The sequence below is a fragment of the Balaenoptera acutorostrata genome, chromosome X (assembly GCF_949987535.1).
Source record: "Balaenoptera acutorostrata chromosome X, mBalAcu1.1, whole genome shotgun sequence".
In the NCBI taxonomy this organism is placed as follows: domain Eukaryota; kingdom Metazoa; phylum Chordata; class Mammalia; order Artiodactyla; family Balaenopteridae; genus Balaenoptera; species Balaenoptera acutorostrata.
In genome coordinates this window covers 13619515-13827708 of record NC_080085.1, presented here as the reverse complement: position 1 = coordinate 13827708, position 208194 = coordinate 13619515, and the positions used below count along the sequence as shown (strand labels likewise).

General features: G+C 42.5%; 3 protein-coding genes and 1 non-coding gene across 15 annotated transcripts; 1 reads left to right on the top strand and 3 right to left on the bottom strand.

Annotated features, from left to right (window-relative positions):
* Positions 1-21100: 21100 nt before the first annotated feature.
* Positions 21101-52008, bottom strand: SYAP1 (synapse associated protein 1). Of its 2 annotated transcripts, XM_007173545.2 has the most exons (9): positions 51669-52008; positions 45047-45165; positions 44174-44240; positions 40097-40170; positions 32542-32681; positions 28453-28601; positions 27022-27080; positions 26111-26258; positions 21105-23978 (listed from the first exon to the last, which is right to left on the bottom strand). In XM_007173545.2, the coding sequence occupies exons 1-9, from the start codon at positions 51859-51861 to the stop codon at positions 23851-23853; spliced, it is 1077 nt and encodes a 358-aa protein (XP_007173607.2). In that variant the 5' UTR covers positions 51862-52008; the 3' UTR covers positions 21105-23850. The 2 variants fall into 2 exon arrangements, with proteins under 2 accessions (XP_007173608.1, XP_007173607.2); XM_007173546.3 differs by lacking the exons at positions 26111-26258; positions 27022-27080 and having other exon boundaries at positions 21101-23978.
* Positions 47412-188715, top strand: CTPS2 (CTP synthase 2). 11 transcript variants are annotated; one of them, XM_057538037.1, is made up of 20 exons: positions 58572-58591; positions 59444-59551; positions 65030-65234; positions 71221-71391; positions 73541-73641; positions 82273-82389; positions 82667-82750; positions 83618-83698; positions 86982-87133; positions 91013-91145; positions 93375-93463; positions 94610-94704; positions 96685-96747; positions 96854-96897; positions 141180-141276; positions 153519-153574; positions 165748-165844; positions 170651-170795; positions 184935-185045; positions 185926-188715. In XM_057538037.1, exons 3-19 carry the CDS (start codon positions 65069-65071, stop codon positions 185002-185004), a joined length of 1761 nt encoding a protein of 586 aa, XP_057394020.1. In that variant the 5' UTR covers positions 58572-58591; positions 59444-59551; positions 65030-65068; the 3' UTR covers positions 185005-185045; positions 185926-188715. The 11 variants fall into 11 exon arrangements, 9 of the variants coding, with proteins under 9 accessions (XP_057394022.1, XP_057394027.1, XP_057394028.1 ...); XM_057538039.1 differs by lacking the exons at positions 58572-58591; positions 59444-59551 and adding an exon at positions 47412-47461; XM_057538044.1 differs by lacking the exon at positions 65030-65234 and having other exon boundaries at positions 58378-58591.
* S100G (S100 calcium binding protein G) lies at positions 120165-124757 on the bottom strand. The gene is made up of 3 exons (XM_007173547.2): positions 124678-124757; positions 124020-124163; positions 120165-120429 (listed from the first exon to the last, which is right to left on the bottom strand). The coding sequence occupies exons 2-3, from the start codon at positions 124152-124154 to the stop codon at positions 120325-120327; spliced, it is 240 nt and encodes a 79-aa protein (XP_007173609.1). The 5' UTR covers positions 124155-124163; positions 124678-124757; the 3' UTR covers positions 120165-120324.
* A 10391-nt stretch (positions 188716-199106) lies between the features above and the next one.
* TRNAV-AAC (transfer RNA valine (anticodon AAC)) lies at positions 199107-199179 on the bottom strand. The gene has a single exon. It is a non-coding gene; the product is annotated as a tRNA-Val (tRNA).
* Positions 199180-208194: the final 9015 nt, after the last annotated feature.

Below are 208194 nucleotides of genomic sequence, written 5' to 3'. Positions count from 1 at the left end.
CTTTCAGAATTTGAGGTTTCTGGCTCGACACCTGTCCCGAGTCCTGCCCCTCCACCAGAGCTCTCAGCACCGTTTAGCGGTCCCGAGCTCCTGCGGGGTGGGGGCTGCGTCATATCCACCTTGGCTGAACCGCCCGGGCTTCTAGCACAGTTCTCCACCCTTAGTTGGCGCTTAATACACATTGAACGTACTGGCTTTCTCCGCCAGTTGTTTCGTTACTGACATTTTTTAACAAACTCGGTTTGCTGAATCGATTTTTTTTTCTTGACGAGATTAGGGCGGGGATGGATTTTTTCTCAGGCATACTCCCTATTTACATCTGATGGAACCAGATCTCCAATGACCGAGCTTCTGATAGTCACAGACCGTCATGAAATCCTGACGTTGCTTTAAATAACTCATTATGAAAATTTGTGTAAATCCTATGTCATTTTTTATGAGAGAATACTAAGTAGTGGTGTCAGGCGCCAAAAATTTAATAACAACGTGAGAGTAAATTTCAATATTGGGGAAATTCCTTCTATTAATTTTAATTATTTCTGTAAATTTGGGGAAAGTACCATTATTTTATTTCACAGGCAGAACACCTCAGTCCAGCTTTGAGATTTCAAAACTAGAGCAACAGATAATGAACCCATACCTAGACACTATATAAAGCTGATGGCCTCGGCCACTATTCCTCACCTTCTTAAAGGCAAAAGTCCCAGTGAGATGCAGAAAAAATCTATCGGTAATGCTGCTTCTAACCCGCCTGGGGAATTGAGTGTTAAAATGCACCATAGTTAAATTATGGTACAAGAGAACACCATGTAGCTACTAAAAATGATGAACATTTTTTAAATTGACCTAGAAAATATACATAGCACAGTGAGCTTAAAAAAAAATCCATTTTCATAGAATTGCCTGTAGGTTTATAAAGAGATGTTTAGAAGGACATTAATCAAAGTGTTAATAATGTTTTTCCCTGGGAGATGAAACTTGGGAGTATTTTTACTTCATGATTTTCTGTATTGTTTGAGTATAAGTATGCATGGAATTAAAAAAATAGTTATATTTATTAAGAAAACAAAAGGACTATGCAAGTGACCTCAAGTCTTAAGAGAAATGAAAAATAGTTAATTGTATTTGTTTTATTTATATACATTCTTATTTCAAAGGGATTTGGAAGGCTGTAAACATATACACGATATGCCACGACATACATATGTGTGTGTGTAAATATATAGATACATGTCATATCATTCGTTTATATACAAATAGAGAGGGAGAGAGAGAGAAATGACAAGAAAGTGAAAGTGAAAGAAGGATCAGGAAAAATAAGATGATGTCATGGGTGAGTTGATTCCATAAAACACATGCCTTGAGGTCTTGTCCACAAGCTGGACATGAGCCAAATTTTTATTTTGAGCTTCTTGACAGCTGGGAAAAGAGGAAAGCACAATTTACAGAGTGATTCACAACATAACAAAATAAAAACAAACCGGGTGCTCAAGAGAAACATAGCTATTACTGCTCCCACGAGAAATATGAATTTCAGAGGTCTGCTTCTTATAACGTCTTTAATGGAGGGGATGGTGTTTTTTTAAATCTGTCCACAAGTTCTTTGATGCTCCTCCCTTCAAAAGGTGGAGTCTGATTCCCCTGTTCTTGCAAGTGGGCCAGGCTTAGTGATCCGTTTCTAAGGAAAACAGCTTAGCAGAAGGGAGAGAGAAAGAATAGCTTCTGTCTGGCGCTCTGGGTCTCAGATCACTCTCTTCTTCCTCAGGTCAGACTAACCTGATTTTTGATAGACCCATTCTTTGTTTAGAATTTTATCTTAAATGCCTTCAAAGAGGTTACTGCCCAGTCTTAACCCAAGGCTCTATAAAGCACTGTACTTATCTCAGCTGGGATCCATTATTGGGGTTATGTTTTAAGTCTTCAAGAGCTAACATTTCTTTTTTTTTTTTTAATATTTATTTATTTGGCTGCGCCAGGTCTCAGTTGCAGCATGTGGGATCTTCGTTGCGGCATGCATGCAGGATCCAGTTCCCTGACCAAGGATCGAACCCGGGCATCCTGCATTGAGAGCACGGAGTCGTAACCACTGGACCACCAGGGAAGTCCCAAGAGATATCATTTCTTTATTTCCAAGTCTTTAAGAGGCATCCCATGATCTATCTGCATTAATTATTCTCACGTTTTGCTCAAGGACTTATGGTCTCTGTTAAGAACTCTACCTGCCAGAAGGGTGAAGGTCACAAGAAAAACAGCTCGTCGCCAGTAGGGGTATTCTCCCTGCTTCCTCTCTAAAGGCTATGCATGTACCTGAATATGGGCCCACTTATTCAGATGCTTAGTAAACAGCCAGGAACCTGAGGCAGAAAGTTCTTAAGAGCAGTAAGCTCAATGATGCCCCCAGCTCTCTGTCCTGTTAAGAGGCCAACTTGCGTCTATTACAGAGGCAGGATTCTGTTGGCCTTATGGCCACTATGAGGGAACTGGAACCCTCAGAGTTCATAGCTGGACACAGGGCTATTTAGAGGTTTGGCCTGTAGTATTACCCCTTAGGGAGCAGGCTTCAGATTGCTAGGTTCTCATACCCTGTCAATGCAAGGGTGAAGAGACTCACAAATTTTAAGCAATGCACATCTTGAATATTACTAATTTCACCACTGTGAGCCCATTTCTGACACCCATCATACTGTCTAACAAGCTACTAATTTCACCAATGAAAATCCATTTCTAACCTTCATTTTGCTACTTAGAAAAGCCTCTGCTATTGATTGAGCTATGGCTAACAGAAGCATTTGTAGTAGCTAGAATCTGGAATACAGACTCCCTGATTAATATAGCCGACTACCCCTCCCCTGGTGTGTGACGTCCTGAGTGAGGTCATTGCTAGCCCTTAATTTTACACAACACACACACACACACACACACACACATACACATAGAGGCTACTACTACGACTACTACACAGTCTTTGCTGGCAGTAAATTAACAGACCCCGTCATACCCTATAATATGATCAAAGGTACTGACAAATCTCAAGAAGCAGTGTATCTCATCAGAAGAGTGGAAACCTAGAAAAGGGAGAGTCAGGGAGGCCAGGCTGACTGGCCCATCCAAACAATGTTTGGGAGAGAGAGAATCTTGGTCAAAAAAGAGAACTTCACAAATAATGGCCCCGGGCTTCCCTGGTGGCGCAGTGGTTAAGAATCCCCCTGCCAATGCAGGGGACACGGGTTCGAGCCCTGGTCCAGGAAGATCCCACATGCCGTGGAGCAACTAAGCCCGTGCGCCACAACTACTGAGCCCGCTTGACACAACTACTGAAGCCCACGCGCCTAGAGCCTGTGCTCCACAACAAGAGAAGCCATCGCAATGAGAAGGCCGCACACTGCAACGAAGAGTAGCCCCAGCTCGCTGCAACTAGAGAAAGTCCATGCGCAACAACGAAGACCCAACGCAGCCAAAAATAAATAAATTAAATAAATTTTTTTAAAAAAGCCAATTGAAATGTAAAATAAGTTTTAAAAAAAAAGAAATAACGGCCCCATTTCCAAGGCTATCCTTAGTGTGGGGACAGAGGCTCCAGCATGCTAATCTAATGCCTTTGAACAGGAGACTTGTTTTGATGTCTTACCAAAACACCTTCCCATCAGAATCTGTCTCCCTATGTGGCTCTGACTCTGGAGAGGGAATGTAGATGTGTGTAGTCGACTAAAAAAAAAAAAAATGCACAACCTAATTGTGGGATCTCAGTTCCCCGACCAGGGATGTAATGCCGGGCCCTGTCAGTGAAAGCCCAGAATCCTAACCACTAGGCCACCAGGGAATTCCTGAGAATTCTGTTTTATTCAGCAAACTTACTGAGGACTTGAGCCTGGGATACAGACTCTCAGTTAGCTCTGAGAGACTGCTCCAAAGAGTAAGGAACGAGGGACTTCCCTGGCGGTCCTGTGGTTAGGACGCCATGATTCCACTGCAGGGGGGCACGGGTTTCATCCCTGGTCAGGGAACTAAGATCCCACAAGCCGAGCAGTGTGGCCAAGAAAAAATTTTTTTAATTTAAATAAATAAATAAATAAAAGAGGTAAGGGAAGAGCCAGGATATATAAGTTTTTTGCTGAGGAAAAAAAACATGTAGTCAACCATCAGAACATCAAAAGATTACTGCTAATCACAAAAACAGACATCTCAAGTTTATGATTTTAGTATGGGAAGATGCAAGAGTCTGGGCTCATTGAAATCATTCCTTGGATATGCACCTTAACTATCTAGGGCCACTATCCTGTTTTTCTCCATCCTGAATCCACTCAGGGCACACCCTCAGGGGCGGCTACGTGAATGGTGGCTTTATGGCCACAACATCCTTTGTTTACTGAAATGCAGGCGACATTCTCTGTCCACAGTGTATATTTGTATTCAGTGAGATGCTTCCACTGCTCATTATTAATAAACATTTTGACTTTGTAAATCGGGACTGAGAGCCGTATTCTGGAGACAGTGCCTTCTGGGAGTGTGTTTGGAAGCCCCTCGGGGGGCCGGGATATTTTGGGTACTCCTGTTTTGCATCTCTATCATGCTGTACTTCCCGTACCAGGCCAGTCCCACACTTCAGTGTAAGGGCTTGTTTTTATTTTTATTTTTTCATGAATTTTTTTTTTTTTTTTTTGGCTTGCTGAATCTCAGGTCCCCTACCAGAAATTGAACCCGGGCCCTGGCAGTGAAAGCGTGGAATCCTAACCACTAGGCCACCAGGGAACTCCCTTGAGTTGTTTCTTTTTAGGGCTTGTTGAATGGACTCCTGCAGCTAGGTGGTAAATGAAGTGAGGGCAGGGGCCGTGCCCATGGAACTTCTATATTCTCAGCACTCAGCAGAAGGCCAGGCTCGGAGAAAGCTCTCAATACATACTTTTTGAGAAAAAGAAGCTCTGAATAGCAAAAGTGCACTGGCCACTCAGTTTTCTGAATCTATACAGATGAGGGCCAAACCTCCAATTCCCCAAGGTGATATCCCTTCTCACAACCTCTTGGAGAGTCTCCTAGTGGCAACATCCTGCTGCCACACTGAGAAGACCTCAGGCAGCCACGGGACCAAGATCATCCCAGGGTAAACTTAGTGGCAATAGAAAGTTTTCATTCATCAGTTAAACATTTACTGAGCACCTACTACATTCTGAGCACTTAATTAGACACCAGGCATACCACGATTTAGAATAAGGGCTCTCAGGCCAACACTGCCAGTGATACAAATAACAAACAGTAACATAATTCATCTGTAGTGATCTATATAGGAATAGAATCTACAAAAGAGTGGATATATGTATATGTATAACTGACTCGCTGTACAGCAGAAACTGACACAACATTGTAAATCAACTATACTCCAATAAAAAAATTTAAAAAAAACAGTAACAAAATTCGGAAGATAATGGTATTGCAAAGTAACGGCTTAAGTGTAATTTTCTACTGGTGGTAGGGAAGTTTAAGGAAGGTTTAAAGTGACATCTGAGCCGTATCTTGAAGTGTCAAAAGGAGTTAAACCACGCTAGTTTGACTTGTCTACCTTGGAGTATTTTCAGAGAAAGAAAAGCTCCTACTAACCTTTAAAGTAGCCAAGAGTATTATTTCAACAAAAGAGTTCAATTTCATGCTTGTTGCATGCTCTTGGGGTTGTAGGTAGTGAAAAGGAGTATTTGCCTTTTCATAGAACAGAGAGCTTATTGTTTAATTCGATTACCCAATACCATCCTTCTATGCGCACCCTGATTTTAGTCCTTATAGGAATTTGGCCAATTTCAGCATTTGCTATACACTTCCACATTTCTGGCAGACACTGTAAGATTTAAAAAATGATTATACCTTATACCTAGCTTGCTCAGGCATACTGATGGCAGGCTGTAAAGTGTACAATTAGATTGGCAAACACTGGGGTGCCAGGTCCAGCAGGAAGAGGATACTTCAAATAAAAACTCTTGTCATGTAGGGAATATTGGGAGAGAGTACATGCATTTCAAAAACTCAAATACATATATTGAATATACAGGCTTCATGAATTTTATTCTGATTTATTTCTACAAGTCTCGGCCAGAATTACAGACTTGCAAGGAAATGGAAACTATATGTATAAAGAGAGTGGTAAAGAAAAATACAAAATACTTGTGGGGTTAGGCGCTGTTGAAAATCTCTATATAGGACATTGGTTCAAGATGGCGGAGTAGAAGGACATGCGCTCACGCCCTCTTGCAAGAGAGCACCTGAATCACAACTAACTGCTGAACAATCATCGACAGGAAGACGCTACAACTCATCAAAAAAGATACCCCACATCCAAAGACAAAGGAGAAGCCGCAATGAGATGGTAGGAGGGGTGCAATCACAATAAAATAAAATCCCATAACCACTGAGTGGGTGACTCACAAACTGGAGAACACTTATACCACAGAAGTCCAACCACTGGAGTGAAGGCTCTGAGCCCCATGTCAGGCTTCCCAACCTGGGGGTCCGGCAACGGGAGGAAGAATTCCTAGAGAATCAGACTTTGAAGGCTAGCGGAATTTGATTGCAGGACTTCGACAGGACTGGGGGAAACAGAGACTCCACTCTTGGAGGGTGCACACAAAGTAGTGTGCACATCAGGACCCAGGGGAAGGAGCAGTGACCCCATAGGAGACTGAACCAGGCCTACCTGCTAGTGTTGGAGGGTCTCCCATGGAGGCGGGGGGTGGCTGTGGCTCAGCGTGAGGACAAGGACACTGGCAGCAGAAGTTCTGGGAAGTACTCCTTGGCATGAGCCCTCTCAGAGTTCGCCATTAGCCCCACAAAAAAGCCGGGTAGGCTACAGTGCTGGGTTACCTCAGGCCAAACAACCAACAGGGAGGAAACCCAGCCTCACCCATCAACAGTCAAGGGGATTAAAGTTTTACTGAGCTCTGCCCACCAGAGTAACAGCCAGCTCTACCCACCACCAGTCCCTCCCATCAGGAAACTTGCACAAGCCTCTTAGACAGCCTCATCCACAAGAGGGCAGACAGCAGAAGCAAGAAGAACTACAATCCTGCAGCCTGTGGAACAAAAACCACATTCACAGAAAGACAGACAAGATGAAAAGGCATAGGGCTATGTACCAGATGAAGGAACAAGATAAGACACCAGAAAAACAACTAAATGAAGTGGAGATAGGCAACCTTCCAGACAAAGAATTCAGAATAATGATAGTGAAGATGATCCAGGACCTCAGAAACAGAATGGAGGCAAAGATCGAGAAGATTCAAGAAATGTTTAACAAAGACCTAGAAGAATTAAAGAAAAAACACCTAGAATAATTAAAGAACGAACAAACAGAGATGAACAATACAGTAACTGAAATGCAAAATACACTAGAAGGAATCAATAGCAGAATAACTGAGGCAGAAGAACGGATAAGTGACCTGGAAGACAGAATGGTGGAATTCACTGCTGTGGAGCAGAATAAAGAAAAAAGAATGAAAAGAAATGAAAGCAACCTAAGAGACCTCTGGGACAGCATTAAACGCACCAACATTCGCATTATAGGGGTCCCAGAAGGAGAAGAGAGAGAGAAAGGACCCAAGAAAATATTTGAAGAGATTATAGTCGAAACTTCCCTAACATGGGAAAGGAAATAGCCACCCAAGTCCAGGAAGTGCAGAGAGTCCCAGGCAGGAGAAACCCAAGGAGAAACACACCGAGACACATAGTAATTATTATTATTATTTTTTTTTAAAGGATTTTCTTTCTTTCTTTCTTTCTTTATTTATTTGTTTATTATTTTTGTCTGTATTGGGTCTTCGGTTCGTGCGAGGGCTTTCTCCAGTTGCGGCAAGCGGGGGCCACTCTTCATCGCGGTGCGGGGACCGCTCTTCATCGCGGTGCGCGGGCCTCTCTCCACCGCGGCCCCTCCCGCTGCGGGGCACAGGCTCCAGACGCGCAGGCTCAGCAAGTGTGGCTCACGGGCCCAGTCGCTCCGCGGCATGTGGGATCCTCCCAGACCAGGGCTCGAACCCGTGTCCCCTGCATTAGCAGGCAGATTCTCAACCACTGCGCCACCAGGGAAGCCCCATAGTAATTTTTTGATAAAAATTAAAGACAAAGAGAAATTATTAAAGCAACAAGAGAAAAACGAAAAATAACATACAAGGGAACTCCCATAAGGTTAACAGCTGATTTCTCAGCGGAAACTCTACAAGCCAGAAGGGAGTGGCATGATATATTTAAAGTGATGAAAGGGAAGAACCTACAACCAAGATTACTCTACCCGTCAAGGATCTCATTTAGATTCAACAGAGAAATCAAAAGCTTTACAGACAAGCAAAAGCTAAGAGAACTCAGCACCAGCAAACCACCTCTACAACAAATGCTAAAGGAACTTCTCTAAGTGGGAAACACAAGATAAGAAAAGGACCTACAAAAACAAACCCATAACAATTAAGAAAATGGTAATAAGAATACACATATCGATAATTACCTTAAATGTGAATGGATTAAATGCTCCAACCAAAAGACACAAGCTTGCTGAATGGATACAAAAACAAGACCCATCTATATGCTGTCTACAAGAGACCCACTTCAGACCTAGGGACACATACAGACTGAAAGCAAGGGGATGGAAAAAGATATTCCATGCAAATGGAAATCAAAAGAAAGCTGGAGTAGCAATACTCATATCAGATAAAATAGACTTTATTTTTTTTAAATTTTATTTACTTATTTATTTATTGGTTGCTTTGGGTCTTCGTTGCTGCGTGCGGGCTTACTCTAGTTGTGGCGAGCGGGGTGCTACTCTTCATTGCAGTGCGCGGGCTTCTCATTGCGGTGGCTTCTCTTGTTGAGGAGCACAGGCTCTAGGCGTGTGGGCTTCAGTAGGTGCATCAGGCAGGCTCAGTAGTTGTGGTTCATGGGTTTAGTTGCTCCACAGCATGTAGGATCTTCCTGGACCAGGGTTCAAACCCGTGTCCCCTGCATTGGCAGGCAGATTCTTAACCACGGCGCCACCAGGGAAGTCCTAAAATAGACTTTAAAATAAAGAATGTTACAAGAGACAAGGAAGGACACTACATAATGATCAAGGGATCAATCCAAGAAGAAGATATAACAACTATAAATATATATACACCCAATATAGGAGCACCTCAATACACAAGGCAACTGCTAACAGCTATAAAAGAGGAAATCAACAGTAACACAATAATAGTGGGGACCTTTAACACCTCACTTACACCAGTGGACAGATCATCCAGACAGAAAATTAATAAGGAAACACAAGCTTTAAATGACACAAGAGACCAGATAGATTTAATTGATATTTATAGGACATTCCATCCAAAAACAGCAGATTACACTTTCTTCTCAAGTGCATATGGAACATTCTCCAGGATAGATCACATCCTGAGTCACAAATCAAGCCTCGGTAAATTTAAGAAAATTGAAATCATATCAAGCATCTTTTCTGACCACAATGCTATGAGATTAGAAATCAATTACAGGGAAAATAACATAATAAACACAAACACATGAAGGTTAAACAATACGTTACTAAATAACCAAGAGATCACTGAAGAAATCAAAGAGGAAATCAAAAAATACCTAGAGACAAATGACAATGAAAACACGATGATCCAAAACCTATGGGATGCAGCAAAAGCAGTTCTAAGAGGGAAGTTTATAGCTATACAAGCCTACCTCAAGAAACAAGAAAAATCTCAAATAAGCAATCTAACCTTGCACCTAAAGGAACTAGACAAAGAAAAACAAGGAAAACCCAAAGTTAGTAGAAGGAAAGAAATCACAAAGATCAGAGCAGAAATAAATGAAATAGAAACAAACGAAACAGTAGCAAAGATCAATAAAACTAAAACTGGTTCTTTGAGAAGATAAACAGAATTGATAAACCTTTAGCCGGACTCATCAAGAAAAAGAAGGAGAGGAATCAAATCAATAAAATTAGAAATGAAAAAGGAGAAGTTACAAAGGACACCGCAGAAATACAAAGCATCCTAAGAAACTACTACAAGCAACTCTATGCCAATAAAATGGACAACCTGGAAGAAATGGACAAATTCTGAGAAAGGTATAACCTTCCAAGACTGAACCAGGAAGAAATAGAAAATATGAACAGACCAATCACAAGTAATGAAATTGAAACTGTGATTAAAAATCTTCCAACAAACAGAAGTCCAGGGCCAGATGGCTTCACAGGTGAATTCTATCAAACATTTAGAGAAGAGCTGACACCCATCCTTCTCAAACTCTTCCAAAAAATTGCAGAGGAAGGAACACTCTCAAACTCATTCTACGAGGCCACCATCACCCTGATACCAAAACCAGACAAACATACTACAAAAAAGGAAAATTACAGACCAATATCACTGATGAATATACATGCAAAAATCCTCGACAATATACTAGCAAACAGAATCGAACAACACATTAAAAGGATCATACATCATGATCAAGTGGGATTTATCCCAGGGATGTAAGGATTCTTTAATATACGCAAATCAATCAGTGTGATGCCCCATATTAACAAATGGAAGAATAAAAACCATATGATCATCTCAATAGATGCAGAAAAACTTTTGACAAAATTCAACACCCATTTATGATAAACACTCTCCAGAAAGTGGGCATAGAGGGAACCTACCTCAACATAATAAAGGCCATATGTGACAAACCCACAGCAAACATCATTCTCAATGGTGAAAAACTGAAAGCATTTCCTCTAAGATCAGGAACAAGACAAGGATGTCCACTCTCACCGCTATTATTCAACATAGTTTTGGAAGTCCTAGCCATGGCAATCAGGGAAGAAAAAGAAATAAAAGGAATACAAATTGGAAAAGAAGAGTAAAACTGTCACTGTTTGCAGATGACATGATAGTATACATAGAGAGTCCTAAAGACGCCACCAGAAAACTACTAGAGCTAATCAATAAATTTGGTAAGGTTGCAGGATACAAAATTAATGCACAGAAATCACTTGCATTCCTATACATTAAAAACAAAAGGTCAGAAAGAGAAATTAAGGAAACAATCCCATTCACCATTGCAACAAAAAGAATAAAATACCTAGGAATAAACCTACCTAAGGAGGTAAAAGACCTGTACTCAGAAAGCTATAAGACACTGATGAAAGAAATCAAAGATGACACAAGCAGATGGAGAGATATACTATGTTCTTGGACTGGAAGAATTAATATTGTGAAAATGACTATACTACCCAAAGCTATCTACAGATTCAATGCAATCCCTATCAAATTACCAGTGGCATTTTTTGACAGAACTAGAACAAAACATCTTAAAATTTGTATGGAGACACAAAAGACCCCAAATAGCCAAAGCAGTCTTGAGGGAAAAACATGGAGCTGGAGGAATCAGACTCCCTGGCTTCAGACTCTACTACAAAGCTACAGCAATCAAGACAGTATGGTACTGGTACAAAAACAGAAATATAGATCAATGGAACAGGATAGAAAGCCCAGAGATAAACCCACGCACATATGGTCACCTTATTTTTGATAAAGGAGGCAAGAATATATAATGGAGGAAAGACAGCCTCTTCAATAAGTGGTGCTGGGAAAACTGGACAGCTACATGTAGAAGAAAGAAATTAGAACACTCCCTAACACCATACACAAAAATAAACTCAAAATGGATTAGAGACCTAAATGTAAGACCGGACACTATAAAACTCTTAGAGGAAAACATAAGCAGAACACTCTATGACATAAATCACAGCAAGATCCTTTTTGACCCACCTCCTAGAGAAATGGAAATAAAAACAAAAATAAACAAATGGGACCTAAAGAAACGATAAATAAAATGAAAAGACAACCCTCAGAATGGGAGAAAATATTTGGAAACGAATCAATGGACAAAGGATTAATCTCCAAAATATATAAAAAGCTCATTCAGCTCAGTAACAAAAAAACAAACAACCCAATCAAAAAATGGGCAGAAAACCTAAATAGACATTTCTCCAAAGAAGACATAAAGATGGCCAAGAAGCACATGAAAAGCTGCTCAACATCACTAATTATAAGAAAAATGCAAACCAAAACTACAATGAGGTATCACCTCACACCAGTCAGAATGGCCATCATCAAAAAATCTACAAACAACAAATGCTGGAGAGGGTGTGGAGAAAAGGGAACCCTCTTGCACTGTTGGTGGGAATGTAAATTGATACAGCCACTACGGAGAAGAGTATGGAGGTTGCTTACAAAACTAAAAATAGAATTACCATATGACCCAGCAATCCCACTATTGGGCATATACCCAGAGAAAACCATAATTCAAAAAGACACATGCACCCCAATGTTCATTGCAGCACTATTTACAATAGCTATGTCATTGAAGCAACCTAAATTCCTATGGACAGACAAATGGATAAAGAAGATGTGGTACATATATACAATGGAATATTACTCAGGCATAAAAAGAACAAAATTGGGTCATTTGTAGAGACGTGGATGGACCTAGAGAGTGTCATACAGAGTGAAGTAAGTCAGACAGAGGAAAAACAAATATTGTATATTATTTAATTTAATTTAATTTATTGTTTTTGGCTGCATTGGGTCTTTGCTGCTGTGCATGGGCTTTCTCTAGTTGTGGGGAGCAGGGGCTACTATTTGTTGCAGTGCGTGGGCTTAAAATTGCGGTGGCTTCTCTTGTTGTGGAGCACTGGCTCTAGGCGCGTGAGCTTCTCCTGGGCTCTAGTGTGCAGGCTCAGTAGTTGTGGCACACGGGCTTAGTTGCTCCACGGCATATGGGATCTTCCCGGACCAGGTCTTGAACCCGTGTCCCCTGCATTGACAGGCAGATTCTTAACCACTGCACCACAAGGGAAGCCCCAAATATCGTATATTAACACATATATGAAGAATCTAGAAAAATGGTACAGATGAACCGGTTTGTAAGGCAGAAATAGAGACACGGATGTAGAGAACAAAGGTATGGACACCAAGGGGGGAAAGTGGGGGGTGCGGATGAATTGGGAGATTGGGATTGACATATATACACTAATATGTATAAAATATTAGATATCTAATAAGAACCTGCTGGACTTCCCTGGTGGCGCAGTGGTTAAGAATCCACCTGCCATCTGCATAGCACAGGGAGATCAGCTCGGTGCTTTGTGACCACCTAGAGGGGTGGGATAGGGAGGGTGGGAGGGAGATGCAAGAGGGAGGAGATATGGGGATATATATATATATATATATACGTATAGCTGATTCACTTTGTCATACAGCAGAAACTAACAGAACATTGTAAAGCAATTATACTTCAATAAAGATGTAAAAAATAATAATTAAAACAAAAAAAAGAATCCGCCTGCCAAAGCAGGGGACACGGCTTCGATCCCTGGCTCAGGAAGATCCCACACGCCACGGAGCAACTAAGCCAGTGTACCACAACTACTGAGCCTGCGCTCTAGAGCCCATGAGCCACTACTGAAGCCCGCACGACTGGAGCCCGTGCTCTGCAACAAGAGAAGCCACTGCAATGAGAAGCCCGTGCACTGCAACGAAGAGTAGCCCCTGCTCACTGCAACTAGAGAAAGCCCACGCACAGCAACCAAGACCTAACGCAGCCAAAAATAAATAAATAAATTAATTAATTTAAAAAAATTCTCCTGGGATGATAAAATATAGATTCCAGGCCCCCTTCCAAGATCTAGTTTGGAGAAGATTGGCATCTTTAGGGATATTTGTCTTCCCATCCATGAATGTAGTATATCTTTCCTTTATTTAGGTGGTGTTTAATATCTCCTTACATTTCATGTGCATCTTTTGTCAGGTTTATTCCTAGCTACCTTATATTTTTTGGTTGCTAATTAAAATCATAAAATGAAAATATTAGAATGAAAGATTTCAGATACACAATAAGCTATAAAGCAAATATAATGAATAACTGTCTGCAGTTGATGCATCAGTCATGTCCTGTCAAAAGAAAACAATAAGTTATTTTCACAGAAAAAATTTAATATAAAGAATAGGGGACTTCCCTGGTGGTCCAGTGGTTAAGACTTCGCCTTCCAATGCAGGGGGAATGGGTTCGACCCCTTGTCGAGGAGCTGAGATCCCACATGCTTCACGGCCTAAAAACCAAAACATAAAACAGAAGCAGTATTGTAAAAATTCAATAAAGACTTTAAAAATGGTCAACATCAAAAAAAAATCATTATAATATAAAGAATGGTTAACCCATGTATTGGAGAGCTGAAAAGGCAAAAAGGGAACCACCCTAAGGTAGCAATTGCTAGAAACAGTTATGGCTCCTAAAACTGGAGGGAGAAACGGAGAGAGGTTGTTATTATTAAGACTGACAAAAACAACAGGGATTTACTGTAGAGCACAGGGAACTATATTCAATATTTTGAATTCATGGTAATAAACCATAATGGGAAAGAATTGGAAAAAAAGAATTTAGATATATACATATATATGTATAACCGAATCACTTTGCTCTACACCTGAAACTAACACAATATTGTAAATCAACTAGTCCAATAAAAAATTTTTAAAGCTCATTTTGGCTTCCTTGTTTCTCTGTCTTGGATTTCTGCTATGCTTATTATTCTTTCCTTCTAATTCCTTTATCTTTGCTTATTATGAAATCTTTTTTATTGATTTCCCTTATTTTTTCTGCATACGTCAAACACAAATTTCTGAAAACACAGACGGAAGAAAAGAGTTAAAGAAAGGCATAACGGCCAGTAATATTTTAGTGTAAGCATAATTTTGGTGTAAGCACTTTTCTATGCACATACATGCCCAACGCACACACAGACATTTCTTTTTGGAAGAAAAAGTGTAATATTAAATATAGTTTTGTAGTTGTCTTTTACCTTTCACTTGATATTATGTTGTGAACCGTGTCTCGTGTCAAATGCAGAGCTCCGACGTTTTCTTAAGCAGTCAACAAAATCCTTTACCCCAAAGAAATCACACGCAGAGCCTCGAGGAGCAGAAGAGATGTAGTCAGGGTCCCGGGAAGCGGGCTTCGGCCGCCGAGGTCGGGCAAGAATCTCGGGGGCGGGGACTGAGCGTTCATTTGCATAACCGGGATCAAATGCAAACAATATATTTTCAAGTTAAAGCCATAGATTTCCTTTAAACCTATTATTTCAAAGAATGAGACTTCAGTCACTTAACTGGAAAAAAGTGTTGCAAGTTCTTGACCCGAGCTTACGTTCGCCCTCACTGTACAAGGGGGGACGATCTCCTTAGCATTGTCTCTGCAGGCGGCCAGAGATATCCATACTCTTGCTCCTCATTAGGAGGCTTGAGTCTCTTGTTTTCTTCTTAAGGTTTGCCTGAGGAGAGAGGGGAGGTTCGGCACCACGTGCAATTTTTGGAGGCCTTGTGTTAGTGAACAAGGCTGAGATGTGTGTGAAAAAAAATAGACTTACCAAAGAAGGAGCTTAACTGCGCTTGTGCCTCATGGCTCTTTACACTCCGGGAGATGTTGTTTTTCCGTGGCGTGTGGGAGGTTTTGTGTAACGTTTGGGAAGGTTATTTTTCTAACCCTGCCGTGTTCCTGCTGGTTTGCGTGGTGTTTAATCTTCATAGTCTGACTTTTCACCCAGGTTCGCTTTCTTCCCGTGGAAGCTTAGGTAAATACCGTGAGTTCGTTCTTTGTTTTCCTATCGTCTTCGCGCAGGTGAAATGTTTGCCAGACTCATACATGTTCTCGCGTTACTGTGTGGAGCTGTGGTTTGGTGTGCTTCTCGGCTCATCACGTGCTGTTGTTTTTCCGTTTTAGGATGCTAGACGTTCGGCTGGAGCGCAGCCTGAGGCCCTCAGCACCCTCGTAGGGATGTTCTTGCACGTCCCACCTCCTTGGACGTGGCACGTAGCTCTCGAATTGATCTTCCGTTTTACCGAAACGCTGGTAATTTTCTTCCCGAGTCCTCATATCATTTCGGAGTCCGTAGGAGAAGAATTGATCAAAGTATATATTTCACTTTCCGTTTCTGTAATGCCGATTTTTGTTTTTTTGTCCAGAGAGATTGTACCAGTGTCCACAGGCCAGCACTATATCCACATTACGTTGTTTCACATGCTGAGCAAGTCTTGCTGTTTTCAGGCTTTTACAATTAAAAAAAAAAAATTTATTTATTTATTTTTGGCTGTGTTGGGTTTTCGTTGCGGTGCGCGGTCTTCTCCTGGCGGTGGCATCTCTTGTTGCGGAGCTCGGGCTCCAGGCGCGCGGGCTTCAGTCGTTGTGGCACACAGGCTTAGTTGCTCCGGGGCATGTGGCATCTTCCCAGAGCAGGGCCCCAACCCGTGTCCCTTGCGCTGGCAGGTGCATTCTGAAGCACTGCGCCCCCAGGGAAGTCCATCAGGCTTTTTACAATTTTTGACCGGCTGGTAGGTATGAAATCCATCGTTTAAAGCGTTGGCATAGAATTGCACTGTGTGGATGAGCCATCACTTGTTCAAATCAAGATTCTGGTGCAGGGCATGTAGATAGTCTCCAATTTTTCTATTTTATAATCAAAGCAGTGGTTGTCCAATTACTTCCTTAGAATAAATTCCAGGAGTGGAAATGCTGGACTGAATGTTCCACATATTAAAATTTTTGATCCATATTACCCAGCTGCCATTCGGAAAGCTTGTACAACTTTATATTCCTAACTACAGTGCTTGTATGCCTTTTCCCACATACCCGTTTCAGAAGCAGCTTTAAAAAAAAAAAAATCTAAGTGATGTATATACCTAATTTTAAAGGTCAAATGACACAAGGCTTTCAGAAGAGCAAAACCCCGAACTGCTTTTCCCCATCCCAATTCCCACTTCCCAGAAACCACCCTTTTACATCCTGAGCAGTTTCGTCTGTTTGCTTCTGTATCTCAGAATACGTTTATACTGCTCTTTCTTCATTTTGTTTTAAACTGTGGCAGACACTGCTAGTTGCCCACCCTGATACCAACATCTTCCTCAGCCTTCAGAGGTAGCTCAGAATTCCTGAGCCTTTCCAGGGTTCTGAAGCACTAAAACGTCCTGGTCACCACCTGGCTGCTGTTAGCTGCTCTCATGTTTTCGGGGTGTTTTTTTTGATAATAAATTTTGTTCATTTATCTATCTATCCATTTATTTATTTTTGGCTGCATTGGGTCTTCGTTGCTGTGCGCGGGCTTCCTCTCGTTGCGGTGAGCGGGGGCTACTCTTGGTTGCGGCGCGCGGGCTTCTCACTGCAGTGGCTTCTCTTGTTGTGTGCAGAGCACAGGCTCTAGGCGCGCGGGCTTCAGTAGTTGTGGCTCGCGGGCTCTAGAGCACAGGCTCAGTAGTTGTGGCGCACGGGCTTGGTTGCTCTGGGGCCTGTGGGATCTTCCCGGACCAGGGCTTGAACCCGAGTCCCCTGCATTGGCAGGCGGATTCTTAACCACTGCGCCACCAGGGAAGCCCTGCTCTCCCCCCTTTTGTCAATATGAACGTATATCTTTTCTGTTTATTCCTTTACTGTCATTTAGTGGGGTTTTGTGGATGGCGTGGAGATAAATGGATGTATTTAATCTACCATTTACAACCTGAAATCCCAAGGTAGTGTGGATTTTATTTTTTATTATTATGATTTTTTTTTTTTTGGCCCCGCCGCCCAGCTTGCGGGATCTCAGTTCCCCAACGAGGGATGGAACCCTCGCCCCCTGAAGTGGAAGCTCAGTGTCCCAACCACCGGACGGCCAGGGAATTCCCGTTACTGTAGATTTTAGAAAATGGAAAAGAAACCCTTTGAAAACGATAAGAATAGTATCCGTCTTACAAAGGCCCCTCTGAAAATAGGATAACATTTGGGACACGGGATGGGCCTTAAACAACATGCAATCCCACCCTTTTATTTTTCGAAGGAAGCAGCCGAGCGCCGCCTAGTGGAGCATGCTGCCCAAGCCAGTCTGACTTGCCCCTCGGGCCTCTTTGGCCTGGGCCCCGAGCTTCACTATCCTGGCGGTCCACCAAAGGACTCCGGGAGTTTCTAAACATCCCATGCCCGGGACTCCACCCTGGGCCAGTTAAATGATTCTCTCAGGCTGTGGGGATTGGGCATCAGCATTTTTTAAGCCCTCAAGTGGTTCTCAAGTGCAGGATCACTGCCCTAGGCCAAGAAACTCGCTGATTTAGTAGCCCATTTGTAACAGCACGGTAATATTTGGACAGTAGGACGTCCAGCCCGTGCTCTTGTTATGCAATTACTTTTGTGTGCTGTCCAGATTCTGAATGGTGTCTATTTTCATGGCTTAATGTCACAATCCTGTATTCTGTTAATTTGATTAACAAAGAACACTTCACGCTGATTTTGCTGGCGGCATTAATATCGCATTCTCGTGGGCCACACTCCTTTAGTTGAGGCATACGATTTAGCTTAGTCCTCACATCACATTTATACCCTGCAGTAAGTCTGCACGAGAGAGTGAAAACTGTCGGGCGTTGCGGCCACTTTTCTGTATCTGGATTTTTGCATTGTCAGAGTGCAGTAATGGCAGAGAATATTATGCACTTAACGGCTATTATTGTGATTATAAAGTGGATACTTCAGTCGTAGTCACCAAGATCCTCCATGATCTAATATCTCTATTTATTCAGCCACAGGCTGGGTTCCCCACCCCCCGCACACCCAGCGTTAATGAGAACAGGCTTAATTCCTAGAGGGGCTCGTCAGCCTTGCTGAGGTTTAGCTCTAGCCTGCAGAAAGCATAGTCACCACTCATCATGGTTATCAGAGAAAAACGAGATGGATCCATATATATCATCACTACTGGAGGAGGGGAAAATCCAACAGGTTTAGAGTAAAGGATGTGCTGAAGGGATTCCCTGACGGCCCAGTGGTTAGGACTCCTCGCTTTCACTGCGGATGGCGCGGGTTCGATCCCTGGTCGGGGAACTGAGATCCCATATGCCAATCGCCATGGCCAAAAAATAAAAATAAATAAATTCTGCAAAAAAAAAAAAGATGAACTCTTGCCATTTGCGACAACATGGATGAACCTTGACAGTATTATACTAGGTGAAATAAGTCAGACAGAGAAAGACAACACTGTATGATTTTACTCGTATATGGAATATAAGAAACAAACAAACAAGGTAAACGAACAAACCAATCCAAACAAAAACAAACACGTGGATACAGAGAACAGAGCAGTGGTTACCAGAGGGCAAGTAGGAGGAGGGCAGAATAGGTAAAGGGGATCAACTGTATGGTGATGAATGGAAACTAAAGTGTTGGTGGTGAGCACGCTGTAGGACTCCTTGCTTTCACTGCGGATGGCGCGGGTTCGATCCCTGGTCGGGGAACTAAGATTCATCTGGCAAGCCACGGGTCCAAAAAAAGAAAAAAAGAAAGAAAAGAAAAAAAGACGTGTGACTAGGTTATAATGATTTTTTATAACGTAAGACAAGCCACTGAATTTGAGAAGTCTACAGTGAAAGTAAAATGCGTTCTTAAAACTCAACACTATCTCAAGGCAGTTTTAATTCTAACGATAGGGTCCTACAGGTCCTCTTTACCAGAAGAAAATTTTTTGTTTTCAGGAAAAATCATTAAACCTTACCACTAAAAGTGAGATTTATTTATTTAGAACAAAGTGTAATACAGTGTTTCATGTTGGAAAGAAATCAGGATTCACGGAATAAATGCTATAAAAAGTTGTAGTTTAACAATTGAAATCATAAATGACTTTAAAACAAATCCCCAGTGTGAAGTTCAGGTAACCAATTTGATCTGTGAGAAATACATAACTGCATGTGGTTAAAGCTTCATGAATATACATTTGTCATCTGCCATGACTTATTAGTTTTCCAAGCATCATCTTTGGGGGTATTGTAACATGCCTTTTGTAATTTTATTTTCTTCATAGCAACGTAGTCTGATACTTTAATGAAGTAATCATTCATTAAAATAGTCTATCTTCTCCAAATGAAACTGATTATATAAACTATATCAAAATTTCTACCACTTATATATTTTAAAACTGAAAAATAAATTTGTTAAAATTGAATGCACCTAATTTTCATAGTTGAAAGATGTGTATCTTTACTTAAAAATGGAGGGAAAATCTACCAGAAAGAGCAACCACAGCAAGTAATTCAAATCGTAGAAGCACATTCAGAGTCCTGTTTTTTTATACCAAAAGCATTCAAGGAGGGACTTCCCTGGTGGTGCAGTGGTTAAGAATCCGCCTGCCAATGCAGGGGACACAGGTTTGAGCGTTGGTCCAGGAAAATCCCACGTGCCGCGGAGCAACTAAGCCCGTGTGCCACAACTACTGAGCCTGTGCTCTAAAGCCCGTGAGCCACAACTACTGAGCCCGGTTGACACAACTACTGAAGCCCGCGCGCCTAGAGCCTGTGCTCCTCAACAAGCAAAGCCACTGCAATGAGAGCCCTGCGCACCACAACGAAGAGTAGCCCCCGATCGCTGCAACTAGAGAAAGCCTGCGCGCAGCAATGAATACCCAACGCAACCAAAAAAAAAAAAAAAGCAGTCAAGGAGGCAAATAAAAAATTGCAAATTGGATGTAATGGTACGTTTTCTCTTGGTAAACCTTTAAAATGTCCTAAGAATCCTATTTGTAACATTATTTTGATTGTGGAAAACTATCTTATTTACAACAGGGCATCTGAAAGCACAGTGAGTACAAATATCTGCTGTATCTCCTAAAAGATAAGCTTCTCTTAATTTTCAGATATTACAAATTGAGACTGCTCATTTTGTGTAAGTTACCACTTCTAAGTATAGGAGATTCTGCCATTGTGACCGAGTCTGCTGCAGGAGCACGCAACCTCCTGAGACTGGCAGGGTCAGCTGAGGATTTTTTTTAAATTAATTAACTAATTAATTTATTTATGGCTGTGTTGGGTCTTCGTTTCTGTGCGAGGGCTTTCTCTAGTTGCGGCAAGCGGGGGCCACTCTTCATCACGGTGCGCGGGCCTCTCACTATCGCGGCCTCTCTTGTTGCGGAGCACGGGCTCCAGACGCGCAGTCTCAGTAGTTGTGGCTCACGGGCCCAGTTGCTCCGCGGCATGTGGGATCTTCCCAGACCAGGGCTCGAACCCGTGTCCCCTGCATTGGCAGGCGGATTCTTAACCACTGCGCCACCAGGGAAGCCCTCAGCTGAGGATTTTACTTACTTGCTATCAACTGCTGTAATCGCAAATAAATGGATATTGTTATTTCTTGTATAATATTGACTCAATGCACCTAAAATATGCTTTAAAGACTTAGTTTGGTTCGATGCTCTATTAACCTTTTAAACGGTTTTTGTTATTTGATTTCATGTGCATAAACACACCATCCATCCATCCTTTTACAGCCTTCGGGGCAGGCACATCAGCCCTGAGGTGCTGCAGGCTTGTGAACATGTAACCCAGTTCTCAGAAAGCGGCGCCTCTGCGCTTGGTAGAGCACACACTTTGAAATGTGCTATTAGAAATATCTGATTTAGCAGGCTTATTCATTGTCCCCCTGGGAACTTGGTTCCTCTTAATTTGGCCCTGTGGAAAGGGGAGTGGGCAGGAGGTGACAACTGGAACAGCAGAGGCACCTGTAACGCCAACTAGGAAGGCAGTGTCACCTGAGGACGCTAGTGGAAGAGTAAAAAGTAAAAAGCCCCAGAAAATTCTGCTCTCCTGAGTGCATTAGTGCATTGGTGCACCGCCTCTCAAGCCGTGGAGTCCATTCTAACCCCAGGGAATCTTGGCACCGCACAGAGTCTGGGCCAGCAGGTCTGGGGCGGGGCCTGAGACCCTGCATGTCTACGCCCTTAATTCTTTTCCCCTTTATGAAGCTCCCAGGGCAGGCAGAGGATGAGGGTTCCCGAGCTACACTCTGAGTAGTGAGGTATAATTTCCAGTGTGATGGACTATCTTCGTATTTTAACGTTTCATGAAGCTTGTGTTTTTATGCACAGTATATCTTGTTGGATGACCCCTAAGCAAGTAATAAATACTGAGAAATTTCCCACCAAACAAGGTTATAAATTATTTTGCCCTTTAAAAGAATAACACTTCACGGAGTTCCCTGATGGCCTAGTGGTTAGTATTCCAGGCTTTCACTGCTGTGGCCCTGGGTTCAGTCGCTGGTCAGGGAACTGAGATTCTGCAAGCCCCAAGGCATGGCCAAAAAAAGAAAAGAAAAAAAAAAGAATAACACTTCAGTTACCTGTAAAATTTACAAAAGCAGAACATTTCACCACTGATGGATCCATAAAACTATAGCCTAAATGTATTTTTATGCTGTGTATAAAATCTTACTTTATCCTTTTATTTTCACAGGGCAATACACAATTAGGCAATGAGTATCATGTAAAACTGATAGCAACAACTTACCATATTTCTATTTTCATTTTAGGTTTTTATTTTATTTTTTAACATTCTCTGAAACCTTTCCTTTTTTTATATTTATTCAACACTTATCGTTAAGAATTTTAGTACATATACTAAGAGCCAAGTACTGTCATATTCTGATCTGCTTACATCTAGGATTTTTAACTACTTAAAAACATTTAACATATTTCTTTCCCTCCAGCAAACTCTATCAAACTTTTCCCTTCAATAGGATTCTTTCAGAAGTTGCCAGACACCACCTCTGAGCTCTAACTCAGTAATCAGCAACTGCAGCACCACAGGTGGAAATCTCTTGATAATAGGGTCAGTGGTTTCATTGAATACAACACAAGTGATCCTAGCTGAGGAAGCCTGGCTTCTTCACAGGAGCATATCCCAAACTACAAACCTAAGCACCCAATTCTCTTGTTGACTATATCTTTGCCAGAGGACCATAGACTAATTTTTATGGGATCAAGAATATAAATAAGTACATGTTCCCTATAAGAACTGTCTTAATTCTACTCCCCTTTATGAAATAAAGGCTCTTTGAAAAATCCGAAAGGTTCGGGAAGCACACGCCGTGTTCTGATGTTCAGCCATCTGTCCTTTTCAAGTAACCACGTTCTATGAACGGTCGTGCTGCTACAGCAGAATGCAGGCAGGATTGATCAATGAAGTTCCAAAAGTTGTATTCAGAGAACACAATTTTATAAAGACTGACAGTTTAATTAAGATAAAAAAAGCGAAAACATTCATATGTGGTGACGATTTAAACAACATGAGACTTTAAGGTGAACAGCCTTCTGACAATCATCAACACTAAAAGGATGAAAGACCCTGCTCTCTACAAAAACCACGATGTGAAATTCAGGAAAACATTATTAAATGTGGCATAGTTTAAAAAAGAAAAAGGCCCCAAAGAAAAACAAATATATATTTTTTGAGAAACAGTATTTCTCAATGTCAAACTGAGTGATGTTTATATCATTATAATCAACATAATTATTTTATCTTTTGGCTTCCAGATGGAATTTTAGAAAATACTTGCAAGAAAATAGTTCTGAAAGTGCTTCCTCTTAAGTTCTTTGGTACCATTTGGTCATTTTGATAGTTATCAATCCATTAAGTAGGTACCTTAACACATATGTATCAACAAAAATGCAACAAGAAGTACAAATGTTTAGAAAACCACAATTGAAGAATATATTGTATTTTTGACCTCACGGAAAACAGAACTGTAAAATTTTACTTGTGTTTCTGTGACAAAGATATCTGTACTGACTACAAGAACATCTCTAACTAGATGTAAAGAAATGTTACATAAAACATCCCTTTTTGATTATTAGAATAACTGTCCTATGTACTTTTTCTTAAGTAGAAGAGGCAAGTTTCAGCTTGAAAAAAGGATAATTTTGAATTTCATAAAGTCATACTCTTTTGTGCCTTCTGATTCAGCGAGTGCCAGCATCTAGAATTTAATGTCAGTTGCAGAACGTTAAGGATTATTCTTTTATTTCAGCTAATTTTCTTCCTGCAGCATTTTCTCTATCTCCTTATCCCAGTTTTCATCTCGTTTCTCTGATTCTGTCACCACTTCGTATTCTTGAAGTTCCTGTTGTAGTTCCTTCTCCCAATCTGCAGAATCCTCTAAAAGAAACAAATGAGAAAAAAAAAAAAAAAGATTCTGAATTTCTAATGCCGGTCTTAACAATGCAGTCCACTATAATTACCTGTGTAAGTCCTACCACGGAAATATTTACCGTGTCAGCCTTCAGCACTGTGTGCGCTCAGAAAAACTGAACAGATTTTTAACTAATATGATTAGAAAGATAAACTTATTAAATGTAGAAGCAAAGGTATCAGATGTTGTCAGTAAATTTTGCATGTTATTTTTCTTTACCTAGGCCTCTACTTTTCCCTCTATTTAAATGGATAATTGATAATTAATATTTGGTCGCAAATTAATTTTTACCACTACCAATGATGATGATGGTAGCAAAAACAGCTAACATTTCTCGAGCACTCACTCAGCCAGGCCTAGGGCTAAGTGCAGTCTACATATCACTCTTTTCATCCTTAGAACCATACGTGGACCACAGATACAGTTATACACATTTGACAGATGGGGAAATGGAGGCTTATAGGTGAAGTGACTTGCCCAAGGTCACACAGCTTGACAGTGACAGACATACGGATGGAACCACACCTGCAGGGCTCCACAGTCTGTGCTTAGTGGTCTCCCACGAGTGGCAAAAGACACCAGGACCTGAAGTCAGGCAGTCTCTCGCCAAAGCCTGGCCCCCCATGTGGGCTCCACCTGAGCTCTCACACTGGTGAGATTTAGAGCTGCGACTTGCCACGTGGACGCTCAATATACGTGTGTATGCAAATACATATGTATATAGGATAAGGCATCTGCTATGTTGTGTTATAAAACAGCCAGAAAACAAACCAGCTATTTAAAAAGTAAAAGCTAAAATTCATTTTCATCTGTTAAAAATAAACCTTAAACTTAGTACCTATAGAGAAAAGAAAAACCAAATGTTTTCAATTTTTTTATAGCAGCGACCATGTTGCGTAGCAAAACACCGATTTCACGAATATTAGGTGCTTACTGGGTGCTAAGCTCTACGTTAGGTGCTGTAGGGGATAAAAAGACAAGGTGTACCTGCCCTTGAGGAACTTACAATTTAGCTGGGGGGCCAAGACAACTAATATATGAAAGAATATTAAGTGGTCCAAATTATAAGTAGGGCAGGGATTCAAAGAAAGAATAGCTTGCCCGGAACGGCCAGCCAATGCCACGCGAACCCTGACCAGGCTTCCTTCCAGTCTCCGTGGGCTCTCTGCTGCTAGTTGTCACCAGCAAGAAGGGAAGCAGGGCACAGTCTGCTCGAGCTACTGCCTGCTGCACGTGGGGCGCGTGCCCGCCTTCCTTCCGCGGTGGCCAGCAGCCATCGTATCAGAAAATAGAGGGGGTACGAGGGGTCTGGGGGGAGCGAGCCCAGATTTTCACTTCCCCACTCGCTTCTCTTTCCCCCACCAGCCGCTTTCCCCAGCAGCTCTCTCCTGCAGAGTCCCTCTGCAGTGTGCAGCGTGCACGTGGGCAGGCGGTTCACCTCTGGGAGGTCAGCTTTCTCACCAGTGCTTTCTGCACAACAGTGGGAACAGCTGGCTTCCGCGATGGTAAGTCTCTGAAGGCTTCATGAATGATGATTAACCCAAGCCTTTGCTTGTCATCTAGTAGAAAGCCAGTAATTTGTCCTGATATGCCAAAGAACGCAGCCCCATCACTTGCACTTTTTTTCTAAATTACCTTAGTTTTTAAGCTAATTTGGTTTTTTAAAGGCAGCCTACTCCTTCCCAGAAGCGATGTGCTAGCGGCACACAGCAGCTGGGAAAAGAGTCTTCTACCTACAGTATAAGCCCCAGCAGGACGCAGCTTTGAAAGCAGAAGGCCGGAGGGCAGCATCTCCACATGAAGGGGTGCGCTTGCTTTCTTGCCCGCTCCTGGCCATGTGTCCTCAGGGCTGAGATGCCTTGGAAGACTCACTTAACCTCTCTGGGTCTGTTTCTCCTTTCTATGCCTCTGTGCTTAGAAGGGCAGAGGGACAGGAGATGAGGTCATGTGTGCTAGAATCCACCTTCTAGTGGGGAACAGAGAAGCGGTTTTGATGCAAAAGTTACGACACAGTTTTGTGTATCTGCTCCAGAATAACAATTTTCTACGGTCAGCTTCGGCACTGGGGACAAGGACGGTGATGCCGTTGGCTTTGTACCTTCCAGTGCGACTGTCTCCTCCTCTTTTTTGTCCAGCACCAGCTGCTCCATTTCCTTCCTCAGATCCTCCTGATCGAAGTTACAGGAATCAAAGGCGTCACTGACAAACTCAGAAACACCCGGGCTGGTAGAAATCTCCTCTTCATCCTGAAATGCAACAGATGAGCTCTGGAAGTGGTTTTTGAAGCGACATATAGAGACTAGAGCTCGTGTCTACGGTCATCTCACAATTTAATGCAGCCTCATTCCCTTCCTCTGCTAGTCGGATGGTCGCTGCTCTCCACCTCCTAACCCGCACACTGGCTCAGTAACCACACGAGCTACCACCTGAATCTCTACGCTCATTCATGGTCTGGATCACTCCAATCGTTCTGTCCCATCCCCGACGAGCACATCTTGAACTACTGATGCCAGGGAATCGTCTCATGTCTCAGCTGTAGGTCCTTAACTCTTCAAGTACCGGACCCCTCTTCTTCAGAACAGATAAGACCCATATTCATAAGTAGTTTTGTATAAATTCTTTTTTTTTTTTTTTAATTTATTTATTTTTATGGCTGTGTTGGGTCTTCGTTTCTGTGCGAGGGCTTTCTCTAGTTGCGGCAAGCGGGGGCCACTCTTCATCGCGGTGCGCGGGCCTCCCACTATCGCGGCCTCTCCCGTTGCGGAGCACAGGCTCCAGACGCGCAGGCTCAGCAATTGTGGCTCACGGGCCTAGTCGCTCCGCGGCATGTGGGATCCTCCCAGCCCAGGGCTCGAACCTGTGTCCCCTGCATTGGCAGGCAGATTCTCAACCACTGCGCCACCAGGGAAGCCCCACATAAGTAGTTTTGAAATGGTATCTGAGATAGTCAACACAGAGTTACTTCATTTCCAGACATCAACTACTAGGTATAATGTAAAACTGTATTACCTCTTGAGTTTTAAGTTGAGGTTTGATTACAACAGGTGGCGTTTTGGGCCGTACTGCCTCTAAGAAGTGAGAATAAAAGAGACAAGAATTGCTTGATTCAATTCTGAATACATATTATAATAACAACTAAATTATCCACAAGCATGATCATACTAAATAATTTACAGAAATGAGCTTTTAGTGTTATGCTTTCCGTTTTTCTGCAGTAAGAACTGCCCAGATGAAACCATCTCAGCCTCTTTCTTTTGGGGATCTTTTTAATATATATCATCATATTCAATACCCCTTATGTAAGATTTCCAGCAGGAAATAAATTTTGACTTCAGTGTTAGCAAAATGCATTGAAGAACAGTTCTGCTCTTTCTTTTAGGATAATGAGAATGAAGTTATTTATCAAGTTTTCCTTTTCTCACAAAGTAAAATGTAACGCTCAGGCACAGTAGCTCCTCTTTCTCACAGGCTGCATTTCCTATCTTCTCAACCTTACCACACATACAGTCTTTACTGAATCCTGTCTTAAGCCCAGTCTTTACTGAATCCTGTCTTAAGCCCATCTTGATACATGGGCAGTATTGGGTAAAATGGCATTTTCCAATAAAAGTAATAAAGAAGGAATACTAAAGAATGAGAGACAACTGGGATTCATATTAACATCTACATGCAAAATGCCAAATGGTACTGTGTAGAGCAGATTCATTACATTCCTCTGACCCTAAATGCAGTGTCAGGTACCTTCCTAGTGGTCCGTACAGCCTGTGCCTTAGGACACATTGTTTTGTGTAATCATGTAAAATTCCATGAACGGATAAGTCTCCATTTATAACGGGTACCTATACACAGCAGGTGTTCATTAAACGTTAAAAATGTGACACAAAATACATATCTTATTTCAATTGTTATTATAGGTATTAAATCACTGCTGATATTATAAACCACTTTCCCCAGAAACCAGGGGTAAAGCTGTCAGAATAAAGAAGAGTCACATGTGTAGCTGACCGGTGTCTAGCTCCAGGCTGGATATCTTAGCTCTGTTCTACAGACGGGAGCACTGCGGAAATGAGCAGGCTGAATGGAAGACTGAGAAGTGAAGAAGAGCAGGGAACTGAGTCAGCGGAGAACAGAAGGTATAAAAAGCGCAAGGAAAGAGATGGGAAGACGACTGGTGACGGAGGGAGAAATAAAAAACCCGAAGAACGAGAAAAAGACAGAAAAGTGAAAGAAAGCTGGGGGAAGACGGTGAGCAGGGTCAGAGAGAGGGCAACAAGGGAAGAATGAGCATTTTATCTGGAAAGAAAAGAACTTTCCCTAAGATGACGATGACATTTCTGGTATATACACGATGACAAGCTCATGAGAGTCTCTAAATGAAGAATATTTTAAAAGTAACTCCTTTGTTTTTTTCCCGCAGAGTGACGTCTTCTCTGAATATACCTGTCAGTGGCAACTCATCCTCTCTGCCGTGGCTCTTCTCCTCCTTCCCGGTAGCCTGCTGCTGGGCCGCCAGAGCCGTGAGCTGGGCTGACTGCTTAATCAGGGAGACGCGGTAAAAGTAGTTCCTCCAAAACACTTCTTCCTTCACACTTTCAAAGACAAACAACAACGCGTTTGAGAAGGCATGCATAAAGTGTGTGCAGGGTTTAGCTGTTGCAGTGGAGATGGGAATAGGTGACTTTTAGGGACATTTTCGAATCTGAATGAGGCTCAAACGAAATTCTCATTTGCTTTTGAATTGAAAGCTGAATAACAGGATAAAGAGAATAGCTATCTTCTCCACAGCAGCAAAAGACAAGTTTATAGAACACCAACGAAACCTCAGTGTTTCTTGGTATTTTAATACCAACACTGCCCTCAGCAGAAGAAAACAGGGTACTGCTGTCAAAGCACCATGAGCAACCTGGGAGATGGAAGCAGAGCCAGGGCTCCAACTGTTTGCTGTTTACCGAAGGATTAAACGCTTTCAAGCAGTGAGAATAAAGTATTGTGGGTGTTGCTCCTCATGAGAGGAAATGTTTGGTAGCTTGCAAATAACTAGCAATCAGTAACAGTTAGCAATGAGGTGGAAGATGGTTGATAAAAAAAAGACTGAAGTGCAGTTCAACCTGAGAACTCTCAGTGGTTCTCAAACTTGGCTGCACATTAGAGGCACCTGGGGTGGGGCGTTGGTGCCCAAGAGGGGTAAGGCAAGTATCCATACGGGGGTGGCCTGGAATGGAGAGTGAGAGCCTGAGCAGAGAGAGGAGGGTGTCTAAGCTCGGGGGTGGGTGGTGGTGAAAAAGGAAGATTGGTCACTCGCAAGGGGATTGATTGCTTAAGTAAAAATATTAAGGATAGTGGAAACCAGGTTTCTCACCATCAGAAAAGGGAGTTACAATCATGGAAAGGGAAAACTCTAGAATGATCCCTGTTGTGAAGTATCACTGTGAACACATGGCTTTCATTTGAGAGAGATGCAAACAAGTCCATGTGTGTGTATATGAGCACACTAGCTCTGTCCACTCAGTGGGCCAAGGAGTAGTGACACCCCAATAACCATGAGCATGCCTAATGCTTAGACTTTGGTTTCTAAACACCACTTTCCACTAAAAGGAACCAGAACTCCTTGGATAAATGGCCAATTCTAGGGTTACAGCAGGGGAAGAACAAGGTGAGCCTGGAGGACTATCTCATGCCAGAAAGGAAGTGCTCAAAAAATGATAGGGAGACTTCCCTGGTGGCGCAGTGGTTAAGAATCCGCCTGCCAATGCAGGAGACATGGGTTCAAGCCCTGGTCCAGGAAGATTCCACATGCCGCGGAGCAACTAAGCCTGTGTGCCACAACTACTGAGCCTGCGCTCTAGAGCCCACGAGCCACAGCTACCGAGCCCATGTGCCACAGCTACTGAAGCCCGTGCACCTAGAGCCCGTGCTCTGCAACAAGAGAAGCCACCGCAATGAGAAGCCTGCACACTGCAACGAAGAGTAGCCCCCGCTCGCTGCAACTGGAGAAAAGCCCACACGCAGCAACGAAGACCCAACACAGCCAAAAATAAATAAATAAATAAATAAATAAATAAATAAATAAATAAATAAAAAAGAATCCGCCTGCCAATGCAGGGGACGTGGGTTCAAGCCCTGGTCCTGGAAGATCCCACATGCCGTGGAGCAACTAAGCCCGCGAGCCACAACTACTGAGCCCACGCACCACAACTACTGAAGCCCGCACGCCTAGAGCCCGAGCTCCGCAATGAGAAGCCACTGCCATGAGAAGCCTGCGCACCGCAACAAAGAGTAGCCCCCGCTCGCCGCAACTAGAGAAAGCCCGTACACAGCAATGAACACCCAATGCAGCCAAAAATAAATAAATAAAATAAATAAATTTAAAAAAAGAAAAAAGAAAAAATGTCCCAAATGATAAAGGTTGTACTTCTGTATGTCAGGAAGGAAAAGTCCAGAAGTCTTATATTTGTATGTGATGGCTCATTTTTGTTTTGTTTTAATATGGAAATTTCAACAAAACAAAAGTAGAGAGACTAGAACAATGAACCCTCATGTACCTGTGACCTAACTTCAACACTTACCAGCATTCTGCCAACCACGTTTCAAAATCTATGCCCCTCTCCCCTGCATAAATGCTTTTCTTTGGGTGGGGTTGGAACATTTTAAGGCAATGCCAGGCATCATGTCCTTTCATCCATAAATACTTCAGTAAATATTCCGAACAGATAAAGACTCATAAAAAATAACCCTAATTTCTAAATCTTCCTTAACAGAATAAGCAGTAGGAGACTGGAATTATATTACTCAATGGGCAGTTTTCGTAGCTGGTGACAAAACAAAAATACTGTTTGTCAAATATCAATTCTCCAAAGCTTAAAAGAAATCTAAAATTACTGTCAGCAGCGAGAGGGAGTGCAGAATTGGCAATAACCAAAACTACATGCCTGCCACGAGCACCCCAGGCTACACGTCTGAGCGCCTCAGGGCCTCTGGACAGTCCTGAGAAGCCGGCAGAGAGCCCAACGTGTGGCTTGGGGTGATTCGAATGGTCTTTGAGTTGCGGGAGCGCATCTGACCCCAGAGCTTTGCCACTCTTCTCTCAAAGGCAGCCCGTGGAGGCAGGAGGCACCGGGCGGCTCTGAAGGCTGGTGCCGAGGCCCCAAGGAGCGGTGAGACAGCCAGGGACTGAACTGCACAGCAGAGACCAGGAGCCCAGGGCTCTGCACTCAGGGACAGTCGGTACAGCTGAGAACGGGGGCACATGGCTGTACTGAAGCCGCAGGGCTCAGGCTCTCCCCGTTGTTTGGCCTACAGCCAGGCTGGAGGCCGAGGAGTCCTCTGGGGGAAGCCACCCAGCCCAGGTCTACTGAGCCGCCCTGCCCAAATGGCCCTGGGGAGCACACAGTCCCAAAGGATGGGTAAGAAAAGCCTGCAGCATGAACCACAGAGCCCAAATCCAAGATGCAGGGAAAGAGCATAGCGAAAAGGGTATCTCAAGAAAGCCAGACTTCATGTCCTCAGAGAACAGTAAGATACTGCATCATACAACAAGAAGAGAGTCATAAAACAGGAACAGTGGGGGCTTCCCTGGTGGCGCAGTGGTTGAGAATCTGCCTGCCAATGCAGGGGACACGGGTTCGAGCCCTGGTCTGGGAAGATCCCACATGCCGCGGAGCAACTAAGCCCGTGCGCCACAACTACTGAGCATGCGCGTCTGGAGCCTGTGCCCCGCAACGGGAGGGGCCGCGATAGTGAGAGGCCCGCGCACCGCGATGAAGAGCGGTCCCTGCACCGCGATGAAGAGTGGCCCCCACTTGCCGTAACTAGAGAAAGCCCTCGCAAGAACTGAAGACCCAACACAGCCAAAAATAAAGAAATAAATAAATAAAGTAGCTATAAAAAAAAAAAAATTAAAAAAAAAAAAAAAAAAAAAACAGGAACAGTCACGGAACACCAAAGACCGCTGACTTTAAAAATGGGGCAGATTCAAAAGAAGGCACTGGAATTAGAAAAGGTGAGGAAGAACCCATGGTGGCAGAGGGGAAGGGAGGTGGCCTCTGCTGATGGCCATGTCACAGAAGTCAGGATGCATGTGCTGGAGCTTAATGGACAAGCAGAGATCTGCAGAGGGGAGAAGCCTCGGGTGGGAAGCAGAACAAGACTGCTGCTGCCAGAGAGCAGAGACTGAGTGGAGAAAAGGCAGCGGCCAGGTCCTGATGGGCCTCGGGAGACCTTAATTTTATTCAGGAGGGCATGGGCACTTCTGCTGTTTTTATAGGAAAATTCGTTCTACCTTCTAACTGGGGATAAAAGAGCACATATCATCTGGACCCCAAAATTCCTGAAAAGTCCACCCTGAGTTTTGATTCTATGGCACCCTATGTGGGGCGTGGGGGTTGGGAGGGTGCTGCTGAAGGGCCGCAGAACCCCTTTTCACAAATAGCGTCTGAGAGCATCCTGGCCTCCATCCCATGCGTCTTCCCCGATACCCGCTACATGACCAGGGCCATACATGCCACTCCGGCTCGAGAGCCCACTGCTTACAGTTTAGGAACAAGGGCAAATCTCATCCTGCTCAGGAGCTCGTCCTCTTGGAGCATGACCAGGGCGACAGGGTACATCTGATCAAAGTCAAAGTTAAACTGCACACCGGCTGGAGGGTCACGAAGGAAGTTCCTCTTGTCCTTTCATAAAAAGAGGAAAAACATAGGGAAAACCATAGACTGCAATTAATAAGTAATAACACATCACTGATCTGACACACTGAATTCTCCTAAATGCTTCAGCCGCAAAGTACACTGAGCTGTCATTAACCTGCCTGCCTTAGAGAGAGTGGAGAATGACCAATCCTTTCATATATTCTTTAACGGTTTCAACTGGAGAGAGCATCATGGGAGGCCTACAGCCAGGCCGGAGGCTGAGGAGTCCTCTGGGGGAAGCCATCCGGCCCACGGCTACTGAGCTGCCCTGCCCAAACGGCCCTTTGGGCAGGGTGGCAAGTGTTCAGCCAAGGTTCGGCAAGTGAACCAACAATGAGCCTTTCCCCTGCCTGGCCATGATCTGTGGAGAAGTGGCACTGTGTCTTTCTCAGTCACCATTGCATTCCCAGGGCATTTCTTGCCAATCAGACAAGAAAAAGAAATGAAAGGAATCCAAATTGGAAAGGAAGAAGTAAAACTGTCACTGTTGGCAGATGACATGATACTATACATAGAAAATCCTAAAGATGCCACCAAAAAACTACTAGAGCTCATCAATGAATCTGGTAAAGTTGCAGGATACAAAATTAATATACAGAAATCTGTTGCATTTCTATACACTAACAATGAAATATCAGAAGGAGAAATTAAGAAAACAATCCCATTTACCATCACATCAAAATGAAATAAATACCTAGGAACAAATCTAATAACTAAGGAGGTAAAAGACCTGTACTTGGAAAACTATAAGACAATGATGAAAGAAACTGAAAACAACACAGATGGAAAGATATACCATGTTCATGGATTAGAAGAATTAATATTGTTATAATTACCATACTACCCAAGGCAATTTACAGATTTAATTCAATCCCTATCAAAATACCAATGGCATTTTCTGCACAACTAGGACAAATAATTCTAAAATTTGTACAGAAACACAAAAGGCCCTAAATAGCCAAAGCAATCTTGAGAAAGAAGAACAGAGCTGGCTCATGCTCCCTGACTTTGGACTATATTACAAAGCTACAGTCATCAAAACAGTATGGTACTGGTACAAAAACAGACATATAGATCAATGGAACAGAATAGAGAACCCAGAAATAAACCCATGCACTTACGGTCAATTAATCTATGACAAAGGAGGCAAGAATATACAATGGGAAAAGACAGTCTCTTCAATAAATGGTGCCGGGGGGACTTCCCTGGTGGCGCAGTGGTTAAGAATCCACCTGCCAATGCAGGGGACATGGGTTCGAGCCCTGGTCCGGGAAGATCCCACATTCCATGGAGCAACTAAGCCCATGTGCCCCAACTACTGAGCCTGAGCTCTAGAGGCCACGAGCCACAACTACTGAGCCCATGTGCCGCAACTGCTGAGGCCCGTGTGCCTAGAGCCCGTGCTCCGCAAGAAAAAGAAGCCACCGCAGTGAGAGGCTTGTGCACCGCAACGAAGACTGGCCCCTGCTCACCGCAACTAGAGAGAGCCCGCGCACAGCAATGAAGACCCAACGCAGCCAAAAATCAATCAATCAATCAATAAATGGTGCTAGGAAAAATGGACAGCTACATGTAAAAGAATGAAATTAGAACATTTTCTCATACCATATACAACAATAAACTCAAAATGGATTAAAGACCTAAATGTAAGACCATTAAACCCTAAAACTCCTAGAAGAGAACACAGGCAGAACAGTCTTTGACATAAACCGTAGCAATATTTTTGGATCTGTCTCCTAAGGCAAAGGAAACAGAAGCAAAAATAAACAAATGGGACCTAATTAAACTTAAAAGCTTTTGCACAGCAAAGAAAACCATTCACAAAATGAAAAGACAACCTATTGAATGGGAGAAAATATTTGCAATATATTAAAAAATGGGCAGGAGAACTGAATAGACATTTTTCCAAAGAAGACATAGAGATGGCCAACAGGCACATGAAAAGATGCTCATTATCGCTAATCATCAGAGAAATGCAAATCAAAATCACAATGAGATGTCAACTCACACCTGTCAGAATAGCTTTCATCAAAATGACCACAAATAACGTTGGAAAGGATATGGAAAAAAGGGAACCCTCTTACACTGTTGATGGGAATGTAAATTGGTGCAGCCACTGTGGAAAACAGTATGGAGGTTTCTCAAAAAACTAAAAATAGAGCTACTATTTTTGGCCACGTTGGGTCTTCGTTGCTGCAGGCGGGCTTTCTCTAGTTGCGGTGAGCGGGGGCTACTCTTTGTTGCAGCGCACGGGCTTCTCCTTGTGGTGGCTTCTCTTGTTGTGGAGCACGGGCTCTAGGCGCCCAGGCTCAGTAGTTGTGGCTCGTGGGCTCCAGAGCGCAGGCTCAGTAGTTGTGGTGCACAGGCTTAGTTGCTCCACGGCATGTGGGATATTCCCGGACCAGGGCTCAAACCTGTGTCCCCTGCATTGGCAGGCGGATTCTTAACCACTGTGCCACCAGGGAAGTCCCAAGTGAATTATTCTTCATGCTGCTGCACTCAGGCTTAGGTTAAGATACCTTAAACTAAGGGTTAGCGAATTCACAATCCATTAAGAGGCACAGTCAACACAGTAGCAAAATAAAATGCGTCATACAAACATTTTATCATTAATATATTAAAACTGGAGTCTCATTAAAAAGAAATCCAGGAATTCCCTGGCAGTCCAGTGGTTAGGACTCGGTGCTTTCACTGCTGGGGCCGGAGTTCAATCCCTGGCTGGGGAACTAAGATCCCACAAGCTGTGCAGTGTGGCCAAAGGAAAAAAAAAAAAAAAAAAAGAAATCCAACCCAAGACTGTGTTAGAGAAAACATGCCCATCACAGAAGACCCTCGTATGGCCCATGACTGCACGGTCAGTACATAATGTGGACATTCTGAGTGGGCAGCACTGTGACTCTCCAGCGCACCAGTACCTACTATGCCCAACCTGGAAGAGCTCTGACAGAGTCCATGTTTCTCTTGGACCAATTCTCTTCAGTTAGTCAAGAAGTAAACAAAATGAAAGATCCAAGGGCAAACAAAGCTTTCCTGGATTAGGCAAATTTCCTAGGGAATGAGGATGGTTTTGAACTCCTCTGAGATGGAGCAGGACTCACACTGATTAACATATAAAGGAATGTCTCCAAACCACCCCCTTTCCCACAGACTGAGCATAACCAAGGCAAAAGGCTGTTGTTTTGGACCACTCAAACAATTAAGACTGATTGTTGCTATTCGATTTCTTTTTTTTTCTTAAACACCTTTTTTGTTTGTAAATATGATACACATCCATTTTTTGAAAATTCAAAACACCAAAGAAAAACATAGTCAAAAATCCCAACACCCACAGACAACCGTAGTAAGATATTTCCTCAAACACCCTCCCGGATGCGTGTCTCTCTGCAAACATGCACGTGTCTGTGTGAATACAACTTGATGTAAATAGGAAGATACTTGCAGCCTGTGTGGATCATCTGTTTTTCCTTTCCACTCAGAGTCGTGAACATCTTTCCATCTCCAATGTAGCTATGTCTACCCTGAATGAGCCATAATTTACTTAACCAGGCCCACTTCAGTAGTCATTTAGATTGGTTCTAATCTTTCCTTATAGAGAACCGTGCAAGTAACATCACTTTACAAACAATTTTTATTCCCTTCTAAAGTTATCTTTTTAGACTAAATTCCTGGAAGTGGGATTTCTAATCCAAGAGTATGATTATTTTGACACAGATTGCCTAAACTCTCCTCCAGAAGATGGTAGCAGTTTATACTGCTACTAATAGCGTCAGTTTCATCTCATTTTGCTCATATTGGATTTTAACAATATTTTTGATTTCTGATAATTCCTACATTAATAAGGCAAGAACAATTCTGAGCCTAAATGGATTTTATTTTATTATTATTATTTTTTGGCTGCGCCACACAGCTTGTGGGATCTTAGTTCCCCAACCAGGGATCAAACCCGGGCCCTCGGCAGTGAAAGCGTGGAGTTCTAACCACTGGACCGCCAGAGAATTCCCCCTCAGTGGATTTTAGTTATCTTACCTTCCAAAATAAACATTTCAAAGCCTGAAGTTGTCCCAATCATGTTTCACCTGGGTTTCTACACCAGCCTCCTAATGGGCACCTGTCTCCAGTCCCACTTCTCCCGCCCCAAGAAAAACATATTTTACCTATGACTACAATCCTTCAATGACTCCTTGCTGCCTTTAGGATAAAACCTAAACTTATCAGAATGGTATGATAAGGTCCTCATGACCTCTGCCTATCTACTTCTTCACCTGCATCCTACAGTCCGGTCAGACACAAATGCTTGCGGTACCCCCACCTTAATGCCAAGCCCAGCCTCACGTCCCCCAAGCATCCACACACTCTCCTAAGACTCAACTCAGCTCCAGTGTCGCCACTTCTGGGAAGCTTCCTTGGGATCATCCTTTTCCCGCTCCACAATAAATGAGATGCTCCTCTCGCTGCACGTCCTTAGCGTCCTGTATTACATTCCTCATTCCAGGGAATAATCCTGTATGCACGTTCATCGAGCAGCTCTCTAGCAAGCCTACAGGCTCCTGCAGCAGGGTGGATCTCATTTATCTCAAGTCCTAGGAGAAGGCTTGGCCTAGAGTAGTTACTAAGTTCGGTCTGCTGAATTAAGTTCTCACAAGTCTCTAATGACAAATGTACTATCAACTCCTTTTCATGTATTACGTGGCCCTATGTGGCCCTCCAATATAAAGAGCTTAAAGGGTTACTCTGCTATACACTCTGAAGTGTCCCAAACTAGTGCCTGGTAAGTTAGAGAATGTCAGGCAACTCCGGCAGAGTCTGCTAACCGTCTCCCAGTATCCATTTCTACCTTCCTTTCTTTCAGGATCACAACTCTGAGTTCCAGCTGGGCACGTGGCCACACAGCCAGAGACCAGATTTCCAGGCTCCCTGGAGTACAGGGGTGGCCGTGTGTCTAAGCTGCCAAAGGGGTGTGTGCCTGAGTGATAAGTGCAGTTTGCGGGTCTCGTCCTTCAGGTGGTCTGGTACAGCCACCTCTTTCCCAGTTCCCACAGGCTGGAACACAGTCATGCACACCGTGTCCTAGGGGCTGCTTGGGAGTAAGACAAGAAGAACTTAGGTCTCTAACTGACTTCGTTGGGCAAAGCACATCTACTGAGACCACCTACCTCTGGACTGACTGTGAAGGGGAAGGAGGGAGGGAGGGAGAGAAACTCACAGCTCATTTAACCTACTGTGTTTTTAGATCTATTACAGCAATTGAATCTATTCCTTAACACATTCAGCAGCCACCATAAAGGATGGGTTGAAGACTGTTTCGAAGCCTCTGGGTCATGCCGAAATCTCGGAAGCTCTCTCGTAGGCGTGCCTGGGTGCAACGTTTATTGCATCATTTGTTCAGCAGATGATCATTTGGCACCTGCTATGCTCCGGGCTCCACGCCACCTGCTCAGCAGGGCAAAGCACAGATGGAGTCCCTGCCTTCACGGCACTTACATTCCAGCTGGGGGCGGTGGAGCGGGAAGAGAGACACAAGGGTTTAGACTGCCAGGGCTCTGAGCTGGTGTCACTGGGCGTGCAGGGCTGAAAGCGTGGTGAGGGAAGGCCTCTAGGAGATGTCATCTGAGCTGAGATCTTGTGGAATGGTGCAGGGTGAGGTTCCAGGAAGAAGGGCCAGCAAGCTCAAGGTACTAAAGCAGGACAAAGCTGGATCTAGTTGTACATCAGAAAGCAACAGTGGCTGGAGTGCTGGCAATCAGGCCAGTGGGGCACGAGGGAGCAGTGTGCAAAGCCAGGGGCCTCAGAAGCCAGCGGACGGAGTTTAGATCTTAGTTAACGAGAGATGAGACGCCACTAAAAGGGTCTGTGTAGGAGAGTGACATGCCACTAAAAGGGTCTGTGTAGGAGAGTGACACAAAGTGTGTTCACCATAAATGGACCCCTCTGGCTGCTGAGATGCACTTGTACTAGAAAGGGGCAAGGGTGGGACAACAGTCGGGATGGGATGCCTCGGGCAGAAGACGACAGCACCAGGAGCATGGTGATAGCGGTGAAGTGGACTAACGCTATGTCTGAACACAGCACTGTCAGGATGGCGGGGGAGGCAGGACTCAAGAAAGAGTCCTCTAGAAAAAAGTGGTGGACAACTGGAGTCTTTTATTCTGACATGTAGAGGATGAGGAGAGGGACAGGTATGGGGGACAGAGGAGTTATGGGGACTTGGTTGGTATCTGACATTTACCCTCAAATGACACCGATTCTCACTGTCAAAATTTCCTTCTGGGGATAAATAATCGATCGGTGTGTGATGTCAGTGTCAAGTTTGGCTGTAACATGGTAAACAAAATACATGGTGACCACAATGAACCTGGAATTGGATGCTTAGGCCTTTAAGGATTTACTAATGGGAAGAAAAAAACCTTAAAGTGCCCTGGGGCACTGGAAGGGAGGAAAAGCCCAGCTCTACATTTGTTTGTTTTCTAGACCAAGGTTCCATTTCTGACTTCGGTTAAAAAAAAAGGAAAAAAAAAAAAAAAGAGTGGGTTAAAAGTAAAGCTTGAAAACCACTGATATAGTAAAAAGCCTTATTTGCTCCGTCCCATGCCCGGTGGGGTGCTGCATGCTGAGGACAGAGATCAAAGTCAGCCTCTGCTGAGAGTTCACAGCCCAGTGGAGACACAGATAAGAACTGAGGGTCAGGGACTTCCCTGGCGGCCCAGTGCTTAAGACTCCGCACTCCCAATGCAGGGGGTGTGGGTTTGATCCCTGGTCAGGGAACTAAGATCCCACACGCCGGACGTCCACGAAAAATTAAAAAAGTGAGGGTCATATCTGAGAGTCTCGGTCCCCACACCTATACAGTGGTGGTAAAAGCCCCTACCCACCTCACAGACATACCACGAGGCTCAAAAGAGATAATGTGTGAGAAAGTGTTTCCTGAAACTATCAGGTGCTACACGATTGTTAGGTGGTATCACTCCGTTCCCTCTGAAGTCCTGAGAGGACATTTTGTGGCGCAGCATATGGAATTTTCTTTCTTTCAATTTCAGTTTCAGACAAGTACATATAGTAGTTAAAGAGAAAATTTAGAATACAATCATTTCATTCAGAAGAATTAGAATGCTGTCTAGAAACTTCATGATTGCACATCTCAAAAGACTGTCTTAATAACATAAAAGAATCCTTTTAAGGCTGAAAGAATTATTTTGTGTAATAGGCTAGACTTTTCCAATAAGAGAAAACTACCTAAGAAAAAAGCAAATTTAAAGTCAGTGAAAAAAAATGATGAAAGCTGATGTGTACATTCCTAACATCTCAAAATATTTTTAAAATTGTATAGAAGAAAAACATTCTGCTAAGGATAAAGTCATGATAGGAAGGAAGTATTTCTATACAGGGTATCACAAGATACTTACAGCTGATAAGGCCAAGATCTGTTGTTGAATTGTTTCTTCATCATTACTATCAACCCATGGTGGTACTGCTACTTCTACAAGGTTTTTAATGGCAAAGAAGAAAAGAGAAAAACAGGTTACAAGGGTTACACTGCGATCTGTGGATTGAAAGAATGAGAAAGCTTCCACATAACCATTTTAGCAATTTACTAATAAGTTCCAAATATGAACACTCATCACAATCTTCAGACTTGATGTATGAATCTTAGGCATGTATGCATTTGATAAAAAAATTCCTTAAATTATACAATGGAAAAATTGGACAATGCCTTGACCAGGTGACCAAAATCAACATCACTAACGAGGGAGAGATGGTCATTGTGGGCCTCCAGATGCAATAACCCGAGAAGGACACATCATCTATGTAGTATTCTGGCCAAGAATGAATAATCTGAATCTAATCATGAGGAAATATCAGACAAAGCCCAAATGAGAAATGGTCTACTTAAAAAAAGGAGGGGGGAGTATTCTTCAAAAACATTAATGTCATAAAAGATGAAAAAAGGCTGTGAAAATGTTCCAGATTATAGGAGGCTAAGAGACGTGACAAAAAGTGCAGTACTGTACCCAGGACTGGATGCTGTACTGAGGGGGAAAATGTATAAAGGACATTGCTGGGTCAAGTGACAAAATTAGACTATGAATATTATATCAATGTTAAATTTCCTAAAGCTGGTAACTGTACCATTGGTGTTTATGTAAGAGAATATCCCTACTTCTTAGGAAATGCACACTGAATGGAACAGAAAAAAAAGACACAGAGTGAGACAGAGAACGTAAATGATGAGGCAAATGGACAATGGCAATCTAGGAGGAGGGTACACGGGTGTTCTCTGTGTTACTTTTATTGTAATTTTTCTGTACATGGAAATTATTTCCAAATAAAAAGCCTTTCTAAAAAGTTACTGTACTTGATTCATCACAAATGGTGATAAGGAGGTTGCAAGATAAGGGCTTAGGAATTGAGAAAAGGGTTGTCAGGAGTGAAAGCAAATGAAGAAAGAAAAGGGCAAATTGGAGGCAGTAAACAAAAGGGCTGGGATCAAATCCTCCATTAAGTCTTCAGAAGCAAAAAGCTGGGGATGCAAAGACGACTAACACCCAGCCTGCATCATCTGGGGCTCACAAGAAAGAGATGATTACAACTCAGCAGGATTATAATGCCAGACGACAAACAGCAGCCACCTGGAGAGGCGAGTCCCATGGAATTCAGTGTGTGTGTGCGTGTGTGTGTGGGGTGTGTGTGTGTGTGTGTGTGTGTGTGTGTGTGTGTGTGTCTGAGCAGCTCTACTGTCTGAGCCGAGGGCATGGCTAAGGCTGTGGAGCTCGGTGGTCAGCACAGAAGACAGCAAATGCAGAGGGTCCTCATATTTTTGCAGAAATAGTGCCTTTTACTATTAGTCTTCAAAAGTCAAATGGAAGACACATCCTATTGGGTACCAACTGATAGAAAAGTTATCTGCATGCATGGATGGATGGACGGATGGATGGACGGACACATGGACAGGCATCTGGTTCATTCTTTGGCTCATCCTAAACAAGCAAATGGTGGCAATTATAATCCAAATTCTGTTAATTATAAGGTAAAATGAACATATTCTCATACTTTTAAAAAAGTTAGGGTAAAGCCCCTTCAAAACTTTTTTCTTACACTGTTTAACATTTTGGTCTCCATTTTCAGTCTATTCACCTTGGGCAGCCTCTGCTCGTGCCACTTACCCTAGAATAATGAGGTCCTCCCAAGGCCCAAGCTACTGGTATGGATGAGACACCCCCCATCTCCCTGTTCCTCTAAGATGGTTCTTTTTAGGGTGACCAATAACCTCCTGCTTGTCCAATCCCATGGATATTTCTTAGTTCTTTTCTCCCTAGGCCACTTTCCTTATCTGGAAAATGGAAATAATAGGAAGTACTTCAGAGAGTTACTGTGACCGTTAAGGGAAGAGATGCACGTGCCCTTCCTCATGGTCACTGTAAATGGAACTCACCTGACCTTGCTCTTCTTGAAATTCTTCCCTCTCTGTGCTTTCATTGCTTCTCTCTCCTAGCTGTTCTCTCTCTCAAGTAAATGGGCACTAGTTTTAACGGCAGATGTGTTTCATCACTTACTAGCTGAGCAACCTTCAGCAAATTATTTAACCTTGCTGATCCTTCCTTTTATTAAAGGAGATGTTGTACATAAAGTGCCCAGCAGGCTCTCAGAAACTGCCGACTCCTTCCATTCTTCCGCGTCCCCTCAACACTGGAGATCTCTACTCAGCACTGTTCACGCTTGACACGCTTTTCACTGAGGAGCTCACCTCCTCTCATGGTTTTTACATGACTTGACTAACGATCTGCATCAGCAGACAGAATTCTCCTCCATGCTTCAAACAGGACTAAACTGCTGCTGAACCCCGTTCCATTAATTTAAAGCAGTGCTGACCAACAGAACTTTCTGCAGTGATGGAAATGCTCTATATCTGCACTGTCCAACATGGGAGCCACTAGCCCTACGTAGTGATCAGGCACTTAAAATGTGGCTAGTGTGACTGAGGAATGGATTTTCCCCATATGCCACCTTTGTTCCCTTCCTTGACTTTGTACATGTTCCTCTCCCCAGATGTCTAATAAGCACCTCAAGCAATTCCATTCCTGGGTATATATCTGAAAAAAACAAAAACACTCATTCAAAAAGATACATGCACCCTTATATTCATTGCAGCACTATTTACAATAGCCAAGACATGGAAGCAACCTAAATGTCCATCAACAGATGAATGGATAAAGAAGATGTGGTGTATATATATATACTCATATATGTGTGTGTACACACACACACACACACACACACACACACACACACAGGAATACTACTCAGCCATTAAAAATGAAATTTTGCATTTGCAGCAACATGGATGGACTTGGAGGGCATTATGCTAAGTGAAATAAGTCAGACAGAGAAAGACAAATACTGTATACCACTTATATGTGGAATCTAAAAAATACAACAAACTAGTGAATATAACAAAAAAGAAGCAGACTTACAGATAGAGAGAACAAGCTAGTGGCTACCAGTGGAGGGGGGGAGGGGCAATATAGGAGAAGAGGGTAAAAAAAGGGTTATTATGGGATTATACAAAATCAAGTCTGTGAAACTTTTGAAAATTGTAAAGCACTAAAGAACTTAAAGAATCTTTCACTCAATTTAAAAAAAAAAAGTGAACTTGCCTCCAAATTTTTCACCCCCACTCCTTCCACAGTTCCCATTTCAGAGGCACCAACGAGCTCCTATACCAAGTCTCTGAGCCAGGGTCAACTTTACTGCTTCCCACGAATCACTAAGTTATGCTAACCTGTATAGTAGTTTATTTGTCCCAAAGAGCTACTTCCCACTTTTGAGTACTTAGGGGCAACAATGCCTGATGGGAACTCACCACAGGACTAACTAGTTCTTTTTGAATCTGTGGTACTGCTCAAACCAACTTAAGTATTTTACACTACTTTTGCCAAATTCAAAGACATGAGGCCAGTTTTGTGTCTGCACACCACCAAACAGTAAAAGCAGGCATTTTGAGATCTTGCAACTGCAAACATTTAAACAAGCATTTGTCAGTAAAGAAATGTATTGAGTAAGTTCTCAAACTCCCCGTGACTTTTCATGGCCCTCTGTCACTTCCCTGGAAAGCTCTTTCATTTTTTCTTCTGAACAGAATGGGAAGGGAGCCAACATTTGCTAAGTGCCTATTAGGTGTACATCAGACACTGCGCTGGACCTGTGATAAAATGAGAAATAAAAGCTCACTCTCTCTCTGTCAGAGCCAGCTCCCCAGAAGGGCTACCTCACCCACCATCATAGCCACCAGGAACTATTTCCTTCCTTCCTTTAAACCCTGAAGGTTTATAGGTTTGTCCCCACTAGTCTTTGTGCTACCTGAAAGATGGGGGCGTAACTTAGACATTTTTGTATTCTCAGAGCCTTAGCGGGGTGTCTAGCACATAACCGGTGTTCAATAAAATTTGGCAGGCGAGTAGGTCATGTATAAACCTATACCATACCTGATTTTTTGGTATGCTGCTCCTCAACAAATTTTTTCTGTTCCTTCTGAAAATCTCCTATAATTGTCTGTTAAAAAATACATACAGTTATATTACTTTTAAAAGCTTATTATTAGATAAGAATTACGTTCAAGACTTGTGAAGTCTATTTGAGATATTTTATGCATTTTCTTCAAATAAAGAGACTAAAAAAGTGATACTTCTTCCCTTCCCCAATAAGAGGGGATCTTCGACAGTTCCGAACTCTAAGTGTTCAGCTGCCTTTAAGACAGATGATCTTTTCAAATGCAAAAATAAAATGAGTTAAAAACTGAATTTTTGTTTTATTCCATAAAACAATAAAAGATAGGTCAAATCTCATTCTAACAAATAGTACACACAACGAAAATATCTAAATAATAAGCTATCTAAAGTTTAACTGATGACCTCCTTAGTTCAAATAGTTACCAACATAAATGAAATTCCCTAGGCCTGTACCCTACCACTGCAAAAAATGAACAAACTCACTCCTTAGAGTCTTAAAAGGGTTGTTCCTATTGGTCTAGGACTTTTAAAACTTACCCAAATGATACAAAGGCATAAATGTATTCTGAAATGGTTATAGTTGAAAATTAAACTCACAATATGAAAAGCTTAGTATTATCCAAAAGTATCAATGTATTTTAGAATATATTAAAACAAAAACAAAGGTTATTTAAATCAGGTAACTTATAGCTACTTATTATACAAAAAAGAGAGAAAAAACCCCAAGAATATGATATTTATCAGAATATGATACCCTACTTGGGTTAATAAAGTTCGTAAGAAGGGACGATTATATTAGCTGCTAATGCATTTCATAAACTTCTATTTCCGAAAGATATTTAAATGTACCTTATCAATGATGTCATCTATCTTTCCTTCTTCTACTGATTTCTTTATTGTTTGTGCTGTTTCAGTAACTGATTCGGTTATCTTTTTTGTAGCAGCAGTTGCAAAGTTAAATAGATAGTCTGTAAAGAATAAAAAAGAATCTATGCTCCATTCAAGTACAATGGTTATTGTATTTGTGATTTCTCCCTTAATAAGTGCTTGTAAGACTCTTAAACCGTAGGGCATGTTCCTTGTTAATGAGGACTTGAAACAATGAGCGAGAAGCGCTGACAGTACTCCACTTTCTCAGTGGACAGGCCATCCATACTGGGCCTTTAATTCGTTGCTTTCAAAGACTGTTAGCATAGTCCCCAGTTCACCCCAGTAGCCGTTTCAAACTTATCTTGCCCTTCTCCAGTCTCCAGTTCTAACTTATCTCAGCAAGTAATCTCCCCGCCTACTTTACAATAAGATCAAGGCTACTTTTTACTTTCTTTCCTTCCTAAACCCTAAGCATCCCATCTTTATTTTCTCCTTCCCTCATGATCAAAAAAGAAGGAAAAAGCCCCTCCTCTCCTAGATTAACTCATCCCACGATAAATCTGGGGGAGTTTTTAATAAATAGAAATCTTGGCAGGCCCTAATATAAATCTCTTCACTAATAATAATGAGCAAATATATAGAACGAAATTCAAACTGGAACATACGAACTTCACAAGACAAAACGAAAACACAAAATTAACTTTTCTAAAGACCTGAAAAGACATTTGTATCAAGACTCTTTTTGCACTATGATATGAAGGTGTATTTGTAGACAAGTATCATTTCAAAGTCCACATTCTACAGAATCTGGGCTGCAGGAAGCGACCTCAGGCAGGTGGTAGTGGGGGATGCTCCGGGCAACTGGCCTTCAAATCTCATCGCACAGAAAATGCTCCGTAAGTTAGGGCAGGCTTGCCTCTGCTACTTGCCCGTGCTGAGGGGGCAGGTGGGCTGACTCACAACACTCAGGCAGGGAGAAGACCCCGCTAAGAACGGCCCAGGGAGCCTGGCACCCCTGATTAAATGGGTGGTACCACAGAAAATCAGGAGATTCGTACCGTTACCTGGGAGCAGAAGTACTATCTCCTGATCCGAAGGACCATCTCTCCCACTTACCACCTCCTTTAGCATTCAACAGTCTCCTTTCTCCCACTGCGTCTGAGGGCGTTCATCTGTTCCTGGTATCAACACCCACTGTGACTATCTCAGGAAGCTCCTTGTCTCTGGTCTCATTCCTGCCATCCTCCTCCTCCTATTCTACACTCGTATGACCACAAGAAATTCTCGAGTATCTCCAAGGAGGCCCCAAATATGTTATTCCTTGGTTTGAAACACTTTTATCGGCCCTCCCTTTTCCTGGCTAACTCTACGCATCCTGTGAGCCTCCGCTTACACATCACTTCTCAAGAAATGGTCCCCGGCTCCTTGGCCAGCGTAGGTGTCCCTAAGAGGTGTTCCCTCACTACCTGTGGTGCCAGATCAAAACCATCTATGACACTCTATCCATTACTTGGTGAATGCGTCCTCTCAGCTAGACTGAAGACCCATCCTAAGCCCCACTGGGGCAGGGACCAAGGCTGTCTGATTCACCAGTGTATCCCCAGAGAGTGACCAGTAAGTACTCGCTAAATGCATGAATGGGGAGTGACATAAATGCTGAGCTTTAGGGAGATCCCTGATTTCCCTTTGCTTGTGACTAGCCTATTTACCCAGAGTGGTATGATAAAATGGGTAGACAGCCACACTACTTCCTAAAAATATTCTCTGCAGATAGACAAATCCAAACTTCTAAAAGAGCAGGGTTCCCTGTAAGATTTTTCTCAGGAATACCTTTTGAATTAGATTCGTCTCTCTTTTTTTTTTTTTTGGCCGCACCACTTGGCTTGTGGGATCTTAGTTCCCCAATCAGGGATCGAACCCAGGCCCCCTACAGTGGAAGTGCTGAGTCCTAACCACTGGACAGCCAGGGAAGTCCTGAGAAAGCACAGTTCTTGCCCTCAAGGGATGTCCATTTCTAAACAAACAAACCAACAAAAAAGGATTCAAAGACAACAAGAGGAGCAAGATTATTCATTAAACTGAGGCACCCCAGAAGGGAGGGGTGTCTCCCAAGAGTAATTAGAAATTCCGAAGTCAGAGGGGTGGGTGGTGGGAGAGCAGGACAAGAGATTTTCAGGCAGGACGCTCAAAAAGACCAGAAGTCTGCTATTGTGCAGAAGAGATCGGCTGACACCAAGTTAAAGACAGTTTTTATTAAGTGGTTAGAAAAATTGAGACACAGGTAAGAGTTAACAGGAAGTAACAGGAGTACAATGTCCACTTCAGAGACTTAGGCACAAGGAGAGAGGGTCTGAACTGAAGCGGCAACCAAAGAAAAGCAAGTCTAAGTAAAACGTGAGTAGACGCAGCAACTTAATGGAAGGAGGGGGCAGATCACTAACACTTTACCTTCATTTTCATCATGCCACAACCATCCCAGGAAGAGTGGGTATAATTAGCCCGGTTTACAGATAGGGAAGCCAAGGCACACAGAGGATAAATGATTTGTCCATGAAGGTGGGGCAGACCTGGCTGACTGCCTAGCCAATAGCTTATCCCCTTCCTCCTACCTAAAGAAACCCCAATTTTGGTGGGCGCTCAGCAAACCTGGGGGTGGTCTTGGCGACCCTTGACACAAACAACAAAGGTCCGTTCTGTTTAAGCCTGTTTGTTGGACTTACTGTAATTTGCAAATGACATCACAATAAAGACAATAAGTAGTATAGGGAATTCAAACACAGGTTACCTGCCTCTAAATGGCAAGCTGGTGCCCCAATCCCACATTGCCTCACGTCAGATGAGCAAGTGACAAGGGCTTGCAAAACTGAATGGATGGTAAAGGTAAAGAAAAGCGGGAAGGTTCTCAAAAGGTCAGAAAAAGCGTAAATTTATCAGAGTAAAGAGAGGAAGGTAGAGTTTAAGGCTTGCTTCTAGAATAGGAAAATAATAAATAGACAGTGGTTTTTAAGGCAGCTTTAGAAAATTAATATTCTTATGAAAAGGCTGGTTAATTTTTCAAAAATACTATATATTTCACACAATTTTAGAATCTTCGTGTTGGAAGGGACTTTAGCACTTACCTTATTCAACCTCCTATCCAGGTAGCCCCACTTCTAGGGATGGGGAGCACATGACTTCGAAGGGCAGACAATTATTACTGTTATCCATCTCTAGTTAGAAAATCCTTTTCACATCCCTTGTCATTTCTACCTCTCAGACTTAGATCTGTCCTCTTAAGTAACATAAAATGACTTCTTTTCTACCAAAAAACCTTTAAAAATTTTGAGCGATGCCCCTAAAGTTTCTTCTTCTTGAAGCTAAAATCCCCTGTTCTTTTTCGTATTGTTCACAAGCCATGGGATCCAAGCTCTTGACCATCTGCACTGCCCTCCTCATGGTAAACCTGGGTTTCTCATCAGAACCGAACTGGGTATTTTACTTCTATATCAAAGCAGACATATATTTTCCTACATACACAACTAATTTTTGGAGTCCTTAGTTGTAAACTAAGCAAGTGAGGCATCTAGAACTTGAAATGCACTTTCCCTATAGAAAAAGAGGATGGTCTAATTAACACAGTTCTACTGCAAATACTAATAGCATTTTTCAAAGGAGAAGGAAGAGGAGGTGGCCCTTCCTCCATTCCTGGGCACGGACTGGCCTTAGGGACAGTTTTGAAAAAGCCAAAGCTCATCTCTGGCCACCCTCCCACTTATTTAAGCTGTGTGAATGACTCACATACTACACTCTCAGAGGTATGGATTTCTTTTAGAGAAAGAGTATAGATAAGAGTATAGATAATTGGACTTTAACAAAAACCAACTAACCAATCTGCGCTGAATAAGAAGTTACTCTGGGGTATGAGGCCTTGGGAGGTAGGGAGAAGCTCTTCAGTGAGTTTCCTAATAAACTGCCCTCCTTCTGTGATCACAGCGAGTCCTAAGTTCATCAGGAGGGAGATCCAAGGATAAGAAGGTTTAATTTGGGGTTAGGAAGTGGAATATAGGCCTGGGTGTCCGCCACTCCTAACTGGTGCCTAATTTATAAAGTTGCCTAAATGTAGAAATAGGTCACCGTGAACCAGAAGTATTTACGCTCCAATCTTGAAGGGAGGCACTCAACAAAAGTTTACAGAACAAATGGAGCCCCAGGAAATTCTATGTAGATTTTATTATTATTATTATTTTTTAAAGAAACACTGTGTTTTCCAAATATTTCTTTTTTTTTAATTAATTTATTTTTATTATTTATTTATTTATTTTTGGCTGCATTGGATCTTCGTTGCTGCGTGCAGGCTTTCTCTAGTTGCGGCGAGCGGGGGCTACTCTTCGTTGCGATGTGTGGGGCTTCTCATTGTGGTGGCTTCTCTTGTTGTGGAGCAGGGGCTCTAGGTGCACCGGCTTCAGAAGTTGCGGCTCGTGGGTTCTAGAGCGCAGGCTCAGTAGTTGTGGTGCAGGGGCTTAGTTGCTCCGCGGCATGTGGGATCTTCCCGGACCAGGGCTCGAACCCGTGTCCCCTGCATTGGCAGGCGGATTCTTAACCACTGGACCACCAGGGAAGTCCCTCCATGTAGATTTTTAAAAGGCCAAAGAAATGAATCTACTCAGTGGGAATCAGGCACAGAGATGTTTAACTTCAGTTTTCAAAACAGAGGTGGGTCTTTTTAAAGAATATACCTCTTAGGATCACTATGTAGAAATAAAAAGTATTTAATCATCTCTTTTCTTTTTGAGGGGTTGTGTACAAACTAGGACCTTTACATCTTTTTAAAATCAAACTTCAGAGCCAAGAGAGCTCTAATTTCTTTGGAAACTTTGCATTCACAGTGCGTGTGTGGGTGGGGAAGTACTTCCATCTAACCTTAGCCTACCCAACCTCAAGAGAGTCTGGGGAGGGGGACTTCCCTGGTGGTCCAGTGGCTAAGACTCCGTGCTCTCAGTGCAGGGGGCCCGGGTTCGATCCCTGGTCAGGGAACTAGATCCCGCGCTGTAACTAATCCCGCATGCCGCAACTAAAGATCCTGCATGCTGCAACTAAGACCCGGTGCAGCCCAATAAATAAATAAATATTTTAAAAAAAGAGAGAGAGTCTGGTGAGGAAAGAAAGAGATGGCAGCGTTAAGCTCCAAAGTAGACATCCGTATCGAAAACATTAAAAAAATATTCGGGGGTCTTTATTACGAAATATAAACATGAGATTTCAATAAAGCCCTAAGTTTTAAGAAGCCACTTTTGATACTCCTCTGAAGATAAACGAAAATGATTCTCCATGTTCTATGAAATCAAGGAAACAATCATACCCAGCTTTTCCTAAGGTGGTCCCACTTTTATTTATCCCAGCTACCTAACATAGCCTCTCTGCTCTAGTCAAATTCATCTCCTTACATCTCTCGAATATTCCAAACTCGTTTCTCCCCAATTTTCCACACAGGAAATAATTGTTCCCTCTAGTGATTTCATTGCATAGCACTTAGTTTTATTTCTCTAGTACACTGTTTGGAGGCTTGGGGCTTAGATTGTGTACTGCCATGATTTGAGATTATGCCTGTTCTCCCTGCCTCTGCACCCCACAGTAAACTTTTTGAACGTTAGAGCCTTTCTTACTCAAGTATGTGTTTCTCCACTCTCAGGCTCCAGCCTGTCCTATGCTCTTGCCTTGTAGTATCTTGAAGTAAATTCTTTAAAATTGCTTGCCAAATTTAATCTCTCACTTGTAGTGTTGTCTGCTTTAGGGCCACCTTCTTAAAGACGTTTTCTCTGACTATTTAAGCCTGCCAAGATCTCTCCAGGAGCAGAATTACTACAGCATGTGTTTATTCTGCATGCCTATTATTTATACCCTCCTCCCGAACTAGACTGTAAGCTGGGAGAGAGCATGGGCTTTGACATTAGACAGCCCCAGGTTCAAATTTCACTTCTACCATTTACTATCAGCATAACTTTGGGCCGCTAACTCTGCGCTCGTTCTCCCAAACTGGGGTGTTTAAAGAGATGAATCGTTCACAAAACATCTAGTGCTGAAACTTGCAACACAGACAATAACTGGCAACTACTTTCCCGCCTTAAGGAAAAAGGTCCCAATGCACCTAAAAGGACATGAGCCTGCCTGCCATAGGCCTTAATAACTCTTCCTCAATTTACTTGGGACGACACATTCTGACCTAAGGGCAAAAAGGCACTCGAGCTCCTCAACGTCCCCTGTCCTCTGGGTGGGAGGCGGTGGAGGTGAAAGTTGGTGAGTTGAACAAAAAAGATTCCTCGTCAAACCTAAAGACGTGGAGCCCCACTGCTTTACTGCGGCCCTGCTCCCAATGTTGACACACTCTGCAAAGAGTGACATGTCACTAGGAACTTCAGGCACAGGATTTGACTGCTAGATGAGGCTTCGGCCTTGCCCAGATCCTCATCAACCTCTCCGGTCCCCAGAGGACCGACCGACAGACACACCTTCCTCTCCCCACCCCACACCCCCGACCATTGGTGGCCCACGCCCAGGGGCGGCAGGAGGTGGGATGCGGGCGCTCTCCGAAACTCTGTGGTCCCGGAGGCCGGGGGAGACTCACTGCCGAGGCCTTTGGCCTGGTGAAGGAGCTCCTGGTCCCCGGCTTGTTGTAGCTCTCCCTCCGCGGAGTCCGCCACCGCCTCGGAGCGCTGCTCGGGTGGAGCGTCTCCCTTGGGCTGTCCATCTCCCTGGTACTGCAGGCCACCCGCCGCCGGCTGCTCCAAGCCAAACCAACTGGTCAAACCCCGGAACATCCCGCCCGCGGGGCCGCCACCGCGGTCGGGGTCACCGGAGACCCTAGCGGGTGCCGCCTACGCCCGACTCCACAAGGCGCGCCTCCCAGGGCGATATTCGCAAGTGCGACCTCGGAGCAGCCAGTCTATGTGTCGCCCCGCCTCCACTGTAACTCAGCCGCCGGCCGCGCTAGCGTCACTTCCGGACAAAGGCCCCTCCTTCCCCGCTGACTGTTTTTTTCGTAACTCGATTAGGCGATTGGAAACCGGATAAAGGGCTTTCCCCACGTAGCCCAGCCCCGCTTCCTTTTCTCCTCCCCCGGCTTTGTGGGTTCCTGATCTAGGTGACTACACCGCGTCTCTGTCACTCTAAGCAGCTTGGCTGGTGGTTTAGCCTCACCTTTTCTGGTTCAGCAGGGTCGGCCCCGCGGACATGGATGTCTTTAATCTCCTTCTGAGTCCATATCAAAACTAGCCCAGGCCCTCTGTGTCCACCTACCAATTTACAGGGAATACAGGGGACGGAGGAAACTACTAAAGGACACCACGGGATGCAGGGAGCAGAATCTAGGCTGTGAGAGACCACAGGCTGACGACCTTGTTTCTTCAAATAAATTGCAGGGAAGGGGGGAAGGGGAACCTATAGATTAAAAACGACCTAAAAAACAACCCATGGCAACTTGCGGATTTTCTTTAGATCCTCAAACAAACACAGTGGGGAAAATTTTTTGACGTTTATAAGAATTGGAAATTTGGGGATTGGATAGTTCATGAGATTAAGAAATTGTTAAGTTAAAAAATTTTTAGTTGTGCTAAACATAAAATTTACCACCTTAATCATTTTAAAGTGTACAGTTAAGTAGTATTAAGTACATTCACATTGTTGTGGAACCAATCTCCACAATTGTTTTCCTGTTGCAAAACTGAAACTCTGTACCCACTAAACAACTCCGTTCTCTGTTCCCCCCAGTCCCTGGCAACCAAGCTACTTTATGTCTCTATGATTTTTGACTACTCCAGGAACCTCATGTAAGTGGAATCATACCACATTTGTCTTTTTGTGACTGGTTCATTTCATTGAGCAAATGTCCTCAAGTTTCATCCATGTTGTAGCATGTGTTAGAATTTCCTTAAAATTCTGCCTTAAAAAAGGCTACTTCGAACACTCTTTGACATAAATTGTAGCAATATTTTTTTGGATCTGTCTCCTAAGGCAGGGGTCCCCAACCCCTGGGGCCGCACAACAGGAGGTGAACGGCAGGTGAAGCGAAGCTTCATCTGCCACTCCCCATTGCTCGCATTACCGCCTGAACCATCCCCCGCCCCCCGTGGAAAAATTGTCTTCCACGAAACCGGTCCCTGGTGCCGAAAAGGTTGCGGACCGCTGTCCTAAGGCAAAGGAAACAAAAGCAAAAATAAACAAATGGGACCTAATTAAACTTAAAAGCTTTTACAGAGCAAAGAAAACCATCCATAAAATGAAAAGACAACCTACTGAATGGGAGAATATATTTGCAAAGGATATGACCGATAAGGGGTTAATATCCAAAATACAAAAACAGCTCATACAACTTAATATCCAAAAACCCCAAACAACCTGATTAAAAAATGGGCAAAAGACCTGAATAGACATTTTTCCAAAGAAGACATACAGATAGCCAACAGGCACATGAAAAGATGCTCAACATCCCTAATCATCAGAGAAATGCAAATCAAAATCATAATGTGATATCACCTCACACCTGTCAGAATGGCTATCATCAAAATGACCACAAATAACAAATGTTGGTGAGGATGTAGAGAAAGGGGAACCCCTGTACACTGTTGGCGGGAATGTAAATTGATGAAGCCACTGTGGAAAACATTATGGAGGTTCCTCAAAAAATTAAAAATAGAACTACCATACGATCCGGCAATTCCTCTCCTGGGTATATATCCAAAGAAAATGAAAACACTAATTCGAAAAGATACATGCACCCCAATGTTCATAGCAGTATTATTTACAATTGCCAAGATATGGAAGCAACCTAAGGGTACATCAACAGACCAATGGATAAAGATGTGCTATATATATACAACGGAATACTACTCAGCTTAAAAAAGAATGAAATTTTGCCATTTGAACAACATGGATGGACCTGGAGGGTTTTATGCTTAGTGAAATAAATCAGATGGAGAAAGACAAATACTGTATATCATCACTTATATGTGAAATCTAAAAAATAAAAAACCAGTGAATAGAACAAAAAAAGAGGCTATCTTAAAAAAGGCTGAAGAGTATTCCATTGTACGTATATTCCACTTTTTGTTTACCCATTCATGTGTGATGGACATAGGAATTATTAATTTTTAAATTGTGGTAATTCTATTGTGTGTGTGTGTGTGTTTAAAAGAGTTCTAATCTTTTAGGGTCATACTGAGATATTTACCAATGAAATAATAGGATGCCTGGCATTTGCTTCAAATTAATACAGGATGGGGGAAATGGGTGGGGATACAGATGAAACAAACCTGGCCATGGATTGATAGTTGTTGAAGTTTGAGTTTTAAGTTTGCTTTTCTATATATTCAACTTTTCCCACAATAACGTGTAAACAAATGGACAACAACAAAAAGCTGGCCAAGTGAACAACTCCACCTTCAGAGTAGGGAGTTCATGAACGTATTTCCCAAGCACAGTCTTAAGCATTACGTATTCCTCCCCCCCCCCCACACCATCTTGAGAAGAGTAGCCTAGTTCCAGTGACCTGTGTGAGTATGTGTGGGACAGATTGCAATTCTGATTTCCTTGCTCTCCAGTTTTCCAGCCTGAGGTATATTTACAATTCTGGTCCAGGACTTTTTTTTTTTTAATTGGAGTATAGTTGCTTTACACTGCTGTGTCAGTTTCCGCTGCACAGCAAAGTGATTCAGCCATACGTGTACATATATCCCTTCTTTTTTGGATTTCCTTCCCATTTAGGTCACCACAGAGCACTGAGTAGAGTTCCCTGTGCTATACAGTAGGTTCTCATTAGTTATCTATTTTATATATAGTAGTATATATATGTCAATCCCAACTTCCCACTTCACCCCCCCCTTCCCCCTTGGTATCCATACGTTTGTTCTCTACGTCTGTGTCTCTATTTCTTCTTTGCAAATAAGATCATCTATGCCATTTTTCTAGATTCCACATGTATGTGTTAATATACTGTATTTGTTTTTTTCTTTCCAACTTACTTCACTCTGTATGACAGTCTCTAGGTCCATCCACGTCTCTGCAAATGACACAATTTCATTCCTTTTTATGGCTAATATTCCATTGTATAGATGTACCACATCTTCTTTATCCATTCCTCTGTTGATAGACATTTAGGTTGCTTCCATGTCCTGGCTATTGTAAATAGTGCTGCAGTGAACATTGGGGTGCATGTATCTTTTCGAATTATGGTTTTCTCCAGGTAGATGTCCAGTAGTGGGATTGCTGGGTCATATGGTAGTTCTTTTTTTAGTTTTTTAAGGAACCTCCATACTGTTCTCCATAGTGGCTGTATCAGTTTACATTCTCACCAACAGCGTAAGAGGGTGGTCCAGGACTTTAGCTTAACAGGCTCAACCTACTTTTTTTTTTCCAAACAGCTTTATCGAGATATAATTCACATGCCATCCACACCTGTTGAAACTGTACAATTCAATGGTTTCTGGTGTATTACACCATTATTATTTTTTTAAATTTATTTAATTTATTTTTGGCTGCGTTGGGTCTTCGTTGCTGTGCGCGGGCTTTCTCTAGTTGTGGCGAGCGGGGGCTACTCTTCATTGCGGTGCGCAGACTTCTCATTGCAGTGGCTTCTCTTGTTGCGGAGCACAGGCTGTAGGCGCGCGGGCTTCAGTAGTTGTGGCACGCGGGCTCTAGAGCGCAGACTCAGTAGTTGTGGCGCACGGGCCTAGTTGCTCTGTGGCATGTGGGATCTTCCCGGACCAGGGCTCAAACCCGTGTCCCCTGCATTGGCAGGCGGATTCTTAACCACTGCACCACCAGGGAAGCCCCATTAATTTTTTAAACTGTGTAAACATATATATAACATAAAACTTGCCATTTTAACCATTGTTAAGTGTACAATTCCGTGGCATCAATGACATTCCAACCTATTTTTACAGTCTGGGTATTGATTAATCTCTGAAAGTCAGGAGATATCTTAGGACCAATGCCTTTCTAGGATTTAGTCAGAACCTGAAAGTGGTCAACACTTTCCAGAAAAAGGATATTTGGTTCAAGGGTGATTGGAATGAGCCTGGAATTTCGGTCAGAAGCCTAGGACAGGGGTGCTAACTCCACTATCTAATGGGTGGGTAAACTTGAGTCATTACTCATCCTTTTCCCTTCGAGTTTCTTCACCTATGAAAGGAATACAGTGCTGACCCTTCTGATAGCAGAGGTGGGGGCCATCCCTTTCAGCCTTACTTTTGCTCTATCTCCACCCAAAATCATGATGAAGTCCATGTTCCCCAGGGTTTACAATCGTCCTGAAGGTTAGAACTCTTCAAAACAAAAGATTATAAAAGAACACGAGGGACTTCCCTGGTGGTCCCGTGGTTAGGACTCCACGCTCCCACTGCAGGGGGCATGGGTTCAACCCCTGGTCAGGGAAGGGGAACCAAGATCCCGCATGCCACTCGGCACCTGCCAAAAAAAAAAAAAAAAGTAAAAAAGAAAAAAAGAACACAAGCCGTCAACTTAATGACAGACGTCTTTTTCTTTTTCTTCTTTTTTTATCCTCAACGCTATACAGGCCATGAATAAAACACCTGTTGAATGAGGATATGCTCTGATCCAACACACAAATCAGTCAATCTGAACCCTGTTATCAAATTTGTTTTTCTGCTCAAATATTTTCCCATTTTGGATTAATGATACAATAGTTATCATAACCCCTTTGTATTCACAAAGTATCCTTCATCTGTTGACCTCGTAGATAAATAGAATAAGGATGAGGCCTTATATCCTGTGGTGAAGAGTCTGACTTTGGGGACAGATATTTTGGTCAGGGCATTTCACATCTCTAAGCCTCAGGTTCTTCATTATAAAAAGGGGATCGTAATAGCTGTCCTGGTTGTAAAAAGGAAACAAAGTACCGAAATGTGGAGGGAAGCCTTACATATGTGGCGGGTATTAAGTATCACCGTCCATGTCAACCTGTTTCACAAGCATTCTTTCCACTGGGTCCTCTGGAAGACTTGTTTCACAACAAAGCCCTCTGTGCTTCCGGCCTTTTTACAAGGTGCTTTTGCTTTAAAAAAAAAAAAAATTATTTCTTGGCCTCCATGGAGACTTGGGTCTCCCCTACCATTCCTGCTGAGTGGAGCCTCTGCTCATTTTCCCAGAAGTTGACATCACCATCCTCAGCTCCTTACTGCTTCTTCCATGGCACTGCTCTGTCATTCTTGATAAGGAGAAACTCCCTTTTGTTTTGAAACTGATCGAATTTTGCCAGACATCCCTCTACCCTTCTTTGTTGCTGTCATTTACTAGCTTCGGGGTTGCTCCTCCACATTCACTGGAGACTTGGTTCCTTGGCCTCAATTGACTCCTCCAATTTCCGCCATCCTTCCGGGGGCCTTCAGTGTCCCCCACACTGGCCTGGTGGGCGCTAGACCCAATTCCAGTGACGTCCATCTCACTTGACTCCGTTCCAGAGTCAGACCCTAAACTGGATCATCTCCTGGAATTGCTTCCCCTTTGACATCACCGACACCCACACTGTGGTGACAACTCCTCAGTTCCTTCATTCCCACAGGCCCTCATCTTTTGGTCCATCTCTTTTCTCTCTTCCAGTCTATCCGCTCCCTGCTCCTCTCCCTCCCTTTCCTCTGGGGACTAGACCCCTGGTGCATCACTACCATCACATTCTTTCAGTGCCCTTAACTTCCTCACTCTCATCCTTCTACTCTACTCAACCAGCAAACTCTGGTTTTATCAATATTTATATACCGACCTATAGACATCTTGCACAACTGTAGCTGGAGCTCATTACACAATGATGGTTTCTAGACTCCACTGGGTCTTCAATGACGCTCTCCCCACTCGGCCCTCTAGTGACTCACCTGGTCATTCAAAATTTTCACCACTTTCCTAACCCTTCCGTCTGATTCCAAACCCTCCTGTTGTCCCTAGTTAGATCCTCTCTCCTTCAGTGGTTTATGTTCTTCCCTTCGCCTTGATAACCTCCTGTGTCCTTTCCTGGCACCAAGGCGCTAACCATCCTCCAAATACTCTTTAAAAAGTCACTCGGCGAAGTCCTGATTGTCGTCCTCCTGCCCCTCGCATTTTAAATTTTAATTTTTGCTACACGCGTACTGTTCCAGGAACCTTACTGATTCCAATAAAGGTGTAGCCCTCCCCCCAGATTGTGAGCCCCTCAAAGGCCGGCATCCCATCTGATCGTCGTCCTCTGCTCCGCGCTCCTGCAGTTGCTCTCCGTGACCCAGAGAAGCTCTTTCCGGCGCCGAGAGCGGGACGCGAGGACCCGAGCAGGGTCTGGGCGTGCCGAGGGGCCGGGGCGCCGGGACCTGGCGTTCACCCGAGTCTCCGAGGTGCCGGTGCTCAGCAAGCCGCGGAGGGGAGGAGCAGTCCCCGGGCTGAGCCAGGCCTGGGGCCAAGTGAGTCCGGGGCGGAGGGTGACGGGAAGCCACCAACGCCTGAGGAGTCACTTGAGGGGCGCTTGTTTCGGAGCGTTGCACAAACCCGGGTGCCAACCCCGAGTTCACCGGCGTGAGTCAGTGGGGCCCGCGGCGGCAGGAGAGGGGGAGGTGGGCGAGGAGGGCGCCATGCACCCCGAGGCCCGCGCGGGCGGCGGGAGGGACACGGGGGCGACTCGGGACACCGCTGGCGGCGGACCCCTCCCCAGCCCGACAGGTGAGCGCGGGAGGGCCTCGAGGCGGAGCTCGCCGGCTCCACCGGCCACCCTCCGCGCCACCGCCGCCGCCAAAGCACAGGTAACTCCCCGCCCGGGCCTCAGCGCCGGGGCCGCCCGCCAGCCCGCGCCCCCAGCCCGGCGCGCTCATGGGACCGGGAGCCTTTGTCCCCTCGGAGGGCGGCCGCCGCACGCGTCCCCGCACCCTGTGCTCTCTGCCCGCGGGCAGACAGCGGCGGGGCAGGGCCGGGGCCCTGGGAACCCGCCCTGCGGCGGCCCGCGGCCCAGGCTCCGGAGCGCCGCGTCCGCGAGCGGCGCTTCGGCGCGCACCCCGCCTCGGAACCGGGCGCTGGGGCCCGCCGCGGCCCCCGCCCGGTTGCTCCCGGGCCCTAGGAGCCCCGAGACGGCGTTGGCGGAAGTGCAGCCCCGCGCGGCGTGAGATGGCCTTTCTGTCTCCTCCCCCGCCCGGGGCACTAGTTAAACGGCGACCCTCACGTTTCCCGGGTCGGAGCTGGTTGGGGCGCTCTGAGCCCGAGTCCGCTGCTGCTACAACATAGCTTTCTTTCTGCAACAGTTTCTCCACATTTGATGTCTAATTTACGTTCAGTAAAATGCCCCCATTTTAAGCGTGCAGATCGGGGATTTTGACAAATTATACACCAGTGTAACCACTACCCCAACGTAGACATAGACCATTTTCATCACTCCAGAAAGTTCCCTCGTGCTCCTCTCCGGTCGATCCACAACCGCCTCACCCCTTGATTTCCATCAGAGCTTAGTTTTGCCTGTTCTAGAACTTCATAAAGTGGGCTCATGCAGTAAGTACTCTTTTGTTTTTGACTACTTTTTAAATGGCCGTCATTGAGAAGGTATCTCTTGGTGCTTCTGTTTTTAGTTGCTCTAGGCCTGCACTGTCCAGTGTGAATTGAGATGTGCTGTGCGTAGGCACACCTAATTTCGGAAGACGTTACAAAAAAAAAAAAAGGGATGTAAATTATCTCACCAAAATATTCTTACATTGATTATGTGTTGAATGATAGTATCTTGGATACATTGGGTTAAATAAGATATTATTAAAATGAACTTAATCTGTTTCTTTTTACTTTTTATATGGCTACTGGAAAATTTAAAATTACACAGTGTAATTTTTTTTAATGTTTTTATTGGACAGTGGACAGCCCTACACATGCCTATTTTACAGACAATTGGGTCTGCTCACTGCATAGAAGAGTAAATGTAAATAATGGTCTTCACAAGAGAAAAAAAATCCTGATTCTAGAAGTAGCTTGAAGAACCTGCTTTTCCTGTTGTTTTAAAATTTTGCTTCAAACTTACTTGTTTGCTTAAAATAGAAAGGACTAGGTGTCTCCTTGATATTGTTACATTTTCAAAAAGGACTTTGTAAAATATCTGATGTGCTTAAAAAGGTATCTTGTGCTTTTGAAAATGTGGAAAAGTAATAATTGCCTGCAACTCAACCACCTAAATATATATTAAAATGTAGCATTTTGGTGTAATTTGACCAGTCTTAATTTAAAAAAAAACAGTTGAGATAATAATATATTTAATTTTATATCCTGCTCTGTTGTGTAACATAAGCATACCTTATATGAAAGATTCTTAGGTTTTTTGACAACCACATAATGTGCCTTCTCATAAATACTCTCCAGTTTTCTATGGCATTTTTCCATTTTGCTAACTTTTACAAATGGGAAGTCATTTTAATAGTGTGACAGTGCCAGAACAAGGTAGTTACAGAACAGCTTATTTGCCCCTTTATCCAACAGGAAAGGTGAAGACCAAGAGGACAGGGACCTTGACTTTTTGTTCACCCCCATATCCCCAGGACCTGGGAACACGTCAAGCATATAATTGTCTGGGAGGAAGAAAATTTCCTTCTACCCTTCTAGGTTCTTCTGGCTGGTCTAAGAATTAAGTTGACATGAGACAGATTAACAGGAGAAAATCAAATAAAAGTTTAATAACGTGTATACATGGGAGAGACCCAGGAAAATTTAGTCACTTGCTAAAATGGTTGAAACCCTTGCCTTAAATACCATCTTCAGCTCAAGACAAAAGAAGATGTTGCAGGTAGTGGTTTGGGACTTCAAAAGGGAAGAGGGCAGGGCTTCCCTGGTGGCGCAGTGGTTAAGAATCCGCCTGCCAATGCAGGGCACACGGGTTTGAGCCCTGGTCCGGGAAGATCCCACATGCTGCGGAGCAACTAAGCCCGTGCGCCCCAACTACTGAGTCTGCGCTCTAGAGCCCGCGAGGCACAACTACTGAGCCCACGCTCCTAGAGCCCGAGCTCCACAACAAAAGAAGTCTGCGCACTGCAACAAAGAGTAGCCCCCGCTCGCCGCAACTAGAGAAAAGCCCGCGCACAGCAACGAAGACCCAACGCAGCGAAAACTAAATAAATGAATAGTTAAAAAAAAAAAAGGGAAGAAGGCAATTAACATGGAGATGGAAAGGCAAATATTTTGGTAAACAAATGTTTGCTGGGTCAGGCAGAGACAGTGGGACGCAGAGTGGGCTCTGATCTCTAAGAGCTTCCCTGACCACATCTAGCTCATATTCTCTGAAGATATCTCTGGTGATAGCTCTATGCCAGGAACAGGCCCTTTATCTAAATTCTTTAGGCAGCAAAGGGGGCAATAAAAAAGGACTTCCTGAGTCTTCTGTTTCTTAAAAATAATCAAACTAAATTAATGTTCATGCCAAAGAGGCACATTTTGCTGTGGCAGATTTTCCTCCTCTGCCTGTTCCATAAACGTTTATGAGCTGACTGAATCAGTGAGTAGAGGGCTCTGAAATATAAGAGCTAACCTTGACTTAGCACTTGGGCGCTCTCTTTGTAAATACCCACACAGCTCTATAAGGCTGGCACTGGTATTAGTTCTGTGTACTGCACAGGTGGAGAAAATTGAGGTTTAGAAAAGTTGAAGTTGCCCAGGGTCATAGCTATTAAGTGACAGTTAGCAGTTGAGCTCAGGCTGTCTGACTCCAGAGGAGGGGCACTTATCAAAATAGAAAAAAATCAACAGTGGGATGAGTAAGGGAAGACTGTGATGAAATTCCCACTCTAACGACTACCTCGGCTAGTAGAAGTGGCAAGAGATGAATATTCAGATACATTTTGGATCTATAGGAGGAGCATTCTGGGTTTGGACTGAAAATCTTTTAGGCTAAATCTAGCTCAGGTGAGTGGATGGCCAGGTGGCTAGTAAAGAGGAACGGTGACATTGAACATGATCAACTGTATTGTGTAGAGAAAGGCAGGCCTAGGGACTTAAGGAAGCCATTTGGGATGGGGCTTGTATATTTTGGATGGCTTCAGTTTACTCGCCTTGACGGTGGTCAGCTAATTCAAATTGAACTCACAGCTCCGAAGTGAAAGGGCTCTACACCTTTTAAGTTAAGCTAGTTGGTTTTGAAAGTAGAGGAAACTACAAAATCAGAATCGGCATTCCTTTGGGGAAGACAGGCAGATAGGATAAGCGGGTAGCTGAAATCATTCCTACGTGATTGCATTTGAGCTTGATTTCCAGGTATTTAAAAACATTTGTGAATTACAATAGAAAGTGGGATTTATAGTTATTAGCTTTTGTTAGTTACTCTCTTTTCTTGTAGTTGCGATTTTATATTAATAGTCTTAGTTGGCCGTTTATTTGCCTGTCAGGACCACACGAATAATGCCGTTAAGGCTCACCTTCACGTGCATGGTGAAATGGCAAGGGCAGAAGGCCCCTGCCCAGGCTCAAGGGGAAAACAATAGTTCTCAGAGTAGAGTAGCCCAAGTAGCTCTTGGGCTTCCTGTCTGCCTCTGAAACAAAAGGGTTTGAATCAGACAGCAGCAGGAAAGTCAAATAAAATTTCTTTATGACATAATATTTTCTTTTTTTTTTTTCTGCTTGAATATTTCTGCATGGTGAAATGGATGGGTAAGGAAGAGATTCAGTGTTCCACATGCATAGTTAAGGAGGATATATTTATTATTATTAATAGTGACATTAGTAGCTAACTTTTACTAAGCTCTTACTGTATGTTAATATAGGGGTCAATTTTGACCCCCTCTAAGCCAGGTATCAGCAAACATTTTCTATAAAAGATAGTAAATATTTCAGGCTTTGTGGGCCAGAGGTCTCTGTTTTCCCAGCTACTCAGCTCTGCCATTGTAGCCAGAAAGCCACCAGAGACAATATGTAAATAATGGGCATGGCTGTGCGCTAATAAAACTTGATTTATGGACACTGAAGTTTGAGTTTCATGCAATTTTAATGTGTCATGAAATATTCTTTTGATCTTTTCTCAGTCATTTAAAATGTAAAACATTCTTAGCTTGGCGACCATACAAAAACAGACAGTGGGCCAGATGTGACCTGTGGGCCCTGGTTTCCTGACCTCTGATCTATACCTTAGCTCATTTAATCCTCACAACCATCTGCAAGATTTTTAATTTTATTTTATTTTTAAAATATTTATTTATGGGGCTTCCCTGGTGGCGCAGTGGTTGAGAATCTGCCTGCTAATGCAGGGGACACGGGTTCGAGCCCTGGTCTGGGAAGATCCCACATGCCACGGAGCAGCTGGGCCCGTGAGCCACAATTGCTGAGCCTGCGCGTCTGGAGCCTGTGCCCCGCGACGGGAGGGGCCGCGATAGAGAGAGGCCCGCGCACCGCGATGAAGAGCGGTCCCCGCACCGCGATGAAGAGTGGCCCCCGCTTGCCGCAACTGGAGAAAGCCCTCGCGCGAACCGAAGACCCAACACAGCCAAAAATGAATAAATAAATAAATAAATAAGAAAATCCTTTAAAAAAAAATTTATTTATTTGGCTGCATCGGGTCTTAGTTGCGGCACGTGTGATCTAGTTCCCCGACCAGGGATTGAACCTGGGCCCCCTGCATTGAGAGCACAGTCTTAACCACTGAAGACCAGGGAAGTCCCAAGATTTTTTAAAATGTTGGCATATTTGAATATTGATTTAAAAAATAGACTATTTTTATTTTATTTTATTTTTTTAAATTAAAAAAAATTTGTTTATTTTTGGCTGCATTGGGTCTTCGTTGCTGTGCTTGGGCTTTCTCTAGTTGCGGCGAGCGGGGGCTGCTCTTCATTGCGGTGCGCGGGCTTCTCATTGCGGTGGATTCTCTTGTTGCGGAGCACAGGCTCTAGGCGCGTGGGCTTCAGGAGTTGTGGCATGCAGGCTCAGTAGTTGTGACTTGTGGGCTCTAGAGCACAGGCTCAGTAGTTGTGGTGCATGGGCTTAGTTGCTCCGTGGCATGCGGGATCTTCCCGGACCAGGGATTGAACTCGTGTCCCGTGCATTGGCAGGCGGATTCTTAACCACTGTACCACGAGGGAAGTCCTCCCAAATAGGCTATTTTTAGAGCAATTTTAGGTTCACAGCAAAACTGAGCAGAAAGTACTGAGTTTCCATACACCCACTGCCCCATGCCCACAGCGTTCCTCATTATCAACATCCTGAACCAGAGAGGTACATTTGTTACAGTCAGTGAAGCTACAGATCATTATCATTCCAAGTCCATAGGTTACATTAGAGTTCACTCTTGGTGTTATACATTCTGTGAGTTTGGACAAATGTATAATGACCTGTACCCACCATTATAGAATCATACAGAATAGTTTCACTGCCCTAAAATTCCTCTGTGCTCCACCTGTTCATCTTTCCCTCCCCCACTAACCTCTGAAAACCACTGATCATTTTACTGTCTTCATAGTTTTGTCTTTTCCAGAATGTCATATAGTTGGAATCATGCAGTATGTGCCTTTTCAGATGGGCTTCTTTCACTTAGTAACATGCACTTAAGTTTCCTCCATGTCTTTCCATGGATTGGTAGCTCATTTCTTTTTAGTGCTGAATAATATTCCAAGGGATTGGTACTTTTTATTCCATTTCACAGATGAAGAAACAGGTACAGAAAGGATTAGTAACTCGCCCAGGTATAGCTTGTACAGATCTGACTCCAGAGCCTGATCTCTTAAAAATTTTACCATGCTTCTGAATCCCAGAGAATTTTGGCTTCTTATGATGAAGTTTGTCACACGACAGAGTTGGGGTAAATGTAAAATCAGGGTAATGGAGCCAGACATTTTGCTGTATCCAGAGCTTCCTGCATGTCGACAAGAAAGAAAAACCTAGATGATAAGACTTTGTTTCAAATACTTAGAAAAAGTGCTATGTGCTTTTGAAATTCTGGTCCAACACACTCTCCACTTTACTGGTTTAAGAACATGTTTCTCTTCCCTGACCCTTAATTTCATTACCTTTCAGATTCTATCTGGGTGCTGGCACTCAGCCACTCCTCTGCCAATGAAGTACATCTTGGTCACTGGTGGGGTCATCTCGGGCATCGGTAAAGGGATCATAGCAAGCAGCATTGGGACGATTCTAAAATCATGTGGACTCCGAGTTACTGCCATCAAAATCGACCCCTATATAAACATCGATGCGGGCACTTTTTCACCTTATGAGCACGGTATGAGGGAGGACCACTTCCCCCCTATAAAGCACTGGGTTAAATTGAGGTTCTTTCTTGTATTTTGGGTAATTTCTTTAGGATAGAGTTCCAGAAGTAGAGCTGCTGGGTCATACATTTTGGATCTGTGAATGTTCTCATGGTTATTGATACATTTTTCCGATTGCTGATGACATTCTAAATTAGTCCACCCTTTTGGAAAACAGTGTGTGAGGATACCATTCTCACTGTACCTTTTGTAGTATGGATTATGTTTTGTTTTATTTTATCATAAAGGTAATATATTTCTCAACATTTCATTGTTAAGAGAAAAACTCAGACAATATAGAATATATTGACAATATAGAATGACCTGAAGAAAATAAAAATCGTCCGTTTCCCACCACTTGGAACAATTATTGTTAATGTTGAAATTTTGGTGTATATGCTAATTCTTTTTATTTATTTATTTATTATTATTATTTTTTTGGCCATGCCACGTGGCTTGTGGGATCTTAGTTCCCTGACCAGAGATCAAACCTGTGCCCCCTGCAGTGGAAGCGCAGAGTCCTAATCACTGGACCGCCAGGGAATTCCCTATACTAATTATCTTAAAAAAGCACTCGCCCTTATATACTTTCTTCTTAAACTTTTTACATACAAGCAAGAAAGTGTATAAATCATAAGTACCAGTAGATGAAATGAACATAATGTGTAATCAGCCTCCAGCTCAAGAAACAGAAATCCCCTTTACGCCCCTTCCAGTCTCTCCCCATCTGAAACGACCAAGGTAACCACTATCCTGTCTTCTAACATCATAGATCAGTTTTGCTTGTTTTTGAACTTTAAATGAACTGAATCTTAGTCATACTATTTTTTAAATTGAAGTATAGTTGATTTACAATGTTTCAGGTGTACAGCAAAGTGATTCAGTTATACATATATATATTCTTTTTCAGATTCCTTTCCATTATAGGTTATTACAAGATATTGAATATAGTTCCCTATTCTATACAGTAGGTCCTTGTTGTCTATTTTATATATAGTAGTAGGTATCTGTTAATCCTAAACTCCCAATTTATCTCTCCCCTAGTCATACTATTTTTCAATCTAATTTTAAAACTTAATCTACTGTAGACATTTTAATAGATTCTATACTTCTAAAGGCTGCACAGAATCTATACAATAATAGAAAATCATTTCCAATTTATTGATATTATAAACAACACTGTGAAGGGAAACTTTAAAATTTATTTTTTTAACATAAATGCATAGGTACAGAATTTCTGATTTGGTGGGTAGGTATGTTTTTCAGGTTTTTCAGTTTTCTTTATACCTTTGCTGAATACTATTCTTTTTAAACTTTACTAACCTGACAGTATACCAAACAACCAAAAAAAGGGATAACCAGGGATCGAACCTGTGCCCCCTGCAGTGGAAGCGTGGAGCCCTAACCACTGGACCGGCAGAGAATTCCCGGGTATCTCATTATGTTAATTTAGATTTCTTTGATTTTCATTTTGTCGGTGGAATGGCTTATTCAAGTCTATGGTAGATTGTATATTTGTTTGAAACTGTCACCCAGCTTCCTGGGTGGAGTAAATTTCCCTGCCCCATTGACTTTGGCCTTTGGCCATGTAGGATGGTTAACTCTTCCTGGTTTGTTTGGAACTTTCCTGGTTTTGAAACTGAAAGTCCTGAATCCTGGGAACCCTTTTACTCCTGGGCAAACCAGAGAGGTCAGTCACCTTATCTGGCTGTGTGATTTGTTTTGCTCTGTGGGATATTAGTGAATATGAAATATGCCTTGTTAAAGCAGAACTTTTCAATGCAATGGCATGATTTGGCTCAGTCTCTGTCGTCTTTCTGCCCTCTGCTGTGAGAGCTGCATGCCCCATATAGGGATTTCTCCTTCAACCCGGGTCCTGGAATAAGAAGACACAGGGTAGACCCACAACTGACCCACAACCCCTACGTAACATGAGGGAGAATTCAGTAAATGTTTTCTAAGTCGCTGAGATTTTAGGGTTGTTTGGTAGGCAGCAGAACTGACTAACTCCATGTGTTATGCCAATTTTCCTTTGGATTTTGAAAAATGATTTTCAAGAATACTTTGTGCAGAGTATATTAACCTATACTTACCACATGTATATATTTTTACTCTGTTTGCAGTTTGTCTTAATATTACTTCTGCTGCTGATAAATTTCATTTTACCATTTGTGTGACTAAATGCATCAGCTGTTTCTTTTATGGTTTCTGCCTTTGATGTCACCTGTAAGCTTCTCCGTCCCAGGAATATTTAAATATTCATCTATATTTTCTTCTGGCTCTTTTAGAGTTTCATTTGGTTTTACTTTATTTTTTTTTCTTCCAGTTTTATTGAGGTATAGTTGAAATACAGCACTGTATAAGTTTAAGGTGTACAGCATAATGATTTGACTTACATACATCATGGAAGGATTATCACAATAAGCTTAGTTGAACATCCATCATCTCGTATAGATGCAAAATTAAAGAAGTAGCAAAAAATTGTTTCCCTTGTGATGAAAACTCTTAGGATGTACTCTCTTAACTTTCATGTATAACATAGAGCGGTGTTAATTATATTTATCTTGCTGTACATTACATCCCTAGTACTTACTTATCTTATAACTGGAAGTTTGCACCTTTTGACCACCTTCATCCAATTCCCCTCACCCCACCCCTCTCCTCTGGTAACCACAAATCTGATCTCTTTTTCTATGAGTTTGATTTTGAAGTATAATTGACCTACAACACTGTGTTCCTGGTGCACAATATAGTGATTTGATGTTTCTGTACATTTTTATTTTTTTTATTTTTTATTTTTTTAAGAAATTCACATTCTTTTATTTATTTATTTATTTATTTATGACTGTGTTGAGTCTTCGTTTCTGTGCGAGGGCTTTCTCTAGTTGGGGCAAGTGGGGACCACTCTTCATCGCAGTGCGCAGGCCTCTCACCATCGCGGCCTCTCTTGTTGCGGAGCACAGGCTCCAGACGCGCAGGCTCAGCAATTGTGGCTCACGGGCCCAGTTGCTCCGTGGCATGTGGGATCTTCCCAGACCAGGGCTCGAACCCGTGTCCCCTGCATTGGCAGGCAGATTCTCAACCACTGCGCCACCAGGGAAGCCCTCTGTACATTTTTAAATGATCACCACCATTTGCTTTTACTTTAATATTGTTAATACATCTGGAATTTAATTTGGTGGGAGATGAGGATGTAACATAATTTTTTCTCTAAATTTTTTTCTGATTAGCCACTATTCCTAATCGCAATTATCAAAGATTGCATCCTTTCTCCACTGACTTGAAATACCACCTTTCAGTATATACTAAATTTCTGTCTTTGTATTCTGGTCTGTTCCAGATCTCTTTGTTTATTCCTGCCTACCATTTTAATAGCTGCAGCTTTTTATTATCAGGACTTTTCTCATTATTCCTTTTCTCCTTTTTTAAACCTGAAAATGTTAGTTGTCTTCAAGATTAACTAAAGGGTCCTTTTATCAAAGTTTATGAGAAATCACTCTTTGAATTTATGAATTAATTTGGGGAAGAATTAAACACTGAAAATATTGACTGGCCTATTCAGGAACTTTATAAGTGGCTTTCATTTTATCCATACCTTCTTTTATGTCTCTGAAGTAAAGTTTTAAAGTTTTCTTCATATAGGTCCTACACATTTCTTTGAAGTTTATTTCTGTGTATTTTACCTACTTTGATTTGTAAGGATATCTTTGGTTTTTTTAGTCATGTATTAAATTCCTTTATGTAATAGGGACTTTTGGGGGTATTTTGGTTTTGTGTAGTATTTGTTCATGTTGTCTTATTCCATATTTGTATATACTGAAATATATAAATATATACACATTTTTCTTTGAATTTTATTTTATTTATTTTTTTTAACACATATATATTTTAATCTTCCTTTACACACTGTTATTTTTTAAGGGCTTTTATTTTTATTTATTTTTCATGTGTTTTGTTTTGGTAATCACACCTTTTTTTCTTCCAAATTAACTTTAGTTTCACTGTCAAGTTAAAAAAAATCTGTTGTGACTGTACTGCTGAACTGAATGAATAAGCATTTTCAGAACTCTAATGAAAAACTGATGAACTCATAAAAGTGCTAACAAAAGATCAAGATGAAAAAAAAAATCAATTACATGGGACTGAGTGAACTGATGAGGATGAGTATAATTTTTGTGACTTTCTGTCTGAATTAAAAAAAAAAAATCCCACAAGGACTCAGAGGCAAAGAATATACAAATCAATTTTCACTGCAAAGTAAAGGAGCTGTTACAGTGGAGGATTGCTGGACTGAATGTCAATATTATGACATAGTATGAGTGTGTTTCATGTTTGGTAATTGCAATCATTGTTGCTTTTGTTGTGGTCATCCATGTACAATGCTTGGTGTCAGTCTATTTATCTCTTGTAAACATAAAATACAGTGTGTGTGTGTGAAAAAAAAATCTGTTGGCATTTTTATTATAATTGCATTAAATCAAAAAAAATGTTTTTGAAGACATGATCTACAGCTTTTCTTTTTCTTCTAGGAACATAATAGGAATCTAAAATTTTAAAATTTAGGAATCTAAAATTTCAAGACCTTTGCCGTATACCTGGAGTATTGCCAAACTGGATTTGGCCTGAATTAACTAGAGAGATTTCAGAGATCTTCCCGTATTTGGCAGAAGTTAAGATGATCAAAGTACAAAGACTTTTCCATGGATTGGCAATTCCTGATAAACATGAGAAAGTAGAATTTGAACTGGAAATGGAATTTGGGAAACACGAAAATATTGCAATTTCATCATTTTGCTCTTTTGTCCTTAAAGTTAGAGATCTTTCCGATCACACTTAGGTACCTTATGAGGGAGACATAAATGAGACTATAAAAGGCTTCTGATTAGGTTCAGAAGCTAGCCAACCTTCTTTTTATGCTGTGAACATTTAGCTATAGAAGTAAATGATAGAATTTCCTTAATCAGGGAGAGGTTCATTTCTGACAAGGTGGCTTTAGGACATTGGACTCCCAATCGATGCCCTCAAGTAACGCTGGAGACCCAGAGGCACGCCCAGTAGTCAACACAGTTGCCGGTCGTGTGATTAAGTCTTCATCTATACACTTTTTAAAAATTAATTAATTACTTAAAAAAATTTTTTTTGGCTGTGTTGGGTCTTCATTGCTGCCCACAGGCTTTCTCTAGTTGTGGTGAGCAGGGGCTACTCTTCATTGTGGCGCGCGGGCTTCTCACTGCGGTGGCTTCTCTTGTTGCAGAGCTTGGGCTCTAGGCACACAGGCTTCAGTAGTTGTGGCGCGCGGGCTTCAGTAGTTGTGGCGTGTGGGCTTAGTTGCTCTGCGGCATGTGAAATCTTCCCGGACCAGGGCTCGAACCTGTGTCCCCTGCATTGGCAGGGGATTCTTAACCACTGTGCCACCAGGGAAATCCCAAGTCTTCATCTATATCCTTCTTCATGGTGCTGTTGTGCAGGTGGCTTATTGCTCACTTTCTTTTTGGCCTCAGTTTCACCAAGTCGCCCCGTGGGCTAGTGGAGGCCCTGCTTTTCATCTACTGTCTGTTTAATAGTGACTGTACCCAAGACTGGAATCAATGAAAATTTTCTTATGCCAATTTCAGAGTCCGGGATACTGATGCTTTGAAGTCAATTGCTATTTGTTTTAAAAATTGCTGTTTTAAAGTCCCTTTTTCATGTGGTATATGATGAGTTTGGAAAAGCTAAATCTTGAGGACAGAATTTCAGTAAGCATTTAAAACTACCATAATAGAATACCAGAATTTTTCCAATGCACTTTCATGGATAGAATCGAATTGCTAAATTTTCCCATTGAAATATGGAAATGGTGATACACTATGGCTTATAAATAAGTCTTTTACCAGCTCTTTAATGTATTGTGCTCATCTTTGAAAAATAATCTACTGGAAGCAAATCTTTAATTTTTACATTGCCTTTTTATCCCAGGTGAAGTGTTTGTCTTAAACGATGGTGGAGAAGTTGATTTAGACCTTGGAAATTATGAAAGGTTCTTGGATATTAATCTTTATAAAGACAACAACATCACCACTGGGAAGATATATCAACATGTGATCAATAAAGAGAGGCGTGGCGATTACCTGGGGAAAACAGTACAAGGTATTATATTCCACAAACATTAGGGGGCCCTGTGTGCTGAGCACTCACACCCTGCTCAAAATAGACCTGAAGATGAGGGGGGTCCCTGTGCTCTACAAGCTCCAATCCTTTTCAAATCCCTGTTTTCTCCTCCTTTTCTTTCCTTCTCTTTTTTTTTTCCTCCAGTTTTATTGAGCTATAATTGACATACAGCACTGTATAAGTTTAGGGTGTACAGCATAATGATTTGACTTACATACATCATGGAATGATGACCGCAATAAGTTTAGTGAACATCCATTATCTCTGATAGGCGCAAAATTAAAGAAATAGACAAAAATGTTTCCCTTGTGATGAAAACTCTTAGGATTTACTCTCAACAACTTTCATATATAACATAGAGCAGTGTTAATTATATTTATCATGGTGTGTATTACATCCCTAGTACTTATTTATCTTATGACTGGAAGTTTGTACCTTTTGACCACCTTCATCCAGTCCCCCCTGCCCCATAACCACAAATCTGATCTGTCTTTTTTATGAGTTTGTTTGTTTTTGAAGTATAAGTGACCTGCAACACTATGTTAGTTCCTGTTACACAACATAGTGGTTTGATGTTTTTATACATTTCAAAATGATCACCACGATGTCACCATACAAACTTTTACTTTTCGTTTTCCTCAAAGGTTTCAAGTTCATCCTCCATGTTCCTGATTGTATTTTCATCAGTCTTTTTTTTTTTTTTAACTAATGTCATTGTTTCCTTTAGTCCATGTATCTGTCCTCTTTCTCTTTCTCTCTTTAGCTTTTATTTATAAAATCCATGGGGAACCATTTATTCATCACAAATCTGATTGGGGTATAGATTTATTTTGGTTTGTTTTTGTCTGTCCTTTATTTAATATGTTCTTTTTCTACTTTTTTCTTGTATCTTTGCATGGATGATGATTACTCCCCTTTGAAGAAGAACAGTGATGGGGGGGACGTGGGGTGGCGCGGATTGAACTGGAGGGCAGCATGATATGACCCTTTTTTCACCAACCCTTTCCATGGGGGGTATGATTCTTATTCTCTTTTGTCCTCGAAGAGAGACCCGCAGGCCACCCCCCCCCCCCACCCCCCCACTTGTATTCATAAGTTCCTACGTGGTAGGGTAAGAGTGCTAATTCCCCATCCCCTTTAAATCACCTTCATGTTGGAAAGCAGCTGAGAAGTAGATAAAGAAGTTGGACAGATGGAGATCAAAAGATCAGCTATGTTACTGCTGACACTGGACGGTGTGGTTTAGATCTTAGCTACAATTGTACTTTCTAATAGTTTTCCCCCAAGTGTAGGTATAGGGAAGACCCGCGGGAGGGAGAGTTGCTGCCTCATACCTGCCACGTCCCAAACTTGGGGAGAAGGCAAGGCCCCAGACCTGGGCCTTTACCCCTGATCCCTGCGCTGCCCACGTGGAGGCAGAGCCGGACCTACCCCGCCCTCCCAGAAAGGGGTCGGGCTGGGCATGCGTGGTGGGTCGTTCCAACCGCACCAATCAGAGACGACTTCCTCCCGCCTCGCGGGAGCAGGGGGGCCAGGGAGCTGCAGGTGCCGGTGGAGCAGGTGATGGGCGCTGTCCGCGTCAGCTTCCCAGAGGCCAACATTCCTGCTTCGTACGTCACATTAGGTTAGTTGGCTGCATCTTTTTGTCTCTTCGGCTGAGATTAGCAGCCTCAGGCCCCTGGTCAGCATGCAGGCCTCGTCTACACCCTCTGAGTGACCCTTCCACACTGGCTGGCGAATTGCCCAGGGTCTGCAGGGCTGGGCCACTCTGAGACCTTCTTCCCCTTGGAGTCCAGTATTCAGCACCCTTGGCAGCCCTCCTTGCACAGTTTTTAGTTGGCATTATAGGTGTTTTCCATAGATGGCATCAAAGATGGCACTTCTGCTCTCTGTTTCTCTGTGGTTGGTCGATTTCAAGAGAAATGGCATAACATTTAAATGACTAAACCTATGTTGCGTCTATAGTATTAATTTCAGTGAGATGGATAATAATGTGAGGACTGTAGCTTGTCTAATTTGCCAGGTGGCTTTCAGGTTATTTGGGAGGTCTAAAGACACTAATACATTCATTTCTCATGACCATGACCGTGAAATAAGCTTTTGTGCTAATTATTACTTCCTTCTACAGTTGTCCCTCACATTACTGATGCTGTCCAGGAGTGGGTTATGAATCAAGCCATGGTGCCTGTGGATGGTCATAAGGAAGAGCCCCAAATATGTGTTATTGAGGCAAGCATGGAACTTTTCTTTATAATTTTATATCCTTATGGGTTTTTAAGCAGCTGACCTTCATTCATTCAACAGATATGTGTAGATGGCCTCATGTGTGCTGGACACCGGCCTAGGAGGTGGGATTACAGCAGGGAGCGACATAGATGGTCCCTGCTTTTGTGGTCACAAGTCAGTGGGCAAGATTGGCTTAAACTGGGTGATTACTCCTGGGGTGGGCGTGCAGCAGTCTGCAAGTGAGGACTGATCAGTCACAGAATGCATTCTACTGAGTGCTGTTTGCAAAGTGCTTTGGAACTAGAGAGAGACCAAGTTAGGGAAGTCCGACTGTAGAGGTGATTTGGAGGTGAGAAGTGAGTATTAGCTGTTTAAAGAAAGAGCATAGTATTTGTACTTGCCACTTGTTCACTGCTTCCCTTCCTCTCAATGTGCAGAATGAGAATAACGTCCATGTACTCCTTACCTGAAGGTCAGTTGACCTAATTGCCAGGCAGGACAGCAGAATAATGAACATTTTGGTTCCTAGAGGCAGACTCCCCAAGTTCACATTTCTGCCCTGACCCCCAAGTGGTGTATGGCTTAGTGGTTAAGAGTCTGGAGCCAGACTGCTTGGGTTCATAGCCCAGCTGGTTCACTTACCAGCTGGGTGACCTTGGACAAGTTTGCTTAACTACTCTGTGCCTCAATTTATTCATCTACCAAGTGGGGATAATGTTTTGAGGATTAAATAAGCCAATACGTTTAGTGCTTAGATTGTGTCGGATCTATACTAAGTGCTCGAAAATTATTAACCATTGTTAAGATGCTTGTATGACTTGGCAAGTTACTTCTCAAAGTGTCAATGTACTCATCTATAACAATATGATAGTGTAATATTGTAATAACAACAAGATAATAATAACAGGGTTGTTGCCAGAATTAAATATAATAATGTAAAAAGCACTTGGCCATGTCTGGCATTTAGGAGGTGCTCAATAAACATGTTAGCTGCTATTATTGTCATCGTTATCAGTGTTTGCAAATAGATATTATGCTACCCACAAGATCCATTTTGTTAATAGTAGAGCTGATAATCTTAACGTAAATGTGCTGTACTATCATATATTAATTATATATTTTGCTACTATAATGGTATGGTTGATAAACTTAATGTAAGTGTATAAGTGTGCTATATAAAATTTTCTCTCCCTTTGTATTTCTTCCTTCACAATTTATGAGGAAAGAGAGGATGCTTCCTTTATAATTTTTAAAAATCGGAGTATAACATAAACACAGAAAAGTGCACATATCACAGATGTATAGCTTGATGAAGTTTTATAAACTGACCATGTCTGCATAACTAGGCTTGCTTCCTTTAAAAAAATTTAATATCTAATACAGTGAATAGTTTGCAAACAAATCGAGGCAATTTAAAGACAAATAGTTTGAGAAAAGAGAAAGGCAGGTAAAAGTGTCAGGAGAATAACATCTGATATGAGAACAAAGATGTAAACTGGGGCATAGCTTGACTCTACGGGGAAGGAGACTTACATGGTCACTCTCTTTATTGATTTTCAGTTTTTAGGACCCATCTCCAGGATGAATCAGAGGAACCTTAAAAGCAGGAATGTGTCATCAACTTTGAAAAGAGGGATCGTGAGGTGGAGCGGGTGGAGGAGTGCTGGAGGGGAAGGAGGGAGGGCAGAACCTCATTTTACACTGTGAGGGTCTACAGATACTGTTAGTATTTGGCTGAAAAAGAAGCAGAAGTATCTCAGGTTAGGAAAGTAACCAGTAGAATTAACAACTGAGGTTGGTATCTGGGGATGGGGGTACCAGAGAGCTGCATCCTCATCTGTCACAGCAGGAAGTACACCTACGTTCATTACAGGGTGTCTGAAATAGCTAAGTTGAGGAAGAGCTGAGATGGATGAGCTTTGGTTTAGAGATATGGAGGTAACTACCAGAAGAAATCCCAACAAAGAAGTTAAAGCGCTTGCCGGGCTTCCCTTGTGGTGCAGTGGTTAAGAATCCGCCTGCCAGTGCAGGGGACATTGGTTCGAACCCTGGTCCGGGAAGATCCCACATGCGGAGCAGCTAAGCCCATGCACCACAACTACTGAGCTTGCGCTCTAGAGCCCGTGAGCCACAACTACTGAGCCTGCGAGCCACAACTACTGAAGCCCGTGCGCCTAGAGCCCGTGCTCTGCAACAAGAGAAGCCACCGCAATGAGAAGCCCGCACACCGCAACGAAGAGTAGCCCCCGCTCCCCGCAACTAGAGGAAGCCCGCGCGCAGCAACGAAGACCCAACGCAGCCAAAAATAAATAAACAAAGTAAATAAAAAAATAAAGCGCTTGCCTTGGGGAATCAGACTTGGGAGAGGGAAGAGTGGGGCAGGGAACTCTTGCTTTTTATTGTAAGCTCTGCTGTACAATTTGGTTTTTAACCATGTGCATGCATTATTTTACTTTTTGAAAAAAAACTTATTGTCAACTTGAAGGTGCCATTTAGCAATTTCAAAATCTTTTTTTAAATAAATTTATTTATTTATTTATTTATTTTTGGCTGCGTTGGGTCTTCGTTGCTGCGTGCGGGCTTTCTCTAGTTGCGGCGAGCGGGGGCTACTCTTCGTTGCGGTTCGTGGGCTTCTCATTGCGGTGGCTTCTCTTGTTGCAGAGCACGGGCTCTAGGCACGTGGGCTTCAGTAGTTGTGGCTCGCGGGCTCTAGTGCGCAGGCTCAGTAGTTGTGGCTCACGGGCCCAGCTGCTCCGCGGCACGTGGGATCTTCCCGGACCAGGGCTCAAACCCGTGTCCCCTGCATTGGCAGGCGGATTCTCAACCACTGCACCACCAGGGAAGTCCTCAAAATCTTAAAGATCAGCCAAAGACTTATTTTATTCAAGCCCAACAAAGGGCCGGACAAACCCTCACACCTTTGGTTTACAGTGGTTATTTGTTGCAGAGTACCACCTTGTCCAGTGTGGTAGCCACTCACCACATGGGGCTGTTGAGCATGTGAAAGTAGCCCATCCAAGCTGAGATGTGCTGTGAGTTTAAAATATAACTGGGCTTCAAAGACTTAGTATGAAAAAAAAAAGAATGTAAAGTGCCTCATAATTTTAAAAAAATTGGTGATGTTGAAATGATAATATTTTCGATATACTCTGCTACATAAAATATAGTGTTAAAATTAATTTCTCCAGTTTAATTTTGCTTTTTTCCCATTTATTTATTAATTTAATTTATTTATTTTTGGCTGCGTTGGGTCTTCGTTGCTGCATGCGGGCTTTCTCTAGTTGCAGCGAGCAGGGGCTACTCTTCGTTGCGGTGCACGGGCTTCTCATTGCGGTGGCTTCTCTTGTTGTGGAGCACGGGCTCTTGGCGTGTGGGCTTCAGTAGTTGTGGCTCGCGGGCTCTAGAGCGCAGGCTCAGTAGTTGTGGCGCACAGGCTTAGTTGCTCAGTGGCATGTGGGATCTTCCCAGACCAGGGCTTGAACCTGTGTCCCCTGAATTGGCGGGTGGATTCTTTTTTTTTTATTTTAATTTTTTATTTTGTAACATCTTTATTGGAGTATTGGAGTAGTTTCTGCTTTATAACAAAGTGAATCAGCTACACATATATCCCCATATCTCCTCCCTCTTGCGTCTCCCTCCCACCCTCCCTATCCCACCCCTCTAGGTGGTCACAAAGCACCGAGCTGATCTCCCTGTGCTATGCAGCTGCTTCCCACTAGCTATCGATTTTACATTTCGTAGTGTATATATGTCCATGCCACTCTCTCACTTCGTCCCAGCTTACCCTTCCCCCACCCCGTGTCCTCAAGTCCATTCTCTACGTCTGCGTCTTCATTCCTGTCCTGCCCCTAGGTTCTTCATGACCATTTTTTTTAAAATTCCATATATATGTGTTAGCATACGGTATTTGTTTTTCTCTTTCTGACTTACTTCACTCTGTGTAACAGACTCTGGGTCCATCCACCTCACTACAAATAGTTCAATTTCGTTTCTTTTTATGGCTGAGTAATATTCCATTGTATATATGTGCCACATCTTCTTTATCCATTCATCTGTCGATGGACATTTAGGTTGCTTCCATGTCCTGGCTATTGTAAATAGAGCTGCAGTGAACATTGTGGTACATGACTCTTTTGGAATTATGGTTTTCTCAGGGTATATGCCCAGTAGTGGGATTGCTGGGTCGTATGGTAGTTCTATTTTTAGTTTTTTGAGGAACCTCCCTACTGTTCTCCATAGTGGCTGTATCAATTTACATTCCCACCAAGAGTGCAAGAGGGTTCCCTTTTCTTCACACCCTCTCCAGCATTTATTATGTGTAGATTTTTTGATGATGGCCATTCTGACTGGTGTGAGGTGATACCTCATTGTAGTTTTGATTTGCATTTCTCTAATGATTAGTGATGTTGAACATCCTTTCATGTGTTTGTTGGCAATCTGTATATCTTCTTTGGAGAAATGTCTATTTAGGTCTTCTGCCCATTTTTGGATTGGGTTGTTTGTTTTTTTGATATTGAGCTGCATGAGCTGCTTGTAAATTTTGGAGATTAATCCTTTGTCAGTTGCTTCATTTGCAACTATTTTCTCCCATTCTGAGGGTTGTCTTTTCGTCTTGTTTATGGTTTCCTTTGCTGTGCAAAAGTTTTTAAGTTTCATTAGGTCCCATTTGTTTATTTTTGTTTTTATTTCCATTTCTCTAGGAGGTGGGTCAAAAAGGATCTTGCTGTGATTTATGTCATAGAGTCTTCTGCCTATGTTTTCGTCTAAGAGTTTTATAGTGTCTGGCAGGCGGATTCTTAACCACTGCGCCACCAGGGAAGTCCCTAGATTGTGAATTGATGACCATCATAAATTTAGTCAACATCCATCATCTCACATAGTTACAAAATGTTTTTTTTCTTGTGATGAGAACTTTTAAGATTTACTCTCTCAGCAACTTTCAGAGAAAGATTCCTTTCCTTAAAGGCAAAATGGACATTGCACATCTCAAAAATTTGTTTGACTGCTGCTTCAGTTTCGGCTTTGGATAGATCTTAAAATGTTGTTATGGGTGATATTTTCCCTGTTGTGCGAGGAAAGAATTAACTTAGGACTACTCTAGTAATAACACTGAAAGTTTCTGATCACAATGACGATAATGGTGAACCAGAGGAGAAATGGGACTTTCCAGATTGGCAGAGAGGGTGCAGTGGGGGTGGAAGCAGATAACGTTTAAAGCTTTTGCTTCCTTTTCCGGATTCCCTGCTTACTCCCAGAATAGCCCCCATCAAAAACCAGAAAATGCGTCCTTATGGTTTAGTTTAAGTGCAGACCTCTTTTTTTCCTACATTTTTTACCCCCATTGGATTCTGGTGTATTATAGTTAGTGAGCACTTACACCCCTCACCCCCTGCCAGTTTCCTGATTTCATGTTTTATTTCTTGGATTTTCATAATTAAGTTTGCCATTCACTTACAGAATGATCATATATTTCTATCTGTTCCATAGCCAGGAGAATTGAATTTTAATTATGTTTTGTTATCTTAGTTAAAGTTAGTAAAGAATAATTTCTTCTGTAGCAATGAAATCCTCAGACTTCTTAGTTTGATTCTGTTGTAATTATGGTAACAGGTACTAGAACGCTGTGACCTAGGACTTATATTGAATTTCAAGACCGTTCTGTCCTGTCCTGACCACTAACCTAAACTCCCAGTGCTGTGTGCAGGTCTCTGGACTTGTGCTGGAGATACGGCAGGCCAGTTCCTGCCCTCATGGGCCTTACAGCCCAGTGGGGTAGAGAGACAGGAGACAAGGACTCAAATAAAATAATGGCAACTTGTGCTGTGTTACTAGGAAGGGCAGAGACAGGGTGCTTTACGTGGGTGGTCAGGGTTGGGCTCTCTGAGGGGGACACAGCTCCCTGGGCTGAAGGATAAAAAGGAAGTAAGGTGTAGGTGAAGAAGGTGGGTAGGAGGGCCTAAGGGGCAGGAAGGAAGAGCGTGACCCATCTGAGGACCTAAAAGGCCAGTGGGGCTGAAGCACAGAGGTGGAGGCTAGGGGAGTAGGGGGGTGGGAAAGGGGCAGGTGGGAGTGGGGCATGATATGAGATTAGAGAGATGTTTCAGGGTCAGATCGTGTAGGGCCTTTTGTTGGCTGCCTAAAGGAGTTTAGATTTTATTTTTAGTGAAGCAGTGAGCTGCTGAAGGTTATAAGCATGGGAGAGATGTATTCTGGGTTTTAAAAGGTCACTCTGCTGCTGTATGACAAATGGTTGGTAGGACAGGAGAGGGTGGAAGCTGGGAGGCCATTAAAATTGGGGGCAGCCGGGGCTTCCCTGGTGGCACAGTGGTTGAGAATCTGCCTGCCAATGCAGGGGACACGGGTTCGAGCCCTGGTCTGGGAGGATCCCACATGCTGCGGAGCGGCTGGGCCCGTGAGCCACAATTACTGAGCCTGCGCGTCTGGAGCCTGTGCTCCGCAACAAGAGAGGCCGCTATAGTGAGAGGCCCGCGCACCGCGATGAAGAGTGGCCCCCACTTGCCACAACTAGAGAAAGCCCTCGCACAGAAACAAAGACCCAACACAGCCATAAAAATAAATAAATAAAGTAATTAATTAAAAAAAATTATTGTGATAATCTTCAGTTCTGTCTACTGATCAGTTTGATAAGCTGGTATTATAAAAAAAAAAATAAAAATTGGGGGCAGCCAACTTTTTCTGTAAAGGGCCAGATAGTAAATATGTTTAGTTTTGCAGGCCAGAGAGTCTCTGTCAAAGCTACTCCACTCTGCCATTGCAGTGCCCAAGCAGCCTTAGGTGACGTGTGGGTGGGCGTGGCCGTGTGCCAGTATAGCTTCATGTGTGAAAATGGGCAGCAGGCCATCTTAGCCACCCCAGGCTTAGACGATTGCCATAATCCCTGCAAAAGATGGTGTTGGCTTGGGTGTTTAGGGTGGTAGTGGTGGAAATAGCAGTGGAGAGATTTGCAAGAATGTTTTGGAGGTACAGCTCACTGGACAGGGTTGGGTGAGGAAAAGGCGGGAATGGAGGATGATTTCCAGACCTCTAGCTTGAACCAGTTAGTGGTAGGAGGTGCTGTTGCTGAGATGAGGGAGAAGCCCCCAGACAAACAGGCCCAGGGCTGTGGGGACCAGGAGTTCAGTTTGGGCCATGGTAAGTTTGAATACTTACTGATCCATCCAAGATGTCACGGACAAGTTGGCTTCAAAGCCCAGAGGCGCTGGGAGGAGAGGTCAGGGCTGCAAGTAGATTTTGGACCCAGTCGAGTAGCTGAAGCCAGGGAAGATGGTGAATCCTGGGCCTGGGCCCACCATGATGTCTTCTTCCTCAGCATCCAGATCATTCCACTTAGTGCTCAAGTTTTGCTCTTGCTTTATTGTTCTTTAGCTCTGCCTTATTCTCCTCGCTAAATTCCGAGCTCCTCAGGAGCAGGTTGTCTCAAGTTCTTCCCAGCAGCTCATTTAAAGTGTTGAGCCTGTAGTAGATGCTCAAATGCTAAAGCGTTAATTAAAAAATCTGGGTGATAATCTTTAAGTATTTAAATATGGTGAGGTCTACGGCCATACCACCCTGAACGTGCCCGATCTCGTCTAAATATGGTGAGGACGAATGCGTTAAGGTGAATTTTATCCTTGTCTAAAGTAAAATGCTTAAGTAACTTTATTGGAAGTACAATGTAAATTAAGTTAACATTTGTCAAAGGATTACTGTCAGGAATATTCTCGGGGCTTTTGGTACTATTTCTTTCAGAGAGCCAGCATGTTTTAGTACAAGTGATTTAATTCTGGTAGTACCACCATTACAAGGAGACTGTTCAGCTGCATACAGGTGTGTGTGTGTGTGTGTATGTGTGTTTGTTTGTGTGTGTGTGTTCATGAAGAGAGAGAGAGAGAGAGAGAGAGAGAGAGAGAGAATGCTAACTGTTTCACACCGGGCAGAACCAGATGGCTCTCCCTTTTCTCATATTGTCACCGGATTTGAATTCTCCCTTCCAACGGAACCACTGGTAGAAACTAACTGATCTCACTCCTCTGTGGTGTATATTCTGGATCTTTTTATCTGCTTAGGAATTCCCTTCTCTTTTCTTAAAGTGCTCTTTTTTTTTTTTTAAACAAACCCTTTTTTTAAAAAAATTGATTTATTTATTTATTTTTGGCTGCGTTGGGTCTTCGTTGCTGCGCGCGGGCTTTCTCTAGTTGCGGTGAGCGGGGGCTAGTCTTCATCGCGGTGCGTGGGCTTCTCATTGCAGTGGCTTCTCTTGTTGCAGAGCACGGGCTCTAGGTGCGCGGGCTTCAGTAGTTGTGGCTCGTGGGCTCTAGAGCGCAGCCTCAGTAGTTGTGGCACACGGGCATAGTTGCTCCATGGCATGTGGGGTCTTCCCAGAGCAGGGCTCGAACCTGTGTCCCCTGCCTTGGCAGGCCGATTCTTAACCACTGCGCCACCAGGGAAGTCCCGCTCCTTTTCTTTAAAAAAATTTTTTTTCAGTCTTGATGAGATGAAGGGTTGACAGCCTATTAGTGATCCCCCATTTTCGGGGGACTTCAGTTCTCACGCTTAGTGTATTAAGAATTGTTCTGTTAGTCTGTGTACCACGGAAGCTATTTGATCTCTTGTGTCTTTTTTTTCCATTCCCAGCTGGGTGGCACCATTGGAGACATTGAAGGAATGCCATTTGTGGAAGCGTTCAGACAATTCCAGTTTAAAGCAAAAAGAGAGAATTTCTGTAATATCCATGTTAGCCTTGTCCCACAGGTGAGCTTTCCAGATAAGTGTGTAGTCAGCAACTCCTGTAGGTCTTCCTATGATACTCTGTTTATTCCACTTTGTTTTTGTTTTGGCCGCACCGTGTGGCATGTGGGATCTTAGTTCCCTGACCAGGGATTGAACCTGTGCCCCCTGCAGTGAAAGTGCAGAGTCAACCACTGGACCGCCAGGGAAACCCCCTATTCCACATTTTAAACCAGGAAGCCATTCATTATGCAGAAGAGCTAGATGCCCAGTGTACTGACAGTGACCCATTTCTTTTCAGCCCAGTGCTACTGGAGAACAGAAAACCAAACCCACACAAAACAGTGTCCGTGCGCTGAGGGGGTTAGGCCTGTCTCCCGATCTGGTGAGTTAAAGAGAGTGGGTAAGTTTCTTGGAATAGGACCTCCATTTCTTAAACTATAACATCATCTAAGTCCTTCCTAGCTCTCAAATGGTTTCTATGACTGAGCTTTTTGTATCTGGGAGCTGCGGAAGGCTTATTCCCTCATCCTCAAGTGTCGCTTCACACATTTCTAAATTGGCCATCTCTTCTTCTCCAGGTCCTCATTTGATTGGCCACACTGACATCTGGGCAAGTGCAATGTCCTGTCATTTGTGTGGTCCCTGGGTCCCTTAGAGGAAGGTGGGACCTGGGAGGTTTTCCTGTGAGCCTGCTAGGTCGGGCTACCCCTGCTCTTATTCATAGCAGTAATCCAGTTATTGCCAGTAGTCTAGATCAGAGGCTGGCAAGTAAGGGCCTGCAGACCTGCCTCCTGTAAAGGAAGTTTCTTTACGACACAGTACCACTCATTGTCCGCATTTGTCTCTGGCTGCCTTTGGTCATGGCGGTACCATGAGGAGTCAGGGCAGCAGCTGCATGACCTGCAAAGCCTAAAGCTTTTACCATCTGGCCCTTTAGAGAAAAGTTTGCCAACCCTTGGTCTGGCTCTATTCTTGTAGTTTTACAGAAGTAACATTTGTGAGCCTCGAGTCTGTTCGCTAGAAATGCCTTGACATTTCCCACCGGTGGATTTGTGTTGAGTTTGGTTACACTTGCTTGTATTAGTGCTCAGACCAATTTCTCGTAGCCCAGTGGAACTCCCAGGATGGAGAAATGCCCACTCGGTCAAGTCTCCTGGAGCAAAATTAACGTAGCGTCCTCCTGAAAATCAGTGGTGGTGTGAACAGCCCAATTCCTGTCTGCTAACCCGTGCGTAATTGACTTTGACAGATCGTCTGCCGAAGTTCAACGCCCATCGAAATGGCTGTGAAGGAAAAGATTTCTATGTTTTGTCACGTGAACCCTGAACAGGTTAGTGCTGCTCTTTAGATTTGAATGCCTTGCAGGCACTTCTGCTGATGCCAGCATTTTACATCTCTTAAATTATCATATTACTTTTCACAACATTTATAAAAGATTTGGGGGACTCATATGCAACTACGCCTCCCTTGCCCTTAAGTGAACAGTCTTGAGACTCCTGAAATAGATTGTGTGTTTCACTCCTTAAATTTTAATTATAGGTACAAAACCAGGTGGGTTGTTTTTTTAACTCGCAGTCCAACCTCTAGAGAGAGAACCATTTGAAGCCTGCTTATCATCTCTTTATCTTGTCTTTCCAGGACACTTACGGCTTTTACTTTGATTTCTCTTTTGTACTTGTTACAGCTTAACTCACCCCAAACCACACATTATGGTGACATTCACACTATCACTTCTGATTACATCAGTGGCCTCAGTTCAGTTCATTGCTACAAAAACCACTGTGACGTGGGTTCAGGTCCTCTGTTCTGCAGGACTTTCCACCTGGGTATCCAAGAGCCGGCTTGTCTTTTCTCTTTCATCTGCTTATCTCTGTCTCTTGTTTGCAATAAGGCTCAGGCACAAGGGACTGGAGTTTAAAAAGTGATATGATGGATGCTCAGGAAAAGGGCAAGGTTTGGCAGAAACCTTTTGTTTTCTTCAGATTAGCTCGGGGTTCTCTGAAGCCTAAAAACCACCTAATCAGATTTCTGAGTCTCAGGAGGCAGGCTGATGTATCCACTGCCTGATGCTTCAGGGTCAGTGCACAAGTCTGAACTCCTTTGAAAAATGTGATGGCAGGCTTAAAGCACTCTCCTATATCTGTGTGTCATCAAGCCATTTTGGTTTTGTTCTGTTGTTTTTTGTAAATAGTACTTGGTGTGGGTATCACACACATTTAACCTGGTTTCCGAAATAGAAGGATACAGCTTTTAGAGTTGGGTTGCTGAGAGCTCTGAGAACAGATGATACAGTCCAAACTTTCAACCGTATGCAGTTTCTTTTCTTTTCTTTTTTTTTTGGCCCTGCCACACGGCTTGCAGGATCTTAGTTCCCTGACCAGGGATTGAACCTGGGCCACAGCAGTGAAAGTGCCGAGTCCTAACCCCTGGGCCGCCAGGGAATTCTTGAGTTTATTTTCTTTATAACTATAGATTCTGAAGAATGTTCTATCTCATCAGTCCACAGGCTAGTCTATTAGCCATTTTTTAGCACACTGCTTTTTTTAAAAAAAAATTTTTATTGGAGTATAGTTGATTTACAACGTTGTGTTAGTTTCTGCTGTACAGCAAAGTGAATCGGCTATACATATACATATATCTATCTACTCTTTTTTAGATTCTTTTTCCATATAGGTCATGACAGAGTATGGAGTAGAGTGCCCTGTGCTATACAGTAGGTTCTTATTAGTTATCTATATTTTATATACAGTAGTGTGTATATGTCAATCCCAATCTCCCAATATCCTCCCCCCACTACTCCCCCCCACCCCCCCAGTAACCATAAGTTTGTTTTCTACATCTGTCAGCACATTGCTTTTTCTCATATGAGTTAATTCTCCCATTTCTTAGTTCCTGGTGAACTTGCATTTAGAGCTCTTCTCACCTGGATTGCTGAGGAGGGAATGGAAAGTCACAGGCATGTCTGTGATGTTCTCTATTACCATGATATTTGAAAAAATGCCTCTGGCTTGGAGGATAAATGAGTAAATAGCTCCACACCTCATGCCTTCCACTTGTGGGAGTTGTGGCTGTCCAGAGATTTATCAATAATTTTAATTAATAATTGGGATGGAGCCTCGTATCAGTGACATCTTGGCACTTTGAATTGTATCAGGGAATGCATGGGTGAGACACAGTAGTCTCAAGTATCAAGTTGTCCATGTCCAAACAGCTTAGGAACCCTTGGTTGGATAGCTATGGATTGGGAAAGACTGAACACATAGAGTTGGCAGAACATTTCTTGGCATTTATTTAGGATGTGGCAGATCCTTAAATGCCTGCCCTTTGCACGTACCTGAGAGGGTGGTGAAAGCTCGTTAGGGTGTGAAAAACAACCACACCACCTGGCATTTAAAAGAGCCTTTCTCCCCTCACAAGTGGAATTAATTTGACTGTGTTAATGTGTGCTTCTAAATTTACCCAAATGAAGGGAGCACAGACAAAAGCAACTACAGAGGCAGCAGCAACAACAAATGAGTGAACAAACTTCATACCCACACTTAGAAGACAAGGTGTATGTATTCATTGCTACTGCCTTAACCTAGGCTTAGAAGATGGTGCCTTGGGCCATGTGTCTTGGATACTGACATATAAAGCATTCATGTTCCAATACCAAGTCTCTGACACCCGCTGGGGTTCCTGCAGTTCAACTCAGACACTAACTACCTGGAGTGAGCATCGGACTCCGCAGGTCTTTATAAGACTGCCCTGCACTTCAGACACTCGCCGCAGGTTTCTGTTGTCCCAAGCCACCCACGCTTCTGCCGGGCTGACTACAAAGTTGAAGCTTCCCATAACCACCTCAAGTTTGATAATTCTCTAGAATGACTCACAACTCCGGAAAGTGCTATACTTATGATTACTGTTTAATTGTAAAGGGTGCAGGTGAACAGCCAGATGAAGAGACACATAGGGCAAGGTCTAGGAGAGTCCCAGGCACAAGAACTTTTATCCCTGTGGAGTCAGGGTGCACCACCTTCCCGGTACATCTGTAAATTCACCAGCGAGGGTGCTCCCCTGAGTCCTGATGTTCAGCATTTTGATTGGGGTTTCATTACGTAGGCGTGATTGAGTAAACCATCGGTCACCTGATTGAACTCAGTCTCTAGCCCCTGTCCCCTCCGTGGAGGTCAGGTGGCTGAAAGTTCCAGCCTTCTAATGACCTGCTTGGTTTTTCTGGTGACCAACTCCCATCCTGAAGTCATCTAGGGGCCACCCTGAGTCATCTCATTAACTTAACAAAGTTACCCCTATAACTCAGGAAATTGTGAATGTTTTTGAAGCCCTGTGCCAGGAACTAGGAACAAAAAACGTGTATATAGGGAAAAAAATATATATATTCTACCATAGCATCCATGGTTCCAGATGTAGAATAATGACTTCAGTGTTTTATAATTAGATCCAACTAACCTTGTGTTAATTCTGACTCCTGTTTAGGTTGCTGTGTTATTGGTTTTCTTCTGTCAGTATAAATAAACTGCCATCTCTCTTGAGTTCTGGCTCATTCTTACATTCATTTTTGTGGCATACTTGAGTTGTTCCATTAAATATGGTGTTTTATCATCATTAATCAGGTTATATGTATCCACGATGTTTCTTCCACCTACCGAGTACCTGTGCTTTTGGAGGAACAAGGCATCGTTAAATATTTCAAAGAGAGATTGGATCTGCCTATTGGGGATTCTGCAAGTAATTTGCTTTTCAAGTGGAGAAATATGGCTGACAGGTACTGTGAAAGGAATTACTAATGTAATTTTTCATAATTCTTGGGTTTGGGGGTAGCATTGAGGTGTACCTTAAAAGGTAACTATGTAGCATTCCACTTTCCACATGGGTATGTTTGGTTCTGGAAATAGCTAAAGCTCTAGCATATTGTTAGGGTGTTTTGCTGTGCTCTGAAGATTTCTGGGGCCTTTGATTTTGCTCTACTAAAGCAAAGTGAATTGAAGGCATTTGGATTCCAGAATTTTAAAAAAGCTTTGGAAGCATTTATTTATTAGTTTGTTATTTAGTTTCTGAATATTTTAAACAGTTTAAAATGCTACAGGCTTTGTTTTGTTTTGTTTTGCTAATTTTTAAGATTTGGCTAACATTTCTTAAAGAAAATCCTTCTGAATGGGAAGTTTTGGCTATGGCATTGTTGTTCTATCCTGCAGTTATTAACTATCAGTATCGGCATTAAAAACCCCTGATAGGTTTTAGCTTTAAGACAATCATATTAATTTCAGCAAGGTTTGTCTAATTTGATGTCGTATACAGATTAAATCCCCATCACCTGTTTTCTTTTACTAACTGTTGATGAGGCGTGACTCCATAAAGTCCTGGCTGCTTGACTTCTCCTGCAGCTGAAGTAGAGGCAATAGGCACAGTCGTTACAAATGAAGGCTCTGGTGTTGCTAAGGAGTAGATCTTAAAAGTTCTCATCACACAAAAAAATGTGTAACTATGTGCAGTGATAGATGTTAACTAGAATATTGTGGTCATCATTTTGTAATATATAAATATATTGAATCATTAGGTTGTACATCTGGAACTAATGTAATGTTGTATGTTAGTTATATCTCAATGAAAACACGTAAGCTCTGGTGTCAGGCACCATAGATTCAGACCCCAGCTTCTCCTTTCACTAGCTGTTTGAGTTTGGGCAGATTACTTAACCTCTCTGGGCTTATTCTCCCATCCATATATAATGGGGGGATACTAGTACCACGTTGTGGCACTTATGAGAGAAAATACACCAGGCCTTAACATCACATCAGGCACTATTGGTTACTAATGTCGGTAAGAATAATTTAAGTGATTTGATGATGACAAAATCCCGACCTTTGGTAGATGACTAGTAGATTGAAAGTTCTTTTGCCCTTTCACTTTAAAATTTTAAAAGCGTTTTAGAATTTCTGGGGCAAGAAGAATCACGAACAAAGTGCATTTTCGGAACGTAGGTGCTCCCATGACTGGTGACACAACTAAGCCCCTGTCCTCCAGAATGCTTAAGGAATCAGTCACTTTGTAGGAATTTTCTGAGTAGCTTGGGGCTGATCCTCTTTAAGCACTAGAAACTTTAATATTTTAACTCTTTGTGTTGGAAATAGTTCTAAATTGTACTCTATGCCTCTGTGCTTTTTAAAGCCAGTGTTTGGTTTTTGTATTAGTTTCCTGTGTCTGCTGTAATAAGTTACCACAAAATGGGTGGCTTAAACCAATAGAAATTTGTTCTGTCACAGTTGTGGAGGTTAGAAGTCCTGAATCAAGGTGTCAACAGGGTTGGTTCCTTCTGGAACTCTGAGGGAGAATCTGTTCCATGCGTTTCTCCTGGCTTCTGGGGGCTAGCTTCCTTGGTGTTCCTTGGCTTGTGGGCACATCACTCCAGTCTCTGCCTCTCTTGTCGCATGTCCTCCTTTGTGTCTTCTTCCTTTCTCTTTCATAAGGATGCTTGTCTTTGCAGTTAGGGTCCATTCTAATCCAGGATGATCTCAACTGGAGATCCTTAACTTAATTGCATCTGCAAAGACCCTGTTTTCCAGATGTGGGCACATTCATAGGTTCTGGGGGACATATGTTTTTTGGGGCCACCATTCAGTTCAGGATTCAAGCAAAGGGGATATTGAGCATCAGTCCCTCTGCATCATGTTGGCCGTGATGTTGGTTCATTGGTCATGGCAGTGTGAAGTGTCCATTCTTTAGGCCCTGTCCCCTCAGTACAGCCTGTAGAGAGATACAAGGAGGCACACAGAGGTCAAAGGGACGGCGTTGATCGTGGAGGTCCAGTGCTGCCCATAGGCCAGGGGTCCCTGGTTGAGCTGGGTGGAAGAACTTGCCTGGGTCTTGAGGTGGGGACAACCCTGCCTCCCCGGGAACCTTCCTGCTGGGGGATGGGCTTACAAAGCCGACCAGCTGACTGCAGTGTCAGCTGCTGCGTCACGCCCAGCTGATGGCTGAATGGAGAGCACGAGGGGAGGGAGGTGCTTGGCTGGTCCGGGCAGTGCTCCATGAGCCCAGCCTGCAGGGCCAAGAGGGAAAGAGAGCACGGGGGCGTGGGGTCAGCATACCTCCCTGGACGGCGGCTGGACTGACCCAGTGGCCTCCCCTGTTCCCCCCGACCACCCCGCCCCGGGAAGACCAGCAACGAGTGAGTGGAAGGAGGAGTGGGTGCAAGGAGGGACAGGATGCGCCCCCCGACCCCACATCGTCTTGGAATCTTGGCTTGATACCAACTTGCTTTGTTACCTGAGTCCTTTCCGTAGAGCTGGGGCGAAGCACGGTCAGGCAGGCAGGCAGTCTCCACAGCGACATAAAATTAACTGGTAAGTTAAAGGTTTACCATCTTTCTCTCACGTTCTTCAGTCACCTTCCTAGAAAGTCACCTCTGCTGTCAGTTTTGACTTCTTAGCTCCTTGTGCCTTTTTCACCTCCCAGCCTGTTTCCATCAGGCTTCTCTTTCACTCTTTGCAGATGTTGATATGAAGGAGGAATATTCCTCATCCCGGTAACATTTTTGTTCTAAGCTGTTTGGGGAACAGTTTGCTTCAAAGCCCTAAAAGATCTTCAGCCCCAAGTGACATTCCCGCATACTTAGTACCAGACCAGGCATTTTTCATGTTCCTTGAACAGATCTCCTGACGAAAGCAACGGTAAAGATTATGTCTCTAATGGTAAAATGTGATTGAGTGTCTCATGTAGAATGGAATTTTCTCATAAAAATGATCTAAGTGGCTTATAGTATTTTAAATAGTTCTCTCAGCACCATTCTTCAGGAATGCCATAAATAACCTGGCTTTTGTGGGCCAGCTGGGAATGTAACAATTTTTAATGTAGACACTTTGAATGCATTTTCTTATATGATATCACCTTACAAAGTTAGTATTGGAGTGTTTCCTATTGACACTGAGAATGCATTTTCTTATACAGTGTCACGTTATAAATGAATTTCAGGACAGCTCATGTTTATGAGATGGGGAGAGCTTTTTTAAAAAATATTATTTATTTTTGGTTGCATTGGGTCTTTGTTGCTGTGCACAGTCTTTCTCTAGTTGCGGCGAGTGGGGGCTACTCTTTGTTGCCGTGCATGGGCTTCTCATTGTGATGGCTTCTCTTGTTGCGGAGCACGGGCTCTAGGCGCGTGGGCTTCAGTAGTTGTGGCACGTGGGCTCAGTAGTTATGGCTCACGGGCTCTAGAGCACAGGCTCAGTTGTAGCACACGGGCTTTGTTGCTCCACGGCATGTGGGATCTTCCCAGACCAGGGCTCGAACCTGTGTTCCCTGCATTGGCAGGCGGATTCTTAACCACTGCCACCAGGGAAGCCTGGGGAGAGCTTTTTTATTTTTAATGCTTTTAACTTTTTCTCTGATATACTCTCCTCAGATTTATATCTTTGCCTGCTTATGTAAGCCAATGTTGGGCTTTCTCATGATTTTCAAATCTCTTGGGGGTACAGATTGTTATTCTTTGGGGGTGGGGTGGGGAATCTGAGTCAAGTACATCAAGTTCAAGGCACGTCTGCTCCTCAGGTTTTAAAAAGTGCCTTGGAATAAGAACAGTGGCTGTCATTATGCTTGTGATGTGATGTTACATGCATATAACCTTTAAGCTTGTTTTCCTTCCCAGGTATGAAAGGTTACAGAAAACGTGTTCCATAGCCCTGGTTGGCAAATACACCAAGCTCAGGGACTGCTATGCCTCCGTGTTCAAAGCCCTGGAACACTCAGCGTTGGCCATCAACCGCAAGTTGAATCTGATGGTGAGCCCCTCCCTGGTCTTCTGCATATTTCAGGCATTCATCGTGAAATCTCGTGTTGCAGAGAGGCAGGTTGTGTTCAAGGATCCCCAAGTCCACCTCCAGGGTTAACGATTCACCAGGAGGACACAGAGGACTCAGCATACAGCTGTACTCACGATTATGACTTATTTTAGTGATAGGATGCAGAGCCAAATCAGCAAAGGAAAAGGCACGTGGGATGAAGTCTGGGGAAACCAGGTGTAAGCTTCCAACAGCCCTCCTCCAGTGGAGTCACAGAGGACGTGCTTAAATCCCCCAGCAGCGAGCTGTAACAGCACAGGTGAAGTGCTGTCTACCAGGGAAGCTCATTAGAGACTCAGCGCCCGGGGTTTTTACTGGGAGCTGGTCACACAGATGCTCTCTGCCTCCTGAGTGTCAAAATTCCAGACTCCCAGGAGGAAAGCAGGTGTTCAGCTTAAATCATGTTGTTTCTTCAAACACTGTAGGCACACTGAGCCACTCTTACTGGTTCTTGGGAATGGTGGGAACCCTCCCCAGATCCAAGTTCCAGATGCCAGACAAGGCCCAAACTTGTAAGCAGGCATTTCCAAGGATTTCAGTCTGTTAACTTTTTTCTGCATACAGGTTTAAGGCACAGTTTTTGAAATTAGGCTTTGCACATTCAGGGACATATATACTTCATGCTCATTTAACTATTTTGTGTTTGTCTAATGAGAAAATAATAGAACTTTATTTCCCGTTTAGCGTGGGAATTGAACCCAGATTTTTAAAATGCCATATTTATATATATTTCCCTTTCTAACTTGGAGGACTGATACCTGGCAAACAGTGATTGTTTGTTTTTTAAACAGTATTATGGGATAGCAGAGGTGGAGTTATATATAGCTTGAGTATATTCTTTGTTAGATATAGAAGTAGTATATGCTCAGTATAGAAAATTTAAGCAAAGCATAATGTAAAATGCAGAAAGTGGAAGGTTCTTCCTCCGTGAAATCCCACTTCTCTTGTTGTACCTGTCATTCCCAGTTTGATGCATATCTTTCTAGAGTTTTCTCTCCCTATATAAATGTTTATATTTAATGTTATTCTCTCTGGGTATATCACAGTTTAGGGAGGCCTTATTATCTTGATTTAAATGGTAAAACCTTAATATAATGAGCCAAAAGATACACTTATATGTTCAAGAAACTTAGTAACTTCCAGCTTAGGACCTATCCGGTTTTCTCTCACCTCTCTGTAGCTTCCTTCTCTAGTCACTGTTTATTTTTGACTTTCCAGGGAACAGTTCCCTCCCTGTTCTTCCTCTCCCTTCCTAGTCCGCCAGACCCTCATAGAAAAAAGAAAACAATAGAAAATCTGTTATAATACTAATTTTATAAAGTAAAATTTTGTATCTTAAGATATATTCAGATAGTAATTTTTACAACAGAAATTCGAAAATAATAGAAACATATAGGGACTGTTATGTACATAGGAATTGTTGTACATGTTTTTCACGTAGTAGAATTCATTGATGGTGGCTTCTACTAAGTACTGTTTGAATCATGGGCTTGTGCTGTGTTTATCTCGCCTGGCTTTTGCAGTAATTTCCCGACTGGTTTTCAGTTTTCCTTCCCTTTCCTTCACTGAGCCAGAGTGATTTTTCTAAGATCGCTCTCTATTCCTTCAGATCTTTCAGTGGCTTCAAGTATAAACTTCTCTCACTGGATGGAGCTTCTTTTGAGGTCCCCAGAGTGGTCACCACTTTCTGTTTTTTGTCTTTCTGGTTTTTGAAGCTGTTCCTTCACAGCCCTCCTCCACCCCCCGCACCCCTTCCCACTTGCCCCCCAACTGCACACACGCGCTCGGCTCGCGTCCACTCATCCTCGAGGGCTTAGCTTCTTGGACATCCCCTTCCCAGAGGGCTTCCCCGAAGGCGCTCTTGCCTTTCTTCTCTCCAGTCCACATACATATCAGCTGCGGCTCCTGGTTCCTTCCGCAGCGTTCTCTTCTTTGCCCATCGTAGCCATTACCTCCCTGTGATGTGGATGCCTGTTTATTTGGTTTCATAACCTGCCTGAAAGATTGTAAGAGCCACAAGACAGAGATGGTGCTTTTCTATGCTAAGTGACCAGTACAGTGTTTGCATAATAAGTAGTCATCGAATAATTGTGTCAGTATTAGATGGCTCTAGTATTTTCCAGTTTTTATTTTCCTGAAATGTTCCTTTAACTTGTTGCATGTTTTTAGTACATAGACTCCATTGATCTGGAGCAGACTACCGAAACTGAGGACCCTGTGAAATTCCACGAAGCTTGGCAGAAACTCTGCAAAGCTGAGTAAGTACCAAGGACCATCCACTCCAGTTAGGAGAACGCCATTGTGATTTTTTCCATGATTCGATTTACCCCAATTACTAATTTTTGTGCATTTTGAAGTGTAGTTTGGAGTACTTGTGGTGATTCTGGATGGTTGTGCTGCATTCACGCTGCATTTACTTTGAAATGTGCCATGTCAATGTTAGGGGCACGTGCAGTGGAGATGGTTTTATTCTGGGGAGGATGACGATACCGTATTGGCGGGAAAGTGAGCTGATGCTACTGAAAGATGCAGAGGTGGACCTTACATATACAAAGTTAAAGTGCAAGAATGACAATCCTCCCTCCTCTCTTGGTTTTATTTTCTTTTCCACATCCTTTGATTCTAGGTTTTATTTTGTAAGTAAGCAATAAAACTTTTGGGGGTGGCATTGTGTTGTGAGGGTAGCATGGCCCTTGGGTTTTTCTCTTGAACTCTTGTGTTTTTGTTTTTTTAAAAAAATTATTTATTTATTTATTTTTGGCTGTGTTGGGGCTTTGTTGCTGTGCGTGGGCTTTCTCTAGGTACGGTGAGCAGGGGCTACTCTTCGTTGTCGTGCGCGGGCTTCTCATTGCGGTGGCATCTCTTGTTGCGGAGCACGGGCTCTAGGCACACGGGCACACAACAGTAGTTGTGGCGCATGGGCTTAGTTGCTCCACGGCATGTGGGATCTTCCCAGACCAGGGATCAAACCCGTGTCCCCTGCATTGGCAGGAGGATTCTTAACCACTGTGCCACCAGGGAAGCCCCAGAGGTCTTAACATTTGTATAAAAGTACTTTTAAAAGAACCTTAACCTATTTTTATTCAGATAATTCTTTCAGTGGCATTTTTAATTGAATTGAGCTTCTCAGTCACTATGCTCACGTGCTGCAAAGACCTATGAGAAAATATATATCAAGGTCAGTTGTGAGAAATTGTTGCAACTTCTTTATAACATTGGGAGGATTTCAAGAAGAAAGTTCAGGATGTGAAATCATGTAATCAGTTCTGAAAATAGACTCCAAGCGTATTCTCTAGCAGCTGTGCCTGGTGTCGGATTTGGAATCAATAAGCATGAATGGCTGAAAACAAGAGTTTACAAATAAAAATAATGTCAAATTTCCCCTCCTCTTGTGTTGCTTGCAGTGGTGTTCTTGTGCCAGGAGGCTTCGGAATCAGAGGAACATTGGGAAAACTCCAGGCGATTTCTTGGGCACGGTCAAGGAAGATTCCTTTTCTGGGTAAAACTGATGTTTATGAATCCTAACTATGAGTTTTTTAGATTTTTGACACCTAGTAGGGTAACACGTAATAGAGTTTGTTAATGTGAAAAGTGTGATCTTGAATTTGAATATTCAGGTGCCAAATAGTTTGCTACAGGGTCTGGAAACTATATTCTGCAAGCCTTACCTGGCTTGCAGCGTTTTTGTAAATAAAGTTTTATTGGAACACAGCCACACCAATTGGTTTACATATTGTCTGTGGCTGTTTTCGCGATACAGTGGCAGAGTTTGAGACCCTACAGCCTGCAAGGCCTAAAATCTCTACTCTCTGGCCCTTGACCAAAAACATTTGCCAGCCCAGGAGAACTTACCACTGTTCCGGTTGTGTAGCAAGAGGCTGGGAGGAACCTCTGTTCATACCTGCCCTTCTCCGATTCCACCTTTCACCACTTCGAGCAAACATCTCAACAGAATGCCACAATGTTATTTCTCATCAGAAAAAAAAGCTTAACTTGAAATTTATATGCTCCTTCTAGAAAAGATAATACAGAAAGACCATCCAACGTTACAGGGGCAGCTCTGTTAAGATTTAGTAGAGCTGGGTCTTTTCAATGCTTTTGTTCAAATTGCAAAGCATGGCTTCTGGAGCAATGGAACCAGATGAAATGGAACACTGATGGGATAAAGGCAGCCCTGCAGCTGGGGATTCAGGCGGAAGAGGGAGTGGGGAGAGGCCATGTTTCATGCTGTGCTTGCATGGGCTGGTAGGTTTATGAACTGACTGGACCAGCTTTGGTACTCTTTACTTAATATCATCAGACTGTTCATTTTCCCCCTTGCCTGTTCTTTGATTAGCTTCCTAGACGCTCTCCACTTGGGATCCATTTTCAAAAGAGAAGCCAGGAGTAGTTACCTTGATACCTTGCTTTGTTTTATCCATCTAAGCTCATCTGGGCCACTGTTTTCTTTTGAAGTAATCTTGTTTAGTTTCTGTCTGAACGTGGTTAGCGTTCTTCAGATAATTTTCACTGTGTAGAATAGTTTGCAGCTCTTTAAATTTCTCTTTAACACACTGTCTCTTTATGTCCTAGCCTTATGGAACTTTCTAAAGTGCCCCCAAAGCACTCAGCTGTTTCACGCTTATTGACTTTTGTTCTGGCGTGCCCGGTATATTGACTGCTCTCTCCTTTGAGCCCCTGTGTACCTTGAATATATCTATAAAAGCATCTGGAATGCTCCTTGGCATTTGTTTGTTGGAGAGAATCGGTGGGCCGCAGTGAACGTGGAGATCGGCGAGGGGCACATCCCTGTGGCAACAGGCCTGGGCCTACGCAGGTCCCCTTTTCTCCTTACTGAGCTCTCCGTCCAGTTCCATTTGGCCTCTCCGTCGCGCTCCAGCCTGCGGTGGAGGTACCAGCTCCCCCAGCTGCTGCTGTTTCCCTGCAGTGAGGTTTAGGGCTGTTCTGGGCTCAGCAGCTGGGCACAGACCTCCCGCTCCCCTGCCCGCCTGTAGGTGCTCCTTGGATCCCAGCCTGCTGGCCAGCCGGGGGCTGCCCACAAGCAGAGCCCGCATTTAAGGCCGTGAATCTACCTTGAGAAGAGGGGGTGTGAAGTCCCAGCCCACGGAGACTCCCTCTTGAACTGCGGTGTTGTTAGACATTCTCTGAAGGAGTCGGGCGCTTTGGCGCAGCCCTGCAGCCCACAAGTGTGCCTCGATCTAGAGACACATTTGCAGGGAGGCAGATTTGCCTTTTGGACCTTGCCTTCTCCTTTCCTGCCCTTTTCTGACCTCGCATTTATTCCTCCTCGAGTTTGGGTTGTCCAACCCCTTCCCTGCCCCTGCCACACGTGTTCTGAGGGCAGAGGCTACAGCAGCAAACTTGCTTTTTTGGAGCCTACATTCTAGATGGAGGAGATAGACAGCAAATAAATGAACAGAAAATACGAAGCAGTACAAAATAACGTTCATTTGCTTTATATATGTGCTTTTTAAAATAGGAGTTTGCCTTGGGATGCAACTGGCAGTGATAGAATTTGCGAGAAACTGCCTTAACTTGAAAGGTAAGTCTGAGATTTTCTAAAAACCTCTTAGTAAAAAGCATTCTTATTACTTTAAGTATTTTTCAGCAGTATTGGTGAGTTACTGAACTCATTTCTTTATCTTCAGATGCTGATTCCACAGAATTTGAGCCAAATGCCCATGTTCCTGTGGTAAGTGGCTTAACTTTCTGGGTTGGGTCATTGTTTTGTTTCTGGCTCTGGCATAAACTCATGAGGGGTTATTATTATTATTTTTTTCATTCTGACATCAGGACATTTTAATTATATATGATTTTTCTTATTCTTACTACTCTTATTGTTATTAGTTTATATCAAACCACTTTGTTCTCAATCGTCCACCTTGTCAGTTGTGCCTTGAAGGAAGACACAGTCCTAGATTGGTTTCTCTTTGCCGTAGTCTTCAAGCTGAACGTTTAGGAAAGGGTTGAGTTGACTGTGACGACAGTTGATCACAGCTGATGTGAACACAGAGGCTGTCCTGTCTCTAGACCCATCCCCGTCTGTTCTTCTGCTGCTCCTCATCTTTCACCGATTCCTTTTCCTGTAAAACGTTCAGTCCAAGATTTTGGCTGGGAGCGAAGGCCACTGTGCTCTGTCACCTGCTGCTCTGCTAACTTATCCCATGGCATCCCCGTCTCTCCTGCACTTGGGGTTTTATAGTTGGACAATCTGAATGAGTTTTTTAGGTGTATCCTGAGATTCCCTACGCCTGAGATGTCCCCATCCTGCAACCTCCTTACCCCTGGAATCTCAGTAAAACCGATGAAAAATTTAATTACAAAAATAAACCAAACCTGGGGCTTCCCTGGTGGCGCAGTGGTTGAGAATCTGCCTGCCAATGCAGGGGACACGGGTTCGAGCCCTGGTCTGGGAAGATCCCACATGCCGCGGAGCAACTGGACCCGTGAGCCACAACTACTGAGCCTGAGCGTCTGGAGCCTCTGCTCCGCAACAAGAGAGGCCGCGATGGTGAGAGGCCCGCGCACCGCGATGAAGAGTGGCCCCCACTCGCCGCAACTGGAGAAAGCCCTCGCACAGAAACGAAGACCCAACACAGCCAAAAAAATAAAAATAAATAATGAATTAAAAAATTTTAAAAAATAAAAAAAAATAAAAATAAACCAAACCTGATTACTGACAACTTCCTATTCATCCTGGGAAGCCATTTCTGACCTCCTTTGTTTCCTGGCCTCTGCCTTCTGTACCTTGTACCACCTCTATCAGAGTATACACCTCACCATTGTGATTGGTTTTTTATTAACAGTTTATTGAGATATAATTCACATACCATAAAATTTAGCCATCGAAAGTGTATAATGCAGTGACTTAGCACATTCACAGATCTCTGCAACCACCACCACCATCAATTTTGGACCATCTTGATTACTCCGAAAAGAAATTCCACACCCTTTAGCTGACATCCCCAAGCCGCCTATCCTTCTAGCTCTAGGCAACCATTAATCTGTTTTCTGTCTCTATATATTTGCCTAGTCTGGCCATTTCATATACAGTTGACCTTTGAATAATGCAAGGGTCAGGGGCTGACCCTCCATGCAGTCAAAAATCTGCCTATAACTCCTAGTCGCCTCTCCGTATATGTGTTCCTCTGTATCTGTGGTTCCGCATCTACGGCTTCAACCAGCCATGGACCATGTAGTACTATTTACTATGGAAAGAAAGCATGTCTAAGTGGACCTGCTCAGTTCAAACCTGCGTTAGTCAATTGTAAATGGAATCATACAATATGTGGCCTTTTGTGACTGGCTTCTTTCATTTAACATAACATTGTCAAGATCTGTCTGTGTTGTAGCATGTATCAGTACTTTGTTTCTTATCCATTCATCCTCTGATGGACATTTGCTGTTTCCACTTTTTGGCTACTACAAATAATGCTGCTATGAATATTTGTGTACAAGTTTTTGTATGGACATATGTTTTTGTTTCACTTGGGTCTATACCTAGGAGTGGAATTGTGGGTCATATGGTGACTGTATGTTTAATTTTTTGAGGAACTGCCAGACTGTTTTCCAAAGTGGCTGCAGCATTTTACATTCCCACCAGCAGTGTGTGAGGGTTCCAATTTCTTCGTATCCTCAACACTTGTTATTGTCTTTTTGATTACAGTCGACTCTTGAACAACACGGGTTTGAACTGCATGGGTCCACATATACGTTGGTTTTTTTTTTTTTTTCAATAAATACATACTACACTACTACATGATCCAGTAGGTTGAATTCACGGGTGTGGGACTGCAGATACAGAGGGCCAAGTGTAAAGTTATATTCGAATTTTTGACTGCTTGGGGGTCAGTGCCCCTAAGCCCTGCATTGTTCAAGGGTCAACCGTATAGCCATTCTAGTGGGTGTGAAGTTGTGGCTCACTGTGGCTTTGATTCACATTTCCTTGATGTCTGAGGATGTCGAACATCTTCTCGTATGCTTATTGGCCACTTGTATATCATCTTTGGAGAACTGTCTATTCAGATACTTTGCCCACTTTTAAATTGGGTTATTTGTCATTTTATTATTAAGTTGTAAGAGTTTTTTATATAATCTAGATACAAGTTCCTTATTAGATATATAATTTGTACTACTGACATTTGGGGCCAGATGATTGTCCTGTTCATTGCAGGATGTTCAGCAGCGTCCTTGGCCTCTACCCACTAGATGTCAGTAGTACACTTCTCCCAAACCCCAGTTGTGACACTAAAAATACCTCCAGACATTGCCAAACATCCCCTGGGGACACAGGTGGAATAGCCCCCGTTGAGAAACACTGATTCAGAGAAATCTAGTTCTGTTCTCTCCCCTCCAGCATAGTCCCTTCCTTCCCTATGGCAACCATTATTTCTTTTTTTTTAATGGGTTATCTTTCCATTTTTAAAATATAAGTAAACCTGTATGTCTACTTGTAACCCCCTCCCCTTCTTAGATAAATGACAGCATACTCTGCCCATTTTTTCTGCCTTGCTTTTTTCACTTAACTCTATATGCTGGAGTGGAGATCACTCTGTGGAAGGATATAGAGATATTCTTCACTCATTTTTTTTTTTTTAATAAATTTTTAAATTTATTTTTGGCTGTGTTGGGTCTTCGTTCCTGTGCGCGGGCTTTTCTCTAGTTCCGGTGAGCGGGGGCTACTCTTGGTTGTGGTGCGCGGGCTGCTCATTGCAGTGGCTTCTCTTGTTGCGGAGCACGGGCTCTAGGCGTGCAGGCTTCAGTAGTTGTGGCCCATGGGCTCAGTAGTTGTGGCTCGCAGGCTCTAGAGTGCAGGCTCAGTAGTTGGGGCGCACGGGCTTAGTTACTCCGGGGCCTGTGGGATCTTCCTGGACCAGGGCTCGAACCCCATGTCCCCTGCATTGGCAGGTGGATTCTTAACCACTGCGCCACCAAGGAAGTCCACTTCACTCATTTTTATAGCTTGCAATTCAGACTATAATGAATTGTAACTTCCCAGCCAGATGACACTTTTAAGTCTTATGCTCAGAAGACTTAATACAAGTGAAGAGTTCCTTACAAGGCTTTAACAGAAACATACGTCCTGACTAATGGCTGAAATGGCTGTGCCAGGCGAACCTTGGGTTTTCTTTTAGAGAATACTTTGGGATAGAAAGTGATTTTACCAGTAGGTGCCACTGTTAGATAGCTTTGGCAAGGTTAATTCCTTGATGACTATCCTTTACTCTTTGTGTGTGTGTGTGTGTTTGCATATTTTTAAGACATTTATACACAGGATAAAAAAGTTCAGCCCTACAGAAAAGGTATAAAACTGCCTCTCATGTGCCCCTACCTCACCTCAGTTCCCTTACCCAGAGGTGACTACCTTCATCCATTTCTTTTGTTATTCTTCCAAAGATTGTGCGTGTGTGTATGTGTACAAATGCCTACCTGCAAACATATATGGACATATGTTCCCTTAAAAAAATACATATGCTACCATGCTTGAGACATCGTTCCCCTTGCTTTTTTTTTTTAAATAAATTTATTTATTTTATTTATTTATTTTTGGCTATGGTGGGTCTTTGTTGCTGCACGCGGGCTTTCTCTAGTTGCGGTGAGCAGGGACTACTCTTCGTTGTGGTTTGTGGGCTTCTCATTGCTGTGGCTTCTCTTGTTGCGGAGCACAGGCTCTAGGCGCGCGGGCTCAGTAGTTGTGGCACGCGGGCTCAGTAGTTGTGGCGCACGGGCTCAGTAGTTGTGGCTTGCGGGCTCTAGAGCGCAGGCTCAGTAGTTGTGGCGCATGGGCTTAGTTGCTCCTCGGCATGTGGGATCTTCCTGGACCAGGGCTCAAACCCGTGTCCCCTGCATTGGCAGGCGGATTCTTAACCACTGCGCCACCAGGGAAGTCCCCTCCTTGCTTTTTGTACTCATCACTCCACATCAGTGCACAGGGATCTTCTACATGGCTTGCCTTGCTCTACACATCATTCTTTATTTAAACAGTCTCATATTGATGAATATTTAGGTTGTGTCCATTATTTGCTGCTTTAAATCATGCTGCAAATTAGTATCTGTACATATGTTCTCATAACGACACACACACACTTCTATGGGATGAATTCCTAAAAGGGGAATTGCGAAGTCAGAGGAATTGTGCGTTTTACATTTTGATAGTTTCTATACTCATAAGTGAGATGAGAACAATAAAACCTAATTGCTACTGAACATCTTTATGCCTGCAATCAGTTTGTTGGAGAAAAATAGCCTTAAGAGCCACCATTTATTAGGATGGGGAGAAGTCTTATTGAAGGAAAAGACTAAGGTAATAGAATCACCAGGGAGCAGACACCAGGAAGCCTGGGGAATCATTTAAACTTGAGCAAATAACAGACTTACAGTGGGTAATGGGCATTCTGGCCCTTCTCGCTAAGAAAGTAAATAGTTTGGAAACCAGGAGCCTCCTAAAGGATATATTTGCAGCTAAAATCTGTTTCATGGGTGTGGGGGAGAAAAAATCATTTTCCCTCTACTCTTCTAGATTCTTGGCTGAGGCCCCCTGTAATAAAGGAATAACGGGAAAAACAAACAGAAGCTTAATAACATGGATACCTCCTGTACACCCAGGAAAACTGAGTAACTCCCAGAAATGGCCCAAGCCACCATCTTAAGTACCGTCTCCAGCTACAGAGAAAAGAAGATGTTGGGGGTGGAGGTATTTATGGGAGGTTTTCAAGGCAAAGCACAGTAAACAAGGGTGAGTTTGTTATGCGGATTTAAGTCCCTGCCTTCTCCATTGAGAAGAGTTTCTAGAGATTTAGAGTCACCCTTCTCTTCCCGGTACAGAGAGGGAGACACCCTTACAAATGGAGGTTTCCCTTATAAATGCAAATGTCTCTAACAAAAGGGTAACTTCTACTCTGTTTTAGAGCTTCTCCTATGTCTCCTGTTTCTTAAAAATAATCAGCCGAGGATAATCTTTATGCCAAAGAGACATATTTTGTGTGTGTGGGGCAAATTCTGCTCCCCTTCGTGGGCCATCGTGACCCTCCTTTGGCATGCATGATTAGTCTTATGGTTGCTTATTAAATCAGTAGAGAAACTGGCATACAGGACAGATATCTAAGAGGGGGCGTCTCTTATGCACATAAAAGGAGAAATAGGTTTTTTTCTAAGAGTGAAGGTAGAGCCTTTCTGAGTCTGGAAGTACCAGGAGAGAGTGAGTAAAATTTATTTTATTGTGCCATTTCTCTGCTTGATCCACAAGGTGAGATAGAAGGCTCTGGAACTTTGCAGAATATTTAGGTTCTACAGCAAGTTTGACTTTCTGGCCTGCTTTAAAGCAGCTTCACCTGCCTTCTAGATGATGCGTACCAGGAACAGAGCTGTAGCTGACTTGTATTCTGACTCTGTATCAATCACATGGCTGCTGCTGACACCCTTGACCTTGAATTTGGCTTCACATCTCTCCAGTTCATGTGGAGGATAGCTCATGGCATTGTAGAGTTTATATTTAGAATGTTTTTGGCTTTTGAGATATATATAGGAAGAATGATCTCAATCTGATGTTTAGGTATGTGGATATGCATAATTTTTAGCATTTCTTTTCTGTTTACTGAAAATAGTAACTTAAAAATCTGAATTTACATTAGACATGGAAACAGAATCTGAAAACAGAATCCATGTTCCACATTCAAACACATCAACACAGACTGGTGTCAACTAAAAAAGTAATACAGGAGGCTGCAAATAGGAAAAGAGTTTATTTGGAATCTTAAGAATTGCAATTTGGGGGAATTCCCTGCCAGTGGTTAGAACTCCACGCTTCCACTGCCGGGGGGGCCCGGGTTCGATCCCTGGTCGGGGAACTAAGATCCCACAAGCCCCGCTGCATGGCCAAAAAAAAAAAAAAAACCAATTTGGGAGACATAGATTTGTGTAATCCTAAAAGAGTGTTCTGAGGAAGAGAGAGGGCTTATAAAGACAGAATGCCAAGAGGTTGTTAAAAGTTGCCTGGTAAGAATTGTGATAGACTCTGATGCGAGTCAGAGAATATTTGCCTTTGAGGAATCATGAGTTGTTTTAGGGTAGGGGTCCAGTAAATATCTTGAGTTTCTGGCAGGTGTTCTGAAGCCGAATCTGGCCTCTGTACCCCAACACCAAATTAAATTTCAGAGACAGAGTTTTAGGTGAAGTAGAAAAGAATAGCTTTATTGCTTTGCCAGGCAAAGGGGGCTACAGTAGGCTAATGCCCTCAAAACTGTGTCCCGACCTGGAGGGGTAGTGAGGAGTTTTATAGTAATGGTTCACAGAGGGCGTGATCAGCTCGTGGACATTCTTCTGATTGGCTGGTGGTGAGGTAAGTGGGCGTCAGCATCATCAACCTTCTGGTTCCAGCTGGTCTGGGGTCTCCGTGCTTGTGGGCAGCATGCAGTTAACTTCTCCCACCTGGTGGGGGCTTCAGCATCTGCGAAACAGCTCAAAGATATTGTTATGTGTGTCCCTTGAGGGGAACCAGGACCCTGCCCCAAGGCTGCACTGTTGTTTCTCTTGACTGTTCCTCCCTTGTCTCTGCATCCCCTCCCTTCCCTAATTAGCATCGGTTTGAACCTGCTCCTTGGAACTCAGGGAAGGTCAGGGAGGCTGAATGAAAACTATTTCCCATAATCAAGAAATGGGGGACACGGAAGGGCTTTGGTGCTCAGGAGCCCCACAGGGTCCTGCTTGGTATCAGTTCTGATGACTTCATCGGGTCAAAAGGTCAGATTCCATCCAGGCTGACATGTGCATAAGTCATACTTCCTTAGTGGCCTCCTGGCTCCATTTTAGAGAGTTCTCTTAGCAGTACTGAGTCCATTTTGATTTTTCCTTTCACACATGTACACTTGGACGGTGCTATTGGTAAGGAAGAGTGAGAAATGTGAAGCATTTTAAGCAGATGCAAATGGAGATTTGAGATTGTGGCATTTGATATTATTGCAGTTTTGGTTATTTATCATAGATGTGACTTCTTTTACCCCTTTTTGATCCAAGAATTTTCAAAGCCAAAATTAATTTTACATCTGACACAGTGGATTTATGATAGTCACATATAATTAAAAATGCATTCAGGTGAAGGGTAATTTGTGTTATATACTAAGCATAATTAATGCATAACATTTTCCCACCTTTAGTTGAAGCCCTGCTTGAAATATTTTCTACTTTCATTTATTTTTCAACAATTTCATATGGAAAGCAAATTAAGAGCGTTAAAAAACCCAGACAGCCACTTACAGTAACCTTCCAGGCAACTTTTGTAACTTTGAAGACTGCTTTAATTTAGAACATTGTAGTAAGCATCTCCCAACTAACAAAATGATCTTAAAGAACTCATTTGGAGCTTAGTTTGGGCTAAAGAACTTTTTTCTCATAAAAGCAGCTGTGAGGAAGACAGCTGTACTGTGGGTAAAATAGCTTTTTATGGACCAGTCTGGGAGCCTAATAGTCACTTAATCCTGTCTCTGTGGGGACCATAGGTTCAGAGTTGATATCAGGCTGTTACTGGAGTCTACTTTTTAAAAGAAGTCAGCACAGCTGGGAGTAAGCCCAGCTTCACTAATGGGGAGTAAGCCCCATTAGTGAATCAATAAGGGTAGTCCATAATTTTAACAATAACTTCAAAGCTAATGTATTTGAAAGCTTTTATACCTTTAGCTCAATGGGAAATGCCTTAGGAATAGGTATTTCAACAACTTGAAAGATTTTTTTTTTTTTTTTTGCAGTAGAAATAACTGGATTCTAGTGGAAAGAGATTATTAAGAAGAAAAAACTCACTGTGCATTTGGCACTCGTCCACTTAAGTGCAGTCCTAAATGTAGTGTATTACAAATGAGCAGCTGCCGCAACCCTGCTTGCATGCAGTTTAGTTGGAGACACAAGACACAGACGCCTGAGACGTACAACCAAATGTGAGGCAGTATGTGAGTGTGCCCTTGGTAATGCTACCAGCTCTGACAACCAGGACTTCTGCCATGAGAGAATGTTCTGGATCTGTGCCATCCTTTATGGCAGCCACGAGCCACATGGGGCTGTGGAGCACTTAAAATTTAGCTAGGGTGGCCAAGGAACTGAATTTCATTTTATTTTTATTTTATTTATTTATTTATTTATTTATTTATTTATTTATTTTTGGATCCCTCCCTGTCTCTCCCAGCTTCTGGTTGCTCCCAGAAACCCTTAGCTTCCTTGGCTACTTCACTCTTCTTTTTTTGAATTTTTGAATTGTATTTTATTTATTTTTTTATACAGCAGGTTCTTATTAGTCATCAATTTTATACACATCAGTGTATACATGTCAATCCCAATCGCCCAATTCATCACACCACCATCCCCCCCCCCCCCCGCAGCTTTCCCCCCTTGGTGTCCATATGTTTGTTCTCTACATCTGTGTCTCAACTTATGCCCTGCAAACCGGTTCATCTGTACCATTTTTTTAGGTTCCACGTACATGCGTTAATATACGATATTCGTTTTTCTCTTTCTGACTTACTTCACTCTGTATGACAGTCGCTAGATCCATCCACGTCTCAACAAATGACCCAATTTCGTTCCTTTTTATGGCTGAGTAATATTCCATTGTATATATGTACCACATCTTCTTTATCCATTCGTCTGTCGATGGGCATTTAGGTTGCTTCCATGACCTGGCTATTGTAAATAGTGCTGCAATGAACATTGGGGTGCATGTGTCTTTTTGAATTATGGTTTTCTCTGGGTATATGCCCAGTAGTGGGATTGCTGGATCATATGGTATTTCTATTTTTAGTTTTTTTAGGAACCTCCATACTGTTCTCCTTAGTGGCTGTATCAATTTACATTCCCACCAACAGTGCAAGAGAGTTCCCTTTTCTCCACACCCTCTCCAGCATTTGTTGTTTGTAGATTTTCTGATGATGCCCATTCTAACTGGTGTGAGGTGATACCTCATTGTAGTTTTGATTTGCATTTCTCTAATAATTGGTGATGTTGAGCAGCTTTTCATGTGCTTCTTGGCCATCTGTATGTCTTCTTTTTTTTTTTTTTTTTTTAAGATTTTTAGAAATTTCATGTAATGTCTGAAACATTTATATTAACATATTTCCATACAAATAACCCAATGAAAGTTTAGTATTAGTTGTTTTGTTTGTTTTTTTATACTGCAGGTTCTTATTAGGCATCAGTTTTATACACATCAGTGTATACATGTCAATCCCAATCGCCCAATTCAGCACACCACCATCCCCACCTCACCGCAGTTTTCCCCCCTTGGTGTCCATATATCCATTCTCTACATCTGTGTCTCAACTTCTGCCCTGCAAACTGGCTCATCTGTACCATTTTTCTAGGTTCCACATACATGCATTAATATACGATATTTGTTTTTCTCTTTCTGACTTACTTCACTCTGTATGACAGTCTCTAGATCCATCCACGTCCCCACAAATGACTCAATTTCGTTCCTTTTTATGGCTGAGTAATATTCCATTGTATATATGTACCACAACTTCTTTATCCATTCGTCTGTTGATGGGCATTTAGGTTGCTTCCATGACCTGGCTATTGTAAATAGTGCTGCAATGAACATTCGGGTGCATGTGTCTTTTTGAATTACAGTTTTCTCTGGGTATATGCCCAGTAGTGGGATTGCTGGGTCATATGGTAATTCTATTTTTAGTTTTTTAAGGAACCTCCATATTGTTCTCCATAGTGGCTGTATCAATTTACATTCCCACCAACAGTGCAAGAGGGTTCCCTTTTCTCCACACCCTCTCCAGCATTTGTTGTTTGTAGATTTTCTGATGATGCCCATTCTAACAGGAGTGAGGTGATACCTCATTGTAGTTTTGATTTGCATTTCTCTAATAATTAGTGATGTTGAGCATCTTTTCATGTGCTTCGTGGCCGTCTGTATGTCTTCTTTGGAGAAATGTCTATTTAGGTCTTCTGCCCATTTTTGGATTGGGGTGTTTGTTTCTTTGATATTGAGCTGAATGAGCTGTTTATATATTTTGGAGATTAATCCTTTGTCCGTTGATTCATTTGCAAATATTTTCTCCCATTCTGAGGGTTGTCTTTTCGTCTTGTTTATGGTTTCCTTTGCTGTGCAAAAGCTTTGAAGTTTCATTAGGTCCCACTTGTTTATTTTTGTTTTTATTTCCATTACTCTAGGAGGTGGATCAAAAAAGATCTTGCTGTGATTTATGTCATAGAGGGTTCTTCCTATGTTTTCCTCTAAGAGTTTTATAGTGTCCGGTCTTACATTTAGGTCTCAAATCCATTTTGAGTTTATTTTTGTGTATGGTGCTAGGGAGTGTTCTAATTTCATTCTTTTACATGTAGCTGTCCAGTTTTCCCAGCACCACTTATTGAAGAGACTGTCTTTTCTCCATTGTATACCCTTGCCTCCTTTGTCATAGATTAGTTGACCATAGGTGTGTGGGTTTATCTCTGGGCTTTCTATCTTGTTCCATTGATCTATGTTTCTGTTTTTGTGCCAGTACCATATTGTCTTGATTACTGTAGCTTTGTAGTATAGTCTGAAGTCAGAGAGTCTGATTCCTCCAGCTCCACCTTTTTCCCTCAAGACTGCTTTGGCTATTTGGGGTCCTTTGTGTCTCCATACAAATTTTAAGATTTTTTGTTCTAGTTCTGTAAAAAAATGCTATTGGTAATTTGACAGGGATTGCATTGAATCTGTAGATGGCTTTCGGTAGTATAGTCATTTTCACAATATTGATTCTTCCAATCCAAGAACATGGTATATCAATCCATCTGATGGTATCATCTTTAATTTCTCTCATCAGTGTCTTATAGTTTTCTGCATGCAGGTCTTTTGTCTCCCTAGGTAGGTTTATTCCTAGGTATTTTATTCTTTTTGTTGCAGTGGTAAATGGGAGTGTTTCCTTAATTTCTCTTTCAGGTTTTTCATCATTAGTGTATAGGAATGCAAGAGATTTCTGTGCATTAATCTTGTATCCTGCAACTTTACCAAATTCATTGATTAGCTCTAGTAGTTTTCTGGTGACATCTTTAGGATTCTCTATGTATAGTATCATGTCATCTGCAAACAGTGACAGTTTTACTTCTTCTTTTCCAATTTGTATTCCTTTTGTTTCTTTTTCTTCTCTGATTGCCATGGCTAGGACTTCCAAAACTATGTTGAATAATAGTGGTGAGAGTGAACATCCTTGTCTTGTTCCTGATCTTAGAGGAAATGCTTTCAGTTTTTCACCATTGAGAATGATGTTTGCTGTGGGTTTGTCATATATGGCCTTTATTATGTTGAGGTAGGTTCCCTCTATGCCCACTTTCTGCAGCATTTTTATCATAAATGGGTGTTGAATTTTGTCAAAAGCTTTTTCTGCATTTATTGAGATGATCATATGGTTTTTATTCTTCAATTTGCTAATATGGTGTATCACATTGATTGATTTGCTTATATTGAAGAATCCTTGCATCCCTGGGATAGATCCCACTTGATCGTGGTGTATGATCCTTTTAATGTGTTGTTGGATCCTGTTTGGTAGTATTTTGTTGAGGATTTTTGCATCTATATTCATCAGTGATAGTGGTCTGTAATTTTCTTTTTTTGTAGTATCTTTGTCTGGTTTTGGTATCAGGGTGATGGTGGCCTCATAGAATGAGTTTGGGAGTGTTCCTTCCTCTGCAGTTTTTTGGAAGAGTTTGAGAAGGATGGGTGTTAGCTCTTCTCTAAATGTTTGATAGAATTCACCTGTGAAACCATCTGGTCCTGGACTTTTGTTTGTTTGAAGATTTTTATTCACAGTTTCAACTTCATTACTTGTTATTGGTCTGTTCGTATTTTCTATTTTTCCTGGTTCACTCTTGGAAGGTTATACCTTTCTAAGAATTTGTCCATTTCTTCCAGGTTGTCCATTTTATTGGCATAGAGTTGCTTGTAGTAGTCTCTTAGGATGCTTTGTATCTCTGCAGTGTCTGTTGTAACTTCTCCTTTTTCATTTTTAATTTTATTGATTTGAGTCTTCTCCCTCTTTTTCTTGATGAGTCTGGCTAATGGTTTATCAATTTTGTTTATCTTCTCAAAGAACCAGCTTTTAGTTTTATTGATCTTTGCTATTGTTTTCTTTGTTTCTATTTCATTTATTTCTGCTCTGGTCTTTATGATTTCTTTCCTTCTGCTAACTTTGGGTTTTGTTTGTTCTTCTTTCTCTAGTTCCTTTAGGTGTAAGGTTCGATTGTTTATTCGAGATTTTTCTTGTTTCTTGAGGTAGGCTTGTATAGCTATAAACTTCCTTCTTGGAACTGCTTTTGCTGCATCCCATAGGTTTTGGATCATTGTGTTTTCATTGTCATTTGCCCCTAGGTATTTTTTGATTTCCTCTTTGATTTCTTCAGTGATCTCTTGGTTATTTAGTAAGGTATTGTTTAGCCTCCATGTGTTTGTGTTTTTTACGTTTTTTTCCCTTTAATTCATTTCTAATCTCATAGCGTTGTGGTCAGAAAAGATGCTTGATATGATTTCAATTTTCTGAAATTTACTGAGGCTTGATTTGTGACCGAAGATGTGATCTATCCTGGAGAATGTTCCGTGCACACTTGAGAAGGAAGTGTGATCTGCTGTTTTTGGATGGAATGTCCTATAAATATCAATTAAACCTATCTGGTCTATTGTGTCATATAAAGCTTCTGTTTCCTTCTTTATTTCCATTTTGGATGATCTGTCCATTGGTGTAAGTGAGGTGTTAAAATCCCCCACTAATATTGTGTTACTGTCGAATTCCTCTTTTACAGTTGTTAGCAGTTGCCTTATGTATTGAGGTGCTCCTATGTTGGGTGCATATATATTTATAATTGTTATATCTTCTTCTTGGATTGATCCCTTGATCATTATGTAGTGTCCTTCCTTGTCTCTTGTAACATTCTTTATTTTAAAGTCTATTTTATGTGATATGCGTATTGCTACTCCAGCTTTCTTTTGATTTCCATTTGCATGGAATATATTTTTCCATCCCCTCGCTTTCAGTCTGTATATGTCCCTAGGTCTGAAGTTGGTCTCTTGTAGACAGCATATATATGGGTCTTGTTTTTGTATCCATTCAGCAAGTCTGTGTCTTTTGGTTGGAGCATTTAATCCATTCACGTTTAAGGTAATTATCGATATGTATGTTCCTGTGACCATTTTCTTATTTGTTTTGTGTTTGTTTTTGTAGGTCCTTTTCTTCTCTTGTGTTTCCCGCTTAGAGAAGTTCCTTTACCATTTGTTGTAGAGCTGGTTTGGTGGTGCTGAATTCTCTTAGCTTTTGCTTGTCTGTAAAGCTTTTGATTTCTCCATCGAATCTGAATGAGATCCTTGCCGGGTAGAGTAATCTTGGTTGTAGGTTCTTTCCTTTCATCACTTTAAGTAAATCATTCCAATCTCTTCTGGCTTGTAGAGTTTTTGCTGAGAAATCAGCTGTTAACCTTATGGGAGTTCCCTTGTATGTTTTTTTCGTTTTTCCCTTGCTGCTTTCAATAACTTTTCTTTGTCTTTAATTTTTGCCAATTTGATTACTATGTGTCTTGGCGTGTTTCTCCTTGGGTTTATCCTGTATGGGACTCTCTGCACTTCCTGGACTTGGGTGGCTATTTCCTTTCCCATGTTAGGGAAGTTTTCGACTATAATCTCTTCAAACATTTTCTCGGGTCCTTTCTCTCTTCTCCTTCTGGGACCCGTAAAATGCGAATGTTGTTGCATTTAACGTTGTCCCAGATGTCTCTTAGGCTGTCTTCATTTCTTTTCATTCTTTTTTTTTTATTCTGTTCCTCAGCAGTGAATTCCACCATTCTGTCTTCCAGGTCACTTATCCGTTCTTCTGCCTCAGTTATTCTGCTATTGATTCCTTCTAGTTTAGTTTTCATTTCAGGTATTGTATTGTTCATCTCTGTTTGTTTGTTCTTTCATTTTTCTAGGTCTTTGTTAAACATTTCTTGCATCTTCTCGATCTTTGCCTCCATTTTTTTTCCATGGTCCTGGATCATCTTCACTATTATTATTCTGAATTCTTTTTCTGGAAGGTTGCCTATCTCCACTTCATTTAGTTGTTTTTCTGGGGTTTTATCTTGTTCCTTCATCTGGTACATAGCCCTCTGCCTTTTCATCTTGTCTATCTTTCTGTGAATGTGGTTTTTGTTCCACAGGCTGCCGGATTGTAGTTCTTCTTGCTTCTGCTGTCTGCCCTCTGGTGGATGAGGCTATCTAAGAGGCTTGTGCAAGTTTCCTGATGGGAGGGACTGGTGGTGGGTAGAGCTGACTGTTGCTCTGGTGGGCAGAGCTCAGTAAAACTTTAATCCGCTTGACTGCTGATGGGTGGGGCTGTGTTCCCTCCCTGTTGGTTGTTTGGCCTGAGGCGAGCCAACACTGGAGCCTACCTGGGCTCTTTGGTGGGGCTAATGGCGGACTCTGAGAGGGCTCACACCAAGGAGTACTTCCCAGAACTTCTGCTGCCAGTGTCCTTGTCCTCATGGTGAGACACAGCCACCCCCCACCTCCACAGGAGACCCTCCAACACTAGCAGGTAGGTCTGGTTCAGTCTCCTATGAGGTCACTGCTCCTTCCCCTGGGTCCCAATGTGCACACTACTTTGCGTGTGCCCTCCAAGAGTGGAGTCTCTGTTTCTCCCAGTCCTGTCAAAGTCCTGCAATCAAATCCTGCTAGCCTTCAAAGTCTGATTCTCTAGGAATTCCTCATCCCGTTGCCGGACCCCCATGTTAGGAAGCCTGACGTGGGGCTCAGAACCTTCACTCCATTGGGTGGACTTCTGTGGTGTAAGTGTTCTCCAGTTTGTGAGTCACCCACCCAGCAGTTATGGGATTTGATTTTACTGTGATTGCGCCCCTCCTACCATCTCACTGTGGCTTCTCCTTTGTCTTTGGATGTGGGGTATCTTTTTTGGTGAGTTTCAGTGTCTTCCTGTCGATGACTGTTCAGCAGTTAGTTGTGATTCTGGTGTCCTCACATGAGGGAGTGAGAGCGCGTCCTTCTACTCCGCCGTCTTGGTTCAGGGCCTACTTCACTCTTATCTCTATCATCCTGGTCACATTGCTTCCTCCTCTTCGTATGTCTCTGTGTCTTCTCTTCTGTCAAGGAACTGAATTTTAAATTTAATTTAATATTTTTAAAAATTTATTTAATTAATTTATTTTTGGCTGCATTGGGTCCTCGCTGCTCCACACGGGCTTTCTCTAGTTGAGGCGAGCAGGGGCTACTCTTTGTTGCGGTGCGCTGCCTTCTCATTGCGGTAGCTTCTCTTTTTGCGGATCATGGGCTCTAGGCACGCGGGCTTCAGCAGTTGTGGCACGCGGGCTCAGTAGTTGTGGCTCGTGGGCTCTAGAGCGCAGGCTCAGTAGTTGTGGTGCACAGGGTTAGTGACTCTGCGGCATGTGAGATCTTCCCAGCCCAGGGCTCGAACCCATGTCCCCTGCATTGGCAGGTGAATTCTTAACCACTGTGCCACCAGTGAAGTCCCAAAATTTTATTTAATTTTAATTGATTTAAATGTCAATAGCCACCTAGTGTAGTGGCCAAGATATTGCAGAGCACAGGTAGTCCTTGGATACTTAAGAATTCAGGGTCTGGGGTGGTGAGAGGGGGGAAATACTGTGGGTTACAGTAAGAAGGGAAGATTGTGAGACTGTTGGAGAGTTAGTTGAAAGGAGGGGAGCCTTATGCTAGGATGGAATGTCTAAGATTTGGTCATAAAATAGCATGGCCGAAGCACAACTCTCCTGTACTCCTCTCCTGTTCGAAGTGGAAGGAAATAAAGGAGATTGGTGTGAATTTGTGGAGGTCCTTGAGTGTCAGTGTCAAAATTAATCCTGAAGGCATCAGGGAATGAGTAAGATAATACCTGTCAACCTTGACATCTTATGTAATTGATAAATACCGTACTCATTACTGGAGACTTTTCAATAGAAATGGGTGCTTTAGGAGGATTCAGCTGGCGTGGGAGACAGAGGGATGAGAGGGGAGAAAAGACTTAAGGCAGGGTACAAATCTGCATCACAGTCTTGCCCTTGTTGACTGTGCTTTTCCTTGTCACCTCCCATAATTGACTCTCCCCACCTTCAACATCCTCTTGTCTGTGTCTGAAGTTGGTATTTAAGGTTAGGGTTTTGGCCATTTTGGTGAGTTACTCAGTTTTCCTGGGTCTCTCCCATGTATACATGTTATTAAACTTTGATTTTCTCTTGTTAATCTGTCTCATGTCAATTTAACTCTTAGACCAGCCAGAAGACCTTATAAGGGTAGAGGAAAATGTCTTCCTTCTTAACAACATGATGTTTATTTGATGTGTTTCCTCTCTTTTTCGATGCCCAGTGCTGCCCCTTCTCTGCACGTTCTCTTCAATATTGCTCCTACAAATCCCAGTTGAAATACTACTTCTTAGATTAAGCCTTTCTCTCGCCTGGTCTCAGAATCACTGACTTAGGATCTCAGAGGTCTGACAATTTGTATCTCTTATGGCATCCTGTATAATACCTTGCCTGTAGTAGGTGCTTTACGTATGTTGGAATTGAAAGAGATAGTGTATATTTACTTTGTGGGAGGCTGATTGAGATCGAAAACATAGGCGAAAATGGGAAGCTAGCATGACCTAAACATTAGAACTCAAGAAAGCACATACAACAAAAAATAAAACTCCAAGCTATAGACTAATGTTGGTTATTAATAAAGATGTAAAAGCCTTAAATAAAATATTAGAATGTCTAATTTAATAGTGTTAAGGGATAATCAGTCATGAATGGATAGTGTGTTTATCCTGGGAATTAAATTGATTAACACATCATATTGATCAAACAAAAGAGAGAACCCCCATATCACCATAGACACTCAATAGGCAGTGTACAGTATCTACACCCTGGTGCTCACAATCTCATAACAGACTTGACAGGGTACTTCAAACAAGAGAAAGAATATCTTTTACAAAACAGTACCCAACCATAAACTCAGTGGGAGAACAAATATCTTCCCTGACTTATGATGGGGTTATGTCCTGAATATTGGAAGTCAATGCATTTAATACACCTAACCTACTGAACATCATAGTTTAGCCTAGCCTACCTTAAATGTGCTCAGAACACTTACATTAGCCCACAGTTGGGAAAAACCATCTCACACAAAGCCTATTTCATAATAAAGTGTTAAAAATCTCATGAAATTGTTACTGAACCAAACTTGGGTCCACCTGCCCGATGCACAGCAAAGCCAGTCTGCTGACACCGGGTTGTGGTGAAGGACGGGACGGCGTTTATTGCACGGTGCCAAACAAGGAGAATGTGCAGCTAGTGCTCAAAAGACCCAAACTCCCCGATGGCTTTTAGGCAAGGGTTTTTAAAGGCAACATTATGGGAGAGGGTCGTAGGGTGCCTGCTCAGCTCATGGACATTCTTTCTGATTGGTTGGTGGTGAGGTAACAGGGTGGTGTTTCAGGAATCTCAATCATCAGTCTTCTGGTTCCAACCAGTCTGGGGTCTGTGTGCTTGTGGTCAGCATGCAGTCAACATCTTCCACTTAGTTTCCGCAGAACAACTCAAAGATATGTATCAGATTGTTGTCTGTATCCCTTCAGGAGGAACTAGGAGTCCTGTGACTCTATTGTTTAAGCTATTAGCACTTTTCTTGTTTGATTGCTTTCCTTTGTTTCTGCATTTTCCACTTCTCTAATCATTAACTGGGTCTGCTCTTTGGAACCTGGGGAAGGCCTAGGAGACAAAAGCTTTTTCTACAAACAAGCAACAGGAGACAAGGAGGGGCTTGTACCCAGGAGGGCCTCGCGGGGTCCTGCTCTGTTTCATAATTTATTGAATACTGTACTGAAAGTGAAAAACAGAATGGTTGTCTGGGTGCAGAATGGTTGTACGTGTATCAGTTGTTTCCCCTCGTGATCGCACGGCTGAAGGGGAGCTGTGGCTGCCGCTGCCCAGCATCACGAGAGGATCATATTGCATATCTCAAGCTCAGGAGAAGATCAAAATTCAAAAATTGCAGTACATTTTCTACTGAATGCACGTTGCTTTCGTACCATCTTAAAGCTGAAAAATGGAAAGTTGAAGCATTGTAATTTGGGTACCATCTGTAGTGGGGGATTCCTATAAAAACCAGAAATAATAAAAGATATGCACTGTTGCGATTAACGAAGTAGTTAAAATGAGACTGATGAATGCTGTCTGGGGAGTGAAGTTGGTGCTCTCCTGCCTGTTTGTAACAATATGAATCAATACTACCTTTTGGAAGTCAACTAGGTGGTCTCTTTCACAAAGCATAAAAATATTCATACCTTCTGGCTCAGACATTTAGTTCTCCGAAATTCTCCTAAGGAATCTGATATGTTGACAAAGAAGTGAACAGGTATTCACTATAACATTAGTTAGAAGAGTCAGAAATGACAGAAATTTAAATGCCCCACAATGGGGAAATAGTTGAGACCATTAAGGGGTATCCCTACAGTGGAATATAATTAGTCATTAGAAATGTTTAAGGCTTTTGCTACTATGAGAATGCTCTTGTATGAATTAGAATGATACAGATTGTGTTTAAACATTCCCTCATGGTGTATAAAAATCTCCTTTGTTTCTTGATGGAAGGGTTAGAACTCATTTTTCTTTTTTTCTGGTTAAATTTCTGAGTGTTTGAAATAGGTTCCAATGCACTTCCCAAAATTTAGATGGTTGTATGTTCTGACTATTCCAAATAAGAAAGAGGGTGAAAAGAGGCTCATTATGAAAAGCAACAATATGGTATTTTACAAATGTTTTCTTTTTATTTAAAATTTTCTTTTATTCTTTTTGATGGGACACACATTTACAGGGTTGAAAAACCAAAAATGTACAATAAAATATGAACTGAGGAGTGGCTTTCACACCTCTGTCCCTCATCTGCCCAGTCCTTTCCTTGAAACCGAGCAAGGGGTTGAGTGCTCGCTGCTCAGAAAGCCAAACTCTGACAGCGGGTATTTGCAGCAAAGTAAGGGTTTATTTCAGGGTGCCAAGCAAGGGAGTGGGAAGTGAGCCTCAGATCCCCTCCAATTTGGTCTTCGAGTTACGGGGTTTTTAAAGGGGAAGGACAAAGAAGGTGGGGCTAATCATTGTCTTGTGACATTTGTTAATCGCAGTTTCAAGAGTCAGGATGCCTAAGGTTTATGAGTCTTTGGCCAGGTTTTCCATGACCTGGGGAGGGGGGCGGTCTGTTAGCTCATCTTGCCCTGGAGAAACAACCTGAGTATGTTAAGGATGTTATTGACAAGAGCAGTTTTAGTCCTCTGACTGGTTGATCATTGTTCAGTTGGCACAGGATTGAGGTCAGAGGGGATGAGAAAGGGAAAAAAGGTTTTAATAGAGAGGTTAATCATAAACTCGGCAGGGGAATTCAGTTTTAGGGGGACTCAGTTTCATCCCAACATGTGACCACTGATACTAGTTTTGATTTTGGACACAGACGTCAGTAAGCAGCAGCTTGCAGCAAGCACCAGCGAGCAGTAGCTGGAAGCAAGATCTTAGTTCCCGGACTGGGAGTCCTAACCACTGGACCACAGGGGCCAGCAGCTAGGGCCTGGGTCCCTAGTTCTTGCCTGCCTTGTCAAGAAAGAATTCAGGCGAGGAGGCAGAAGGTAAAGAGAAAAGTGAAAAGTTTACTGGAAAAGCAGAGTACATGCGGAAAGATGCACAGGCGAACTCAGAGAGTCGTGAGAGTCGTGCCTTTGGGAAGTTTAAATCCTTTTTGAGGGGGCAGTCTTCCGGGTCTTTGTCTTCTTCTTGGCCAATCGTATTGTTTTGACCCCATGGCTAATTTGCCTCTGGACCTTCCCCTGGGTGTACACGCACCCCTCAGTCAAGATGGCTTTCATTGCAAAGGCCTCTGGGAGGGAGGTAGCAGGACTTACTATGGTCTGACGTCTCCTGCCTTTTTGACCCTGTGAAGGCTTTTGTGCATGCGTAGTGTCTCCCTTGCCCCAAGGATGGGAAATGTATGACCTCTCGATCTTTTAACAGGGTTTAGCCCCTCTGTCTCTGCCATAAAATTGTCCAGTGTCTGGTTATCTACCCTGTTCCTGTTTCTTATATCGAGGTGCAGATCTCAAAATATAGACAGGAGTCCGGTCATAAATATGTAGTCCTGGAGCTCGTTTGTCTCTTGCCCCAGGAAATGTAAACCGGGGGCTGGTAATGAATGTCCGGCCTGGAGCTCATCTTCTTCTCACCCCAGGAGATATGAACAGGATGCCAGTTGTAAATGCCTAGCCCGGAGCCCACCTGTCTCCTGCCTCAGTTTCTTTTGTGTCCTTTCAGAGATTTTTTTTTAGCTCATGTTCAAGCAAATTTAAATATATGACCTCCCCCCACCTTGCCCTCAAGTCACTATCTACTGCCTAACTCATTTATGCCTGGCCCACTTTGGGCCACCCTGGCTGGCCTTGTTCTAGATTCTTACATCACCAGGACTTGCCTGTCTGAGATGCAACTCCTCAGCCTATGGACAGCCCCCTGCCCACTCTGTGGGTTGTTGGGGAGGAAGACATTTTCCTCTACCTCTAGGTTCTTCTGGCTGGTCTAAGAATTAAATGGACATGAGACAGATTAACAGGAGAAAATCACACAAAATTTGAATAACATGAATACATGGGAGAGAAGGCTTTCACCTTGAATACCATCTTTGGCTAAAGACAAAAGAGGGTGTGGGTGGTGGGGATTAAGTTATGGGAGGTGACCAGGAAAAGCACGGTAAACAAGGGTGAGCTTTTCATGCAGATGTAAGCCTTTGCCTTCTCCATTGATAAGTTTCTAGAGATTTGGTCATCCTCTTCTTGGTACAGTCAAGGAGAGACCCTTACAAATGGAGATTTTCCTTATGCATGTAAATGTTTCTTACAAAAGGGTAACTTCTACTTGGTTTTCAGCATTTCTCCCATGTCTGCTGTTTCTTAGAAAATAACCAGCTTAAAAGAATTAATATGCCAAAGAGACATAGGGGGGCAAATTCTGCTCCCCTACAGGGTGAACGAGGTGGGGAGTGGGTGTTTGCCCACCTTGGAGTGCCTTCAAGTGCACAGTTGAAACTACTGGGATAATTACAGCAGCCAACTTGACTGACATACCCAGCACACACTTCAAATATGTTAGGTTAAAAAAACTGACTCAAAGGCAGTACTTTTCAGGCAGTGATTCTCAGCTTGAGAGTAAGGTCATAGCAGAATCTTCAGGAGGGCTTGTGTAGTTTTAAAACCATTCAATGTTGTCATTTCCTACATTTTGAAAGTGGAAATAATCCCATATCTTTCTGATGTCAACTACAGAAAGTAAAGTGTGGCAATTTTGGCTCTAGAGCATGAGTTAAAAATAAAAACATCGAAAAACATTGTTCAAAGGCATGTGCTCTTGCTCCCAATGGTACCCCAAAACTGGGTTCACCTCTTCGTGGGTGTTGAACCAAAAGATGCAACCAAGCCAAAGAATGGGAGGAGGAAGGATTTATTACTTGCAGCAAGTAAGGAGAACACCAGGGATCTTTCCCAAAGCAGTGTCTCCCTGAAAACTGGGGAAGTTTTAAGCTAAGGGTACATGCATGTTCGCGAAGGGGCTTGGGTAGTCCACACAGTCCAAGCTTTAGTTGATTGAAGTCACAAGGGTCAGAAAAGGTCAACATTATCATCCCTTAGGTTCCAGTTGATCTGGTGGTTGAGTGCTTCAGGCTAGTCTTTACTGCTGAAACAGAACTGGGGGTCTTTACAACTGATGTATAATCTTTGCTCTTGTTACTTCTCTTGCCTGATAACAGTCATTTGTTCCTACATTGTTTCCTTAAGGTCATTAATTACTGAGACCTGTTCAAGGACAAGCATTATGGCCAGGCTTAGATCACAAAATGGCTTAGGCCAAAAATGGGTTCTCTTATGTCAAGAAAGCCCTGCCTGGTTTTCTTCCTCTGGGGACCTGCTACCCTATGTACTTACACCACAGGGGTTAAAATTGCTTTTGAGGGGCGGTGGTGGGTCAAAAAACCATCTTACACCATGTCTAAAGCGCAGATATGAATGTGGTACATAAACAGGTATACACACAGTGTATACGTGGAATTAAAATTTCGTTGGAGGGGCAATTGGGAAAAAAATGTCTAACAAGCCTCATTAGGAAGGTGATAATGAACAGAAAGGTTGAGATGCTGGTCAAAGGGAATGGGTGCAGTGCTGATGATTTGTGGGTGTTTCCGAGGAGGGGAGAGTGGTGGTCAGGATAAAGACCTGGCTGCCAGGGCACTGCTGTGGTGGGCTGCCGTGGCCAACTTGGACTGATTTGACTTTGCCATTTTAACTGTCTGGTAAGGGGCAGAAGAAAGTTACTCCTCTCCCATGCTCCTCCCTCTTTCCCTCCCCCCAGCTGGATTCAACTAGTAGAACTTGAGGACTAGCTGTTTCTCAGATACCCAGCATCCCAGCATCGCAGGATGCCAGAGCTGGAGGGCCCTATGCCTTCCTGTCCCTTTTATTTTCCATATCACATACTAGAACCAAGGCCATCCCCTCAATGATGGAATGGAACTGACTCTCTGGACATACATTCCTTTTGCTCCCCCAAAGGGTCATTGATTCAAGAAGCACAGCCGGTGCTGGGAGATGACTTTAAAGACAAGTGTCTGTTTTGTGAAGTCTGTTTCTCCCTAGCCATTGACTAGAGTGAAATACGAGTTGATGTTGGGAATGATGTGAGCCCCGTGTGGCTGCGGAGGGAGAGCAGGGAGCGGGTTATTCTGGTGGACGAGTGGAGGGAGGGAGTTGGTCTGACTCGTCAGAATTCTTTCCAACTCTCCGCCACCATCTTTGTGGTCTTGGTCAAGATCATGGAACTATTCTGGGCCTTTTTTTTTTCTTTATAAATCTATAAATTAGATGCATCAAATTAAGGTTACTTTCAAATCTAGTAAGCTACAGGGGTCAGTACTTGACAAGGTGAGACATGTCTAAGGATTTCTTTATTCAGTAATTAGACCTCACTGCTTGATCATTACAATTGCAAAGAATTAAGTGGAGACAATGGTGGTTTCGTACAGAATAGGGCCACATCCCAGGCACTCTTCTTCCGGTTCTTAGAATGATCTATTTTGTTTCTTCCTTCACTGGGATATCTTTTTTACTAACACCTGGAATTCTTCGAAACTAACTTCTCCATCTCCATTCCTGTCCAGTTCTTGAAAGAGGTCATCTAGGGTGCTTGGACCCTGGTTTTAGATAAAAAGGATGGGATAGAAGAGAAGAGAGAAAATGATTCAGTTACTGCTGCACATTCTCCGAAATTAGAGACACTGGGTCTGCGTTCCTAGAAGGCAACCGAGTTTTCAGTCACATGTTACTGATAGAGATGAAAAAACCAACGTTAGTTGTAGTATTGCTTCATGTCACAGAACTGACTACCCTTTTTTTAAAAAAAACTATATCATACATTTATTATTTTAAAATTGATAATGTGTATTTTAAAATAATTGGTTTCCTATGTAAACTAAATCTAAATCATTCTTTTGAAAAGAAGTCCCAGGGCTTTACTTGACTGCCGAGAGGCCCTGCTCCAAGGTTTCCCTGGTAGCTGGTTTGGCATCCAGCCCCAGAGCTGGACCAGCATGTGATCCTAGGCTTGCCATGGGCCAGCCCCGTGCCAAAGCTTTTCCTTAGCCTGAGCAGTTCTCCCAGCTGCCGTGTGGGGGAGATCCACTTTACAGATGAGGAAACTGAGGCTTTGAGACACCCGCTGACTTGCTCAGGGCCCCCAGCTGGTAAGTAGAGGGCTTGGGGTTCAAACACTGACTCCAGAGCTCAACCCCTTAATTAGCAACCACCCTAGTTTTTTCCCAAACCCCAGGTTGCAGCCCACTGCCATGCTATGCAGGATGACTTTGGCTCAGTGGTTCTTACACTTTGGCATGTGTCAGAATCACCAGGTGGGCTTGCTGACCTTAGTAAACCCAAACTGATGGGTGGTCCCACTCCCAGAGCTTCCGAGTCACTAGGCTTGGGGTGGGACCTGAGAATCTGTATTTCCAACAGGTTCCTGGGCGGTGTTGATGCTGCTGGTGCAGTACTGACTACTCAGAGAACCACTGCTTGTTACATCAGATCATGTTCAGCTCAACTCCCTTTTGACTACTGGTATTCCTGTAGTGACTTAAGCAGAATTAATTTTTGTCTCTGCTATAGGGGTGGAAAAGTTTCCCTTCTTCCCTTCTGGGTTCTTTGGCTGGTCTATTAATTAAATTGACATAGATCAACAGGAGAAAAACAAGTTTAATTACATATGTACAGGGTACCCCATAAAAATATGATACCCAAAGGGCAGCCAGGTAACTGAGGCTTATATAGCATCCTGGGCTAAGGCTACAAAGGGAAGGAAGGCCATTCACAGGTAGGCAGAGATGTTTGGAAAACAAAAGTTTGGCCTGTTATACAGATACATTTCTTAGGAAAAAAGGAATCTCTAGCAAGAGCTCTCTTCCTGGTAAAAGAAGAGCTCTCTTCTTTGCAGTGTAAATTTAGGCAGTTGAGTGGGAGGTAAAGAGCTTTCCCTGAATCTTTGGGTTTTGATTGCTTTTAGTTCCAAGTAATCTTCATGCTAAAGTGGCATATTTCAGGGAGACTTGTTCTGAGCCCCTCCACTGCCGTAAAACTCAAATCTTAAAGCCATCACAACTCTGACTTTCAGGTTAGGAGTCTCTGTGGCAAAATAGTACCCAGGAAACCTATTGAAATAACAGTTTAGTTTATAAGTCAGCTTCAAAAATTGTTTTTAAATTGTGGTAAAAAAATACATAAGATAACATTCCCCATCTTAACTATTTTTAAGTATACGGTTCAGTAACGTTAAGTATGTTCACATTGTTGTGCAACAAATCTCTACATCAAGGTATGCTTTAATCCCTAAGATTCCTGTAAAGACACTTGGCACTTAGCTATGCTCACAAGACCAAACTGTGTTAGTTATTTAGCATCTGTTTTATAAATACCAAGCACTGTTTTCCTGAAGCATTTGCTAGATTCTAAACCATACAAGGTGATGTGATGTAAACAGAGTATAGCTTAGAAAACCTTAGAAATCCATATGGAAATATAATCAGTACATGACTTGATAAGCAGATTTTTCACAACTTACCGTTAGTTTTCCTACCTTTATCCAAATTAGAAGAGTCATATGTGCTTTTTATAGGAAATACATAAAATATAGAAAAATACAGAAAAATTCACCAATCTTACCTTATTTAAAAACAACTTGTTTGAGTAGATTGCCTAGGCGTTCCTGTCAGATTATTATTTTTCTCCTTTTTCTTATTATTTTCTATTATTCCTATTATTATTTTTCTTCCTTTTGGAAAAATTTAAGAGTTTTTTTTTTTTTTAAATTTATTTATTTATTTATTTATTTTTGGCTGTGTTGGGTCTTCGTTTCTGTGTGAGGGCTTTCCCTAGTTGTGGCAAGCGGCGGCCACTCTTCATCGCGCTGCGCGGGCCTCTCACTATCCCGGCTTCTCTTGTTGCAGAGCACAGGCTCCAGACGCACAGGCTCAGTAATTTGTGGCTCACGGGCCTAGTTACTCCGTGGCATGTGGGATCTTCCCAGACCAGGGCTCGAACCCATGTCCCCTGTATTAGCAGGCAGATTCTCAACCACTGCGCCACCAGGGAAGCCCAAGAGTTTTTTGAAGAGTTGAATCTTTCTTAGAAACACTGGTTTTTATTTTTAATTAGAAAGTCTCTTTTTCTGCTAGTACCTTTAACTTTTTAAGTTATTTCACATTTTAACTATAAGACAATATCGATTATAAGGTCATCAAATTCAGATACTTCACTTTTTAGTACTAAAAACAGAAACCTCAACAACTAAAACTAGAAACCTTCTCACATGTCATATTGGCAGAAGGGATATTTCTGGTTAAAAACTGAGAACCAAATTCTGAAGTTAGAGCTAAGTAGGGACCAAGTCAAATGTAACAGGTAGTTGCACAGTTGCTTCCATTTTGAAGATGGTTTTTAGTTCCAAGGGAAAGAAAATGTATTGGAGCAAAGAGAATCAACCTTTACCTATTCCTTATTGCCTCTAGATGCATTTTGATTTTGATAACTCTGGGATGGTTTTGATCAGAAACTTTATGGCTGAGGAAATGTAATCCTTTCCTGAAAGTTGTTTAGAAACGCGTGGTTGCTCATTAGCACAAATTTAGGCGCTTAACACAAATTAACACAAATGTAAATGCTTTTGAAATAGAAATGGGTGTCACCAGAGGGCAATTTATCAGCATGAAGCCGGTTTTCTTAACAGACTGCCAAGTAAGTGTTGGTCTAGTTGAGAGATCCTACCTATAACAGAGGAGCACATCCAAGTCCAACTCCTATAACCGTACGGGCCTCGTTGTTTTCCTAAAGCCTGGCACGGGAGTGCTGAATCCAGGCCGAAGGCCTTAGTGTGTTTGCTTGGCAACCTGCGGGTCTTCCAGGCCTAGCTTGGTAAGAGTGCGATCATGGCTTCTGTTTACCATGGCTGGTCCCGGGGAGTTCTGTGTCAAGGCTGTGGGCAATAGAAGGCGTAGTCCATGCTTTCTAGGAGCTTGCCTTCTGAAATGTGGCCTGCCCTCAGAGGAGGAAAGCACACATTCAAGTGCCCTCCCTCCGGTGATGCCCATGCCTGGGCTGCTGGGCGCTCTGCCTCAGATGGAGCTCTGATCAGTCTCGTCGCGGACCTCGGCCTCTCCCCGCGTCCTTTCCTCTCTTCTCCCCTCCCTTCCCACCATCGCCGCCCCATCAGCGGGCTCTGTGGTGGTATACTCACTTTCAGTAAACTGGGGAATTCAGTCTGAATCAATAGCTTCAGCTCCTCCTTCGACAGCTGGTTTGGATCACCTTCTTTGGCTGCGTATTTTTCAAAAATGCTCTTCAGTTCTTCAGGAAACTTGTTTGTACTCATTTTGGTGTCCTGTAAATTGGGAAAGAAATGAACTTACCAAAAAGCTGAAGTATTTTCTACTGATGATTGCCAGCAGGAGTTGAGTGCTTTTGGGCTGTTTCCTTGGCATAGGTGAGAGAGAATAAAGAAAAGGGGAGAGGGGAAGATAAAGAGGAGGAGGAGGAGGAGGAGAGAGGGGGCGGGAACTGTGGGAATCACAATGTACCAGTGACTGAAAACGTGTTTTAAAAATAATCATCTTAGATAGGTTGTTAAATGTCTGTTTTTAGAGTACATCTGTTAGAAGATAGTCTTTGGAGCCAAATACGTTTACTAGTAATTATGACATTTTTCACTTTTTAGGTACCTGCTCTGCACTCTGTAGGCTGTGGTCTTGAAGAAACCTGACCACAGCTTCTAGCCTCTTAAGTTACTGGTAATATCTTTAGATGGCACAAACCCACTTTTTCTCTAGACCGTGATCTTTCACACCATTCTGAAAGGAAGCAGAAGCAGCTACAGGTAGTACTAAAATCACACTTACCTGGTCGTCCAGCAGTGAGGCAGCTGGAAGAATCAAATAGGAGTGTGAGAAGCTGAGCAGGATCCTGCGACTTTTATAGTCTTTACAGATACGCCACCCTGATTAGGAAATTTTCCTTTTGTTTGCCATTTAAGGGTAATTATTAATGATTTTTGAAACCCAAGCCTAAGACTGCATGAGCTTCATAATTAAGGGCAAGATCCAATAAAGGGCCACCTCAACAGTTGCTTAATGGTTCAGAGTCCCAAGTATAAGCTTGGATCCTTTACCCCTTAGATTATATTTTCCCTACAATGTGGAACGAGGATATTTGCTCACTGTTCACATTTCAGAAAGCTCAAATATGGAGGGCTGTTTTTTTTCAATTTAGTTGCATATTTAGGCTTGAAAAAAATAATTTTCTGCACATCAAGAAAAAAATGCTGAAATAGATAATCAAATACTACATAGTTTAAAGAATTGCCTTATAGCCTTTGAAGTCCCTCTGATGTTTTGTACATATAAGGTAGTTAAATTTTTTTAAAAATAAACATCCACTTTTTAAAATTAATTAATTAATTAATTAATTAATTAATTAGGCTGTCGTGGGTCTTAGTTGCTGCGTGCGGGCTTTTCTCTAGTCGCGGCGAGCGGGGGCTACTCTTTGTTGCGGTGCGCAGTCTTCTCATTGCAGTGGCTTCTCTTGTTGCGGAACATGGGCTCTAGGTGCGCGGGCTTCAGTAGTTGTGGCACGCGGGCTTAGTAGTTGTGGCTCACGGGCTCTAGAGCGCTGGCTCAGTACTTGTGGCGCACGGGCTTGGTTGCTCTGCGGCATGTGGGATCTTCCCAGACCGGGGCTCGAACCTGTGTCCCCTGCATTGGCAGGTGGATTCTTAACCACTGCGCCACCAGGGAAGTCCCTAGGTGGTTAAATTTTTGAGTAACTGAATGAATGAATAAAATATCATTGAGAAGCAGGTTTAAGAAGTCGGGGGAAGATACACAATAATTTGTGGTTTCATTTGGCAAAGCAAGATCGCCAAATAGCATGGTCATTTTTCAACTTTTTCATTATTTGTTGTTCACATATGTGCTTTTTTTTTTTTTTTTTTTTTTAAAGGATTTTCTTATTTATTTATTTATTTATTTATTTTTTATTTTTGGCTGTGTTGGGTCTTCGGTTCGTGCGAGGGCTTTCTCCAGTTGCGGCAAGCGGGGGCCACTCTTCATCGCGGTGCGGGGACCGCTCTTCATCGCGGTGCGCGGGCCTTTCTCTATCGCGGCCCCTCCCGTCGCGGGGCACAGGCTCCAGACGCGCAGGCTCAGCAATTGTGGCTCACGGGCCCAGCTGCTCCGTGGCATGTGGGATCTTCCCAGACCAGGGCTCGAACCCGTGTCCCCTGCATTAGCAGGCAGATTCTCAACCACTGCGCCACCAGGGAAGCCCCCACATATGTGCTTTTTATTTCTTATTGCTTTTCCTTGCCAAATCTATTTTGTTAATCATTCTAAAAACTCGTGAAAACACTTGACTTACTTTTATTCAATTGGAATTACTTCAAACTTTTGGAACTGCCAGGATTTAAAATTGGAGACTAAATTTATTTCTCTTAGAAAGAGTTCCATGAAAGAATTAGGATATTTCCCGGGAACATTGATCCGATACTGATTGTAGCTCACAAAAGGGGGTTCCAGATCAACTTTAAAAGCACTTATCAGCTTTTAAATACTTGTATATGTCCATACTTTTTATGGACCTTTTGTATATTTAGTTTTCTATGGCCCTTTGTTACATTGCAGACAAATTCAGGATTAAAATATTGGACTGTATTTCTCTCTGAGGCTTTTCAGTTCTAAAATTCTAAGGCCTTATTTACCTTGGAGAACAAATGTGAAATCTTATATATATAGAGTTCCTTAAAAGCTCCCACCAATCCTGAGTCCTGATCATTCCATGCACCTTAGCCGTCTTGTGTATGTTATTCTCGCTTTTATTGCAGATTATTTGATATTGGTATGCATCAGTACTGACTGTGTATTAACTCACTTCTTAGAGTAAAGATAGGCATTTTGCTTTTAGCTGTAAGATTTACACAAAAATGTTCTGATTTTGGCAGCGTATTTTAATCAAGATTTTAGAGAATTTCTCAGGTTTTTATACTTATGCTCTGTCTTACCTGGGAGGAAGGAGGCTTTTGTTGAACAGTCATGAAATATCTTTCTCCTCCAACACCTTTTTAAAAAAATTTTAAATCTACAGAAAATTTGCAGGAAGAGTCAATGAATACCAACCCACCTTTCGCCCAGATTCACTAATCGGTAACATTTCCACATTTGCTTTCTCTTTCTATGGACGACCCCCCCAACCCCAACCATTTGAGAATCAGTTACAGACATCCAGACACTAACCCCCTAAATACCTCAGCATCTTATCTCGTAAGGACAAGGACATTCTCTTACGCAACCACAATGCCATTATCACAGCCCGTATTCACATCTCCCCAGTTGTTGAAATAGCATCTTAAATTATCTGTTCTCTCAAATTACCATCTTTGAACTAAAATCAACATGGCAGTTGTTTTATTTCTTGAGTCTATTGAAGAAATGATTTTAATAATTATATGTGATCTTAATAACAATATAACTATATGATTTTAACAAGTATATATTGTATGAGATAGTATATGTTGTATATAACACATGAAATGTATATATGAACACACATGTGTGTGAGCATGTGTGTGTATAAAATGAACTCTAAGAAAAACATTTGGAACAGTGTTGGTTAACAGTCTTTTAGGCTACAAATCTCTAGTTTCAAGGGAAGACCTCTGATTAAAACAGGCCCAGTGCCGCTTGTTGTCAGAACTTAGGCTTGTGGTAAACGCTAACAGAACGGGAAAAACACCCCGTCGGTCCTCTTATATTTTCACTTGCTCACCTCTGCAAGTCACATCTCTCGTCTCTTATTTTTCTCTTTACCTGTGGACTCAAGCGTGAGGGTAAACCTGCAGTGGGAAACATGAAATCCACCAATAGATATTCTCATGAAACATTAACTAAAAATATATGGAGATGGGCGATAAATACAGGGTGTGTTCAAAAGAGTGCATTTTGAAACCAGAGAAGGGGGAAAAAATGACAGGCACAAGATGGGTAATGGAAAAATGGAGAGGCAAAGGTTATTTCACCTCACCATTCAATTGCTTGATCTTTGGACAGACTTCAGTTTTTCCTAGGAAAGCCAAGAATAACTTATTTTACAAGCTTGGGGTACCACAGGTCTCCGTGGCCGGGTTACTGTGCTCGAAGGCCACAGCAGCAGCGCCTCAAAAAGCACCTCGGGAAGAGGGTAGTGTCAGCAGCCAGGCCCTGCGAAGCAAAATGGGTGTGAAATGCTGTCTGTGGGCTCGTGTTGTCTTTGATGCTGAGGTTTGGGAGAGACCCTGACTATTAAAGAGCAGCTGTCCCTAAAAGGGAGCCCCCCTGCCCACCATGACAGAGTTCACCTTTCACTTCCAGCCCCTGCCCTGGGTGCCAGAGTTCGCAGAGGCCTCCTTATCAGAGCCCGGGACTATCGAGGGCTGCTTTTTACCATGGGCTGTGTGCTGCCCCCGCACCCGACCTGTTAGCTCCAGAAATCCCGCAGCACCCGTGTGAAGTGGATGCTGCTCTTACCTCCAGTCTACAGAGACGGTCAAGGGCCCGTTCAAGGTCACGTCACTGGGGACTGGCAGAGCTGGGATTCAAGTCCAGAGCCAGGCCGCACCCTCAGCCACCATGCCACCTGCCCCGTCTCAGGAGCAGGGCTTCTGTGAGGAGAGCTGGTCAATGTTAGTGTGAGGCTCAGAGGCAGGACTTGAGTGTCATGATCACACCTGAAGGTAGAAGAATGTTCTTTTCCTAGTGGAAGTAACATAGACGTTATTTTACTGGTGGAAAAAACCAAGTTAAAAAAACTAGAAAATATATACATATTTCTAGGACTGCTCAATGCTTTCACCATTGTAGATTCCATCCTCACGCTGCCCTGATGCTGCAGAGAAGTACCGGCCCTGTATCAGGTGAGAGGTGAGCTGGGGCACAGCGTACCTTGACCTCAGAGCAGGCCACTGCCTCTCTCCCCTTCCGTCTGCAACTTGGTCTCAGAGACCCTCCACTTCTTGTAAGCCCACCGACCAGTCCCTGGGTCTCCTCTGTTAGTTTTTGATTAAAATCCAGGGAGATTTAATGATGGAGCACTTGATCCAAACCTGCCATTGTGCTGAACTCTGGTGGTGCTAGAGAAGAAGATCTAGTCCTTGTGCGTGAGGAGCCCGCACTTTAGTTTCTGAGAGGAGATGCATATACGAAGTGATGGAGGAGGTTAAAGTTGTATACGATAAAGGACTGTATTAGTTTCCTATTGCTGCTGTAACAAATTACCACCAACTTAGTGACAAATTTATTTTTTTACAGGTCTGGAGCTCAGAAGCATTTCTTCTGGAGGCTCTAGGGGAGAATCTATTTCTTTGCCTTTTCCAGCTTCTAGAGACTGCCTGCTCATGGCCCCTTCCTCCATCTTTAAAGCCAGCCATGTGGCCTCTTCCAGTATCTCTCTCTCCCTCTCTCTCTGACCTCTGCTTCGTTGTCACATCTCCATCTCTGATTCTGACCCTCCTGCTTCTTCTTATGAAGACCCTGTGGTTACGTTGGGCCCACCCTGATAACCCCAGTTAATTTTACCATCTCAAGAGGCTTAATTTAATCAGGCCTGCAAAGTCCCTTTTGCCATGGAAGGCAACGTATTCACGGTTTCTGGGGACTAGGACTTGGACATATTTGGGGGGGGCCGTTATTTGGCCTACCACTTATTGCAAATGAATTAACACTGTGTAGGTCATTTGTTTGGTAGGGTGAGCGTAACAGTGGTATTAAGTATGACACGGTAAGGAGAACTGGAGGGTGCCCCTAAAGCGCAAGCCCACGTGGGATGGTGGGGAGAAGCCATCTCAGGGAAAGTAGTGAAGAGGCGGTATGTATGTAGTGGCGTCGAGGGGAGGGGAGCAGAGGCGCCATCGGCGATGGACCTATCCAGCTGAGGTAGAAACCACGGGTCAGAATATGTGGGGAGAGCATAGATGGTTCCTGAATGAGGTGGAACCTGCGTGCCACATGGAAGGGTTTAGATTTGGTCTGCAACGATGGAGGCTGCTGTAGCTGCCCAGCTCCTGGAGATGGTCTGCTGGGAGGTAGGCTCCTCTAGTGTCCCCAAATGAAATGTCCAAAGGCAAGGGACTGGACAGAAGCTGGCCTTACCAGGGTTCTGTCAGGTAGGTCAGAAGGCTTGCACTCTTTCCCACACTGCCATTTAGGAATTTCATCTTTGGGAATTCCCTGGCAGTCTAATGGTTAGGACTCCGCACTTTCACTGCCAAGGCTCAGGCTTAGTTCCCTGGTTGGGGAACTAAGATCCTGCAAGCCGCGCTCCGTGGCCAAAAAAAAAAAAAAAAAATAAGGGGGAATTTCATCTTTGATAAGAGAACCTAACTTCCCTAGACTTTGTTGTTTAAGGCACCCAGGACTCCTGAAGTCTTGAACCCATTACACTTTTATCATGGGCTGCAGAAACTTTGGTAAAGGTTAATTAGGGCCGTGTTTATCCTTACATGGTACTTTTACATCTGCTAAAGCTTTATCACCACCAATATTCGTTACTTATTGATCCTTTTTTATTTTTCTTCTGCGCTATGGCTCGGTTCCAAGAAACGACAGATCTGTAGTGGGGATCAGATGACAGCTTGTATTTAGGCAAACTCAGAATGGACCGAGGCGACCCTTTTCCAATGGAAGAGGCATTTTCCTCTTAGTTGCAAAATCTAGGGTATTTTGAAAATGTTGGGATTAAAACTAAAGCATATCTGAAGTTCTTTTCTTTAACCACCCCAGTAATGATAAAAGATATGTTTTAAAACTGTGATGTTCTCCTATCTCTCAGGCTTTTTGCGGAAGGAATGCCAGGAACAAAGACGTTTCCTTAATTTTCTTGCTGAATCAGGTTGCTTGTAACCCGAGAGGCAGTCATACTGTCATCTTTAGAGCTGGTAGGACGGCCTGATAACTCTGCAAGGCAACTGGTTTGGCCAGGCTTGACCAGAAGTACCCTGTGTTCTCTGCCTTCCCCAGCCGTCCCCTTCTGGAGTGTTTCTGTTCTCCCAGCTGGTGCCTGGCCTGGACATTCTTTTTTTTTAACATCTTTAATGGAGTATAATTGCTTTACAACGGTGTCTTAGTTTCTGCTTTATAACAAACTGGATCAGCTATACATATACATATATCCCCATATCCCCTCCCTCTTGCGTCTCCCTCCCACCCTCCCTAACCCACCCCTCTAGGTGGTCACAAAGCACCGAGCTGATCTCCCTGTGCTATGCGGCTGCTTCCCACTAGCTATTGATTTTACATTTGGGAGTGTATATATGTCCATGCCACTCTCTCAATTTGTCCCAGCTTACCCTTCCCCCTCCCCGTGTCCTCAAGTCCATTCTCTAGTAGGTCTGCGTCTTTATTCCTGTCCTGTCCCTAGTTTCTTCATAACCATTTTTTTTTTTTTAGATTCCATATATATGTGTTAGCATACGGTATTTGTTTTTCTCTTTCTGACTTACTTCACTCTGTATGACAGACTCTAGGTCCATCCACCTCACTACAAATAACTCAATTTCATTTCTTTTTATGGCTGAGTAATATTCCATTGTATATATGTGCCACATCTTCTTTATCCATTCGTCTGTCGATGGACACTTAGGTTGCTTCCATGTCCTGGCTATTGTAAATAGAGCTGCAGTGAACACTGTGGTACATGACTCTTTCTGAATTATGGTTTTCTCACGGTATATGCCCAGTAGTGGGATTGCTGGGTCGTATGGAAGTTCTATTTTTAGTTTTTTAAGGAACCTCCATACTGTTCTCCATAGTGGCTGTATCAATTTACATTCCCACCGACAGTGCAAGAGGGTTCCCTTTTCTCCACACCCTCTCCAGCATTTATTGTTTGTAGATTTTTGGATGATGGCCATTCTGACCGGTGTGAGATGATATCTCATTGTAGTTTTGATTTGCATTTCTCTAATGATTAGTGATGTTGATCATCCTTTCATGTGTTTGCTGGCAGTCTGTATATCTTCTTTGGAGAAATGTCTATTTAGGTCTTCTGCCCACTTTTGGATTGGGTTGTTTGTTTTTTTCATATTGAGCTACATGAGCTGCTTGTAAATTTTGGAGATTAATCCTTTGTCAGTTGCTTCATTTGCAAGTATTTTCTCCCATTCTGAGGGTTGTCTTTTCATCTTGTTTATGGTTTCCTTTGCTGTACAAAAGCTTTTAAGTTTCATTAGGTCCTATTTGTTTGTTTTTATTTCCATTTCTCTAGGAGGTGGGTTAAAAAGGATCTTGCTGTAATTTATGTCATAGAGTGTTCTGCCTATATTTTCCTCTAAGAGTTTGATAGTGTCTGGCCTTACATTTAGGTCTTTAATCCATTTTGAGTTTATTTTTGTGTATGGTGTTAGGAAGTGTTCTAATTTCATTCTTTTACATGTAGCTTTCCAGTTTTCCCAGCACCACTTATTGAAGAGGCTGTCTTTTCTCCATTGTATATTCTTGCCTCCTTTATCAGAAATAAGGTGAGCATATGTGCGTGGGTTTATCTCTGGGCTTTCTATCCTGTTCCATTGATCTATATTTCTGTATTTGTGCCAATACCATACTGTCTTGATTACTGTAGCTTTGTAGTAGAGTCTGAAGTCAGGGAGCCTGATTCCTCCAGCTCCATTTTTCTTTCTCAAGATTGCTTTGGCTATTCGGGGTCTTTGGTGTTTCCATACAAATTGTGAAATTTTTTGTTCTAGTTCTGTGAAAAATGCCAGTGGTAGTTTGATACAGATTGCATTGAATCTGTAGATTGCTTTGGGTAGTATAGTCATTTTCACAGTGTTGATTCTTCCAATCCAAGAACATGGTATATCTCTCCGTCTGTTTGTATCATCTTTAATTTCTTTCATCACTGTCTTATATTTTCCTGCATACAGGTCTTTTATCTCCTTAGGTAGGTTTATTCCTAGGTAATTTATTCTTTTTGTTGCAGTGGTAGATGGGATTGTTTCCTTAATTTCTCTTTCAGATTTTTCATCATTAGTGTATAGGAGTGCAAGAGATTTCTGTGCATTAATTTTGTATCCTGCTACTTTACCAAATTCATTGATTAGCTCTAGTAGTTTTCTGGTAGCATCTTTAGGATTGTCTATGTATAGTATCATGTCATCTGCAAACAGTGACAGCTTTACTTCTTCTTTTCCAATTTGGATTCCTTTCATTTCTTTTTCTTTTCTGATTGCTGTCGCTAAAACTTCCAAAACAATGTTGAATAATAGTGGTGAGAGTGTGCAACCTTGTCTTGTTCCTGATCTTAGTGGAAATGGTTTCAGTTTTTCACCATTGAGGATGATGTTGGCTGTAGGTTTGTCGTATATGGGCTTTATTATGTTGAGATAAGTTCCCTCTATGCCTACTTTCTGGAGGGTTTTTATCATAAACGGGTGTTGAATTTTGTCGAAAGCTTTTTCTGCATCTATTGAGATGATCATATGGTTTTTATTCTTCAGTTTGTTAATATGGTGTATCACATTGATTTGCATATATTGAAGAATCCTTGCCTTCCTGGGATAAACCCCACTTGATCATGGTGTATGATCCTTTTAATGTGCTGTTGGATTCTGTTTGCTAGTAGTTTGTTGAGGATTTTTGCATCTATGTTCATCAGTGATATTGGCCTGTAGTTTTCTTTCTTTGTGACATCTTTGTCTGGTTTTGGTATCAGGGTGATGGTGGCTTCGTAGAATGAATTTGGGATTGTTCCTCCCTCTGCTATATTTTGGAAAAGTTTGAGAAGGATAGGCGTTAGCTCTTCTCTAAATGTTTGATAGAATTCGCCTGTGACGCCATCTGGTCCTGGGCTTCTATTTGTTGGAAGATTTTAAATCACAGTTTCAATTTCAGTGCTTGTGACTCGTCTGTTTATATTTTCTATTTCTTCCTGGTTCAGTCTCGGAAGGTTGTGCATTTCTAAGAATTTGTCCATTTCTTCCAGGTTGTCCATTTTATTGGCATAGAGTTGCTTGTAGTAATCTCTCATGATCCTTTGTATTTCTGCAGTGTCAGTTGTTACTTCTCCTTTTTCATTTCTAATTCTATTGATTTGAGTCTTCTCCCTTTTTTTCTTGATGAGTCTGGCTAATGGTTTATCAATTTTGTTTATCATCTCAAAGAAGCAGCTTTTAGTTTTATTGATCTTTGCTATCGTTTCCTTTATTTCTTTTTCATTTATTTCTGATCTTATCTTTATGATTTCTTTCCTTCTGCTAACTTTGGGTGTTTTTGTTCTTCTTTCTCTAATTGCTTTAGGTGTAAGTTTAGGTTGCTTATTTGAAATGTTTCTTGTTTCTTGTTTCTTAAGGTAGGACTGTATTGCTATAAACTTCCCTCTTAGAACTGCTTTTGCTGCATCCCATAGGTTTTGGGTCATCGTGTTTTCATTGTCACTTGTTTCTAGGCATTTTTTGATTTCCTCTTTGATTTCTTCAGTGATCTCTTGGTTATTAAGTAGTGTATTGTTTAGCCTCCATGTGTTTGTATTTTTTACAGATTTTATCCTGTAATTGATAACTAGTCTCATAGCGTTGTGGTCGGAAAAGATACTTGATATGACTTCAATTTTCTTAAATTTACCAAAGCTTGATTTGTGACCCAAGATATGATCTATCCTGGAGAATGTTCCATGAGTACTTGAGAAGAAAGTATATTCTGTTGTTTTTGGATGGAATGTCCTATAAATATCAATTAAGTCCATCTTGTTTAATGTATCATTTAAAGCTTGTGTTGCCATATTTATTTTCATTTTGGATGATCTGTCCATTGGTGAAAGTGGCGTGTTAAAGTTCCCTACTATGATTGTGTTACTGTCGCTTTCCCCTTTTATGGCTGTTAGTATTTGCCTTATGTATTGAGGTGCTCCTATGTTGGGTGCATAAATATTTACAATTGTTATATCTTCTTCTGGGATTGATCCCTTGATCATTATGTAGTGTCCTTCTTTGTCTCTTGTAATAGTCTTTATTTTAAAGTCTATTTTGTCTGATATGAGAATTGCTACTCCAGCTTTCTTTTGACTTCCATTTGCATGGAATATCTTTTTCCATCCCCTCACTTTCAGTCTGTATGTGTCCCTAGGTCTGAAGTGGGTCTCTTGTAGACAGCATATATACAGGCCTTGTTTTTGTATCCATTCAGCCAGTCTGTGTCTTTTGGTTGGAGCATTTAATCCATTTACATTTAAGGTAATTATTGATATGTATGTTCCTATTACCATTTTCTTAATTGTTTGGGGTTTGTTATTGTAGGTCTTTTCCTTCTCTTGTATTTCCTGGCTGTAGAAGTTCCTTTAGCATTTGTTGTAAAGCTGGTTTGGTGGTGCTGAATTTTCTCAGCTTTTGCTTGTCTGTAGAGGTTTTAATTTCTCTCTCGAATCTGAATGAGATCCTTGCTGGGTAGAGTAATCTTGGTTGTAGGTTTTTCCCTTTCATCACTTTAAATATGTCCTGCCCCTCCCTTCTGGCTTGCACAGTTTCTGCTGAAAGATAAGCTGTTAACCTTATGGGGATTCCCTTGTATGTTATTTGTTGTTTTTCCCTTGCTGCTTTTAATATTTTTTCTTTGTATTTAATTTTTGATAGTTTGATTAATATGTGTCTTGGCATGTTTCTCCTTGGATTTATCCTGTATGGAACTCGCTGAGCTTCCTGGACTTGATTAACTCCTTCCTTTCCCATATTAGGGAAGTTTTCAACTATAATCTCTTCAAATATTTTCTCAGTCCCTTTCTTTTTCTCTTCTTCTTCTGGGACCCCTATAATTCGAATGTTGGTGCGTTTAATGTTGTCCCACAGATCTCTTAGACTGTTCTCAATTATTTTCATTCTTTTTTCTTTCTTCTGCTCTGCAGTAGTTACTTCCACTATTTTATCTTCCAGGTCACTTATCCGTTCTTCTGCCTCAGTTATTCTGCTATTGATTCCTTCTAGAGAATTTTTAATTTCATTTATTGTGTTGTTCATCATTGTTTGTTTGCTCTTTAGCTTTTCTAGGTCCTTGTTAAACGTTTCTTGTATTTTATCCATTCTGTTTGCAAGATTTTGGATCATCTTTACTATCATTACTCTGAATTATTTTTCAGGTAGACTGCCTATTTCCTCTTCATTTGTTAGGTCTGGTGGGTTTTTACCTTGCTCCTTCATCTGCTGTGTGTTTCTCTGTCTTCTCATTTTGCTTAACTTACTGTGTTTGGGGTCTCATTTTCGCAGGATGCAGGTTCGTCGTTCCCATTGTTTTTGGTGTCTGCCCCCAGTGGCTAAGGTTGGTTCAGTGGGTTGTGTAGGCTTCCTGGTGGAGGGGACTGGTGCCTGTGTTCTGGTGGGTGAGGCTGGATCTTGTCCTTCTGGTGGGCAGGTCCACGTCTGGTGGTGTGTTTTGGGGTGCCTGTGACCTTAGTATGATTTTGGGCAGCCTCTCTGCTAGTGGGTGGGGTTGTGTTCCTGTCTTGCTAGTTGTTTGGCATGGGGCGTCCAGCACTGTAGCTTGCTGGTCATTGAGTGGAGCTGGGTCTTGGTGTTGAGACGGAGATCTCTGGGAGATTTTTGCCATTTGATATTACGTGGAGCTGGGAGGTCTCTCGTGGACCAATGTCCTGAACTTGGCTCTCCCACCTCAGAGGCACAGGCCTGACACCCGGCCGGAACACCAAGATCCTGTCATCCACATGGCTCAGAATAAAAGGGAGAAAAAAAGAAAGAAAGAAAGAAAAAAATAAGTAAAATAAAATAAAATAAAGTTATTAAAATAAAAAATAATTATTAAAAATAAAAAAATTGAAAAGTAATAAAAAAAAGAAAGAAAGAAAGAAGAGAGCAACCAAACCAAAAAACAAATCACCAATGATAAGAAGCCCTAAAAACTATGCTAAAAAAAAGCAAAAACAAAAAAACAGGCAGAGAGAACCCTAGGACAAATGGTAAAAGCAAAGCTATACAGACAAAATTACACACAGAAGCATACACATACACACTCACAAAAAGAGAAAAAGGAAAAAAAATATATATGGTTGCTCCCAAAGTCCACCTCCTCAATTTTGGGATGATTTGTTGTCTATTCAGGTATTCCACAGATGCAGGTACATCAAGTTGACTGTGGAGATTTAATCCGCTGCTCCTGAGGCTGCTGGGAGAGATTTCCCTTTCTCTTCTTTGTTCGCAGAGCTCCTGGGCTTCAGCTTTGGATTTGGCCCCGCCTCTCCGTGTAGGTCGCCTGAGGGCATCTGTTCTTTGCTCAGACAGGACGGGGTTAAAGGAGCAGCTGCTTCGGGGGCTCTGGCTCACTCAGGCCGGGGGGAGGGAGGGGTATGGATGTGGGGCGAGCCTGCGGCAGCAGAGGCCGGCATGACGTTGCACCAGCCTGGGGCGCGCTGTGTGTTCTCCCAGGGGAGTTGTCCCTGGATCACGGGACCCTGGCAGTGGCGGGCTGCACAGGCTCCCGGGGGGGAGGTGTGGATAGTGACCTGTGCTTGTTCACAGGCTTCTTGGTGGCTGCAGCAGCAGCCTTAGCGTCTCATGCCCGTCTCTGGTGTCCACGCTGATAGACGCAGCTCACACCCGTCTCTGGAGCTCGTTTAGGCAGTGCTCTGAATCCCCTTTCCTTGCGCACCCAGAAACAATGGTCTCTTGCCCCTTAGGCAGCTCCAGACTTTTCCCTAGACTCCCTCCCGGCTAGCCATGGCGCACTAGCCCCTTTCAGGCTGTGTTCACGCAGCCAACCCCAGTCCTCTCCCTGGGATCGTACCGAAGCCCGAGCCTCAGCTCCCAGCCCCCGCCCATCCTGGCGGGTGAGCAGACAAGCCATTCGGGCTGGTGAGTGCTGGTCGGCACCGATCCTCTTTGCGGGAATCTCTCCGCTTTGCCCTCCGCACCCCTGTTGCTGCACTCTCCTCCGTGGCTCCGAAGCTTCCCCCAGCCACCTGCCGTTTCTGCCAGTGAAGGGGCTTCCTAGTGTGTGGAAACCTTTCCTCCTTCACGGCTCCCTCCCACTGGTGCAGGTCCCGTCCCTATTCTTTTGTGTCTGTTTTTTCTTTTTTCTTTTGCCCTACCCAGGTACGTGGGGAGTTTCTTGCCTGTTGGGAGGTCTGAGGTCTTCTGCCAGCGTTCAGTAGGTGTTCTGTAGGTGTTGTTCCACATGTAGATGTATCTCTGATGTATTTGTGGGGAGGAAGGTGATCTCCACGTCTTACTCTTCTGCCATCTTGAAGGTCTTCCTGGCCTGGACGTTCTTCCACTGAGTGTGTGATGTGCATCCCTGGATGAAGCCCCCTGTCAGTTCTTGCTCTGCTTTTCTCCTTTCACTGCTGTTCAGGGCATCATTCAGAGTTGGAAAGCTACTTCCATCTGCTCCCCCATCTTTTGTCTAACGTTTTCTTTGCCTCTCCAGTGGTTTCTATGGGGGCGTATTTTAATCGGAGGGTCACCGTGGCAGTTACACCTTGGGATTTCTTTCTGTGCTATCATATCAGGAGAAGGTCTTATTTATTGCTTTTGAAAACAGCAGGGATAATTTGAACTAATACCCTAGTGGAAGGCCTACACAATATATTTCACTATTTGGGCCTTCAATTTGTATTTTCATTAAAGTAATACTGTGTTCAACAATTCCCCCCCCCCCAAAAAGCCAACATTTCCAAAAGGCCTACAATGAAAAAATTCAGTAATCCTCACCTCCTGTCTACCAAACTCAACTCTTATAGCTGTTTCTCCTGATATTTACCTTCATGTTTCTAAATAATGTTCTCATATTGCTCTTTCAGGAATTTCCAGACTTCCCTCTATGTTGGAGGATTATTTAAGATCCTTAGGCAGCCCTGTGCCCACTGCATTTAGCTTTTGGAAATATTTCTTTTGGAAATATTTTCTGGCCTTATGTTTGTCAGATTCAACCCAAGTAAGCAGTAAGGGAGGATTCCTGTTCTTAGTTGGGTCATTTGACTCCATTCTCAGTGGTTTATACCAGAACATTCCTTGAATTCCAAACATGCCAATAACTGAACAAACTACATTAAAAGACTCTTCCTGAGTGGAAAAACCCAGTGTAGGAAGTAAGGCTGACTTGAAGCATCACAATACACTTATAAGAAGAAACCAGGGGAGTTTATTGCTGTGGTCTTCCTAAAGGGTTCAGGTTATCTTCAACTGAAGCGGAAATTGAAGCTGTGAATCAACCTAGGACTTCTTATGAGTCTGTGGCAGGTAGTGTAGTCTTATCTGTCCTTTCCTAGAAAATACCCAAGGGGCTGAAAGCTAAGCAGCTCAGCTTTCTGAACTGGAAGCTGATGCCCTCTCCTCACCTCACTCCTGTAATACTTAATCTAGCCGTAATTAGCCGACCCAAGAAGATAGGAAAGACATGCCAAGGCCAAGAGCACTTCAGAACCGAGCACTCCATCTGCCAAGGGGTGTAGTCAAGTTTTTTCTCCACCCCTTCCCCTCAGTGACTCTTAGAGTGTACCAGGGCCACAGGGTTCAAATGGCTCAGAAAGTTCTTCTGGAGCACTGATAAGATCATACAAGTTCTTGGAAAATTCCAGTTGTCAAGGATTCCTGTAGAGCAACATGTGGCAGTTAGGGTATAGAAAAAACAAAGAAAGAAAGGTTTTATGAGAGGAAACTTGAGCAATTCCATTAGAACAGGTTAACTCACCCAACTGTAGTCTGTTCTAACAACTTAAAGATGAAATAAAACCATGAGATTGTAGTGAACAGAATTGTGAAAATAGACCATTGACTAACAAGAACAGGCTTTTCATAAAAATCACATGTCTGCATTTCTGTGAATTAATCCTAAGATAAATCTGAAATTATTTGGTCTGAGTTCATTCAATCATCCATGCATTCATTCAGTGCATACCAGATGCCAGTTCCATGCGTGCTAGGGGCTGGGAATGCGATGGTAAAAGCAAAAAGTGCCCCAGCTCTTAGCGATTCACAGTCTAGTGCACAAAGCACTCTACACACAAACGGAGGGGAGCACGGTGACGGGGAGCGTGTTGATAGAGGACCCCGACTAGGCTATGGCGCCTGGTTATATCAGCTCCCGGGGAAGCTCACATTGGATAGTTGAGCTAAGATCTTAAGGTTAAGGATGCATTAATTTAGGAAAAGAGGGTAGGGGAGTGGGAGATGTTCAAAATCTCCATGGTGGGAGGAAGGAAGATGCACTTGAGGAACTGAAGGAGGGCTCAGTGACCAGAGCTCAGGGTAGGAGGGGAAAGTCACGGGAAGTGAGGCTGAAGGGCTAGGTTGGGCCAGTACCAGGCAGTCAAGGATTTCAAGCAGGAGAAACACCACGACCACTCTGCCTGCAGTGCGCAGGGTTGGGGGGACATGTGAATGTGGGGCGTGTCTAGTTGGTGAGCTCTGGCCGCAGTCTGGGTGAGGGGCTGTGGTTTGGGTGGTGGTGGGAGCTGTGGATGGATGCAGGAAGTCTGGAGCTGGTAAGTGGATAGGACTTGACACATTGGAGATGAGGGAGAGGGAGAGATCCAGGGTGGCACTTAGGTTTCTACCTGTGGAATGTGGTAGAATGGATTATATACATATATATATATTTTTTAATTTTTTTTATAAGAGTAACCCTTCTAGGGGGCTTCCCTGGTGGTCCAGTGGTTAAAGACTCCGTGCTTCCACTGCAGGGGGCACAGGTTCTATTCCTGGTTGGGGAACTAAGATCCTGCATGCCACATGGCACGGCCAAAAAAAAAAAAAGGAATCCTTCTAAATGATTTTCTGCAAATAAGTACAGTCGGCTCTCCGTATCCATGGGTTCGGCATCCGCAGATACCAATAGCTGACTGTATTATGCCATTTTACATAAGGGATTGGAGCATCCAAGGATTTTGTTATCCACAGGGGTCCTGGAACCCGTCCCCCTGGACACCGAGGGATGACTGTACTTTTGGTATCCTTTTCCAAAATGGACAGATTTGCTTATGGAAAATCTTTAGGGAGTGGAGTGGGCGGTGGGAGAGGGTTGTTATTATAAGGGACGTGAAGACCAAAGCGGAAGGTCCCAGAAGGTCAGAGCTTGAAGTGTGAACATTGCCTGGAACTGACAGTTTGAGTAATGACAGGAGGGAGGTTATAAAGATGCTCCTGATAAATTTTTTACCTGTGATTTGAATGAAAGATGAGAAGCAGAGACGAAAAGGCAGCATACTGTGAGGAGTGTATAAAAGCGTGACCGTGTTTGAATAGGAAAATTGGAAGGAACGGTCGGATTTTATTGTTTAAGGGACATCCTTACCCAGTGAGCATCCCCTAAAACTAAAACTTGAAATGTGGGAAATAATGTTTTTACAAGATGGCAAAACCGGACTTGTTTTGTTTTCTAAGGTGATTGATATGCCGGAACACAACCCTGGCAATTTGGGAGGAACGATGAGGCTGGGAATAAGAAGAACTGTTTTCAAAACTGAAAATTCAATATTAAGTAAGTTTCTCAAATCATTTGTTTTATAACATGGCAGGTATCATTTGCATGGCTGTGCCTGGCCACAGCCCTCCTGGAGCTCTCGCGTCCCGTCCCTCTCGCCCCTTCCCTGCCTCTGCACTCGCTGGTCCTCCTGCTTCCCCATTCCTCTCCCTGAAAAGGTTGGTAGAACACACATGGATGCCCCTTCTCATTTGCCCTCCACCACACCCTGGCCAGTGGGCTGCTTTGTGCTTTACCGATGCTCTTGGGGATGACCCTGCACCAGGACAGCCCTGATCCCAGCTCAGTTCTTTCCAATCCACTCTTTTCTCCACTGCATTGAAACCGGCTCCCTGTTTAACTGTTTCATGTCTGACTGCTTTGAGCCACTAATTTTTGAACTTCTTGAGAAGGGGGGCAGTTATGTCTCAGAAGTCTATTTCTCTGTTCCCCGAGTAGCTCCAGCATGGGGTAAGGAAAATATGATGTGCTTCACTGTCTGATATTTGCTGATCTTCTACTCCCGATAAGGTTATTCTAATTTCTGTGGAACTTTTTTCCATAGATTAACATATGATATGAGAATAACTTTAATGTAACCCCAAAGCCCTTAATTCAATTTGATAAATATATCTCAGTGCCTGCTCTGCGCCATATGCACTGTGCTCGATTCTGGAGATACAGCAGTGGCCAGGACAGATGCCAGCGCTGCTCACCTTCCCCCCTCCGCCCCCCACCCCGCCCGTCCCCAGGCCGGATGCAGAGGAGGGAACCCAGGTATCTTGGGCGTCCAGCATCGTTCCTGTGAAGCTATAAGAATACCTTAGAAAAATGCCTTCTTCACTCAAAGAAGAATAAGACTAGAAATATGAGGTTCTCCTTTAAGGCTGATAAACAGCTTCTAAGGAATATAAAGCTTCCTAGCAAGAAGGAAATTTAAAAAGGAAAAGTTTTAAAGTGCACATATTTCCCTACTCTCTCTGGGTCAGAAGCCAGTGTTCTTTAAGTGACTTTTTCTTTAAGACTATAAGAATTTTTTCTCTTTGTGGGTATTAGCAGCAATTCTTTGGCTTTCAGATGTTTCTAAATACTTTGAAACTTTGTTCAAATAGTGGTCTAAGAGGCAAAAATGGTTAGTGAGAAATTTCATCTTTTAAAATTGTATCTACTGTAAAAGATTCAGATATAATCGTACTAAGCTTTTTAAAAAGAGCTTTGTATTCAATATATTTAAAATTTTTACCTGTCTTGATGGAAATAAGACTGATTTAGGATTTGTTTTTCTTTACAGTAGACATAAAAGTAGCATTGATGATTTTTATGAATCTTAAACATAACACCAAAGTTTGTTGCTTGATTAATATCTTTTGCCTGCCTTGAAAAAAATTTTAAACAGCTCTATTAAGATGTAATTTACATACCATACAATTCATCTGTTAAAAGTGTACAACTCACAGAGTTATGCAACCATCACCACAGTCAAGTTTTGAACATTTTTATCACCTCAAAAAGAAACCCTGGGGCTTCCCTGGTGGCGCAGTGGTTGAGAATCTGCCTGCCAATGCAGGGGACACGGGTTCGAGCCCGGGTCCGGGATGATCCCACATGCCGCGGAGCAACTAAGCCCGTGCGCCGCGGCTGCTGAGCCTGTGCTCTAGAGCCCGTGTGCCACAACTGCTGTGGCCTGCGTGCCCGGAGCCCGTGCTCCGCAACGGGTGAGGCCGCCGCGGTGGGGGGCCTGTGCACCGCAGCAAAGAGTGGCCCCCCCCTCGCTGCAACTAGAGAGAGCCCGCGTGCAGCAACGAGGACCCAATGCAGCCAAAAATAAATAAATAAAAAAAAAAAAAAAAAAAGAAACCCTGTTCCTTTTAGCTATCACCACCACCCCCTCCAGCCCCAAGCCCATTACCTTATCTATAGTTTTGCCTATTCTGAATATTTCATATAGATAGAATGGTATGATCTCTGGCATTTGTGTTTGGCTTCTTTCATTTAGCATAATGTTTAAACGTATGTGTACATTATAGCATGTGCCAGTACTCCATTCCTTTTTTTTCTAAACTTTTTCTTTTTAAGTTTTCATGGTCTTTTCTAAACTTTATTAACCTTAGTTGGTTTTTTTTTTGCCACACCACGTGACATGTGGGATCTTAGTTTCCCGACCGGGGATTGAACCCCGGGCCCCCTGCAGTGGAAGTGTGGAGTCTTAACCACGGGTCCACCAGGGAAGTCCCTATCATTCTTAGTTTTTATATAGTCTTTTATAGTAGCAAACTTTTTCATGTATTTAGTCTTCATGTCTATTATTTGGACATATATTTAATTGAGTTAAGGAACCATAATATACTGATTCATTTCCAGCTGTTAAGCATTTCAGGTTGTTTCTGTCATTTTGTTAGAAAAATGCTGATGTGAACATTTTGACCCAGTGTTCTTTTGTTCTTTTGATTGTTTCTTTAGGATAGATTTTGAGGAGTCAGACTATTATGTCAAAGGGTATGAACACTTTTATAACTGATAATTCTGCTGGATTGTTTGAAAGAAAATGTGAACCAGTTCATAATGATGTTAACTGTACTGTCGTGTCCTTGCTTTCTCTAGTCTTTTTGCTAATATTTTTATTACTTTTCTTCTTGCTCTATTAACAAGAACAAAAAGGGCCTTGTATTATTGTACTTTAATTTGCACTTCATTTCTACAAAGTGGAAATTTCCCCTTTCCAGATGTTGATTTACTTGTTTGTATACCACCCATGTCTGAAGTCTCCACCAGCACTTAATATGAGAAGAGAGAGCTATACCAGCCCAGAGTCTCTTACCTAGATGGTCTAAAGCAAGGGTTGGTAAGCTTTTTCTGTAAAGGGCCAGATAGTAAATATTTTCAATTTTGGAGCCATATGGTCTTTGATGCAACTACTCAACTCTGTGTTGTAGTGTGAAAGCAGCCATAGGCAAATATGCAAGTGAATGAGCATGGTTGTGTTCCAATGAACCTTTATTTATGGACACTGAAATGTGAATTTCATGTAATTTTCATGCATCATGAAACATTATTTTTCTTTTGTTTTTTTTTAACCATCTGAAAATGTAAAAACCATTCTTAGTTCGAGAGCTGAACAAAGACAGGGGAATCCTGTTCTGCCTCGGGGTTGCCACGGCTTACAGAACCCCTGTCTAAACAAAAGAAGCACAGGCTGAACGAAGCAAGAGGCCAAGGCCACAAGGCTGCTACCCTCCTGGGGATCGTTCAAGGACATCTCCCCACTTGTCCACTTGCCTGCCTAAATACCCTATTTAGTGACAGAATAAGGCCAAGACAGCTTTCAGAAGCCATTTGGTCCAGCCTTTGTACTGTTCACCTGAGCAAGCGGAGGGCCCACAGGTGGAACAGCTCGCCACGGGTGGGTGGAGGACAGGCCTCGGCTGCGCTTCTCACATTGTTTTTGGTCTTCTACTGGAACACGTGGCCCTGGCTCCACAGCCCACCGTTACGATCACTGTCCAAAACGTGACTCTTTAAGCACACATTTCAGGATTGTGAAACTTGTCAAACACTTCAGATGTGTATATTTTATTGCATGTAAATTATACCTCAGTTTAAAAACCACACACATTTTATCTGGGAATGTAGATGGTAGGACTTGTCTACTTATAGTGATACCATTACTTGGTTGATTAACCCATTAGATAGATGACTTTTGAAAAGCAGGGGGATATGGTACAAAGCAGTTAAGTCTTTTTTTTTTTTTTAAACATCTTTATTGGAGTATAATTGCTTTACAATGTTGTGTTAGTTTCTGCTTTATAACAAAGTGAATCAGCTATACGTATACATATATCCCCATATCTCCTCCCTCTTGCGTCTCCCTCCCTCCCACCCGCCCTATCCCACCCCTCTAGGTGGTCACAAAGCACCAAGCTGATCTCCCTGTGCTATGCGGCTGCTTCCCACTAGCTATCTATTTTACATTAGCAGTTAAGTCTTAAATGGGGTGCTTTGAAGAGTGAGAAATCTAGATTGAGGTGTGGCTAGAGATGGATGGGGTCAGGCTCAGGTGAGAGGGGAGCCAGGGAGAGCACCGAGGAACTTTGGTATGAGAGGGTTTTAAGACTTCAGAAACTTTATTGTTTTGCTTGTGGCTCTCAACTGAGTGTGAGAGCTGGGAACATAGTGAAGTACAAAGCAATACAGTCAAGGTTCAGAGCTCATTCGGGGACAGCTGACAGCTTGTTGGATAGTGTATCCAAAATATTATAGGTCCCTGGCTTAATTTTTTTGGTCAGGTCCCAGGTATGTTGCTAAGACATCCAGGAAAAGAAGCCTGTTTTGTCTGTGCCAAGTGTGGTCTTTAAACCCAACTGCCACCCAGCAGCAGGAACACATTATTGGGACCATTCAGGTAGCGTGTTTGAATACTGCAGAGTCTGGTGTGGGTGTGCGCTGGTAGGAACGCTAGAGTAAACCCAGTTGAAAGCAGTCCCAAACTGTGTATGCGATCCGCGTGACTCTGCCCTCCAAACCAGCACCCTTGCCTTTAGAATCAGAGGAATGCACAGGGTTGGAAGTCGGGAGGGTGCGGAGGAGGCACTCGGGGAAGCAGAGGAGGGAGAGGGCCAGCCCCTGAGCACAGTGGGGCTGCGCTGTGGGGTTGTTAAAGGCGAGTGGATGTTGTTTTGCCCTCCAGGGGTGTCTGGTCCAGTGGCGGATGCAGCATGACGTATTGGAAGGAATTAGGAGCCCCCTGCTGTGCAGTGCGCACAGCTGGAGACCAGGTCCTGGTGATTTCCCATCAGAGTTCTGACATGACCCTCATCCTCAGGGCAGACGACATGGGGACAATGAGTTGATGCTGGCAGACGTCAGCTGGCAGAGGAGGCTGGGAAGAGCTCCTCAGGGTGACGCCAGCTGCTAGTGAGTGTGGCAGAGTCTAGGCTGCAGGAGGCCAGCGAAGCTGTCTGGACGCAGCAGGTGAAAATTGAATAGTTCAGGAAAAGACTTAATTCCTTTTGGGGACCTTGTCTGCATTTCCTCATAATAAGGAGAAGGACTTGACTGAAAGGCTTGGTTCTGCTTTGCTGTAAGAGAAAGAGGTTTTTGTTTTGAGAGAACAGAGGCAAGAGGCCAATTAGGAAGGTATTGAGTGAGCCCCTGTATTAAGAATCTGGGTAAAATTCATGGCATTGGAAATGCAGAGTGGTTTAATCTCAAATTTGAAAGAACTGAAAGACAGGCGGATAAGGGGAAGAAATTTTCAGGCTAGAAAAACTGCTTTTGCTTTCTTATCTCTTATCCAGGCGTTGATAGACAAAAACAGCTTCTAGTTCCTTGTGTGATTAGATTGTTAGGAAGTTTGAGGAAAAAATCACGCCACACAAAAAACCTTGGCTGGGTTAATGAGGTGATTTATAAAACAGTTTGAAAGAGATCACCAGGGAGCTAAGGACCCAGAAAGTCCGTGCCATGGTAACATGTTGCGCTGAGATAGGAGTTTGAAAGGAGCGTGGTGGGCCTCGGGAGAGGAGTGGGCCAGCCTCCCCGCCTCCCCATGGACAGCCCACAGTGGGGGTCCCTCTCTCCCTGGCTGCTTCTTGCCTTTTGCTGGGGCTTTCCCAGCAAAGTGTATTCGTGGATATGGGGGCTCACAGGTCTGGGATATAGCTCCTTTAATTGTAAGGTGTTAAAGCATTTATGTCCCCCTTACTGGACCAGCTCTGTCCTGAGCACTTCACCTGTGGGAACTCGGGAAGTGGTTACAACCCAGCCCCTGGAGTCACACCGCCCCATCCCCAGCTCTCAGTCGCTGGCTGTGTAGCTGCTCACCCTCAGTTCTGCATCTAGAAAATGGACATCAGAAGAGCTGCTACCTTGTGGGGGCCTTGTGAGGGCTAAATCAGCTATGCACGCGGGTCCTTAGAACAGCGCCTGGCACAGGAAAGCACTATTCCAGTGCGATGCTAGGATCGTGAATGGGGAGGGTTTATTGTATTGACCTGTGATTCTCTCAGAGCTCGGGGTAAACTTCAGTTAGTGGCCTGTGTTAAGAATGGGCTCTCACGGGGCCAGTGGGTGGGGAGGAGAGGTGAGCCGAGGGGTGGGGGGCAGGCAGCCCCTTTGTCTTGCAGGTTCTCTCAAGCCCCTCCGTTCTGGTTTCCTGGCTCCCCAACCTGCTAATATGGTCTAGCAGAAGAATGCAGAAAATCTAAGAAAAGAGTTTAAAAAAATACGATGAGAATACTAAAAGGGGGGGTGGGTGGGAATAAAAGGAGATACAAGCAATGGAAAAGCATGTGACCCTGCAGTGTAGAGTTAAAGGGAAGGACTAGCATTTTTAAACTAGAAAGTTAGCATTTTCATAATAGAAAATTGAGATAAAAGCAGAGCATGAAAAATAAAATTAGGGTAAGGGGAGGAGTTTAGATACTTAAAAGAAATGAGATGTTTTCTAAAAATTAAAGGAATGATCTGCTAAAATCCAGAAGTAAAAAATGGAGAAGGAGAAAGATACCGGACCGTGCACTTTCCAAGTATCGGTCACTAGGACACGATGGGCATCTTTTCAGTTATGCCTGTCAACACCCCTGGCAGCCAGCCGCATTTTGCACGCGAGAACCGTGTTGCAGCATGGTGAAGTCACTTGTTAGAAAGTCACTGAGGTGATTTCAGAGCCTGAACTCCTGACCACCTCACTCTGCCAAATGGCTGGACCTTAATCAAAGAGGGGACAGAAACCCCCAAACAGCCCCCAGAGCTGAGCCTCCTCGCACTGAAAGCCCCAAGACAGGCTTCCGCAGGTTTCAGGAGTGTCTTGTGGAGGAGAACAGGGAGTGAAGAGCCCACCCCAGCTTCTGAAAGCCAGTTGAAATCGGGTGCTTGGCTTGAGGAAGGACACTGAATCAACCTTGGACTGAGCAGCTGGGCCAGTAGGCCCCGGTTGGGAATGTGAACAAGTTACACGGCCAAGTGTGAGAAATGCCATGGCTTAAGCTCAACAGTCAATGGCAGTTACAGTAGGCCTCAGAGTTAGAGAGGCCATAGGGAATGGTGGGGCCTGGGGCAAATTGACAAGCACTTGACCCATCAAAGGAGTGACTGCTACAACTGATAGTTGCTTGAAGGACTGTGGATTCACTGTTGCCAGTCTTCTAAATTTTTAAGAGAATCTGGAAATACAGAGTTTTATGAGAAATCTTCTGATTTTTAAATGTTGGCAACTTATTTAAAAATTAAAAACTGTGTGTCTGCCGACACTATGCAAGCCAAATACACCAAAAATCTGCACTCTGGGCAGCCTCTTGGGATCTCTAGACAAACACCAGCAAATCCTTGCACATACAAAGAGAGCTCTAGCTCCTGTAATACCTAATTAGTACAGGGCAAGGTTCTGGGCAGTCTTAAAAGTGAGTCAAATTAAGACACTGGTACAGCAGTTAAAAGATAATTGTGCAAAAGCACAGCAGGTCTTCTGAGAGAGAGGTAATGAAGCCCATCAGGTAGTGATTTTAGCTTTATTGCACACTACGGGTGATTTCTTCTGGCCCCCTGGAAATAGGAAATGTGGAGGCCGGGTGAAAGGTAAGGATTGGGAGGTGTAGAATGGGAGCATACGGCTGACAGCTTCCTGGGGAGTGAAGGTGGGAGAGGAAGGGAGGGTGTAAGCTTGGGCAGCTGTCCCCAGTAGAGGCCGCAGATCAGGGAGGCGGGGCAAGGGGAGTCCAGAGAGGAGCAGAGGTTACAGATGGGGGATGGGGGCTTTACTCCGGTCCTCACTGAGGACAGATCTGCTGGGTTTTAGAGAGCAGTTCAGTAAAATGACAGGAATGAAAGCTGGGTTGCAAAGGGTGGGGATGGGGGTGTTGGATAAAAAGGGAGTCAGAGGAAGAGGGAGTGGTGGGAGCAAGAATGGGGCTGTTTACCTTTTATTTTTTAAAATTTTAGTTGTAAAATACACATAACATAAAATTTATGATCTTAACCATTTCTATGTGTACAATTCAGAAGTGTTAAGTATATTCACATTGTTGTGCAGCTGATCTCCAGAACTTTTTCATCTTGCAAAACTAAGGCATCTTACCCATTAAACGACAGCTCCTGATTCCTCTTGCCCCCAGCCCCTGGAAACCACCATTCTGCTTTCTCTCTCCAAGAATTTGATGACTCTGGGTGCCTCATATATGTGGAGTCATGTAGCATTTGCTTTTTCTGGCTGACTTATTTCATTTAGCATAAAGTTCTTAAGGTTCATCCATATGGTAGCATGTGTCAGGGTTTCCTTCCTTTTTAAGGCTGCATAATATTCCATTGCATGTATATACCATTTTTGTTTATCCATTCACCTGTCCATGGACATTTGGGTTGTTTCCACCTTTAGCTTGTATAGCTTTTTGTGGGGGAAACTTTTGCTCTGAAAAGGAAAGAGAAAGGTGCAGGTTCAGACGCTAGGATTATTAACAGGAGGGTGGGGATTGGCAGGACCGTTAGTGGGTTAAATATATATTATATATGAGACAGAATCTACCCAGTAGCGAATTAGAGAAGGAGAAGGTGTAATTCGGCAGGGTTTTTGTTTCTGATGATGCTATTATATGCATTGTTGGTGTCTTGCTGCCTACACTGAGAGTATTTTGTAGGTCCTAAGACCTTATCAGGTGTCTTTCTCTAAAGCTTTGCTGCTACTTGCTTCTTAAGTGAACATTAAGCTTATGTGCAGTTAATCTCTGTTGCATTTTATTTTGTCTCCAAAAAGACTAGGACAGGAAGGAAGACCATGTCACTTTGTCATTGTTGAGGATGTCCCCCTGTGCCTAGGCTTACCACGTGGCATGTGTGCTCAATAAATCCGTCCAGAGAAGCGCTCCTAACAACATGGCATATCTACCCCTTAGTCTTTTCAGTCCGCACCTGGATACACTCTGCGTCCAGCAGCATCCAGCATCTCGCTTGTCATTGATTGTCCCCCCTACAGCACGTTCAGTGACACTGTGGCTCAGTGGTTACTGACGAGGAAGGCACAGAGAGTCACTCGGTGCTTTGTAAAAACCCACGTGCCTGGGCACTCTCCTGAGAGCATGGAAATCAGAATTCCTGGTGCCAGGGCAGCCCTGCAGTGAGAATTCTTAGTTTTTGATTTTTTTTTAAAAATAAATTTATTTATGTATTTATTTATTTTTGGCTGTGTTGGGTCTTCGTTTCTGTGCGAGGGCTTTCTCTAGTTGCGGCAAGCGGGGGCCACTCTTCATTGCGGTGCGCGGGCCTTTCACTGTCGCGGCCTCTCTTGTTGCGGGGCACAGGCTCCAGACGTGCAGGCTCAGTAGTTGTGGCTCACGGGCCTAGTTGCTCCGCGGCATGTGGGATCTTCCGAGACCAGGGCTCGAACCCGTGTCCCCTGCATTGGCAGGCAGATTCTCAACCACTGCGCCACCAGGGAAGCCCCTTAGTTTTTGATTTTAAGGTGTTTTCACCTGCTAACATTCTGAGCTGATTCTCAACATATAGTTTTAATGGAAATTTAAATTTTTTTCTTTTTTCATGGATATGGCAATGGATTAATTTCATGAATTCATTCTTGATAGATTTGTCAGTGATTAAGAAAGATTTTGAGTGCACAAAACAGCATTTCCAAAGTTCTGAAAACATGTTTCATCGTGTACCATGTACCCCCCCCCACCCCATATATATGCTTCATTCATTAAACAAATATGTATCGAGTACCTGCTTATGTGCTAGACACTGGTCTCAAGAATTGAGGGGATGGGTCCCTATCTTGTCTATTATCTTGTAGAACTTATGTTCTAGCTTCCATTATTTCTGTTTGGATTTCATAGTCTAGAGATAACTATACCAATCACATGGTTTACTTACTGTTTTAAGTGTTTCACATGTTTTGATTTATTCAGTCCTCACAACGCTATGAAATAGAGACTGTCATCACCCCCATTTTACAGATGAGGAAGCTGAGGCAGAGAGGTACAGTAATTTGCCGAAGCCACACATCCATTACATGGTATAGTGGAATTTAAAGCCCGGCATTCTGGCTCCAGAGTCACTATACCTCCCCTCTTCCTGTCACTTCTGGGATTTCATAGCAAACACAAAGTTTGCCTTAAGCCAGGCAGCAGGCACAAGCCACGCAGGTTCAAAAGTTCGTGCAATATCCTGCTAGTCCCGATGACTCAGATATAATTCCTCAATATAATTACTTATATCCTAATTTGGAGGTTTTTGCCATTTTCCTCACCGTCTCTGTTAGTATTGGCAGGCTCTGTTATTGGATTTGCTTAGTCATCTGTCCTAATGAAGGAAGGAGAGAAGACATTTTGGACTCTAGGAGGAAAAGATCAGTGACAAAGTTAGAGGTCAGAGGAGAATCAGAATCCTCTCAAAGTTAGGTCCAGATGTTTCAACTGCTTTTTCTTGTAACTTCATGGTATAAGTGTTTACATTTTTTGCAACTGGGCATTATTGTGCTATCGTCTTCCATATTTTCTTTAATTTTTATGAACCTATAGTTTGAGTACAAAGGGCTCTGTCTTGAATGACCCCCTGGCAGTGGCATGTTGGAGTTCTCTCAAAGGAGCTCCCTGCCCCCACTATGCCCATTTTTCTTCTAAGGCACATACCTAAATACTCACTGTCATTGACATCGTCACCAGGGAACTCAGTTTGTATGCACAGAATTGCAAGTAGAAGTTCAGTCATGATAATTGATCACACTGAGTCATAGAGAATACAGCCAGTTTGCGTTTTCTTTATCCAAGTCAAAAGCTCAAGCGGGGGTCTTCCCTGGTGGTGCAGTGGTTGAGAATCTGCCTGCCAATGCAGGGGACACGGGTTCGAGCCCTGGTCTGGGAAGATCCCACATGCCGCGGAGCAACTACGCCCGTGAGCCACAATCACTGAGTCTGCGCGTCTGGAGCCTGTGCTCCGCAACAAGAGAGGCCGCGATAGTGAGAGGCCTGCGCACCGCGATGAAGAGCGGCCCCCGCTTGCCGCAACTAGAGAAAGCCCTCGCACAGAAACGAATACCCAACACAGCCAAAAAAAAAAAAAAGCTCAAGCGGGATGTGAGACATTCGGTCTCTTGGTTGAAACATTCTGTTCCGCAGCCTGATGACACCTTGGAGAGTCTGGCAATCCCCTGCCTGTGGACTCGAGCCCTGCTCCTGATTCTGCTGGGGTTCGGCGATGTGTTCCAGCGCTGTCGGCCGGTCTTTCCATCCCCTGGCTGTGAGCCTGGGGTCTGCGTGCTGAGAGCCAGTGTGGAGGGAATAGTCGTCGGCCCCTGTGCCTGCTCCAGTGGTGTGACCCACTTGGCCATCCTGCTTCTCCACGTGCCCGATGGGCCCTATGTTCTTGAGAGGTGTCTGGTGACAGACCCCGCTCCTCTCCACCTCACACTGGGGTCACTGGGCGTCCCACTGGCCCCCGTGTCCATCGCCAGACAGGCTGTGCCCGAGATGCAGCCCTGGGCTGCGGCCCCTGCTGCGACACGGGCCTGTCCAAGCAGCCGCGCGTGTGATTCTCTGCCACGCACCCCTTGTTGAGAACTGTGGGTGGAGATGTGCTCTCATTCCTGCCAGCAGCCCTCCGTTCCTGAGGCGATGCTGGTTTCCAATTGTCCTCTGCTAATAACGCAGCAGGTCACATCTTTGTGGTTACATCTTTGTCCTCATTTCTGTTTTCTGGGGTAAATTCTTAGAGGTCAAATTTTAGTCAAAGGATAGGCATATTTTTAAGGTGGGGTGTAAACCATTGTGGCCAGTACCATGCAAAAGAGGAGGCGGCTGGTGTAGTGGAGAAAGCGTTGGGCCGGGAGTGTGGAGGCCTGGGCTCCAGACAGGACGGCATGGCCAGCGGGGCGGGGCTTTGGGCAAGTCCTTTGGTTTCGTTTCCCTTCCCTTGGTTTCATTTTCTTCTTTTGTAACATGAGCCCCGTTGTGAATCTGCGCAATGGTGATGGTGCAGATGTCACTGGGGCTCTCTGTTCTGCAGGCAGGCGTATGAAAGGAGGGCCTCTGCTGGAGTCCATGGTGGGCTTCCCTCTGTGCACTGCTGATGGCTTACTTGAGAATTGCTTCAGGGTTTCAAAGAAGCTATGGCTGTCCTATAAGAAAAGAAAATCGAGATTACTATCTAGAGTCTGCTTCATTTTTAGGCGTCTGATAGACCGCTAGAGATCAAAGAGATTTCCCCCACACAGATGCCATGGATGTGGTTGCAAAGCTGATTACTACAGTATTCATTTCACTTTCATATCTTTGCAGGGAAACTTTATGGTGACGTTCCTTTCATAGAAGAAAGACACAGACATCGGTATGAGGTATGGCTGTCACACTGAATTACTGTGGAATATAGATGCTTAGTGTGAGGCGCCTCAGTGAGCACAAGCGGGCCTCTGGAGAAGCTGTCCAGCCTGGTGTCCATAGGGCTCAGCGGAGAAGTGCCAGATTTCCCAGAGGGGGCGGGTAGGGGCGGGGAGGCTCCGGTCTTGGCTTTCCAAAGGCAAAATCTTTAAGTATCTGCACATGGGACATTTCAGGACTCTCCGTTACCCTAACTGCTGTCTCTTAGACCGAGATAAAGTTGTTATCCTTATCCTGAACCTCCTGCCCTTTATTTTGGCAGAGTTGGGAAAAGGGTACTTGCATCTTCTGAACCAAATGCCTCTCGGGATAGGGATGTGTCTCTGGGTATCACATGATGGACTCTTGGTTTGGGAGCCTCTTGGAAGCTTAGTGTCGCATGATTAAGAGGAGTTATTGTTGAGATTGCCGCATGAGAAGCCTACGTTCCCCAAAGTGCCAATTGTCTGTACAGGGATTAATTGGTGTACCAATTACAATGCTTTTGACTGTGAAGAGTCAAAATTCCTGCTCATTATTCACTGAAACCAGCCTAAGCAATAAGGAAATTTGTTATCTCAGGTAATAGGTAGTCCAGAGGCTTGGCGGGCTCCAGGCATGGTACAGTCAGGGCTCCTGCTGTGTCTAGGAGTCCCTTGGCCCTACCCTTTTCTGTGTGTCTGCCTTGTCCTTAGGCTGGTCTCCCTCATAGTTGTAAGATGGCTGCCAGTGGCAAGTGAGGCAACATGCATCTCTCCTAGACCTGATTGGGTCAATTTAGATTACCTGCCCACTTGTGAACCAGTAACCATTGCCAGGGCAGTGCTGAACCAGGCTTAAACCTGGATTCTTGCATCATTCATCTGCCAAGAGGGATGGGTTTATCATGTTTGGCTTAGACCAATTAGGACCATCTTCTAGAATGGGGAAGATGGAGTCCCATGGGCCATATGTGGGTGGAGTAGATACCAGAACAAGCCCAGCATTCTGTTTTGAGGGAGGACAAGTGGGAGTCAATGCCAGGTAGGCTACCAATAGTGTCACTACAATTAGGGAACATAATTTGCTGAGTGTAGGCCATTTTTGGTCTTATTTCCGTTGGGAACTGGGTCAACTGGTGGGACAAAAATTATTGAGCTGCTTTGCCTAAGTGGTAACTAGAAGTTGTAAGAACTACTGTGCACGTGATGGTGTGGCCATTCATTCCTTCATACTTATTTTGCATCTCATATGTACTGGAGATGAGAGGGGGAAAGACACACATGGTCTCCCTCCTCTTAGGGAGCTTCCGTTCTAATTGGAGAGGACAAAAATTAACAGATGAAATAATTACAGATTGAGTCATATGTTGGACAAAGTACTTGTGTCTAGAATATATAAAGAATTCGTACAACTCAATAATAAATAATGGCAAAAGATCTGAAGAGACATTTCTCAAAAAAAGATATATGAATGACCAATAAGAAAATGAAGAGATATCCAACATCATTTGTCATCAGGGAAATGCAAATCAAAACCATAAAGAAATACCACTTTACACCCACTCGGATGACTATAATCAAAACATGGAAAATAGAGCTTCCCTGGTGGTGCAGAGGTTGAGAGTCCACCTGCCAATGCAGGGGACACAGGTTCGAGCCCTGGTCCAGGAAGATCCCACATGCTGCGGAGCAACTAAGCCTGTGCGCCACAACTACTGAGCCTGCGCTCTAGAGCCTGCGAGCCACAACTACTGAAGCCCGTGCACCACAACTACTGAAGCCTGTGCACCTGGAGCTTGTGCTCTGCAACAAGAGAAGCCACCGCAATGAGAAGCCCGTGCACCGCAACGAGGAGTAGCTCCCGCTTGCCGCAACTAGAGAAAGCCCGCGCACAGCAATGAAGACCCAACGTAGCCAAAAATAAATAAATTTTTAAAAAAAACATGGAAAATAATAAATATTGGTGAGGATGTGGAGTAATTGGAACTCTCATACACTGTTGGTGGGAATGTAAAATGGTGCAGCCACATTGGAAAATCATCTGGTAGTTCCTCAAAAGATTAAACAGTTACCATATGACCCAGTAATTCCATCCCTAGGTATATTTAATTTCCCAAGAGAAATTAAAACATATGTCCACACACAACTTGTACACGAATGTTCATTGCAGCATTATTCATAGTAGCCAAAAAAGTAGAAACAGCCCAAATGTCCGTCAACTGATGAATGGATAAATAAAATGTGGTATATCCATAAAATGACAGTAAAAACTGACAATAAAAAGAACTGAAGTACTGATGCATGCTACAACACAGATGAACCTAGAAAACATTATGTGAAGTGAAAGAAGCCAGTCACAAAAGACCACATATCGTATGAGTCCATTAACATGAAATACCCAGAATAGGCAAATCTAAAGAAATTGAATAGAGATTGGTGGTTGCCTAGAGTTGGGTGTGTGTGTGTGTGTGTGTGTGCGTGCGCGCAGTGATAAGGGAATTGGGGGATGATGGTTAGAGGTATAGGGTATTTTGTTTGTTTTTAATTTTTGGCTGCTTTGGGTCTTTGTTGCTGCGTGCAGGCTTTCTCTAGGGCTTTCTCTAGTTGCGGCGAGCGGGGGCTACTCTTCGTTGCAGTGCACGGGCTTCTCATTGCAGTGGCTTCTCTTGTTGCGGAGCATGGGCTCTAGGCACACGGGCTTCAGTAGTTGTGGTGCACGGGCTCAGTAGTTGTGGCACATGGGCTTAGTTGCTCCGCGGCATGTGGGATCTTCCCAGACCAGGGATCGAACCCATGTCCCCTGTATTGGCAGGCGGGTTCTTAACCACTGCGTCACCAGGGAAGTCCTGGTATGTGAATTATATTTCAATAAAGCTGTTAAAAAAGGAAAAATAATTACAAATTATGAGACCTAGCCTAATGTTAAAAATGAAATAAAAGCATATGAGGTTAAGATTGAGAAGGACAGGTGGGACCCCACTTTGATTTTCGATGAGGAAGCACTTTCTGTGAAGGAGAGGCTGAAAAGTTTGGGAAAGGGCCGCTGATGAGATGAGTGAGGGAATGGGCCATGAGCCAGGTCATCAAGTTGTCATCTATAACCTGTGTTTTGGTAGAAAAGTGGTTCCAAGCTTCTCTTTAGAGCGTTTATGTAAGTATATATAAAGAAAGCTTTTGGTTTAGTCACAAGGGAAATAAGATAGTTTCAATCCTCAAGCAGATTTGTGATTTAGGGAGAGAGAGTTAATTACACATAACTCAAGGGAAGAGGCAAATAAAGGGACAGATATCAATAGATAGTCTCATGGTTTCAAGACAGATATCTGTGTCACAGTACTACTTTTCTTTTATTATGTAACTTTCAGGTGTACAGCATTGTAGTTCAACATATGTATACCCTACAGGGTGATCACCACCAGAAGTCTAGTTACCATCCATTATCATGCAGTTGATCCCCTTCACCCATTTGCCCACCCCCCCAACCCCCTTCCCTGCTTGTCACCACTAATCTGTTCTCTGTGAGTTGTTTTTGTTTTATTTTGTTTGTTGGTTGGTTTTGTTTTGTTTTAAATATATATTTTTAAAATTTATTTATTTATTCATTTTTTTTGGCTGCATTGGGTCTTCATTGCTGCGTGCGGGCTTTTTCTAGCTGAGAGACGAGAGGGGGCTGCTCTTCATTGAGGTGCGCGGGCTTCTCATTGCGGTGGCTTGTCTTGTTGCGGAGCACGGGCTCTAGGCGCACAGGCTTCAGTAGTTGTGGTTCACGGGCTCTAGAATGCAGGCTCAGTAGTTGTGGCACACAGGCTTAGTTGCTCCACGGCATGTGGGATCTTCCTGTACCAGGGCTTGAACCCCTGTCCCCTGCATTGGCAGGTGGATTCTTAACCACTCTGCCACCAGGGAAGCCCTTGTTTTGTTTTAGATTCAACATATGAGTGAAATCATATTTGTCTTTCTTTGATTTATTTCACTTAGCATAATAGCCTCAAGGTCCATCCATATTGTTGCAAATGGCATGATTTAATTCTTTTTTATCATGGCTATTGTAAATAATGCTGCAGTGAACATAGTGTGCATATATCTTTTTGAATTAGTGTTTTCATGTTCTTTGGATAAGTACCCAGAAGTGGAATAGCTAGGTCATATGGTAGTTCTACTCTTAATTTTTTGAGGAGTCTCCATACTGTTTTCCTTAGTGGCTGTACCAATTTACAGTCCCACCAGCATTGTAGAACTTTTCTCTACATCCTTTCCCACATTTGTTATTCCTTGTATTTTTTTTTTCCACACACACACACTGTATTTTATTTTTACAAGAGATAAATAGGGCTTCCCTGGTGGCGCAGTGGTTGGGAATCTGCCTGCTAATGCAGGGGACACGGGTTCGAGCCCTGGTCTGGGAGGATCCCACATGCCGCGGAGCAGCTGGGCCCGTGAGCCACAATTGCTGAGCCTGCGTGTCTGGAGCCTGTGCCCCGCGACGGGAGGGGCCGCGATGGAGAAAGGCCCGCGCACCGCGATGAAGAGCGGTCCCCGCACCGCGATGAAGAGTGGCCCCCGCTTGCCGCAACTGGAGAAAGCCCTCGCACGAACCGAAGACCCAACACAGCCAAAAATAAATAAATAAATAAATAAAATCAAGTAAAACTTAAAAAAAAAAAAAAAAAAAAAAAAAGAGATAAATAGACTGACACCAAGCATTGTACATGGATGACCACAACAAAAGCAACAATGATTGCAATTACCAAACATGAAACACACTCATACTATGTCATAATATTGACATTCAGTCCAGTAATCCTCCACTGTAACAGCTCCTTTACTTTGCAGTGAAAATTGATTTGTATATTCTTTGCCTCTGAGTCCTTGTGGGATTTTTTTTTTTTAATTCAGACAGATAGTCACAAAAATTATACTCATCCTCATCAGTTCACTCAGTCCCATGTAATTAATTTTTTTTTATCTTGATCTTTTCTTAGCACTTTTATGAGTTCATCAGTTTTTCATTAGAGTTCTGAAAATGCTTATTCATTCAGTTCAGCAGTACAGTCAGTTACCAGAAACCTGTACTTGTCAGAGTCTTTTCCATGAATTTCTTGAAGATGAAACCCTTTTATATGAACATATTTGCAAAATCATCAGAGTACACCCAGAACTGTCTGTAAATGACAAAAGACTTAAAAATGACCATGGTTAAAGATTTGATGAAAGTTCATAATAATGCAGTTGACAAGAAAATTAGTTATTTCTGAGATATACATTTTAAAGTAATAACTAGGATTATTACTTATAACATTATACCAGAACATATAAGATTTTTAGAAGTTTCCTGTAATGTCTGAAACATTTATATTAACATATTTCCATACATATTTCCATACAAATACAAATATAAGATTTTTAGAAATTTCATGTAATGTCTGAAACATTTATATTAACATATTTCCATACATATTTCCATACAAATACAAATATAAGACTTTTAGAAATTTCATGTAATGTCTGAAACATTTATATTAGCATATTTCCATACAAATAACCCAATGAAAGTTTAGTATTAGTTGTTTGTTTTTTTATACTGCAGGTTCTTATTAGTCATCAGTTTTATACACATCAGTGTATACATGTCAATCCCAATCGCCCAATTCAGCACACCACCATCCCCACCTCACCGCAGTTTTCCCCCCTTGGTGTCCATATGTCCATTCTCTACATCTGTGTCTCAACTTCTGCCCTGCAAACTGGCTCATCTGTACCATTTTTCTAGGTTCCACATACATGCATTAATATACGATATTTGTTTTTCTCTTTCTGACTTACTTCACTCTGTATGACAGTCTCTAGATCCATCCACGTCTCAACAAATGACTCAATTTCGTTCCTTTTTATGGCTGAGTAATATTCCATTGTATATATGTACCACAACTTCTTTATCCATTCGTCTGTTGATGGGCATTTAGGTTGCTTCCATGACCTGGCTATTGTAAATAGTGCTGCAATGAACATTCGGGTGCATGTGTCTTTTTGAATTACAGTTTTCTCTGGGTATATGCCCAGTAGTGGGATTGCTGGGTCATATGGTAATTCTATTTTTAGTTTTTTAAGGAACCTCCATATTGTTCTCCATAGTGGCTGTATCAATTTACATTCCCACCAACAGTGCAAGAGGGTTCCCTTTTCTCCACACCCTCTCCAGCATTTGTTGTTTGTAGATTTTCTGATGATGCCCATTCTAACAGGAGTGAGGTGATACCTCATTGTAGTTTTGATTTGCATTTCTCTAATAATTAGTGATGTTGAGCATCTTTTCATGTGCTTCGTGGCCATCTGTATGTCTTCTTTGGAGAAATGTCTATTTAGGTCTTTTCCCCATTTTTGGATTGGGGTGTTTGTTTCTTTGATATTGAGCTGAATGAGCTGTTTATATATTTTGGAGATTAATCCTTTGTCCGTTGATTCATTTGCAAATATTTTCTCCCATTCTGAGGGTTGTCTTTTCGTCTTGTTTATGGTTTTCTTTGCTGTGCAAAAGCTTTGAAGTTTCATTAGGTCCCACTTGTTTATTTTTGTTTTTATTTCCATTACTCTAGGAGGTGGATCAAAAAAGATCTTGCTGTGATTTATGTCAAAGAGGGTTCTTCCTATGTTTTCCTCTAAGAGTTTTATAGTGTCCAGTCTTATATTTAGGTCTCTAATCCATTTTGAGTTTATTTTTGTGTATGGTGTTAGGGAGTATTCTAATTTCATTCTTTTACATGTAGCTGTCCAGTTTTCCCAGCACCACTTATTGAAGAGACTGTCTTTTCTCCATTGTATATCTTTGCCTCCTTTGTCATAGATTAGTTGACCATAGGTGCGTGGGTTAATCTCTGGGCTTTCTATCTTGTTCCATTGATCTATGTTTCTGTTTTTGTGCCAGTACCATATTGTCTTGATTACTGTAGCTTTGTAGTGTAGTCTGAAGTCAGGGAGTCTGATTCCTCCAGCTCCATTTTTTTGCCTCAAGACTGCTTTGGCTATTCGGGGTCTTTTGTGTCTCCATACAAATTTTAAGATGATTTGTTCTAGCTCCATAAAAAATGCCGTTGGTAATTTGATAGGGATTGCATTGAATCTGTAGATTGCTTTGGGTAGTATACTCATTTTCACAATGTTGATTCTTCCAATCCAAGAACATGGTATATCTCTCTATCTGTTGGTATCATCTTTAATTTCTTTCATCAGTGTCTTATAGTTTTCTGCATACAGGTCTTTTGTCTCCCTAGGTAGGTTTATTCCTAGGTATTTTATTCTTTTTGTTGCAATGGTAAATGGGAGTGTTTCCATAATTTCTCTTTCAGATTTTTCATCATTAGTGTATAGGAATGCAAGAGATTTCTGTGCATTAATATTGTATCCTGCAACTTTACCATATTCATTAATTAGCTCTAGCAGTTTTCTGGTGGCAGTTTTAGGATTCTCTATGTATAGTATCATGTCATCCGCAAACAGTGACAGTTTTACTTCTTCTTTTCCAATTTGTATTCCTTTTATTTCTTTTTCTTCTCTGATTGCCGTGGCTAGGACTTCCAGAACTATGTTGAATAATAGTGGTGAGAGTGGACATCCTTGTCTCGTTCCTGATCTTAGAGGAAATGCTTTCAGTTTTTCACCATTGAGAATGATGTTTGCTGTGGGTTTGTCATATATGGCCTTTATTATGTTGAGGTAGGTTCCCTCTATGCCCACTTTCTGGAGAGTTTTTATCAGAAATGGGTGTTGAATTTTGTCAAAAGCTTTTTCTGCATCTATTGAGATGATCATATGGTTTTTATACTTCAGTTTGTTAATATGGTGTATCACATTGATTGATTTGCGTATATTGAAGAATCCTTGCATCCCTGGGATAAATCCCACTTGATCATGGTGTATGATCCTTTTAATGTGTTGTTGGATTCTGTTTGCTAGTATTTTGTTGAGGATTTTTGCATCTATATTCATCAGTGATATTGGTCTGTAATTTTCTTTTTTTGTAGTGTCTTTGTCTGGTTTTGGTATCAGGGTGATGGTGGCCTCATAGAATGAGTTTGGGAGTGTTCCTTCCTCTGCAATTTTTTGGAAGAGTTTGAGAAGGATGGGTGTTAGCTCTTCTCTAAATGTTTGATAGAATTCACCTGTGAAGCCATCTGGTCCTGGACTTTTGTTTTTTGGAAGATTTTTAATCACAGTTTCAATTTCATTACTTGTGATTGGTCTGTTCATATTTTCTGTTTCTTCCTGATTCAGTCTTGGAAGGTTATACCTTTCTAAGAATTTGTCCATTTCTTCCAGGTTATCCATTTTATTGGCATAAAGTTGCTTGTAGTAGTCTCTTAGGATGTTTTGTATTTCTGCAGTGTCTGTTGTAACTTCTCCTTTTTCATTTCTGATTTTATTGATTTGAGTCCTCTCCCTCTTTTTCTTGATGAGTCTGGCTAATGGCTTATCAATTTTGTTTATCTTCTCAAAGAACCAACTTTTAGTTTTATTGATCTTTGCTATTGTTTTCTTTGTTTCTATTTCATTTATTTCTGCTCTGATCTTTATGATTTCTTTCCTTCTGCTAACTTTGGGTTTTGTTTGTTCTTCTTTCTCTAGTTTCTTTAGGTGTAAGGTTAGATTGTTTACTTGAGATTTTTCTTGTTTCTTTAGGTAGGCTTGTATAGCTATAAACTTCCCTCTTAGAACCGCTTTTGCTGCATCCCATAGGTTTTGGGTCGTCGTGTTTTCATTGTCATTTGTCTCTAGGTATTTTTTTATTTCCTGTTTGATTTCTTCAGTGATCTCTTGGTTATTTAGTAAGGTATTGTTTAGCCTCCATGTGTTTGTGTTTTTTACGTTTTTTTCCCTGTAATTCATTTCTAATCTCATAGCGTTGTGGTCAGAAAAGATGCTTGATATGATTTCAATTTTCTTAAATTTACTGAGGCTTGGTTTGTGACCCAAAGTGTGATCTATCCTGGAGAATGTTCCGTGCACACTTGAGAAGAACGTGTAATCTGCCGTTTTTGGATGGAATGTCCTATATATATCAATTAAATCTATCTGGTCTATTGTGTCATTTAAAGCTTCTGTTTCCTTATTTATTTTCATTTTGGATGATCTGTCTATTGGTGTAAGTGAGGTGTTAAAGTCCCCCACTATTATTGTGTTACTGTCGATTTCCTCTTTTATAGCTGTTAGCAGTTGCCTTATGTATTGAGGTGCTCCTATGTTGGGTGCATATATATTTATAATTGTTATATCTTCTTCTTGGATTGATCCCTTGATCATTATGTAGTGTCCTTCCTTGTCTCTTGTAACATTCTTTATTTTAAAGTCTATTTTATCTGATATGAGTATAGCTACTCCAGCTTTCTTTTGATTTCCATTTGCATGGAATATCTTTTTCCATCGCCTCACTTTCAGTCTGTATGTGTCCCTAGGTCTGAAGTGGGTCTCTTGTAGACAGCATATATATGGGTCTTGTTTTTGTATCCATTCAGCCAGTCTATGTCTTTTGGTTGGGGCATTTAATCCATTCACGTTTAAGGTAATTATCGATATGTATGTTCCTATGACCATTTTCTTAATTGTTTTGGGTTTGTTTTTGTAGGTCCTTTTCTTCTCTTGTGTTTCCCACTTAGAGAAGTTCCTTTAGCATTTGTTGTAGAGGTGGTTTGCTGGTGCTGAATTCTCTTAGCTTTTGCTTGTCTGTAAAGCTTTTGATTTCTCCATCAAATCTAAATGAGATCCTTGCTGGGTAGAGTAATCTTGGTTGTAGGTTCTTCCCTTTCATCACTTTAAGTATATCATGCCACTCCCTTCTGGCTTGCAGAGTTTCTGCTGAGAAATCAGCTGTTAACCTTATGGGAGTTCCCTTGTATGTTATTTGTCGTTTTTCCCTTGCTGCTTTCAGTAATTTTTCTTTGTCTTTAATTTTTGCCACTTTGATTGCTATGTGTCTCGGCGTGTTTCTCCTTGGGTTTATTCTGTATGGGACTCTCTGCGCTTCCTGGACTTGGGTGGCTATTTCCTTTCCCATGTTAGGGAAGTTTTCGACTATAATCTCTTCAAATATTTTCTCTGGTCCTTTCTCTCTCTCTTCTCCTTCTGGGACCCCTATAATGCGAATGTTGTTGCGTTTAATGTTGTCCCAGAGGTCTCTTAGGCTGTCTTCATTTCTTTTCATTCTTTTTTCTTTAGTCTGTTCCGCAGCAGTGAATTCCACCATTCTGTCTTCCAGGTCACTTATCCGTTCTTCTGCCTCAGTTATTCTGCTATTGATTCCTTCTAGTGTAGTTTTCATTTCAGTTATTGTATTGGTCATCTCTGTTTGTTTGTTCTTTAATTCTTCTAGGTCTTTGTTAATCATTTCTTACATCTTCTCAATCTTTGCCTCCATTCTGATTCTGAGGTCCTGGATCATCTTCACTATCATTATTCTGAATTCTTTTTCTGGAAGGTTGCCTATCTCCACTTCATTTAGTTGTTTTTCTGGGGTTTTTTCTTGTTCCTTCATCTGGTACATAGCCCTCTGCCTTTTCATCTTCTCTGTCTTTCTGTAACTGTGGTTTTTGGTCCACAGGCTGCAGGATTGTAGTTTTTCTTGCTTCTGTTGTCTGCCCTCTGGTGGTTGAGGCTATCTAAGAGGCTTGATGGTAGGCTCTGGTGATGGATAGAGCTGACTGTTGCTGTGGCGGTCAGAGCTCAGTAAAACCTTAATCCACTTGACTGTTGATGGGTGGGGCTGGGTTCCCTCCCTGTTGGTTGTTTTGCCTGAGGCAACCCAACACTGGAGCCTACCCGTGCTCTTTGGTGGGGTTAATGGCAGACTCTGGGATGGCTCACGCCAAGGAGAACTTCCCAGCACCTCTGCTGCCAGTGTCCTTATCCCCACGGTGAAACAGAGCCACCACTTGCCTCTGCAGGAGACCCCCCAACACCAGCAGGTACGTCTGGTTCAGTCTCCCCCAGGGTCACTGCTCCTTCCCCTGGGTCCCGATGCACACATTACTTTGTGTGTGCCCTCCAAGAGTGGGGTCTCTGTTTCCCCCAGTCCTGTCACAGTCCTGCAATCAATTCCCACTAGACTTCAAAGTCTGATTCTCTAGGAATTCCTCCTCCCGTTGCCGGACCCCCAGGTTGGGAAGCCTGACGTGGGGCTCAGAGCCTTCACTCCAGTGGGTGGACTTCTGTGGTATAAGTGTTCGCCAGTCTGTGAGTCACCCACCCAGCAGTTATGGGATTTGATTTTACTCTGATTGCGCCCCTCCTACCGTCTCACTGTGGCTTCTCCTCTGTCCTTGGACGTGGGGTATCCTCCTTGGTGAAGTCCAGGGTCTTCCTGTCAATGATTGTCCAGCAGCAAGTTGTGATTCTGGTGCTCTCGCAAGAGGGAGTGAGAGCACGTCCTTCTACTCCGCCATCTTGGTTAATCTCTCCTTGTATTTTTGATGATAGCCTTTCTAACAGATATGAGGTGATAGCTCATTGTGGTTTTGATTTACATTTTCTTGATAATTAGTGATGTTGAGTATCTTTTCATGTACCTTTTGGCCATCTGTATGTCTTCTTTGGAAAAAGGTCTATTCAGATCCTCTGCCCTTTTTTTTTTGGTGTTGAGGTGTATGAGTTCCCTATATATTTTGGATATTAGCCCCTTATCAGATATGTGATTTGCAAATATCTTCTCCTCTTCAGTAGGTTGCCTTGTTTTTTTTGTTTGTTTGTTTGTTTTGGCCATGCTGCGTGGCTTGCGGGACCTTAGTTCCCCAACCAGGGATTGAACCCGTGCCCCCTGCAGTGGAAGTGTGGAGTCCTAACCACTGGACTGCCAGGGAATTCCCCGCCTTTTTGTTTTGATGATGGTTTCCTTCGCTGTGTAGAAAGTTTTTAGTTTGATGTAGTCTCACAGTCCTACTTTTTGAAACTCATCTTTGGACAATAGAAGGTGGGCCTCCCAAATTTAAGGGCTGTGATTCAACTATTTCTCAGGTTCATCATGAATTTAAAAACAGGCTTTGAGATTTGAATATAAATAGAAATTAACTCCTAGTTAGAGCATCACCGAAATGGAAAATCCACCCAGTTGGTGGAGGACATTTTCATAAGCTGATATGTCTGTATTGCTCTGCTGTCCAAAGACACTTAATTTCTTGTTTTCCCAGGTGAATCCTAACCTGATCAACCAACTTGAGCAGAATGACTTAAGTTTTGTAGGTCAGGATGTCGACGGGGAGAGGATGGAAATCATTGAACTAGCTAGTAAGTGGGCTCTTCATTTTTGAAAATTTTTGTGGTGATTGTGGTGAGCTAATGTCTCTTTGTCGACCGTAAGCATACAAAGATATAACTTGAGACCCATTTTATTTGCTCTCTTTCTTTTCCTCTCTCCTTTGAAATAAATATGCAGCTAAATAGAAATAATATGCACTAAATATAAAGTGCATGAAAAACTAGAGTGCTTATAATACTAATCATTTTGGGGCCTATTAGAGTGAACCTGCCATAAAATGACGTAGTGTTCGGAGCCTACCAGATCTACCAGTAGTACGCCTCCTAGTGTCCTTGCCCCCTTCCTGGGGTGTCTCTTGTTGCAGCTTCTGGGTTAGACGCTCTGGGAAAGGCAGACAGCCCACTGTTGAGTAGCACTCTGCTTTCTCCCTCCTCTGAGGAAGAATGGCCCAGTGCCCTCCTCACTACTGATGACTGACTGTGCAGCACATGTGACAATAATTTGTTGGATAAACCATCCTCATTATTGAATGCTTAGTGTGTACAGGATACTCTAAAAATGGTAGCATCATTTTCTAGAACCTGCCTTTTCCAATCTGTATACTTTAGGCTCCAGATAACCCGAACTACTTACTCTTCTTCTAACTTTCCTACTGTCTTTTCCATTTTAGTCCATGTCACTGTTCTTCTACTTCAAATTCCTTTTCTCTGTCCCTTTCCTTTTCTGTCTCTCAACTGTTCAGGTACTTCAGAAGTCCCGAGCAGGGAGGAGTACTGAAGTTGGGAAAGGCTTCTTTGACCACTGTAGCATGTTACCCAGACCCAGAAAGAAGGCAAGCAGTGGACATTGAGTGTACACTCACTAGATGCTTCCCACCAGACCCCTTGCTAGGGACTCTACGTGCCTTGTGTAACTTACAAGGCAGGTGATGTTATTCCTACTTTATGGAGAAGGAGACCCGAGTGCAGAGAGGTTAAGCAACCTGCCAGGGCCATCCAGCCAGTCACTGCTGGGGCTGGAGCTAAACCAGGTCGGAGCCTCCTTCTGCCACCACCTCTGTGGGATTTTATTGTTCTTCTTGTTTTCATTGGACATTCCACTTAAGATTATCAATCCATGCCTGAAGTTTTAAATTAGAATATGAGGATGTATTTTCTGTAGTCCTTGTGATGGAAATGCCCATCATTTACAATTTTTATAGTGTGGATCACTGTTTGGTGTTGAAGTCTCTTAAGTCTGGCATGTGAGAGGGCAGAGAAATTTCTTATGCAAATTACTATTTGTTTACTTTGTTCAAGTACTTATTCTCTTTAATTCTCCTGTCTCTCATTATTACCAGCAAACACTTAGAAGCTTCTTCATCGCCAAGGATTTAGTTTCCCATTGACACTTTCAAATTTCATGTGGGTTGGAAAGGAAATGAGACCTGCTGTAAAACCTTGCAATTTTTAAAAAGCTGGCTGCAAGGGAATTCATTTTATTAAGGAAAATTTCCCAGAAGATTTTGATCTTAGCTACCCTTATCACATCCATGAATCACTACATTCCTGAAGGAGTTCTAAAAGGAACAACAAAGCTTGAGATTAGTATAATGTCAGAATTTGTTTCAAAGCAATTAAGAGCATTATTTAAAAGATACTTTGTCTGACTGATAGAACATCATCAAAATGAAAAGTTTTTAGTCTCTTTCCTCATATTGGATTTTTTGGGTAAAGTGATTTCAGAGCAGCGATCCATTCATTCAAATATTCTTTCCCTGGCTATGACGCGATCCGTTGCTCAGCTTCTGTCTCTAGTGGTACAAAAACACAATTATTGTCGGCTTCTTTCAGAGACATCCCTAGATGCTGTGCTGCAAGATTCATCACATCTTTAATTTAAAGCGGCATTGTTTTCTTTTCTAAGGGCAGATGGTTTCTCTTCTTCTCTTCTTGAGGGGACACTTTCCTGGGAGAAGGTGGCATTCCTCTCACTAAGCTTTCATACCTGAATGTCCTTCTAATTCAAGGAGGCTTCTTCTTGGATATGATGTAGAGGGTTTCTACACTGGATTTTTCTGGATTCAGAGCTGTCCAGTAGAATCTGCTGCCATAATGGAGTATTCTGCCCTGTTCAATATGGTAGCCACTAGCTGTTTGTGGCTATTTAGCACTTGAAATGTGCTCAGTTAATCTGAATGAGTTTATTAAATGGTCACCTGTGGCCAGGGGCTACCATTTTGTATAGCAAAGCTTTATTATTTTTTTTCGGGTTTCCAACTTTTCTTTAGTTAAGTAAGGAGTAAAAATTAAAACAAACGTGAAAAACTACTATCTGATACTGCCACTATTTTATAAAGAAGACTCAAAATAGGAGAAGGATCATCATCGTCATCGTTTGAGAATTGAAAGATCAATCCTTTGCAGAAGGGAACAAATGGTGATCTTACATCAAAGCTTCTGAAGCGGGCAGTGAGTGCCACAGGACACACCTGGCCCCATGGATGCAAAGGGAGGCGTGAGCTAATAGTCAGACGATGAAAGCTGAAACCCCAGCTAGCCGACCAGGAGCAGGACAAAGCTTCTCCAGGCTTCTGCGTCTATACTTGGACATTTACCCTACTTCTGAAGTCCTTTCCTGTTCTAAAGTTCCATAACCATTAGATGAGAACACTCTGCTAGCCTGCTACCTGTTTTATTAGGATGAGGGTTAAGCTTTAAATGATAACCTTAAGAGAGTGGACATTGCCATTCAATCATCATTTCCTTACTACTGAGCAGTAGTTTTGGGTCTTCAGTGGTAAGTGATGGGGATTTGTGATTTTGAATTCCATACTAGACTTTCAGATCACTTGATAAAGCATCTCATTGAAAGATTTAAAGTTATATTTACTTCCTCCTATAAAACTTGTATTTTATCATCTTCAGTTTGATATGTATATGGCCATTAAAATGACTTTTAAAGTAAGGAATACCTACTGACCATGCTTTGACTATAGCAATTATGGGATTAGAGAGTTGCCCAATCTCTAATTAGGAGTTGCTTCCTAATCTGGGAATAAACATAGTTTTTGAGAGTTCTGAGTGGGGAGAGGAATTTGTAATCCTAGAAAATTTCTACCCAGATTTGGAAATGTTGCCCATTAATTTTTACCATTCCCAAACAAGGAATTTCAGATACCTGAGAAAAGCTACTTTTCTGTTCCTATTACACCTAGGAGAACTTGAATTGCTCATATAGGGGCTTCTTACAACCCTCAATATGTAATAGCTTTATTTGCCCTCTGATAATGTAAGAAATATGTGTTCATTGTAAAGGTTCACACGATACGGAGAAGTATCAATATAAGGGAGAAAATAAAAATATCTTGAACTCTCACCCCTTGAGCCAGAACCACCATTAACATGTTGAAAGGGCATCCTTTTATCACTTGGAGACTCTTCATCACAAGAGATACGTTGGTGTAGGCTGAAATATGAGTGCCTGTTCAGCTTCATGGTGCTATCCATGATTAATATCCAGCCCAGAGCTGTGACTAGAAAAGCAGTTATATCTGCTGCATTCCCAGGGGACCCATCCCTTGGGAAAGGAGACTTGTGGGAAATGGCCTGAAGCCATCTAAGAGAAAGAGTGACTTACAGTTAGCCTTAAGTATGAGGATACCAGGGTGCTGGGAGGGGACCTTTCCCCCCTACCCTCTTGAGTTCTTGTGGCTAGACTAATAATAAAATTGACCCAAGACAGATAAGCAGGAGAAAAACAAATTTTAACTCGTGCAGACGGAGGTCTCATAGAAATGGGGCCTAAGAAGTGGCCAAAGCAGGCAGCCTTTATACTTTTTAGACAAAGAAACAATAAATATGTGAGGAATTAACAGGACAAAGAAACTTAGGCTTTGGGTGCTTAATTAGTGAAGAATCTAAACAAAGTTTGGGCTTGGGTAGTAATTAAAGAAGTCACAAGATGTGTTTATATAGGCTTCTCTGCCCAAATTCCCTGTCTCTGGTGATAAGGGTATCCTTCCACTTCAGAGGCAGGAAGTACACCTTTCACAAGAGAGATTTATTTCCTGCTTTCAGAAGACTAGGTGGGGTGTGTGTCAAAGTGTCCCTCTTGCATCAGCTCAATCTTTTTTTTTTTTTAAATTAATTCATTTATTTATTTTTGGCTGCGTTGGATCTTCGTTGTAGTGCGCAGGCTTCTCATTGCGGTGGCTTCTCGTTGTGGAGCACGGGCTCTAGGCACAGGGGCTTCAGTAGCTGTGGCACGTGGGCTCAGTAGCTGTGGCTCGCGGGCTCTAGAGCACAGGCTCAGTAGTTGTGGCACACAGGCTTAGTTGCTCCGTGGCATGTGGGATCTTCCCGGACCAGGGCTCGAACCCGTGTCCCCTGCATTGGCAGGCGGATTCTTAACCACTGCGCCACCAGGGAAGTCCCCATCGGCTCAGTCTTAAGTAACTTTAATTCAAAATAATCAATATGCCATTTAGGCATGTTTTGGGGTGGCCTGCCCTGGGCCCCACCCATGGAAATGGAACCATTGTACGTCTGTGAAGGGTCTAGATAGCGGGCAGATTTGGGGAAAGCAGATCATCTTCCCATTCAAAAACTTTTGCTTAACTTTGCTCACTCTAACACCTTGCACAAATAAAATGCTGGATCTCTTATTAGTGAGATGTGTTTTGCAATTTGAAATTCTACTACCAAGTTGGATCATGAAAATAACTGGCTATGATGGTAACAAGTTAAATAATCATCTTACCATTTAATGAATTTTCTTATTTAAAGATAAGAAGACCTTTAAAGCTCTTCTCATATTTATCTGCTTCAATTGCATTACGACTATTCTCATTTCAGATCACCCCTATTTTGTCGGTGTCCAATTCCATCCTGAGTTTTCTTCTAGGCCAATGAAGCCTTCCCCTCCATACCTGGGACTATTACTTGCGGCAACTGGGAATCTGAATGCCTACCTCCTTCAGGGATGCAAGCTATCTTCCAGGTAACCAGCTTACAGTTCTTAGCAGTGACTTGAGATGCAGTTATCAACATCTTAGGTTTCTCATAAAATTTAATATCATTGTAGGATTTTTTTTAAAAGTGGAGAATCATTTTTTTCCCCTCTTAACAAGCATACTTTTTTCTCTTAATGAAAATGATTTAATCACATCTACAATGGTAATGTGTCAGCTTTCCAAATCATGCTGATGCTGAGTATTGTTTTAGAGATTTTTGTCATTTTGATAGGTTAAAAAAGGGATTTTCTTTTGTTGACTTTTTGATTAATAAACATATATGACTATTTTATACGTTTATTGGCTTTTTGTTTTATGAATAGCCTGTTCATATCCTTTGCCCTATTTTTCCTTTTGCTATTATCCTTTGTCTTTTTTTAAAAAAAATTAATTAATTAACTAATTAATTTTTGGCTGCATTGGGTCTTCGTTGCGGTGCGCAGGCTTCTCATTGCGGTGGCTTCTCTTGTCGTGGAGCACAGGCTCTAGGCGCGCGGGCTTCAGTAGTTGTGGCCCGTGGGCTCAGTAGTTGTGGCTCACGGGCTCTAGGGCGCAGACTCAGTAGTTGTGGCCCGTGGGCTTAGTTACTCTGCGGCATGTGGGATCTTCCCGGACCAGGGCTCGAACCCGTGTCCCCTGCATTTGCAGGAGGATTCTTAACCACTGTGCCACCAGGGAAATCCCCTCCTTTTTTCTTAATGATTGGTAAGCTCTTTATATATAAAGGACATTAATCCTTTGTTAGGTTACAGATACTTTTTCAAAGTGATTTTGTTCTTTTTCTAAGTTGTTAATGAATTTCATTAGTTTTTTTTAGTTTTATCTTAGTTTTTATTTTCCCTAAAGTTTTAAATACTTTATGTAGTCCTTATTCATGTATTTTTTATGTATATGTGGTCAAATCTTTTACTTTTATGGATTATGTCTTCAGTATCCTGCCTAAAGTTTTTCCCTATGAAAAGATTATTATATAAATAATTACCCATTTGTTTTCCACTAGCACTTTTATGGTTTCTCTTTTTAAAAATTTTTTGAATTGAAGTATAGTTTATTTACAATGTTGTGCTAATTTCTGCTGTACAGCTAAGTGACTCAGTTATACATGTATATGCATTCTTTTTAAAATTTTCTTTTCCATTATGGTTTATCCCAGGAGATGGGATATAGCTCCCTGTGCTATACAGTAGGACCTTGTTGTTTATCCATTCTAAATGTAACAGTTTGCATCTAACAACCCCAAACTCCTAATACCTCCTTCTCCATCCCCCGACCCTGGCAACCACAAGTCTGTTCTCTACGTCTGTGAGTCTGTTTCTGTTTTGTAGATAGGTTCATTTGTGCTATATTTTAGATTCCACATATAAGTGATATCATATGGTATTTGTCTCTCTCTTTCTGACTTACTTCACTTAGTATGATAATCTCTAGTTGCCTCCTTGGTGCTGCAAATGGCATTATTTCGTTCTTTTTTATGGCTGAGTAATATTCCATTGTATTTATGTACCACATCTTCTTTATCCATTCGTCTGTCAGTGGACATTTACGTTGTTTCCATGTCTTGGCTATTGTGAATAGCGCTGCTATAAACATAGAGGTGCAGGTATCTTTTTGAATTATAGTTTTGTCCAAGTATATGCCCAGGAATGGGATTGCTGGATCATGTAGTAACTCTATTTTTAGTTTTCTGAGCAACTTCCATACTGTTTTCCCTAGTGGCTGCACCAATTTACATTCCCACCAACAGTGTAGGAGGGTTTCCTTTTCTCCACACACTCTCCAGCATTTGTTATTTGTAAACTTTTTAATGATGGCTGTTCTGACTGGTGTGAGGTGGTACCTCATGGTAGTTTCAATTTGCATTTCTCTAATAATTAGTGTTGTTGAGCATCTTTTCATGTGCCTGTTGGCCATCTGTATGTGTTCTTTGGAGAAATGTCTATTTAGGTCTTCTGCCCGTTTTTCAATTGGATTGTTTGTTTTTTTTTGGGTTGAGTTATATGAGTTGTTTGTATACTTTGGGGATTAAGCCCTTGTCCATGGCATCATTTGCAAATATTTTCTCCCATTCTGTAGGTTGTCTTTTTGTTTTTTTTATGGTTTCCTTTGCTGTGTAAAAGCTTGTAAGTTTGATTAGGTCCCATTTCTTTATTTTTGTTTTTATTTCTATTGCCTTGGGAGACTGATATGGTTTCAATTTTATATTTTCAATTTGTAATTTATATGGACTTTATTTTTGGTGTATTGTGTGAGGTAGGGAATCTGCATCCCCCTTACACTGCCCCCCCACCCCCCACCCCCAACCCCCCACCCCTGCCATTGAAGTAATTTAGATTTGTTTCAGGGATTTCTGTTTTGTTCCATTGGTGATTTCATCTCTTTTTTCTGAATCCTTACCACCCTTGCCATTATCATAGGATTATTGTAAATCAAGCCCGTATCTACCCTACTCTCATTTTTATTTAACATTTTAAAAAATGTGTTTTGCTCTCTTCTGGAGGACCTGTATAATGATTTTTAGAGTCAAGTTTGAATAAAAAAATCCCTTAGGGATTTTCATTAAAATTTCTTTATATTTAAATACTTGTTTGGGGAGAATTTACATCTTTACTTCCTCTCATCTAAGAATATTGTATGTAACAACTTTCAAAGTGAAAGGAACTAGCCGGAATCATGTGCTTAGGTAGGGGTTATTACCACAATAACTGGATATATCTTGTTTAGAAGATTACCATTGTGGACCCTCATCCTAGCAAATGAGCCTGGCGATATTGCATTTGAGGACTGCCAGGATCGCTGTGTGGTGTGTCTGTGTGTGCTTTGTTACACAAGCCTGTTTGTTTGCGATACTACCTGCTAGGAGAGACTCACAGCTCTCTAGCATTTCCTTTAACTGTGTGTTCAGATGGGAACAGCTTTACATATTTTGCATGTTGGGCCTCTTAATGACTTAATGATCACTCCCTGCACTCTTGAACCAGTGCAGTGGTTCTCACACCGTGCCTTGTGGAGCTGGAATCCAGGCTGCCATGAGGAGTAGACTGGGATGGGGGGCGTTTCCAGGCTCTTCCCTGCTTCAGCTTCCCTACTTCAGTGGAGCTTCAGTTCCACTTTTCCTGGCTCACGTGGCCTGGTTCTGCATGAGATTGCGTATGAAGATGAGCTTCCTGTGCTGGGAGGCTGCATGGCTTGCACAGTAGATTGGACATGCCAGTGTGGTTCCGTGTTGGATATATGCTCTGACCCTTCCCAGCCACTTTATTGTCTCCATTATTTCAGGTGCTCACACGTGAAAGGAGGATGACAGTGGAACGAGTGAGATGGCTGGGAGAAATAACACACACATAATCGTTCATGCATAACTATCTGGTTGTTTGCAAGCATCAACTAATATAGAAATGGCGTCTGGTTTGTGTGGCCCGCCCACCTGTGTGCTGGCTGGCCCGCCAGTTCTTGCCTGGGGCCTGGTGGTCTCTGGGTAAAGCTCACCAGTACTTTCTGAGAAAAGTGACTGCTTGCCAGCAACTCCTGAGTGAGGCACAGTGTCTCAGAAAGGAAGGAAAGATCTCTTAACAAGACTCTGATGCTGGGATTGGGATCACAGCTGACTAGCAGGCTTCCATGGTGGTCAGAGAATTCCTGTCTATCAGCCACCAACTGGTGCGGTCCTTAAGAGCAGCCAGCATCTTATTTATCTTTGTCTCCCTGGCTCCCTAGTATGCAGTGGTTGCTTACTACCCATTACAGTACTAAATGTAGGTATCAGGGGAGGATATAGTCTAGTATAATCTTGACACCTTGTAGGGGGTTTTCCAACTAAGAATGGTGCCCATGACTTAATCCAGTGGCAGACCCTAGGATTCCAGAGGAACCTTGCACTTCAGCTCCTCTCTGCCTGGCTCCGTGGTGTTAGTGAAAAGCAAATAACTGGCTTCCCTGGTGGCGCAGTGGTTGAGAATCTGCCTGCCAATGCAGGGCACACGGGTTCGAGCCCTGGTCTGGGAAGATCCCACATGCCGCGGAGCAACTAAGCCCGTGAGCCACAACTACTGAGCCTGCGCGTCTGGAGCCTGTGCTCCGCAACAAGAGAGGCCGCGATAGTGAGAGGCCCGTGCACCGCGATGAAGAGTGGCCCCCGCTCGCCGCAACTAGAGAAAGCCCTCACACAGAAACGAAGACCCAACACAGCCATAAATAAATAAATGGCGGTGAAAATGAACAACATATGTACACATCAAACTTTAAAAAAAAAAAGAATGCACAAGCAAACAATCACTAAGGCAAATTCTTCTAATTATTTGTGATACAATGCAAAAATAAAATATATGTACACCCATCAAAAAAAAAAAAAAAAAAAAAAGAAAAGCAAATAACTGCTTTGATGGCCAGGCTGTAATGTGAGCTGAGTTGGGACTGTATTTCTGTCAAACAAGATTACTGTCTGTAATCAATCCTAAACAAATGTGACAAGAAATACGAACACTAGACTAATGACTTCCTTTCCCAGAAATTGGCTGATATCATTTAAATGTATGGCACATGTGCAGCTGATGTCTTTAAAACCCACAATGTAAAAACTCCTTGGCTTTGAGCCAATACACCTGGGCTCTAACCTTTGCTTTCTGCTTCGTGGAGAACATTTATCTTTTATTGCCTGGGAAGTTGCAGTAAGAATATTATTTTGGGATCTAGAGCTGGTAAGCTGAACTCTCAGCTACTCTGGTATCTATAGAATGGCAGCAGTTACGAAGACCAGGTCCACCACCTGTGGTGGTCTGTTCAAGAGGCATAATAGTTTTAGGATAGTATTTTAAATTTTTTTTTAGGTTTTTATAAGCTACTCAGAAGTACTTGCAGAATCAAACTAAGTCTTGTTTTGGGGGTCCCCCAAGACCACCCACACATTCAATGATTGACTAGAGGTAATCAGAATATAGTTGTACTCATGGCTAAAATTCATTTCAGTGACAGAGTAAACATACACAGCTGGCTCAGTAAGGGAAAGAGGTATAAGTAGAGTCTGGAGAAATCTATCTGCAGGTTTCCTATGTTCTCTCCCTCCTGTGAGAGGTCACACAGAGCTCACCCTCCCTCCAGCAGTAAAAATGCAGTGTGTAATGTTTATGCCCAGAGAAGCCCATTTGACACTTAAGAGTTTAGAGTTTCTATAGGAGACTGGTCACATGGGCATTCTCTGCCTAGCAACCACCCAAATTCCAGGCTCCCAGAAGGATAGCAAGCGTTCACCACAAATCACCTTGCTTGTACAAACAACCTAGGCCCAATGAAATGACCTTATCAGTTAGTAATGGAGAAAACGTTCTGAAAGCTAACTTCTCCAGCAAGCAGGCCCTTCTAAAGATAGCAGCCTCAGGCCTGCTGTGTTAACTCTTTTGCACAAGTCTAATAAACCATTTTTAGAATAAAGAAATCCAATGGGAAATTATGGTCCATTAAATAAATCATTGTAATTACTTGCTGACATCTCTCCCCTGGTGTCTAAATATAATTTGTCCCATGTTTAAACGGTATCCACAAATTTGCATGGCTTTGCTGGTGTATGATGTAATGGAATGAGACTGCTTCATATAATTGTAATAAAAAATTGTAGATTTATACTAAATAGAATATCCAAAGGTTCTTATAATTGCGAGTTTTTCAGTATCTAGAAACAAAGCACATGATCTTTGTCCAAAATTCCATTTTTTTTTTTAATTGCAGTATAGTTGATTTACAGTGTTGTGTTAGTTTCTGGTGTACAGCAAGGTGATTCAGTTTTATATATATATTCTTTTCCATTATGGTTTATTACGTGATATTGAATATAGTTCCCTGTGCTATACAGTAGGACCTTGTTGTTTTATTTTTTTTTTTTTTTTATTTTTATTTTTTAAAGGATTTTCTTATTTATTTATTTATTTATTTATTTATTTTTGGCTGTGTTGGGTCTTCGGTTCTTGCGAGGGCTTTCTCCAGTTGCGGCAAGCGGGGGCCACTCTTCATCGCGGTGCGGGGACCGCTCTTCATCGCGGTGCGCGGGCCTTTCTCTATCGCGGCCCCTCCCGTCGCGGGGCACAGGCTCCAGACGCGCAGGCTCAGCAATTGTGGCTCACGGGCCCAGCTGCTCCGTGGCATGTGGGATCTTCCCAGACCAGGGCTCGAACCCGTGTCCCCTGCATTAGCAGGCAGATTCTCAACCACTGCGCCACCAGGGAAGCCCTCCCGACCTTGTTGTTTTAGAATTCCATTTTTAAGCAACTGGAAAGAGAAGAGGGATGGGAGTCTAAAGTTCGTAGGTTGTTTTTCAGTCCGCGTGTCTCTGGGGCTGCCCTGCAAGGCCCTGAGGTGCAATCACTCCACGCCGAGGTCAGGAACGACTTCCAGTTTTTATGATTCCAACATTTATCATGCCCCTCTGTCAGGTCAGAGTAAAACTCTTGTGCTTAGATAGTGCTTGTTCTGTGTGTTCTATGTCTGAAAGCAAGAACTGAAATGGAGTTCAGTCCACAGTTCACAGAAATGCAGCTCTTTTGGGAAACATGTTTTTAAAGTATAAAACCGGAATCTTAAGACATGTGAGTAGCATTTTATTCTAGGTTTTAGGATCTTAGATTCCATGTCTCCACCCAATACATACTATCTCTTATGCAGAGAAATCATCTTTTTGTGGCGAGACAGGAGGCAGGCCGGTACAGAAAAAGGAGGGAAGTTAACTCCACCATGAACTGTATTAGCTTGATCATTTCAGACCAAACTCAGAAGTTGAAACTACTTCATAATCGGAGGGTCCTTAAAGGAAGTACAGAGCTGGAGTCAGCGCCTTCCATTTCCTGAGCCCGGGTGTGCTCCTGGGATCTGAGTCCCTTCTCTCCTGCAAGCTCAGGCTTCCCTCTTCACTTTTCTCTTTGAATCTCGGCAGCAGTCAGGGAGCGAAGGCACCCATTTCCTTCGCCGTTGTCTCTGGTCTCTCTCCCGTGACTACTGGGCTTTTCCTTCTAAGTGACATGCTGGCTTCCAGCCTGGGAAGATTTTGTTTTCTCTGGACTTCTAGCTGAGGCATTACAGAAAATTGGGAAAAAAAGGAAAAAGGATCCATAAACCTATAAACCTAACATAGTCACTGTGCTCGCTTTTGAGTCTTTCCTTCCAGTCTTTAGTCCATATCTGTATATGACTCCTTTCACGCTTGTAATCATAATAGTGAGTGTGTGTGTGTGTGTGTGTGTATTTTTCCTGATTCTTTTATTTTGAAAACTTTCAAGCCTACAGAAAAGATGAAAGAATAGTACAGTGAATACTTGTAAACCTTTCACCTAGATTCCTCAATTGTTGCCCTTTTACCACGTTCGGTTCTCTCTTTCTCTGTGTATATACTTATTTCTGAATCATTTATAAGTTACAAACATCATAGTACTTCACTCCTAGATACTTTATCATTCATTTTCTAAAACTGAAGACATTTTCTTACATAAATGCAGTATCATGATCACACCTAAGAAAATTAACATTAATTCAATGACATCATTTAATATCCAGTCCATATTTAAATTTCTCCATTTATCCCCAAATGTATCTTTAGCTTTTTTTTGAAATCAAAAAAATGTAATCAGTGCTCAATTTGAGGTTCATTTGGTTATGTTTCCTTAGTTTCTTTTAATCTGGGTAAATCACCCTCTCGTTTTTAGTTCTGCATAACATTGACTTTTATAAAGAGGCCAGGCCAATTGTCTTGTAGCAATGACCAGAATTTGGATTCACTGATTGTTTTCTCATGATTAGAATCAGGTTAGACATTTTGGGAAGAATAGTTCATTGGGGCTGTTGTAGACTTTATAAGGACACGTCAGGAGACATGTAAGGCATATAACCTTCCCTCTGTTGTCACACGGTGGATGATGCTGAGTTTATCACCTGGTTAAGGTAGTGACTGTGTGGACGTCTCTTTTGTAAAGAAACATTTTTTTCCATTTTAGTTTCTAAAATACCATCCCCCACTGAAATGAACTAGGGTTCCTGGAAGAAATGGTTGGTTTCAGGTCTGGGGCAGGGAAAGTACAAGATGAGCCCAGAATGTATCGCTAGACTTAAAGGAAGGAAGAGTTCAAAAACCAAGGGGGAGATTTTGTATAAGGTCAAAGAAGCCACTTGAAAGGGGCTCACTTTGGACAGTTTGAACATCAAAAACAATAATGACAAAATTGGATTATAACACATTACATTTTTTAAAAATTCCATAATAATACTTAAAAAAAAAAGGCCAATTAAAAAAAATGTAGGTGCAACCCCCAATGTAATAACTGAGTCAAATAAGGATCATCAGTGGATGCCAAAACCATTGGATGAAAGGTTTCGGAAAACAGGATATTCATATGTTCTCAAAGCATCACCACAGAGTCTTTATTAATTACAAAAGCCTGTCTTTTGAACTGAACACCTCGTACACATTTTTCCAAGTTGCATGATGCTCTTGCTGTTTGATGGCTGCGTGCTTCAGCATCCACTCAATGCGCCACATGTGCTGGAGCTCACGCCATCCCAGCCATGGTGCTGGGTGCAAGAGAATCAACTGCAAGTCCAGTAAGAACACACACCCTGTCCTGGGGGACTCATTGGGTAGTATAATGGTTCTCTACATTTTGAGGCTGACAAATCACCTTCCAAGAAAGTGATGAAAGCTGTGGACCCACTTCCTGGAAAACTGTACACACATAGCAATTGGAACGGTATTCATATCCCAAAAGCCTCCCATCCATCAATATTCTTCTAGGGGTCCTCAGATACAGACCTCCAGCTAAGATAGTCTTTATAAAAAGGGGATGGTAATAGTACTCACTTCACATGGTAGTGATGAAGAGGACGTTTTATTCTAAATGGAAAGCACTTAGCACAGTGCCTGGTCTATGGTAGGAAATTAAATGGGAATTATTATTGTGCTATTATTAATTTCACCTTAGTTCCCGTCTCCTTCATCTCTTGCCTACTCAAAGCCTCCTACCTGGTCTCCAGGCCTCCAGCTTTCCTTTTCTCAATCCATCTTCTGCTGTCAGAATGCTCTTCCTACATTATTTTGGAGCGTGAATCTCTAAATGGCTTCCCTTAACTCACAGCATAAAATGTACACAAATCCATACGGAACAGCCTGAACTCCCCCAGAGGGTTTAGTGCTTTGGCTTCGGCTCTCGCGTCTCCCGTGGCTCCTGTTATACATTCCTGAAGTGCTTAGTGAGAAGGGAATGCCAATCTGTAGCCTGTTAGGATGCTGGTTCCCCAAATTGTTACTGACGGTGGGCATCAGAGGTGGGTGTAGCCTCTCCGCTGATTATACAGAGAGTGTGCATTTCTCCCTCTAAGTCATCCTTATCCCACTTTGGGTGTCTCTTTCTATTTGACTAGAAGAGTAAGATACTCTTTTTCTCCTGTGTGAATCTAATGTGCATTTTCCAGCACTGTTCTAAACTTGGGATCACCTTGCTTTTTATTTTAACTTTTGGGCTACATGGTTGATGTTGCCAGGGGCCATTCTTGCAGTATAAGGTGCAAATGTTTTATTTTTGTGGGGACAGTGTGGGAAGGTAGAGCGGGTGCTATGGGTTTATTTTCTGGATCTGCCACTTACTGGGTAATTTTTTTCCAAGTCCCCAGTCCTAAACCTCAGGATCTTCATCCTTTAGGGTTGCTGTGAGGAACAGTTGAGATGGTGCTTTGTAAACTTTCAACTGATATAAAAATACTACTTTTCCTCCTTTGTTACATTTCAAGCAAAAGTGAACTGGAAAAAAAGACTCTTTTTTGCTTTCTTTTTTGACAGTTCTTTTAAACATCTTTAAAACAACCCCCCTCCCTTATTGTTGGACTCCAGAACCATACCTGGAGACTTTGTCTTGTAAAGTACTGCTGATAAACCCCATTTGCGTATGCCTTCCCTCAGGGATTAAATGTTGCTTAATAGGTGCTCTTTATTGATCGTGATTCACTGCCTGCAGATGGTGTGGTACCAGCCAGGGACGGAGTTAACAGTGATATAGACTACTGTGCTTTTAACGCCCTGCTAGGGGTGTGTTCTGCCGTTTACTATTCAATGCAAAACTCATTCAAAGCATAGTAAGTTTTTATTCCATTGCTCTTATATTTTATGGCTTCCAGGAGCTCTTTGAGAAGGAAGGAAGTATAGCAATAACAATGCTTTGGGGGAAACTGTGTGCATGGCAAGCTGTTTTAAAACATGCTTTCTCCATATGAAATGGATTTTGATATAAAGTATTATAGGAATGTATGCATGCTGGGAATCTTAAGTATGCTATTAAAATTTTTTAAAATTCCGACCACCTCTTTCTGTTAACGGAGAAGAAATGGTTTAATGGCTGCATCAGGGTAGCAAAGAAGGTGGACTATATGAGGCATTACTCTACCCTTGCCCTGGTGCCTTGGAATATATGTTTTCTTATATTGGGAATTTATTAGGAACCAGGAGTCTTGGACAAACGAACTTGACTATGACAAGCCTTTTGTTTGTCAAAGAACCACATGTAGACCACGGCGGTCAAGTCTTGTAAGTCCAGCCAGTGTTTAAGGATAGCGATTCCTATGCGTTGCCGCTGGTGATTTTGATTTTGTCTTGTAAGAAATAGTACAGTAAAAAACTTTTTTAAAAAGAGTGCTTCCGTTATTTGGGGGGTACATGCATGTATGAGAGAGTTGCTGTGATTTTGACTGTACATACCCAGACCTTAAAAAAACCTTTCTTAGGGCGTGATAAGGAGAACCATTGCATGGTGATTATAGTTGTTTTTTTTTTAAAAAATCATCATTCATTTGTTTTTAAATCAATGCTATCCAATAGAACTTTTTGCAGTGATGGAAATGTTCTATAATCTGCACTGTCCAATATGGCAGCTGCCAACCACACATGGCTATTGAGCATTTGAAGTGTGGCTCAGTGTGTACATGTGAGGAATGGAATTTTAAATTTTATTTGGTTTTAGTTGATTTAAATTTAGATAGCTACTGCGGCTTGTGGCTACCACATCGGAAAGTGCAGGTTTAAAACTTTCTGCTCCTCATATGTAACAAGGCACACACGAATAGTTCTGTATACTGCGGCATTTCAAAAAATTTAACGTGTAAGACCCTAATATCTAATAACTCTCCCCACTGAGAAGTGTGTGTGTGTGTGTGTGTGTATGTACAGAGGTTATTTAAAAAGACAAGTTGTCTTAAGATAGAGCTGAGATGTCTCGAATTAAGTGAAAATATGCCCCGATAAGTATCTTATGACTTAAGTCCATTCTGTGTGAAACAAAAATGAAGCCCTAAGTCTTACATGGCACAGAGCAGCGCCCACATTTTATTGGATGTGCAGGAACCACTGCTGCTCCGCATGTGGAATTGTGTTTCTAGCACTTGTGTTTTGCTGGAGCATGAATGCCATAAAATCAGCATGTTTATTTAGCAGCATTGCCTATTTTGAGAATTCTGGGTTTTTTAAAAAAAATAATTAATTAATTAATTTATTTATTTTTGGCTGTGTTGGGTCTTCGTTTCTGTGCGAGGGCTTTCTCTAGTTGCGGCAAGCGGGGGCCACTCTTCATCGCGGTGCACGGGCCTCTCATTATCGCGGCCTCTCTTGTTGCGGAGCACAGGCTCCAGACGCGCAGGCTCAGTAATTGTGGCTCACGGGCCTAGTTGCTCCGCGGCATGTGGGATCTTCCCGGATCAGGGCTCGAACCCATGTCCCCTGCATTGGCAGGCGGATTCTCAACCACTGCGCCACCAGGGAAGCCCGAAAATTCTGTTCTTGAGTGTTGTGGTTTATGTGGTTGTTCTACCTCCGCCCCTGAACACATATGAAAGAAAATTAGTAAACCCAGTCGTTTGCCTTGGAGCTTCCCTTTGTTAGACTTGACCTGTGCCATTTTGATGCGTTGTAAGAGTTTGGGGCTGACAGCCAGCAGACAGGAAATGAGAGCCATTAGGTTAGACCCACCCAAGTCCACTTGCTGAAGTGGGTAGGGAATTACTCTTGGTACAGGAAAGACTTCTGAAAATCATGCACTTGGCAGTTTTCGCCGCTTCTTTATATTTCCATGACTTTTTGAGAGATATCGTGTTATAAACACATAACCCCCATAAACAGCAACAGCTCATATTTTCATATAGTTTCAGAGCACATTTATGCATTCTCTTGTGGCCCTCATAACATTTTGATGAGGTGGTAGGTATTGTTACTACTTTTTTCTAGACTCTCAGGAGTCAAGCGACCAGTGTGAAGGCATGTGGCTAATAACTAGTGCAAGCAGGAGTGTGAGGGTGAAGGTGTAGGCCCACCCCGCTCTTCCACGGGCTCAGAGGTGGGGAAGGAGGCTGGAGATACTTGAGAAAATGGAGTTCCCTTGGCCCTTTGGACCTTCTCACTTGTGGTGTCAGGGTACATGCCCTGTGGGGCCCACTGCAGCACACAGCTTAGACTGGAGCTTGTGGCCTGGGTTAGCATGACGGGAATCCTGGTCCCACCTTGAACGAGCCGTGTGCCTAGTGAGCCACTTGAACATCCTTGACCTTCATTTCTTCTCACATAGGGAGTTGAGTGCATCTTCCAAATGCCCTTTTGTTGCAGAGGACCAGGAAGGACTCAACGTTTGTGTAGTGAGAGTGCATGGATAAGGATATATCAGTTTTGGGGCGCTGTTTTTTAAAAAAAATATTTTCTTTGGTTATTCCTGTGTTTTCTTTATTGGAAACCCTTTTGTAACAGTAGAAGTGGTTTTCCTGAATTAAAATCTAACTAGGAGGTATCTTCTACTTGATTGGTTTTTTTTTAAATTAATTAATTAATTTATTTATTTTTGACTGTGTTGGGTCTTCGTTTCTGTGCGAGGGCTTTCTCCAGTTGTGGCGAGTGGGGGCCACTCTTCATCGCGGTGCGCGGGCCTCTCACTGTCGCAGCCTCTCGTTGCGGAGCACAGCTCCAGACGCGCAAGCTCAGTAGTTGTGGCGCACGGGCTTAGTTGCTCCGTGGCATGTGGGATCTTCCCGGACCAGGGCTCGAACCCGTGTCCCCTGCTTCGGCAGGCGGACTCTCAACCACTGCGCCACCAGGGAAGCCCCTACTTGATTGGTTTTAAGGATCTGTTGATTTCTTTGTTCATCTAAGTAAACTTGTCTTTTCTGCCAATTCTTGATCTTTTTCTGTGTCTTCTCCATACTCTAGCCCCACCCTCCCCCTTTCCAGTATTTTGTCCAAAAGTCAGGGAAGAGAGTGAGGTTGTCTGTTATGATTTTGTTTATGTATTTATTGATATTTACTCCATATGTTTAGGGTAAATCTTGTTTTCTAGCCTGTCAGCATAGGGTTTCTCCGATTGTTCCCTCTCGTCTCTTTAAAAAAAAGTGGATTTTCACCTCTTATGGAATTCAGACTTCTATTGCTATAAGTCAGCAAAAACTTGGCCAAGGCTAGGAATGGGTCAGGCATAAAACACTTCCTGACAATGTCATCTTCGTAGATCAGTAGAACTCTTGAGGAGTTGATCAACCTGCTGACTTACTTGGGACCAAGCAAGAGGAAGCCCAAACTGAGTCCGTGGCTCAAAGTGAAAGTACAATTGCAGGCCTATCTCATGGAGAAGGTGTATTTCTTCAGGAACCCAAGATGGCAGCATCTAAGTCAATAATCAGTCCTACTTTGAATACTACATGTAACTTGAGGTAGTTGGGGCATCACATAAAGTTTCTAATTTGAGAATAACAAAATTGTGCAAATTATTTCTCAAACCCTTGGACGTACTAGAATGTTTATTGGAATGGAAAACTTTCATGCTGTTGACCTATATTAGTGGTCTTCAGAAGGTTATAAATTTCAGTCTAAATTGAAATGCTTTTATAAATTTTCTGAATAAGGTACTTCCAATTTTAAGATACAAGCAAGTGATCAGTTCCTCTGACAAAAGAAGGAGACCGTTGGTTGTGGTTGGACTAACGTCTTCCTGGAGTGACTATGGAAGTAATAATAGAACATTCCTTAGTATCTTCTCTTACTGGGGGTTAATTATGGAAAGTGTTTAGGATTGTAAATAGGATAATTGTCCAGAGTTTTTTTACACCTTGCTAAGTTAATTCGTCTTTTGCTCTAGTGATAGATACAGCGATGCCAGTGATGACAGCTTTTCAGAGCCAAGGATAGCTGAGTTGGAAATCAGCTGAAACTGATACGTGACTTGGAATCACCAGGACTGCCTGAGAGGGTGAGTGAGATGGAACCTTTAAGTTCTTGTTTGTTTTACAGACAAGCTGTCTTCTTGGTGTAGAAGGGAGCATCACAGGACTTGTCTCGCAGGATCCTGCTCCCCTGGGATGCTCCTGTTTGCATAGTTAGCAGGACGGACTTGACAGCTGATTGTGCTTCTGGGAATCTGGAATGCACCTGAGAAAGCAGGCAGTTAGGAATGCGCCTGAGGCCAGGAATAAATATATCCGTGCACCTATAAATGGATACGTGGAGGCTGATAGTGTAGCTGAGGGGTCAGCAAACTTGTTCTGTAAAGGGCCAGACAGTGACTGTTTTCGGCTTTGTGGGCCCTCCAGTGCGTTGGAGAGGGAGAGCAGGCTTGGACAGTATGTACATAAATGGGCAGGGCTGTGTCCCAATAAAACTTGATTTCCAAACACAGTGTGCTGACCCCTGGTCTAGGTCACTCATGGAAAAGCAGATTTCCTTGGATTTGTAGAAAATAAAATAGTGTTTTCTTTCTTTGTAGGGAGATGCCAGAGACTGGCTTGGCTTCCAAGGGCAGCTTATGTCCCTCACGGCTCCTGGATGGCTTTATTCCATTCATGCTCAGAGGCAGATGCTGCCTGGACAACCCTGCTCTTTAGCAGGGACAGCAGCTTTTGGAAAATTCGTACAGAATCAATCGCTCCAGTGTGATTTCTCTTCTTATTTCACTTAGGGGCAGAACATTCCTGTTCACCAGGGAAGGCACATCCGGGTCTATTTAGGTTTGCCTCAGACATGGAGACCTTCAGAAGCAAACCAAAATGGTGCAAAGATTAGTTGGAGATACTTGCAAGGCATATTATTCAGCTGCTGATGTGGCTAATACTTTTTTTTTTTTTTTTTTTAAGGCTCCGAAGTAACCGAAGCCAAGATGAAGGAACTATCTAAGGAAATCACCACACTCATAGAATCACTCTTTTCTCCACCAAACATGGGATGTACAGCCTCGAGGGGAATCTAATAATATGCACTTTCATGAACCAGAATCAAAGGGGTAGTTTTCTTTTTCCCCCAGAGGTGACCTTTGGTTCCTGCAAATTTCTGTAGCCAATTAAACTTTTCCCAGCAACTTCAATGGGCAGAAAGTGTGTTGGTGTCTTGTCTGGTGTATGGTGACGTCCAGGAGGTGAGGAAGGATCCAGGTAACTGAGCCTTCTCTGGGCTATATGGGAAGGCCGGCAGGGCACACGCAATAACTAATTTTGTGTCAAAAATGAGTCATTCTGTTACCTGGAATTCAGCCACAGATTTGCATGTGAACCAAGCTTATTTCAGTTTTTCACTCTGTTTGTAGTAAAAAGTAAAATGAAACAGGTCCAAGACTGGGGGTGGTAAGTAAGGCCCTGGCCTCAGGCACAGAATTTAAGGGGGCATAAAAAAACTCAGGAATCAAGATCAGTAACATATATATATATATATTTACTTGAGGTGAAATTCACATAACATAGATTAACCATTTCAAGTGCAGTAGCATTGGGTACATTCGCAGTGCTGTGCAACCACCACCTTCATCTGGTTCCATCCCTCTTCCCAGCCGCCCACGCAACCACTTACCTCCTTTCTATTTCTATGGATTGGCCTATTCTGGATATTTCATATTAGTGGAATCATATAATACGTGGCCTCTCATGTCTGGCTTCTTTCACTGAGTTTGATGTTTTCAAGGTTCATCCATGTTGTGGCCTATGTCAGTTCTTCCTTGTGGCTGAATAGAATTTCCTGGTATGGATTAGACTACAATTTGTTTATTCATTCATCTGTTGATGGACATTTGAGTTGTTTCTACCTTTTGGCTTTTTTGGATAGCGCTGCTGTGAACATTCATGTGTAAATAAATTTTGTTTGTTTCTTTGTTTTTCTTTTTTGTTTTTGCCACGCCGTGAGGCTTGTGGGATCTTAGTTCCCCGACCAGGGATCCAACCCGGGCCCTCGGTAGTGAGAGCACAGAGTCCTTAACCGCTGGACTGCCAGGGAATTCCTGTAAATAACTGTTTGAGTATCTGTTTTTAACTCTTTTGGTAAACGGTTATGCCTAGGAGTGGAATTGCTGGGTCACGTGGTAATTCTGTTTGACTTTTGGCGGAAGCATCAGTAATATTTTAATGTAAGATTTTAAAAAACCAAAATTCATAAAAAAAAATTTACAAAGAGCAAAATACCAAATTTTAAAATAAGGACAGGATCCAGCCCTGCCCCTCCCTCACCTGCTCTAGTCCTGGGCCGGTTGTACAACATTCTCATCCAGTATGCTTCCTGATTTCCCTGTTGAATGTACTTGAGATGACTTAGTTGATGCTTACATTTGAGCCTTCTGAAACTGATTTAAATATTTTAACTGCTCGGTTAATTTTTTTGTGGTTGTCTTTGGCCTTTAACTGTTTTCTCTTAATGCTGTAAAGCATTATTTTGTGAACTGCTACAGAAAATTCATCTACGAAACACATGCAGAAATGAAATGAATGATTCTGGTAAACAAAAATATTAAAGAGCGTTAGGGCTCCACTTGTGAAAATTACAGCTTGAAGATCACAAGAGGCTCCAAATGAAAAGCCCACAAGATAGGTTAAAAGCTGGTATAGGCCTCCTAGAGAGAGGTATGTAAGCACAGAGGGGATGCTTGAACAGCACAAAGAGGTAGTCTGGCTTAAATGGGAGTTTTCAATTGTAGTAATTATGACTTCTAAAGTTACTTATAACAGAGTGCTTACCTTCGGGCTAATGATTAAGAAGCAGCAAAGCAGCCTCTTTGTTGTTGCTACATGAGATTTTCTCTTTTGGAGACACCCGTTGAACTTGGAATTCAGCGAAGCGCAGAATGGTAATAGCATGGCTGCTTAGGGTAGTGGAGCACATAGAAAGGTATTATAAATCAGTCATTCGACAAATGTATCTTGAGCCCCCAGGATGAGCGACACATGGTGTCAGGTGCTGGGGGAAGTGAAGGGGAGCAGAATTTGCCCCCCAAATCTGTCTCTTTGGCATAAGGATTATTTTAGGCTGATTATTTTAAAGAAACAGCAGACACAGGAAAAGCTCTGAAAACTGAATAGAAGTTGCCCTTTTTAAGAGACATTTACATTCATAAGGGAAACCTTTGTTTGTAAAGGTGAGTCCTTCTTTGTACCAGGGAGAGACTGAGGACTCTATATCTCTGGAACTCTTCTCAGTGGAGAAGGCAGGGACTTAAATCTGTATAACAACCTCACCCTTGATTACTGTGTTTTGCCTGGTCACCTTCCATAACTGGCTCCCTGACAAATACATCTTCTGTCTTTAGCTGGAGATGGTATTGAAGGTGGTGGCTTGGGCTATTTTGAAGAGTTACTCAGTTTTCCTGGGTCTCTCCCATGTATACAGCAGGTACACATGTTATTAAACTGAAACCAAGCAGGACCCTGCAGGGCCCTCCCGGGTACAAAAGCCTTTCCATGTCCTCTGTTTCTTGTTTGTAGAAAAAGGCTTTAGTCTCCTAAGCTTTCCCTGAGTTCCAAAGAGCAGACTCAAGCAGTTACTAATTGGGGAAGTGAGAAGATGCAGAAACAAAGGAGAAGCAGTCGAGAAACAATAGTTCAGTGATAATACATAGCCCTAGTTCCTCCTCAAGGGGTATATGTGACAGTCTGATGCATATCTTTGAGTTGTTCTGCAGGAACTACAACCGGCACGCTGGTGATGGATGGTGACTACATGCCGAGCACAGGCAGTAGACCCCAGACTGGTTGGAACCAGGTTGACGATGTTGACTCCCAAAACATTACCGTCACCTCCCCACGCACCAATAGAGAACTGTGCGCGGACCGATCACACACCCTTCTGCCCCTTTTGCCTTTAAAAACCTTACCCCCAGGCCAGCCAGTAAAATGGATCTGAGATCAGCCTACATTTCCCATCTTCTCGGCTGGCGCCCTCTCAATCAATAAACCTTGCTCTACTCAGAACTCCCAACGTTTCGGTTTGTTTGGCTTCAGGACACACAGGCACACAATCTTGGGTTCAACAACAAAACTTGTTTGTTTTTCTCCTGGTAATCTGTCTTTTATTACAGGAAGGTCTCAGCCAAGAACCTAGAAGGGTAGAGGGAAAATGATTTTTCTTCCCCTACAGAAGCAACCTACCTTCTTGCACCTGACCTTCTCTTGGGGGAAGGCAGGCTTTAAACAAATCTGTAGGAAAATAAGCATTTAATTATAATTGTGAGATGTTCAGGGAGCTACGAGTGTTAAAGAATAAGGACAGAGAGACGATGAGAGAGTGTAAAATGGGATCCTCTGACAAACTGGGGAGCCAAGGAAGGCCTTTTGAGCAAAGCTGGTAAATGTTTCACACAGATTTGTGCCTGTGGTCACAATGCAAAGATGGTGAGCAAAGAGCTCTGAGAACCAGTGGGCTGTGGTTTCCCAGACTGGCTGGCAGTTGGGTGAGTGGTGACACTGTTTCACTGGTGTCATCACCTGCTTGGTATCAGCCCACACCTTTCCTTGATTGAAATTTGGATTGGACTAAAGCTGAAGGGACTCAGCTTTTTTGTTTTCTCCATAAGCTGTCCAGCTCCATTCCCAATTGTCACTTTTGTTGCTGTATTTCTTACTTGGACTTTATATTTTGTTGAAGTAAAAAGTACCAGTTACATGCACTTCTGTGCTCTGATAAGGTCAGTGCCAGACATAGACACTCATCACAGTTTCCCCTAGAGTTGAAGTTCTGCGCCCCGAAGATGCCGTACAAGACGAGGGGAGATACGCAGAAACAACACCAGAAATCCAGAGTTAGTGAAATGTTGCCTGTGGGTTCTTTTCTGTGCTCGTGTCTTTGGGGTTTCATTGAATTTCTTGAATGGAGCAAGAAAGAGCTCTAGATCGTGTAGCAGCAACAGGTCTGCATCACTCTCTCCCTAGGCCGCCAAGCCCTTCTCAGAGTCTCCCTTCTAACTCTTTTGTTTCACTTGTGTATGAGGAGATGTGGGGTTCTTTCAGTCTGCGAAATAGAATCACACTCGTATTCTCAGGGTCAATGGTAAGGAAGCAGGTTCTATACTCATCGTTAATCTGAGCAGCGCAGTCAGTGCTAGCCAGAAAGTCAGCTTTGGGGAAGTGACCAGCCTCTTAGTTCTTTCGGAGGTAGGCTTTTCTTGTGTGATACCATTATTTGATTTGTGTTTACATTTGAATATGGGTTTATTAATAAGCCAGATATAATGATGAACTGCCATTTTGCACGTCACTGCTTCTTCTATTATCAGTAATAATCAATAGGTGAGCCATTTTGAAAAACAGCTCACTCTATTGTGACTCACACTGCCCTTGAACAAAACCACTGTATTTCCATCTTTCTTTGGGTTTTGCTATACATCAAGGTTTTTCACTGGTCTGGTGGACATCCCACCCTATTTCTACATAGGCTTTCCACGTGGGACATACTAGGCGCTGATGGAAATATAAATTGAACTTGTTGAGCTGCTTTTTGCTATGCAACTTTTGGTCTTTAAGGTTTATGTCCATGAATATCTCTAAAAGATAGTGGCAAATTCTATGGGGCCCGGTTTCCATCCCTGAAGCTTCTTTGGTATTACCTGCTTCCTCTGAGAAGAATATCAGTGTAAAGCTGGGGAATCCAGTTGGCATTGTTTGGTTATATAGTTCAGTTTTAGCCTTAATGTTAACTTTTAAACTTCCCATCTTGAAAAAGAAATTGTTTTGAAAATAGAATATTGCCTTAATTTTTTTTTGTCTGTGGGAGACTATGCTTTCAGTTAATATGCTGGGAGTATTCTGTAGAGTAAGATAAAAGCCTAGAATCTGGGGATTGGGGCCAGTGTCCCAGTACTAAACTTTTCCACACTGAATCACCCTCCCAAGGGGATGCTCTGAATTAAACCTCACCATGTGCCACAGGCTGGGATGATGAGACTACTTGTTTGTTTGTTTGTTTGTTTTAACATCTTTATTGGCATATAATTGCTGCACAATGTTGTGTTAGCTTATGCTGCACAACAGAGTGAATCAGCTATGTATACACACACATCCCCATAGGGATGTGTGTGTATAGAACCAGCTTTTAGTTTTATTGATCTCTGCTATCGTTTCTTTCATTTCTTTTTCATTTATTTCTGATCTGATCTTTATGATTCTTTCCTTCTGCTAACTTTTGGGTTTTTTTGTTCTTCTTTCTCTAATTGCTTTAGGTGTAAGGTTAGGTTGTTTATTTGAGATTCTTCTTGTTTCTTGAGGTAGGATTGTTTTGCTGTAAACTTCCCTCTTAGAACTGCTTTTGCTGCATACCATAGTTTTGGGTCATCATGTTTTCGTTGTCATTTGTTTCTAGGTATTTTTTGATTTCCTCTTTGATTCCTTCAGTGATCTCTTGGTTATTTAGTAGTGTATTGTTTAGTCTCCATGTGTTTTTATCTTTTACAGTTTTTTTCCTGTAATTGATATCTAGTCTCATAGTGTTGTGGTCAGAAAAGATACTTGATACAATTTCAATTTTCTTAAATTTACCAAGGCTTGATTTGTGACCCAAGATATGATCTATCCTGGAGAATGTTCCATGAGCACTTGAGAAGAAAGTGTATTCTGTTGTTTTTGGATGGATTGTCCTATAAATATCAATTAAGTCCATCTTGTTTAATGTGTCATTTAAACCTTGTGTTGCCATATTTATTTTCATTTTGGATGATCTGTCCATTGGTGAAAGTGGGGTGTTAAAGTCCCCTACTATGATTGTGTTACTGTCAATTTCCCCTTTATGGCTGTTAGCATTTGCCTTATGTATTGAGGTGCTCCTATGTTGGGTGCATAAATATTTACAATTGTTGTATCTTCTTCTTGGATTGATCCCTTGATCATTATGTAGTGTCCTTCTTTGTCTCTTGTAATAGTCTTTATTTTAAAGGCTATTTTGTCTGATATGAGAATTGCTACTCCAGCTTTCTTTTGACTTCCGTTTGCATGGAGTATCTTTTTCCATCCCCTCACTTTCAGTCTGTATGTGTCCCTAGGTCTGAAGTGGGTCTCTTGAAGACGGCATATATACGGGTCTTGTTTTTGAATCCATTCAGCAAGCCTGTGTCTTTTGGTTGGAGCATTTAATCCATTCACATTTAAGGTAGTTATCAATATGTATGTCCCTATTACCATTTTCTTAATTGTTTTGGGTTTGTTATTGTAGGTCTTTTCTTTCTCTTGTGTTTCCTGACTAGAGAAGTTCCTTTAGCATTTGTTGTAAAGCTGGTTTGGTGGTGCTGAATTCTCTTAGCTTTTGCTTATCTGTAAAGGTTTTAATTTCTCCGTCGAATCTGAATGAGATCCTTGCTGTGTAGAGTAATCTTGGTTGTAGGTTTTTCCCTTTCATCACCTCAAATATGTCCTGCCACACCCTTCTGGCTTGCAGAGTTTCTGCTGAAAGATCAGCTGTTAACCTTATGGGGATTCCCTTGTATGTTATTTGTTGCTTTTCCCTTGCTGCTTTTAATATTTTTCTTTGTATTTAATTTTTGATAATTTGATTAATATGTGTCTTGGCGTGTTTTTCCTTGGATTATCCTGTATGGGACTCTCTTGCTTCCTGGACTTGATTGACTATTTCCTTTCCCATGTTAGGGAAGTTTTCAACTATAATCTCTTCAAATATTTTCTCAGACCCTTTCTTTTTCTCTTCTTTTTCTGGGACTGCTATGATTCGAATGTTGGTGCATTTAATGTTGTCCCAGAGGTCTCTGAGACTGTCCTGAATTCTTTTCATTCTTTTTGCTTTATTCTGCTCTACAGCAGTTATTTCCCCTATTTTATCTTCCAGGTCACTTATCCGTTCTTCTGCCTCAGTTATTCTGCTACTGATTCCTTCCAGAGAATTTTAAATTTCATTTATTGTGTTGTTCATCATTGTTTGTTTGCTTTTTAGTTCTTCTAGGTCCTTGTTAAACATTTCTTGTATTTTCTCCATTCTATTTCCAAGATTTTGGATCATCTTTACTATCATTACTCTGAATTCTTTTTCAGGTTGACTGCCTATTTCCTCTTCATTTGTTTCGTCTGGTGGGTTTTTATCTTGCTCCTTCATCTGCTGCATACTTCTCTGTCTTCTCATTTTGTTTAACTTACTGTGTTTGGGGTCTCCTTTTTGCAGGTGGCAGGTTCATAGTTCCCATTATTTTTGGTGTCTACCTCCAGTGGGTGAGGTTGGTTCAGTGGGTTGTGTAGGCTTCCTGATGGAGGGGACTGGTGCCTGTGTTCTAGTGGGTGGGGCTGGATCTTGTCCTTCTGGTGGGCAGGGCCACGTCCAGTGGTGTGTTTTGGCATGTCTGTGAACTTAGTATGACTTTAGGCAGCCTCTTTGCTAATGGGTGGGGTTGTGTTACTATCTTGATAGTTGTTTGGCATGGGGCGTCCAGAACTGGAGCTTGCTGGCCATTGGGTGAAGCTGGGTCATAGTGTTGAGATGGAGATCTCCAGCAGAGCTCTTGCCAATTGATATTATGTGGGGCCAGGAGGTCTCTGTTGGTTCAATGTCCTGGACTCGGCTCTCCCACCTCGGAGGCTCAGGCCCAACACCCGGCTGGAGCACCAAGACCCTGCCAGCCACATGGCTCGGAAGAAAAGGAAGAAAAACAAAAAAGAAAAAACAAAGAAAATGAACAGACAGAACCCTAGGACAAATGGCAAAAGCAAACCTAAACAGACAAAATCCCACAAAGAAACATAAACATACACACTCACAAAAAGAGAAAAAAGGAAAAAAATTTTTTAAAAATTTAAAAAATTAAGAAAGAAAGCAAACAAACCAATAACCAAATCCACCAATGATAACAAGCACTAAAAACTAAACTAAGATAAACATAAAACCAGAAACAAATCAGACGCAGAAAGCAAACCCCATGTCTACAGTTGCTCCCAAAGTCCACCACCTCAATTTTGGGAACATTCATTGTCTATTCAGGTATTCCACAGGTGCAGGGTTTATCAAGTTGATTGTGGGGATTTAATCTGCTGATCCTGAGGCTGCATGGAGAAATTTCCCTTTCTCTTCTTTGTTCGCACAGCTCCTGGGATTCAGCTTTGGTTTGGGCCCTGCCTCTGCACATAGGCTGCCCTCAGGCATCTGTTCCCTGCCCAGACAGGAGGGGGTTAAAGCAGCAGCTGATTAGGGCTCTCTTGCTCACTCAGGCCAGGGACAGGGAGGTGTACGGTAGTCATAATTGGAATCCGGGGTGAGCCTGCAGTGGCAGAGGCTGGCGTGAGACTGCAACAGCCTGAGGCACGCTGTGTTTACTCCTGGTGAAGTTGTCCCTGGTCACGGGACCCTGGCAGTGGCGTGCTGCACAGGCTCCGAGGGTGTGTGGTAGTGTGACCTGTGCTTGCACACAGGATTATTGGTGGCAGCGGCAGCAGCGTTAGCGGTTCATGCCCATCTCTGGGGTCTGAGCTGATAGCTGCGGCTCGCATCTGTTTCTGGAACTCGCTTAGGCGGTGTCCTGCCTTCTGTGGGCACACGGAGCAGGAATCCCCTCTCCTCATGCACCCCGAAACAATGGTCTCTTGCCTCTTCTGCAGATACAGACATTTTCCCTGACTCGCTCCTGGCTAGCTGTGGTGCACTAGCCCCCTTCAGGCTGTCTTCATGCAGCCAACCCCAGTCCTCTCCCTGGGGTCTGACCTCTGAAGCCCGAGCCTCAGTTCGCAGACCCCGCCCACCCCAGCGGGTGAGCAGACAAGCCTCTCGGGCTGGTGAGTGCTGGTCGGCAGCAATCCTCTGTGCGGGAATCTCTCCGCTTTGCCCTCTGCACCCCTGTTGCTGCACTCTCCTCTGTGGCTCCGAAGCTTCCTCCCGCCACCCCCCATCCGCACCAGTGAAGGGGTTCCCTAGTGTGTGGAAACTTTTCCTTCTTCACAGCTCCCTCCCCGAGGTGCAGGTCCCATCCCTATTCTTTTATCTCTGTTTTTTCTGTTTTCTTTTGCCTTACCCAGGTATGTGGGGCCTTTCTTGCCTTTTGGGAGGTCTGAGGTCTTCTGCCAGAGTTCAGTAGGTGTTCTGTAGGAGTTGTTCCACATGTAGATGTATTTGTGGGGAGGAAGGTCACCTCTACGTCTTGCTCCTCCTTCGTCTTGAAGGTCTGAGACTACTTGTTATAATGGTCACTTCTTTAGAGAATTTAATGGTAAGCAGTCAATATTTAGTTAATTTAGATTATCTACATTTCTGGAGTAGCAATTTCTGAATTTATTTGCACAAGTGTATATTATTTTAGTGTCCAACTTGAGACGTATGAAGACTCAGAAGTAATTTTCAACCCAGAATGTGACTTCTTTGTTGCCACCATTGATTCTTACCCAGAAGATTTCTGATAGGATGAGAGTTATTCATGGCTTTTGAAACACCTTTGCTTTTCCGAGTGAGTATCACAACTTTATGGTTTTATATCATAAACTAGATGTTTTTCTTCTGTTCCCCATTATCTTTATCTTTTTGTTCCAACATTCCTAGCATAATTCTTAACTTGAGTTGAAGGGAGATTTGTTTTAACATGTTTAAGAATGAAAAAGTAAAGAATATGATTACACATTCTTTATTGTTCAAAGGAGGCACTCTCTAAAGCAGGGTGGTTGTAGGGGGAGTGGCAAACTGGCCACAGGCTAAATTCTACCTATTTTTTATTATTTATTTATTTATTTTAAAATTTATTTATTTTATTTACTTATTTTTGGCTGTGTTGGGTCTTCATTGCAGCACGTGGGCTTCTCATTGTGGTAGCTTCTCGTTGCAGAGCGCGGGCTCTGGTTGCGCAGGCATCAGTAGTTGTGGCAGGTGGGTCAGTAGTTGTGGCTTGCGGGCTCTAGAGCGCTGGCTCAGTAGTTGTGGTGCACGGGCTTAGCTGCTCCGCGGCATGTGGGATATTCCCGGACCAGGGCTCGAACCCATGTCCCCTGCATTGGCAGGCAGATTCTTAACCACTGCGCCACGAGGAAAGTCCTGCCTATTTTTTAAATTAAAGTTTTATTGACCCACAGCCACACATGTTCCTTTACATATTGTCTGTGGTTGTTTTCATGCTACTACAACAGAGTTGAGTGGTTGCCACAGAGATCCACAAAGCCTACAATATTTACTATCTGGCACTTTACAGAAAAAGTTTGTTGACTGCTGATCTAAAAGGTACAATGCAAAAAAAAATATTTGCAAGTCTCCAATGGAACCTAAGTTTAAAAAAATATTTTTTCTATATAGTGAAGATATTCTCTTAAAAAGATTTTAAAAGAATTCTTGACATGAGGTTACAAATTGAAAGGTTACAGAAAAATCTCTCTTCAACCTCTGTCCTCAGCCACCTTGTTCCCTTCCCTGGAGACCATATTATCAAATGGTTCTGGGTTCTTGCAGAGACATACCATGCAAAGATTATGTTTTACTATAATGTTGAAACAGCATTCTTATTTCAGTTGTGGTTATATTTCTCTATTTGGTAAGAAAAAAAAGATGAGGCTTCCCTGGTGGCACAGTGGTTGAGAGTCCACCTGCCAGTGCAGGGGACACGGGTTTGAGCCCGGGTCTGGGAGGATCCCACATGCTGTGGAGCAACTAGGCCCATGCACCACAGCTGCTGAACCTGCGCTCTGGAGCCTGTGAGCCACAGCTACTGAAGCCCGCATGCCGCAACTACTGAGGCCTGTGTGCCTGGAGCCCATGCTCCACAACGGGAGAGGCCACAGCGGTGAGAGGCCCGTGCACCATGGCAAGGAGTGGCCTCCGCTCGCCACAACTAGAGAAAGCCCACGCACAGCAACGAAGACCCAACACAGCCAAAAATAAATAAATTTTTTTAAAAAAGAGTAATTATGAGAAAAGATGTACAAGGGAAAGGTCAATTCTTAGTTCAGCTTGTCACAGATATTGTGTACATGCTGTGGGCCCATCCTGAACTGATGCAGCAGAGAATATGGAAAAACCTATAAGATGTGGTCTAGCTGAGGAGTGGCCTACTACAGTGCTTGAACCAAATCCTGATGCATGAGTAGGAGTTGAGTAAATGCATCTTTGTATTATAAATACTGCCAAGACTGAAAACTTCCCTAATCTGGGAAAGGAAACAGATATCCAGGTTCAGGAAGCACAGAGGGTTCCAAACAAGATGAACCCAAGAGGTCCACACCAAGACACTTGGTAACTAAAATGGCAAAAATTAAAGATGGAGAATCTTAAAAGCAGCAAGTAAAAAGCAACTAGTTATGTACAAGGGAACTCCCATAAGACTGTCAGCTGACTTTTCAGCAGAAACTCTGCAGGCCAGAAGGGAGTGGCATGATATATTCAAAGTGATGAAAGAAAAAAATCTACAATCAGGAATACCTGTCAAGGCTATCATTCAGATTTGAAGGAGAGATAGAGTTTCACAGACAAGCAAAAGCTAAAAGACTTCAGCACCACTAAAGCAGCTTCACAAGAAATGTTAAAGGGACTTCTCTAAGCAGAAAAGACCACACTAGAAATATGAAACTTATGAAAGGAAAAATCTCATTGGTATAGGCAAACATTCAGTAAAGGTAGTTAATCAAGCACTTATAAATCTAGTAGGAAGGTTAAAAGACAAAAGTAGTAAAATCATCTATATCCACAATAAGTAGTTAAGGGATACACAAAACAAAAAGATATAAAATATGATGTCAAAAACATTAGAGGTGCATGGGGGGAGTAAAAATGTAGAGTTGTTAGAATGTGTTTGAACTTAAGAAATTGTCAACTGAAAATAACGGTGTGTGTGTGTGTGTGTGTTGTTATATATGAATGTTATGGTAACCAGAAATCAAAAACCTATAATACACACACAAAAACAGAAAGGAATCCAAACATGAAACTAAAGGTAGTCATCAAATTACAAAGAAAGAGCACAAAAGAAGGAAGGAACAAAGAAGAACTACAGAAACAACCAGAAAATAATGAACAAAATGGCAATAAGTACATACCTATCAATAATTACTTTAAATGTAAATGGACTAAGTGCTCCAATCAAAAGACATAGACTGGCTGAAAGGATACAAAAACAAGATCCATATATCCTGCCTACAGGGGACCCACTTCAGATCTAAAGACACACACAGACTGAAAGTGAGGGGTTGCAAAAAAGTATTCCATGGAAATGAAAAGAAAGCTGGAGTAGCAATACTTCTATCAGACAAAATAGACTTTAAAAGAAAGACATTTTATAATGATAAATGGATAAATCCAGCAAGAAGATATAATAATTGTAAATATATATGAACCCAACATAGGAGCACATAAATATATAAAGCAAATATTAGCCAGTGCTGCCCAAAAAATGTGAGCCATGTTTGAAAATTTCTAGTAGCCATATTAAAAAGTGAAAAGGAACAGGTGAAATTAATTTTAGTAATATATTTTAGTAGAATATATAAGTAAAATATAATTTCAACATGTAGTCAATATAAAATTGTTAATGAGATATTTTATTTTTTTGTTATATGAAGTCTTTGAAGTTTGGTGTGGATTTTACATTTACAAGCACATCTTAATTCAGACTAGGCACATTTCAAGTGCTCAATAGCCACGTGTAGGAGTTGCTTTGGTACTGGACAGCACAGCTCTAGATGCTGTATAAAGGGGACGTGCACATTCACCACTTGCTCATGGTGGAATCCCTGGGTATAATTCAGAGAGCACAAGTATACATATTAAAATCATAAAGCATCTCCTATTTAGTTATGCATATTTTTGTGTTTGGGGTGAAACCAGTATAGTATAGCCACGTGTGAGGCTTGCTATTCGGTTTGGCAGTTGGTCATCTGGCTGGTTTATTCTGGTGGCTCCCCAGGTACCCGAGTCCTACCCCTGCCTCCGTTTTTTGAGAAAGTGCTTGCTTCTCTCTTCCTTAGAAGTCTCCAGATACTGAATAGTATTCTTACAGAGAGGAAAAATGCAGGTTAGTTCTTGTTGTTCTTTTTTAAATATTTATTTATTTTGGCTGCGCTGGATCTTAGTTGCGGCATGTGAGACTCTTTTAGTTGCGGCAGGTGGAATCTAGTTCCCCGACCAGGGATCGAACCTGGGCCCCCTGCATTGTTAGGACAGAGTCTTACCCACTGGACCACCAGGGAAGTCCCAGGTTAGTTGGTTTTGCTTTTCTAGCGTTTTCCACTCTCTACCCAGAACCATAGTAGGGGAAATTTACTTGGCAGGTTCTTCTTAATAACACTTGCAAGTAATGAGTATTTTCTGCATTCAAAGGAAAATAAACATTTACAGCAAAATCTACTGATTGCCAGTGTTGTACTTCTACATTTTGCCCTTGATTTGGGTATAGTTTAGAAAATAGCCAGACCCCCTGTCAAAGCTTCGGGTGGAAGCTACTGTTGATCAGCAGATTTGGCCCTTCTAAACATTAGGACTGAAGAAAATGGAATTCTTAAGAAAGAAAGTTTGAGACACATGGATAATTCAATTCATCAAACATTTTTTTGAGTCAACTTTGCCAGTAGGGTGCTAGACAGTAGACTTCAAGCCCTATGTTCAGAAAATTCAGTCTGATGTTAGGGCAGATAGGAAGACATTTACACGTGAGTAACATCTGAGTCTTTCAAGAGTTCTTTAATGGAGGGATAGAATCATGTCATGGCATATTACTTGGGAGGTGATGACATGTACGTGAGGCTTTCTGCTTTACTGAGAGAAGCTGTACACACATGTGAACATGCACAAGGATGATTTCCTCCAACCTAGGGTAGAGTTGGGTAGATTTATGGGATTGTGACATGTTTTGTGAAGGGGTTTTATAGTAACAATAATGGGGCTTTCAGCTGTTGAATGATGAACATTTGGAAATGCAGTCATACTCTGCAGTTGGAAATTTATTAAATTTGTAAATTGCACTAGAATCCCTTTCCATGGCTCTCATGATTCCTGTCTGTTTCTAGCTTGATAATAAATAATTGCATCTTAGTACAATTCTTTCCTAATCTAAAACAGAATGAAAACAAGCTAGGAAGCCTGTTGAGGGAAGGGAGCCCCTAATGCTAATGACCCAATCAAAGTTTTAAAATGGCAGTTAATAAAGGAAAACTATGATTGTGGACTAGAAAATCTTTCAAGTGGCTGCATAAATGATGTCTTTCTTAATTTAGAAGTGAGAGTTATGTTTATTGGGCATTTGTTTCAAATTTAGCATATACTCTGGGTCTGTTGATCTCGACAGCATGTTTCAGTGTAGACTGGCCACATTTCCAGTGCTCAGCAGTGGTTCTCTGTGGTATGCCAGACTCTTTGGCTGGCCACACAGAAACAAGAAGCTTGGTGTCCAGAATAATCCTTAGTAAAAATGTATGTATAATGTTACTTCCACCTTTATGAGTCAGAGGAAATTGAGGTCAAGACTAACCTGAACTTCCAGTTCGTATCATGCAAAGTTGGGATTCACCAAAGAGCCAAAACCCCTTCATGGAGAAGTACTACTTTTCTATGTAAGAGAAATGGGGCTGAATTCTCACACAGAATACCGCTGGTCTAGACAAGGGTAAAGGGCCTGGCCAAGGTGGCAGCCCTGGCAAACTACCTCTCAATCAGGGTGTGGTAGCATTTTCCTACATCCATTTTCTCTGTGTTTAATTGGGAGCCATACAATATGGATTGGCTAGTTTGGGAATGGCAGTTACTTGCTCTTGATATGTTTCTGGTCTTATAGAAAAGCCCAGTTTAATCTCAGTTCTGGTCCCAGGCAGAAAGCATTCAGAAAGAGCATCAAAGGAAAAGTAACATGTTGCCTAGAATACCAAATGGAAATACAGTACAAGTCAGGGAAACTCTTGAGGTCTGTTTATTTTGTTTTGTCTTATTTTCTTTGACTCCTTGATTGCAACTTCACTCTTACGCCACTCATAGAAAGTCAGCAAGGCGGCTACGATAGTACTTCAGGGGTTACATCACTTAGAATTTAAACCCCAGAAATAAAGTTTATTGTGAAGGCAAAACCCCCTTTGCTGGGATTCCACAGCTGTGAGAAAATGTGGAGTGCCTACAAATTGGCAACCAAATCAAGATAATTTATTTATTGTCCACACCTGAGGTTTTCTTTAGCTCTAAGTCATTTGATGTGCAAAGAAAATAGCAAAGTAGGTAAATATGGTGGCATATACTCATCATGTAACTGAAAATGTCTTTTTTTTTTTTTGTAAGATACCTCTTTCTTCCCCTAAGAGACATACCTAATAGTGACCTTATTATGCAAGGGAGCAAATCTGGCTGTTGAAAACTTGTAAAGCACCTTTGCCATACCTTATTTAATCTTTGGAAATCCTATTTTATGATAGTAATCAAAGTGGTAAAATTATAAATCGCTTATGTGTAATAGAGCTCCATGAAAAGTAGGAAAAGTATAAATTGTTAATATGTAAAATAGCTGTATGAAATCACTTTAAAAGAAGCAATTCTTTGAGAAAACATTGGGAATACTAACAATGGTTATCTTTGGGTGATGGGAAATATAGGTGAATTTTTTCCTTGTTCTAATTTCTTTTATTTTTATTTATTTATTTATTTATTTATTTATTTATTTATTTATTTATTTTAAAGTACAATGAGCTAGAAAGGTTGCACATTCAGGTGGCTTTGCACGTCTGTATTTTTTTTAATTAATTAATTAATTAATTAATTTTTATGGCTGTGTTGGGTCTTCGTTTCCGTGCAAGGGCTCTCTCTAGTTGTGGCAAGCGGGGGCCACTCTTCATCGCGGTGCGTGGGCCTCTCACCATCGCGGCCTCTCCCGTTGCGGAGCACAGGCTCCAGACGCGCAGGCTCAGTAGTTGTGGCTCACGGTCCTAGTTGCTCCATGGCATGTGGGATCTTCCCAGACCAGGGCTCGAACCTGTGTCCCCTGCATTGGCAGGCAGATTCTCAACCACTGCGCCACCAGGGAAGCCCCATTTCTTTTATTTTTAAAGAGTCATCTGGAACGAGTCAGTGAAACATTTGACTTTTGTTTATTTAATTAAAAAAGATCTCTGACAGAGAGCTTAGTTCATCATGAATCTCCATTCATGGCTCGCTATCCTCCGTGGTCAGTTCAAGGCCCCTGATATATATATATATTTTTGGTATCCCCTCTCCCCACCATGTTCTTGAAAAGGTACAAATCCCTGAAACATTGACAGTGTTGTTTTATGCATGTGTTTATATCTCATTTCTATAAATGGCATTGTGCTACAATTCTTATTCTATTTTTTTACTGCTATCTTTCAGCACCATGATTTTAAAGTCTATCCCCACTGCCATTTGTAGGTTTAGTTCGTTGCTTTGGGTTGCTGCGTAGTATTCCTCAGTCTGCATTCATTACGTTTCCTTATGTATTTCTTGAGTTGCATCCACTTTCCTGCTACCACAAACAGTGCTGCAAAGGTTATCTTTGAACTTGTGCCCTAGTGGAGCTATCTGCGAGTTTCTCTGGAGTACACAGATCCAGGAGCAGAATTGCTGGGCCATAGGAAACGGGCACACTTAACTGAGCCAGAGCCAGCCAGGTTGCTTTTCTGAAAAGTGGCTGCAGCAGCCTGTCCGCATTTCCATCAGCAGGTCAGGCATGGGCCAGGTCCCCCACCCCCACCTGCTAAGTATTGCCCACCTTTCTAATTTTTCTCTGTCTGATGGGTGCAAAGTGGTATCTTGTTGTTTTGACATTTCTCTGGTTGCTGGTGATGTTAGCATTCTGACTTCCAGCTTTGTGCATTGCCTCTTCTTAATCTTTGTTTTTGTTTCTCTGATTTCCTGACTTAAAAAAAAATCTATCTATATCTATACTAGCTTTATTGAGATATAATTCACACATCATACAATTTACCCACTTAAAAAGCATTCATTGCTTTTTAGTATACTCACAATATTGTGCAACCATCACCATGATCCATTTTAGAACATTTTCATCAGCTCCAAAAGTGGCTGTTCCTTGAGATCCAGGAGACATGTTTAGGTTGGGCACTCCCTGTGACCTTGCTGTTCCCACAGGCCTGAACAAAAGGTCCGTGGACTCTGGTTGCTGAGGCCCTGGTTTCTGCCTTCCACAGCTCGGTTGTTCAGCTTGCTTTTGAGTGTGTGTCCTTCCGATGAACTCTCCCACAGCCCACACCCTCACTTTGTGCTTATTGCCAGCATTGGTTTCTGTTTGCTTACAACCAAAAGAAAACTAAGTCATAAATTTGTTCATACAGCAGGGATTTTTGCAAGGAACAGACCCTAGAATGTGAAACTGATTGAGAATGGCAGAGCCTGCCCTCTTTTTTATAATAAAGGGCAGCAAAACTGCTGATCAGACTGTGCTTCATTTTTTTCCTGGGACTGTGCACCTTACCTGTAAAATGTCTGGATGTTTCCCAGGGTGGGCTACTTTTCTGCCTTTCTCAAGGTGCTTCAAGAAAGCACTAAGCTTTGTTGTACAGCATCATTAAGAAAGCATGTACCCTGTCTGATGATCCGACATACCAAGCGTCTGTCGGTCATGCTCCCTTAGGAAGCAGTCTGCTAAGATGGTGCTGTGAGCGGCAGGTGAACCCTCCCACCACTTCGCTCAGGTGGGGCCTTGGAAGACACTGGGTGAAGGAAATCCAGAGGACACAACCTGAGTTGATCAAGGACCTCTCTCCACTGCCAGGGAGGCGAATTGACAAGTAGACACTAAGGACGTTCCAGGAGGATCATGTCCATGCTTGACATGTTGCTTTTCTTTTTTCCTTTTTATTGAACATTTTTGGTCCCTCCCTGCTCGTGTTGTATAACGGATATCATTCAGGCCACAAGTTGCAAGACCATGAGACATCACATCTCATCCTGCTTGAGTCATGGACATCACCAAGTGATACTTGACTTGGAAGCTGGATGGGGAGACTGTGATTTTGAGTTGCCTCATATTGGGAAGGGGGTCAGTTCATTTTTGGTTGTATTTGGATTAGCTGTAGTAGGTGGTAGCATTTTAAAAATATGCATAGGAATAAAGGCGTGTGTGTGTGTGTGTGTGTATACGCACAATAAACTACCAATGATAGACTGTGGTATATACACTTGTTATTTTGTCTTCCCAGTGAAGAAACCTGTAGTCAGGTTTCTGCTGTGATAATGCTACATAACAACTAACACCCCCAAATCTCAATGGCTCACAAAAACAAGCACTTATTTCTTACTCATGGGTCTGCAAGTAGTTGTGGCTTTGCAGCACTTGGCTTCTGGCTGCAGGTTGGTTTCTGGTCTGCTCCATACATCCCCAGCGGCTGCTCAAGGCCTGTTCTCATGGCCAGTGGCAGAAGTGCAAAAGAGGCCAAGCCAAACCCTGCGAGCACAACTAAAGCCTCTGCTTTAATGCCATTGGCTAAATCAGCGAGGGTTGGGACTTATTCTCTGCCCACAGTAAACCCTGGTAAAGGAAGGGAAGGAAGGAAGAATTGAGAACAAATAATCCATTCTCCTACACTTCCTCTTCTTTTGAGAAATCAACTATGTGATTTCAATGTGTTTTCTCTCTCCACAGATTACGGTGTTATCTGTTCGGTTGCTCATGTTAGAAGCCTAGGGTATAAGAGAAGTTCCAGATTGGGAAGGGAGGAGCATTTGTTCAGTTTTAGATATATTGAATTTGAGCTGAGTACGGGATCGTCAGAGACATGAGGAGACTGTTGGCTATACAGATCCAAGTCCAAACTATTGTGGTTATTTTCTCACTCAAGTTCCTACAGGTTTTATGAGTGGGGCTGATGACAAGTGTTACTAATTTCTTCGAGTGACGGCCACTAAGTTGTCCTTATGATGTAACTCTTAAGTTATTCTGTCTTCTGAACCAAGACTGGTCCTGTTACCTTTCATATATAACTCTGTGGGTTATTAAATGTCAACATCAAGGTTCTCTGTGTGAAATTCCCATGCAGATTTTGTTGACTTCAGAGAAGTTATATGACTGAAGGGCATTAGCAGGTCATATTTTTCAATCTAGACCTGCTTTAGTGCACCATTTGTAAAGGTTCTCCTGAAAAAGGATTTTCTGTGTTTGTGTAAATACACTTGTGTCATCATATCTCATGCAAATTGTCTGTATTGATTAATGGTCTCTTGTTTGCTTCCTTTTGCTTGTTGTATTTATAGCTCACATTACTTATAATTGTTGGACAACATAATATGAACCAGATGGCTTCATTATTCTGTGTTTCACATTTTGAATTTTAAATCTCACATTGGACTGCTTGTCAGTGGCCAGCTGTGTCCTGGAGGAGGAGATAAGGCCAGACCGTAGTTGAAAGATCCTGGGTCAGATACCATGGACAGTAAGTGCTGTCGAGGTGTTAGCATTTGAGGTTTCTTCTGGCCCTTGGTTTCACTTGGAAATTCAGAGTGGAAGGCCAGGGAGAGAGAGACTGGGCGTCAAAGGCCTTCTGAACCACTCAGCTGGCCTATGATTGCAATGTGTTTGAAAAGCCTCTTTACCAATAAGCTCACAGAATCTATTATATGTTAGGAATTTTAACCACAGCTAGTAATATTTAAAAATACGAGTATCAGTCAGGGGCCCAGCAGGAGACAGATGGTATATTCAAATAGGATAATTGAGGGACTATTTACAATAGCATGGGTTAAGGAAAACAAGATTCAGTGAAGTAACATTCTAGACTTGAATGAGCAAGAGGGAGGAGACCCAGAGAGCAGCTACAGGTATAGGAGAGAGTGACTGGGCCATGGGATAGCCAGACATTTGGCCTCCCTGATGCGGGTGGGCGTCATCCAATCGGTTGAAGACCTGAGTAGAATAAAGGGGCTGAGTAAGAGGGAACTCCTCTTGAGGGAGGGAACTCCTCCCGTTTGACTGCTGAGCTGGGACAAGTCTTTTCTGGCCTTGGACTCGGCCTAACACATCAGCTCTTCCTGGGTCTTGAGCCTATTGGCTTTTGGACTGGAACTTACTTCATTGGCTCTCCTTGTTCTCAGGCCTTCAGACTCAGACTGGAACTCTTCTGGGTCTCCAGCTTGCCAACTCACCCTGCAAATCTTGGGACTTCTCAGCCCCATAATCATGTGAGCCAATTCCTTATAATAAATCTCTCTTCGTCTCTCTCATTGTCACACACACGTACACACACACATCCTATTGGCTCTGTTTCTCTGGAGAACGCTGACTAATACAAAGGGCAAGGCAACTGGTGCTGTGGCCTTTCTTAGAGAGACATATAGACATCCTGGCCAATAGGCAGGGAAGGAGCTGAGGAATAAATACTTAAATCTCACCCTTCTCCCTGGTGCCTCCAATTGGTTGAACTCGCCTGGAAGTTCTAGAACAAGGGAGCCAGTGGAGGCAGTCTTTAAAGAGTCTGGGATACAGAGCAGGATGGAGAATGATGAAAAGTGGGTCTAGAGGGGCTAATGGAGCCTTTCCATATAATGTATCTAAAACGACTATTGTTACCACTTTCTTATATAGCCTCCCAGAGATATGCTATGCATACAAAAGCATATATGGTGCTCTTGGTAATTTCCATGATATTTCAAACTCTTCCAAAAATATCGCTTTGATGGCTGCATAATATTAAAAGCCTTTTACTATGAAATAGTCTTACATAGATGTTACACTTATATAATATAAATATATTAATGAATGAAACTCCTCTGTATCCCCTCATCCTGCTTAAGAACTAGAACATTGCCAAAACTTCAGGACTGCTGTGGGTGCCTTCCCAGTTCCATTGAATGAAGGCTAACCATTATTTTAAACTGTATTATCATTCCTTTGTGATAATAATTTCATTATAATATTTCTGAATATATATGTATTTCTAAACAATATATTGTCAAACTTTGTATGATTTGGGCATTTATGTAGTTTCAAATGTATTCGTGTAGTTTGCATGTAGACTTCTGAGAATCGATTTTTATACTTAACATTATAATTTTGTGATTCATCCAAGTAGATGTATATTATTTAATTTTTGATGCTGTATATTGTTCCATTGTGTGTATATACTAGAATTTGTTTATTTTGCTGTCAATGGACATTTGTCATTTTTACCTTTTTATAGTATTGCTATCCAATTTCTGTGTGCATTTGTGCCAGAGATTCTCTAGGACAGATACCTGGGAGAAAAGAAACTGGATGATGGCGATTATCTTCAACTTTACAAGGTAATACCATATTATATTCCAAAGTTGTTGTTCTAATATTCACTCCCCATTGCCAGTGTATTAGTTTTGTTGCTCCATATCTAAACACCTTTAATCATGAAAACATATCATTAATAGAGTGAAAAGGCAAGACACATAATATAAGAAGAAAATTTTCAACACATATATTGAACAAAGGACTGATATTCAGTTTATCAGTGAGAGAAATACAGACATCTCAACTTTTAAAAATGGACAAAAGACTTGAACAGGTACTTCATAAAAAAGGATTTCCAAGTTGCCAATAAACATATGAAAAGGTGCTTAGCTCATTAGTTTTTCAGGGAAATGCACATTTAAGACACAATGAGAAGCCACATCTGTACTCCCCAAATCCTAGCACTAGGAAAACTGATCGTGCTAAGTGTTGGCAATGATGTGGAGTACCAAAAACTCTTATTCTCTACTGGTGGTCATGTATCTCAGTACAACCACACTGGAAAATTGGTAGTATCTACTAAAGCTGAACATAGGCATAGCTATAACACACAATTCCATTCCCAAAAGAAGTTTCTACGGAATGTCAGTAATAGCATTATTCATCAGAATCAAACACTGAAAATAGCCCAAATGTCCATCAAAAGTTGTATATACTTGCAACAAAATGGATGAATCTCACAACTATGGGGAAGAATGAAAGATACTAGATACAAAAAAGAACGTTCTGTATTTTTTTATATATATATAAAATCCCCCAGTGGACAGAACTAACTGATGGTAATAGAAGTAAGGATGATTAGTTACCTTTGGGGAAGGTGATGACTTGGAGTAGACATACTAGGGGCATCCAGGACTAATAATATTCTTTATCTTGTTCTGAGAATGAGTACATGGGTAAATTCATTTTGTGGAAGTTCACTGAAGTGTGTACTTATGATTTCTGTACTTCTGGTGCTTATGTAACACTTCAGTAAGAACTATCTTGAGGGGACTTCCCT

Excerpts from the sequence above, each read along its gene's own strand:
- SYAP1 (XM_007173545.2), bottom strand. The coding sequence starts at position 51,861 with ATGTTCCGGGGTTTGACCAGTTGGTTTGGCTTGGAGCAGCCGGCGGCG. Across the intron at positions 27,081-28,452 it reads GGATGAGTTGCCACTGACAG|AGGCAGTACGGCCCAAAACG; the intron begins GTATATTCAGAG and ends CTCACTTCTTAG. Across the intron at positions 26,259-27,021 it reads CTCAACTTAAAACTCAAGAG|GATGAAGAGGAGATTTCTAC; the intron begins GTAATACAGTTT and ends GTTGCATTTCAG.
- CTPS2 (XM_057538039.1), top strand. The coding sequence starts at position 65,069 with ATGAAGTACATCTTGGTCACTGGTGGGGTCATCTCGGGCATCGGTAAA. Across the intron at positions 65,235-71,220 it reads TTTTTCACCTTATGAGCACG|GTGAAGTGTTTGTCTTAAAC; the intron begins GTATGAGGGAGG and ends TTTTTATCCCAG. Across the intron at positions 96,898-141,179 it reads CAAATGCCCATGTTCCTGTG|GTGATTGATATGCCGGAACA; the intron begins GTAAGTGGCTTA and ends TTGTTTTCTAAG.
- S100G (XM_007173547.2), bottom strand. The coding sequence starts at position 124,154 with ATGAGTACAAACAAGTTTCCTGAAGAACTGAAGAGCATTTTTGAAAAA. Across the intron at positions 120,430-124,019 it reads AATTCCCCAGTTTACTGAAA|GGTCCAAGCACCCTAGATGA; the intron begins GTGAGTATACCA and ends ATCTAAAACCAG.